Source organism: Callionymus lyra, chromosome 4 (assembly GCF_982586985.1).
Source record: "Callionymus lyra chromosome 4, fCalLyr1.hap1.1, whole genome shotgun sequence".
In the NCBI taxonomy this organism is placed as follows: Eukaryota; Metazoa; Chordata; class Actinopteri; order Syngnathiformes; family Callionymidae; genus Callionymus; species Callionymus lyra.
In genome coordinates, this window is record NC_141821.1 from 13,719,713 (window position 1) to 13,971,451 (window position 251,739).

General features: G+C 37.9%; 1 protein-coding gene across 3 annotated transcripts; it reads left to right on the forward strand.

Moving 5' to 3' along the window:
* The first annotated feature begins 77,036 nt into the window (after positions 1-77,036).
* Positions 77,037-243,302, forward strand: adarb2 (adenosine deaminase RNA specific B2 (inactive)). 3 transcript variants are annotated; one of them, XM_087788817.1, is made up of 10 exons: positions 77,037-77,324; positions 183,221-183,307; positions 184,765-185,717; positions 216,130-216,244; positions 223,441-223,609; positions 228,542-228,693; positions 230,739-230,907; positions 238,187-238,368; positions 240,697-240,878; positions 243,080-243,302. In XM_087788817.1, the coding sequence occupies exons 1-10, from the start codon at positions 77,222-77,224 to the stop codon at positions 243,254-243,256; spliced, it is 2,289 nt and encodes a 762-aa protein (XP_087644943.1). In that variant the 5' UTR covers positions 77,037-77,221; the 3' UTR covers positions 243,257-243,302. The 3 variants fall into 3 exon arrangements, with proteins under 3 accessions (XP_087644943.1, XP_087644942.1, XP_087644944.1); XM_087788816.1 differs by having other exon boundaries at positions 77,037-77,323; positions 183,217-183,307; XM_087788818.1 differs by lacking the exon at positions 77,037-77,324 and adding an exon at positions 167,225-167,247.
* Positions 243,303-251,739: the final 8,437 nt, after the last annotated feature.

A 251,739-nucleotide genomic window follows, 5' to 3' on the forward strand; every position in this document is an offset into this window, starting at 1 on the left:
CCATCCACAAACCCATCCATCCATTAATTTATCTATCAATCCCATCCATTTATTCATCCAACATTCTACCCATTCATCCATCCAATCTATTAATCTATCCATCCACACACCCATCCTTCCTTTTTTTTATCCCATCCATCCATTCTTCCATCCACACACCCATCCATCCATTTATCCATCCAATCTATTCATCCATCCACACACCCATCCATCCTTTTTTCCGCCATCCACCCATCCAAAGTTCAATCCAACATTCCAATCATCCGATTGTCCAACCATCCAACCATCCATATATCCATCCATCCACCATTCCATCCATCTACCCACCAATCCATCCATTCATGTATCCAACAATCTCATCCTATCTTTTTATCCATCCATCCACTCACCTATCCATCCATTAATTTATCCTATCCAACATTCCATCCATCCATCCAACGTTCCATCCATCCATCCAACAGCCATCCATCTATTCATTTATCCATCAATCCCTCTCCATCCAACAGTCTATTTGTCCAATCCATCCATCCATCCATCCATCCATCCAACATTCCATCCATTGATTTACCATCCTACATTCCATCCATCCAACTGTCCATTCATCCATCAAATCCATTTATCCATCCAACGTTCCATCCATCCAACTGTCTATCCATCCATCCATCCAACTGGTGTCAGGATATTTAACTCTCTACTTTAAATATCCTGATGCTAATCCGTAGTGTGTTTTCTTCTTGTGTGTTTTATTTTATTTTTTGTTTTTATTTTATTTTATTTTATTTTATTTTATTTTATTTTATTTTATTTTATTTTATTTTATTTTATTTTGTTAATAGTGTTAACTGTCTAATATTGTAAATAATCTGTATATTTTTAAGATCGCTTTATTTTTATTTTTTTTATTATCTCTTTTATTATTTCTTTTTTCCTTGCACTTTATTTTTTTCAACTGTGCTGTTGTAAAAGTGTGTTTCCCCTCTGGGGATGAATAAACATTTACTATTCTATTTTCTATTCTATCCATCCATCCCGTCCATCGTTGCGAGGTATGATATCAATGACTTACTTCTAAAAAACTTTTCTAAAGTCGAATTTGATGTATTTCTTTCTTAGACATTTTTGTACATTTTATTAACATGCACAACCATAATAGCTGAACTAAAACACAAGCATGGCTGTCGACCCCAGAGACACATCTACAAAGTAACAAGGATAAAACATGGAGCGACCCGGTTGTTCATTCTGCCATCCAGGCCTTTGTTTTCCTCGCCGTGTGGATCAGTGTGAACCATCTGTCAACCTTTTTCTCCGAAGAGCCAATGATTTGGGCTCGCCTGAGTGAACATCCAGCAAAGCAATATTTCACGTGTTAGCGCTGAAAAAAAAAGACCCGTCTGGGGGGATTTTTGCTTACTGGAGTGATGTGGTGGTGCCGTGCATCAGGAGTGATGTTGGCGCTTCAGGGGTCGGTGCTGGAGCTACATCAGGTCCAGTTCACTGGAAACCAAATAACTGTGATACAAAGTTTTTTTTAGAGCGATCATAACATAGATAACAATAACATATTACCGTAACTAATTATAATGAAAATCAAAATAATATGTTTTAAAACGTGTACTGTTTGCTCGGGACAGAGTTAAATTATATTTTGAACATGAATCACAAGGTTTTGTTTTATTTACAATGAGCTTCTAAATAGTAAGTAAGTAAGTAATTTGTATTTATATATCGCTTTTCCAGACCAGGGTCACAAAGCGCTTAAACAATCAAAACAATAACTAGATAAATAGACTACTGGTAATCTTTTTAAGTGTAGCATGTAATGTTTAATGTAAATACATGTTTTATTTTAACACTGAAAAGTTGTTTTATAGAGTTTCTCTACGCAACATTAATAAATCCAGGCTGGCCTTTAGATGGGGAAAAAAACCTACAACCTTATTCTGTACTCTGGATACTCTGGTTTCCTCCCACAGACAAAACATAGAAATACAAGTTCATGACATGTCTGTATGAGTAACATTTGATGGACTCCCAACCAATTTCAATGCTAAAAATTACTAATTTAAACGAGAATATCTCCTGAATGCCTAGTTTATTTCACAAATGTAAATTAAATTGAGGTTTGAAAAAAAAAAAGGAGAATTCTATGAAATTCTTTTTTAAATTTTTTATTCTTATTTTTTGACATAAGTTTAAAAGTCTCACTGTTGACGAATTTAACTCTAGAATGAGTTGAACGTTTGTTAACCAGCAAGTACCTTTAAACAGCAGGTTCTCATTTAAGTTAATGTTGTTGCAGTTTATCTTTTGGATTATTATTTTTTTGGAATTGTGCTTTTGAAAATTAGATTTCTGTAATTAAAATTTTGTTTTGGTGGTTGCGCCTTTTTTGTGATGGTAGTTTGTGTTTTCTTTTTCCCCATCCATGCCTTTGTAGCTGAAGTAAATAAAACAAAGCTGACTGAGAAGCATCTTTTTACTCATAACATAATGTCCCCTTTTAAAACAAATCAGTGTGAAAGAAAAACGGGAGACTTGCCTTCAGATCTATCCCTTGGGCTCAGATCTATTAAATAACTTCACACATTTCATATCAAATTCCTCAGCAGCTTTGGAAACGTCTTTAGTGCCTTTAAATGAGACTCAATTCACTTCATGTCTGTTTTTGAAACAGCATAATATTATATTGACGTATTTTCTGCAGTGGTTGATTACAACAATCGTAGACCTTCCCTGCTAATTGTTGCTTCTAAACATAATAGCAATATTCATTAGTAAAAATAACAAGTAGCATTTCTATTTCTTACTTGACTGACTTCTTTGTAAATTAATTTAAGAGCAATATAACAATAATCTTCCTTCCAAATTTGTGCTCTTAGTCCCTAAATCACTCACTGGTCTATTTGTATCTTCTCAGCTAATGGCTCATCACTTTGCAAAGTGTTCTGCAAGGCACTAATAAGTTCTGACGTCGGCATTTTCTATACTTCATTACTTCTTTCAAATGATCATTGGCCTCCTTAATTACATGATAGTTGAATTATCGCCTCGACCTTGGGAGGGAGTTGAGATCTAACAAATGATACCCCCGCCTTGGACACTAATGGTCGAGTAAAGATGACACTTACTGTCTTCGGGAGCTGCTGCCTCTCGTGGAGATCCTTTAGGATATTTCAAATAATATCTTACATACAATCCTGGATTATTTTGAATTATACAGGTAATCCCACATTGATTGAAATGCTTCAAGAAAAAAAAAGAAAAAAGAAGCAAAGATCTGTTTTTTAATAACATCGTATCATTTACCAAGACAAAAAATACATAACAGAATATGAGATTAATATTTTTTCTGTATGTAAAACTCCCCTTGTTGTTGCAATATTACAACTTATATAGTTTACAAAATGTAGTTTAAAATCACTGGAAACTCTGTCAGTACTTCATATAAAAAGACCGTCTCTGAACCCACTGCTGTAGTAAGTACTTTTGGTGTCACATGACACTCAAAGACTCCCCGAGCAGTGAAGAACATTGTTAAAATAATAATCAAAATGTTACATATTTGCTTTAATAGGTCAAGAGCATCAAGGGTTTTCTGCCACAAACAGTCGAGGTCATTTAAAGCAGAGGTCCCGATACTTTTTTGCACTACAAACTTATTTTATTTCGGCAATATTTGTCACGCACTGGCCTTCAGAAACAAACAAAAAAACAGAGTTAGGTGCGGTAAAAATATGTACTTAATCCGCAGGATCCCTGATTACTCCAACTACTTATCTTTTGCGAGACTACAGGCTTGTTTGTTTCAGTGAAAACGACTGAATCAAGTATGTTTATGTTTCAGAGTAACAGGCTAATGTTATTGTTTGGAGAAAATAAAGTTTAAAAAAAAACAACAATCACATTTTGTTACACGGTCATATATTTTACTTATTAACTATGTTTCAAATTGAGAACAATTTGTTTATGTTGTTCTTCCGCCAGTGCCCAGTTAACAGACGCTGTGTCCCAGGGTTCCATACTGGTCCGTTGTTTTCCCTTGTTTATATTAATCACCTTTAAACTTTTCTTCCGTGATTCTACCAATACCTTTTGCTGATAATACTAATTTGATTTTGACCCATGGTCACTTTGCTTCTTTTATTATTGAAGCCAATTATGTCAATAGCACATTTTCAGAATTGTTACGAATATTTGTTTTGTTTGATTATTTTACTTACAGAGGTTCAATACTTTGGAATTCACATCTTCATTTAGTTAAATAGTCGTCATCCCTTAGTGTTTTTAAATTTAGACTGAAAGCTTACCTTATAAATCAAAATTCATAGTTTATTTTCAGTATAGTTGTCATTGGATCATTATCTCAATTTTTTTTTTAATTAATAAACGCTGTTTTTAATTCTGAGTTCTGAGTCAGGGTTATGAATCTGTGTATTTCTTAGAGAAGGGCTTTTTATAAACCCAGATTAGTTTTGTAACCTCTCCTGCACTTACTATTCTTGTTTAATTTTTTGGTAATTGTATTTTTTATGGTGGAAATAAGTAAATAAACTAAAAATCAAGGACTTACGTACAATTGCGTATGATGTTGTAAAGTAAATTGGCACTGGAGAGTTGAAAATGCAAAGTCTCTGGAATCCAACCCTCAAACAACAGGTAGATTAAAAATATCCGCCTCAAATAAAGGAATAATGAGATGCTTTCTGAGGCACAAATGAACCTCGGAATTCTTTATCTAATTTATGCATCAAGAGAATTTACTGGCATGAGGCTAATGGCATTCATTAACCTTTGCAACTGTGGATTGTTTGATTGGAATATGGCATTTTCCTCCTTCAAAGACGCCTTTCATACCCTCTGCAATTTTAACACTTCAAAAAAGTCATTAAATAGAATTTTACTTCAAAGGTCCGGTTTATGGACGGTAATATTCACACTTCGTTGCACTCGCACGGGGAAAGAGACGGACACGCGTCGGACACACCAGCAAAAACAGGGTGATTTCAATTTAACGCAGGTCGCAGAAGCGTCGCTGGCGATGACAGACAGTGGAGGATCTGAGCGCTGTGGCGATGTTTGAATATTAGGTCTTGATTAGAAACAATGCATCTGCAGATATAATTGTGTCTTATCATTCCCTGGCATCGCTGACTAATTATAGTCTGTAATTAATGAGCTGCGATTATGAGACTAATTATGAGTTTCTCGTCAAAAGTTTGAACAGTGTAAAGGAAATCAATTAAACCACACTTTTAGAAGCGATCTAATTAATCTCCTTTTTTACTCAGAGTGAGGTATGCAGAGATCTAGATAAATATTGGGAGGATATTTGAAAGAATGATCTGTGATTTTTCCAACTGTGTAGCTGGTCATTTATAAGACTCTCAGACATGTGAAGGTACCTGGAAAGGTGCTTTCGTTCATGATGACAAAAGACGGCTCTTGTCTCGGGCTTTTGAAAATCTTTGTATTTGTTTGATGTTTTAGCAGTTTTAATGGCATGTTCCCTTGAAGACAGACAAGTAGGAAGTGAAGGTTGTAGTCCAAAATTATAACAACTGTATTTTCCGCCCTATTAAACGCACCGGATTATAAGGCGCACCTTCAATGAATGGCCTATTTTAGAACTGTTTTCATAAATAGGGCGCACCGGATTATAAGGCGCATAGAATAAAAGATACAGTCAAACATTTGACTGGGGTTGCGTTATGCATCCACTAGATAAAGCTGTGCTAAAGGGAATGTCAACAAAACAGTCAGATAAAGTCAAACTTTATTAAGCCTTCTGACAACTGCGTTCACTCACATGGTAACGATGTTAAAATGATGTTTAAAAGGCTTCAAGCAGCAGTGGTGAGACTGGTGTTGTGAGCAGACAACTGTGAGCGCGCAGCAGAGTGAATTTGCGCAAACAAAAATGTTTTGAGTGTACTAAAACCATGACACACTCACTCAAAACGTGGCAGTAATCTTACTCCATAGTATACCCGCATAATGTGACATGCGTCGTTAATCCCACCCCGTGATGACACAATGACGAAATCCCGCCCACAGCGTGTCGGCTCAGTCGGCGCAGAGTCAAGAAAGTGTTTGTAAACAAGTCACCCACCAGGTGACCGGATTAGAAGGCGCACTGGCGTTTTTTTTTTTTTAATTTAAAGGCTTTTAAGTGCGCCTTATGGTGTGGGAAATGCGGTAGTGTGTGATCGTAAGACTGTTGTTGGATGAGATGATATGATGACATTTATTGGATGTAGAGTCTCCAGATATATCTGTTGGGTGTTGAATTAATAATTGAAAAAACGTCTCAGACTGCATCTCTCCTCACCAACGAATCCCTGGAAGTCTGGGACTTCAACAATGCAACCAATAGGCAATAGTCGGGTGGTTTCAACGACCCCGATACTAGTCAGGCCAGTTGCAGTCACATGTGTCGTTATGGTCACATGGATCATTAGCATGTTGTTTTGTAGTGAATATTCCCTCTCAGCATGTTCCCTCCTGTGGTGCGACAAGGATCGATTCATTTACATAATGAAATGGGTGTCCACAGGGGGGTTTCAAGCCGATCGGCTGCCCTTCGGGTTTTATAGGTAGAACAGCAAAATGGTGAGACTTCTAGTGTTAAAGTAAGAAGAAATACAAATGTAAAGGTCAAAGTTTGGGAATACCAAGGTATTCCACTGGCAGTCAGACATGTACTGGTTCCTCCTCCCAATAGGACATGCCTGAAGGACTTCAACAGGGACGCGTCCAGGAGGATGCTGTACTGATGGCTGACCAGGCTTCTCACCTTATCTTTTGACTCCAAATAGAATCACATCAAGTTCTGTCGTCGATCTTGTTCTTTTTGTCACTACCTAAAAACTTAATCTGGTCAACTACCACTAGAGAGAGATGGGCTGATGAAGCTTCATGAGGCAGTTTCATGTTGTTTAGAGGTTAGTAGGTGGCGCCATCAGTTTAAAAATTATCATTAGAACAGTTGTTAAAAACAAAGTAAAGTAGTACAGAGACCGCCATCTAGTGGGCTCTGAAAATGATGCCATAAAGCCTCACTAGACCTTCACTACCTACACCCCAAACATCTCACCAGTCTACTGAATTAATAGTTTGCAAATGTCTCTGTCCTTTTGTCAGTTTGCAAATGTCTCTGTCCTAAACTCTAAAATTACTTTTGAATGAAATTGATTCTTAAGTAAGGTTTTTGCATTTACAGCAAGAGTCATTTTTTTTAACTTGTGTAAAGTTGTGGGGTCGCTATAGGGCTGCTTCGTATTCATCATTGACTTTTCTTTAGGTAATCTTTCATGTTTTTATAAAGAATGGTCACTTAAATTATTTTTCAAGAGGAAGTATAGAATTTATAAGTAGTGATGGTCTGATGAAGCTTCATGAAGCAGAGCCATCATTTTCCACTAGATGGCGGTCTCTGCACTAATTTACTTTGTTTTGAACAACTGTTCTAAAGAAACATTATGTAATTTTTAAACTGATGGCGCCACCTACTGACTGCTAAACAACATGACACTGATTCATGAAGCTTTATCAGACCATTATTATTTATAAGCATTATTTGTATATTATATATTTATAATATTTTCTGGTCAGTATTAAACCACTGGGTACCCCTCAAAAATATCAGTTTTCAAAGGGTTGGTGACCCCTGTACTGGACTATCATGTGGTCCTGTACACCTTATAATGCGCAGTATAAAGAGCCATTTGGCGGTCATTTAAGTGGACATTTGTGATAGGTGCTGCCCACTGCAGGAGCTTCTGTACACAGTTGTAGTATTGTGTTCAAGTTGCTGCAGAGGCTGCTTTCTATGGTAGATTTTTGAGTGTGTTATTTTGAAAAGGCAGCGTTCAAGGACAATTTTATGCGCGTTCCAACGTGGCTGATTGCCTTTAAGGTCTCCAAAACGTCCGTCCCTATGTAATGATTTCTATTTCAGACAGCTGAATGGCCACGTCACTCACAGATTTGGTCTCGATAATAAGCTTAGACACAGTGGCTGGTCACATTCACTCGACCTTGCTGCACCAGCTAGCACAGGAGCCAAAACAAACCTTTCTGCTTATCTCTTCCATTTCCTCAGACACTCCGGTGTGTGTGTGTGTGTGTCCGGAGAGACTTCCTGTTAACTCTAGAACATTTAAGTCACCATCGTAGCATTAGATGCAACACAAGATGAATAAACATGGACTCTTCGTGTTGTCATTTTCTACCAGTTTAATTGGGTAAATTAACTTCAGTACATAATGAGTCACTGATTGGAGATCGTGAAATTGTGTATATTTGGTGAAGCAAAAAGAATCAGGATAATTTGGCATGAGCTCATAAGTAGGGGTGTTAGAAAATATTCCATATAACAATTATATCGCAAAATATTTCTTTCTGCGATATTGTGTCGATATTCAATAGCACAGTATCGATACAAAATCACCTTTAATTTTAATTCAATGTTATGTCTTTGATACACACACCAGTTAAATATAATAATTCAATGTCTTATTTTACAATTATCACTGAAATATTTACAGACTTTATTCATGTTTGTGCTGCAGTTAAACCTCCAGCCACTAGTTAGCAATATTTGTCATTTCCTCTGTGTTAAAGAACCAACAAAACCTGCGAAATGGCAGCAATGACCAAAAAAGAAAGGATACATCAGGCTCCAGCCGCTTTTAAATCTGATGTTTGGCCTCATTTTGGTTTAAAAACAAAGCGAGACAGTTGCAACACTGATGTCGATTCGCACGGGATAAGTATTACCTGGTGACCTAATTTGCCAAAATCAGGGTGATAATATTAATCTGATGGGAATCCGGATGTCTGTGTTTGTAATTCTGAATGCCGCATATATGCCACTGGAACAGACTTCTAGACATTTGCCATTGTGTTAATATTTACTTCCGCTGTTTTATTTTGAATGGGGTTAGAAAGGAAGTAGATCGAGTTCGTTGTTGTTGGGGGTTCATGTTCCACATGACGAAAGTAAAGAAGACGTACGCACTGCACAGCTACAAACTAAGTTCAAGCATCGTTGTTTCCCGCACAAATACACTCTGTTACACTACTGTAACCAACCGTGTCTCTTCTGTAAGAATAATGTTGGGGCAAATGTATTTGCAGGGCAGCGCTCTCGCCGTTGAGCGTCACACAAGTTTAGAAACGAAAAGAAACTAAACGGTTGTCCACTTTATCTTCTCTTAACAAAGAACGCTTGGTTCCACTAACTTTCTCTTTCAGTAATTGCGCTCCTTTTTACAAATGTATCTCTAGGAAATTTCAGTAAAAATGGCTGTTTTACAGACATCGCTTATCCCGTGTGAATGCACTTAAAATAACGCAGAGGAGGGGGGGTCATTTACAAAACACAGAGGTCCCCAGGTAATACTTATCCTGTGCGAATAGGGCTTAAGAAGTGAAGGTTTTCTTTATGGCATTGAAACATGCGTTATGTAATTCAATTATATCATAGTTCATTCGACAATAATCACAAAAGGTACACTGGATGGACACACCTATAACCTGTGATCACACAAAAGAAAAAATAAATGGAGCTCTCTTTTTTATTTCTTTCACAAAGATTCAATCATGACTTGCATCAACTCATGGGCAACAGCAGAACAAGAAAGCCTCTCTCAAGGATGTGTTATTGATGCCCAGAGCTTCCTGTGGAGCCCACTATTGGTTAATCTCATAGCGTGTAATTCCGCCATGATTGAAAGCAAACAGCAGAGATGAACAAATGTTACCGCGTGAGTTATCAGAGTGAAGCCACCAGAGACCCATGCTGATCCAGAATAAGACTAGACAGTGTTTCCACGTTGTATTTCATCACCAGTGCTTTCCTGCCCTGCAATTCTTCTTTTTCACATTGAACTATATAGTATTTTATAGTTGGCTACTATAGTATTCTATTAATTTAGGTAAAAAATGTCAATACCAGAGCTTATTTTCTAAGCTGAGTAAGAAAAAAATATTACTTCATATCACAAATTGACAAATTTTGTGTCAGTTTAACAATTATTTGTTCCATTCAGAAAAAACCTTAGCAACTGTTACATCAGGTGTCTTTTATCTGCAACGCTCACGTAGAGAATGACTAAATCTGTCTTCATGGCTCTCTTTGGTGTTTAATTCTTCTTGTTTTTCCTCAAGCTTGTCTTAATCTTCTGTAGAATTCTGTTCATTAAATGGTTGTTTTCAACACTGAATCAGCACGGCAGATAAGGTTCCAGTGACACTGATCAGTTACCCACTGGTCATTAAACCAGGAGTGCAAACACGTTTTACTTCTCCTGCAGCTTCAGCAGTAAATTTATAATCACATTTTGACTAGAATTTATTGATAAGGATGTTTATAACAGTAATAATAATTTTAAAAAAAATGTGTCAGCTTAAAAAATATAAAAATTCTAACTGTATTCATCCCTTATATTTTCAGCATTTACCGAGATTTTTAAAGGAAATAGTCAATATCAATAAAAAAGGGTAATTATGACACATTTTTATTGCATTAATTAACTTAAATTTAAATCAAATTTTAACTGTTTCTCCAGATAATTAAGATATTGTCTTTAAAATGTTTTTTTAATTAAATGTTTTGTTGCTGCTGTGCATCTCTAACTGGAATTAATCAATTTTATTTCGACAAAAGTCATTAGCTTAAGATTTACGCTCACTGGGTTTTTTTTTCGATGAAACATTTTTCAGACATTTTTATCTGCTGCGACGTCCAAAGTTCACAGGGATGTCCGAGTTATCTTTCCGTCCTGTTTCCTCGGACATCATGTCGAGCCGGGTGTTTGCAATGTCACTGGACTGTTGTGACCGCTGTGTCGCACTGGTGTTGATGCTAACAATAACTTCAACAGAATCGCCTGTCACCGGGCTGGAATTTTGCCCTCGGACCTGTCTAGCCTACTTTCACAAGTCCAAAGTCCGTCTGTCACAATGAGTTACCATGAATGATGCCTCCTCCTCTTCTATAACCGCAATATTAAGTTCCCTGAATCCGACTTTGCAAAAAAATAAAACGTGTGGTCGCCGACGATCGCTGGCTAATCTTTGCCCATTTACGCAGTTTAACCTCTATTTATCTCAACTATAAATATGCTTAAATACCCCCTAATGGAGTAATTTTCTCAGGCGCAACCCAGAAGCCATCGACAGGACTCTCTCTGGTGGCAAATGTCTGGCATTTAGCAAATCGATGGCGTGAGTTACGCGGGGGAGCCGGGCCCTCGCTGCCGCTCCATTCTTCTCTGTAACAAAAGAGCAAGTGCATTAAAAACCAGGATTGATGAGTTGTTGGGTGTTGCAGTCGATGCGATTTGAGTTTAAAATTAAAAGCCTCATTGAGTGAGAATTGTTTTTTTCTGGCCATCAGTCATGTCAGAGAGGATCTTTGCTCGGTGTGATTAATTGGATACTAAAAGGGTAAGACGGAGGAGGTGGAAGGAATGGAGGTGAAATCCAGTTGTTGTCAAGTCGTGGTGTACTTATCTCGCCCGGTTGTGATTCAATGACACCAGCTGTCGCCTTGACTAAGTGTTATTGCTGCACTCCATAATTTCATCTCGAAAATGGCCAAGGGAGTGGATCTTCCTTATAGTAATTGAGTATTGATTTGAAAATAAACAGAAGACTCCCGACCGACTCGCAGACCCATCCTTCGAATGGAATCGACAATAAATGGGCTCACAGTTTGGGGGAAAGTTATGGATCAGGATGATACAGTCAAGCGCGCCTTTTCCCTTCACGATCCCTCTTCCAATATATATTGGATTTTAGATTACCCATTTATGTGGCCCTTCATCTCAAGCCTATAGTTTTTGAGCAGCCGGGTGATAAGTTAAGGCCGGCAGGGTCACAATTATTCAGTCCTATTGTGTAATTTTAGGCTGCAGTGTCTCAAAAATGGTTTATGAACGGATAAGATTTATTTTAGTAGTTACAAGCATGAGGCAAAATAATCTTAATAAACTTGAAAGCTAAAAGTACTATTTCAGATTGATTTCCTGAACTTATTATATCAAATTAAATGAATAAAACATTTTCTTTCTATTTCACCCCATGCAGCTTGTCCTGGTCGGCTGCCATACATTGTCGTAATTAAGAAAAAGAAAATCCTGGTTGCTCTTAGAGTTTAACAGGGTTTAACATGCACACTTTTCTTTGAAGGCAGGCAGCTTAGAAAATAATACTCAAGGGAGACTAACTCATCCAGTTTGGCAAAATGTAGCGTCAAAACAAAGATAACAAAAAGCTTAGGTTACTTTCTTACTCCTTATGTTCTCTGTTTCTTCTATTTTAACCGTTTATCCTCATTTTCCTAACCACAATTTAAGCCCCTCAAGCCCGCCACCTGGTGGGGGAACCTCCCACCCAGCTAGGTTTTATTTTAAATTCAGTTCATAGTTCATAAAGAAAAGCTCAGGCACTGTTCAAACACTGGCATTGTTAAAATATATAGCAGTGTTGTGCAGTAAGGTTCACTGTTGGTGAAACATTGACACAAATGTTCTATTACAGGATATCCCAAAAAATGAACACACACTAAAATTACTTAAAGTAGGTGGTAGTAGTTGTAGTAGTAAAGTAGGTGTTTATAAAAATGAAAGAATAATACAATTTACAAAAATAGTTGTTGTTTTTGCACCTCCTGTTCTCAAACATTCTAGTCCAGGCACGGCGACAATGTAACCCAATTAAATAACACACATCAAGAAACATATTTGGTATTTACTGTCCGTTCTCAATTCAGCGACTGTTGCTGGCATCATAGCGTAGGTCTTGTCTTTCAGTAAGTGTAGTTTCTCTCCAAGAGAAGGATCATTTAGCTTTTTTTAAGATTGTTGATACAAAAGCCTTTTATCATCTTAACTTTGCTAGTCTGAAGGCCGGTTGTGTGAACGCAGTTGTCCGATAGAGGAGGCACATCTTCATCCGAAGGGGCTAAGAGCTCAACAGCTTGTGAACCAACATCCAACACTTGTGTCAGACGGAGCCATTAACCCCGGCGTAATCACTGATGAACTCCCATCTCACTCCATGCAAACAGCCGACCCCTCCGGAGCGCCCCCCCGCCCCACCACCCCCCACGAGCTCGGTGCTAATGACACACAAATGCACTCTTCGCTTTCATTAACCGCCACTTCACTTTTGATTTAAGAGGAAACGGCTGCGTGCTGTCGGTGGGAGGAGGAACTCGCTGGCTCTGCCAAGTGACCCCGGTGTAGACCCGAGCACCGATGATGAGATGAACCGCGAGATATCGGCGCTCTTGTTTTTTCGCCCGCCGCCCGTCGGAGTGTCGGAGGGCGCCGCCACGTCGAGTCTCCCCCGTGCTATTGTTCTGTCATTCACACCTGCTTAATGACTCCTGATTATCCTTCGCATGCTTAACGCTTCAATTGTTCTCCCCGAGGCCGGCGCCCGGAGCTTTATCAAACTTATCTATATTTATCTTGTCAATTATTGATTGCTTTTTCCCCGACACACGTCATTATTAATTTGACGTGCTGTGTCGAGCTCACTGTTAATCATATTTAAACAGATATGGGGGAGATAAAAATCAATTTCCCATTATCCTTGAGGATTCTCATATCCACGCAGGCCCAGCGGAGGCGACTTGAGAGATATTCGATGCATGACTGAGCAGATACAGAAGCATGCAGGGAAAATAATCATCTCGCTTTGGTTAAATGGAGGAAGGAATGGAAAGATGCTGGTGATTTTGGCTTGTTTTTCTTCACAAGGTTATATAGTTTGAAATTATTCTTTCACTAAACTGTTTAAAAGCAGGATAGCGAGCAGCCTCATTATGATTGTACTCATCAGTATTTGTCTGTTTGTACAAAACTCTCTTTTCATTGAAATATTCACAGTAGAAAACAGCTTAAGCCCCGCCCACTGAAAACCTCATATTCCTGGAAATTCAATCTTTTTCAGCATAACCACACCTCCGCTGCCGTGATTGGTCAAACACCGAGGTTTGTCACTGCGCGTCATCAACCCCGTAAGTCTTCACCTCCAAGGAACTTTTTGTATAAACAAAGCGGGCCGTGATTACAACTGACTGGAGGAGTAAAGACATCATTACGTGGCCACAAAACAACACAACAATAGTAATAAAAAAAAAATGAAACACAACTTAATAATTTGTATCAGTATAAGTGTCGGTGATCGCGTTCCAATGGCCGGTTGCAAAAAAAGCGTTACAAAGTAGTAGAAGAAGAAGCTGTCGAGTCATTTCCGATAAGTGTGTAGCGGCAGAGTTGGATTTGAGACAGTACTCCCCTGTCGAAATTTGAGCACTGCGCAAGTAAGTGCACTGTCTTACAGTGTACTGTAAAGCAGTGCACTTAAAGAAGTGTGAACAATCTTTGGCACTCATCCCTATGCAGTACCTGGTAAATGACTAAAGGTTTACTAGGGAGGATGATAAGACGGTGTAAAAACCCTGGTGGGAAGATCAGAGAAGACTATAAGACTTCACAACTAAAATAGTTGTTGTTGTTGTTGTTCATTCACGTTATGACGCCACAAAGGGGGGAACACGCCGCTCATAAAGTTGAACATCAGCTCTAATACATAGTTTTTGTTCTAATATGGGGGGAGCACATCAGAAGTTTGGCTCCTCTTTCTTGCTGCAGAGCAGGACAGACGAGAGGAAGCCTGGAGAGCTATTACGCAGGGAAGGTAATGGTGCGAGTCATGGGAGGATACAAATAGCTGAGAAAGGGCACTTCGCCCAGATAATGGGGTTGAAAGAATCTGGCATGGGGAGATTCATGTACAGACAAGGCTTCTTTGATGCAGTAACATTGGAAAGCCCCCAAAAAACTATTTTTTAAACGACTGTGGTGTCACAACCATCTTATAGGATCAAGGGCTTTTTGAGTAAGACTAAGCAAGGATTGAGAGACGGAAAGTAATTGGTAGAGAATCTTCGGTAGAGTTTGATTCTGAGACAATGTCTCAAGATGTGCAAAAGTATGACCCTTTAATAACAAAGAGTATTTAAACCACTGCCATCAAACACTACACATTTATGTCGTTTTAATTTTTTATCATCCACAAAGATGCTTTATGTTTCTCTCAAAGAAGGATCTTCTCCCTAATAGACAGTGTAATCTTTGGCCTGCTGCTAGCTTTTTCCTCTTCCAAAAATAAACACAAATTCCCTCAGACGATCGCCTCCTCCAGCTCAGATCAATAAGGCTGTGATAAGGTAGGACACCTTGAATGAGCTGTGGGGCAAGAGGAAGGACTCTGACAAGATTCCGGCTTTAATGACATGACACAAGCAGAATTAAACTTTGATGTATTCAGGCGTTTTCACGTGAGTTAAGAAAAAAGAGAAATCTTAATGCCATTATTGTGTTTTTGTAATATCTCTCAAGGATCGAAACCTAAAACTTTCAACTTTTCAAGTTTCAACTACAATACTTGAATAATTCTTAATACAAGAGTTGACAAGGAGTGATTGTAATTGACACCATTCTACCAGGAGTACAATCACAAAAACAGTCTGTATTGCCAATGTCTAAAAGCCAAAAGGTATTGACAGAGCTGTCCATGACATGTCATGTCAGTTTCCTACACTGAGGTAACATTTTTTTTGCCACAAAATCCCAACAAAACTGGAGTCCCACCAGGAGTCTTTTTCAGTGTCTACTTTCTAATTTCTGTATTAATGTTGCTTGTATGGTCCTGTTTACACTCCAAAACTAAGACTTTCTGAAACTATACTTTACCAAGTTCATGATAGGAGATCCACATAGTCCCTGACATACCCACTGGTTTTGATGCATGATGGGATATGTAGGTGGTAAATCTAGTGATGCTCTGATGAAGCTTCATGTAGAAGTGTCATTAGGTGGCGCCATCAGTTTATAAATGATTTGATGTTTCATTAGAACAGTTGTTCAAATCAAAAGAAAATAGTGCAGAGACCGCCATCTAGTGGACTCTGAAAATAACGACACTGCTTCATGAAGCTTCATCAGACCATCACTAGTTAAATCTCATCTAGGAGTCTTCAAACGCCACTTCTTTGGTGCAGGAACTGAAAACGAAGTCTTCCAGATGGTTTGCCAAATTTCCAGCTTTAGGGAGAAGTTGACAGATTCCCAAACACTCACTTCAGGTGCTTTAATCAGACCCAAGGATTAATATCACCTGGTCTTCTGGCCATTGGGGTTTCAACAGCTGTATTACCACCTGCTTGTTTTTATTAGTGGGCGGGTGTATCCTGGAATTAGTTTGGACCAACTCAATAGATCAATAATGTTGTGTAAACTTATAATTTATTGAGATTATTTTTTGGTTTTCATATTATATTCCAAACAGCATCGTTCTTCCGACCATTTTTAAGCCCTCCTTTCATTTCTATCTTCACATACCTACATACACTTATTCGTTCTTTTCACCTTGTAATCAGGGGAAATGTCCTTCCGGAACGAGTATAAAAAGGTCAAGATAATCAAAGTGGCCTTGTTAACAGTAGCGTGATCATAAAAAAAAAAAAAAAAGCCTTTCAAGCTTAGATGGAAAAACTTATCCTTCTGCTCTTCCTCCTTTTGAACAGAGATGACGAGAAGTCTTATTTGATCACGGTTTGTTATTTGAAATCAGTAAAATCTGTTTAATGTCGTAGACAGTGGCTGATCTGTTATCTATCTTTCAAAATAATCATGTGCTCTGTTTCAAAAGTTGAATTAGAAGATTCAAATATTGACTTTTTTTGTACGAGTCTTAAAGGGTATTAAAGGGTTAGTTCACCCAAAATTCGTATTTCACTAATCTACTCACCCTCGTGTCATCAACGAGTTGGGATTATTTTTCAGACTAATCTCTTTCTTTTTAGAAGTTACAGGCGAACATTTAAATCAATTCCAACGTAGCAACTGGTTCTCTGCTGTCCTTATCTTCATCATCGTCCAAAATATCACACCTAAACTTCCAAATATCTCCATACTGCTCGTCCATCTTGTATTGAATTTAGGCAAGTGGAAATGGAAAAACTTAAATAAATCCATATTTTAAAATAGTTTATAGTGGATTATCCAAGTCTCTGAGTAGCTGCATCTTCCCGTGTGAGTGCACCTGAGCAAGACGTTAGTGCTTCCGTGTTTAAAAATGGTAAAGTAACAGATGCAGTCTTGAGTTGCCTCACTGTTGCTATCCTAGACGCTTCAACCAAGCAGGTCAGGTGTAGATAATTACTTTCCACCGACTACCATTGTACAACGTATATCGACTCCGACTATTGGCACTCCTCATGGACCTCAACTCTCCGTTGCCATCGTTGAATTCCTGCATGTTTGCAGTGATCATATTACACCAGACGATTTCAAAAGAACACTAACAGGACTAATGTATTTGAAATCAACTGCTGTTCTGAACACAACGCTAGGGATTGGGACAACCCGCTAAAAACAAACTATCTTATAATGAAGACTTATTTAAGTTTTTTCATAAAAAAAATCCTCTCATTGGAATTCAATACAAGATGCATGAGCTGTATTGAGATATTCAAATGTTTTAAGTTCGTCATTTTGGAAGATGATGTTGAAGAGGAAGACTGAGCACCAGTCGCTACATTAAAATGAACATAAATGATTGTCTATAACTCTGAAAAGGAACGGATTCCTTTGAAAATTATCCCAACTATTAGTAGACATGTGATTAGAAAATGAGTGAAAGTTAAGTCGGTTACGTCATAAATCAATAGACCTGTTTTTTAAATAAGCAGGAGATAACTTGTGTTTCAACTTTCAAGGCCACATGAGTCCAAAAATGGCTGTAATCTGTGTAGAAAGTGAAGAGGAAGAGACAGACGGAGAAGTTTTCACAGACGAAGGTTGGTGAGCTGATAAGTGGCAGATAGAGGTTTTACACTTGGCCGGAGCATGTCGGTAATAGCTCCAGGAGCAGCAGTGTATTGACTTGAGTTGAGGAGATGGAGGAGAGAAGGATGAGGCGACGACGCCCAGATCTGGAAGAGCGCTCGTCTGCGGGGACCAGTATCTGCCAGGGAACAGATGTCCCAGTCCAGACTCACTCTTTACAGTGGCTACACTGAGCTGACTTCATCTTTTTCAGTGCAGATTGATATGAAAGAAGGGAAGTGATGTGAGGGGTTTAAAAAAAAAGAAAAAAAGTTGAACCTCTCAGGTGTTATATTGAATTCGACGACCCATTACTTCTATCAGTAAAAAGTTACAAAATAATCATTTTTACATCATTAAATACAATAATGAAATTGTGAAATGACAAAAACTATGGTGTTTGTTACACTTGAGTTTTCGGAGCAACATTCAGTTTTCACTTTTAATAAACTATTTCATTAATAAGTTTATCGTTTATAGTAACATATTGGTTTCCTTCCCTGTGTAGCCATGCTGAACAAGATGCTAATACATACTTGATAATAGTTATTAACTGCCTTATATGCTGATAATACACATATACATAATGGTGTTGTCAATGTTGCTCTCCCATATTTAAAGTTTACCACATCCTTATTCGATATAACCAAAAAAAAACTCATGTTATATTATTTTACATTTTGCAGTTTATTAAAAATACATTTGTTATCATAAACTTCAAAGGTAAGAGTCAGATTCGTAAAAAAGCTTTGACAGGAAGACCAATGCTGAAATGCAGGCTTTTCTCATTGGGGCCACTAGAATAGAATGGGTGCAATGTAGCTACTGGTCCTGTAGTTGCACTTGATCCACAGGATTTGTTACTTTTGTTTTTGATTGCTTTTCGCTTAAATAATAATAACTTACTCAAGAAAACATGTGACCCAAGGCCCCATATATTACTTAATACAATATAATATGAGGAATTCAATTTTGCAGGATCTGCTCATTATATTAGTCAATTTTGATTCTTAAGATGGTCATTTTTCAAAAAGAAAATGTAGGTAACAAATTAACATTTAGAGGACTCTTCCACTTCTGTCGATTAGTTTTAATCTTGGTATTTACAGTTATCTTGTTATCTTTTATTGAAATTGTTTCCGATTCAACCTGACTTTTCAAAAGCCGCATTAATGTAGCGGGATTTTTGAATTTAATTGAAAACTTTTCTTCGTCTAAAAACCAAATTATGTCTCATCATTTGTATTCCTTTTGAGAACCCAAGAAAATAATGAAGGCGCAGATGCATTGGAACTGTTCGCACTTTACTATCAAAAAAAATTGTGGCCCAAAGTCCCCTTTGCCCGAATACAGATCTATTGGTATCAGAAAAGATAATTTACTGTCATTACTATCATTACTATGACACTTTTACTTTTCAAGTTAACACACAAAGTCACTTGATGAAATAAACTTCATATAAACACAAGTCGATTCAATTGCAATTTTTGTTTTCTTTCCCTCTAAGTACATACATTCCACTCAGCATATTCCGCCGCCCTGAGCTTTACCCAAAAAGTGCAACCATTTGCACTTTTCTAAGCTTTATCCCCAACTAGTCATTCTAATATCTGCCACTAACTTTGTCCGTCCTTCCCTCTCTCTCTAAGCTTAATCTGTCGGGCCAGTAATTCGCTGCACGTGTCGTCAATTTATTTATTTTTTAAAAGTGTCTGCTTTTGATTTATAAGGTTCACTCTGGTTGAGCGCGTGAGTCAAGCAGGTACTGTAGGTTTGATGAGACACAGCTTGGTCGAAAAATTCCCATTAATAACACCTGCAACACTAATGTAAGCAGAGTTTTGTCCAGAGGCGAGGAGATGAATCTGTGGACCAGCGATGTGATATTTGGGTATCTGCAGGCAGCGAGGTATGGAGTGCCAGATTGTACCACAGAGCCTCGGGACAGTGACGGGGAGGAACGTCCTGATGTGTCAGCTAACATCTTATCACATCTGGCTCCGAGCGCCGCGGAGGTCTCTGGACACATCAGTTTATATAATAGACGCGGCAAACAAAGATGAAGTCTGTGACACGGTGGGGGTTACATGTGTGATATTTTGTCGTCAGGTGGTCCTGTGTGGAAACGGGACTGAAGATACATTGAGATATAGGGTCTTAATTTTCAACTTCTTATAGCTCGATGTTTATGGATTTATATTCTTTTTGTTTATGGTGAACCACAAGCTCCACATCTAAGCATTCACCTCAGCCATCAGCAAAAACAAGACCTATTCAACATTCACTTCAGAAAACATTTGGGCTACCCAGTTTGAGTTCCAATACTCTTTCAACCCAAAATCTCAAACCACAAAATTAGGTCATACAAATAAAACTATACCCACTATAACCCTGCTCCACCTTGAAATGCCTTTCCAACTTTTCTCTTAACTGTTATTCCGGAGTTGGTTCATCCATTTAAATCTCCTCCTCTAACTACTCTGCTGACATAACATTAGTCGGACTTCACGTAGAACCAAACTCTAAATGAAAAGTGAAACAACATGCAAAAGTTTAGCAAGGATTTGTGAAGTGCACTGCTTTACAGTACACTGTAAGACAGTGAACTTGCTTGCGCAGTGCTCAAATTTCGCAAGGGTAGTACTGTCTCAAATCAAACACTGTCTCTACACACTTATTGGAAATGACTCAACAGCTTCTTCTTGTACTACTTTTAACGATGATTTCAATCGGAAGTTGGAACACTATCACCGACATTGACAGCACTTTTCGCCAATCCAAACAAGTTATTAAGTTGTGTTTCATTTTGTTATCACTTTTGTCGTGTTGTTTTGTGGTAAAATTTATTGTTTTCTTGAGACATTTACGCCGGTATATGCTCCGAAGACGCGTCGTTAGTGGCTTTCGTTTAGCGGCATCTACGTCACTAAGATGGCGGCCGTTGAGGGTGGAAAGTGTCCATCGATCCACACTCAATTTTCTGGCCAATTGAGTGATTGTTGCACGTTACATTTTTGCACACTGCTCATTGGGACACACTTGTGCACTCAAAATATTAGGTATAAGTGCAGAAGTTCTCGATTCGGGACACAGCCCCTTCATAGAGACAGTTAATTCTCATTGAATTAGGATTAATGACGAAGGCTTCACTTCAGAACACCGATGAGGAAATATAATAGTACTTTACATTTAAAGAGGTATACATTTAATTTTTTTTTACCCTCAGGGTTGACCCATGCTGTTTGTCCAAATAGATTAATTGAAATATACTTAAACAGTGTGATCTTTCGGACGTATTTGCTCTGAATTTTGACAAATTAAATCTAATATAATTCTTCTCTGATCACTTTCACTTTCTTTGCATTTTGTGATCAACAACAAACTCTTTCTGAAATGATCGATGTGCACGAACCAACAGAACTGAGTCTGAGATCTCATGTAACAAACAGGCATGTTCACAGACACAACAATTCTGTCAATCTATGTGTGATTATGTTGTTTTTTTTCGGTGCCTGGCGGGGGCCAAGAATCAGCCAGTTGTGTCACTGATGATTTTGAAAGTGCCACTCTGTGGGATGACTTTCAAGTGATTGAGGGGGGCAATGAGATTTGTGTTTATTCAGTAGCCAGGTGCAGATAACAGGCCCAGTAATGATTAGAGCTGATTACAAGTCGCTTCTGCGCAGCGCAGCCCGCTGCTTTACACTTTAATCAAGAACAAAAAGTGAACCGCTGCATTTTCACACTGGTTTATGCTAAATATAGACGCTTGATGATGCGGTGGCTAAAATAGCTGGAGCAGATTAACTAGTGTTTGTTTTGCATGCTCTTTATTTGATCTTTTACCAGTGTTTTGGGGGATGAATATAACTGTGGCCCACATATGTTTCTAAACTTATATCAACAAATGGAATCGACTAACCTGATCAATATTGGCATTGATGACTCAAACTTCAAGACCTGGATTTCCATTGCAATGCCAGTTTTACTTCTAAAGCTGGAATACTTTTACCCTTTTCTAGTTGGGTTTTGTTTAAAGGGCACCTAATGTGAAAACCCAACTCTCCTGACTTATTCAAATGTTGTAAATGTTGAAGTCATCCTCTTCAAAATGCAGTAGGTCATTCATCATGACGTTGCTCTGTTTTGAAGTTATTGTTTAATAAAGTGCTGTCCCGTCTGAAATCTCACCAAACAAGATTAAGGTTTAAATGATACATTCTGACATCACTCTGGTGCAGGTGTCCTCCCCTAGAAGCTCTAAATCAGTTAAGTATCTACATGTTAATCGTGAAACAAAATAAATATTTATGTATACATGGAGAGAGTTACTTCTGCCTTAAGTTGTTTTTGTAATGTGTACGTTAAGCAGCAAACCTTACTTTTATTAGTCGTTTTTAATGTACAAAACGGGGGTTTTAGGGGTGAGTTTGAAATTTACGTTATTCCTTGAATGCAACTCGTGTTTTTTGTGAATAATCAGAGCAGAGTGGGCGTGGTTGCTTTGACGAGACTTCTTCTCAGCCAAAACAGCGCATTTTAAGTGGGCGGGGCTAAAGCGTATTTTCTAATCATCATTGATCTTCTGAGCAAGAAGGGAATAGTCTGTCCCAGCTGCTTAGGGCAATAGGTGGAGGAAATCCTCAACCGGTTACTAACCTGTCATTCATTCACACACGGACCAGTTTAATGTTGATATTATTGTCACAGATCGATCTTCAGATTAAAACATGCTTGCCAAAGTAAACCAGCCCATAAAGATACATACCATTACGATGAATCAGCAGGAGCTCTTGACTGCAACAAAAATATTCCAATATTAATTGAACTTCTTTAATGTTTGTTTTTTCAGTAAACTTGACCTAAAGTAAGTAAGTAAGTAAGTAATATTTATAGAGCACATTTCAAGACCAGGGTCACAAAGTGCTTAAATTATAAAAAAAACAACAACACAGGAGTCTCAGAGAAGCAAGGAAAAGTCTGCACAAATAAAAAGGTTTTGAGATATTTCTTGAAGGAGTCAGTAGATCATCAAACACAGAGGGAGAGGAAGATCGTTCCAAAGCTTAGGAGCAACAGCCTGGAAGGATTTCTCTCCTCTGGTCCTGAATCGTGTACGAGGAACCATCAGTAGATTCTGATCCACAGACCTCGGAGCCCGAGCTGGGGTGTAAGGTTGGATCAGATCACTGATGTAAGGAGGAGCCTGACCATGAATATATGTAAAAGTAAAAACCAGAATTTTAAAATTGATCCTGAAAGAAACTTGCAGCCAGTGAAGAGATTTAAGGATCGGAGAAATGTGAGTTCTTCTACTAGAACAGGTGAGAATTCTCGCTGCAGAGTTTTGTATTGCAGGCGAGACAACTTCTTGTTAAGACATGAAAACAAACTGTTACAATAGTCCAGGCGAGAAGACACAAACGCATGGGTTATAAGATCCAGATCATGTTGTGACAAAATTTTCCTAAGTTTAGAGATTTTTCTCAGTTGAAGGAAAACGTTTCTGGTCAGTTTTCTGCAGTGTTGAACTAGAGACATGTCTTTGTCAAATACAACACCCAGGTTTCTCAGGCTCAGTTTGACAGACTGACCTAAGTCACCCAAGTACTGAATTAACCCTGTAACCTTATCATCGGGAGCGTCACAGGCTTATTTTAAATCAGAGAAAATCTGGTCATTTTTCACACTGTAATAATCAATACATACAACATAGATTGAATAAATGATTCTTTCTTTGTGGCCAAGTAGCAAATGGAAGCTATTTTATTAATTTAAGGTACATTGTATCGTATTGAGAAATTCAAAACAAGTCCCTTGGGAGAGGTATGCGTGGTCTCAGTGCTTTTTTCCCCTTAATTTTCAATTTGTTTTATCGCTCGTGTCCTTCTCATCTTTTGATAACGGTCTCATCGTTGGGACACGAAGTTCCGTGGCACAAAGAGGAATTCATTAAAGGAGCTCCTACACACATTTTGTCTGTTAAGCCAGATTCATACGAGACGCTGCGTTAGCATGTCTGTGTGCTCAGACACGAGCCGGCACACAAGCCCACACAGTTTACACTCCATTTAATCAAAGCCGGCCCATGAGACTCCTCCTGTGGAATGATTATAAATTCAACTGGAATGTGAACCGAACATACCTTGCGTTCGCGCTCATCCACGCCGCATGACTCGAGGACAATTATTTATCTTTTTTTTTTCTTGTTATGACTTTGTTCAAACGCTCATGAATAAACATGTGGATTTTTTAATAATTGGGATTTTCGAAATTTGTCAGCAGCAAAATTCGCCCATTCCCGAAACAAAGAACACAAAGTGAAGGGTCAAGACCGCGCTGCGAGAGCGACGCACACACACGCTAGCGCACAATATAATAATAACAGTTTGGCCATTTACAAGTGTCAGGGGGTTAATCAAAAATTAACTTATCATCTTCCCGCATGAAGTAATTAAGCGCAGAGAAGGACAAACCTGTGACTTGAACAAGGATGAATAATGAAGCGGGAGGGGGAACACTGGATGGTGAAAAAAAGGGGTTGGGGGGGGGACTGAAAAAAATGTCAGCGCAATTGCATCTGTGCTGATACTGTAGCGGTAATGAGTAAAAGTGGCACACAAACCTTCACAAATAATGTTCTCCTCCTAATAAAGCACCTCGCCGTGACTAAACCAGGCCAGAGGAGATTTATTTAAGGCAAAAAAAAGATACACAAGGTACCTATTAGTGTTTGAATTTACATAAAGTATTTGCGGAAACAGCTATAACAAATCAATGGATGTTTCCTTTTTTTTTTTACCTTTTCTCATAATGTTCCCGGCAGTATTTTACAGATTCTCACTGAAGAAATACAAATCATTTGTATTATTTAGTTTTGGGAGGTGGTTTTTCGTAAATACCGAGGTAAAGTATGTACAGTAGGTTGCTATATTAGTTTATAAACAACTGATTCTTAGCGACTGTTGCTGATGCTAACATGTCTTGTGGTAATGGAACCATAGTTAATACATACATGTGTTAATGATTCATCTTTGCTTTGATACATGTGATTCTGATGTAGCCTGAGTGCTAGCATTAAACATATTTAAAGTTGTTTCAGGGAGTCCACTAGTGATGGTCTGATGAAGCTTCATGAAGCAGTGTCATGTTGTTTAGAGGTCAGTAGGTGGCGCCATCAGTTTAAAAATGATGTGATGTTTCATTGGAACAGTTGTTCAAAACAAAGGAAAATAGTGCAGAGACCGCCATCTAGTGGACTCTTAAAATAATGACAGTGCTTCATGAAGCTTCAACAGACAGCTTAGAGGAAGAAATGCTATATTTGAGTTAACCTTTTACAGAGATCAAGTTATTCAGGGAGTAACTTACAGTTTTCTAATCACATTCAGAAGCAACCCATCTGAAAGATGCTTGCTTTTGTTGAAGTATCAACATCCAAATGTTTGAGGATCGCATCAACCGGTGCAATTTTTCCATTTTGAAATATGTAGAATAAAATATTGTGTAAAAAATACATTTTACTAAGTCAAATTACTCTTGATAATATAGTGACTTCGACATATTAAATATGTTTTTTTTGATCGAAATTCATGTTGGACCATGTCCAATGCATTTCTTCTTCTAATAATATCTAAATGGGGACATCAACATTTGTCATGTATTATTTGAATGAATTTTATGTATTCTGTATTCTGATTCTGATATGACACAACGTCCCACCTTTGGGAACAACTATATTTTAGAGGGCGTCTGAAACTTTCACTAGATTGAAAAGATGCCCTGATTTAAAAACTCATATTTATTTTTTTATTAAAGCTTCTATTTCCAAATTAGGATTTTTTTTCCCCCTTGACATTGGATATGTATGGTTTTTGTTAAATATTCGGATACATTGATTTTAAAACCAGACGTAAATGATCAAATGTTGTGTCTTGAAACAGCAGGATGCAGTGAATGATACACCTAATGATAATGATCTATGATTGGAATTTGATATTCTTAAACAGTTTTTTATCAATGACACATTTTTGTAATATTGGAGGATAGCATTGCAGGATGTAGTACCTCATGCTTACACTAGAGGCAGAGTTCAAGATTGTTCACAGATGTTATGTTTGATCATGTACAATGCATTTTCTAATGCTTTCTAAATGGGGACACCAAATTTCGCCTAGAATTGGCAATTTGTCCCCCAATCTAATGGAGTGTATTGTTCCTTATTTAAATCACGACACACACGCATGAATGCACATGCATGCACACTTACACACACACATATTTAAGCATAATAAAAAAGATTAAAAAAAGGTCAAGTCAGTTCATACAACCGCAAAAACAATAGCTCATGGATTCACAATGCTTTTCTACACAACTCCTCTCCCCACAGTGTCCACAGCAGCACACTCTTGTGTCGTTGCTGTCATTATATTGATCGAGCAAAACTTTCCCTGACCCCGTGGACTTCGCTACAGTAACTACGTCAGTAGTTTGCTCGGTTTATGTGCGGATCTATAACGGCGCCGGTAGGGGGTGTGCAGCGCTGCCCTCGCGCCGCTTGGATGTGCATGACATGAGCACCGGAGCTATGATTAGGGCCATTATGTTTCATCCACCTCTTCTGCATGGTGAGCGCTTCTATGCAGGTAGTCGATACCGACACCCGTAATCACGGGAAACCGTTCCAGCGCCGGGTGAAAGGTTTGAGAAGCCGTGCGAGGCTCGCTGTTTAACAGAATACATCGGGCCCTGCTTCGGCCTTGCTCAATTTATTGACTGTTGCAGGAAATCAACAGTGGCAAGAAGCTTAGCGTCGCTCTCACTCTCGCCATAATCGACTCCATTCAAACAGGCTTTTTTTATTCTTCGAGCTGTTCAGGTGACAAATGGATGTAATGTCTGCCAGCCTGCCTCTGAATTTATTTCACTTTTTATCCTCCCTTTCTCGCTGTCGTTTCCTCGCCGCTGATGCGCGCTGATATATCTTGACGCTCTGAAGTATCCAGAGTAAATTCACTCTGCGTCTATTGCTGTTTGTATCCGTCAGGCTGCCAGCAGAGATCTGTGTATGCACACCATCAACAGACACTGTCACCTTTGAGTAAGTGCAGACAGAAAGGGACGGAACAGTTTAAATACGTAGACAGTGAAAATAATGTTGTGCTTTTATTAATATCTGAGGAAGGAGTAGAGTTTTTAATTTTCCTTTTGTTGTAAGTAAGTAAGTTATCCTGTTTCCTTTTGAGTCGATAAGGTTAAATACATTAAAAAAATATTGTTTAAATAAAGTGCTTTTATGTCATGTTTACACATTTGTTCATATTTTAATGGATAAAAAAACAAAACAATGTTTTTTTTTGTTTAAATAACACAGCACAGCATTATTACACTAATTATTCTTAATCTTCTGTTCCTTCATTTTAATCGACAGCCCAGATCAACATACTGTATATATACTAGTTCAGTAATTGCATACCATGATGAGTTTCCATGGTCTATAGTCCTGACACCACCACCATGTATTGATAGTCAATTCTGGGTCCAGCAAATGTGCCTGTGAGCAAGAAGGAGGTTTCATTAGTGTTTTATGGAAGAAAATATGATTAGAAAAAGAAACCTCATGATGAACTGGACTTTGGGAAATTTTTGTTTCAAATTCCCATCATTTACTGGAGTTTTAATAAACGCTCATGGAGTTGTGCGAGTCCTACAGTGAATCATCTTCAGATCCACAGATGGTGAACTGTTAAAGATGATTGTTCTTATAAATCAGGAGGTAATTTAAACTTCCTGGTCACAGCCCATAAGAAATGCATCTCCTCCGACTGACATCATCTTATTGCAAACTAACAAATCTGTTTTCTCCCTTCCTGCAAAACACCATCAAACACCTAAATTGTTATCTCGTTAAAAAAAAAAGAAAGTATCCATGATTGTAATTTCATGTAAAGATGCGCAGCATAAATATCAGGAAGACTGAGGTCGTAAATAAATATCATCGCCTCAGAAGTCCAGTGTTGTTAATCCATCACCTTCATGCCAAAGGATGAGGCGCTCCCGCTGGAGTATAATTCACCAGTTGTGCTTCTGCGACGCCGGGTGATCTATACACTGCTGGAAAAGGTTATTTATCGCTTTCGTAATTAAATTTGTTATCTTGGTGAAGGAGCTGCCATGAAGGGATTAATCAAAGTCTAACAGGGTTCAGAGCCGGAGGCGTCCGAGGGGCAGGTGTGACCTCGAACACCGCAGCGATCTGACACGATGCTCGAGCATGAAACTAAATACGTCTTAGGCCTCGGAGCTAAAAACCTACGGAGCTTGGACTCAGATTTGGACTCATGGGGGGAGGAAGTCCAGACACATTCTACCAAAGTGCTTAAACCCTCACACTCAGAACTTTTGGCTTCATTCTTTGACGTTGAAAACAAAAAGAAGAATAAAGTTCTGAATTAGGCCTGTGGAAAAACAATGGTCAGATTTCTATTCACCACTTTTCCACTGCAGATCTAGTTATAAAGAGGAAGTCATGGTGAGTCAAGCTCGTCTACTGTGAGAGATAACAAGTTCAAAAACCTTTAACCTTAGTTCAAATTTAGTTTGCCTGTATATTTTTTTTCTTACATGTGTATTGTGAAAAGAAAGTTTTGATTGCATGTTACTCTAGGTACATTGTGATGATTTGGCAAAGCAACAAAAAAACCTATCTCCTTATAAGAAGGAATGGGGACCTCAAAGTGTTTTTTATTGACTTATTTCTGTACAAAATACAAAACATTTCACTGACACATGTCACTGATTCGCAACACTCACTTTCACTCAGCATCAGAACCCCCCTGGCCATAAAATATAGATGAACTGTATTTTATGATTAAATATATTGCATATAACTTTTATTTAAATTAAATAATAAAAAAAGACTCAGCATTTGGAGTTCTTATTAATCCTTAATCCTGTAGTCCTCAGAACTGTTATAGCTTCTACTTCTAATGTACAAAATAAAATAGAAATCAGAATCTTGGGATAGATTGCTCAAAACTTTAACATGTACTGTATGTAATGGCGAATGTGATTCCACAAAGTTTAAATGTTGTTGTTTTTTTAAACCATCGTCTTTTGTTTTTATTTTGACATGGGTAAAATCAACTGCCGTGTCCACCACACTGACATGTGCAAGTGCTTTTCCTCTGCGCGTCCTTATCGCGGTACAGTTTTATTTCCAAAGGTAAAAAGGCCAAAAGAATTTTCATCCATTAAAAAATGACTATAATCCTTCAACTACGAGCATTGTTGGTTCAAGTGATGACTCATTTTGCGATGCATACTTTGAATTCATAGTGAATAAGAGACTTTGGTTTATTATAATGATTTTAAATGTGATTTTAATTAAAATCTTAATAAGGATATCAGTAGTTAATAATTCTAGACTCGTAAATATTTACAGTCAAAATCTGTAGATAAATTTTGAAATATATTTTAGATTAGATTAGATGGTCTTTCTTAATCTTTCTGGAGATCTCCTCCGGGAAATTGAAAAAAAAGAAAAAACACAAACAAATGATTCAAAGATTAACATAGAATAACATCATACTTTCACTCCACTCCTGCCCCCAAACTCAGAGTTCGAAGTCTAATAGCAGGAGGAATGAATGAGTCCCTGAGTCTATTAGTGTTGCATCTGTTGCATCTGCTTCTCTGTTCACTGATGAAAGTGTTCAGAGGATGACTATCATTATCCATGATGGACAGTAGTTTTAGTTGACTCATAAATACATATAAATACAATACTTCATACACTGTATCTCTAGAACCAGATGGATTACGAGAGAGATGGGAAACAGAATAATCTCATCGTCGCTTAATCTTTTAAACCAACATTTAAACATCAAGTGTTTTAAATGGATTCTAGTGTAAACTGCTGCCTGTCTGTTATGCTATTTAAGTTTGTTGTGTCGTATGACTGAGTTTTACACAAAGTGTGAGTATGATTACATAAGTGTTTTTTCAAATTCTAATTAAAATCTAATCTTACTTAAAACACCAGTCACACTATCATCCTCATAAATCATTTATTTAGTTTTGAGCCGACAATCAGACGGGCCACGTACATTTTGTCACCTGCCTGTATAAACAGGAACTTAAATGGTTCCTTAAGTTGCTAAACAAGTGTAAAACCAACTTATCATTACGCTGTCAAATAAAGCTCTTAGGTCGTGACAGAATTAATATTAGATATGATTTAAACTCTGTTTGACGTAGGAAAAAAATTAATAAACTGGCTTAAAATGCAACTTTTAATCTGTCATTATGTTTTAAATGAATAACTGGATAAACACGGAGACAGACAAAGGGAAAACGGTAAATTATTCATTGAAGTAGTTGAATTTGTGCAATTAATAATCAAGTTTGTGTCATGAATAAATCGTTGCCAACATTTATTCTTTGAGCCGCTCTCAGACTCGGGAGTAAATAAATCAAGAAAAGCATGTGTTTCCCACCTTCGACGGATGAGCTGACATTTCCATTTATTGATTAAATGTCACCGATTCCACTCTATGAGAGAAGAGAGAAAAATCAGGACAAATGTTGTCATCAAGGAGTATTTGAAACACAAATAAGTGTTTGATGAATTCAAATGGGGCTGATTATGCATTTGGAAGTCTTGCGGCGCCACATTAGTGTCACAGTGATGCTTAAAGCCTGTGGTCTCAGAGAGGAGAGGGGATGGACTGACTGTAGGACAACAGGAAGTCAATATCTGTGTGAAGCACAAAATGAACACGAAGCTTAATCCTTTGTCCACAAACCGCAATTCGCTTCCTCTCACCGCCTCACCCGACTTCAATTCAACCTTCCTACCTTCCTCCAGCAGCCTGCGGGTGGAGACGCACGTGTGTGTGTGTGTGTGTGTGTGTGAGGCTTATTAGAAATACGGTGTGTTTTGTGATCACAAGCTGTATGGATTTGCAAGAGCTACACCTGAGCGTGTTTTTTTGAAGTTGGCAGAAGTGGTTCGGAGGGAGTGACAAGAGCCGGCGATGGTCTGATGATCGTCGCACTTCTCTGACAAATGCGATTAAAGGCGAGCTGTTATGTAAAGTCGGGATTAGCCAGCTTTTGACAATCTTCCGTAAAAATGCGACGGATTGAGTCCTCGAGGCGTGTTTGCGTTTCGTGGAAAGGTGGTGAAGTTCATAATGAGCGGCTATATCTTCCTCACACCACAATTTGGGTAAATAAACACTATAATTAGACACTTTAAACCACAAAATGGAAACTATTATTTAACTTTACGTCATCGTCTTGCCTTTCTACAAACTATATTTTTCTTATAGTTTTCAATAGATTGTTGTTATTATCTATTCTGATTTAACAGCAGCAGTCTTCAGCAAGTTACCTTAACTTAATAACTTAGTTACAGTTAGTAGTTAGAAGTAACTCCGTAACCTAAAGTGATGGTTCACCCATTTTGTACTCACCCTCATGTCGACTAAGAGTTGAGATTATTTTCAGAGTAATCTATTTCTTTTTAGAGTTGTAGACAAAAATGTTCATTTTAATGTAGCGACCAGCTCCTTTCTTTTTACTCTTCGTCCAAAAAGACACTTAAAAACATCTAAATACCGCCGTACTGCTCGTCTGTAACGTCCATCTTGTATTGAAGCCTCGACATGATGAATTGTGCAGGAAAACAATCAAATAAATCCATATTTAAAGGTTGTTTGTGGCAGGGTTTGAAAGTCTCTCAGCTCCTACTCCAAGTGTATAATTGAAACTCAATGCAAGTGTCAGTGAAAAGTTTAATGCTGATAACCTAGCAGCGCTCGGTAAAAACATGCTTAAAATATAGACTTGTTTAATTTTTTCCCCCAATGATTTTTAATGTCGAGGCTTCAATACAAGATGGTCGATACAGGCGAGCAGTATGGAGGTATTTGGATGTTTTTCATCGTGTCTTTTTAGAGATGAAGATGAAGACGATTGAGCTCCAGTCGCTACATTAAAATTAACAAACATATTTGCCTATAACTCTGAAAATAATTTGAACCCTTAGTTAACATGAGCGTAAGTAGAAAGTGAGTGAAGTTTAGGTTCTTTGTTACTTTGAAAGTATCTTTTTGTATCTTTGTGAAAAGAAAATCCCCTACATGCATGAGCCAGTCTGATGTCAAGTACTGGGAGTAAACAATTTTGATAAAATAAGGAAGAATAATAGTAGAAAATAACAGATAAATAAAGTAAATCTTAATAAACTATGATGATTAAACATTACAATTGAATAGTAAATATTAACGGAAAAAAAACAAGAGTTTTTGAGAAGTGGTTCGAAAGTGGCTTTGTGTGATATACATTAGAATTACATTACATTACAAATGATAAACAACAACATCAAATGATTACAATAGACCAATGGTTAGGTACATGTCGTACATGAAGAGGCCTTATGAACCTTCTGAGTCCCGGGCTCATGTACCAGGAGGATGTAGTCAGTGGAGCTTAATGTTCAAGTCACGTCCAAGCTCAGGCACTGCAGGTTTCTGAGGTTATGAACATGAAATAACAAGCTTGTAAATTGTACTAATAATAAACAAGTTTTTGACAAAGTACGTCACAGCGTTTGTAACTTAATACCTGAAACACTTCCATAGCTGTCTTTACAAACTGTCCGTGTAAAAGTGCAACATTTATAAATATCATATTTCAGTAGTTTAACGTGGTGAATGATCTTCAAAAAACATCTTCTCGCCGCCGGTCTGACCGATGGACTCCAGCCTGATGTGCGAGCACCAGAGGAGGCCCGTGTGTCCGTCCAGTTTCCTCTCCCTCTCAGCACCTCGTCCGGCCCGTGGGCTGCCGGCCTCAGATGGTTAATTATCTCTTGTCTGAGCTGTGATCACGTCCCCTGGGGTCTGGCACCGCAGCGCTGTATCAGAGGAGGCCTATCGAACAAGCTCCCGGCCCACCAGGGCGTCCCACCAGCTAATAACGATTCATGCAGCTGCCAGTCCGGCTGAGCCGCCGCATCGATATTCTTGTCAGGGGGAGAAGATCAGAGGTGTGGACGCGAACTCCAACATCCTCATCAGCAGTTTATAACTACTGCGACTGATCACCTTAAGAGATGGGCAGGGAAATGTTCTCTTATTTTGCTTGAAAACAACCCCATGCCATGACTTCTATCATTCCTTTGGGCGTGTATTTAAGTGGTCCACTATAAAAGTAATCATTAAAATACACTTGTTTTTTTTTATCATCTCTCGGTTTTTATTAGGTACTTAAGGTGTTTTTTTGTTTCGTTTTTTTAAATATATATTGAGAATTTTTTTAAGAAAATGAATGGAAGTTTCTATTTATTTTTATTGCAGACTTCTTTGTATATATTTTAGTATATTTTTTGTGGCCCATATTTTATTTTGTACATAAGTTTTTGTTCCCCATTTGTTTTGTCGACCTTTTCCTTTTTCATTAAATATGTAAGTAAGGTAGTTCACAATTCAATTAAAATTTGTGATATTATAAGCTTATTTACTTAATAAAATTATAAAAAATAAAATCTCCTTTTTCATCTTCGTTTTTTATACTTCAATATCTTTCTGTTTTTTCCATTATATTAAGGCCATTTTTCTTTTTTACTTTCTGTCTTTTTCAGCCCCTAAGAAAAGTCACCCTTTGTAGTTCCTCGACTCTTCAATTAAAGTAGTCGGGGTTGAATGCACAGTACTGTAAAGAAATACATATATTTTAACAAGATAGTCAAAAATGATGGATCAAACTTCAACTAAAACAGACACATCTTTTTGAAACCATCCATAAACCAACAACAAGAGATAACATTTGTGAAGATCTACAATAGTAGTATTTGTCAGGGTTAAGATAAGATTTCTTGAAGTATATAAAAAAAATAAAACCTTTGAAGAAGTGTAAAATGTAACTCCTGAGAAGCTGTTATTCCGCTCGAAATAGACTTCCTGCCGCAGAACTTGAATCACGCCACACAGCGGGGCTCTTCTGCGAGCTCTGCGGCATTAATGGCGGCGACACCGTCAGCGAAGGAGTGTGACAGGAGGTGCCACCTTAACACCCGAGGCCCGACTGCGGAGGCCGGGGTTATTATCTGCAATTACCCTGATTACTGAGCCCTTCATTTCAACGACTGAGGTGAAATTAATTTATTCGCCGCTCCTTGTTAAACAGCCGCGGAATAAAGTAGCGACTGAATCCATCAGGAGAAGAAACGAACGACGGTCTGTATCTCATAAAACATTTTTTTTTAGCCTTTTTTATTTTAAGCAACTTTATTAGGAAAGAGCCAAGCTTCGGTTCATTTCTTAAAAAGCACATTCATCGCCCTAGTTATGCCATCTGTGAAAGTCAAATTCCCAAATAGCTAGTTATGGCTAATACTCCCGGCGTGCTCAGACAAATATTGCTGCTCTGGAACACCATATCTCGTGATCAATCATATCACCTCCGTGAACCGGCGCCGCAATTTATTAAGTGCTGAACAAATGGGCCGGAGCAGGCGAGCGGCTGTTCCCGGCGCTGGGGAATGCAAATCTAAGGAGAGTAACAAATTAGTTGGACTTCCTGCTTCTTCTTTTTTTTTTCACATCTGTACATTGTAAAATGGCTGCTGGAAGTGGCGTACGGTTGATACCAGGTAGAGAATCATTTCAATGTTTCTTTCTCTCGAATAAAAACCGTTCGGGATGAAACGTTTTTTCTATAAAACATTGTTTAGTAACGGTTGTTTCGTGACTAAGGCTGCTTTATGACCCCTTTTATCGCCACCGTATGATCTTTAAAATGTTCAAATGCATTGAAAAGGATTAAAACTGTTTATTGTTTTTGATTAATATAAATGTGCACTTTTTCAAAAAGAGTCAGAACATATTCATAAAATGTGATTATTGAAAACATGCCATTGAAGGTTTACTGTATTTTTACAAAACAACCCGTGTGTTATCTCAGGGTCAAGGTGACCCGAAAGCCCGAAAACAAATGTAATTGTTTGATCCCTTTTGTGGTGTCTTATTTATAAACGTACATGTATATATTGAGAAGCTTTTTTTTTTTTTTAAAGTGATGAAAGTTTCCATTTTCTTTTTTTTAATTTTACCACTGCATTTGTATTTCTGTAAGCCACGGACCCAGAGAAAACACAAGGGATACCACAAACACATTTGTTTTGGGGCCTTTCAGTCACCTTGACCTAGAGATAACACATTGGTTAATTTCTTGTTAAACAAAAAATAACTAACAATTAACACGATACCTGTATATCCAGAGTATGTCTCACATCTTCTGGATATTCCAATGACACTGTTTGTTTAAGTTGCATCAAAGAAAGCATATTGTATTGCAGGAGCCAAGGTCTCAAGTAGATAAGTTCCTACACCGTTTGAAATGATTTACTTGTTATCCTTGCTTTTTTTGTATTCTTTTTCCCATTTTCAACTATAATGTTAAGTGAATAATTAGCATTAGCATCCAAGCTAATGTAGCTAGTCGCTAACAGTGTCAGTCAGAGTTGATATTTACCATTTTGAATGTTCGCGTCTTCAAATTCTTTTTTCATTGCATTTTCTCACGAGACTATTTCAATGAAAAGGGAGTTTTGTACAAACAGACACATACTGATGAGTACAATAGAGGTCCAAGAATAATATTAATAATATTTTTAAATGTTTTTGTCACTGATATGAAAGTGAATGAATCAATCGATAGATTTTCGCTGTACGATGTGTAATGGAAACGTCTCAGAATATATATTTATTCGCATTTAAATTCACTTCTGAATAGGTTTTCAATTGTTTTGCGTTCAAATTAAAACAGAATAAACTTTGTCACCAACATAATTCCATACAAATATTTATGCATAGTTCCGGGAACCGGCATCCTTTGATCTATTTAGTCATAACAATCTGAATTACTATTGCCGGGGAAGCAATTTTGAGAAATCATTTAGAAACAAAGACAGTGGTGGGATGTGTGTTAGGCGTGTCTTGGGGTGTGTGTGTTCGCTGAGAAAATAGCTCATCTTATTTCCCCCCCGAACGCCTCATCCTGGGTGGAAATGGCATCACAAGTCTCTTTCAACATGAATGGAGGCTTCATGCCGGAGCTCCGACCGGGTCGTGAACTTCTCGCTATCTTCTGCAAACAGATGTCCTTCTGAAAATGGCAAAATGTTTGAAATCTCCACACATACGCTTTGCTGTGTGTCATATGAGAAGAGCACAATATTACCCCCCCACCCTCCTCCCCTTCAGCATTAACAGTCCCCAAACCTCCGCTTTTATCTGGGTATTTAAAATTCATAATGTGCGACTGTGTGATTACTTTTACAAATACTGGCTTTGACCTCCTGTCGCTTAATTATCGGGAAAGCTTCCGCCTCTTTCATGCTTCTTTAATTGCATTCCTAATTTTTTGGAGGTGAGGAACATTGATACGGCTGCTCAGACCTGATATCATATTGTCGTGCGTCGGTGCGTTGCGTTGAAAAAAACGAAGGTAAATTGACTCGACGAGCCGAGGAGAAGAATCAGAAACATCTAATGTTCGACATTGTTTTCAGCTCAGAGAACTTGTGTGTGTTTTGGTGTCGTGTTTGTCCCTCACATTTGCTAACTGCTCTGACCTCTCTCCTCTATTAGCTTTTGGTAAACACTGATTAAGGTGATTTAATAACTTCATTGAGTCATTATCTTACAAATTTAGAAAGTTTGCTGCATTTACTTGTACTTTTTAATGTTCTTTTCTTTACAAACCTCACATTTTTACAAATTATATAGGTTTCATATTTAATGCATAAAAGAAAATAGTCAAAGGACCAATTTTAATCATATATATTTTACTTTTTATTCGTATTATTACTGGCCTGATTAACTTAAATATCAAATCCCAATTTTTAATACAGAATTCTCCTTTTCCCTTGTTTGAATTTTTGCATTTCCTGTTGCTTTTAAAATAAATTGTAAGAAAAATATACATTTGTTTACATTTTTTTTTCCATAGATCATTTATAAATCATATTTAAATTAAATACATATTATATTACTATATATTTATATGATATTACTATTTTACTCATTGAAAATAAATGATAGTTTTACACTATTTATAGTTAAATTTAGAATTTTCCTTTTTTCATATATTATGTTTTTTATTTCCCCTTGTGAAAGAATATTTTTTTAATTTCAAGATTCCCCAATTTTTGTGCTAGTAGATGATTTAAGAAAGAGATAGTTGCATGGACGGAGCATTCATAATAAATACTAATGTTAATAACTATAATAATTCATGTTATTGTCAATATCAGTGTTCTACGATAGATATATTACAGATATTTTCAATAGATCCTTTGTTATTAACATTAAAATAAACTATTTATAATATGTAAATTAAAAGCTTAGGTTGATGAGCAGACTTTGAAATATCCTCACTTATGTTTTTTTGTTTATTTTCTCTTGTTAATTCAGTTTTTTCTTTTGTTGTTGTGCAGTTTTTCGGCCCGTTACATTTTCTTCAAGCTGGTTTCGTGGCTAGCATTAGCGCCATAGCTGTACCAACATTTCCTCCTCCATTATTCCATCAATCACTCAAAGTTCTAATTCGCTTAAAGCGACGAGTCAGTGACTCGGCAAACTTTGAACGGCTTATTCCTCACAAAAGTTGAACTCTGTGGTTTTCCCGACGATCCGGTTCTCCTTAAACAGTCCATCTTCCAGCAAGCATCGGTAAATCCCTCGTGACCTTGTCAAGGTGGCTGAGATAACAGCGCTCGGTTCAGATAGTCACCGCGCAGATAAGAAATAAACATTTTATAATCAAATATTGATTTCTGTCCATTCTTGTTCCTGCCTTCAGATTGACTGCTGGACAGCAAAATCTCATATTTCTCCCAGACTTAGCGACGGCAGCTGGGGAGTAGTCTTCGCCTGAAACACTAAATCATTGTTTTTAATTGAAAAATAATGATTACTAATAACATTGTTGGAGATTATTAAGTCGAAGGCTTATCCTGCAGAACACAGAGTTCCACTGACGGGACCGATCAATGCTCTCTTCCAGAAATACATATTGATCAGCTTGACATTCTCTCCATGTCACCGTAACTTAAAATATATGAAACCATATCTGTCAATCGTTCTTATGAATGTTTATGAATCAAAGTGCAGGTGCATTCATTGTAACTTCTATGACCAGCATTCACTCAGACAAGAACTTATACTGTGCATACATCGTGCATTCAAGCCTCAACAATTGACCCTCAGCATCGCTTACTTTGATCCATGGATCGGAATATACCATTTGTTTACATGTATTTTAACACTAACTAACAGAAAAGTATTTTGGGCTCACTTTTTGAATCATAAATTTATATATGTCTTGCTCATTACATTTAGTGATGATTTCAAGTCCATTTCTCTGTGGTTTTCAAATTCAAAGTAGAGACTATATCAAGCAAAAATAGAAATTTTCCAAAAGAAGCTGTTAGGGGGTGAGTTTATTTTGGTGAAAACAGCTCATTATAAACTAAAATAAATGTCTAGGGTCTTATTTTACTGGGTCAAAAAATAGATTTATGTCCTTAAATTCAGAGTTAGAATTTTTCAGACTATGAATTGCCGTCGCAGCCACATTTTTGTCGGACGGACAAAACTTGGTAGATGTATACGAACCTTGAAATCAAAAGTCGAAGGTGTTTGAGTCCATCTTGGCCGCATTGAACACCATTCAGAGTATTTTTCTTATCGTAGCACTGCTCAAAAGCTGCCTCAGTGTCCCCCGTAAAGCGTTAATAATTGCCCTTTGGATACTTTGTCGAGATTTTTCTCAGCTCAGGTTTTAATCTGTCAACTGCGGGCGTTTTTTGGTCTCCAGCACTTACAATGAAGGCCCCATGGAGAACATCTAAGTTCTTTTTTGAGTTGGATTGTGATGTCATTTTTGGGTTGGAAATGTAATTTGACTAAAAGTGATGGTCTGATGAAGATTCATGAAGCAGTGTCATTATTTTCAGAGTCCACTAGATGGCGTCTCTGCACTATTTTCCTTTGTTTTGAGCACCCTTTAATCAAACATCACATCATTTTTACTATTTACCGATGGCGCCACCTACTGACCACTAAACAACATGACACTGCTTTATGAAGCTTCATCAAACCATCACTATTGACCTCTAACCTTTTGTAGAAACGGAGACTTAGACCTGCAAAAATGGGGTTTCAATAACTTTTCTTGGTTCTGTAAAAATGTATTGACTGAAGATGATTGAGATGTTTTGAGAGTCTTTCTTGGTCCTGAAAATGACCAGAGCTCTGTCACGTGCCAATAACTGTATGTATAAGTTACAAGTTTCCATGATGTCATGCATTGAGGCCATCTTGGAAATGCAGTCTTCCAGTCCTTCCAGACTCTGGTCCAGTGGAGAAGTCTAAGTGGGTTGAATGATGAGCCCCTGCAGTGAAATTAGTATTTAAGGAAGTAAATGTGTTTTTTAATGCCATAAAATAATGTTTTTTTGAGCCCGGGCGTGACCCAACCTGTCTTTCTGCAGACAGACGCTCGATGAGCTGTGTGGTTGTTTTTTTTACATCGCCTCATTGGCGTCACTATTGAAAACCAGATGTTGCTCCTGGATGTCTCTGCGCAAACGCTGTACTTCAGTTTTGGTGACCGAGTCTGTGATGTGATGGATGTGATTCCTTAAACCGTTTCCTCCACAATTACGTATCTAATCTGACGGAGAGCCAGAATCACTGCAGTTTTGAATTCAGCTCAGACAATGATGTTGAATTACACACTCTTAAACTCCTTGAAACGACCTGAGATGAAAGTGACTTTACATTAAATGATGGATGTTGGAGGTAAAACATGTTTAAACAGATTGACATCCTGGATTTCACCAAAAATATCTAGAGTTAACCTTTGATGTCTTGGTCAGATCACATGTTTCCTTTTTTATCTTTCTCATTAAACATCTTAATTGAGTTTTTCTAACATTTCCTCAGATCATTTCCTCAGAAATAATTAAAACAAAAAGAACAAAGAGATGATCATGGAGCAACTATTGCGATGGTATTTGTAAATAATGACTGATGGTTTTTGATTTATGAAGAATAACTGGTTTTAAGGTCAATCTACTAATAGAATAAATGCATGAACATCTAAAGTCTAATAAAATTCTTCAGCAGTAACAAAATAACGAGGCCACAGTGTATCTACGGCGCTTTTATAAACTGCAGAAAGGATGAAATTAACTATGCTTCAGAAAGTAGGTCCTACAGACTTATGTTGAACCGTCTGTGATTATTCAAATTCAATTCATAAAAAGATACAATAAAACCTCTTCGTCTGTAAAATACATACATTATCTTCTGCTTCTTTTGTCCTTTTTTGCTTTTCCTATCAGGGGCTGTCATAAAAAGTCACCTTTACCTGTCGTGTACATCCTTCCTGGTCACACCTGTCGTCTTCATTTCATCCTTCACGGCATCCATTGTTTGTCTTCCTATTCTTCTTTTACAGGGTATTATTTCTATCATTACTTTTTCCTTAGAATTAACATGTACAACAACCAGAATAACCTCTTACCACAGGTGTTGTCTTGCTCCTCCTGCAAAGTTTCATATTAGGATAAAAGGATGGATGGAGGGATATCATAACAATATAAAGACAATGACAAAGGTACGAAAAGCTGCTTTTTGTTGAAGATTTACAGTTGATTATCACCTCTGCCAAGAAGATTGTTTTTATTTTTCTCCAGCAGCATAATAATATTGTAACTAATGACAAAACTCTTTTTGATTTGCATGGATGGTTTACAATTAAAAAGAGGAAGTTGTATTATTTTCACAATTATTTTCCAGTTCTATGTCCAGTCTGGTTTATATGTGTTCTTTTGTAAACTTTGTAGTTCAGCAAGTAAAATAAACAACATTTTCCACTTGTTAAAACCTTGTGTCAAATAGTTACACAACCTTTTATTTAAAGCTACTAATATTGTCATGAAAACACAACAAAGTGAAGCTGCTAAGCATTGATGCTAATACGGAAAATGTGTTTCGTGTCAAATATTGGTTGCAGATAATGATAAAGTACATTTTATTCCCTTTTCACATTTGGCCTCATCCGTCAAAGTGCCGTCCCTGTCGGACAAAGTTTCGTAAAAAGACACCTGTGACTTCGAGGCTTTTGTAATTTTATATCAGGCATGATCTACTGCTGTGTTCTGCGTCGCCTTTTCTGGCCTGCGACAGCCATATGAAACCACTGATATAAAGGTGGTAAAGATGATCATTAAAACCTTGTAATCCAGGTGGATTTTAAATTCAAAAGTCTTACCCACTGTTTTTCGAGAATGTTTTTCTTCTTTTTTTGTGGATGGTTCACAGAGCACAGAGGTTTGGTGAAGAGGCCGTCAATGGCATTTCAGTATGAGGATGTTTTTTCGGCACATTGCACTCCACAGGTGACTAAAAAGTTGTATTTTTTTGTTGGATAATATAATTGATCTGCTTAAACTGGGGATGCGAAGGGGAAATCTCCACCTCTAGAGTGCCACGTCCGTGTAAAAAGAACAGTAAAAGCTTCATAGACATGAATCTGAAATGCTCTCAAAGTAGAAGGGGTGTGCAGCTCTGGGCAGCTCTGGGCGGTTCAGTGACACGAGCGAGACCCTGTGGCGAGCGGCACGGCGTCCCTGGACGGATGCGGCGCTTGTCGAAACAAGACTGTAATCAGGCTGGAGGACAGCGTCTAATTACTCATGTCGCCCTGTCTATTAGAGATCACATCAGTGCACATGAATTGCAGGCTTCATGGTGACCCCTCCGTCAGGGCCCATAGGCTCCCTGACAGCACTACGGCACAGATATACGCGTATTTTTAACAGCAAATTACTGTTTGTTTCTCCAACTGGGTTTTCAAAGACAGGATAAGTGCGTCATTTGCAGCGATAATTACTGATCGTTCACAGTATAAGTGACATTTATTGATTTAGATTCGACTGATGGCTACAGAAGCGTTATTTCATATGTAACAGTTAAGATTTCAGTTCCCTTCTCTCTCTCTTTCTTTCTCAAAGAGCCTTGATATGCACTCACAGCATGGTTTAGGTAACCATTGCTCTTATAGATGAAATAACATTTTGATTTACAAATAATATTTTTTAAGATGCTGATATCTACAATAATGGGACATTTAAGATTTAACTAGAGACCTCTTGCAAGTGTGAGGGAAGTAGCTACTTTTTATATCTACCTTTATGGAAAATGTATTGGTTAAAAATATATGTATTTTATATACTTTAATATATATACACTGTATTTTAGTATGCTGTGGTTTATATTGAACTATATGCACATTTTGGTGGATTTTAAAATATAAATAACATATTTCTAAGATGCCCAATCTGTGGGCGTGGTTGCATGTGCCATCTTAATGACTTGTGTAGTAAAAACAGGTGAAAAAAGAGACGTGGATCATATTTTTCCTCTCATATGGGTTCAGGATGATGAACCAAAATCTGACTGTATAGGTTTGCAGATTAACTTCTTATAACCCCTTTATAGACCAGAATCTAAAAGACTGAAGCAAAAATGCCTTTTGAAGTCGTGATTTGTAAGCATCATGAATCATGTTTTGGAATAATGAGAACCCATTCAGAAGGTGCAACACATTTAGAAATGTTTTAATACAACAGAGTGAAGTTCACTGGGTTTTTAAGAGCTGCAAACCATTTTTTACTCAACATTTTTATACGACAATGACATGATTGACATGACCATTTATGCTGATAATAAATGCATAACATAATAATTTAGATAAGATATTAGTCTCATCAGAGTTAACAAGCATAAAGCAAACACAGAATATAACAACAAATAAACATCTCCTCCACTAAAATAACAGTCAATATGACATTTTTAATAAACTTAACTAAACGTAGTGCAGAGAAGAGAGAGGTTTCACTGAATTTCACTGTGCGATCATCAAAGCAGATGATATCAGAAATAAAAGCAGAGATTACGAGATTACAGCAGCAACACGGACAACAACATGAAACGGATATAAGATAATATATAAGATATAAAGCGTATGGCATAGAAGTAATTGCCGTACTTATTCCTCTTGGACTTCTAATACCAAACGCGTTTTCAAGTGTGCTCATTCATGAAGCAGGAGAGTTTCTCTTTCATGCGTCATGAGTAGAATTCAAGTATCATCCAATGTTCTTATTCGCATGTCACACACATGAAATAATCATCTTGCACCTTTTCCTGTGACGCTTGGAAGTATGTTCCAGTACTGCTGTGCCAGATTTTTCTTTAAATGGTTGTTTGCCCGAAGCCCAGGAGGAGGTTGAGTGTGTTATTAATTCAAGATTAAAAAATATTTTTATTGAATATATACCACTTGGGTGGAATAATGAGTTTTCAATCAGCAGTTGTATTTACCACTCACGCGCACCTTAACCCTAAGGGTCAAGGAGACCCATTGATCCGAAAACAAATGTGTTTGTGGTATCCCTTGTGTTGTCTCTGGGTGTTTTCCGGGCCTTCGGGTCACCTTGACCCTGAGATAAAACAAGGGTAAACAGACTGACACAGTCTCTTCATTACAGGTGCTGCAGATTCTGAATATTTATAATGTTTGAACATTAAAAATACCAAATACCAAAAAATGTTATGCTATTCACAGCAGCACCATACACAGAAAAATGGCCAAATGTTTGATGTTTTATGATGATGAAAATGTCATTTCTTTGGCCCTTTATGAGACAGAAAAAATGTCTTAATACAGTCCCCGCCATGAGGAGTGATAAAAAACACAAGAAGATAATCAGTTGGCTATGGCTTAATATCTATACAGATATCCCAGAGCACATTATAAACATTAGTGTGAACATTTCTATAAAAGCTGTTGGAGTAAATATTACAGGTACACACACACACACACACACACACACATCCATTCCATTGCAGAGATTGATTTAGCTTTGTGTCCCAGGCCTGCCGTTATCACGGGCCTCTCAGACAGGCCTGCTATGATAGCTCAGGGAAAGTGGGACGGAGGTGGCAGCAGGCACATGATGGAGAAGAGCTCCTTATCACCGATGGAGAGATCAATCATACTTGCACTGGGAGAAAAAAAAGGGGAAAGAAGGAGGAGTGGAGAGCCTTTTTCTCCTGCTTCGGTAAACTGGTGCTCTCCATGGGTACGTTTTAGGGTTATTACTGATAAAAGCCTTTTCTATGAATTTAGTTTGGCCTCAACATACTTAAGTCGAGTGCTGTGAAGTCTCTATACAAACGTTTATAAGGGGGAAAAATGTGGACTGAGTGCTCCAAAATGGTAATTTAACTGCCAGTCCTCCCATAATCCACCTGTCTTGTGTTGAGCTGCTTACACTGAAAGATACTAAATGACCACAATAAAAATACATAATTAAAATCAAAAACAATGTTATTATACTGACACCACGGACTGGAACCAGGAAGCTTAAGTAGCAGCTGTAGGGGTGTTGATTGCAGAATTGACTATCATAGCAAATATACAACCCTGATCATGGCAGATTATGAGGTTTTCAACTTATCATTTTGTATGGTTTTTAACCTATGTTGCTTACATGCCTAGGGTCCAAACCTCAGCTATGCCTAAACTACTTGGTGGTGTAGTGATTAGGATTATACCACTCTGCTAAAAAATAATCTTAAAATATAGTTTTTTAAAACAATTTTCGAAAAATGCTATGAGTGTATGTGGAATGAAGTCCTTGGCAGAGGTATGTTTTATCTCAGTGCTTTTCTACTTCATCTAAATGTTTATATTCAGTACAATAACTCACCTCTATATGGGTAACAAGTAAGTCTTGATGGACAGTGTTTTCAGGCACGCAGTAGTAACTCCTACTTGACTTGTGTTTTTATCAAAACTATCTTTTATCCTGCTGTGTTTGATCTTTATTTCACTGCACCCCTGACTCGCTTCATTTAGAGAAACGGTCATTTCCCTGATCGGCTTCCACATTATACTCCGAACACTGGTATTTAAAGTTGAAGCGACGGTTGTATCGACCCTGTGATCCATGGGTAGCGGTTTCTGGATATAATTGCAGAGATTTATTGCAGAAGGGAAATTGGATATTTATTGATGGAATGTTTTTTTCACAGTTGGGCTGCATTCATATTTTTTTTTTGTCCACTGTTAATGACGATAATTATTAGTAAACCGACCAGAGAGTATTATCCATCTTCAATATTCCAGTGTGCAGAAGTGGACTTTTAGAGCGGCTCGCACTTACACAATGCACGGACGCCTACTTTACTTCTCCTGTTGTTTAAAGGCAACAAAATGCATTTATATTGTGTTTGTCCGTCACTCATCTTTTTTTCTAGTGTAATATCATTTACCTCCTTAGAAGTCATTTGACATCAATCTGTCGGTCTGTTGCAATTACTCAAAACTGATCAAGAAATGAGACTTTCAATAATCTTTGGTGATGATACGATGAACAAAACACTACATTTTGGTTGAGTCTGAATATCCATCTAGAGACACAAGGCATCTCTTTCAGTGGCGACAATTAATCATCAACATAAGATCTAGTTCTTGCTCACTTCTACAATGTTTGTGACAAAGTACCAAATAAGATACTTTAATAAATATAGAGCAGTAAAATTGGCTACAAAAAAACATCACAATATGGTTGTAATATTTTTTAAATACTTAATGTATGGAAATAATCTGTGAATACATTTTTTTAAGTCTTGGAAGTCCCTTGGAGGTAAAGACTTCCTGGATTGATGACAAGCGGTGACACACCTCTATGCTTGACAGATCACAGCAGAGTGGGTGTGATTATGGTAAACAAGATTTAATCTCCGAAGTGTTTTGGGCGCGGCTTAAGTACATTTTTTAAGGTAAATATTTAAATTAAAATATATATATATATATATATATATATAATCTATTTAATAACGTGTTTTATTCATTATATTATGATAGAAAATAATACATTCTACATTAAATAAATTGTAGAATGGTTCTTTTAAAATGTAGTCTTTTTAGATATTATGATAACTTTTGTTTAATTACTGGAGTTTTATGGACAACTTTGATAGATCTTCAAAACGGGCATTAGCTAATAGTTTGTGGGAAAATGTCGGAAATCAAAAATTTCTAAAGAAAAGTTGTTTGTTTTATTCTACTGTGAGTACCTTGTTTTTTCTTTCTTTTTTTCAAGGGAATAACTCAAAGCTACACTCGATTACCACCTGTTTTCTTGTTTATTTACAACGCTAAACAGACGAATAAAGGTTTTTCTAATTTGTGAAAGTGATGAACGACCCATTAAGAAGACGAAGGGCGACCGGCCGGCATTATGGTCCGGCATTGTTTCTCAACGCCAGCCGGCGGTTATAGAACCTTCTACAAACCTGTGCTGCGAGAGCTGGAGCCAAATGTGGACGGACACCGAGCTCGAGGGGTGATTTGTTTAACTTTGAGAGGGTCGATGCTCATATATCTGCCTATGAACAGAGGCCGGCCCAACACCACGTGTGCGGGGAAAGATAACCCCACCAGGGACTGAACACCACTATTCATTTCATGTGAAAACTGCTCTCGATGTTCTACCTCAGAGAACGGAAACGCCAAAGTCCGGTAGAACCAACTAAGTGAAACTGGAAGTTCTTCTTCAAATCAGGAAACATGTGCTGAGCCTTCTGGCCTTCACAGCTGGGTGTCCCCGAAACCCGTCCAGGTAAAGTAAAGGGAAATAGGAATGCTTCCTTCATTGCACATCCATCCTAATCCAGCCTAAGCACTTAACCAAAGAGGTGCGGTGAAGATCACTGGGGTCTGTGGGGGATCAAAGCCATTTCAGCGAAAATAAGAGAAGGAAAAGCTGATGTAACAAGAAGCGGTAGATTAGCATTAAAGACTTGACAGATGCAAAAAAAAAAAGAAAAAAAAAGAAGGGCCGGTAGATAATCTTCACTATAAATCACAGCACTTCAGGATGGAAGTTGAGCAGCACACCACCTGCATGTAAGTGCCCTTCAATGTAGGAATCTTTTAGCAGGGTGAAAAGAGACGTTTCAGAAAGATAACAAGGACTCACCATTTCTTCCTGGCGGATAAAGCCTCCTGTCCATAATTTAGCAGAAGCCTCACGTCTCTGTCATATTTCAGAGGGTAATGTGTTTTGACAAGCATCGCTGCCTGATAGCTGTTCACTTTAATAATGAATATGTAGTAATGTGTACTGCACAGATGTGGATAAAACTGCCAGGCAGGAGAAATACCACTTAAAAAAATAATTATTTTGACCGATTAGTGTCATTCAACGCAAACTAATGTAACGTTATTTTTTTTCATATTTGCTGGTTTAATTTGGAACAGTCTTCGCTCTTGTACTAGAATTCTCTAGCAACTATTTTAACCATGGTCTTCACTCGTATAACTTTATGGACGACCACCTGAAGAGTCTGTGAGTGTCACATGACCACCAAAGTGTTACAGTGTTCTGAACTACTTTTTGAGTTTAACATGAAGTTAAAACCAAAAACTGACACGACAAGACACTTTATATTGTTTAATCAATACATCTTTATGCAGGAAAGTATACTAAAGCATTACAGTTACAGCACAGGGGGAGTATAGATGGGCCTTTTGTAATAACATATTAATTTAAAATGTTTAATCTAGAAAATATGTATAACACAAAAACAAATTGTTGACAGATGATTGCCTGAACTGGACTTGAGGCATTATGGATTTCCCATAGTTCATACTAAACTATCTAGTTAATCTAGTTAATATTACAAAACCTTCGAGTCACAATCGGCTCCTTTAAAGGGCAACTAATGTGTTGATGTAAGTGTCTCTTAAATTGATCTTGGGCTTCTGTTGTACTCATCAGTATGTGTCTGTTTGAACAAAAGGCTCTCTTAATTGAAATATTTACATTACAAAATGTGCTTAAGCCCTGCCCACTGAAAATACTTTGCTTTCTGGAGTTGCCCTTCAAAAAAAGAAATTCTGTTTCATCTTAAACAACTAAGAAAACTAATTATTGTCTTAAAAGACTTTTAAAATGTACCATTGAGAAGTAGGAATGTCTAATATACAGGAATAAGCTATACAGATTATCACGTTATTATTACAAAACTTTCGATGGTCTCTGCGTTGGCTGCTTTGGTTTGTACTCCAAAGTACAGCTTTGTCTTAAATGAGGGCAATTTTCTAAGGGAGGGCGATTCAAAAGTTATTGACAAGTCAAAATGCTAGATCTTAGAGTTGTTGTTATGTTTTTTTGTGGAACTAAAAAACAGCAAAATCAATATTGGCCAACCACAATACATTTCAATTGTTTGATGTATGATCGTTGATGAAAAACAGAACTGATTGAAAAAACAAAACAAGTTATAATGAATAAATAAGTAAGTAAGTAATGGTTATTTGTAAACCTTCCTAGACTAGGGTCACAAGCGTCAAAACAATCAAACGCATAACACATATAAAATATATACTAAGGTCAAGACACATAAGACAAACACATGATTCCCAGAAAATCAGGAAAAATCCTCAAATAAAAATGTCTTAAGATGTTTCTTGAAGGAGTCAGTAGATCCATCAAACGCACAGAGAGTGGAAGATCATTTCAAAGCTGTGGTGAGTAAGTGTAAAAAATTGATGACATTAAATGAATCATTTTCTGTAATGGAAATATTCTTAAATAAAAAAAACATCAGATGTTAGTTCCACGTGAATCTAAACTAAACAATGCTTCTGAGTAAAACAACTATTTCTTTAACGCTTATAGTATCTCAGGGTCAAGCCAGAAAAGTTGTTGACCTTGACCTAGAAGCAGAACAAGGGATACTACAAACACATTTGTTTTTGGTTCTTGACCCTGAGATAACACAAGGGTCAATTCCAAAAAGGCAGTGCTGCTGTTGCTCAGATCCTTTTTAGATTTTACTCAACAAGTCCATCTCTTTCTTTTAATTGGTTATTGACTATCAAAAAAAAAGAAGAATTGCCAACAGAATCCGAATGGACATCACAACGTGTGCGGAGCTGTGGTCAGCTCGGGTCTTCAATCATATCTTGAGGTGAATCAAAACAGGATCTATCATCACACCGTCCATTAAATCCACACAATACAGGAGTAGTGAGGAAAGAAAGTCGGCGGGAAAGGACATTAAGTGTCTGGCACATCATCGCAACATTGTTTGTCTTCCATTTAGGGAACCTACGCTCCATCCGACTGGACAGCCGCCGGTGCTGGGAGCTGATAGTAAAGGGCAGACGGATACAGCCGCTGATAAGACAGATCATTATCTCCAGTAACAGCTTATGACGGTCGGAATCAATGACAGGAAAGAGAGGCGGTCGCCCGCAGGAACGATTAAATGTCTCATAGCTTATGATAAAGTCTCCCTCATCACATGTTGTTTTTGAGCGCTTTTCAAGAGCTTTTCTCAAAGGCCTGGTGGAGAAGTGTCTTGTTCAGTTTTCTAGACAAGATATTGTTCTTTCGTCTGAATGCCACACTTTAAAGAAGCGGCGTTGACATTCTGTCAGTGTGTGAAAATTAAATAACAACATCTGCGGCGCAAAACTTGGATATTTTTTTTTTTTCTTGACTTTCACAAAAAAAGAAGATAAATCTCTTGTCTTACAATCCTTCTATAGTGAAAACCCACTTATAACATCTGATTTTAAAAAGTGTGGAAACATGTTGTTGTGTCCACTAAAGGCTGGCTGCAAAGTGTTAACGTCTACATTTAAAAGCATACACACAACCTGGGTCTTAAAAACACATTTTCAGCATCAACATACATAGTTGTTTCTAAAATGTGTCCTTTGATTGTATTTCCATTTATGTGTTTTACTGAATCGGCATGAAAACAGGGTGTAGATAACTTGACTGACTGACTGATTGGCTTCATAACCATCATTTGGTAATGGATGGGTGACGTCTCGGATACATCGTAGATAGTTATACCGTCTATGGTGGATGTTTTTGACTTGTGAGGTCAGGGGTTTGAATTCCAGTGAGAGGCGTTGAAAAAAATTATATTATGATATTATTAAAAAAAAACTATTCACCATGAAATTCAGACAGTCCTGTTCAAAATTGGGAATGTGTATTGTATAATGTAGGTTTTTATGCAGCATGATCTATTTTGAAATATTTGGACCCACCAATCATTTCTATTGTGAGTTGTGGAACTGTCTGACTTTCCGAATGTCTTCTACATACATCTCAAGTCGCAAAAGGGACAGGAACACTTCGTATATACTCATCGTAAAACCTTCATTTTTTATATAATGTTTTCCTTCTTCCATCTGGAACTCTTCCTGAATTTGACACGTGTTCACTGTTTTTTCAACTAGTGATGCTTATGAAGCTTCATGAAACAGTGTCATGTTGTTTAGAGGTCAGTAGGTGGCACCATCAGTTTAAAAATGATGTTTCATTAGAACAGTTGTTCAAAACAAAGGACAATAGACCGCCACCTGGACTCTGAAAATAATGACACTGCTTCATGAAGCTTCACCAGACCATCACTATAAACAACCTACTTTGTGAAGAAGACATAAAAGTTTTCTCTACACTGGTGATCCACCAGCACATGTTTTTTTTTAGAGATAACAGTCGAGCATCAACAGCACTTTGGGCCAGCGTTCTTTGAAGACGATGACGCAGCTTCAAAGATGCAGCCTTGTGAAAAGTGTGTTAAAGTAGCTAGAGGTGGTAAATTGCTGGACATTATCCAACATGAAACAAAAGGTCCAGAGAATCCATCCCCCTCTGACTGACAGCCCCAGCGCTCTCAAAACTGCCTCATTATGCCGTGATGTGGATGATGGCGCTAATTTGTCGGCCCTACAGATCCTTACAAAGTCACCTTAAAGTAGAAGATTACATTAAACAACTTTTTTGACTTTGATTTTCTTCTCTGTGGTTCTGAGGATGAAGTTCTACAGGGTAGAGTGGTTTCAGGTGAAGGTCGTACGTTTCCCTCCTTTCGGCTACATTTGCTTAATTAAATTCCAAACTTGTAATTATCACCTGAAAGCTAAATATCATAAATCATTTCTGCTACTTGTAGAGCAGATTTTTATTTAGCGGTTCAGGCGCTGCGACAGTTTATCTACGAGACATTTGTCGAGTCATGTCAGCCATTGCCTTCTTTTTAAGTCAACAGAATGATGCTCAAGAGTTTAAGAGTCTATCTGGTTGACGCTTCTGGTCCACTTCTCCAAGTTCTTCACGTAACCATAACAGAAACGACTGAGAAGCTCCAAGATCTGTGACATGCTGACAACTCACATTGTCAGTAAGGGTCTTAAGTAGACGTGAAAATAAACCGGAACTGAATTATTTTCTTAATCTGACAACAAATAAAATAATCTCTTGGAATGTCTAGGACAAAAACACTTCTGGAAGCAGAACATGATCCTTAACCAGAGGAAATATTGTTACAAACCTCATAGATCTTATTCTGTTACGAGGAAGGAGTCGGTGCTGCTCTTGGGTTGAGGGAGAAAGTCTGCGTGACCCTCGGTGGGTTCTCATCCTGCATCCAGTCAGACCATCAGTCTTTATCCCAGCGGACAGGTAGTCTGTGTTCAGCCGCTCGCTGGGAACGTGGGAGAGACTCATTAAAAGTGATTTTCTTGTCCGGTGCAGCCTGATCACTCTTAGCCCTGTTATCCACCTGAGCTCCCTTTGACGTCGGCGGCTCTGATCTCAGGTCCAGCAACATCGGCACCGGCAAGCAGGGTTACACTGCTAATGAGTACCGAACCAGGAGGAAGTTCACAGAGAAGGGCTGGGAAGTCTGGTGGAAGGCAGGAGTTAGATTACCGTACAACAGTCATTTGATACTTTATTTTCTAATTGAAACTGCTTTTCAACAGAAACATGCTTTTCTGAATATCTACGTGAGTTAACAAGTATGGATGCTTTGATACAATACAACATCATGCCCTTGTAGTCATCGTGTGTAGTCAAGTATAAATCCAAATAACCATGCTTCAAGGATGGTATGAATCTAATTATTTTAGAATTGTTTCCAATTTTACGGGGGTTTTCTGCCTCCCTTTGCACCGCTTAAAATTGTTATAATGGGCTGAAAATTCTGGAAATCTCCCTGACTTAGTAGGTAACGTACAGGGTTTGCGAATATATTAATTTTCATGAGGGTGTTATGCCCTTTTTGTGCTCCCTTTCCCTTGATCTGATCGAGTTTCCCCCCCCACACCTATTGTCATTGGAAGGTTTTGTGTACGGTATTGAGCACGGTTACTTTAAGCTACTTCTTACTTGCAAAGTAAGTTACCAGGGAAAGCAATGTTTTTGTAAGAGTAAGAAAGTCAAGTTTATGGTTGGATTCTTTGATCAAACAAATCCTCTTCAAATGTTACTTTTATTCGTGTTTGTTTGGTCTTTAAAGCAATTAAAGTTTAGTTATACAGCGTTTTGATTTTATTGATAACATATCATACACTCTTGAATAGATATGAATAGCGTTCGTAAACAGAAATACATTTGTTATTTAGTGAATGCACTGTTGGAAGCAGAGACCTAATGCATGATACTCTGGTGCTAGCAGTAGTTTGGAGAGCGTGACATGAAGTAGAAATGTTAAACTGTTTTAAACAAAGTAATCAGTAACTATTTACAGCACAAATGTAACGTAGCTACAATAGCTTGTTAGGGTAACTTTCAACGTTATGTTTTAGTTTTTTACTGCCTTTCATTTTTGGTGTTTTGGAAGAAGAATTCAAAAGAAACAAACGTTCTTATGTCAATTATTCTCTTAAAAAACATAAAAAAAAAACAAGATCATGTAGGTAGATCTACTGCTTTTTCTGCATAAAAGAAGCAATTTTGTTAATTGCAATATCACTCGTTTTTAAATTGTTGCAACAAAGTTTAAACTTTTTCTCAAATATGCGTCCCACTTGCTTTAAAGTCAGGAAAAAAAACCTGTGTTTACATTTCACTTCTTTCTCTCCCTCTTGAATTCAGGGCTCATCTTTAGTTGTTTTTTTTTCCTTTCTACCCAAGACTCACAGTCCCGTGTCCTCGATGTTGCCTGTGTACAAAGCCGTACGAGTCACATCCCGAGGGGGAACTGAGGGTGACAGGGAAGCGAACCACAGAGGTGGGGAGGGATTAAAGCACGGAGTAATGAAGTGTGTGTAAGTGGAGAATGATCTGAACTGAAAACACTGCCTGCTCTAGCGAGAGCAGACATATGCATGAGCACAGCGACTCTGGGTTCTTTATGGAGACCAAACGCTGCTGGTTCTATATGTAGATCGCACGAGCGTGGCGCTCCAGGATAACAAGGCCATGTCAGAACCACTTTCAACCGAAAAACTCCATGCGAAACAGGAACTGGGAGAGTAACGGAGAGATGATCAGAGGCGTTTATTCCGGTCTGTTGTCGTTTGGTTTACAAAAGAGGCACCGGGGGAACAAACGCAGGAGAAACATTGTGCCCAAGAATTCAAACTTTAGCTGAAACCTATCGGAGTGAGAAGCTGCCAAAGTAAGTACTTACTTACCAGTCTGAGGAAATGTACAAACTTCAAACGCCTCTTCCGCCTGGCTTAAATGTCGAACAAGTACAAAATTCACCGGGACAGCTTTGCACTTTGATTAAAGCAAAGTGAGCACTTGCTGTAATCCTTGAATCCTTTTTAGTCTCGTCGGGATTTAAGCGAGAATGATTTCCTCTCAGCGGCGAAGATTTCCAGCTCTCTTGTACTTTGTTTGGGATGACATTTTAAAATCACTCCTCGTGTGTCACGGGCGGTATTTCTAGGTATAACAAAGTTCTTAAACCATCAAACATGGCAACCTTTCCCCGAGTCTCTTTCAGGACAACGTATGACTGACTTATGAGATTTTCTTTGTATGTAATTTGTGTGTCACTACGAAGTTTTCGCCGGCTGAGCGAACAAAAGATTTTTAATCAATGCCCCATATTTAGCTGTTTGAGTACATCATATATTCATATGTATATTGTGAAATTCAAGCTTTTAAAATCTGTCTTGAGGTTAATAAAATGTTTATTAAATTGGTATGTAATATTTGGCCAATATTTCAGACGAGGGAGAACTTCACACAACATTTTAAAACATGCACATGAAAAAAGTTACGTGTTTGAAATAGCATTTTCTTTATGGTCGTACTTCATAGAATTTTCATCAGAATATATATATTTTTTTACTTTTTTTTGGTTTACTTTAATTAGTTCCTCCAGAACTCCATTATCTGATTTAGAAATAAGACTTTATGACACAAACAGCAATGAAGGAAATCCACAGAGGAGCTATTTTTTTTAAGATTGTTGTTGATTCTGATAAAAATTGTTCATAAATACTCGGAGTCAAAGTACCAGCAGTAGAATGGTTTTGGACTCCTGAGTGATATGTTATTGATTACACTTTTTCACATTTTTCATACACATCACATCAATATTGACACAGGCTGTTCAACAACACTCAAGTCAATCAATAAGCTCCATAATATCACATTCACTATTAAGACTAGGAAACTACGATCACAGATAAACCGGCGAGACCTTAAAGTATTTCCAGCTAAAACTGGATAAAAGGCTGTTGTTTTGTCAGTAAGAGTTAAACAACATCAATATCATATTAATAATGTCTAAATGTTACGTATTGCTGCTTTAAGTAATGTGATTTCCCAGCCTTGCTCTAAATTCATTACATTAAATATATATATATATATATATAAATATATGTGTGTGTGTGTGTGTGTGTGTATCAACATGAGGCATCTCATTTGGAATTCTCATGTCATTTCTCCCAAATAATGTCAGAAGCGGGACAGACATATTAGCCTTGTTGAAGTCTACACTGTGCACATACGAAAGACAGAAAAGGTAAAATTGAATCTTTTCATGAGGCAGCCAAGAGCAGGTAAGGCGGGATGTCACTTCCAGGCGAGCTGAAGAAATGTGAAGTACCCCAGTTACCACAATGTCTTTCTGACAGTCCTGCCGACACAGAGTGAACAATGGCAGCAGTAATGATGGTTGAATGAATGAATGATTTCAAGACTTCACTACAGCTCCCATAGTCACATATTGAGTCCATGTGGAATTTGGCAATAGAAATGAAAATGCTTTCTTCGCTTCTGCTGAGTAACTTCACCGTGGCCTTTCAAATTACAGAAGACACATTCAGGTCTTTCTAATAATACTCTGTTGATTTACTTTTGATGAACTGTAGCTCTCCGCTACATTATCCACTTCAAAATTAATCATGCTCGGTTACAAAGTCAAAAATATAGTCTGACTCATTTTCTATATATAAATACAACGCCAACACCAACATTTTAATTACTTGATGCTAAATTTAAATGAAGCATCTCTGTGGTTCACAGATGCAAAACACAAAAAAAAAAATTCAGCTTCTTTAATAAAATCCCTTACTTCTTATTTGTCTCTGTGTTAATGATTAAAACATGGGCTGAGGGTCCAAACACCAGTATCGGTCTGTTAAGAACAGTGGCTAATTCAAATTAGTTTAAATCGTAAAAAAAATGATTTGACTATTGGCCGAAAGGTACTTTAAAAGTAAGCCTTAAAAGCAGAAACACTGTGAGATGTGATCAAAATAAAATCCACTGATCAATTACCCTCTTATTTTTCTAACTGTGAAATAACTTTGAAATAACTTTCTTACTTAAGTTGTCGATGTTTGGCAATCAACATGTTTTACTGAAAAGTGAGTCACCTCAACAACTGAAATACACTTTCACAAAAAAGTGTAGCGTGTGAACTTACACATGCAGAGACACACTGAGGTGTCAAAATCGTTCCTGCGCCAGGAAGTGGCTTAAAAAAAAAAAAAAAAGCAGTTTCTCTCTGAGAAATTGTGAAATTGCGTGGAGCTCGGCGCGCTTTAAGATTGGATAAGGGATGAATAATTTAAGGTCCGATGATTAATCCACTGGCAAAACGCCCAGCTGAAATACAGCGACAGTGAAGGTAACTTTCGCCCTCCAGAAAGACAAATGTGATGGCTTGTTGCCTGAAGAGAAATTTCAACTGAGGGTATGAATCTTGGAGAAATATACTGCATGTCAGATATTTAAATGCTAACAGATAACTATAAAATAATAACCTTGATTTCATTATAACTTAGATAACAATACCACTAATAATTAGTTACACATGATTGTGTTATTAATACAGTAGTGTACTAATAAAGAGTGAGCCGTTATCACCTTCTTTAAAGCACATAGACGGTGGTTAAAGCCAACGACATATTGCTTAACATGGTGAAAAACACAACTGGGATCAATTTCACAATTAGCTTGTTCAGTGACTTTAATTAAAAAGCAACAGTCGCCTTTGAAGAAATCGATGGCAGCTAAAGAGGCAAAATAAAGAATTCCCCTGGCAGGTTCGCATCCCCCCTTTACTCCGTCGATTCAAAGACACGACGCTTGCGGGGCCTGTTTTCTTTTCTCTCCACGTTGCTGAATTCCATTTATGTAACTATCTCAGCAGAGTTTCCAGACTATTTTGATATGAACTCCCACGCGACCTCGACTGATGTTAGACACATGCAACTGAGCAAAACAAATCAAAACATTTATTAGATAATTTACATGAGAAACTGCGTCCTAGTTTACTTTTTTCACTTTCAATTTTAACGAACAATAACTGTAAAAGCTTTAGATTAGATTTATTTAGTCCAAAAAGGTTATTCTTTTCCCTTAGAGGGAATACATCGCACACGAAACACAACAAAACACAACAACAAAACATGACATGATGAAGCAATGAAAGATATCTTGGTTAGCAGGAAAATGACTTGATGTGAACATTTAGAAAATGCTGCTATTTTCTTTGACACACCTCAGCAGAGAAGTGTGAGGTATCACACTGTTATCACACTGTTTTCAAGTCATTACTTTTAAGACGGATAAAACAGATTTGAGTTTTTGGGATCAGTTGATCAGCTGAATGGAGAGAAATTAAAGGAGAGCTAAGTTGGCTAGAATGGGTTGGAATCAGACAGACAGACAGACAGACTTACTACTGACAGAAATTAGGTTTCCAGTTCACAGCAGAAGATAGTTTCAAAAAAAGTGTAAAAAAAAAGAACAATGTTCAAGGGATGACAAAGTGCAAATATAAAGAACACAGTGCAAGGGATTACAAAGTGCAAATATAAAGAACAAAGTTCAAGGGATGACAAAGTGCAAATATAAAGAACTAAGTTCAAGGGAAGACAAAGTGGAAATATAAAGAACAAAGTGCAAGGGGTGACAAAGTGCAAATATAAAGAACAGTGCAAGGGATGACAAAGTGCAAATATAAAGAACTAAGTTCAAGGGAAGACAAAGTGGAAATATAAAGAACAAAGTGCAAGGGATGACAAAGTGCAAATATAAAGAACAGTGCAAGGGATGACAAAGTGCAAATTTAAAGAAAACAGTGCAAGCGATGACAAAGTGCAAATATAAAGAACAAACAGCAAGGGATGACAAAGTGCAAATATAAAGAACAAAGTGAAAGGGAAGACAAAGGCTAAATTAAAGAACAGTGCAAGGGATTAAAAAGTGCAAATATAAAGAACAAAGTGTACATATAAAGAACAGTGCAAGGGATTAAAAAGTGCAAATATAAAGAACAAAGTTCAAATATAAAGAACAGTGCAAGGGATGACAAAGCTTATTCAAATAAAGTGTTTTGAATTAGCTTTTTGATTTGAAATCCTAATGCTTACGCAACAACAGATTTTTGTTTTGATCGATCATGTACTACCTTAGATACTAACCGTCTGCAGTACACACATGTATCCACAGATCACACATTTGAGTCAAGATGATATTTATTATTTTATATTATTATCAAAACTATTTGAATCCTTCATTTCCTTTGACGGGAATATTAAAATTGTTCCAGGACATCTCCTCAGTACGAGCAGAACTTTTGAGCCGCCCCATAAACAACAGGCGTCTTTCATCCAAACATGTGGCGGCAGTTGAAACCGAAGCAGCAATAATGGTAATCATGATGAAGTGAGGATTTATTTCCTGGCCGCTGCATTAGTCTGATCTAGGTTTACCTAATGAATTGTAAAGTGAGTGTAATTTACATCAAGCGGAGGAGGCTTTTGTTCCGGCTCTTTTCTCCGACTCCTCGCCGCAGACCCGACGGTGAATATATTTCCTTCCGAGTCTAACATGCTCCATTTTCACTGCTGATTACAGCGACAGTCTGGTGTTTGTCCTGTATTGTGTCTGACAGGCCTTTGGTTCACACACTTATTGATCTGCCAGCTCTCATTTCCATCGACAGCGCTTTTATCCCGCGCACTTGAGGAGCGAACACACTCTCCCAGCTCAAGCATTCACTTTTATTCCGGCTGCTCCAGACTCTAATGGGGCTTTTGCTGCTCACCTGGATGTTGGAAGAGAAGGCCTGACATGGATCCAGACAAACAACCTCACCTGGGATTTAAACCTTTTTTTTTTTTCTATTTGTCATTATGTCAGATACATCTATGAAGGGCAGGCAGGTCTATCTAGATAAAATGTCTGTACCGACCATAAGTAGCAATTTTCTCACAAAAAATTGAATGAATTTTGTGGTTTCTTCTTCTCACTAAAATGAGTATCTCTTGAATAAGTGCCTCAATAATTCCTACACTAAATATGTTTTTCATTCAATGAAATCACATTCCAAAAACATACATTTACCCTTTCTTTGAGATGTTTCACCACCTGTTGTATAGCAGCAGTGATGCAGAAGCAACGCCACCTAGTGGCTGGAGGTCAATACATACCAAATCGTAAAATTTGGATAAAATATGCTAATTGATTTTAATTGATCTAATTGAAATGATATTAAGTGTTATTAGCTGAAGTAAAGTTCAGTTTTCTCGCACAGGCCATTTAGTAGTTATCATCTGATGAAGCTTCATGAAGCAGTGTAATTATTTTCAGAGTCCACAAGATGGCGGTCTTTGCACTATTTTCCTTTGTTTTGAACAACTGTTCTAATGAAACATCCGGTAATTTTTAAACAGATGGTGCCACCTACTGGCCTCTGAACACGACACTGCTTCATGAAGCTTCACCAGCACATCACTACCATTTATGGCTTTTATGATAGGATTCCGCGCCCCTTCATTAGAGCATAGGACTAAATCTTCGTCACATATCAACCTCTTAAGGGAAAACGCATCTATTTGTTTCATGTATATATCTTTGTTTGTGTAGTTCAACATGAAAAAAACAAGTTGTATCAAACACATGTTGATAGAAACAGCTGAAATAATTGAACTCTGGTGGTTTAGTTTGTAGTTGAAGTAGGTGTAGTTGCTTAGCACAGGTGAAGTGATTTTTTTTTTCCTCGTCCTACTTCTGAAATCATTTATTGGTTCATATTTATATTCAATATGGTGTTGGATGGTTTTTAAGGGGCTTTACATTGTATTTGCATTTTGGTGAAAACAAAGGAAAATAGTCCAGAGACCACCATCTAGTGGACTCTGAAAATAATGACACTGCTTCATGAATGCATCACGACTGAAAGTGGGCGTGGTTATGTGTGATGTCATCGGGTGTCAGCAGCATCTCATTACATCATCAGCAAACGATCGGAGAGATTTAGAGGTGAACTGAGATAAATCTACATATATGAGTCTTGATGAGAATCCTACTGACTCTGAATCAAAAATATACACAGAAGGTTTTAATTTACTTCAGGGTGATATTAAACTTCCGCCTCCTGCTTTCACTTCCTCTTTTGAGGGTTTTAATCATCTTTTTTTTTCAAACAAATCACACATTCTTTTGTCATCATTTGTATAGGTGAATATTTCAGTATCGTGATTATATTACCTACATATAAACTTGTTATCAATGTCATGATCAAGAGGATTTTACAATTACATGTAAAATAAAAGAAAATACATTTTGCAGAGTGGATTTACTTATGAAATTAATTCATTACAGTGTTTGTATGAAACTAATCTATTGAAATGAATCCATAGAATGGCATGAGCTGCTCCACAGGAGCAACAGAAGGTGGCGGTGATCGTGTGAAACAAAGTAATCTGGAGAAAACACGTTCACATACGTTATTTCAGTGAAACATGGGTAACACTAACTCCGTTCAACTTCAACATCGCGGTCCTCAGACTGGGCACAGAATTTCCTGATGAGCGAAACCAAATAATATCTCACATTTGTCCATTTTACTGTCCCACAATCTGGATCAGATCAAGTTCCCGGTCGCTCCACAGAAGGCTCTGAATAATGGCTGTGCAGATTTCTTTGTCCTGACTTCGGTACTACGGGGGGTGTTTTGACCATGGCCTCATCAGAGTCCAACAGGGATCTCCGCCTCGGTCCGTAGTCCCACAGAGTCTGATTGGAGCAGAGACTGATTGCTACGCTTTCATGTGGCGCCCATTGGATGACAGAAAAGCAGGCTCGGCGGGTCAGTTGAGCCCAGCAATCAGTAGCCTTGCAACTGCTTAAGAACATTGTTCCAATTCTATTTATATACAGTATATACTGTACAATATAAATATATATATTTCATTCTGGATCTGTATGTGCTTTGGGGGGTTCTCTTGTTTGTTCTTTAAAACATTTAAATTGAGAGACATTAAAACCTCCTTCCTGAGGTAGCAAGATCTTTGGCCAGGAGGTAGGAATTCAATTAGTTAATGTCACTTTTAGATAGTGATGTTCTTAAGATAATGATGCTTCATGAAGCAGTGTCATTATTTCCAGAGTCCACTAGATGGCGGTCTCTGCACTATTTTCCTTTGTTTTGAACCACTGTTCTAATGAAACATAATTTTTAGAAGTGATAGCGCTACCTACTGACCTCTAAACAACATGACACTGTTTCATGAAGCTTCATCAGACCATCACTACTTTTTATACACACTTTCTTTGACCGACCTTTCCCAAATATTTATGGAGACCAATATTCGAATTTAAGGCATTAAGGATGGACACTGTATGCACCTCATTACACATTTGTTGAAACAATTTATCAAACAGAATTCAAATGCTCTGACCTGAACAGCCGGGGGCAGTAGTGTCCTGGATCCTGCTTGAGAAACGACCCAGAAGAAGTAAATGTATATTTAGAGGCACCACTAATATTCATCAATTTCTTTTCCCAAAATCAGCTTTTCACAGTTCTATTTTTGGTTCCATTTTTGTTAGCTTAACTCCGTAGGAAAAATGTACGGATGTATGTCAGTTCCATCAGAATATTGAATTGATTTTGGATTAGATAAACCATTCAAAATGTAAACTTGTTTTTGTTTTTTTATATTAAATGATGTAGAGTTTTCAAAGGTTGAATTTCCATTTTTTTAAATTATTGAATTAAATCATGTTTACATGTCTATTGAAAGTTTAAATTCGTTTTATAATAAAATATATTCATGATACAATATTGTAATATACATTATCTTCAGAAGGACTTACTTGTTTTTTTTATTGAATATAGTTTGATATTATAATTCCAATAATTTTAAAAAAACATATAATAAATCCAATTTTGCCTTAGCCTTTTAAATTCAATATATGATTGTTGGCAATATTATACATTTTAACATTCAGTGTTCTGATTACACTGATATACTTTAATAATTATTTATTTTAAGGAAAAATTATTACATTTAAGTTCCGTTCAGGAGGATTTCTTTCCTAGATAATATGATTGGTATTTTTTTGAAAAGTAACACGTGACCTGTCTTGATAAAACGTTGGTACCTCTGACCTCATCCATCAACCGGATTACAATCCTCTTTACACGAACAAATCTCGAGGATTTGCAGAGCATATGCTGTCCACACGTGAAACAAAGGCATGGGAATTCGTTCGAGTGGCGGTCGGCAAACATGCCCGGAGAACAAAAGCCGTCCTGATCTCTCTTTCATTCGCCGACTTATTAGAGCCGCAGATAGTCCCGGGAGCAGTGGTTGGTTATTGCTAAGACCCGTCGTGCCCAAGCTACCAGTTCAGCCCACGTCGCGAGATTAACACACTCAACTTCTCTGTGAACGCGAAGCAACATGAGTGAAGCAGAAATGTCGTGATTTCCAAGCTTCCTGCCACTCACACAAGTGTGACTCTGTAATACTTCAAACGCCTGTGAGACTTTAAGTCATTCTGGATGTTGGCTTTAAAGTGCTAATGGGCTGGATATTAGAGATGTAGTCAAGCATGTGTGTGTGTGTGTGTGTGTGGCCGTGGAGGACAACTTTCAACTCCGTGTTGGAGTGTGTGTGTGTGTGAAGGCTGGCAGTGATGGTGTTTCACCGAGCAGAGGAAGTTTCAAGGATTACTGTCGGGGCGGAAAAGAGGCAATTAATCTCTGTCTTCAAAACTGGCTACAGCCGAGCTTCGAGGCCTTCAGGATCTTACGGAAGATGATAAGCTTATGTTTACTAATTTCTCCATGTGGTCCAGCTGATCGTGGAATCTGACACTTCAAAAAAAATAACTTGTATGTTACTGTAATAATGTGTAATGAGTTACAATTGAGACAAAAGTAACTACTAAACTGATTCTTCTTTTACGTAAAAAACAAACGACTTGTGGTTTATCTCTTCTATAATCTACATGCAACAACAAACATTAGATACATAATGTATATATAAACGTATATTTGCATTGAAAAAGGAGATAAATCTGGTTGACATTTTTGCAAAAGACAAAAATGACTAATTTTATATGAATTCATATGAGAAAAAAATACTTAAATGTTAAATAAAACACTTTCTTTTTTACAAACAGGAGGCGGTATTTCAGAATGTCACAAAACCGGCATTTAACTTTTAGAAATATCAGGAAAAAAAGTTTTTTTTAACTTTTTTATTCAAGCAACGTCCAGCTTTTAGTGGATTTGTTATTTTAAGACATCTGTGTTGTTTTTTTTACAATGAAGCCTTAACTATACTGTAGTTTCTTAACTGCGTTGTCATATGAAACTTTGAATAAAATTGAGTTGAATTTAACCATCTATTGATAATAATATTATTTTTATATACACCTGATCATTGTTACTTAACACTTTGTGATGATATTTTCTTCCTTAATTGAATTATTCTTAAAAAAAACCTGTAATTTCAGGTCCCAAACTTAACAAGGTTGTTGTTTATTCCTTAAACACAAAATCTATGTTAGAGAACCTTTAATCAAATGTATAAGGATAAATAAGGCTTGGTTTGCACTCTTCAGTGGTTACTTTTACTGCAATAGATACAATATTTTATGATGTTTACACACAATTTAGCATGGTTGAAAAATTAAAAAAAGTATACGTATATTTGTTCACAATTATGTTACAACCTGTCAACATCAAGATCAGAATAAAACTATTTTAAAGTTTCATGCTAGTAGTTTTTAGGCCACAATTCTAACAAAACGTCAGTGTTGAGTTCTGAACCGTCAGTCTATTTATGAATGTGATTGTGATGGTAGGACAGCGTCCATTTTTCAATGTGATCCAACAGTTGTGACCATACATAGAGTTTCAGAGTTTATTTATTTAAAGCAGGGACAAATTTAATGGACATGTGCATTTTAATATGCAACATTATAGCCGCCAAAATGTCCATCTTTAGTCCCTTTGGTAGGTTGATGTTAACATTGGAATATCAATAAAAAACATTGAAAAGTAGTACAATGTACCAACAGATACACAGGTTTAGGCAGGATTGTGGCAACAGTGTTGTTCTTCCAATAGCCAAGCTTTGAAATGTTTTAATTAAGTAGTCATGGTCTGTAGTTCAGGTATTGAGTTTGGTTGTGAATTCCAGATATGAAATGCACGAACAGAGAATGTATTTTTGACCAAAGTCATTTTTTTCCAAAAGTAACTGTATACACAGTCGCCTCTAGTTTGAGCTGTTGTCGATCAGTTGTTGAGTTTTTCTCAAATACTTGTAGTGGAGGAGGTGCTTTGTCGTGGATGTTTTCAAGATTTTACTGTGTTGTCCAAGTTTAGGCACTCATGTTTTTTTTTTTATATGTGACAATGACGTTTTTTTAATCTAATACTTTCAGGGCTTGATTGTAAACTGTGTCAAATGGCCTAAGTGGCTTTCAAGGATTGTAAAACACGGACACTAGGCAGCCATAGCGACTTCTGCTCCCAGAAATGAGACATAAAAGTTATGTTTTAATGCTCTTAAGGAAACATAAAGTCACTGATTGAAAATTAGAAACAATACACTAGTTGATATTTGTGCTATAACTGGGCGCTGCTCGTCACAACCTGAGCACAAGATGACATCATTGAACAAATCTGCAATTATCCATGTCAACACTGTAGAATAATTAAAGTACACAAACAACAGTTTATTTAAAACCACGATGAAACTAATGCAAGTGAGAGCGGTTTGCTAGTTTTTAATTAGCACCTGCTCCGGTGAGTTGTCACCATCCGATTGTCTTATCTGTTTGAACAGAGTGTTTGATCAGAACTAAGCTGCGCTGACATTTGTTGTATTTGGGTTTTTTTCTTTTTTTTCAACTGCGTCCTTGTCCCGCCCTGTTGTCGGGTCACAGGCGCCTGGAATACCCACGTGTCGTGAACGGCAAACACCGGCGGACATGATGCCGTGTTGTGTCCACACCAGAGATTCGTTCTGATACTTTTTCACCATTTGTTCCTGAAATGTGTCGCACAACGAGGTTGTTTGTGGAAGTTCCCGGCGCGGCGGCAGACTCGCACAACAGAACCCCAAACTAGCCGAGCGTCGCGCCCCTGCAGCCCCCCCAGATGCGGAAATCATCCTGATCAAACCTGGCACTACAAGCATCGCTTCCTTCAGGGACCTCCACAACTGTTTTCTCCATCTGTCTGTGCACATCTCAGTCCGCCTGCAAACACAAACCAAGAGAAGCAAACGAGTGGATTTGAACTTTAAAACAATATCCTGATCCCAAGTTTGTTTGAGCCTCACAAATGTTTGCTTTATTGGACCAAACTGAGAACCAGAGAGGAATTGTGTCTTAAGACGTTTCTATTTGTTCAGGCTTTTCTTTGATTTTCTGGAACTCCTGTTGTGTTGTCAGTTTTATCTTGATCTTTAAAATATATACTTTATTGAATATTGTTTTGATTGTTTAAGCGCTTTGTGACCCTGGTCTGGAAAAGCGCTGTGCAAATAAAAATTACTTACTTACTTACTTGTTTGTTCTTTATTTTTCCTTAAAAAAAAAGGAACAAAATCAAACCTTCGACTGAATCCTACTGGCCAATTGGGGTCACTGAAATTCTATTTTGAGGCCCACCATTGGATGTCCAAGCGTATTGGTTAGCAAAGAATTATCTCATAAAATCAACTACTTCTTATGAAAACAAATCAAAACCGAAGAACGAACCCTGAGATACTGAAATAAATTAAGTACTCAAGTAAATTCCAAATTAATAAAGTTTAAAAGAGGAAAGAAAGTAGACATCCTAAACCTAAACTTTCATAAATGATGGGGAATAAAAATGGATAAAGTTAATATAATGGCTGCATTTATTCCTACACATAAACAGAAACACAAATGCAACGTCAAGCTTTAAACACATATTGAAATGGGGTTAAACATTGTGTTTTAGTACTTTTAGTAACACAGAGTCTTGGTTTTCTCCAGGCTACATGTATCTTCTTTACTAGCCTTAATTTATATAGTCCAGTGTTATTAGACAGTAGTAGTGGTGGTTGTATGAAGCCTCGCGAAACAGCTTATGAGGTATCATGATACAGTGTCTTCATTTTAGATGGAACTACGTTTGAAAATTATCTCACATTTCATTGAATAAGTCGATCAAAGCCACAGATTATAAAGCACAGAGTGTTATCAAGTGGACTTTCACAATAAAGACACTGTATGATGATACATCATCAACTTTTTCATGAAGCTTCATCAACACATCAGCAGAATTTTTTGGGAAATGTTAAGTTGTAGTTAAAAAATATTCAGGAAATTTTCATAAAATGATTATAATAATAATGATAATACTATAATTTAATGTAATTATAAGTAGCCTTTTAAAACACACAAGGACACCACACAGAAATGTAATTTAATTTGAGTTAAACAATCACACTTATTGATATCACATCTTGTGTATTATTCAATAATATGAAGATGATGATCTTCTTCTAGGGAAGAAGAGTCCGGAGTAATTGCAAATGATTCCATAAAACCACCTTGCTGCTGAAAAGTCCACATCATATGTAAAGAACCTTTAAAAAAAAAGGAATTTAATTTGACTTTAGCGTCATTGTAAAAGGTGACTGAATCTGTGTTGCTATTTTAAGGATCTTTACAAAACTGATCAAATGTACTTTTTTTCTTTTCATTTTCTCCTTTCCTGTCTTTCACTGATAAGCCTCTCGCGCTGACGAACACAAAAGCTCTATTCTACAAACCCACGGAGCTGATAATGTTTCCTGACATTAAGGGCAATGATGTTACTTTCTTTTCAGGGGGACATTTTCATTGGAACCCACGCTCACAAAGACCCTCTGATATTCAATGGTTCTCCAAATTAAGGAATCTGACGCATACCAGCACGGCTTTTAATCTGCACACATTCCTCGCATGTTATTTCTACCACAGTTGCAGGCAATACGTCGATATAAAGCAGAGACGACGACAAAAGTCCCTCCACTTGTTTTTCCTCTTTGAATTTATAATTTTATTCATATCCTCCTAAACGCTGACCTGGGAAAAAAAAAACAGCGGCTTTTACAGTGCTGTCAGTGCAACGTCTTTATCTTCACGCTCCAAATGTTGGGGTCAGCCAAGACGGGCGCTCGGCCGCCAGTCCTCCTAAAGACTTAATGTGATTAATGGGTGTCAGTTAAGGAGGGCGGGTGGGGTTAGGAAACAAAGATAGTTGTTGAGAAAGGTAAAATAAAGGTGCAGCGGTGGCACTTCATCTCTGGCAGCAGGAGGAAGAATTAGGCGGAACTCCATTGAACGTAAAATGAAAGGTTTGATGTCACGTTAAAAAAGTTGGTCAGGTTTTATTCAATCAAAAAAAGTGCTATTCATATTATTCACCACCTGCCAACGCGATAGAAGGTCACTGGAGCGTAAAAAACATTTTTTAAATTGAATCAAGGCTAGTTATTTATTTTTAATACCAAAGTTCTAGTTGCTGTTATGCTCATAGTATAGTTAATTCTATTTTTGGAATAAAAGGGGTTGATTTAGCAAGCTTCTTGTTCGAGAGGGGGCTGAACTATGGATTGCTTCTGATTTACTAAGATGTTAGCTCTGTTTACATGCGGCACAATTATCGTAATAAATCCTTGATCTGAATGAAAATACTTGATTTATAACACTTAATTTCCTATATAAGATCTCAACCTCTTGGCCACAGAAGGTGGGTTAGGATTCACCCCAACAAAGGTCCTATAGGGGAATCAGAAAATGAATGAATGATCCTATCTTGCCTGTTTCAGAATTCAGATCTACTGTTCATCAGGATGTCTATGTGAAATACACGTTTCCTTATATATTTTTGTTTGTACCAGCATTAAAAAAAATCAAATCAAGCCTTTCATTAAGTGCACTTCTTTACAATGAATTGTCCATGAATTGACAACACTTTTCACGATTAGAAACAAGTTATTAAGGTGTGTTTCATTGTGTTCTAATTGTTGTTGTTTTGTGGTAAAATGAGTGTTCTATCGAGACACTTCGTCTTGCGTTGCTGCCATTTGAAAATTAGTGACGTATCTTCCATTTAGCGCCATCTACGTCACAAAGATGGCGGCCGTTGAGGGTGGAAAGTGTCCATTGAGCCACACTCAATTTTCTGTCCGTTTTAATGCGCTAATTGAGTGCACATAGCTCACTACATTTTCGCACACTGCTCAGTGTGAACGCACTAACAATATTAGGTGTAACTGCAGAAGTGCGTAATTTGCGAGACACCATTGCAGATTTGTTTTAAAAGTACATTTTTCAGAATCTGCTAAATTATGTATAAACACCCGAATTGTGGCAAATTATTGCAGCAAAACTATTTCCTGGTTTACACTTATTTTCCCCCAAACCAATGACTTCATGAAGATCCTCTGTCGTCTCCAAACCAGTTTTTATTTGAATGAGTATGAGGCCTCACTTACCCATGGTTAATTGTGTTCTAGTTTCTTAATGTCGTTGGTAATAATATACATTTATAAACATGTTCTTTTTTAAATCATTTATTTGATCGGATCATTATAAGTTGTTGTATTTTATATCTGTGTGAAAGATGTATGGTTGAGTCAATACAACAAATTCTGGCACTTTGGTTCATGAAGTCAAACCTATATTATATCCAGGCCTTGGAACATGGAAGTTTGGATTTAATTTGATGGTTTAAAATAAGTGTTTCTTATCATTAAAATCTTTTTTTTTGCTATAATTAATTGTCAAGAGGAGCTTTTTTGTTTTTTTTCTCAAACCACATCGCGGCTCATCTGCATCCACTCGGCACCTCGGTCCTACAGCTCTCACGGCAGGAAACAGAAAAGCGTCTGTGGATTAGAGTCTGCAGAGGAAACCGGCTGTGCCAACGAGATGAAGGTAGACGCGAGTCTCCTCTCCCAGTCAGGCGATAAGACCACAGCCACCTAATCCTCGCCACCACCCATGCACCCTTAGAGAGGGGAAAATACATCAATACCCACCCGGAGTGATGAGGTGCCGCCATATCCTCCACGTTCACCTGGTCTGCTCGCTTGATAAGCAGATTGGCTCGCTCTCAACTACATTATTTACAGCCAGCAGGAAATATAGTTGAAATCGAGGTGGAAATGCAAGTTGGAATAATTGAAGTTTGGAAATTTGGTACAAACACAATCTGATGGGAAAAAGACTAAATAAATATTCCATACTTATTTAACAATTTCATGTGTTTAGGTTCTGTTAACCCTGTCATCATTTGAATTAGTGAAGAAATGTTTTTCCTTTTTTTTTTTCAAGTGTATGACCTACTGCTTTTATTTCTACTGTATGTCGAGTTCATTGATGTGTAAAGAGACTCTTATACAACTTTTGGAGTTTGTTAATGAATTTGCTTTTTTCATTCTTGCCAGAACCTAAATATAAACCTAGAAGGGATAGATTTCTATACACATTGAAAAATATATGCCGAAGACATAATTTGTTTAATTATAATACTACATTTTCCTTGATTTTCTGGAACTCCTGTGTTGTTCTCAGTATTATCTTGATCTTTAAAGTGTATATTCTTTTTTGAGTATTGTTTTGTTTGTTTAAGCGCTTTGTGACCCTGGTCTCGAAAAGCGCTATATAAATAAATATTACTTACTTACTTACTTACTTACATTAAAGGTTTTATTCAATGCTGGAAAAATAAGACAATATTTAAAATAATTGTAATTTCAGAAAATAGAAGGGAGCTATTTATTTTAATACTATTTAATACTATTATTACTATCACTATTTATCAAATATTAACACAATGATTTATTGCAAATGAATATCAATAAATGTTAATGCAAATAAAAAAAATAAAAAAACATTTTTTAATTGTTTTTTGAAAAGATTTTACTACAAATGCAGCAAACTGTTAAGGTCAATAATTTTTTTTATAAAAGTATAAATTTGAAATCAATGATCGATGTCTTCACTGTTACTAACTCTTGTGTTATCTCCGGGTCAACGTGACCCAGTCGCCTAAAACCAAATATGTTTGTGGTATCCCTTGTGTTGTCTCTGGGTCAAGGTAACCACATACGCGGTACTGGAGGTCATTCACCTTGACTCAGAGACAACCCAAGGGATATCTTAAACACATTTGTTTCAGGGCTTTTGGGTCACCTTGACCCGGAGATAACATGAGGGTTAAAAGAGTTTAACTCTGATTTAAGGATGACCAGAAAAATAAAGATATCTGGTCATATGTGGGCCCTACAACAAATAATGAATCAGCTTTTTCAATAAGAATTTATTTTTGACGAAGTTACCAAGTGTTTGGAACCTAACTAACATTTATCATAAGAGTTTAGGAATAAATAAACAAAAAAATACTTATAACCTATCAGAACCTTCTTCAGACCTGAGAACAAATTGTTCTTATTCATAAACAATGATCTGTAAACGTGTCATACTGCTGTTAAACAAACAACCAATAAGAAAACACACACCTACAGTAGTTGTTCTCCTCAGTAGTACTTCAAAACTTTCCAAAAATGAAAGTCACGAAACAAACCATAATGACTTCCTTCCTCAGAAGCCCTCTAATATTTAAATATGTGATATGAAAAGTGCAGAAATGTCTGAGTAGAATGTTGATTGGCCTCCTTATCTTAGATTGCAGGTGTCTGATTTGATGCCAAGTGTTTACTGTAATCTCAACTTCAATCTAACCCCTTTAATCCACAGATATGACATCAAACTAATGCCGAATCATTCCCCGGAGTAAACACACGGAACAAACAGTCAACAAACCTGGTGAACCTTTTACAAACTAGAAGAGAGTGGCTTGATACGATAATACGACATGGTCATTACGACATTAGTATGTGTGAATGGCTATCAAAGCGCTTTGTGACCCTGGTCTAGAAAGGCGCTATATAAATAGAGATTATTATTATTATTATTATTATTATTATACAACTTGAATGCTGCCTTGCTGTGGACGACACATTTGACTACACACTTGTAATCCTTTTAGTTTATCTTTAGTGGTAAAGGAACAAGCAGCAAACATGCTTTGTTTTATTTACATCCACTATTGGATACTGCTGGATTTGACTCTGCTTGAATTCATTCATATGATCCATCCATCCTAAAAATAATATCACGTTCACAAATAATTTCATTAGAAAAAAACCCCCAAAAAAGTGTATTAGACCAATGAAATTACTTAAAAAGTTTTAGTCCCTTGATGTTTTGAGAGTAAGTTAGTTATGTTAGTCACCACTTAAATAGACAATCTGTCATGTACTTTACATTCTCTTTGTTAATAAAGTATTTTCAGAGTTTTCATATCATATTTAGACTCATTTTTATTTGAGTTTGATGTCATTCCAGTTCAAATATATATTGTCACCCTTTGGTTACTTGAATCCATTGTCTTTTACAGCTTATTTATCAAATATATTTTTGCTCTGGTCTATTTCAAATAAATAATGAATAAATATATGGAATTGCTGAATATAAGTGATTGATTGACAGCTATGCTAACCATCAATAGATTAGTGGCCAATTTTGGTTAGCATTGTGGCTAACACTTCCTGGTTCCAATCTGGTGAATATTGGTCCACCTGACCCATTATTAAAGCATTTCCAGGATCCTGAATTGGACACACTACAGTATCTAGCAGCTCAGGGGCCACATTCAGCCCATGAAGAGTCCTGACCCGGCTCACCAGACTTTAGGATGCTTTAACTTTAAACTTAAAGAGTGTTTGTGGGGAAACTGTCAGTTATCAGGTTTCTATGTGTAGTCTTTCTGTTGGTTAAGCTTATTAAAAGTAGATATTCAACCAAATAACTTTTTTAAGGAAAATATTCAGTGAAAGTCACAGCATAACATGGCCATCGCTAACATTAAAGCGAAAACACAAGCCTTTATCATCATTAACACTAAATATAACGGCTTATTATTATTAATATATCTTAATAAATCCTAATAAATGTCCTGCATGTTGAGTGTACCTTGATAAAACTACTTTAGCCCTGGGAAAATTGATAAGCTTAACACCGGCTCGTCTGCATCAAACGATAGATTGTTAAAAAATAAATAAATACAAGTAGACAGTATGTTATCTATAAATTGACAATAAGATCTAATTGGGATTTTAATTCTTTGCACGGCCCATTTTTACTTAAGTGTTTAACATTAACCATGAATTATTATATATTATATACTAATCATCTAAGTCACTGGGATTTGTTTTGGTAGCATTACAGAATATAAAGAATATATAGTATGAATTAAACAAAAATAGATTGATAAAATAAAACACAATAAATTAAAATAACACAAGACAGTACCATAAAATGGCATAAAAATGAATAAAACATACTTCAATCAATCAATTAATTTAATTAAACAATGTTATGTGTGTTATGGACAAATTGTGCATTTTCCAGGATTGTTTTTGATTCATCTTTTAAAAGTGCATATTTATATATAACCTTTTATTTTTATTTTATAGACACCCACGAGGGAACTTCTCTATATTTGCTTCTGGCCCTCCCAGGAAAGGTTCTGCTTGGACAAAGGTAGGAAATAAACCCAGTTTTACAGCAAAGCTCTTCTCCAGTTATATCTTGTCTGATGTGGATCAACTTTATGGAAAAACACCGTCAGGATCCTGTAAACACAGTGTGATTCAAATTTATGTCTGCACTAATAGAAGCCTGACAGAAGTGGGAGAAGTTTCCTCTCGCTGATGTGGCGTAAACACTCTCGACAAACACACAGATTTTCACTGTGAAAAGCCGGTAGCTCTGAAAGTTACCGACTTTGAATTCTGATGACTTAATCGCCTCTTCTGGTGGATTTTCCTCACAGCAGACAGGAGGATAACTGCAGGATGTAGCCAGGGTTAAACATGAGTCTACACATTCTCCAGGAAACGCTTTTAAGCTTCAGAATCCATTTTCTTTTCGATTGTCATGCAGCCTATCATGCTGGTTAAACACAGTGAGACCTTTTTTTTCAACTTAAATGCAGAAAAACAACGATAATTCCTACATTAGTAGCAGCTTTTGTTTATTTACTGCAACACGGTTTCAGAGCCGTGAAAACACGGATCATTCCGTCTGTCAGAGATGACACTTTTATTTTGACTGGATTATGTTAAAACCACAGACTTACTGTTAACTTAAAAAGTTTTTTTTTTAAATGATTCTTGCGAAAAGTTACAAAACAACTGGTTTGTAAACAAAACCTGCATTGTCAGAAACAATAAATGTCAATCGTTGTGCTGCCGCAGTAAAGTCCTGTCAGTCAAAGTGATTTCCAGCTTTTTGTGGCCACTTAGTTCAATAAAAAGCTGACCTTGCTTCGTGTGTGTGTTTGGATGAATGTGTATGTGTGTAAAGCCTCCGTCCCACCCTGCCTTTTATCTGTACTGCGGCCCCCCCACCAGCACACCTTCATTACTGCCCCAGATAGTGGCATCGGCAACTTGTCACTGGTATTGATTTCTCTTAAACTGCAATTTACATGGATATTTGTGGGTGTCCTCGGGGCAGATGACGGCCGGCCTCTACAACCTTGCTCTCCACTTATTATTTTTCCCTCTGCTGCCCTCCAGCCTGAGAGGAAACGTTTCCGCTCAATGACAGAGGCTCAAAGTGACTTTTTGGAAGCCCAATACAAACAGTGTTAGAAGCCTTTTTTTTGGATATATTTCACCTTTTTAAAAGGATTTTTCAAACATGTGAATACAACTTTTTTTTAAACCTCTCTTACAACCATTAACTACTAGATAATAACTAATAAATGATGAAAACTAAACTCTGCTATTTGACAGCTGACGAGGAGTAAAAGAGAAAACACATCTAACACTTTTTTTTCTTTTCTAGATCTGTCTGTGTCTGTTGTAAGAGCCTTTTTATGCTTAATAAAGCTCTTGGATGTTTTTTTGTCCTGCTTGCTTTAAAGATATCAGTCCTCTTATACCCTATCCTTGCCTGGTGGTGTTTTTTTTTTTTTAATCATTCCCAAGGAACAGGAAGTGAAGATGAAGCTTCCTTTAGCTGCTCCTGTCCATAAGAGCATGATGAGTTAATGTACAGAAGACAAATAACATACAATCTTTTAAGAATTAGAACAGGAATAATTTTTATTGCAATTGTTAGATATACCTTGCTATGGATCAACAGTTTTATTTGATAATCATATTATGCAGTGAAAGAATATTTGTGTCTTGGTTGATTGATCGCTCACATAAGCAGCTAATGGATCCTTTGATCATTGCTGTCCTCAGTCATGGGTCTATCTTTACATCGTTCTTGGCTTCAGCAGCTAAATGATTAGAAACAGATATTATTTTCCTCTGGCAAAATGACCTCTCCAGTATCATCGTCATCCTGACCCCCCAAAAAAAAGCCTGAAAGCCATCAGGTTGTCGTAGAACAGATAATAACAAATGATCGAAGATAATTGCAAATAAGGCAGACATGCCACATAGTTGGAAATGGTTGACATTTTTTTATATAGCAACTTAAGCACATGTAGTATGCACAGGCAATAGTCAAATATATATTTTACTTTGATACAGGACGATTAAACTTTTTGGCAGGCAAAGTTTGAAAACCCCTGGCACAGAAAATCACAAACTTCTTCATGTTCCTCTCTTTGCCTGGAAGATACTCTCCCTGTTGATGTTGTTTAGAACAGTGGGCCAGACTAGCTGTTAGCGGTGGTGGTGTTAGACTGCAGACTAGTAATGGTCTGATGAAGCTTCATAAAGCAGTGTCATGTTGTTTAGAGGTCAGTAGGTGGCACCATCAGTTTAAAAATGATGTGATGTTTCATTAGAACAGTGGTTCAAAAACAATGGAAAATAGTGCAGAGACTGCCATCTAGTGGACTCTGAAAATAATGACACTGCTTCATGAAGCTTCGTCAGACCATCACTACTACAGACTCTAGTCTTAAGTCTCTTTTGTCAGTCTTGTAACTGTCATACTATTTATAGATAGATCAGAATTAAACAGTCTAATAGCACGAGGAATGAATGAGTCACTGAGTCTATTAGTGTTGCATCTTCGAAGGAGCATTCGTGCACTCCGTCTGCTTTTCTGCTCACTACTCCGAACTTTCTTATACACATGGTCTGCGTTTTATTGTGTAGATTGATATTCGTGATTCATATAACTATGTTCTTGTCTCCATCACTAAGCTAGTATTTCTGTATTTCGATGCTAACTGTATTTGAACCAACAACGTGTCACTGCTGTTGATTCTCATCCTTTACATCCTGTCGGAGAGAGTCAAGCATGAACGAACGCTTGAAGTCGCGGCGCGTCTCTCCGGAGCCTGCGAGTCCCACGGTACAATAGCGCCTCCTTTCCAGCGCTCCCTTGACCTGCTGCTGGAGCAACATCAACAAAACAATAACCTCCAGCCAGTGCCCGATTCTTCCAGAAAGTTGAGTTACGATAAAAAAAAAAAAAAACTAAATGTCACGGTGTTGAAGTTTTGTCCACAAACCTGCCCATGAGGGTTAAAAGTGTCAGCTGTCTTCCTCCTCTGTCAATCTGAATGTTTCCAACATTCAGAGAAATATTTATTTGTAGTCAAACTGGTGGGTCATTTATCACGACCCGCAGGAGCTTGAAAGAAGCTTGAAATAAGTTCAGTTGGTTCAAAGTTTAACTTGAATTTCAGGACTAGATTTGTTCATCTTTATGTAACAACCATAAACATCATAGTGTTGAAGCGTTTATGTGTGACAACATGGCATCAAGAGATGTCAGAGGAAGTTTCACAGACATAATGCGAGGAAAGATGGGGGAGCAGACGTTTATTTTGCTGTGAGAGAGAAAAAAACGAAAGATGTTTTCCTAGTTGGTGGTGAAATCGTCAAAAGATTCAACATAAGCTGAACATCCTTAACATTTTCACCTATAAGCTATAACTATAATTCACTTTTAACAAGTTTCTTTAAGAAAAATTTTGACTTGTTTCAGATAGAGTCAGCAACTAACATATTCATTCAAAATGCTCTCTCTTTAAAAAAAACATTTCATTCATTTTATGTTTAAAATGTTGTTCTCTATACAATTAAAAATATAAATACAAGTTATTTTTTCCCATGAGTTATGACTGTTCCTCAGTTTCTACATACCATCCCGTCATGCTGTTACAAAGCCACAGTTTATTTCAGAAACATCAGCTAACCCCCTAGCAGGAGCCAAGGTCCTAAGCAGGCAAAACTCTCAACTATTTTAATATGATTTATTTGTTTGTTTAGGTAGTACTTTAATTTGTATTAGTTTATTAGCACATTGAAACACATGATGGAATGTAGAAATGTATTTTATTCTTATTTTATTTTCATGAGTCTAAAAACCAAATGTAAAGAATTAAACACAAATGTCTTGCTCTTTACTATTTGGTAGATTTTTTTTGTGTGGTTTCAATGAGGTAAAAATTATCAACTTAGAATACAAGATGTACATTTCAGATGAGCAGTGTGGAGGTATTTGGATATTTTAGGGTTAACTTTTTGGATGAAGACCTCTGAGCTCCAGTCGCTACATTAAAATGAACTTTTTTTGCCTCTAAAAAGGAAGACAATACTTTCCAACTAAGACAATGGTTAGATCGAGTACATTTTTCACAGCATGAAAACTTTATTTTATTTTTTTAAACATAGATACAGATTTAGATGTATCTGATCAATGAAAAACAAAAAGGCCAAAAAAACAAACCCTTTAATAATAGCTATATGTCTGATTACAAAAAGAGTTTAAATGTGGCAAAAGCAATGTTTGTTTCCTATAAACAAAAGAAATATAAAAATAGACATAAACATATTTAGACATTTTCAAACTTTTTCCTCCTTGAACCCTTAATTAGAAAAAATAATAAAAACTTACTTAATTTCCTTATACTCTTCATAAAAACATATATAGATGTAAATGTATTTGCTCAATGATAAAAACCTGGGCCACAAAAAGCCAATATTGATATATGATTGTTGGAAACATAAGATATGAATAAGTGACTCTGATTTTTCAAGTTCCAACAGAGTCTGGTAAAAAAAAAAACTACTCCGATGACCTCTGGCCCCTCTTGTGGTCAGTGAGAAGAGAACCTATGACCCTCTTGCGCAAGAGTGAAGTCAGTGTAGTCGGTGGAGGAGAGAACAGAGTGACTAAAAAGGAGAGTGAGCTGGTGATGTCACTCCTCCCCAGACAACCAGGAGTCTAATTAGGAACCTCAGCAGCAAACAGACACACGTCCTGCATGATCGAGTCCAAAGAGGCTGACGCTGGGAAAAAAAAAAAAGAAAAAAGAAAACGTGGTGCTGAAGCTGCGTCTCTCAGCAGCGACTCTCTGAGCTGTTCGGAGCAACAAGACGCGCGCTCCCTCCACAATTTTGGAGAGAGGGGAGGCAGGACTTGAAATTAAACGCCTACGTCAAAAAAAAAAAACCCGAGGACGTTATCAGAGAAGACGTGGAGGCTCCGGCGACACAAGGTTGAGAGTCGCAGCCGCCGGGGGTTCCAAGTTGCCAGGCGAGCCGCGCAGATGGCGTCGGTGCTCGGGAACAACAGCCGCACGTCCGGAGCTCAGAGCGGACCGCTCAAGTGTAAGCTGAAGAGGAGACGGAGGAGACGCTGCAAGAGAAAAGGTACAACTTTTTTTGCAGACTTCTTTCATTCCGGTGGTGTTTTTTTTTTTTTTTCTCTTCCACGCGCTGTGTGCCAGAGGTCGAGCGCACCTTGGCGGGGCATCGAAGCGCGCAGCCGGGGCGAGACTCCGCTGCGTCCGCCGCCGCATCTGGATACTGTGAAAAATACCCCCCAAAAATTCATCAAAAATAATTTAGCATTGTGATGGTTAGATGGATTCATTTTATGGTCACGTTCTGGTTAAAGTTTTTCCACCTCAAGTTCAGTCCTTATTATCCAATAATTCAAATTTAAAACAAAAATAGTTTAAATGGGGCAACAATGACGCGCTGTTTATTATTATAGTTATAGTTAAAACTATAATTATAACCAAATAGATTTAGACATTTTCAAACTTTTCCTCCTTGATCCCTTAATTCACAAAATAAATTAAATAAGTCACATTTTAAACCCAGAATAAACCTTAATTAATAAGACTTTTTTTTACTTTTCACTTTGATATTAATAATGCAAATATAGCAATATTAGGCTACAATTCATTTCTAATCTCTCTGCTTATATGTTCTATATGGAGCTTCAATATGTGTTCAGATTATAAGAACAGCTAAAAAAAATCTCACTGTCAATCACCCTTTTGTTCTTCCGCTTAGTTGAAAACAAGGAATAACAGAACAACAAAATAAACAACAAAGTGAAAACAATTAAAAACCCAGCACTTTGAATTTTCCGTCAAGTTTGATATTTAAAAAATGGTATTTACGTGATAAATTGACAAACAATTCTAAGCCGCCACGTGTTGTTTCGACTCCCCGCTCAGAAACAAATACAAAAATGACATTTAAGAGGCTCGGAATGTCACTGAGCGTTTTGTACTTCCAGATAGATCGTCTTTGGAGGATTTATGTTTTGGCATTTTGGCTAATTAACAGACAGATACTGAAAATAGGGTTTTGGCACATCATCAGAAAGAACACTTCAGTTATTGCCGCCTCCATCGCAGTTTCGAGTGACACGTTCGCTCCTGTATTTTCTGAAGGACTCCACTCGTGTCGGTGCGAAACCGTCGCACGCTGGCTGGCGGCGTGTCGACGTGTCCGACCGAACACACAACCAGCCTTTCATAAACACTTTGCACTTGTCATCCAGTCTCGAACCGACAACTGCTCCCTCATTTCCATAACCTCTTGATTTTTTTTAATAGCCCAAGTAATTGAGACAAGGGAGACAATACATAAAATATTGTGCTGAGGCAAATGTATTTACATAATGGAAATGACAGAATTGGTTCCACAACATTAAGCATTGCATATGAGTTTCACACGACGCGTGCACATTAGCCGACGGGCCCTTTTTGTGGCGAGCGGCTAATTCATCAGCGCTGTTGATTCATTCTGATAACACGGGACATTAGGGGCCAGTTTCAGGGGCCGGTTTTTCTAATGTGTCTTTAGGAGGCGGTGGCTGTGTACATTTCTTTTTCTTGAATGTAATCTGGATCTGTAATACTGTACATAGTTCATTTTGTGGATTAAACGTATTCTTTTGTTTCTCCACCGCTGGTCCCGGAGACACACACTCCTAGGCAGAGGATTTCAATAGACGACGCAGAGATTTTCTGCTGCGAAATGGAGTGCTGCGAGATTCGTCACCATGCGATATTCTCTTAACGCACCTTGAGATTTTTTTTGATTTTTTTAAACTCATCTTTTCTTCATATCCATTGTAATATCCGTACACGATCGTTGACGTTTCCTCTTTACAAATGACTATTACTTACTTACTTACACAATCGTTGACTTTTTCTTTGTATGACTGTGTGGGCTGGAGCGCCCTCTCTTGGTCGGCCATTCTGGTCACGTGCCTGTGACCACAGCCTTCTCGTGGCGATTAGCATTGGATTGGTTTTCGTCCATGACGTATATTTCCCTGTCAGCAAATTTAAAACCGGACATCTGGACACGGGACCGTCGGCTGGCGTGCATCAATTTCTACGACTCTTTCCTTTGAACTCATGTCAACGTTGAGGTATTTCCAAAAAAAAAAAAAAGACACCGTTTGACTTTTCACCGCTCGTGGATTGAAGGGAAAACGAGCTGCGGTTATTACGGCAATATTATTATTTTTACAAGCTTCTCAGCCAGGGCTCTCAGCGTACAGTATATCAGCGCATCATCACATGACCCCCCGGGGGGAGGCCAGAAAAACTATCACATCATTTATGTTGTAATTACTTTCAAGACCCTGTTCGGAAAAAGGGGTGACGTGTTGGTCTGTGGGGGGAGGGAAGCGAAGGATGAGGGTCATCACGCTCACGCATCAGTGTCAGGAGAGACATCGGGTCAGCACCAGACAAAAGCAGGGTGTTCATCATTGTCGTCATTCTTCTTCTCAGAGCCCAGACAGCTTTTCTTCTTCTTTTGAATTCTGTGGTTGTGCTCCCTTCTCATCATAAAGGTGTATTTTTTGGACAAGAAGAAATGTTATTTCAATCACTCGTAGTTTACAGTGTGGTAAAGAAATAGATATGATAAAGACATATTTATAGTCTTAAGTCTAAAGAAATAAGCCATATTGTTAGATTATATCATTTTCTCTGTGGGGAAAAAAATCCAAACCAAAAATTTCAAACATCTCAATGGAATTTAAGTAACAAAATAATTCAGAAAATTACCATTTTAGTTTTTTATTGGTGAGCAGTTCTTTGTTTTCACTCATGAACAGATAATTACCACCACGTCATTTATACTCCATTTATTGCACTGTTTGATGTTTTTTTTGCACTGTGTTTATTTGTTTTTTTCAACCAATTCTGAAGAAGTTGATAGCCACGAAAAATTCAATGTATATTTATATATTTATATATATATATCAATATGTACTGGCAAATAAATCTGCTCTTGAATCTTGAATAAAAGAGTTATCTGTGGAAGGAAGCTGGGATTGGTTGTCGTTCAACCACATTTTGTCGGGTGTAGCTGGAAAAAAAGATTGGAGGAAAATAATAATATTTGCATTTTAAGAGCAATTAAAGTGAGACACAACAGCCACGTGTGGCTGGAACTGCTACAAAAGGCTGAGTCGGTTCATCACCAGCAATCCATGACCCGTCCTCTACTGGATATTGCAGCGAGAAAACCTCACAAAAAACCTACTTTTTTGTAAAAACATGTCCTCGTCCTTTTTCATCTTGAAACTCTTAGATGGAAATTTTGTTCTTCTTTCTTTACAGAAAAAAAACTAAAATAAATTGTGGACAATCTTGATAAGAAATTCATTCATAGCTTTACCTTTAAGATTTTCCGCTCCATATTGCAATTACATCTGTAAAATATTGTACTTTAATAAAAATCCAGATTAGGAACAAACTTAAAACGACCTGAGAATTATTCGTCCTTCTACAAATGTTTTCCATGGATCTGTAAATGCATGAGAACTCTAAATTCACGTTGATCTGTTTTAGGATATAAAAACGTTGAAGCCATTTCTAACTATTATAAGTACATTTTTCCACTTATTAATTCACTAAAAGGCAGTCAGTGTTTCTCAGCCAACATTCACTTAATTAGCGCTAACATTTGCACAGTGAGGGACTCGAAATAATTGAGTTGATCTTGTTAACGTAGTGTCAACGTTCATTAAAAAACGTAGACACACTAGATGTGTGCATATTTCTGTGATAACATAGATATTATTCACTTGAGCTTGTGCATGTCTTGACGCCGTCATAGTCTAGTTGCCTCGGTGAATGCAGGCGACATGATGCAGAAAAAGAAAAGTTCATTACAAACTCTTCTTTACTTGAGGAATGTCGTACAGTCGAGCTAAAGAAACCATTCATCATTATCGTCTCCTAGTACATCTGTTTCATCAGGCGTGTAAAAAGAAGAATGTTTTGACATGTTGGATGCTGAATCAATCGATGGAACATCAGATATGTCAGGCATAAAGGAGAGAAGGAAAAAAAACTGTCAGAGAGTGAAGGAAAACTGTTGCTACATTGGTACAAACAGTCCAAATATGTGGATAGAGCTGATGGAAGCTCATTGTGCTGCGCTGGCCTGGGGACGAGAATGTTTCATTGTCCCGGTAGATTTATGTTTTTTTTTTTCTTTTTAGATCAGCGTTATAGCACCTGTGAGGCTGCACAATATCAGAACACAGTGTGAACACATGGTTGAATGCAGCGGGGGGAAGATAGAACTCCGGGGCATTATCTTATATTGACGAGTAAATGTTGCATGTGTGAAAACTCTATGTCAATTTGATGTGAAATTAATTTGTTCGTGCTTACTTGAAGAGTGTGAGGTTTGTGTGCGTAAGGAGCGACACGTATGTATGTCATTGTAGTATCTCCAGCATTATTGACACTTGTTTTCCACCTAATCAAATTATATTTAGTGGGATTGATTTTTTTTGAATTGCGGACATTGATCGGCTGATTATGACTTTTAAAACACAAGAGCTTCTGTTTGTACTTCTACAATTCTGTCACCGAGATAGTTAGGACTAGATCTAGAGGACTCTCTTTAGCTAAGTGGGTTGTTTTACAATAGCTTGTGTTGACGATTGACGTGAAAATATATTTTTTTATTTAATCATTCACAGGTTATCATTGTAGACTCAGTGTTGTGAGCTGTAATTTAAATTAATAAAACAATAATAAACCTATTCATTTTACATATGGGATGTAATTTAACGTGCCATTAAATGCTCTTGTGACCTTTTTACTCTTTGGAGTAAAAACAAACTTTATGGGAAAAGACCAGTTAACACTATTTTTATCAGGTTATTTTGGTTTGTGTTTATTTTTATTGGCTTTAACTCCTTAGGTTCCAGTACAACATAAAATTACATTGATTATTTTGATTTAATGTTCTAGTCAAAACTATATTTAAACCTTTATTGAGTCAAGTATTAATTAATTAATTAATTGATGTTTCGCTTCCAAATGTAATCTGATTTTTAAACAAATAACTTCTCTAACTCTTTTTTATCTTGCTGCTTCTGAATTGCTTGAATGTTTTCTAATAAAGAATAAATAACATTTTAAAACCATATAAAAGATAAGGAACACATGTATACAATAGAAAATAAAGACAAACCAAAGAAAAAGGAGAATAGAAAACAAAGCAGCAGCTGCAACACTATTATTATTGATAAATAATAATTCTATAGTGTCTCTATAGAGACTTTTCGACACATTAAAAAGTGAGCATTCATCTTTCATATTGTTTCCCACCTTCTACATTTTCCTAATATTTTGCTTAAGAAGTGAATGTGACGACTGCTGTCAGTTTTGTCTTCTCTTCCCTTGACAGGTCCTATTCTTCTCCTACTCTAGATGATCCATCGTCTACTTTTAGCTGCTACTATCTTGATCTTTAAAGTATATACTTTTTTGAGTGTTGTTTTGATTGTTTAAGCGCTTTGTGACCCTGGTCTGGAAAAGCGCTATATAAATAAATATTACTTACTTACTTACTTACTTACTCTAAGTTGGAAACTCTCCATCTGACTTCCTTGACCTTTGACTCCAAATGACTTCATATTTTAAATATCTCCCTTCCTCGTCACACCTGAGCATCTTCAACTCTGCCTCTTCCAACCCTTTTTTTGTTTTTCTTTTGGTCGTAACTGTAACTAAACCTGAAACCAAATTAAACAAATGCCGTTTCTGTCGTGTTCGAGAACTTTGCTTGTCTCGACCAAACACCGGCGTCCCTCCAGTTTGTCATTTCTGTTGGACACAAACTGTTTTTTTTCGTCTCCCGATGGACCGGCTCCGAAAGTGTCCCCTCATGTACGGCTTTGGTTTTAAAACCTCTGTTACATTTGTTTGTGTTTGTGCTGATAAACGCATTTAAGCTGCGGGGGGAAAACACTGCTGGCATTTATCAGGTTAATGAAGGTCAGCGTCGATGGAACAGTGCGGCGCCGCTCGCTCGGCTGCCAGAATTTACAGTCACTGATTAAAGGTAGCGGCACTAGGAGGCAGCAGTTTAGGACATGCCGTCCTCTGAATGAGAGAGTGTTTAGCTGAAGGCGGTGGAAAGGGTCGGTCTCTGGAGGACGGTTAATGAAATGACCACGGAAATAAAAGCAGGAACAACTTAGCATAATGAGCTGTTATCTCATTAACCTCCCGCGCCGACTTATGTCTCGTACACTCACTGGTCAGGTGAGTCCGGGTTTTAAGAGTCCGACGATCTGTTTTGGAACCAAACCGAATCGTTCACAACGCGTTGGTCAAAGAGTTGATGTAACTCGCTGTAATCGTGGTCGACAGGAGAACAATTAAACCCTGACATTTCAACCGCCGAACTCCGGGGTTGTTCTTTGTGCGGCCGAAAATGTTGTGCGTGTGCGTGTCTCGCCGCTGTTTGCGTCGACGGTTGATGTTTCTCTTCCTTGCTGGTGTGTCGGAGCCGCTCGCAGCTAACTGTCAGCACTCATAAATGTACATGTAGCACGGCGAGTCAGCAGCGAGATCGCTTTCTATCAGCGTGTGTGTCGAGCCCGCCGGACACGCCACCAGTGCCTCGAAAAAAAAAGAACGTGTCTCGTTTCGTTTGTCGTTGTATCATAGCAGGAAGAAATGTTTGTTAGCTTGTTTTGTGTTTAATTTGGAAGCGAAACACAAGGTGTTAATTCACAGCTGAACATACGCCGCATTAGTCATGTGTGAATGTTGTGATATTCAAGTATGTGTGAGGAACAGAGAATTTGGTGTTGCTTGTATTCTGTTTTATATATATATATACTGTATGTGTGTTTTAAAGTATCCATTCAAGGTAGCACTTAAGAATGGGGAAACACATATTAATACGTTACTTATTCATATGTGTATTAACGTGACAATTGGCCACTTGTTTACCATTATAAAGTACTGACTCATTCCTTGCTCATTGTGACTATTTTCTACCCTAATAAAGAAGTCATTAAAGTTTAGTGAAAACTTGCTTCTCCATATACACCCCCCTCATAGGTATAAGTAAAATGAGAGAAGTAACTTACTATTAAAGTAAGCACAACTATGAAAGTATTAATAGCGTCCTTATTACTCTAAATTACTCTAAAACCTCACACTAGAGTGTTTTTTCCCGTCGCAGCAAACAGTAGTATTAGACTGTTATAATTTATACTTATCTAAACGTATTCACAGTGTAATTACAGGGCATATTCACGATTACGAATGCTTATTTTGCTTCTTTTTAAAAAAAAAAAACAGTCATTGTACTTGCACCAAATAAGGGGATAATAAGTAAGAAATAGTTATTTGTAAATTGTCACAAAGCTCTTGAAAAATCACTGTAAAAATACATACAGATTTAAAAACTCTAAAAGATAAAACATGAGACAAACTAAGATGAATAATAATAAAGATAAGTTAGTTTTCACTAAAGTCATTACTTTTTTATTTTCTGTGATTAATTCTTCGCTCAGCTGGAAATCCTTATTATCATGTTGTCATGTGCACCATATGGTCCTTTTTAATGGTTAATAATTGGCTAATTAACTTATAAATAGTTAATATGTTTGTTCCCCATTCTTGTATTCACTCGTAATGTTTTTTAAAGGTTGCCCCTGATGGATTGTGTCAAAAATCATCACCAATGCCATCAAAGAAAAACACAAAAAGAGGAGTAAAGAGAAAGAAAGAAATCAGCTCTTGAAGTTCTCACTGCATCCAAGGAAAGCTTTCACATCCAACCTAAAAATGTGCTAGCTCAGTGAAAGCACATTTCACGTCTTGCAGGCAAAACATTTGTCCGTTTAATGATCCTAATTAGCTCTAACTGTTTCGTCGTCCTGAGTCATCATACCCCGAGACTGTAGCGCAGGATTGTTTTCGCTCTCCCCACTTTTCTGCTCCCTCCGTTCCTGCCTTTTTTATTCCCTCTCATCTTCTCACACGTTCAAGTCCGCCGGTGTGATGTCTCTTATTACAGCACAAACATACATGCTAGCTTGTATTTGTTTTGTTTATGCCTTGATATTACTAATACATGCAGCAGCAGATGTGCTTAAAAATTCATGATGGTAATGTAGAACGTTATCTTTCTAAATTAGACGGCAATTAAATGAAGACCGTGAATCTTTAATCATCGTACCTGAAAGGATGTGCTGATCAAATATATATTGCTTTTTTAATCTAATAAGGTTCGCTTTGTTATTATTTACTTTTTCTTTCCAGTGAACACCGACACAACACATACCTTTTTATCTAACTTTTCTGTATTTTGAAGGTCAGAAAACTCAATCTTGCCTGGCAAAAAATAGGTTTAGAAATAATTGGGTAAATATTTTTTAAAGTGTTGAGCGTTCAAGTTAACTTTTGCATATTTTTACATAACAACAGGATGTAAAATAGATGTGTAGTTCATTTATTCTTTGTTTTTGTTTTTTACCAAATAAACTATAAACATTTTGACTAGCAATAGAAAGCAGTACGTAACTTTTACTGTAGGTAGCAAAATGTAAATCATGGTCAAGGTTTGTGTTAATAATGTATAAACCTTTATTCATTTTCTTGTTAATTGTTTATTGTTATTTTCAGTATGTGTTGCTCCTTCAGTTGGAGGATGAAAACATGTGAAAATGCATCACCCAGAGCCCATAACACCAACAATGTTGGTGCTGACAAAGCGTACAGTGATACTCTGCCTCATATGGAATTATGAAATTGGATGAAGCGGCTTAGGCGCATGCCGTCCCTTCTTCCGCCATCACTCTGGGTGCCTATTTGAGATAACGTTAATGAAGGAGACTTTAGCTAAGAACAGACACGTCTTATTTCCATGTGCGGGTGAGGGGGGGCGACTGGCTACGTGGAGGGATGAGCTGCAAACTGCATTAATTTCCATTAATAAGACGGAGTGCTTTACATGAGGGGTCCACTCAAGTGTTTTCTCTAGAGGTCACGGAGAATCCTACACCTTAACCACCTAGGAAGCGCGTCGCTTTTGTAGGACTGAGAGATCACAGGAAGACATTGACACATACATCATCGTAATTTCTGCTTTCTATCCAATTAATATATAATATTTAGGTCGACAGATCTTAAGTAGAATATTTGCACAGTCAGCAGAGAGCAGTCTCCTTTTTTTTTCTTTTCTTGGCAGCAGACATGGTGTACCGCCGGTCTGGTAGTTTTGACCTCCGTGGAAAGATAAGACCTCCAATGTCAAAAACAGTCAAGTAAAAATGAGAAGAAGTGGATGATAAAGTCCTGCAGACGTCATTAAGATGCTGCTCAAGCAGAACATACAGAACATCCATCCATCCACCTCTCCAGGTTAATTCTGTTCACTTGTGTTTAAAGTGCTTAGAAAAGGGATCTGATCAGGTTCAAAGTCTGCATTCACAGGAAATAAGTTGAGATTTCCTTTTAGTAAGAGTTACCTCTGGTTTACCTTTGTGTGGAAGTGGAAGTGTGTTACGTGCGTTACTGAAGATCAGAGTGCACGCCTTTCTGTCATCACCAGAAATGGAAGAAAACTTCCTACTTATGGTGTGGTTGATTTGTTAACTTAAGCCAGTTGTTTCAGCTTGAAATGTGAACCATAGTTCAAGGCTCAAACTTTTGACTTCAAAGTCTAACTTCCTGAATTGGATAAACACAATCTCATTGGTTAGCAACAGTGTTGTGCTTCGGTAACATTGCAGTGCTTACACTTTGGAAGTGGAAACGTGGGGATACACCTTCCAGGGGTGTCTTCTGTTGCAGAAGGTCTTAGGTTTTCATCTGATGTAGCTTTTGAGATTTGCCTTTGATTAAACTGTGCCTTAAAAAGGTGCTTAAAAGAGGGAAAACATACAAACCCAAAAAGAGTTGAAATTTTGAAAAAGTATATACAGTATCACAATGTCTGAGTGGTTTTTCTTCAGTAATATCTTGAGGTGAAACCTCGTGTTATTTCGAACGAGCGCACCAGGTGCCTCGTCTGGCGAGTTCAGGTGCAAGAAAGAGTGGGTGTTGTGAATCAGCAAGGTGTTGTTTTAATAAACCGTGCCGATTAATACACGACCATAACTGCATGAATGTTCATACTTTTTCAAATGTTAAATAAAGACTTGAAACCAAAAACAAATGTAAGTTTTTAAATCTGCTTAGATTCTTTTGGTGTGATTAGTACTGTTAGTGTCGGGACCTGTGCCTGGTATCAGCAACAATGTCTGGTCTTAGGCTTGCTATCCTCAAGATCTCATCACTGCAATTGGGAGACGATGTGATACTATTTCCTCATTAGACCTTTGCTGGAATGATAAACAAAAGAATGCAGAGGAGCTAAAACTAAATAATCTAAATGGACCTTAGACAGCATTAGATGGAATGTTGTCAGGTTAGAGAAGATATCCTTCCTCAGCTGGGTATGAGTATCTTGGTTGAGTATAAGGGAGGAATGGAGCATGAATATGGGCACAGGTTGGCATAGTGTTTAGCTTGATTGCCTCACAGCAAGAAGGTTGCAGGTTTGCTTCCCAGTTGGGGCAACTTGCAACCCTTCTTGTGTGGAGTTTGTTTTCCTCCCATAATCCAAAAACATACAGGTTGATAGTCGACTTGGGGAAATTCAAGAGGTGGAAAGCGGTGTCTTCAGTCAAGTTTCAGTCTGTGTTTGTGAAGAAGAAGAAGCCATAAGAAGAACTTGTGAAGCTATCTGGAACATATTCAAGTGAATTTCCAGCTAATGGATTCATCATCATAAGAGTCTCCTATAAAAACCGCATTGTGAGAGTACAAAGACAAAACCCCTCCTGCACACAAGCATTCTCAAGCTCTCTTCTTATCCCCTGCATGTGAATGTGCGTGTAAATAAGAGGTCATGAGTGATGCTCTTCATCATAAAAATGATCTGATGCCATTTGATTCACAGCACATGATAAACACCAGTTCCTCCAGCGTCTAATGACTCAGTGTTTGTGTTGGAAGTGCTTAATGGCAGATTAGCCCATTGATAATGATGAGCACATCCATAATAACTGCCTCTTTGCTTGACGATTTTGCTCACATGTGAGCTTTAAATAACCGCTTTCCCTCGCCTTCGCCAGCACTACACTAAATCCTCTCTCATCCACGGATTCCAGCAACCTTTCAGGGCTCCTACTCGCAGACCGGCAGGCTTATCTTGCAAATCCTTTAAAAGGTATTTAAAAAAATATCTTTGCCTGCATTTACTTATGTCTGGTGTTCAGGATATCACCACCACCGTTTCTCGTCAGTGGACGAGTATGTATGAGCTCGAGTCGCCGTGAGGCAAATCTGTAAGGTAAACTCCTGTTTTCCAAGTATCTAAATCATCACGGGCTTGTGTGTATATTTTTCTTTGCAGAGGCACAGATTTTGATTTGTACAGCTTGAGGTGGGTTGACTTAATAACTGTGCACTTTAATCACCCATCCATTCAGACCTTGGCGTCTATTTGGTCCCGAGTAAATATGCCCTGAATATACATTGAGGGCCGGTGGAGTTGTTTGTTCAAGCATGGTGCTTTGACTACTTAGCTATGATGGGATCATTCTAGTTCATCCTCAGACTCTCTTCCAATAAAAAGGCTGTTGGTTCTCATGGTGAATTGTGAAGGGTGTGCTGGACCCGAGGCTACCTGTGTTTCCTTGCATGAAGGACAGAGACTAGACTGCATTAATCAACCCAAAAAACATATTTTTATAGAACACACAAGGTTTTTATAGCGTTTTTTTTTTTGGTTCAACTTTTTCTCTTCCTAGATGTGGGAGTAAAATATGTTTTTTCTTTTTATGACCAGTATGTGGTCAGTAAACGCATCATTGGGTATATGGGTCACTTTTAGAGGTGACATAGCACAATACAGTATTGAATCAAACCGATTATATTTGTATTCTTCTTTTTACGATAACACAAGACGATTAATAAACATAATTTTAAGAGTATTACAACTCCTAAAACTCACTCCTGGGTCTCAGATGATGTTAGGGACTGAGTGGCTTCACCACAATAAACATTGTTGCTATGAAAAAACCCTATTCAAGGGCCATAAAGAGGGATCCGCTCAGATGCAGAGTCGTCTTGAATGAAGGACTAAAACCTCAGAAGTAATATCTAAGAGACAAGACTAGTGAATATTAATTTGACATCTTCTAAATCGGTGATGCTGGTTAACAAGTTGATAAAAGTAGGTTTATCATGAAAGCGTGCTGAATGAACATAAGGTAATAAACCAACTTTCCTTGGACTAAAACAAGAAAATTGTTTTAATAAAACCCCTGATCTTGATACAATTAACTTCCAACAAATGATTTAACATCTCTGATGGTTTTGGTGTTCTTCCTAACGCTATTGTCAGTAAAGCTTTCAACCAAAAAACAAACTCTTAAATCTCACACAGAAGGAAATGTGTAAGGTTGTTAGTTAGTATTTATGTAACGCCACACTGAAGCCGCATCAGATTAAACAATAATTAGTCATGGAAGCGAAAGTGTGTTACTGCCACAACAATAAAGATGTAAAAAATGTTAAGGTCTACTGTAACTTTATTTTACAAATGTATTTTATTGTATCTTTCCTCTATTATTCATTAAAACAAGGTATTTCAAATTACACATAATTGAGCTAATGCCTTCAGCTAAAATGGCAGGTCAAAGTACTTAAGACATTAGTCATGAACTGAGGCAAAATCATGTCAAATATATGGTGGACATCTGTAAGAAACAAGTGAGATCACTGACAGTCTGCTTTCAAGTAGCGTGAGGACAAACTGGAAACATGGTTTTATGAAGACGACCCTCATTGCGGTGATAATACTTCCTGCTGACCTTTGAGGCTTACATTTAAGTGGTCCATCAGCTGTAAAAGAAAAAGAAGAGACAGAGAAAGAGAGAGAGAGAGAGAGAGAGAGAGAGAGAGAGAGAGAGAGAGAGGGAGAGAATGGTTCCTCAGTAGGAGGATGTGAATGTTTCCGTGCAAAAATGCCATCACAATAAAATGTGGACCTCTGGTCTACGCGGTGACCTCTCTGTGATGCAGCTATTATCTTCCTGACATCTGACTCCAAAGGATTCCATCCGACTGTCAGCTTCATCTGAGACATCAAACACCAGGATGATGCTCAACACAGACTTGGAAGCGTCAGACACAGGCACAGAGAGTAACTGGACAATTCAGAAGATGATAATGGAGCATTCTGTATTTCCAGAAACTTCACACTGAGATGAAGTCATTTCCTATGATCATTATTAGGCTGCTTATTTGACCCAAAAACTAGAGCACAACAGACGATTACGTCTCAGTATGATGTCTGTGAAATCCAGATTCATAAATGTTTAATCAAGCTGGAATGACATGTGCTTGTTATATACAAGTAACACAATACAATTCTAATTCTTTTGGATATTTAGACACGTTGGAAATCAGTTAGAAGTTGGAAATAAGACGTTTCTTAGTTTCTAATCATGGAGGAAATGTATTCTTGTTCTATCTCATAGAGAAATCTCAACACAATATTCTTCTTTATTAAATACTACTCAAGTTTATTATTTCTATGGTTTTCTTTTTGATATAACAATGTATTATAAGTATATAAATTCACAATATTAAAAACATGTCTCTTGAGATCAAACAGTCAATACCCTAAATTAAGGTAATTACACCCAACAAAAGTGTTTTTATATCACAACTCCCATAGGGGACATGTCAATTAAATTATTACAGAGCAAACTTTGGGTATCAACCAATAATACTCTTAGTTTTGGTCATATTTTCTTCAAATCTAGACTTCTTCCTGAACTTTTGATCAAGCCCAGTACAACAACACTGCTAGCGCACATAGTTGCTAATGGACAGCAGCCGAGAGAGGAACGAAAGCAGTGTATATGCTATGCACAAACAATGCTGTGGCAAGATAAAGTTTACAAAATGTGTCTTCTCACATGAAACTGCTGCTTCACTTTGAAGTGAAACATGAGAATGTATTTACTTTGCAAACATATTTTTTGTGTGCAAATGCTTGTAGGAGTTCTCAAAATGAATCAATGTTGAGCTTGTGGTAGATGGTTTAAAACTATAGTCTGATATCAATCACAGGACACCAAATCAAATGAATCCAAAAATATAAAGAAGGCAGTGTAATGTTATGATGATATGGTTTCCAAAAGGTTAAATTGATGCAAATTGAATTACTAGTTCATATTCAGTCTGGAATGAGACAGTTGGCTCTTAATAAACACTTTGGGTCTTTATTTTAATTAGTTGTTTTATTAGTTGCTGAACAAATCATGTCGGATTACTTTTAACATCTTCATAATACAAAAGTAGCTTTAAAAGTAGTGAGTCTGAGGTTTTCTGTATCATCTCGGTCTCCAAATGGTTTTCTTCGCTGAAATGTGTTTTCAATCATCTGGAAAGTGACAAAAACATATAGTTTCTGCTTGTTTACCGACTGGAAATTGGATTGAAACCAAATTGACCTGCAGGTCAGCTTTGAAGCTACTTTACTTTTAAGACAGTAAAAACACCTATTTTAGTCAAAAGCATGGTAAATCATCACAACTTTATATAACAGCATACAGCTTGAATCATCTCTTTTAGTGTTTGAACCAAACTTTAAATGACTTACAAAACAATTCAAAACTAAAAAGATCATAATCTTAACTTAACTCAAATCTTTACCATCGTCGGGTTGTTTAATTGGTTCATAGGATTATTGTCAGCTCCAAATCTAACCAAGTATCCCTTCTAAAAATGTGGGTTTAGTAGATGTAGGAAGTTACAAATCACCCATTTTCCATCCTCCTGGGGCTGCTAAGCGAGAGCTGTCAATATGCCAGTTGATAAATATAAACCCTCCCTCTGATCCCTCCCGGTGGTTCCTTTCCAGAACCTGACAGAGAAACCCACAACATTTCCTTAACTGTCCCTAAGAGATTCAACCTTCTCAGTAGAAATAACCAGCTGGATTTAAATCTCATAGATAACATACATCCTCACCTTATATTTAAGGGGGTATTGACTCTTGACCTTTGAGTCTGTTATTGCGGTGGATTGGTCATGACCTTAGATAGGGATAAAAGTCAGATGTAACCCCTCTATTTCTGTCCAGAATCATAAAAACATGCAGATCCTCAAGTCATTTGCATTTCCTGGCACTCTTTTCCTTCCAATTTTAGTCCATAATGTCTTCACTAAATAACGGTTCATTAGCAAACAATAACTCTTATTCACTCTCATAGGAAATTGCTTCAATCGCATCATAATTAACCAGACTGCTGCCTCGCACAAACATCATCCGTCTCTGGGAGAGGTAAAACAGCTCTGATGTGAAAATCTGTTGAACGACCGTGTTTGCTGCAGGATCAGGATGACTCTGGAGATTAACGACCAGAACATCATGATCTTTTGTCACAGTTTCTTTTTTCATTTTACTGTTGTTTCCCAAATAAACTTTACGAGAAGACTCGGTTCACAAGCCGTGATTGAAAGAAAGACTGATACATTATTGGGAAATAAAAGTGAAGGGTTGCTAGTTCATCCTGAGACAGCAGTTAACCATGAATATAAGGGCTAAACGATATTAGAAATATGTGCGATATTGGTGTCTTGAATTACGATATCGATATTATTGCGATATTTTTTCCTTCACTCCTGCACAGTCGAGAGCATGAGCGAGTACTGTAGGGGAGTCCCGGGGGTTTAAAAAAGGAAAATGATGCAATATTTCCCTTTCTTTTATTTCCGCGCTTGGGTGCCGACATGACCGGAGAAAAATATCACTTATGCGGGGGACTCGCATCAGTTTCCGGCGTAACTGAGCGACATCAGAGAGGAGTCGCCGGCGCTTCGGGATATCACCAAATCAATATTAAATCCCACCTCCTTGTACACACACACATAACAGTTTATAAATCACCTGACGCTTACAACTTTTTATTTTTATTTATCATTATCATTCGGCGAAGACAGACAGGTTTACGCTTGTTTGGAAGTTCCACGATCTTATAGGAACGCTGAATACAACTGAGACGAGATGAAAAGTACTGACAACAAGGGTTGAAAGAGATGCGTGACCGGATCACCAGTGTTTGAGTAGCTCATAAGTTAGTCTTACTTCCGTGTACAAACTGAGCCGATGTAAATCAGCGCGCCGGAAAGACGTTTCGCATAGCAACCGAGCCTAGCAAGCTGCGCCACACAGCTCACAGACAGACTGAGACGTAGACAACAACGAGACATAGAAGTACAAATTGAAATCTTTACAGAACGTGAGACTGATTGGTCAAAGTGCTCATTTAAGAACTGCTTGATTTGACTGATTAATTGATCAATGTATTAATGGATTATTAAATATATATATATATATACGAAATATATATATATTTCGTCAGATGGTTAACAAATAAAGACAATAAAGAAAAATGGAAAAGCATGTTGGCCTTTTTTCGAAAACTTCTTCCTCCTCTACCAAAGCATCAAGATCACTGCACCATATACTGTAGGAATGTATGCATTAATCAGTTGTTACACTAAGAGAACTGACTGGTAAGCAGGTACTTTCCATCTGTTCATCTTCTTATGCTTATTTGAAGTGGGAGTGCAGGGATATTGGCCGGAGGAAAAAGCTATATTTTCTATTCTGACTGTTCTAAGAGAACACTAGCCTGGGTCTGATGAAGCTTCATGAAGCAGTTTCATATTGTTTAGAGGTCAGTAGGTCAGTTAAAAAATGATGTTCAATTAGAAAAGTTGTTCAAAACAAAGGAAAAGTTCAGAGACCGCCATCTAGTGAGCTCTGAAAATAATGACACTGCTTCATGAAGCTTCATCAAACCATCTCTAGAGAACACTGTTTCCTGTTTCTGCCCTTGTTTCTCCTCCCAGTTGAACATGCCTATAATCCAGGAGGTGTCCTACAAAGTTCCCTTATTGTGGAGAAGCAGTGGCTCTACTTTGAGTCCCTCCAAAAGGATTGAGCTCCTCGCCAGCACAAAATGAGAGTTTGATGGAGACTTTTAAATTGTCTTTAGGTGTGCGTTTGTCTGAGTAGTTCTGTGTCTCTGTGTGCCCAGCAACAGACTTAAACGTAACTTGTTGAGGGTGTCCCCCGCCTCTTTCCCGAAGTAGCTGGGATAGGTGCAAGCTCCCGCAAAGGGAATCAGGTGTGGAAAATGAATTAAATGTTGCAAAATGTGAGAATTTCTTCTTTTAAATAACAGTAAGGTTTTCAAGTGAATGTGCACATTAATGCAAATTAAACACATGCATAATAGTATGGGTTCTAGGTGATCCTTTCTCTGAGTCAGGTACTTCCCTCCAGGGCCTGTAGTTAAATAAAAAGTAGGTATAAGCAGAGACCAGCTCTCGGTGTGGGCAGTTTGTCATCTCCGTGACTTCAGGGCTATCTAAATAACAGCGGCCAAGCTCGTTCATCATCACATTCACGCTCACCCAGAGATGGATTCTCCATCTGTCCAGCAGGTCATGAGTTATCACACACCAGGGCCAGCTGGTTCACAGAGAGGTCACAGTAACATTTGTCTTCTGGGATTGTCAAGCACTTTGTGTGTGTATGTACTGTATTGAATTCATCCATATGTATTAAACAGTTGGTCTGTCTGTGTGTACAGCTGATCTTAATGTCTCACGGACTTAAATCACTTGAAAAACCTCAACTAACTCGTTCACCTCCCTTCCTCAGCTAAAAAATAAATATATTTCTTGTACCCAGGCGATAGCAGGTTGTACTCAAACTGTGTATAATCAAACTGTATATTAAATAATGGGGAAAAAGCTAAAGATCCCACTCTTAATTGTGCTTTATTTATAGATCTGTTCAAGGTTTGAGTCTCATAAATAAAACAAGATCATTATTGACACTGATGTAGATATTCTGACAAAAAAATCCCACATGACACCCTGGGGGAAGGAAACAAATCTGTTGAATCTTACGTAGTGCAGCTTTAATGGCAGTAGCAGACTCAAGCTTAGAAGGTCCAAGTGATGCAACTAGTGAAGTGAAAATTAGCTTCAGATTCTAACAGTTTCCGTAAGAATCTGCACTGGTTTTATCTATGTAACAAACTGCACATGTATAGGAATCCAATGATGTCCTCAAGGCTCTGAAGTAAGACCACAATTGAGTTCATGAAAGACCCTCAATTATGTTGAGTATCCATTACGAAAGCTAGAAGTGGACGAGTGTTGAATAATGCATATAATACATGAAACCATCCTCAGAAGATGGAGAGACGAACGCGTCAGCAGTTGATTAAGACAACAAACCTCTGTAGATATTAGAATTGTCAGTGTTTCATTTGAAGTTTTTCTCTCTCTCAGACCTCATGATAGTGACACATGCAGGAGTGTTAAATGAGGCCTGGGTCTCTTTGTTCGACTGGAGAATGCATTATCATTAGTCTGGCTACAATAAAGAGCCAGCCAAGCCTGAATGGCAAATAGATTAATTGTCTTTCATTCCCACTCATTAGACTCCTGTAATGAAGACTGGTTAGCTCTAAGCACCTCCTTTTTTTTAATACAAGAGATACTCAACCGCTGCCCTGAATATCACCCACTCAGACAAAATGCTATGTTATAAAACCTGGATCATTTCTCCGGGAACGTTTGTGAGAGAAGAGACTAGAGTAATGTGCCGTTATTACACTTTGCTAGCTAAGTTTCCTAAACGTATTGTTTAAAAATACCTTAAATGTCCAAGTTCCCAACTTACCAGGTGGCCAAAATCATGTTGAGAAAGTAGCATTAGCTGACATGTTCATGATATTTAAAAAACAATTTTTTAAATGATTGGTTTGATTATATAAGTCATTTAGTAGATTTGGCTGGCTGTTATTTTAATGACATAAAACAAATGTTTTTTAAAAACTGCTAATCAAAGAGAAAATGCTGTCTCGTGTGTCAATGGTCACCAATCTTTTTTGCACCCTGGACCAGCTTAATGTCAGCATTATTTTCATGGACTGGCCTACAGATACAATAAAAAGGCATGACCTGCAAAAACCTTTAAGTGCATAAGTACACTTCTCACCATAACGCTGAGTCAGCTTGAGCCCTGGGCTGGATTCCCTGAATATAATTGAATTGAAAAAATAGTATCTTGACATGTCAAGAACCACATGACTTTGGATAAAATGTATATTTTTTCAACATGAAACATCTTAAAGACAATAATAATAAGCACAAAATAAATGAATGCCTCGTGAACCAGTACCGGTCCCATCCCTGTTGTTGTGGAACACTGCTGTATGTGACGACCTAGGTTCCACAACACTACAGCTATAATCTTCTCACACTGGGGGGAGCCAGAGACACCATTACAGAACTTACAATTTGTCACTTTAAGATCCTCAGATCCTCTACGCTTTAGGAGTATATTCTTAAAACATGGCAACATGTGAGGCGGCATTTTTTTGTCAAATGACTGGCTCATTTTTCATCCATGTTAAAAGCCAGATAGTTCCAAAGATAGTAAAGGGGGAAGTGGAATGACCTCTGCCAAGATGATAATTACATATTGTTGGCTCTTGTGAAAACAAAATATGGGTAGAAACCTAGGCCTCAGCTGGTGAAAGTTCTTAGGCGTCCTCACGTCAAGGCCATGTTAGCATTATATCATTTTGGGTTTCCAAAACATAGCAATATTAACAGAACCAAAGTGTTGCTGGACAAGAAAGACACTCAAGAGTGTGCAGACTTTTGCCAACAAGTGGTTAAATTTGACCGAAGAATACATTTTCAAACACAAGAGGCTACAAAATGATCTTCCTCTGGGTTGTATCCGGACTATTCCTGGGAATAAGGACTGTTTAAAAAACATTTCTCATGCTTTGATTAGTCAAGTGAGTAAACCCCGTACAAAAAAAGGAAGGTCTTAAAAAAGTATTCAAGCTCATGAATAAATTACACATATATGAGTCTGAGTGTATGAACAAGAACAAGCTAGTGATGGTGGCTTCTCTTCAATGGAAAAGAGTTAACACAACTATCGGAAGTTTTCAGGCACGACCAGTGATCTGGACCACATTCATAGAAGCCCTGTGCTTTGCTCTTGGGCACATAAGTAATGTCCATTAATTGAACTGACTTCCCAGTTAGCGGCTCTGCTTCATATTCCTGGCTGCCGTCCTCCACACCTGCTTGTCGCCGTGCTCTCCTGCCAAGATGGTAATCTGATCCTTATTGGCTGCGCGGCTGGCTAAACTGTAGTGATGTCCATTATCGCAGACTAAGCAGGTGCTGAGATGTATCGCGACCAAGACTTTTTTACTGAGCACACATCAAGCAATCCATTTTTCAATTTGTTTTCCCTGCCTGAGATAAATTAACAGATGTTGATTGATTTTCTTTCGTGTGCAACTGTGAGCCTTGTTTACACCTGACAGCCAGGATGTTATCACCGACGCTCGTTGGAGGCGAAGGCACAGTGTAATTATGGTTTTATTTGAATTATGGTGTAAATTTGCCACAGACTGTGTGGGCAGAAACTCTTGCAGTTTTCTCTCAGCAGAATTCTGTTTGGCAACAGAGGGGTCGAGATTCATGTCACCAAATAGAAAATAGTAACGACTCTTGCTTATTATTCCCATGTAATTTCAAGCTGTTGTTGCTTTATCGTCATGGAGGTGCTGGTGCTCAGAGTTAAACTTAAAACAACAAGATTGGTCTCTGCATGATATGACACCCAGCATGTTGTTGATAGCAATACGCATATTTAATTATATTTCATTAACTTATTTCTAGAAAATACAGACAACAACCTACCTTTACCAATGTAACAATGGGAGTTTAACACATCGACGACACCCATCAATAAATAAAGTACATTCCAGGTCATTATGTCCAAAGGTTTTAATAAAAAATGTATTTCTGATCGGTCGTTTTAAGACTTTCATACATTTTGATCCAGGTTTCTTAAGACAAAGATCTATTCTACGGGTGAGTTTGATCAACTCATCCAAACACATCGCAGTGCGACTAAAAATATATCTCTCCATTAAAGCAATAGCTCACTCAAAATTCAAATTTCACTCATTTTCTACTCACCCCTATGTCGACTAATAGTTCGGATTATTTATTATATTGCGAGTAATTTGTTCCCTTTAAGAGTTAAAGACAAACATGTTTGTTCATTTTAATGAAGCAAATTTTGATGTTTTTAAGTGTCTTTTTGGACGAAGATGAAGACGAAGACAACTGACTCCAGACACAACGTTAAAGTTGACATACATTTTTGCCTACAACAGTGTATTAAAGGAACAGATTACTCTGTTAATAATCCTAACCCTTGGTCGACATAAGGGTGAGTTGATAATTAGTGAAGTTTGAGTTTTGTTTGAACTATCACTCTTAGTAGCTCACTCAGACCAACATAAGGAAACTTAGCATAACTAACACTAGCATTTTCTCCCCAGCCATTACACCTTTCCTCGCCGTTCACGTTCCTCAGCTCAATATTAGCACTAAAAATGAAGTCAAACTGGTGTAGCTTAGCACCATCAACCCTTAATGAGGGAAGTCAAGTGGCGCGCGGCAGATATGCCCTCACATGTGCGCCGTCACAAGCCATTTAATTGAGCTGGAGAAAATGAGAGCCGGCGTTGATTTGCTCCGAGGCCCGTCTTTCTCTACGCACACCCTTTAGATCATCATGCACATTATGAAATTTTAATGTTATGGTCTCAGTGAGCGTGATAACCTGATGCTGTGGTTTTATATCTTGGTTTATTTAAAAGTCAGCCAGGGTTTAATATTCTGACACAAATATACGTAGTGTTACCCATTCGAGCAAACATGACATTAGGTCATTTATAAAGAAAGAAACTACTTTTTAAATTATAAGAAGAATGATTCAATGATGTTGCCAAAAGTAAAAAGTATTAGTTTTGCAAAGCTCTTCTCCCCATCCTTTATCCTTTCCAGGTCATCTTCTTTCACATGATGTCAAATGTCACGAACATCTCTTTGTGTCACTTCTGTTTGGTTCTAAACCTGCTCGTTGCTTCGCTCTTTGCCCAAGGTCTTGAAGATGTGTGCATGAAGAAACAAAAAGATTGCAGACTAGAGATGGGGCAAGAAAACAAGCTAACCGTATTCAATGCTGGGTACGTTTTAATTTAACCAAAGTCATCTTAGGTGAACTTTTGACTGACCACAGTAAAGGTCTTTGTTTACCTGGAGGTACATTCTTCTCTGACAGGGTTTGATAGCTGACACAACCAGAAATACTGCTGACATTGAGTGTGACTGTGGAAGTTTATGGAACAATTTTTGCTTTTCTTGTTCATTTCAAATGGCCTCAATTTGGCCTGGTTCTTTGTAAATGTCTATATTTTAGTCGAGCTACCACTGTACCTAACCGATGCTTTACACCCTTTATATATGGCCAGACATTTATTCAACCTACCATTCTTAGTTTACCATACTTTAGATTCAGTTCTTGGGGGGCGTGCTTTATACTGCTATGCTTTTCTCTTGATGTTGATTCAACAACAATTGGCAAACGAGAAAGTTACCCTCTTACATCTTAAGCTCATTATTTTTATGTAAATACTTCAATGAAGAGACAGTTTTGTACAAACAGGCACATGCTGATGAGTACAATAGAGGCCTAAAATTTAAGCCTTGTTTAATCTCAGGGTCAAGGTGACCCGAAGGCCCGAAAACCTTTACCCTGAGATAATGCAACGGTTAAGAGAAACTTAAATCAATACATTACTGGCCCTTTAATAACATCCTGGTTTGAGATCCTTCAGAAATGCAACTTTACTTCTTAAATATTGTCAGTTTTCTGTTTTTGTTTAGCATACCAATGGAATTCCAAGCACAAACCTTACTTTACTTAATTTGTTTTGCAAAAGAAAATATATTGGTAACCCAGATGGAAAGAGGTCCAAGCATTTTTCCTATATACAGTAAATCCTGTGTTGGAAATGCTGTTCTCTGAAAAGTTAAAATAAAATCTAATTTAGCTTCACAATCACGCAACTCCTGCTCCAGAACAGCTGCCAACAAACCAAGTTTTAGTGTCTCTAATCGCCTCGTTCTCTAGAATTCATCCTTTCTCTGAGTGTTCAACCATCCGTGTCGGGGCGCGGGATCCCTACGCTGGTGCTCAGTGTTCAGGGCTTCTGCTCGAGGCTCACGAAGAACCAGTTCACTGAACGTCTACTGGGAGGTGAGGGGTAAGTGGAGCAGGTCATAGATGGTAATGGCAGGATGAGACAATGGGACTAAAAGACGTATTAGAAAAGAGGCTGAATACCAGGAAAGTGATGCAGGAGTGGATAGTACGAACAAGCCAAGTTGCATATTTAGGATTAAATGTATTTAAGAAGAGATTAAATGAAAAGTAATGTCAGTTCTGATTGAAGAAAAATGATGCTATAATCAGCTTCATTTCTTGAGGTCCATTGAGTGCAATTACAGAGAACAATGGCGACAGCTTGATGCTAGCTCGCTGTGCTAAACACTGCCTCGCTGACACTGGAGGAGACACGCGCCAACTCAAGATGCAAAACCATCTTTTGTCCTTTCACACAACAACAAGGAGGACGGTTTGATTATCTTTGGCTTCATGTCAACGCACGCAAGCTTTCCGGTGTCGGGTCTAACAGAGGGAGGAAACTCAAATGTCAGAAAGATGCCAGTGTCTGTGGATATTAGCGCGACGAGAGGGCGAAGACAGAAAGTGTCTGTGTGGAAAACTCAGCTTGAAGATGACAAGTGCAGTCTCCCATCGTCTTAACACAGTGGCCCTCAGAGCTGTGCCTGGGGTCACAGAGAAGATGCTGCTGCTGATTTCCCACAGTGAACTTGCTACTAAGTATAGTAATTACCCGGTTGTGTACATTGTAGGGATGAGGATCTCTGCTGTTTGCAGCTTCACAACTGTCACAATTCATGATGTGTCTTTTGGTTTCATCTAAGAAACCAGAACCTTGTGCCTTGTCTGGATCATTTTAGATGCTCCTGATCATTCTAAATGTGTTGAAGGATTCATGTGAGTAACACCAGTTCAACTATTAAAACAAATATTTATCTTTTATCATTTATCTGGACTAAAATGTACATAAAAACGGACAAAGACCAAAAATTAAAGGTCAATGGGACAAACTGTTGAGGAAATTTTAGCTGAATTATTTTTGCAATTTCAATGAGCTGAAGTTGACAACCCCGTAACACCATTTATCTTCGTATATGGTGACTCAACAAAAGCAAACGTATAATTCATAAAATAAAAAATATGAATATTTTCATCACAGGGAAACTTGATTTGGCTTGAAAATATACCTTTTACAGGTGAGCGTTTACTTACAATCATATTTATTGAGATTATGGCTTAAGTAGTTGATTTTTGCTGGTCCAATGTCACATAACAAGCATGGCTTTATAGAATGACCCTGCAAACCTAGTTTTCGGGGCCAGAAAAAAAAAATGGGTACAGTGTTGACTTGCGTATACCTCTTGCATTTTCACCTAGAAAGTAAGATTCAGGCTTTGGTCTTAACTGTTGGGTCTAGTGTAAATTCTGTGACTTTAAATTCACAATTTAACACAAGTGACCTGTTGCCTCATGTGCATGTCACTCCTAACCTGTTCAAGAAAACATTTTGTGTTAATCCCTTTTCCTTGTCTGCTGCTTATTCTAACGGCAATGCAACTTCTTGTGACTCCGGAATATATGTTCCGTCACATACGACTTACCTTTAACCTTCCTGTAATAATCGCCCAGAGGCATCACTATGAATCAGTGATGTAATTACCATATTGAAGAGGATGAAGCTGTGCAGTTCTTGTACAAACCTGACACCGTCGTGCCCTTCTCCTGCTATTGAATTGAGCTGTTGTATCAGTAAACACCTTGCTGTTCTTGTCAGAAACGCTCCCGGCTTCCTAAAGAGGGGTAACGTCTCCTCTTCACAGCATCACAAAGCGCCGCCCGCAACATATGCTGTTTTTTTAATTCAACAAGGATGTTTTGGACGCGTTGTAGCATGTCATACAGCAGCCGTTCGCTATGGCGTTCCCTAGACACTGACAGAGAAAACAAATGTAAAAATGGAGCGCCAGAGCGAGTGAGCAGCGACACAGAGCATCTGTTGGACCATTTGTTTAGCCCTTATCTTTGACACGGTTATCGCGCGGTAAAGTCAGTGACACAGGAGTGAAGAATAAAGATTACATGAGTGACAGGAAAAGACAATGATGGAAAGTGGTGCTGTTGGTTGGATTTAGGGGGAGAGCGGTTTGGCAGGGAAAGTGGGCCAGCCCAACAGCTGTGTTTCGGTGTTGAGGGACACCAAGATTGCTGTCACTGTATTTCATTGTCAGAGCGATGTGAGATAGAGAGTCACTGGAGATGTGTTGGTGTTAACATAGAAATGACAAAATTCTCAGGGTGCCGAGACCTCATATCACCGGAGGTTGCTTTGGAATGGAAAGAAATTTCTTCTGAGCTGTAGGCTTTCTGCGAGTTCCGGAGTTTTTGTAAACCGGAATATCAAAGTAAAGTGAAGGTATTTCAATGAAACTTCCAGGGTTGGTGTGAAAAGCCCCAGAAAGGACCAGAAGAAACCTGAAAACTATATGAAACATGACATACAGTCACTCATATGTGTTTTTATATTACATTTTATACTTTACAATTGATTTAATGCTTTTTTTATCAAGTCATGTGGAATTAGTCTCTTGGTAGAGGTATGTAGTGTCTCCATTTCAAAATTAATGATGTTACACTGTTTCTTTTGCCACAAATACTATCCTATTTTTGTGCTGATAAGTCGTTGATGATGTCCCACAATCCCCAACTTGTTATATTTTGCATTTGAACATTGAACGTAGCTTAAGTTAGAACAATATTGACTGATTCAAACTTAGTGCATTAGTGAGTATACAACGTATAATAACATGTTGGAACAGAAATATTTTGAATTTTAAATAACTCAAAATCTACTGCCCCATTCAGTCGCATATAGATGATGTACCTATCACTCTGTTTTCCATGACTACGGTCTCTACACACATTTTACAAATACACAAATATTGTGATGCAATATATTGTTGATACTTTTAATAACTTCATATCTACTCTGTTGGTTACCAATTTTATGTCAGTTAAGATAAAAAGCGTTTGTTTAATAAGTCAAAGAGCTAAATACACTCCTCATTGATCAGAACTCCTGACTTCAAATTAAGAAAAACAACATTTAGAAAATTGAAAAAAGCTGCAACTACAATTTCCGAAATGGTTTTCAACACAGTGTTGGTTAACGACGAGTGAACAAGCAGGTTGTTATTTTGAACACGGCTTTATTTTCCATCGTTTATTCAAGCCCAAAATGGGCCCTGATGGAGCCATCAGCCCCCACTTGCAAGCTAATGGTTTAATTATGTCCATCTGGAGGAGGCTGGGAAGGGGAGGCTCATGGTACTCTCTTGTCATCTCTGAGGTAATTTGTCTTCTCTTGCACCCACTGACTGGTGCAAGGAGATGCGCTGAAGCGTTCCGACGATCTGCCTTCTGCCTATCCATGACTTCTTCTACTAGTTTTGCAGGCAAACGCTGAGAGTGGTATGTTCTCCCATTCATCTAGTCAGAGCTAGAAGAATGCAAGTACTATCTGATTTTATCATTACAGTGTGTCACTTTTGCCAACACCCAGGAAGTCAAGATAATCTCAGGCCGCCAGAGGAGGCTTACTAACCAGTACCAGTGCATGTCAGTGAGCGTTTGTGCACTTGGCAGGCTAGTTTCTGGAGGATATGATTGTTGACTATGGATTCCAAAATGTCCACGAACAACAGACTGCAGCAGCACGAAGGCAATTTAATTAAAGCAGATACAGAAGTTGGCATTTTGACACCAAACAGTGAGGTATGGAGGCTTAAACTAGCTTCTTCGAAGAACAATACATTTCACAATAATTAAAACCAGAGATCGACATGTTGTTCTGGTTTTCGGACTGCCAAGAAGTGTAACTGTTGTTCATTGATTGATTGAGATCTAAAAAATCTATAATTTTTAATGTGTTAGCATATTTAAAGGGAAACTAATGTCTTGATTTAAGTGTTTCTAAAATATATCTTGGACCTCTATTGTACTCATCAGTATGTGTCTGTTTGTACAAAACTCCCTTTTCATTGAAATAGTTCCATTAGAAAATGTGCTTAAGCCACGCCTATTGAAAACACTTTTCTTTCACTTTCTGGAGATAAAAAGTTGTTTACCTTAACCACACCCACTCTGCTGTGATTGGTCAAGCAAGGAACGTTGATCACTGCTCTTGATCAACCCTGGAAGTCTTCACCTATGAGGGACTCATTGTATAAACAAAGCGGGGAGCGATTACAGCTGCCTGAAGGAGGAGTAAAGCCATTATTACGTCATAATGGACTTTGCTCTCATAACCTCTTGTTCGCCAATATTTCAGACGAGGGAGAACTTTATAAAGTAATAAGTTCAAAACATGCTCATGATGATAGACTGGGTTTTCACATAAGTTGACCTTTAAAACATTGGAGGCAAATGTCGTGTGAAAAGGCTTTTATGCAACATTGAAAAAATGTTTCCACTTTGAAAAATGTTATGCTTTTATGACTGCTCTGTTTTATAAAAGTTCTGAAGTGCCACTCTGCTCTGCACTGATCTTTCTCATAAGAGACCTGTGAAGTCAGTGCTGATAAAAGCTCACAAATATAGCATCAGTTATACTAATAATTTAAAGCACTTATAGAAATGCCAGGGGCGGTACACCAACTCATACCAAAAAACTCAAGTCAATATGATTTAAATATTTCACATGATACTAGAACAATGAAAGTTTAAAACATTTCCTGCACTCTACTTTACCTCTTGCTGTAGTAGAGGGCTCTTTATAATGTAAAATGATTTGAAAAAGATTTAGTGGGATAAAGCAAATGATTGCCCTCTCTTGAGAGTACTGGTTCCACCCCACACTCATCTGGAATGAGGTGAGGTGCCTCTTACACATTGGGAATTAGATCCTGCTCTAAGGTGGTGGAGGAAATATTTTAGCTTTGGGTCTTGTCCACGACTTAAGTAACATTAACAGGAGGGTGGTGTCTGTTGTAGGGCTGCCCCAATCCTGATCCTGGTATCATAAGACCTGATACAGACTCTCAAAGTTGGATCGAGTATATTGGCACTTGAAGGGTTGTTTGCACTATGTTCCTCACAGAATTTTAACTTTGTTTGTTGTATTCTGTGATATAAACTTGTCTTTTAAAGACTGTCTTCGTTCAATTCAGGTTATAGGGTATGTACTCGGTGCAGTAATTCCATAATTTCTCTTATTAAAATTATTATTATTGTATCCCTTATGTTGTCTCTGGTTCTCCTTGCATAATGTAAATACATATACAGAGTTGGAGGTCCTTGACCCAGAGATAACACAAGGGATACCACAAAGACATTTGTTTTCGGGCCTTCCGGTCACATTGACCCTGAGATAACACAAGGATTAACACTCTTATGGCTATAGCCATACATACCCAATGCCCATCGCAACCTTAAAAGTCGGATCGTCCCTACTAGGTAGAAAATGCTGCTGCACAAATCTCTTCTGGAGAAAATCCAGTTGAAGTAAAGCTCATGGTATATTGGTCGAACCTTACCTATTGTCTAAGTGATGTGTAGTGACTGAAAGAACAAGATTGTGGGTACAAAGGAATTTTTTTTTTTTCCACAGGGTTGTCTCTTCCTTAGAGAAAGAGGTAGAAGTGTGGTGATCTGGGAGAGACTAATGCTGCTCTTTCTCTACTGGCTTATGTCTCTCAGCTGGCCTGGGATCGTCTCAGTGTCTGGACGAAGAGACCTGACTCTCGAAAAACGGGTGCAAAACATAGACAAATCAGTGCAACAAAAACACTTTATGTCTAAAGTAGGTAATCTATTGCCTTTGACTCCCTCGTGTATCTTATGTTCCTCTGTGGATCAACAGTTCGAAAGAATCCCATTTCATGGCTGATTTCTGCACGACGATGTTGTCGCGTCGAGGAAGTGCGGCGAGTTATAAGGCTTTGTTGGTTTGAGTCACGAACATCATTAGTTATTCTGGGTATTGTCACAAGCAGACTAAGCTCTATTCCCCTGCCAGGAAATTGACATTGAATTACTTGTTGAAGAATTGGGTCAGTGAGCGTCTGTAGCAACAGCACAACTTGTATGTCAATTGTGTATCATTCTCTCCGAGTGTTTTTGTTTTCTTATCAAACACAACAAACGCGATGGTTAAACATGGCTCTTTGTCTTTGATGTCTCGATTGTGTTGAAGTCTTAGCAAATGTTGTTATTGCAGCCACATCGGCAGAACAAGCAGACTTGACACATTATGTGATGTTTGACTCATGAATCCGTTTTATAATGTATGTCAACAGAGATCAGTCATATCCATGTTTTTCTTTTAAACTATTATGCGACTAGATATGATTTAAGACAACTTTTAAATGATCGCTACTTGATTCTACCTGAAGGGTCTTTTATTCTTGACAAGAAGAAGCTTCATGGAGTCTTTAAAATTGTATTTATAATAGCTGGATATGATTAGATTCAGACTGATGTACAAAGAAACAATAAAAAAATAAAAAAATCTCCTGACATTATAAAAGTGACTCAAAATATTTACTTGATTTTATATTACTGCAATTTTTTGAAAATTCAAAAAAAGAGATCATTGGAATTCCAAAAGAAATATGTGAAAAAAGGAACACATAAGGTAGTGAATATATAGAAATAATTATGACGTACTATTGTTCTATTTTAGGAACAGAAAACATGAAGACTCAGTTTGTTAAAAAACAAAGTTACATTTTGTAGTTTACTTATTAAAAAGCAAAAAACATAAACCAAAAGTAATTTAAGATTATTAAGAACTATAAATAAATAATAAGAAATAAAAATAAGAATAAATAAGGAAAATAAATTAATGATAAAAATACTCCAAAACGTAAAAAAAAAAAGTACGACTTTTACTTAGTTTACTTTACAATCATTTGTATCTGAGCTGTTTTGTTGTTTTTCCCAGTGAAAAAAAACATTTTTTAATACCACATGGATTGTTTATTTTTGTAAATCAAACTTGAAGAATACTATTCACTTCTAACACTTGTGTGCAGTACTTAAAATAGACTTAAACACTTAGCAAAATATGGCTGTTGATATACATTTCCAGAGAAAGACAGAGAGAAGGATGAGAGAAAAGGTGTGTGAGCTTGGTCACGTCGGTTGGAGTCATGCTAAGATGGCAAGCAGGAAGAAACGCTATCGGGCTCAATTATGGGGGGCAGTGAAGCGCTGCTCAGAACCAGATGAGCCGGCCACAGTGGAAAAGTCAATGGCTGATAGCTGCTAATCCCAGGATGAACCAGGACAAACCAGCCAGAGATGGAGTGCACCAACGGCGAGGTTTGATTCTGAGCTATAAAAACATCAACTTTAAACAGCAACAGTCTTAAAAAAAAAAAAAGAAGTAATAACAATAATATTACATCTCAGTCACTGTGACAACTAGCATTCTGTGTCACACCACCTTTGGCGACGAACATTAAAACATGCTTTCTGATGTGTTTACTCACTCATCATGAATCGCTAAGCGACACTTCTGAGAACAGACAAGTGCCAGAGCTCAATTGAAAAAGAGAAATGTTTGGGATAAATCCATTTCAACCGCTATTCAAAGAGGCAAACCCCAGACGACGCAGGAAAAAAGCCTTGTTGTCGAGAGCCGTGCCAGACTCTGGACTTAGCGGGGCCAGAATAGGCGTGTGAGGCGGCAAGTGTCGTTGAATGATTTCAACCCATAGCCACGGAATAGTCGCAGCAATCGGCCTGACGACGGCTGCATTTCCGACGGCACCGACGGAGCAAAAAAGGGTTACATTTCCGGGGGAACTTCCTGTGTACATGGGAAATGTGTTTGTGCACGTGCGTGAGCGCGGGAATTATCATCACAGCGAGCCGAGGCGCCTCATCAGAACACAGATGCGCCCTGATTAAGGGTGAGCGCGGCAATGACAGACCTGCATTAGTGTGATGTATGTGTTGTTAGCCAGCAAGCAGCTAATTCCAAATTTAACACCTGATTCACACAATGCAGTCACACCTGAGTGCAAGCCAAGATTTACTACCCTTGTCACACGACTGATGGCTTTTATGAGTAATTTTTTCGAGTCCCCGGTTCATTCTTTCTCACTGAGACTGATAATGAATTATGATTTTCAGGTCAGGAGTTGGCTTACGTGCGGAATTACACTCATTTCCCCAACTTGGTTTGAGGAAGTTACTTTGTTAGTGGGACTCGATGTGGAGTCAGATGTGTTCCATTAACAAAGCGTTGTTCTACTTCTTTGTGGATATGCAATAAAATCGGTGTTGTTCCTGATATCGTCATTGTTTGAGCTTCTTGTTTCATACTGAAATACCAGACTAAACTTTGATTCTCCATGCTAACAATAAGGGCTACTCAAACCCAGGAGAGTTCTTAGTGTAAATTGGAGAAAACTCGATTATGCTGTAAAGACGTCATATTTAGCGCTTGGTGTAAGTGTTTGCCTGCAGTACATAATTCACGCTTCATTATGAGCATATAAAAAAACCTGTTAATTGGAAAATCCATTCCTCACTTATAGCTGTACTTCCTGTGAAATGTTATGTGCTTGTTTGAAGCCATTTATAACCTACTGCACTGGTCATTTACTTCTTTATGTAACGCATGTTTTTCTGCAAAAGGTTCTCTTATCATGTTTGTAGTAGAAACTCTTTGAAGTATGTTCGTGGAGTGATATCAAATCCATTTGTCATTAGTTTAAAAAAAAAAAAGCGTCACTCAATACTGCAATTTATTATGTGTTTGCTTATGACTTGCTGCAGAAAGACTGGAAGTCACATAAATACCTAGCCCAAAAAATATATTTATAGCCTGGTTAAAAAAAACAACTTCGGTTTAAAACATACATTTCACTATCAACACACTCTACAGGGCTTTCTTTCCTATATTTCCTTTTTTACTGTATTTCCATCCAGTTGCCATGAATTTTTACAAAAGGAGGCGTGGTTAAATGTATTAGCTGCCAGAGCCTCAACTGAATGGTAGTGGTCCCAATCGTCCAATCATAAATAAGGACACCCAAACGCCTTGTCTTGATTTCAGCCTTGCTTAACTACAAAACTACTTGAACGCAGATTGGCGGACGGCCTCAAGTGGACACTTGATGAACTGCATTATTTTAAACTTGGCTTCACATTTTAAAACCAAACGTTGCCTCTTTATTAATAAAACCATACAAATAAAATGTAAAAACCCCAAAACTATAATTACAATTTGTTTTAATATCTTTTATTACTTTTTCTTGTTTTATTATATATTTTCTCCAGATCTATGGCTCATTTTCTTAATTTTGTCTTTCTTTCTTGTCCCCTCACAGTAGAGTTGTCACAATATCCAATACCTCTAACCAATACGATACCAGCAAACAGAAAAATACAATGATATCAGTTTGTTTAAGTACCTTAAATAAGTACTATGTGTTATTGGCTGCACCAATGAGGGCAGTATATCCTAAATTACATATAATATAGCATATAATGCGGGCCCTGACACACTGTCCTAGCATATACTAGCATTTCCACCTTCTACTCGAGTGTGGTTCATTGTTGTCTCGTTCAACAAAAGTGTTATTATCTTAGAGTCGGCTGTTGTTGGTCACCCTCAAAAAGCAAGTTTTCTACTCTCGCTTCCCTTCCGGCATTTAGCTCCCCAAAAGTCCTGCGAGTTGTCACCCTGGATTACAGCACCCTCCCACACCTCCCTCTGGTACAATTACCGACTGTCAGGTTGCGTATTGACCTGGCACTGGAGAGCTGGACCCAGCCGCCCGCTGCACATTCTCCAAGCACACACACACAAACAGTCCTCAGTCGGCTGATGCTGACGCTACCGTTCTCTCCAGCCACGGAGGGGGAGAAGCAGAATGCCAACGGCAGCAAACGTAGACGGAAAAATCATGGGACTCATGTGAAATAGGTTTTGTCAGAGAGATGTGACTTGGCTTTGTTTGGCCTTTAAGGGCCACTCAGCCAGCCGGGTTATGACCATTTCAGATGGGTTATCAATCTAATCCAGGGTTATTCATATAATCTAGGAGATTATCCTTAAACGGAACAGCAAGAACTTTGCTTCATTCAAAATATTTGACACACAATAGATGAGAATAAAGGTAGTAGAGACCTTTTTGAGTTGGTGGAGAGCTTTTCATGAAAGATAATTGTCCATGAATGAAAGAGTCGAAGCGTCAACATGAGAGTGTGTGCGCTGTCATCAGGGTGTCTGGTCAGTGAGTGGTGCTGACAGCTAAATGTCCTTGTCCGACCACTCGAGAGTTTGGGGATGTACCTCACCATTGTCACTTCTTACAGCGGCTTCACACACAAACACTCTCGCAGGACTTTCTTCATCTACACACTTTTTCCTCTGGCGCTGTTCTCTATTTAGCTTCTCAACAAAAGTGTACACCATCGGGACCTGGTGACTTTCCCTTGTCTGCCCCCTCATGACCCCGTCTATGTCAGGTGTCGGCTCCCCCGATGCCATCCTGACGGCGGCCACAGCTCCCTCAAAACAAGAAGCCTCGCCGGACAAACAACCGCTGCCAGTGCTGGTGACTTTGCCAGAGTCTGGTTTGCCACCTCGTTGAAAAGCGGAGCCAACATTCTGAATTCCTTTTTAATACAAACCAAGATAGAAGTGGACTGGGAGATTGAGACGTTGCCTGGAGCATTTGATTGAGACAACCTGGGGATGTGCTTTCTTAGCGCGGAGGTTATTTGAGGATGCCTGGCAGCTCAGTTCAGTCCCTCCACTGGTGGAGTCTGCCTTGTCTCACGTTGACAGCAGCGTTGTCGTCTGCACACTCTGGATCTGTCAAGGGTTTCGTAGCGCCTGTCAACTGAAAGAAGCTTCTTCATTGTATATTATTTTAATGGTGAACAACAACAGAAACTACCATAGATATAGATGTGACCAAAACTGAAGCAAATTAAAAAAAATCTATAAAAATAACATTAAATTAGGACTGGTTGGTATGAAGTGCCATAATTAGTAGTGATGGTCCGATGAAGCTTCATGAAGCAATGTCATTATTTTCACTGCACTATTTGTTTTGAACTGTTCTAATGAAACATCCCATCATTTTTAAAATGACCTACTGACCTCTAAACAACATGAGACTGCTTCATGAAGCTTCATCACTAATAATTAGGTAGGAGACATAGAGAAGACAAACATATATATATATATATATATATATATATATATATATATATTTACACTACTGTGAAAATATATATATATATATATACAACTAAGAATGCTTTCAAAAATATAAATAATAATTGTTTTTTTTTTTCAATTTACAAAATGCAAACCTTCAAACCAGCATAAATTCTTATAGGTACATTTGCAAAAAGTCAGTGGTTTTGTAGGATTATACTGGGGTGTATGTTCAACCAATTATACCAAACACATGCTAATGATCATCAATTTCACAAGTAGGTTGAAACACAGTAACTAAGTGAAACAGATACAGTTGTGTAGGAGCTTAAAACTGGGTGAGGAACAGCCAAACTCTGCTACCACTCTGAGGTTGTGGAAGACAGTTTCATGTCACAGGTCATACACCATGACAAGACCGAGCACAACAATAAGACACAAAGAAGTTCTACTGCATCAGCAAGGTTTTTCCCAGAAAAAGATTTCAAAGCAGACTGGGGTTCCAAGATGTTCAAGCTCTTCTGAAGAAGCACAAAGAAACGAGCAACGTTCAGGATCATGGACACAGTGGTCGACCAAGGAAACTTGTGCAGCAGATGAAAGACATATCAAGCTTATTTCCCTTCAAAATCATATGATGTCCAGCCGTGCCATCACCTCAGAACTGTCAGAAACCAGTGGGACCCACAGGTACACCCATCTACTGTCCAGAGAAGTCTGGCCAGAAGTGGTCTTCATGGAAGAATTGCAGCCAAAAAGACATTCCTCCGAAATAGAAACAAGGCCAAGCGACTCAACTATGCAGGAAAGCATAGTGACTTGGGTGCAGAAAAATGGCAGCAGGTGCTCTGGACTGATGAATCAAAATTAGAAATATTTGGCTGTAGCAGAAGACAGTTTGTTCGCTGAAGGGCTGGAGAGCGGTACAATAATGAGGGTCTACAGGCAAACAGGAAAACAGGTGGAAGTTATTGCAAGTTTGGGGCTGCATTTCTGCAAATGGAGTTAGAGATTTGGTCAGGATTAATGGTCTCCTCAATGCTCAGATACTTATCCATCATGCAATACCATCAGGGAGGCGTATGATTGGCCCAAAATTTATTCTGCAGCAGGACAAGGACCCCAAGCATACAGCCAATGTCATTAAGAAAAATCTTCAGCGTAAAGAAGAAGTCCTGGAAGCGATGGTGTGGCCCCCACAGAGCCCTGATCTCAACATCATCTAGTCCATCTGGGATTACATGAAGAGACGGAAGGATTTGAGAAACATCTACAGAAGATCTGTGGTTAGTTCTCCAAGATGTTCGGAACAACGTACCAGCCGAGTTCAAAAACTGTGTACAAGTGTACCTAGAAGAACTGATGTTGTTTCGAAGGCAAAGGGTGCTCACACCAAATATTTATTTGATTTACATTTCTCTTCTGTTCATTCACTGCATCAAATAAATGTTTTTCCTTCTCAATAAATGAAAACCTAATTTTAATTAGGAAGTTCGCATAAACAATTTATTTTACATATTTACACAACATAGCTTCTTTCAAGCAACTTTTTTACCTACTGTGTCAGGGACCTCTGCACTATTTTTCTTTGTTTTGAACCTTTATAATGAAACATCACATCATTTTTAACTAATGGCACCACCTACTGACTCTAAACAACAGGACACTGCTTCATGAAACTTCATCAGCTCCATCACTAATATAAATGATGTAAATTACATCTCAATTGGGGGGAAGAATACAAAGAAAGTATTGTTAAATTAGTAATGAAAGATAAAAAAATAATAAGAGGATATAAACCTGTCCAGTGTTATGCATATGACTTCAATAGGGAAGCATAAATATGATCAAAGGTAAGTTAAGTGTTCAAAAGGCAAAGCTTATCCTTTATTGTCCCTTAACTTTATCTCATAAGTACATTTTCATATATTGAGAATTTGCCAAAATACCCCCCAAGAAACATCGGCGTTGGTGAGACATACTGCCGCCGTTTAACTCTCCTTGTATGAACTAGCCCACAAGACACTTGTGAGCCACCAGCATCCATCACGTAAGCTGGTTTGTCACATTCATCACGTGGCGAGACATCGACACAAACTAATGGTCCTCATTAAACAACATGTATTAGGTGATTATTTATTCTTGACTCCACTCACTGTGACTAATATCACAGATTAGTTTTTGAGATCAGGATTCCTCACATGGGTATTGATCACACAATTGTATCTATTTACATCAATAAATGTGTAATTTGTGTTTATGTTGTTACTCCTGAAGGTTTTTGTTTGTTTTTAAAATGGATCCTTTTTTTTTTCCTCTGTGACATTTGGATGGGAATTTTATCACCGCGTGTCGATCTAGAAACGCTTCCCATCACAGTTCAAAACACACAAATCCAGACTTTGGCTCTGCAATTTTCAATCTCAGTACTTTCTCAACTCACTGACTTTCCAGTTTCGCCTGTTTATCGGAGCACCCATCCAGAACTTTTGCATGAATCACATTAATCCCAGTTTATTTTTCTCCAACAATTGGTGAAGCAGCTACACAATATTGGTTGATTTTTCTTTCTTTTGGTCATTTTGACGTTTTCTTTTCTAAACATAATAAATAAGGTAAAGCCTTGTACATATTAAAATATTTTAAAAACTCCTCCAAAAAACAGTTTATTGTAAACATAGAGTGTAATTTAAATAATTTGAATTGTGTGATTGAACAAGGTAATACACTTTGGAGTACACACGCACACATGCACAGACATACACACCAGCAGCACATTTCACTTCATTAATTTACGAACATGTCAGGATGTAAACATGTTGAAATCGGTCAACAGCATATTAGACGAGTTGTTTGTCTGCTATAACCTCTGCTACTCGCTACTCCTCGTGTTGTTACGAGTTGCAGTCATACAGAGGTTTGAAGAGTTTGGTTCTGCACCAGGTTGAGGAACTGGTAGCGTTTTTCCATAAAGCTGTCGTATACTGCTGCTCTTTGTCAGCGTCTGTCATTGAGCAACAGGTGTTTACGTCTCACTCACTTGCTGCGCATGATATTAAAATAAAATTGATAAAATCCCAACCTTGGTGATATGAAACTCACATTTTAAAAAATCTCAATTATATGTGGCAAATGCAATACATCGTTCAGCCCTAATAAGAATTTATGACTAGGTTTATGTTTCTGCGGTTTGATCTAAAGGAAGATTTATATGTTTGTTTTTTCCAAGAGTACCCTTTAGAGACACAGTTGAAATCGACTGGTTTGTCCAATTAGAAACGGAATGGCAAATCTCTACTGTGCACAACTTTATTTTCTTTTCTTTACTTTTTTCTTCTCCTTTGGACTAGTGTAACAGTTTTTTTCGTGTCTAAACAAGAAGGAGCTGTCTCCGCTGCAGTTAATACAAAACTCTGAATTCTGACCTGCTCTAGTAGAAGAACTCACATTTCCTCGATCCTTAAAACTCTGCATTAGCTGCCAGTTTCTTTCAGGATCAACTTTACAATTCTGGTTCTAACTTTCAGAGCTATTCATGGTCAGACCTTACATCAGTGATTTAATCCAGACTTACACCCCAGCTCCGGCTCTGAGGTCTGTGGATCAGAATCTACTGAACACGCTTCTGGACCAGAGGAGAGAAATCCTACCAGCCTGTTGCTCCTAAGCTTTGGAACTACACTAGTCTCCTGACTCCTTCAAGGAGCATATAAAGACATTTTGTCTGACATTTTGACAAGATCTGTTGCTGGAAAATATCTAAACAAGGATTTAAGAATACGTCTCATGATATCTCCACCGCACGCCACGACGAAGAACCGTTCAACAAAGCAGATTGGACGACAATAAATATTCGATTGAGTCTGATCACGCAGTATATCGAAGTGAAAGAAGATGTGGGGGAAACAGAAATACCCCCAGAGAGAGGCAGCACAATAATTAGCATAGTGGGAGCGAGAGAGGCGCATTGCGGGAGAGATAATCATAGCTCCTTAATGTCTACTGAATGCTATTAATCAGCAGCATTATCCAGAGTGCCCTGGCTTTTCTTCGGTTATCTCAGAGTGAGGGTGATGAGTCTCCCTCCTGATCCAGAGTCATGTCGGTGTGTGTATGTGGTCTATGTTAATTCCTTCTGTCGTTCCTGCATATTTAATTTTCTCTCCATTTCCTTCCCATCGTGGCTTGTGTACCGCTAACGTGGAGCCAGTGGTCCCAGCGGTCCACGGTATCTCCTAATTTGTTTAAGTAGCGAGTGTTACAGCATGTGTCTCTGGATGAGTGTAATGGGCTCCCAGCTGCTTGGAGAGTCCTGACCAGAGGGGGATGTAAAGTGATCTGGCAGAGAACGAGCGTGGAAACGATTTGTTTTGCCCCAACCATCTTTCCAGAGCTTGCATTGTTTCCCAGAGTGCTTTTCAGCAACCTCCTGTGAACAGGTTCCATTTCATTGAGCTGTCAGGTTTCAGATCTCCCCTTTTTTTCTGCAACTTGAAACAAACAAAAAAAATCTTGTCAAACTGCGGCGTGAACACACAACCTGTCTTGTCGCAGCAGCAGGTTCTTAGTCCACAGAGGCCACTGTCACCGTGAAGTCTTGACAGACTCCTTGATGAGCGAACCAGGTTCTAAACGGTGTCAAACAATGACAACATGACGGGTCTTTGTGATCAAAGTGACGGGAATCAGAACGTCATGTTTACACCTCGTCCTGTTACCAGTTGACACAAAAACTCCAAACAATTGAACACATATGGTGGTAAGTAAGTAAGTAAGTAAGTAGTTTTTATTTGAATAGCGCTTTATCAGACCAGGGTCACAAAGCACTTAAACAATCAAAACAATATTCAATAAAGTATATACTTTAAAAGGTCAAGATAAAACTGATAACACAACGGGAGTTCCAGAAAATCAAGGAAAAGCCTGAACAAATAAAAACATCTTAAGATGTTTCTTGAAGGAGTCAGTAGACTCCATCAAGCGCAAAGAGAGCGGAAGATCGTTCCAAAGCTTAGGAGCAACAGCTTGGAAAGCTCAGAGCCCGAGCTGGGGTGTAAGGCTGGATCAGATCAGTGATGTAAGGAGGAGCCTGACCATGAATAGATCTGAAAGTAAGAACCAGAATTTTAAAGTTGATCCTGAAAGAAACTGGAAGCCAGTGAAGAGTTTTAAGGATCGGAGAAATGTGAGTTCTTCTACTTGAGCGGGTCAGAATTCTCGCTGCAGAGTTCTGCAAATGTCATTGTTAGGTTGATGTACAATCTTGACCCTCAAGTCATTTGAAGATTCACCTGTGCTGAAGAACAAGCCACTCGCCTCGACTATGTTGTGGAAGAAAGTTTGAGAAAATTACTGGCTGTATAATTGAGGTTAAATACCACAGTATAATGGCTGGATTTATGGCTCACGGTACAATAATATTGTGACAGTAATATTGTAACTTTTGTTACATAACAAGTGGAATCAATAGAGCTTCAGCATTTCAGTGTTGTTTATTGCAACCTTCATTATGTTTTGGATTGAGAGAAAATGTTTGTTTTTTTTCTCTTCAGAGAATTCTGAGCAAAAGAACAATTAGTGCTTCATCCGAAATAAGTCATAAGCTTCAGGACAAAAATGGAAAGTACAGACCAAACAGATTAGCTACGTACCAATCTTCAATGTCACAAAAATGAATGTAGATGCTTTTAATGAAATTTAAATGATTTTGGTTAACAAATGTAGCAAGAGATGCAACTGACAATGTTGCTAAAACATTCTAAACCTTACTAAATCTGTAACACATCAAGTAACTTCTGGGCATATTCTTTATTTAAAAAAATAGGAAATGTAAATGTACTGCATGTTACTGCGTAAATAATATAATGCCGTATTACCATTATATCTTGTAATACCTTACGCCAGTGGTTCACAACCCCGGTCTCGGTCCGTGAGGCATTTGTTGCCAAAATAATAATAAATTGTAAAATGATGTTCTATTTATTATTGCTGCCAAAAGGTGTTGCGTAGAAAAATAAAACAGATTTTCTCTGATATAAAATTAGTGTGTGACTATTGACCAGTGAAATGTGTAAAACAAAAACTCTAGAAACAAAATTTCATTCCATATACAGTATATAATGTTTAAACACAAACATGCTCACACATTAGCACAAGTCTCTAAAAGCTAAGAGACACACTTATAGAACACCATCATCAGCATACAATCAAACATACATCGATACAAATATCTTGTTGTAACCAGTCTAGAGCTCTTGCTGACTCAGCGTTATGGTGAGACCTTTTTTTTTTTTCATGCACTTACTGGTAGCTTTGCTACAGATCATGCTATTGTTTTTTTTTTACTTTTTTTTACATCTGAATGTTGGTCAGTGCGTTACAGCAAAAACGAATGCATTTCTTTAATTTGAGTTGCCCAACAGTAGTGATGGAAGCTTCATGAAGCAGTGTCATTATTTTAAGAGTCCACTAGATGGCAGTCTCTGCACTATTTCCATTTTTTCTAATGCAACATCACATCATTTTCAAACTAATGGTGCCACCTAATGACTTCTGAACAACATGACACTGCTTCATGAAGCTTCATGAGTCCATCACTACCAAACACTGCTAATAAAAATATTACAGTTTTACACTCTAATGGCGTTCTTCTTCGGTAATATCACTCTTGTTTTTCACGCTGTGACGAAAACTCTCATCCACCTGCTCCCATCAGTCATGGCTGTAAATGGCGCTCGCAGCGCCATAATGTTTATTGTTGTCATTCACTTGAAGACCATTTATTTAATGTGGTTCTTCTTCCCCTCCCTCGCTCTAAAGCCTACGTCTATTCAAAGCGTTGGCAATCAAACACAGTTAATGATAACGGACTGATGTGCAGGTGAGTCGAGATGGATTGGAACACAACCGTGTGAAAGGAAATCAGATACTAACATCTCACAGGTTCATTCATAATGGGAAGTCAAAAAGAATGCCTTCTCGCCTCAGCTGTTGTGAATCGTGCTTTTGTCAGCGGCGGTCCGCGATGCCATTGTTCGGTTTTCTTTTTTGAAGAAGGAATTGGATTTTTTTCCCCCCCTTTTCTTGTGTCAGCAGACAGAAGCCCCTCATTCACCAATGGCCAGACTTAATTAGGACATTTCTGAGTAATTTATTCACACATTGACACTTGCTGTACCTGCGACTGATCATTTTGAATAGAAGAGCACAATAGCTTCCACTGATTGCAAATAATGTCTGGAAAAAGGAAAATTCATTCATTTTGTGGATGAACTTTTACCTGTCGATTCTTGGAAAAAAAGAAAATCCTCTTCATTCAATTCAGGCGACAGAACGGTTTAGCATAACTCAGTGATATCAGTGTCTGACGTCATTACAGCTGCAGCTATCACATGTTTTAGTAATAGTGTATTTTACTGAAAAGCTAATAACATAATCACATATTTTTTAAAGGGGGATCACAAATACACCAAAAAAAAGACATTTCATTTCATAATAAAAAGTTTTAGTTCACAAAATAAAGATAAAAAACACCTTAATGAATTAAAAAGACCATTTAAACTTAACTATTGTTTTATTTTATTTCTATGTCACAGCATTTTTATTTTATAAGTGTATTTTTTGCAAATTTTGCACCTTTGTTTGTTTGTGGAAAACGGATTAGTGTCCGGACACTTTTTTTCCAGTTGTGGTTGAATCAATATTGTTATCTTGTAAATGCGAGTTGAAGGTGATTGAGGGGTATTTTGTCGATTTCAATTTGGTGTTGTAGAGCCAGTTGAGCCAGAATGTCAAATGTTTCAAAATGTCAGCCAAATGTAGCAGGAATATCGACACGGCACACTGAAGAACTTATTTTGTTGGCAATAAAATCTGCATCTGTGTCCAAAAACATCTTTGGAGAAATGTTTAAATAAGTTGTATCAAGTTTTTTTTTATTGATAAATGTTACTTGAAAACACTTTGATTTCCATTTTCCAACCAAATTTGTATTCTTAATCCTCTTGTTATCTCAGACTGAGGGTGACCCGAAGTCCCGAAAAGAAATGTGTTTGTGGTATCCCTTGTGTTGTCTCTGAGTCAAAGTGAATGACCTCCCTGAATCCCAGAAATACATCTGCAGTGGTGGAGGTCAATAAACTTGACCTAGAGACAACATGAGGGATACCACAAACACATTTTTTTTCAGGCCTTCGGGTCACCTTGACCCTTGGATAAAACAAGGGTTTAATTCACTGTTTATCCGGAGGCAAACGTTTAATTTCCCCTGTGAACTTTATACAGGCCCATTTTCTAATCAATCATTGAGGTTGTTCCCATAATGCACGGCTCCTCTTGAACTAAACTCCCACAATCAGTGTTTAATGTAGTTCATAAATCTTCTCTGAGAGGTCGGAAGTGTGTGCACAACTCTTCTAGCGTCCGACTAGTGACACATTGCCCTTTACATCAGCACAAACTCCAACACGAGAACAAACCTCATAGTCGGTTAGTTCAGCACCATGCAAACACACACACGTGTACCTCACGGAGGTAAAAAAGGTCAACATTTTAATAGCCTCCCTTTTGGTAATCGCCTTTTCAAGTGGCTGTGCAAACTAAATGAAAAGATGTCAGCCAACACGTGGCGCTAACCTATGCCTCTCTGTTTCAATAAGTGACGTTAACCTCCCCCACCATGAGCCCTGTGAAGTTCAGTGTTCCCTGGACTCACGTCGCGGGCCCATCAATGAGCGCAGTGGCAGGAGATGAGCTCCTACTTTTATCACCGTCGTCTCAACACGACTCTTCCAGAACATGTGGTTGGAATAGCTGTGTCGCCATATTGCGCGGAAATAAACAGCTGTTTACGTTGATTCATGATATCGAATCTAATGACAGTGGTTTGTTCAAAACCTTCCTATATCTGTTGGAATCACAATTTATTTGTGATGACAGGGACAAACTAATATCATAAGACAAAAATGGGAAGAAGGTGAGTTAAAGAAGTAGAATAAAGGTCTTAGAGAATGTTTAAAGAAACTATATTTTTACTTCTTCCTACTCCTTTTTTCCAACAACAGGGTTTTGTTATTTTTTTTATTCTGCTTTTTTTTTTTAATTGGTGTTTTGTTATTTTGTATGTACAAATAATTTACACATTTTTTAAGTAAGTTAATTCAAATGTACTGTTTTAAAAGGGTTTACCAGACAAAATAAATATGAACTTCAAAAATTACAGAAGCAAAAGAAAAGCAAATATAATATAAACAAAAATGCCAATTTATGGTGCACTTTTTGGCTCAGATTGTGTTCATGTGGTCGGTCCTGGGACTTGCAAGGTCAGATCTGCACCGATGCTCAGCAAGTATATAGTTATTGAACGTTTATTCAAGTTTAACTCACGCAATGATGTCTGTCTGTTATACAACAAAGAAAGATGATCAATTAAATAACACACATAAACTTATATATATTTTTTTATTTATAAGAAAAGTTATTCTTATCAACCCAGAAAAATACTATTTTTTTACGCTAAAATGATGTTGTTTCAACATTTTATTCAAACACGTTTGACCTCCAGTCTAAGTTCTAGCTACAGGTTTCTTCTCTCCGACATTGAAATGACTCGCCACTCCACAAAAAAACAAAAAAACCAAGGCTAATTTCCTAATTCAAGTCTGAAAAACATGAAAGAAAAGTTCCACTGAGTGAAGAGACTAAAGGGCACAGCTGTTTCCGCCGTCTCGATGGGTTGAAGAATGCACCCTCGCACCAATAATTAGCATAAATCCATGAGGACCATTTCACAAAATCCACAAATGTGTCCTTCAGGGACGAGAGCGGAGCCTCAGAAAGCTCTGTAGTCGATGTTGTTTTCACACTAGCCGGCGCACGTCGCATCCTAATCCTTTCCCCTGGAAGTCAGGCTGCGTTAAACTAGCCGAAATGAGTGCCATGCAGGGAGTAAATGGAGGGAGACGGTCGTCCACAATGGCCCTGGAAAGTGGCAGCTCTTGTAAACGGGAGGATTAGGAGGACAGAAATCCTCTCCTTGTGCAGGCGTGCCCACAGAGACAAAGCCCCGTGTTTACACCCTCTACTCTCTACCTGCACTTCTTTGCCATGAGAGAGAGGCAGGAGAGTTCAAACCCCCATTTGACTTGGACTTAGGTTCGGAGACCGACTACATGGCGTATTATGGTCGGAAAAAAGCGCAATACTTTTCAAAACGTACTTCTTCTTGATTGTTTGAAAGGCACGGACTGACTGAGTCAAACTTTACGTTTTGAATCATCTTTTCTACCAAATCGTGACCCAAATATAGACTAGAATAAAGAAGGAATTGTTATTAAGTTCAGCACGTATCTTTCATGAAAAGCATTTCTTTCTATTTGATTTAATCTATGAACCGGATTCATGGCAATGAGCAGAATGTGAGAGCAGGTATTCATAGCTTTGGAGAACATTGTTGCACCAGGTCTTCCTGCGGGGTGACAAATCCTTCAAAAGAGGCATGGATCCCAATGGTAATCCAGTACTGGTGCGTGATACCATTTGACGTTGAAGTTAAAACAACCATTATTGCTGGTGCTTTTTTTGTAATCAGCAATTGTGGTGATTTTGAATTGAAATTATGATGAAAGACAATAACAGAAAATAGGGGAAAGAAAGTGGAAAGAAAAATAAATAGGGTTTATTATCAGTAAAACAGCTTCTCGGATTGACAAAACTTAGTCAAGTTTTCCATAAAGAAAAGGACATTGAAGCTGATACTTGTTGATAATGAGGTTTGATGGTATATTACACTAGTGACCTGTGTTTGTATTTTTACTTTTGATTTATTTATGTTTTAATCTAGGGCAGAATTTGGACAATCTGCAAGTTACAAAATACTTTAATAACCTATTTGTACATGGAAAAATTTACAGCAGAAACACACATTTTTAATTCACATGGATTTTATTTATATTGAAATCAAGTGCTAAAAATAATCATTTGAGAACAACATTCAGAGACTTATACTTCATATTATGGATCAATAGTCCCAGCACTGTAGTCCAGAACACCACGTTCTAAAAGTTATTTTCTCATACGGCTACAGACGGACTGATAACCAGCCTGACTTACTCGGCAAGAAACCAAAGTAGTCAATATATTAAAAATGTATGACGATGCCCAGAGTTCCATGTCAAGGTCTTCTGCCCATTCATGCAACCAGCAGTGGCCAACATTTACATTCCACACCTGACCCGCCCGACAAATGGAAATCAGGCTTTTCAGAGAACACGGTCAAGCACGGCTGGATATAACAGAGCGACCCGCCACCTCCGCTGCCCACGCTCGCTGCTCTTTTGCTCTTCAGCTGTTCCTCTCTTCATCCAATCAACCTTTTTTTCCTCTCGAAATCATTGTCTACCCAAAGTTCCCACCTTTGCTTCTCCTCCCACGGCGAGAAACTCTGAAAACGATCCATACTTCTCACACCTGCGCATACGTGTCGAACAACAGTTCTCAGGATTCTCTTATCTCACTCACTTCCTCTAAAATGAACATGAACACACGTTCTGCAAAGTGTTGCTTTCAGTTTTTGTTACTTCTCGCACGTACCCATTGTTGACACACCTCGTCGGAGAATCGTCTTCCAACAGTTACAAAGAATAGTGAAGCAAAACCTCCAACACATGTTCGTTAATAACAACGTCTTTGGTGTGACTATGGGAGCTAATCTGATAAACCCGGCTTTATGAGGCAATCAGGATGGATAGGCGCGTGTTTGTGTGTACAGTGTGTGCGCACGCGTTATCAGGCTCCCAGGTAATTATAGCAGACATCTGCCATGGCATCCTGCATCAGTCCCACGTCTACAAGAACACACACATACACACCTGAAGTCTTACATCAACGTGCCATCACTATTAACCTCATGCTGTTATTTTCTCGTTCTTTTCTGAGTCTGTTTAAAGTACGCTGGTAACAATTACGTTCCGTACCCACGTGGCGTCGCATGATGTGGTTCCGATGGCTTCATCCGGGCCGACGGGATGAGCTCATCCGGATCTGAGACCTTAGTTCTTTGTCCCAATTTTCAACTGATATCATTGCATTACAATTTCATGTACATTACAGAGACGCAACAAATATGCAACCGTTATGTATAGACAAATGTATGATAACTGAGACTTAAAATTGTTTTTGGCGGACGCTGCTAGGCTATCGGCCTCAATTTTGCACTCGCAATGACTTTCAATGTGGAAAGACGTGAGGTAGGACATGACTGATAACTTACAAACAAACTTAAAATATACAGACTTGTTGTCATGTCGGGGCTTCAAAACAAGATGGACGATACAGACGAGCACCACGGAGGTATTTGGATGTTTTTAAGTGTCAAGATTATACACTATTGCCTCAAACTCTAAAAAAGGAAAAAGATTACTCAAAGATTATTAAAATAATCTCAACCCTTTGTCGACATGAGGGTGAGAAGAAAAGGAGAGAAGTTTGGATATTGGGTGTAACGCCGCAGACATACATTGTAAATTGCCCAAGGTGGAGATGTTCAACCCTCTTGGGTTGGTGTTGGGCTTGATGTAAGTGAACAGGAGTGTGAGTTCAAAAAGACAGATGACTGAAGCACCTTAAGTACAATTGACAAATTTCTGTCATTTAAAAGAAGAATTTACACCAAAATAAAAAGTTACCACTTCCTTAATCAAACAAGGTTCGACAGGTAGTCGTAACTTGCTGCGGGTTGAGGTGCTAACATAGGTTGCTATCTGGGCAAACATCTTCAAAACAGAATTGACCTCTGGTCCCCCGTCCAGTTAAGTTCGAGACCCCTGGCTTAGAATAAGGGACGCGTATAATTCAACAAACGACTACCAAAATCAGATATCCCATAAACAAACAAACACAAAAAGAAGGTTGTGTTTCACAGACTGAGACCACTCCCTGGTCTGTCTCGTCTTCCTGGTGCTGTCTTGGCCAGACCTGGTTGTTGGGGGGTGGGTGCGAGGAAGAGGGGGTATCATGGCTGCATGCATCATGGATTTCCTAACAAATTACATGGAGTAGCCACTTCGCTTCCCTTCTCACTCAGCTGTCAAGTGGAGCTACTGAGGCATTCTCCCTCCTGTCCTCTTCACTGCCATCCATCCCTCCATCTTACCATCCTCGTCTTGGCACGTGCTTTCGTTTCCTCATCCCCTATCATTTCCCATCTCCGCCGAGTGCTCTCTCTCCCCATCTTTTACCCGAGCATGCATTCATCAGCGTTCGCGCAGGTACAGCGCCAGGGTCCGTGGGTACACCGTGAACCATGTTGGGCAGAACAGAGAACCAATATGTCATTTGTGTTTGGAAATAACACGAGGAAAACTTCAATATTTGCAAGAGCTCAGACTCTTCTATTTACCCTTACAATACCGTTCCTTTTCATTTGGTTCAGCAACAGCAATTCATCAATTGAGAATGAATCAAATGGATACAATGGGCTTCAGCTGCTTTCACACGGAAGAGTATTCTTCCTCGATAAATACACTTTTATGTGTTGAGGCCGAGCAGACTTGGCGTCGTCCCGCTCACAGCTGCATTTTTAAAACTGATTGATTTCTTGATTAGGTGGAGAGTGTCTGGAGGTTAGCAGATAAGTCTGGGAGACGTGGCGGCCTATTGGGAATATGCCAAAAATGATGGCCACTGCTGCTGCTTGAGAAGATTGATCTGATTAAAATCAAGCGTTGGAAAGGGTAAACTCACATGTCATTTAACTTCAAAGCGACAAGCATTGTTAGAGATCTCTAGTGCCATATATTTCTATCAACAATCTAAAATACACGGAAGTACTTGTATGTCTGGTTATCCAACAGTAATTCCAAACACAGTTTTATTTCCATCACTTTGTCCTTACCGCACTGGTGAAGACCTGCTCCAATCCAGAGTACATGCAGTTATTTTCCTAACATGGGCTTCAAACTCTTCCATAGAAAAGAGTGAGGTGATCCGGTTGAGGCTTGTGAAAAAGAAGAGACAGTGTAGGTACAATATCGGCCCCCCCACTTCCTACGTGATGACGTCACAAGCTGCATATGCGAACGTCTCTTTAAAATATTTTTTTATGGGTTAAAGAAACATCAACAGAAAGTTGACATGATACTTTTTACCACATATAAAACATTTCGTCAATATAAATGTTACCTAATCACTTTCAGTTCTTTCCTGGTATGACGATACCTGTGACTTTGACACCAACAGAAGTGCCCGCGCTACATGTGACGAAGCCGCTGAATGGCTGAAGCGGTTTTACTAATAATAACGCACAACTGTACAATGCAATACAAACATTCGAGTTCCGAAATAATTCGCTTTTCAAATAACAGAATATTACGCTTTCTATCACTCATTCTACCTCTAGTCTGTAGTTCGGATCATAAACACCTCAGTAATTATTTAGTTTATTTAGGGTTTTATTACTTGGTTTGGTAGAGTTGTCAAAAGTATTGAAACTCAAAAATCTCTCAATACTAAAATGTTGCATCCAGATACTCATTTTCAGTATCAAAACTCTTAGTGTTAGTTTATTTTTAATTCTAAATATGGGTTCTGTTAATTGTTACATGCAATTTTTGATCACATTTGCATTTTTCTCATTCATAAGTTATTTTCAATTTGGAGGTTGCATGAATAGGAAAATATGCAAACCACAGAACATAAGGCCACCTGAGGAGTTGACAAAGATTTTGAGGGGGTCCCACTATAGGAGTGCACCCTTGAACTCACATTACCGAGGATAACCTGCCGTAGGCCCCTGTTTGAGTGACAACAGCTTCAAAGCTGCTTTAAAATTTTCATTCTACTGAAGGTTGTTTTGACACATTTGTGTCAATCATACGTGGCAGTGATGAAACAATTCTTAGTCATCCACTTTTGTGAATACACTTCCGATGTAGCGTTCAAAATGGGGACGGTTATTTTAAATAAATGTGGGGTACATTCAAATAGTCATCATTCCGAAGCCTGCAAATTGAGGCTGGGGGTGAGAAAAGATTATTGAACGAATATTTAAGCTACTGTGTGTTCCGTAGTTCACTTACATGTAAATTCTTTTGCAATTGTGATTGTACGCAAAAACGCAAAACGTTTTCAGGAGTATTTTTTTTATATCAGGGTGTAGGTTTAAGTTACTTTCACACCATTTTGCATCCATTTTCTTCTTTACCTAGTCCAATTACAATAGTGATAGTTCATCCCAGATTCAACTTTCACTCATTCTACTCACCCTCATGTCGACTAACGGTTGGGATTATTTTCAGTGTAATCTGTTCCTCTTTAGAGCTATAGTCAAAAATGTAAGTCTATTTTAAGAGGCTGACGCTCAATAGTCTTCGTCTTCATCTTCGTCCAAAATACACACTTGAAACCATCCATATACCTTTGTGGTGTTCGACTGTAACGTCCATCTTGTTTTGAAGCGTAGACGAAGAATTATACAGGAAAAACTTAAATAAGTCTATATTTTAAGATCCTTTGTATCAGATGTTTAAATAGTAACAATAAATACCGGAAATACGTATCGTGAGCACTTTCAGAGCACATACAGGCCAACTGTCGCTTCAATCCTTGTGTTATCTCAGGGTCAAGGTGACCCGGTGGCCCGGAAAGAAAAGGAAATGGAATGAGCCAATGACAACACAAGTGATACCACAAACACATTTGTTTTTGGCCCTGAGATAACATATTTCAGTTCAGTTTATTTTAAAAGATGAAGGCTTAAGTTTGTTTAGTAGGTGTTGTTAGGCCAACCAACTCCTCAACAGGTGATGGTTAATGAATCACAAAAAACCTCATAACGGATGCGTCAAGAAAAGAAAAAGTGACAAAATACTCACTGTGGACTTTAATAATAAAAAAAGTGTTTTACTGCAAACGCTAAAAAGTTTATAATTAGGATGCTACACCCACCACCTGTTAACGTGAGCCAAGAGGTGTGAGATGTCTTCACTGACTCATTATTTGTTTCTGAAACTTCTTGTTACCAAGTGACTGCACGAACCGGTCAGGCCAGAAATCCTACACGTTTTGCCCACTTGTCCCAAAACGCCGGCGCTGGTTCGGCACCGAGCTGCAGCTGCAGGTAGTAATTACTGATTAGACGCTGGAAAGTGGGGACGGATGCACGGAATAATCAGCGAGCCCGTCAACTGTGTGAGCCCCTCACAATGATTCGTAATTAACAAGATAATTGGCCAGAGATGGCAAGATTTCTTGAGTTCTGCCTTATTTGCATGTCATTTTCGCTTTCTTTATGACTTCTTTCCCCATCTGCAAAGGTTCCCTCACTAATGATACCGACTTGATGCGAGTGAGGACATTGCACTCGGGAACTTGCACCTGTTTGCTCGTCGCCATTTGAGGTGATCATTGTTTGGAAGGAGCGCGACTTGTTTGTGTGCGTTCGCTGTCGTCATTACCTGCTGTGGTGCGACTGTGTTGTCCCCGAGCGTGACACTGATGAAACATGTAGCTCCTAATGGTTCATAAGGTGCTCTGCGTCGCGGCCTACTGCCACCTGTATATTGGTCACATACTCCAGACTTAGTTGAGGTTTGTGGCAGAACCATCCTCTGTTTTTCCTCTATTGAGCTTTGACTGTGACATTTCATAACTTGAATACAAGTGTTATGATACTAAACAGCCCCAGAAATGATATTTAAGAAGGTCCCATTCTGATTGGTCCAGCCCGCAACTAGAAAATTAACAAATAGGCTGCTTTCTTTGTCGTAATGTAGACCCAAAGATGTGAAATTCTTTGAGGGCAACTAATGTGTTGGTATTAGTGTGTCTTAAATTGATCTTGGACTCCATTATATAATCTGTTTGTACAAAACTCTCTTTTCATTGAAATATTTACATTAGAAAATACGCTTAAGCCCCGCCCACTGAAAACACTACGTTAATCTAGAAATAAAATCTTGTTCACCATAACCACACCCACTCTGCTGTGATTGGTCAAGCATCAGGGTTCTTGGAAAGAAACAAATGTCAATAGTTTTTGTATTGATGTTTGTAGAAAGAAAATCACGCATACAATCAATAAAATCACTAAAACGCATTATAAACACAAAATATATTGTCTAATAATTGGCAGACAAAAATGCAATTGGATGGTTTTATCACTACAAATTAAAAAAAAATACAAATGTTACATATTGTTACTTTAGTTTTCAACGTGTGCATTATTGTTTTGTCGATTTATGTATGGTTAAGATAAAATAATCAGTTAAATCATTAAGAAAAATAGTAGTAGGGATTAGTGACATTATTTTTATAGCAGGTCGTGTACTACATAATGTTAATCTCTTTAAAATGGCTGGTGATTGACATTTTTTCTCGGTGAAAACTAGAGGGATCCCCTCATCTGTCTCTGAAATGATTCCCTTTTGTGCATCACATTTTCCTCCCGCTAACAAAAACACGACTGCTAGGGATGTATTACAACTTTTCTCTCACTTAACAATAATGATATCAGAAAGGAAACATCTTGATCGCAGTCCTGTCTCGATCATTGTTTTTTAGCTTCGCTCCTGAAAATGTCTCTACGACGAGAAATAAAAAGCATGTCTTGCGCTGTAATTCTCTGGGATTTCCACCTTTGTACAAACGGCCATACCGACAAATAATCCAGTCATGTTCCTCACAAGAGCCTGAACGACGACTAATGGCCACGTTTAAGTCGGTGCTACAAGGATTCCTTCATCCCGTACGGAAGCATCCGAGCTCCTGCTGCCCCAGAGGACTCGCCTTCATATGTATTCATTAGTGCAAATCTCACAATAGCTCCAGTAACGAGTGCTCAGCCGGCTGTCTTTTGGAACTCCACGTCGCATGGAAAGATGTTTATCTCTCCTTTTTCCAATTATATTTCCACAGATTAAGGTGTCTTGGTGGCACTCGTTTCCATGACGACGCCATCGTTATTTCGCCCTCCCCTCAAGTATCCTTAATCTGGGCGGAAATGAAAGCCTTCATGTTGTGTTTCTTTGCTTCAATTGCCACTTCCTTCTCCTTGTCCGGCCTCTCCAGCACACACATCAATAGAAACCATGTCTGACACATGAAGATCCTCTCGCCATCTTTGTCGTGCCTTTCGACAGTTTGACCGGCGCCCCGGTGCGTCGGATTAACCCAGCGTGAACAAACACAGTTTATTAGATTCCTGTCTCTCGGAGCAGAGCCGTGGGGTCGCTGGAAGAAAAAAAAAAAAACGAGCTCACCTCAGTAAATTGATGAAGCATAAAAGCTGTTAATAATGTATAAGGTTTTCAAAATTCAATCTCGAAAATGTGTGCCGTTGGACAGAGGGGGGGGGGGGGGGGGGTGGGACATGGCGCAGAGTGTATATTTGACAGGTGACATGATTCTTTTTCATGTAATTGATTTGCTTTGCCATTTGTTTCCCGCCTTTTTTCCATCTTTTGTGGAGCGCGGGAGGCGGCGCGGTGATAGATGAACCTGGTCGACTTCATTTCTCCCCTCCACACCGCTCAGTAGCCTCCAGTGCAATGAACAGTAGTGCTTTTCTGAGCAGGTTATGGCAGAATAGTAATGTTCTGCACTTATTAAACACGTGTCTGCCACAGTGTGTGTGCAGCTCCGGTCCGGGAGCGAGACTCCGAGAATGACTAACATATTTGACAACTTGCTTTCCCCAGGAATGTAAAGTTTTATTAATTTTCTCCTGTGTGGTTTCATCAAATATATATATGTGTATATATATATATATATATAGGAGTGCGTCTGCTCTGGTGTGCTGTCTGTGTGCAAGTCTTTGCCTTTTACAAGTCTGAAGAAATCTATGATTTGAATTTATGATTCTCCAAACTAGCCCAGTTTTATTAATTGATGAGTTGATGGGATGTCTGTGAAACAAACAGTATGGACCACACCTTTTAGTGACACCAAATATTGCAATAAAATTTAATTTAAAGGTACATTTCTTATTATAAATGTGAATTAGAAATGAAAGTAAGAAACCGAGGAATTTAAACAATAAAATTTATTTATTTTATTTTTTATTTTAATATCTAATCATCATTATCCATGTCAGTTAATTATTTCACATTATTTACTATAATATTATTTAATGCATGTAATAAAATACAATATAATAGTATATAGTATCGTATAAATGTAATATAATAATATAACTTGAAATAAATTAACATCAAATTATATATATAAGACATTTGGATTCAAAAAGCTATTTTTGTGTGAAATTGTCAATCAAATTTAACACATAATAACACATTTTAAGTCCTTCTTTGTTCTGGCTAAAAGAACCTTGTGATATATACTAAGTAAAAAAAAGAATTCTATAGTTGATTAAAAGAGGTTTTGCAAAACATACCCAAAATCAATGGATGCATAAATAATAAAGCATGTATTGTATTTATTTTCCATTTATTTGTATTCTTTGTGTTCAAATCACATGTTTTTACCATAGTTATTTCATGGTTTATATTTCATTAAAGTGTGTTAAAAATATACTGTATTAAATTGTATGATGAGAGTATCTCTACAGCCCTATCTGTTAAATACATACTGTGTTGGTAAATTACCTGTTTCTATTCTTGAAACTAAATTAATGTTTTCAATTGCTTCTTGAACAATAATGTAACAACTTCTTCTTTCTTTCTTTCTCCACGCTTCCTCTCCTGCCATGGACAAAAAACCAGGTAAGAAACTTCTTCCTCTGGTCACCATCATGATCCTCATCCCTGTGATCCGTCACTGACCTCTCAATAACACATGATAAACCTCGGCGTGGGTCAGCAGCATCCTTCACGTGTGTTTGTCAGCCGCTCGCGCTCATCCATCTCTAAAGTGTGGCATGTGTGTGATGAACATCAAGGTTTGGCCTCTGCTCACGCTTGGGTGGTTTGACATATAACCCTCGCTTTTAAAGAAGTTTCTCCCTCGGACGTCGAGGCGCTCACACCTGATAGGTGCGTCGTCATTGATTTCATCTGTCTTCCTCGCATGTGCGTCCCTGTCCTCGCTTTAGCGCTCATGAAATTTTGACTGCGATACGAACCCGGCGAACAGCTTGCGGGGCGGGAGCGCAGTAATTACCTCAGTTATGTCAGGCGGTGCTGGGGAAACGTAGCCCGAGGAGGAGAAAAGGCCAACGTGCAGCACTGGCCCCCTGAAATTAATGGAGAATTGGAAATGAATCAATAGCTAATGAAAATGTGTGTTCACTCTATTACTGCTTTTATGACGGCTGGAGCCTCGGGCGGGACGCTTTGTCACCCGACTTCACAGAGAGCGGTGGTGGCGGCGCCCATCTGTGTCTTTCTCCTTCTCCCTCTCATGGTACTCATTTGCCTTTTTACTCTATTTGTCTGGAGCCCGTTCCTGCTCCCACTTGTTTATCACGGAACAAGTGAGGTATGAAACAGGATCCATTTTATATTTTGGGGAAAGGAATCAATTGTTGGCTTGTGTTCAGAGAAGCATCTGTCCATTAAACTTAACCAAACGTTAAGCCTCGCCCACTAGTTACTGTTGCTATGCTGCACAGTTGGATGACAATGATGAAATTCCTGGTAATTTACAAAGTGGAGCCACACAGACGTGAATGAAAAGATCTCGCCTGGCGTCCAGCTGGCTATGAGAGAATGTGGGTCAGTGTTGAAGCCGGTTCATCAGAGAGGATGTGAAGAAAAAAAAAAAAGGTTTTAGATATTGTTTCTGCTGGTTTTTCACCCCTGCTGCGCTTTATTCCCAACTTTCCACGCAGACGTGTGTCAGCACTGGAGAGCTTTACATCTAAGTACACTGGAATTTTAAAGTTTCATAAAATACTATATTTTATTTGAGCTGAATTTGAATTTTATTTAAACTTTATGCTGCAAAAATATTAGATTTTCTTTCTTTAAATAAGGATTCAATTTATTTTTCTAAAGTTAAAGTGACAAGACATCGAGTCACTACTAGTGATGGTCTGATGAAGCTTCATGAAGCAGTGTCATTATTTTTAGAGTCCACTAGATGGCGGTCTTTGCAGCATTTTTTTTGTTTTGTTTTTAACATCCGTTCTAACGATACATCACACCATTTCTAAACTGATGGCGCCACCTACTGACCTCTAAAAAACATGACACTTCTTCGTGAAGCTTCATCAGACCATCTCTAATCACAACCGTGACTGAAGATTTGAGAGACTCAGTGTAGAGCTATAGATAGATATAATGTATCTAATGTCGGAGTTAGATGTGTTAATTTCTCAGAGAACTTTTATCCAAAGTCCAAAAACAAACTGTTTTCAGGTAAATGTGAGTCGAAGGACAAGCAACCCATGATCTAAATTTGAAGTTGTGTTTTTTTTAAATACTATGAATTTAAGAATGATTGAGTATCAGTAACTCTCTGTGGTGTAGAAGAGAGAAGAGAATGTGACTGCCCCCTGCTGTCCCATTGATCTCATTGATTTCCATTATACTTCCAAAGGAGATCATTAATGTAGAATAAACCTAATGAATGAATTTTATCAGAAACTCTTTCTGCCTCCATTAAGATGACGTTGAATCAGGATAATGTTATAAGCAACAAAAACATTTCTTACATGTTACGATGTCAACATATACATTACTTATACTGGACTTATATTTTATTGATAACTTTGAACTATATGTTTTTTAAGGTCACATGAAATAAGTCAGTGGGTTGGATTGTGCTTCATGATTTTGAAAACTGTTTCAAAGTAATTCTGTGAACTTCTCTGGCGTTAGAATAACCGTTAAGAAGCTATTTTGCTTTTCCTACCATCAACATTTCCTTAAAACTAGCCGAAGCTGAAGGTCGGTCACATCGGTTCACCTCAATACGTGACATTTCCAATAGAGCCGTCCTCGTTCTGCTTAAGCGTTACTTTGTTCTGTTACCAAATGACTTTCATCGATGGGAAAGTTCTGCGTGAACAATGCAGTTATTCAGTTAATATTCTGTCGGTGCGAGGAGGTCACCCGGGGCGACGTCTCTGACCGAGAAGGACAATGAGACTGTCTGAGGAGTGGAAAAAAAAAGAGATACACGGCCGGAGTCGCCGAGCGTTTTATGTCACTTATCCAGGTTGTAGAGAGCCTCAAAGCTCAGTGCACATTAGTTGACTGTTCCCTCAGGATTCACACATCATTTCTCTTCCCTGACGTGGAACATGCAGCGGTGCCCCCGGGGTGCCTGACAGCGCATGACATCGCCTCACTGTGAGTCTTTGTGTACGCGGGGGGCCCCCCGTACCCATCATCACCTCCTCCAGACTGCAAACCATCAGGGACCCTCGCCATTTAGTCCGAGTGTAACCGTGTAGATTTACGAGCGAGTCCCCCAGCAATCATCGTCACATCTAGTGAAGCATCTGTAGTAACAGTCGCACGAGCTCGAAAATTCCTGCTTTTATTGATGTTATGGTTGAGTTCGGAGCCGCACGGATAATTCATCTCAATGAAAGTCACTGGTTTCATTTAATTCATTTGTAAGCTATAAGGTTATTGACTAAACGACTAGAAATCAATTGTTTTTGTGTTACAATGCTGCCTACGGCAACTCAAAGAAATGAAAAAAAAAAGCTTTAGTTTATGTTGCTGGCCTGTATAGGGGGAAATTTAAAACAGTCTGGAATCAGTTGATATTTTATAGATTCTTCGCACAACTACAGTTAATCAATAAAACATAAAAATCTTGAAAGTTGCTTTTTTTTTATATACAAAAGATTACTAAGCTTTTTCATTTCTTTCTTTTGGGGATTGGCTATTAACCCTTGTGTTATCTCAGGGTCAATGTAACCCTAAGGCCTGATGAAACAAATGCTTTTGTGGTATCCCTTGTGTTGTCTCTGGGTCAAGCTGGATGACCTTCCTGGCTTCCAAAAATACATATGCAGTGGTGGAGGTATTTCATCTTGACCCAGAGTCAACACAAGGGATACCTCAAACACGTTTGTTTTCGGGCCTTCGGGTCACCGTGACCCACAGACAACAAAGGGGTTATTAAAAGATCATTATAACTTGACGGACAGTCTCTGGAAAAAAAAAAAGTAAAGACAAAAAGTTGACTTTGTTTGAAAAAAAAAAGGAAATTAAAGAAAAAGTAAAACATAATTAAAATAAAAACAATGTAATGGATGATTGACCATTTACATAGGTGGGTACTTTTTATAAATTAAAATGCATCCCAAAAATGTAGTTCTCAAAATCCTAAAAACAATTCTAATTGAAGAAAATCTCATTGTGAAAAACAGAACTCTGACTGTAGTTATTTTACTTTTGGTTAATTTGTTAAGAATTCAAATTATTTACTTATCTAAGGGTCAAGGTGACCCGGCGGTTACACAAATGAGTAAATAAATATACAGCTTTCTCGATGGATTGTTCAAAAACTTCATTTTTAAATGGGAAATTCTTTTGACGCAACCAGAAAAAGAGGAATTATTGAATTCCGATCCTATTTTTGAAACATGGAAACCATAGACAACAACAGAGAATATCTTTGTGATGGTTGAGATGACCTTAAAAAACACCAACTGGTCACCTTTGTTTCCAGTTCAGATAAGCTGACAGGTTGTGGATTTCATATCCTGTATATGACTCTGGATTATTCAGATGCATTGACTACGCTCTGTTTTCGTTGACTGTGACAAGGCAGGTTTGAAGTTCTCTTACCTCGGTGTATGAATGAAAAACATAATTATCTACTCAATCACTGTAATTCCAGTGAAGTGGCATTGACAGCCAGTCATTATTTGAGGGTCACACCGGGCCATTGTACAGCCACTTATACACCGGCTTTGTTCTTATCCCGCTAATTTCCTCCTTCAAAGTCACAGTTTGAAACAAGGCAAATTAAAATCATTGCAAACTTAATCACAGTGTTGGGACCAGATGCTGATAAACATAAACAGTTTTTGATACATAGAATCAAGTGGTTAAATTCAGCTGTTGTTTCTGCATGGTGGCGTCAGACCATATTCCGCTGTGCGAAGGCGCTCAGAGGGTCACGAGTCACTCAAGTGGTGACATCGTCCGCCCTCTGATGTTCCTGCTGAGAGTCGACTCGTCATGACACGGAACCAGCGATCGTCTTCGCAGGCAGATTATGAGCTGACTGGTGAGTGAATGGTCTTCGCTGTGGGAGTCCTCGCGGACACAGTGGTGAACATTAATCCAGCCTGTTAACGAACGAGCATCCCGGCTGTTAGACCACCACCAGAGGATTAAGATTTAGAACAGAGGGCGCTATCAATGTTCTCCGGGTACGTATCAGAGAGAAAAAAAAAGATGGAGTGTGTCAGGAAGTTGGAATAAAAAAAAAAATCAGGAAAAAGTGTTCAGCTTGGCAAATAACTCTGATTTAAAGAAGCAGTTTCACAACTTTCTGTACCACATAAATGTCAGTCACAAATGTTAGAGCGAACATTTACAGTTAAGACTCCTCACCCTGTAGCTGACAAAAGAGAAGAAAACAAATAATCTTGCATGCCATATTTTTGTGCTTTGTGAACATGTTCTGACCCATGATTGGGTCAAAAATACTCACCAAAATAAATGAACATTAGACCCCCACCCCCAGATGATTGACCTACTTTTCAAGGTGTGAGTTTCATAGATAAATTCACAAATAAACACACAATGTTATTATGGGGGATCAGTGCCATCAGAATATTGAATAATCCAATTTAATTTAGTTAAAATATTTTTGTAAACTTTGAATTTGATAGAATTGTATTTTTTTTTTTTACAATTTCAGAATTTTGATTTAAATATTAAAAAGCAGATTCAATCATTTACAAATGCAGTATTTGCTACAGTTTTATAATCTTATAATTTAAAAAGTATTTGTCGTTAGTCAATATTTTCTGATCGTAGCATCTTTTTGATTCAATATAAAGATGGTGGTGTGATAATAGCCCCATGATTGGCTGAAAGTTCGATATAGTAGCTCGGTTCTCTTTCGGCTTTCAATGTTTTAACATTTTAAACGTAAAAATTCAATAATACATTGTTCTGATATCACTGATATACTTCCATACATTACTTCCCTTGGCCAGTACACTTTTCTTGATTTCATCTTTTAAATATATATTTGAATTGATGTTTATTAATCTGACCGATACATGTAAGCCTCTTGGCTGAGGTATGTACTGTCTCGGTGCTTTTAAAAGTTTCAATCTTTTAGAGAAGCCTGAGATAACTACACTCTCCACTCACAGAGATGGGGTCCTGGTTTGTTGTTGACGGCTGATGTAAGGTGACGTGGAAAATAAACGAGTAAGGCTTTGAGATCTCATTAATTTGTCGGCGATATCCCAGAGCACCCAGATGACCTTCACTCTTAACACCCCCATTTTTAAGCGCCGCTTGTTTGAAGACACTCCTCGCTTTCATGGAATTCTGCCGTCTAAATGCATTTTTGTAAATGTTCCCGCAGACACGGGTAGATAAAAAGAGATGTTCCGACTTACTGGCTGTTTATCAGAGAAGAAAATGCTCCCTGATGAGCGAGGCGCTCTGCATCTCTTTTGAAAAAAGCCAGCCCGGGCGCTCTCATGGGCACGCGAACATGCATTCATCAGTAATGATCAGCCGGGATTTCCCTCCTTTGTTTGGCTCAATGACAGACGCCCGCAAGGACAAATCAATATAACCGGCTCGGCGCCGACACCCAGGTGACCATTCTCATCTAACACTTCCTCTTTGATTTGGATGAACGCGTCCAATGTGCTACTCAGGGCCACTCGCTCCCTCTCATCTGTTGCCTCCCCCCCGCCGGCTCCTTGCTACCCCCGAAAAAAAAAAAAAATCATCCGAACAAACAGCCGTTTGCCTGAAGTTGCTCCGTCAGGCGCCGTGTTTGAAGTAAGTCTTTGAATAAAAGGCGTTAAATGTAGAAGTAAAAAAAGGAGACCGACGCGCCGCGGCGAAGGATCGTATTACCGCTCAGGCCTGGGGCGTGTTTCGCTTTTATGAGATTGCAATATTCTCCTTCTAATCACTTTAGCTCAATAGCAATATTGTTTTAATTCATTTTACAGTTTCTAAAGGCAAATGAAGCTGATTCGCCTCAAATGCTGTTGGATCCAATTACTTTAAACCGCTTTAGCAGCCAGTAAATGAACAAAAAAAAGAAAGTATTATTGTGGAAGAGAACATGAACACTCCTGTAGTACAAGAAGATAATCTGTCCATGAGGTCCAGGGGCAGTAAAAGATTAATTAGACCTCAGCTGTAAGGTTGGTCAATTATTGTATTTTCTTATAATCTCTGTCTTTTTGCAATTAGTGGTTGATTAGTATTTTTTTTAAAGGGCCGGGCTCTCGATAATCCTCTTCATCAAGCTCTGTTTCATGCTAAGGAGGGTTATTAGATCGTAACGCTGCCACACACGTTTCGACGCAAGATTAAATTGGCAGAAGTCTTCGGGGAATATGTTTTGATAATGTACTTGTAATGAGTTGGAAGTTGTAGCAAATCGTAGAACAAGTCGTCGGACGCGCCCGAAGGAGGGCCGCGAGGGCCACACGGCGTTCAAAGAGACGCGTCGTACTGTGGGATGGCTCCTAAGTGAAAGTGACGTTAATGAGACAGCTTCACGTCGGACGTGACTCCCGCCTGAGGGACACATTATTGCAGGCATAATGAGGAGGAGACGTCGTACAAGGGCCGTGTTTTTCGTGCCTGGTCGATGAGACCACAGGCCTCGCCGCGGAAGTTTCATGCTCGTCGCCGGGTGAAGGGTCAAGTGCCTCCTGACGGTGGGAAAGAGATGCATTATGAAAAATGTTTTTGGTTGTCAACTGCTCTCTCTGAAGATAGGATGTTGCTCAGATCTGTTTCAGGTTCAGATTCATTGACGAAAAGACTTGTAGACGACATGTTGGTGTCATATGTCATCTACCTGCTAATAGATTAGACAAGTTGAAGCAGAATTAAAGGCTCTCTGAATAAAGAATGCAGCATAAATAAACTGTTTATTAAGAATACATACCTTTTACTCCTCTGATTTTTTTTCCTCCTCAAAGCACAGCTTTGATTTATAAGATTTATTTTGTAGATTGGCAAGCAACAGACATTGTAATATCTTTTTACTCCTCTGATTTTTTTTCCTCCTCAAAGCACAGCTTTGATTTATAAGATTTATTTTGTAGATTGGCAAGCAACAGACATTGTAATATCTTTTTACTCCTCTGATTTTTTTTGTTCCTCCTCAAAGCACAGCTTTGATTTATAAGATTTAATTAGTTTAGATATTTTGCAATAGTATTGATTTTGATATCAAAATGGATTAGAGATTACTTACCTTTTAATTAATAAATGACACATTATACATTTATTTTTACTGAACTATATGTCTGTTTCAGAGCCCCCGACATGACATGTTAAAAAATGTATATATATTCCGTGCCCACGAAGAGAGATATTAGATTGTATTTTGTTAAAAATCTGAAGCTTTGGTTGCAGTTTCTAGTGAAGGTGCGCTCGGTTTTCTTACCCATCTGTCCAGTAAAATGTATCGCGTGCCCACTTAATACCTAAGTTTAGGGTGACCATATTTGGATTGTACAAAAAGAGGACACTGCTGTATAAATATTCAGAATCTTAAATACACTGTAATACTTCTCTTCTAGTCTAAGAAAACGGAGATATACGAAGGAAGTACATTCTTCAGAATAAAATCTGGTGTCAATTATATGTGAATATAAGTCTTGTCTGGTTTCTGCTTTAGATAGCAGGAAATAATTCACAAATAATGATATTAAAAGTATTAAAACTTGAAAGTTTGGTTTCTGTTTAGTATTAATTTTTGCTAATTATGTGAACCTTAATTTTGTCTTTTCTGACTTTTAATGATTTAATCATCAGTTGCATCGTGATTGCATGAGGTTTTTGGGTAGTTAATCTAGAAAAAGAAATACATTTGAGACTGCAGTTGATAAATGAACTGAACATTAAGAAGGTCTAAGATGCGACATGTGTTCTTTGTATCACTTCCATCATTTCTTTTTTGTTTTCTTACCCTTAGCGAATTGATGTTGGTGTTTTTGGTATGATATTCTTGCGCTGCCAAAACTTAAACTTACTTTATTAAAAGTCGTTTATCGAGTGTGTCACTATGAATACATTTTTCTAAACCAAATAACGATGGATTTTCATGAAGTGAATTGATTTTCGGGGATTATTTATTCAACATGGCTGAAAACCTCTCGACTGATTCAGATTCCCGGTGATGTGTATCTTTATTTCATCTCTACAGATGACAGATGAAGAGGAGAACCTCGGTGCCACAGTTTCTGTGTCACACTTCTGATAAAAGACTACTTTTCAGATCCACACTCCTTCTGCCACATATCCAGGTCACGTTCATTAAATAAACAAATCCCAGGAAAGTTCATTCCAGATTCTTAAAAGGATACCAGAAGCTCTTTGGCGCCGAGCAAAACTTGTTCTTCAGTTTGATATCGGGACTTATTGTCATTCATCTAAGCGCTTACATCCTTATATAGCACTTCCCACATGGTTTGTTTGTAGTTCTAAGTGTCAGTTTCCTTGTGTTTGCACTTTAACTGCAAATTAAACGTGTCAACATCTTAACTTCTTAACTCCTGAAAGAAACCACACAAGAAAAAGAAACAATTAACCTTGTTCGTGTAAAACTTTGAAAATAACTTTCAATGTAAAACTGTTTGGAAATTAAGAGACGAGAGCGTTTTAAGTGTAAAGTATCCCGGAGAACTACAAAGGTGGCTAGTTTCTAGATGCTCACAGAACACATTAAACAAAAAAAATTACCTAACAAATGTAAATGAACTATATTGCATTTTTTCATGAATCTCATTAAGTGTTATAATAACATTCGCGAAAACAATAGATGAAAACTTTAAGTTAATATCTACACAAAATATTGTCTGGCCACAGATTAATGATGAGGTTAATTTTCTTTTTACTTGATTATTTTAAGAAATCTGCTGAAAAATGCTATAATCACCTAACTGCTAGGCATGAATCAGAGAAATCAAACACAAACCTGAGGGAAAAGACCTACAAAACAAAAACAAGTTACAGCTAATTTTGCTCACTTCGGAAGGGAAATAAAATAGCAATAAATTAAGTTCTCTCAGTCAATCTGGCAATAAAAAAAACTTTGCAACAAAATTTGCTCCGAAGAGGAAGAAGAAAAACTAACTTAACTACTCCGTCAAAAAATGTACAAACCAAAAGTCACTCACTTTGGAGGATCAAGAAAACAGAAATACAAACTTTACTTGGCGTAGTCGTGGCGTGGGACAAGGGCCGGAGGTGCAGGACAACACAAAAAGAATGGCAACAGTGATCAGGGATGACATGTTGAGGAGCAAGTGATGACTGTGTGACAAATATACAGTACATTCTCTTTATTGTGGTTGGGCTTACTTTGCAGACAAAAATTATGATTTCAGAAACTCTATAACCTTGGATACAATCTTTAATTTATTAATTGATTATTTGCAAGTCAAAGTTTGTAGTGAAACAACCATTGGCTCTTCTTCAGGTGCTTCCTACTGTCCTCCTCCACTGAGATACCAGTTGAATATTCCTTGATTATTTTGTAGTTGAATTGCTTTTATTTCTAGTGAACTCCAAAAATAATAATAATAATAATAAAAATTATAAATATAACTTGGCTTTCAAATGAATCATTGTGCTAAAGTAAACCAAAAAAATATGTGAAATAAATCAATGGTGTGGGAAGTGAAGTGCTATCTGACGGTTTATTCTTTAAGATTTAGTTATTCCTCAAATGAATCTCTTATTGTGGCCAGTACCAAAATGTTATATATTTAAATTAAAAATATATATTATGAATCGTTTTCTTTGCTAGTTCCTATTAAAAGATTGTAGGTGGTTGGATCCTTTCCCAGCTTCATAGGGTAGGGAGGGGTACGGAGCCCAACTGAAGCAGGGTATTTTCGGGTATTCAAAGTTGCCACATTATTTTTGGAGCTCTGAGAGCTTTGTATTTTCATGGCATTATTTCATGTATTTAATTGATTGTTTTTTAAATCCCTGGAGTCATAAAATAATTGGATGGGCTGAATTTGGTCTGCAGGTGGTGAGTTTGACATGTGGCCCTTACAAAACACTTTTCAGACATATTTTAGTCATAAAATTGATCTCTTTATACCTTTGTGTTGTGTGAGAAAATAATTCCACACGGACATGACACACATTTACTTAAAACCCAAAGGTTCCTGAAGCTAGATTCAAACTTGGGATCTTTTTGTTTGGTCAAAGATTAAAAAACAATCAGTTACGATCAAAACAATACCAGTATTAAATGAGTTTGATGAAGGTATGATTTATGAATGTTTCTCTCTCTTTTATGAACAAACAAATATCCGAAAATATTTGTAGTCATCTGTGGAAAATGATCCTTCAAGAATGATGCCAGGTTTTTTAATCGAATCGCCCGGAAATGTTAGTCATCGCTTAGAAGAAGAATTTTCTTAAGGGTTCAGAGAATTCTGTGTTTAGAACTGGCAAAGCATTCGGCTTTAAAGCTCTGTGACAGCAGCCAGCGATTATAAATAAGTACAGATGGACTGTGGGGAAACCTTCTTCTCTTCAATGAGAGACGTTCACTGTCTACGAAACATAGATCCTGTATTTTAAATGAATGGGGTTCAGACAGAAGCTCAGTTTGAATTTTAAAAAACATTATTAGTTTAGTCTATTTATTTAGTTGGAACAAGTGAATTTGATGTCAATGTTTGCTAATGTTTTTGAGAAGATCCAGGCAGGTAAAACTAATAATATAGAACCTGAAATAACCCATTCAAAAACACAATTTCACCCCATAATATTACTGGCATAATAGGATGAATGGAAATATGTCATACTGAAGTTTAGCTTTTAATAACATGCTACATGCTAATGCAAGATACATAATCTATTTTTTTTTATCTATTAATACATTTCCATAAGCCTAAAAAAACAGGGCAATTACTGTCGATGGAAAAGTTTTCTACAGTTTCAAAAGTAGATTTGGCCGCAGCTCAAAGGCCCTAAATTATCCAGGAATAATACTGGCAGGATATATAAGACATGCGTTTTGAATAATTGATCATTGAATAATTGAATAAAGATTTTACATCGTCATAGTTATGACTTTTAATTTCACGTATAAATGTTTTATTCATCTGACACAGTTATATCATGTTCAATTATTATATATCTTATGAATATTGTAATAAAATACTCTTCTTTGTATCTTCGGTCAAAGTATTTAACCATTGTGTTATCTCAGGGTCACGGTGACGCAAAAAACAAATGGGTTTGAGGTATCCCTTGTGTGGCCTCTGGGTCAACACTAGGGTTAAGACAGAAAGTGATTTGTTTAAAATATATGTATAATTTTACAAATGAACTTTCTTTACCTTTAAATTCATCTTCCTGTTCATTTCAGCCTCTACGGTTCTGGCTGTGAGACAATTGTGACAGATGACATTAAGAATAATCTTTTCTTGACTTGCTCACCATGAGTGATGAATACAGGACACGCCCTTGATTTATGCATCGCTACTTGTCTCTCAGCTGCGAGGATTTTATTTTTCCGCCATGAAGGAGGCAGAGCGGAGCGTACGAGACGAAGTAGAAGAAAAAATATTACGCTAAAAATGTGACTGTAATGCAGACCGCGACTGCAAGCTTGGATTTTCTACTTCCTCTCTGACCAAATCCCACCATTTCAGGAGATTAACCTCAGCCTGCGATAAATGTTCGACTTCTTCTCTCTCCCCACCACCACCACCCCACCCATCCCTTCAATTTCCTCGGAGCTAGAAACTCCAGAATCCACCGCGGCATGTAAGATAAAAAATGATCACCTAATTCAGTCAAGCACAAAATACAATTCTGGGAGAGAAGAAGGAAAGAAAACGGGGCCGGAGAGAGTGTCAGAAGTGCATTTCCTCACATTTACCATTGAGTTCTTCTCAGTCAATTATTATTAAACCGAGCACTTATTCCAACAGACCTGTGAATAGCAAATAGGTTGTGTTGCTGTGATTGTGGCGTTTCTTCCTTTTCTACGCGGTGGGATTAATGCCATTGTTCAGAGCTCCCTGCTCGCCGTAATGCTCTTCACAAGGCAGCTTTGCTCAAACGCTGTTGATTGCTGAAGGTGCCCTCTGCAGATTGCTGCTGCCACTCAGCTATTTAAGTGGAGTTGTTAATAAAATGGAGTGATGATTGCATTCGTTTTTGTGTTTCCTTGATGGACGCCGCCGTATTAACGCGGATATTTAGTCCTCAATTGTCAATAAAATCTTAATGCAACAGCAAGCGGCAGAAGCTACTCGTCTGCTCATGAATAATGAAGCGTGTGTTGTGTTGGGAATTCCACAAGACCATAATTGTACTTTAAGAACTGGAGGGAAAGATTATTAAAAGGGTTCTGAATGTACATTTATAATCAAACAGCATTTTAAATTTATGGTTGACAAGTGTTCTTAGATTCCTTGATCATGCTGCTCTTTTTTCCAAACATTTTCTTTTCCATTGAAGGTCAAAATGGAATCATAGGACAGGTATTATAAGATATATATGCAGCCCTTTGACTGTATAAATCTGTTCCTCCAGAGGACAAAGTAAAACTAAAACTGATCACATCATGTCAATATTTGAACAATTTTAATTCACATTTTTTAAAACCATCTATTCCTATTTTATTTCTATATATAAAGTGTTTATTTTCTTTGTTTGATGTCCTTATTTTCTCTTTTTATGCTTTCAATTTATTATTTTACCTAAAATAAAGAAGAAGAAAAAGCAAACACCACAAAAAAATGGTTTTATTATTCAATTAAATTTACCTTAAATTTCACAATACATTCAATTAATGTAACTTTTTAATTATTTGTTTGATTTTGATAGTATTTTATTTGTACCTACATAGCTTTTTAGTGAATGGGATATCATAATTTGTCAATGTAATAGTTTGTTGTAACCATGTTTTGTCTCCTTTTTATTCTTTATCTACGTCTTTTTAAGGTATGTTTAGTCTTTTCCTGACATGATTAAGGCCTGTTCACTAAAATATTTAGTACTAATTTTGTTTGACAAGCAGGGGTTAGAAGTAAACTGTGGCAGGAAAATCTGACTTTGGTGGACTGCCATGGTATCTTTCTGTTTTGTACATAGTTTTTTTTATAATCTTTTAATTAAAAAAATCGAAATATGTGTAAGATATAGCAATGTTTATGCAGCTTTATAGGCATAAACAGGGTTGTTGATATCCTTAGACAGAATACATTTAATTTCCTTTTTTCCCCCTCTTCTTTCTTTTGGCATTGTGCTCCTTGAAAAATATATAAAATGTTGACAAAAACAACAACAATAACTTATGGCTGATTTCCTCTATCTTTAGAGTGTATGTAAAACTTCAGAAAGGAATAATTAGTCTTAACCTATGCGCTACTTTTAAGATGCTCTGCTTCCAAACAAACAGCAAAAGTTGGATTCCTACTCGGGAAACACTTTGCTCATGAGCCAATCTAATTCGTGAATTATGGAAGTTCTTTTTATTAATTTGATGGCATCCTGTTTGTTTTTAATAGTGTGAACAGAGATTTTTACAGATGTGAAAAACTTGCATCATTCCCAAGAAGTGTCATGGCTGTACAAGCTCAAAAAAAGTACTACTGACTCCTTTAAGAAACATCTTAAGACGTTTCTATTTGTTCAGGCTTTTCCTTGATTTTCTGGAACTCCTGTGTTGTTCTCAGTATTATCTTGATATTATCTATGATCTTTAAAGTATATACTTTTTTGAGTATTGTTTTGATTGTTTAAGCGCTTTGTGACCCTGGTCTGGAAAAGCGCTATATAAATAAATATTACTTACTTACTTACTTACTCAATATTGAGCAAAGGGTCTGAATACTTTTGAACATGTGATAGTTCAGTTTTGCTTTTTTTAATACAAATTTCCAAAATTTCTACATTCTTTTTTTTCTGTCAAGATGGAGTGTTGAGTTTACATTAAGAAGGAAAAAAATGAACTTAAATGATTTTAGCGAATTGCTGCAACTAAACAAAGAGTGAAAAATATAAAGGGGTCTGATTACTTTCCGTACCCACTGTATTAGTAGCTTGAACATGGTATGGGGGCGGGAAGAGACAATTGTCTTCTGACTTTTCTTGGCCAAAATACTTCCCACACGTTTGAATAATGCATATGGACGAGTGTAATCACGGTCCACCAACACACCAGAGAAAGAGAAGAAAAAAAAAACATTCTTTCATTAACAGGCAACAAAAAGAACCCACCGTTGACACCGCTACCTACGTCTGTTGTGGAGGAGTCGAGTGATGGTGAGTGGGCCGATCATGACGGTGATTAGAGCCCGGCGGGTCAGGAGGGCCCATTGAATTGTCATTAATAGCCATTAGAGTAGATGTGGAGCTCAAGTAGCGGCGCACACTCACAGCAACACGTGTGTCGTTGCAGATGTGAGCACATTAATAAAGATTTTTGGGGAAATTCATAAAACACTCCTGTTGGCAGAGTTGGTCTGTTGAGCGTCTGCCACGGCCCGGGGAAGGCCTGCACGCTCCCGATAAAAGCAGTGGGAAATAACAGAGGCCAGACAGTAACACGTCCATTAGTGAGTTATGACTGACCGGCCCGCTTAGAATGCCAAGAGGCGAAGACGTCTCACTGGACTAATGACCTCTCTGTGTCAAGAGGTGCCAGGATATCCCAGAACATACTTGGAGCTCGAGATAAAATGATTTTTGGACCTAAATCCACCAAATAGAATAAGTTAAGTAGTTATACTTATTATGCTCCTCAAATGAGGTTGTCATGATAAAAGTGTCGGCTTTTTTTTATTTTTCCCTGTGTTTGTTGTTATGTACAGTATTAATTGTTTATATGAACTATACCTTAACACACTGCAGCCATTAATGATTAGTTCAAGTTTTAAGTTAAGTTTTGCCTAATAATTAAATTGTAATTATGTAATCATTTAATTATTTCTTTATATATATATATATATATATATATATATATATATAGAAGTGCTACTAATAATTACTAAGTAAGTAATGATCTGATAACGATCACAGAACGACAATAACCACACAGTTTATGTTGAGTTTTAAAATGCTATTCATTTTTGAATTATTGTAATCAAAATGACAAAATAAATGTGTGGGAAAAAAACACATTTGAAAATAATCAATGTATTTTTACAACTTATTTGCTATGTACAAATAATTGAATTCAATTATTAAACAAAATCGAATTTATCCTTTCAATAAACAAATGATTGAGTTAAATTACATGCTTTAATATCTTTAAATATGTACCACACTATGGAAAGAAAACCACACCAGACCACAGAAGTTGATGAGGGTTAAGCTGTGGTTCCACTGGTATAGCAGGTTAAACTTTTGACTGACGATAGGTAGAGCTGCTGGTTGTGGAAATAATGAAAGATTGATTTAACAAAGTAATCTAGTGTAAGAATACTTGTCAAAATATTCCAGCTATGTTTCTATGTCTGGAATTGATAGACAGTACAAAACAGTCATAATGTTCCTCAAACTTTGTCATTCATCCTTCAATCCTCCCCCTCTCACACCTGTATCCTTCATGTACCTCCGGGTTTATTTGGCAAATCCTACGTTGTAGATTTAAGAAGACAAACAAGGCAGCAAATCCACCAGAACAAAATGACATTTTGCTCCGCTGCCTGGCTAATCGTAAAGAAAACAGTGGCGGATCAGTGCTTAAACCTTGTGTCTTCCCGCAGACATCATGCTCAGCATCGCACAGGAATGCTTTGAAGTGTTTGTTGTCTTCCGAGAGCCCTGGAGGGGAAGCCTGTGCTCTCAGAGACACCAAAAACACACATCGCATCTCACAGCATCTCACACCTTTAAATCAGCCACACAAAAGAAGGAAAAAATGACACGACAAAGATACAAACACTATTTTTTTGTTTGTTTGATGAGCTCGAACTCAGACACATTTTGTTATGAATTTCTTCCAGTTGACGTTGAAGTTGAGTGTCGTCTTATCGTTTAGACTCACGTAACGAGCCAAGAATCTTCAAAAGACATATTTGTATTTTATTTTAAGATAAGCCTACACCACTAGTTGTTAGCTGTTGAGTCACCAATGAATGGTTGCCATGCGCCTACTCTGATCTAAATTTAGCGTAGAGTGCAAACACGAGGATCCTTCAAGGAAAATAAGACGAGAAACCATATCGGTAGTTTAGTGTCTGAAACCGTGTTTTCCGTTTTGCTATTGAAAGATAGAAAAGTCGTGATATTGGGGGGGTGTGTATTGGCAAGAATCCGTCGACACAATATGTAACACGAAAGGACAACAGGGACAACGATATGATATTTTGGCAATACTGTAAGAACAAGGACGTAGTTGTAGTATTGAGGTACTTGACTCTAGTTTTGAAGAAGTTACAGACCCACACAACTCCCGACAAAGTTTTAACTCCTTTAATTTCAAACCAACATGTCCAAACATCAGCTTTGAAAGAAGCTGGGGTCCACTGTATCCTCTCAGCCTCAGTCATCTCCAGGATATGAATTAATTAATTTCAACACAAATTAACAAACATTGTGAATAGTCAATATATTTAATATTTATTATATTTATTTTAAACCGGTTTTATTAAAATGTAAACCATAATAAAATGATGGTTAAGAAATAAAAAACTAAACTTTAAAATAATGTTATGATGTAGGAGCAGTAGCTTATTGGCTCTTAAAACAAACATTTAAATCAAGATCCATAAAGCACTGCAACAGTTAGCACGTGTTGACGAAAAAACTTGGCCAGTGGTCCATTTGCATCCCATGAGATGATTATTAATATTTGATGGGGGTTTTTCTGAATGGAGACTCCATCTTTAAACAAGTTTAGATTATTAATAAATAAAGATCATCACCTCAAATATTCTTATTTTAAAGCTTTGATTATATAAATAGATCAGGTAGAAAATATTCTTAAAACTAGACAGGACTTGCTCATATTCAGGGTGAGACCAACACAAAAACAAAGAAACATTAAACAAATTAAAAAAAAAAAAAAAGTCTCTCAGAGGAGAGGTTGATCAAAACTCTGGACAGTCCAGTTACGTCTCTTTGAAACCTCCTGGATAACCATGACCTGGATGAATCAGAATCTCTTTATTTCCGTGAAGTATATTAATCTTCTGATTACAAGGTCAACTGGTTAAAGGAGCTTTTCTTTATATAAATATACTTTTTTTCAAATATTAACTTTTAAATTATAGGCAAAATCTCCTTCGCTCTTTATTAGAAGATAGCAATAGATTATAACAGTTTTTAAAGGTATTTTTCAGTCAACTCAAGGTGGTGCATTTGTTTAAACCAAAATAAATTGAAACGTGTATATTTTCTAAGATAAAGTATGCAAAGCTTAACCCTTAACTTTAAAGAAATGTTTCCTAGACACAGAATACTTAATTCCTTTTTTTTATTGGAGCAGCTTATACTATAAATTATTAATTCAACAAATAGACGCAATGTAATTTGAACGGTACTATTTTATTAACCTTTTTAACTCAAATTAAGTCCTTTCTTAACCAGCTTTTTTTAGATGGTGTCTTCACACTGACATGCATTTGCAACCATCAGCTTCATAATGGTCCAGACAAACGTGAAGGTTCAGGTCTGTGGTAAGTGTCATGACCCTCCATGAAGTCTTGGTGTCGCTTCCGTCACCCGTGAGCACGACATCACGACGGTCACGCTCGAGGTATCCGTCAAACGTGTGTCGACGCTCCGATCACTTTCCAGCTGTTCCCTGAACCAGACGTCTCCGTCAGACTCTCTTGTATCCCGTTAGTCCCCGGATTGTTTTGACAGCAGGCGCTGGTGCGCCTTCAAACTTTCCTGTGTCTTCATTCACTCACCCAAAACTCACTCCATCCTTCCATCCATCCACTCGTGGCTGCCGATAACAAGATGCGGCGGGGACGGTTCATTGGCTGAGAGCGGGCACACACAGATTTAATTAGGACCAACACTGAAACGCTTGCCCTAACTTGTTGGCTTCACATTATAATGACACATTTACATTTAACCATCTCACCCATTTCTAATTAGTCAGTTGGGTTTTTTGAATTTCCCCCACAATGGCAGAAAGTTCAACAAACAGATGTGCCGCCAATTATTATTCATTGTGAACAGCTCATTATTGTTTTACTGTCAACAGTCTCATTTATTATGGGGTGTCATTTATACGACTGAGCTTGTGTTTAGTGTGCTGTGAATGCAGAGCCGGTCCAGTGAATGCTCAGCCTTGTGTTCCGACTGGCTCGCTCCAGACACTCTCGATCAATGGCTGCAACTGTTGCTCTGTGAGAAGCAGTTGACTGAGGAGCGGCTCTTCCGCCCATACAAATGGGTTCACAAGCACCACTTGCCCCATAATATCGTAGGTCTCGTCGGGGAATGGTTCAGTTGACATAGATAATGAGTCATCGCCACGAGAACACTGTTTGCATGCAACAGAATCCCCTTTAATAAGATGAATAACTAGCACCGAGAGAGTGCATGCTCCTGCCAAAGACCACATTTTGAATGTCTTTATGAACCAAACTCTACAATAAAATGATGAAAAATACAGATCATTATCCAGGATTGAATCATTTACAAATGAAAGTCAGAGACAAGAATTCAAAACTACTAAACTACTAGTTTAACCAGGGACCTTCCAAACTAGTCAAAGTGAATTATACATTTTAGCTCCTCATTCATACTGTAGATCAGCGGGGAAAAAAAGAAGTGTGTGTGTCAAACGTTCTAGAGTCATTTATAGTGTAATATAAGATGAGGTCAATGGATATTCTTATTTAGAGGCGATATAGTCAAGAAAAGGTTGCCATATTTTTTTGAACAAGTCTTTCATGTCAAATATCTTCCATGTAATGTAGGCACATTAGCCATTTCATTCAACCATGAGTCCACAGAAGGCGCTGCCTCTTTGTTCCACATTTTCAGAATACTTTTCCTTGCAACAATATTTTCACCATTTTTTTTACCATTATACCAAAATGCTCATTTCTTTTTTATAAGACCATTTTTAAAAGAGTGCCTGATTCAAGGTCAGATTCAGTCATTTATTTATTTATTTTTACAGTTAATATCAGGAGGTCGGTTCGTGAAAATAATACAGATGTTAAATTGTTCCATTGAAGAAAAATAGTTGGGGATCCCTGCTGTAGATGTTTGGATTAGATTGTTTACTTAGGTTTGTAACGTTTTTTCTTCTACTACTACCACCAGAAGGTAGACTTTTTTTTAATTTATTTTATTTTCAATTCAATTTAATTGACATCTCCCGAAATATGTTTTGATACATGTTTAAAAACTCACACAATTGCATACCATTATGCCAAGAAAGGTAACTAGTACCTCTTAAAATCCTAAGGTATACAACTAAATATGTAAGATTTGTTTATTTTATTAAATCAAATTTAAGCTTCTTCTTATTTTTAGCAGCCTGGCAGATGTTTGGCTCAAAAATCAAGTAGATCATTGTTCATGTTGGTACGGTGACCTGTGCAGATATAATGATGCCAGTATTTCAAATAAATAAGGGAGAAATATTACGAATGTCAACAATCCAAGTGAAACTTGAATGTGTTGTGAAGGAGCTGATGATAAACTGAGCCTCAATGAATTAAAAGACAATATCAAATTTAGACCCTTCGGTGAATATTTGAACAATGACTCTTGGGTAAATAATAGATTTTGGCCTCTTGTGTGATTTAGTTTGATCCCTGATCTACTGTCTTACAGTGTCATTGTTGGTGAATTATTGATGATGCTTCTCGTCGTTTCTGTGCGTTCCTCACAGTTGCTACTGTGTTGTTGTTGTTGTTTACTCTGAAAGCATCTCTTGATGGCGAAGATTCCAACATGAATAATAAAAGGAAATCTTAATTGAATTCCTTTAGTATGAAAAAAGATCTGATTGACGAACGTACGAGTCCATTAATATACAAAAACATAGTGAAAATGGATTATCCAGATCCGAAGGTTTCCGCTGAACTCACGCCACCTCCCCTCATTAAACATCAATATTTAAACGTTCATAATGAATGAGAAATGTTGTACACGTCTCCCGATGATTAATGGCTTCCCAACCGTTTGCTGTGTATTAATTGTACGACACTTGTGTTAGTGTCAGACTCACAGTGGTGGATGGATGACGACCAGCACGAGTCTGTCAGCACCACTGAGTTTCTTTGTTTGGAAGTATTTTACTTATTCTTTTCCTGCCCCCCTTTTTTTCTTTTTTTTTTTGTGGAGCGTCTGCGTACAACCCTGCTGCTTCTAGACTTCCTCTTGTCAGTTTTCTCTGCCACTGGCGTTGGCTCGCGTCTCCCGTTGGATCGTTGAACCACCCGCAGCAACATGTGACAGGTCGTGCGAGTGAAGACGAAGCAAATCAATTGTTTCGTTCACCTCTCCGGATGCTGCGTCTGTAAAGATAAATGGCAGCGTATACTTTACAGTGTCACGGAAGACGAGTGTGTAAATCCGCCACTGTGTCTCTAACATGCCAATCACATCATGAGAGAGTTTTTTTGCGGCGCGGCACGACGCTTCTGATGCCGATTCCAGCTCGGAAGTCTTGTGGAAAAAATGGGGACACAGTCGTGGAATTCCTTCAGTCAAATATTGGGGCCTCTTGTTACAGTGACGCTCACCAGTTGATAACTTATTAACAAAAACTGTATGTGCTCGCCTCGGAAGTTACAGTTTGTGAGTTTGAGCCTTAAATTTTCATTTACTTTCCAAGACTTGCTTGATGAAGCTGCTGCCAATCACACATGCCGTGGAATTCCAAGCAAATGTGCAAAAGGGAAAAGAAAATATTTAAGTATATGTAATGCTGGCAACTATTGTGGTAACTCATATGAATGGTTTTGTATGTCAGTGCTATCGGAATTTAATGGTTGAATTTAACATTTTAAATATTGAGACTTGATTCATTAACCTTTTTTTTTAATTGAAATGGTGTTTTAAAAATGTATGAATTGAAAGGTTGATATTATTGAATATAATATAAGTTACTGATATGACATCTTCTGAATAACATGGAAATCACTTTTAAAGGGTGTAAATAGCTTTGTTAGATTAGGGTAAAGGTGACCCAGTGTTGTATTATTTATTGAATAATTTAAATATAATAATTTAACACGTCCATGAACCTGTTTGTTTGCTCCTTTTCTTACATTATATTTTAAATGTCCAGTACTCTCTTCATCTTCTGTCCTCCCCAAATGTTTTAACATCTTCATATCTTTCTCCCTCTAATATACCTGTTTCTAATCTTAGCCATTGTCGCTCCAGATGAAAACCTTCACATCTTGGACTCAGACTCTTCTAACTCTGATTCCTACTAGCTTACTGTACGTCTCTTAACAATACAGGGCTCACTATTGTTTTCCTTTTTCTCTCTGGCTGCAACTTTTCTCCACCCCTTCCACCCTACCTGCATCCTACTCTTCACCTCCCCGTTTTCCTAGCAGCTGTCAGCGTCATACCAATGTTCATTCTATTTTTAAGTCTGATCTTCGATGGCAATAGAGAAACAGATATGGCAACAAGCACCAATAGCAACACAAGCGTAGGTATGTCATCCTGGGACTTCAACCTTCAGTCGCTCTGACGTTTTAAATATGTCACGCACGATAAACCCCATTATTTAGAATTGTTTGTCCCAGTCATACGAGGCTACCTTAAGCCAGAGAATGACATTTTGCTGTTTTCTGCCGTTATCAATGTGCCAAACGCTGATAAGAGAGTATGCATTAGGATGCAGACACACAAGGTAATGATAACCTATGCCAATCCTAATAGACTGTCAGGAATCATGATTGAAATCTCCCGCTTGTGCTCGCCGACACGAGCGCTCCTGTGATTTCTAGCTCCTCGCCGCCAGGGTTGCTTGTTTGTTTACGGACGAGGGGTTGTAACATCGAGGTGGTTGTCATGGTGACACACTTACATTTGTACACGTCTCCTCCCAATTTATTTCAAATTTCAGGATGATTGTGATCAAACAAACTTCAAAATCCGTCTGATTTATTCCATGTGTGCTGTTAAAGGTGGGGTGGATGTTCTTCAGAATGTTGTGAGCATGACGACATCTGTACGTTCCACGGATGACAACGTTTTATTTTCACAAACCCGGTTCATTCACTTTGTGTCACATGTCTGATGATAATCAAAACAGTGGGAATACTATGAATACTGTGTAAGAAACATGGATTTACCGTAAGCAAAGAGATGTCAAGTAAATTGTTAAATTACATACGTTAATACCTATATGTAGAACGTTTTGTCTTTCGTATTTATTAGTTTGTCAACAGCGTCTTCTACAGTATATGCTCTTTTGATTTCTGTTTAGTTTAATGTATTCTCATCACGATACATCATTATACGTCATGGACTACAGCAGTCTGGATTTTGAATGTTCCCAATGTTAGGCGTATGGTGGTTATGAAAAGTAACATTTTTAAATTAAAATGTTAAAACTTTTTTTTTGTAAACAGGTTTTTTTTTCATCCATTTAAATTTGGTTTTAAATAATTTAATGCAAAAATTATTTTATTAAAAAATTAAATTCGTTTTTTATTAATGTTTTATTTTTATTTTATTATAAAAAAAATATTTAAAAACATTTTCAAAATTAAAATTACAATTTTGTCAAATTAAAATATATATTTTCAATGATTAAAAAACGAATTCAACCTTTGAATGTACACATAATTTTAATAAATAAATTCAACCTTTCGAATAAGAAATTATTTAATTATAAAATAATTAAATGCTTGTAATATGTGTGTGTAATATGTAATGTCAAATGAAACAATTTAAAGTTTTATTATGTTACTTCTACCCTTCAATACTATGATGGCACTGATATACTTCAATGTACAGTGAATCCACATTTAATTGAAACCATAAATCAATATATTCTTTGTTTGTTTATAACCTGTGAAGCAAATCAAAATGTTATTATTCCGTAACTTATATTGGCTTCTTTTGTTTCTCTTTCTCTTTCTTTCTGCTGCTGCTGCGAAGCAGGTAAGATGATTATTAGCTTTCTTCGAGTGTGTGTGAGTGAGTGAGTGTGTGTGTGTGTGTGTGTGTGTGTGTGTGTGTGTGTGTGTGTGTGTGTGTGTGTGTGTGTGTGGCAGAAATGGGTTTAGGTGAGATGAGTAAAGCCGGGTCACAGGCTGTCTCTGCTTCTGCTGATATTGCTCTGGCTGTGCAAAAGTGGAAGAATTATGACACGGTTGTCCTCGCAGGTTCACACACACACACACACACACACACACACACACACACACACACACACACACACACACACACACACACACACACACACACACACACACAGTTGATATAAACCCCAGTGGAGAACATTTGAGGCTTCCTGGTTTCTGATTAACTTGCACTAATAATGAATATAAACTGTGTCTATGATGCTTAGAAATCTTTAAATTAAATAATCTATTAAATACTAATCACTAAATCGCTAACAACGATGACGAGTTTACCGCCATATAAATATTAGTTTAATAATAACAATGCTTTCTAAGCCATTTGTGACACTTATTGCATGAAGTGCATGTTTTCGTCGTGTAGTTGTTTTTAACTGTAGCCATAAGCACTGTTATTGTTCACATGTTTCCTTTATTTAGTATTGAGAAAGATGCACAGGAAATGTGATAAATAAATGTGGAAAGATCTTGGACGTTTTGTATATAAAAAAAATAATAATACTAATATGTTCTAGTAATTTATTATTATTAATTTAAAGTTTAAAAAAAACGGTCAGTAGTTTTAAAACAAGAGATTATTGAGTCATATCGTCAGGAATATATATTATGATGTAAAATAAACCGAAAAATCGAAATGTTATACACATTAACCAACTTATTTCTCTTTTCTTTGCTGTTTTTTCACCTACAACTGGATGCAGGTTTTACATGTTTATGGAAGTATTGAATGGTTGAATTTAACATTTTTATAATAATTTATTTCAATAATTCAGATATTTACAAACTGAATGATGCTTATTTTCCAACTGTTTTATCGAACCCTTGTGCTGATCAGCTCCAGTGTTACACTGACTGAATGTTAAACAGTCATAATCCAGAGTTGACACATTTTGACAAACAACAGCAAATATCCTGGTCTGAGGTGAAGCTTTGCACTGAAATAGTAAATACGATCAAACGTTCAATATGTTCAGCACCAGAAACATTTTGGAAATGAGCTTCTAAGATAAATGTATATTTACTTCCACCATCGCCTTTTTTGGGATTGAAAAATAAAATTTAAAAGATTCTCTGGTCCATTTTAGCAAAATGTCCCAAAAAATCTCTTCATTTTTTTTACCAGACTAAAATCGATAATTTAAATAGAATGTTTTCCATCTTAAAAAACATCAGAATTAATTGATAAAATCACACCCAATGCTGTTCATGGTAGAGGCTACATAAGGTTTCTGTCCTGACAGTGGATGTGTTCACAAAGTGTTCCTTCAACAGGGAAAAATACTTTCTCTCCTATTATTTCTCCTTTTGTTTCAGCCCTGACTGAAGGTTGAGACGGACCTTAATTAAGATATTTGTGCCCGAGGCTCGACTTGAGCTCCACTACACCAGCAGCCAATGAGAGCCAGACACAGATCATTGGCCACTCGGGTCAAGTCATGTGATTAGGGTGAAAATATCAACATTTTCACCGCAGCCAGCCTTTTGACTTCCCAATCAAACGTGTTTTTCCCTCCGCAGAAGGGAATTTATTTATGAGCTCGGCTCAGGTCGTTTAAAATGACCTTTAATTTGGGGAATATAAATAGGTTTATTGTTGCGTTTTCATTGACGCGTGTTTGTTCTGGAAACATTTGCACGTTATGATTGATTAAAACTTGATGAAATGTTTGCTGTTAAACCAAATAACACGGACAGAGAAACTCAAGCTTAAAGCTGACGGTTACTATTTTGGTGTGGCATATTTATTTTTATTTATTATTTTGTTTAGATGCACGTATGTGGCGTCTTCTTTGTTTGTTTCAGTTATTACTTTCGTTCCTGCAGCTGAAATGAGCTTCTTGTTGCCACATTGAAAACCTGCATCTTCTCCTTTACCCAGGACAGTTCACTAGTTGACTGTCGAGACCTTCAGTGTCTGAATTGGAAAAAAAAGGAACCAGACTATCTGAGATGTTTGGTCATAAATAATCAATTTATTTTTGATCATTGTGAAATTATACCGTGGATAATGTCCTTCACTTTTAAATTAAAGATGGCGGAGTTCGCTATTCACAGGACTGGACTTATTCTACTGAATATGATACTTTGGATGCTGTATTTCAAACTTTAATATTTACATGTAAGCCAAGATCATATACAATGTTATAATATACATACATATAAGCTTCTTAAGGTGACAATATGCAAGATTAAAAGGTTTTTTTTTCTGACGAACTGCAGGTGCTAGAAAAGTGTAGCTGCAATAACTAAAATCCCTGTTGCGCCATTGGAAAATAGACAGATAGATAGATAGAACTTTATTGAAATTGTTTTTCCAATTAGAACACAGGAATACAGACGCTAATTCATAAAAATAAAAATAAAATAAGAACAGAACAAAGTTTCTGTAAAAAGAAAGTATAAGATAACAATCTTAAGTCTAAAGATAGAGAACATAGCTCAAAGACAAATAACAGAAAAGGATACAAAGATTAACATTGAATAGAATTTCATGGTACTTTCGATCCACACCTGCCCCCAAACTCAGAATTGTAAAATCTAATAGCACGAGGAATGAAGGAGTCCTTGAGTCTATTAGTGTTGCATCATGGGAGGAGCATTCGTGCTCCATCTGCTCATTGATGACAGTGTTTAATTTAACAGTAGTTAAATGCTGAAATACAGCATTTATATACAACACAAGGATATTCTGAGATTCCTGTTTGTCCATTTCTGGTTTATTTTTCTTGTCTCAGTACTTCATATAAAAACACTGTCAATGACCCACTAATGTGAAGTAGTTTGGTGGTCACGTGACACTCACAGACTCTCATGCGGGGTCCCAAAGGTGGAGTTGCGTCATGAAAAAATATATTGTGAGTTCTACATGAGTCATGACTGTTCAAAATTAAACAAATCGTAACCGAAATGATAAATAATAAATATCGCCTTAAGTCCCTTTGAATTCAATTCAATTTTATTTAAAGTGTCTGGTATCTTTAGACACTTTAAAAACAGGAACAACTTCCTTTTAGAAAGCAGAAACCTTGACAAGAACCAGACTCAGTGTTGACTCAGTGTTTGAAAATAAACGATCCACCATGAGTACATTTTCACTCACCATTCAATTCAATGAGCAAAGGATAAATGGTTGAATTTAGCCTGTAATTCATCTCCACACTTCCATCCAGAGTATCAAAGTAATTCACTTCACTATTTCCCGCTGAATTTGTCCAAAGCGTCTCTAAATACACACATTATAGTTTAAGAGGATGGAGAAGGGTGAGTGTGTGGAGGGAGGTGTGGGGGGGGTCTGGCTCCAGCCTGGAGGAGACTGCTATTAGCTGTTAATTCTGAAACAAATTATGCAATTAGCTTTGGCATCAGGATGTAGGCCATGAGAGAGGACAGCGTAACCTTCATTAAATCTGTTCTGCAGTATGCTGGCGATGGAGAGCAGCCTGTTCAGTCGGAGACTTTTCTTTTTTTTCCACCCGAGTTAAACTGTATCCATAAGTGCCACTTAAGCTTCTCTTTGAGTTCTATCTTGTTATAGTATTTATTTTGTAGTCTTGAGACACACACTGAAAAAAATATTATTGTCTGCATACAATCAAAGGTACTAGATCGTCATTATTATAACTCTAGTATCCATGAATATCAGAGATAAATATAACCCTTATAAGGTCAGCGCAAAACTGAGTACAATAAAAGTTTCTTACGACTCGATAACAATTCTAATCATTTATTTTTGCATTTCAACTCAAAAGACATGTTCTTTTGTGTATTTTTAAGTATTTATTGTAACTCAAAATGAATAATATAAAAATATAAAAGTGCCGAAAAATGGTGTAATGTCTTTGGTATTTTATTAGAAAATATGAAAACGTAATGGTTTTTTTTTTAAAAAAGGTAGTTTATTAATACATAATAATAAATAAATAAGAAAGAATGGAAAAACAACATATTTTTCCACATTACATAAAAGCAACAACAACAAATACTATATTTATTATGTTATTATATAATTGAGTCCAACTTTTTTCTTAAGAACAAATTTTGAAATAAATAAAGGCCACTAATAATAATGAGCTCCCTTTTAATCACTCAAATCCTTGATTTTATGTTAAAAAAAAAATCAATTTCTCCCTCAAATATCACAGTTTATATAATGAGATTGTTCAACTATTCCTTTTTTTTTTTTCTTATTCATTGACCGAGCTTGGCTATTGTGAGGTATTGATACTGTTGGGATCTGACTGGGATCTTCAAACCTGCCTCGTTTGGTCAAAATGCCAGCAGGCGGATATAAAAACAGTGTCTGGAACGCAGCAAGACAGTTTGTTAAGAGACAGGAACAATAGAATAGGACTTCGGTAACAGAAGAAACACATTGTTTAAAATGACCAATTATATGATTCGGATCTACAGGTTCAGGTACATCTTGAGATTCATTCAAGTTTTCTCATTTCATTGTTTAAACTGAGAATTTGATAAACTGAAAACAATCTGAACCAAAAGATGTTTTAACAGCATTGTTTTATTAGTTCATTTGGTCTTTTTTTAAAGAGTCTGTGAATTGATGCATTTACTTATATTTTTTTAGTTCATATATTGCTTTTTATATCAAGTTATCTCCGGATATAAGTAGCTCATCTCAGCAGCCACCAAGGAAGTGAGTCAGAGAGCTGAATATTTTCTTAGTCATGACTGGTTTCACTATTAAAAAATGCATGGTGTGTGGGTTAGTCAGCCCAGTGACCAGCTGCCAGACTGAGTCACAATATGTTTCTTAGCAGGACAGAAAATAATGACCAGCAAAGGTTTAAATAAATAAAACATGGTCATAAAACAGCCTCACGTGTCCAGCTGATCCTTTAGATAATTATTTCCTAAGTGTAGTTTAATGCTCAGATTCTTCTATTATACCCCACCACTCAATTAAAACTGCTTTTCCACTCATGAAATTCACAAAAGGCTTCCCACAATTCCTACACGCCGTCCTCTCTCTTGCATAATTGTATTACAGATCGCATTACATCCCGCTTTAATTCGCAGCCTGTGGCTTTCAAATTGTAAAACAAAGCCTCTAGTGTGAGAGGATTCACTGGTTCGTCTCATGATCCAGTCTCACTTGTTAAGTGCCGCTTTGGAGGAACACTATTGGATGAGCGAGGCTGTCAAGAGCCGAGATAAATCCCTTCAAAGTGTTTTTTTTGGTTTCCTATAGCTGAGGTGAACAGTCATGTGACATTTGGTAACTGTTAAAGCCAGTGGATACACTAGTTGGACTAAAGAACATTTCTTTAAAAATGAATGTGTCCTACAACTTCAATAAAAGAGATAATTCCATTGTTTTATTGAAAAAAAATGGTGTCTTAGTTATCTTCTCTCATGAATGATGGGCTTTGTGAGGAGAGTCAAAATGCTGCGTATCTATGTTATGACTATATATTAAAATACATGTTGAATGTTTGTATTATATGCAAATCATCGGTGAAAATGACTTCAAACTGTTGTCATAGGGAGAGAGACAACACAAGGGATACCACAAACACATTTTTCTCGGGCCTCCAGGTCACCTTTACTTAAATCCAATATTTTAAGTAGAATATAACTAGAAATTAAATAGCTATATTTTTGATTCTTGCATGAATCAATGTTTTCCCTCTTCCCCATTAATCAATATATTCATCAGGTGATTCAATATACTTTTATAAACAGCATGTAACTATAAAAACCTGCATCAATGGCTTTTGTTTTCACTAATGTCATGTTTGTTTCTTAAAAGTTAGACGTTGCCAAGCATTGCCAATTAAGGTTTCCAGAAATTGGCTTAAAATTACTTTTAACGTCAACAGCAGTTAACGTTAATACAGCATATAGTTAAATGGTGACCATAAATGTTATCCCATAGTTACAGAGAAAAAATAAAACGCACATTTCAGTTTTTTTTAGATATTTGATTTACATTTTGTGTACAAAATGTTGTTGGGTTCTCCAAGCTCCTCATACTGTTTCAGTTAATTAAGAACCCTGTTCAACAAACCCCACTCTAATAAGCCAGTCGTGATACTGGTATACGATCACCACTCTCTCAGTCAAAGCAGAAAATAAAACTGAAAGAACACATACTGTAGCATTCCAAACCCAACAAATGTTGAGAATTTTCAATTAAAGTTGTGAATAAACTAATTTATGAGAACAATAAACCCATATTTCATATGCATTGTACCTCACATCAGCATTGTTCCTGCCCGTGGATTATTTTGTCGTATAATTGTTTTATTTTTTGGTAAATTCTTGCAAGATGGTTAGTAAATATTGTAATTTTAGAATTTTTATTATTATTATTGCTTGTGTTTTATTTGTCTATTATTCTGAAACAAATTCCACACAATGTTTTGTATGAATGCCACAAAAATAAATTGCATTTGTCCTACATTATTCCTGTTTTTTACAGTTCTTTTAATCATTTTCGGCTTTGTTTAAAGGAGTTTCCTCTGTGGTGGTTTGCGCTCATTTAGTTGTTTTTTCTTGTTGTTGTATTATTTGTGTCAGTTACGATGTTAATTTCAACTTTTGAACCAATTCCTCCCCACCAGATGAAGTATCTATGTGACCGCGGTGCAAAGACGCATCTGGTCCACGTTCACCACTCGGCTAAATCACATTACTTCTGACGGAGTGTGTCTAACAAGACGCTCCGTGCATTTCTCCAACCGCGGAGTGGGAAGCGAACAGGGCGAGAGACAAAGAAGTAGAGTACAAAACACGGTGTCAAACAATTGCTCAGCGAGTTCCTCCACTTCCCATTGCACACACGTTGCACCTTTTAACCTTGTTAGCAGGACACGGCACAGAATGCTTGTTCCGTAATTAAGGGTGGCTCAGGTGCGAGATTCACGGAGATTCCAGGCCCATGATTAAAATTGAAATTTAATTCTGGTTATCTGGAGGTGAGGGAGAATTATTGAAAAGGAGAGAGAGAGAGGGAGACGGTCTGGGTGCTGAGCTAGCCATGTATCAGTAGGAGATACTTCACACAAGCTGTTCAAACATGGACTTAAAACAGGCTTATCTCCCAAAAGGTTAATGAGGAGTGGCCAGCAGTGCTGGATACAAACACACAACAGAAGCCTTCCGCTGTACAGCAGACACACTGACACACACACACACAGACACACACGCTGGATAAGCTGCAGGCGTCACAAGCCTCTCGGATAGAATTCTCATTTTCCAATAACATTCTCAGACGACTTAATTACTTTTCCTTTTGATGCGATTCACAAGAATAAGCGCAGCCAAGATGGAATCTCTCTTCTCTCCTCCTCGCTCTTCATTGATAGTTGATAATTGTGTTGGGGCAGGGGCGACGACTGCAGAGTCCACTGGCACCGGTTGTTACGTGGATCATTGACTTCTGAGTTTTTTGGATTGTTCATGAGGATGTTGTGGGGAAAATTCGGGGAAAGTAGATCCGAACGACGCTTCAACAAAGGAAGCCGTGAAGAGAATAAAAGAGGGCGGGGCACGGACCCAGGGTCATTTCTCTACAGACAAAAGGTTCCTTCCCAGCTGTGTAAGTGTTGTGTTAACATATAAACTGAGGACGGAATGATATCCATATTAGGTGAGCAATAAATGGGCTGGGATATGTTTCAATCATTTGCAATATTAAATATAATGCTTAATCCTGTGTATTCTCATCACCGCCCACACTCGAGTGCAAGGCCGGTCCAGGCCGTTACCGGAAGTTAACGTGATGAGATGACAGGTCTACATAAGCCTATGTAAACAAATCTGTTCAAACGGATGTTAGCGGAATACCGAAGGATTATAACAAAATGCCCTGTAGATATGTTGCTGCGGGCTGTTCCAACATAAATACACAAGAAATATTGCTGTTTTATTGTCCTTAAAATTAGACCACAATGGATAGTGCAGGCTTAGATACTCAAGCTAACATGGATCCTACGAAGTGGTCTGTGTAATGATGGGAATATTTTGGCCAGGATTTTTTCAATGTTTCCTGTAAAATAAGTATGGAATAGGCCATCGTGAAAGGATTTTGAAGACGAATTTCCAACAATAAGCCTTGTAGTAAAGACTCTACCCAGACCAGGGGACGTTAAGACCAAGGCAGAGAACAAGACAAAGACTTTACAAGAGTCTCCACTTGAAAGGCATTAGCATTAGCAATATTTGAATTTATTTTGACGACATTCTCTACTGTCGATCTGTGGAATGGACTGTCTGGACCAGTGTCAACGTTTGTGAAATAATCACAGTCTATTATGCTTTAAGGTCGCTATCACGGCCCAAGAACGGCCAAGACCAGGGCAAGACCATAGAAGATCAAGACCAAGACCAAGACAAGACTAAGACCATAGAAGATCAAGAACAAGACAAGACAGACACGATGAATAAGTGGTCTTGAAACCAAGTATGGTCTGAAGAACTACTACACTACTAACATGTGTCACAACTGACTCACAGGATCACCTGGTGAGGGTAGCTATGTCTGTACTATGGCACCACAGCAACCTCATGCAAAACCCATTGTTGGAACACTTCCTAAAAAACGAGTGATTAGTACAATTTATATTGTCTACACTGATGTAACTGAGCCTCTCAGCTCCTTCCAGAGCACAAGGTCTCAGCGAGTTGTATTCACCTTTTACAGTCCTGCAGTTCTCATCACCTCTTGCCATGAAGTGTTGGCTCTGCTAGATCATTGTCCAAACCAATACTTCAGCAGAGCCATGTTGTTCCCCTCCTTCTCTCACTTGTGGGTTCCATTCAAGGGAAGCTCTGGTGGATGATGGAGGTTTTCTGGAGATTGTGGCCAGTCCATCAGTCCATCAGTACGCGGTTACTCAGTTTCTTGGGCTAGCAAATTTCAAGAATTCCATATTAAATTGATGAGGGGGTTGGAGCTTTTTGATGGTGAATTGTGTCAGTAATGACAACACAGTATAGACTATGGCTATGGCTATATAGCAGTATAAACTTCTTATTGGATTTGAGATCATTTACTTCAGATAAAGGTACATACCTGAGTCTCAGCCAAAGGGTTTAGTTGATTTGTGGGCCACACAGAACATTGAGAAAACACTCTAAAATGTCATCTTCTCTTCAGCTGAGAATTGTGTAAGACGCAGTGAGAAGCTGTCTCACTTAACATTCCCTCTATGTTCCCCTGGAAAGCAAGTTGTTCTACTTTTTGCGGGGAAATATTCCGTGTTACAATGAGTTACCTCACTGAACTCAGCCTTTTATCCCCCAGTGCGACATACTATTGTTGCGCACACAACAAAACAGGAGCTCTGTGGCTTTGAAAGGAGGTTCGATATACAATCCGTGGACTCGGATGTATGCCGTTGTCACGATGGTGAAGCAGCTCTCGCTGTGAGGTGCAGCATCTGGACGTCTGCCTTGTCTTTCTCCAACTGTGAGCAGCTGGTTCTTCTGGCTTATCAGCACCGGCTTGTGATCAGGTCTGTCAGGAGTGTGGAAGGATGTGGGGGTTCCTGGAGAGGTGAGGTATAATTCACCAGAGAAAGAATGAGGGGTAAATTGTCAAGAAGTGAGTACAGAACGTTATACTGGGGCCCCTATAGCAAACGCACGAGTTACCACAACACACTTTCGATTTCACTCCCATAAATACACGCCAAATATTGTGGCTTCAACTTGGACTCTGGTGGCAGCTTAAGATGAATATGGACCTTCACTCTCAGCCCGACAAATAATCCAGACCTTGATCAATAACGGCTCACGCTGATGTCCAATTGGCTGTGAGGATTTAGAATGGGAGAAGGACAACAAAGCAGAAGAGCCTTTAGCGGTGACGTCTTTGTCATTTATTACCGTCACTTCCCGAGGCCAGGTTTTTATTCTTGTTCCCTTTTCCTCTCAAGGCCTCGAATAAAAGAAGAGATAAAGTGTCTTTCAAGATTCTAACATCATTCTCAATCAGAAGAAGTCTTCCAATTATTTTATAAGGATGAACTACGCCTTTTATTTTAAATGGGAATGTCCTTCCTTGAAGAAAATCAAAGGCATGAAAGTCGGAAATTTGTTTGTTCAAGTATTGATGTGTAATTAGGTTTGAGGTTTTTCTTTTTCTAATTAGTTGCTTCTTTTTGCTCTACAGTAATTCATTTCCCTTGTTTTAGCAAACGTTTCGATTAGCTAGCCCAGTCATAGAAGCAGTTATTTAGACGTGGACGGTTTGTTGAATTTCTCCATCACAAGGTCCGACAATCTCAAGAGCCTTTCAACCCCAATGTAGGTACAAATGATGACCGGCTAGCAAAACGTGAAAGACGGATACACTGGATATATTTGAATACTTTAGTGAATTATATGTGGTTTAGCTTCAGGTAAACATGTTTTCATTGGATTTTTTAACTACAGAAAAAATATGATCTTGCGAAAGTCTTGATAGTGAAAATGTGTCAGAAAACATCTTCTTAACTGCATAAACATTTCTGAAGTAAGTCAAATGTTTTCCTTCCAGAGTTATTTTAGTGCAATGTTTTTTTTTTTTAAATTTTCAATTCATATAGATAATCAAATACATTTTTTTTTTATGAATTGCATGGTAATTATCACCTCTTTACTGTAGGTGCTATTTTATGTGTAGTATTACTGCTATTTAATTAGACTGTTTAATGAGTAGACTTCTTTTGTTGTACTAGATCAGTGTCAAACATGTTTATGTCGACGTTGACAGTGGAAACAGGGTCATCCGCCTCAGTCAGCACGGACACATGTAGAACAAATCCCCGAACACAAGGAATGACTTAATGAACTTAATGAGGATTTCTAATTACCGCGGAAAGTTACGCGCGTCAAACCAGTTTTCTCAGGATGGATTAAGAGCGATCTTTTTAAATCCAAAACTCACGCTGCCACAGGCGGGAAACAATCAGTCATTTCTTCTGTGATTCTGGCTCACAGTCACACACACTTTGCTTGAAGACAATCACGCTTGGGTTTTCCATCGGAGACCCAAAGTGCTTCAGGCTGGATCAGAAATATTTTATGGTTGCTGAATGGGGAATAAAAACAGAATCAAAAGTGTTTCAGTGTCACTAACATTACACGGAATAGACAGTTTGATACACAAGAGAAAATATGGCCACATTTTATCACAAAGTTTTTTTAGACCTATGAATGACTTGTCATCATCGACCCATCAAAGAGGCCCAGAGTGTATTTCACAGTCATTTAATAAGTGATACTCTTTAATGGCGCACTGGAACAGAAATTAATTTCAAAAACATCCAATTTATTTGTTCTGGAAGTGAATGCTGCTGCCAAAGAGGGATAAATCCTGTCTGTCGCCGCCGCTCAAATTAATTTACGTGTTGCGTCTCCCCGCGTCCTTTGAGAATTTAATTATCTCAGCAAACAGGCTTTGGATGTGTGAAATATAGGTTCTATCAACACAGTTGTACTGACGCCAGGATGGCAAAGAGCCCCGTGGCGTTTAAGTGAAACTTTCTAACTAAGCAGTACCTCAAAAGAGGACGAGATAATATCTTGATTACAGATTATTGTTATTCTTATGTTTAAACTCTCTCAATAAAAAAGATTATTTTCTTTTCTTTTTTTCTACATATATAAATCAGCCTTATAGGGTTACTTCACCCAAGATTTAAAATGGAACCAATGTTCTACTCACCCTCCTGTCAACTCAGGTATGGGGTTATTTTTAGAATAATCTGTTCCTTTTTATAGTTATAGGCAAAACATTAAGTCCATTTTAATAAAGCGAGTGGAGCTCAGGTGTGTTTGTCTTCATCTTTGTCCAAAAATACATGTTTAAAAACATCCAAATACCTCCGTACTGCTCTTCTGTAAGAGGAATTGTTCCGTAAGGGTCTATATTTTAAGCTTGATTTAAGCGGAAGCTGCCTGGCTATCATCATAAATCAACTCAGCATCAGTCGGTGCTTAAAAATGAACATACATTTTGTCTATAACTCTAAAAAGGAACAGACTACTCTGAAATAATCCCAACTATTAGTCGACATGACGGTGAGTAGAAAATGAGTGAGGTTTGAATTTTGGGTGAACTATCTCTTTAAATATACTTCGATAGAAACAGTGGGATCTAAGAAGGACAGGAGAGATTTTCTGTAAAAATTTGCGGAGGGTGAGCAGGATAAATCAGGTGGTGTCAGGACTACAGACACCTACCGCTACTTATCTCCACCCACAGGCCGACGCGCTCAGATTGATAAACAGATAGCCTGACAGGGAGATGAACAGCCGAGCTGGTTGGCACAACACGTGAGTGAAAATGCGGAAGTCAGAAAATATTAAGATATACTAGAGCTTCAATTCAAATATTTAAAATCCTCACAAGTGAAATAATCATGTGCAAACAAGATTGTTTGTTTCTCCCGAAAGTGCCTAGAAAGTGGGACACAGATATGAACCCAGCGTATAAATTAGTCAGAGTTGAGCATCATGTCGCCCTGACCCACATCTTTGCCTTTTGAATGTCCCTGTTCAGCAGAACTGTGCGATTGTCGACACTAACTCATTTTCAACACAATTTTTTTTAATGAAAACACTTATTTTACCATAACCACGCCCACTTGGCTGTGATTGGTCAATCATCCAATTTTGTCATCGCACATCATCAATACTGTAAGTCTTCACCTCCAAGGGACTCGTTGTATAAACAAAGCGGGCGTGATTACAGCTGGCCTAAGGAGGAGTGAAGCCATTATAACATCATAAGGACTTCACCCTGGTAACCTCTCACTTGCCCAGATTTCAGACGGGGGAGAACTTTGTAAAGTAATAACTTAAAAACATGGTCATGATGAGGGACTTACTGCATCTTGGAGAGGAAGACTTCAACATTTGAAACATGTGAGTAAAATAGGAAGGTTGGGTTTATTCATTAGTTGCCCTTCAAAATAATTGTCCTTTGTTTCTTATTGTATTTTAAATCTGTTGAAAATCTGTAATGTTGTTCTAGTCAATGCTTTTTAATGCAAACTGGTTTTGATATATTATACTGTTATAAACTGTAATAAAACTTTATTCGCTTTCCTGTAAATGTGATATCCTCCTCCCACTTATATCTCCCACTGCGTTGTTGTGTTATTATTTAATTTTCTGTAGGGGTTTTACATTTTTGTTGGGAAGCTTGCCGCCCCCACAGCAGTCCGGGGTCTCAGGAAGGTCCTTGGGGAGTTCACTTGTCTGTTCTGTAAGACCCTAAATGACAAAAAAAATACAGTTTATCTCAAACCAATATCTGATAAAAACTTTAAAAACTAAATCTAAATTCATATTGAATACCTTTTATTTCTGGGGAATCCAAAATGAAATAACCAAATGAGACTATGACAGTATTGACTTCACCTTTGTTCTCACAACAGCTTCACAAACAGGATTGTTTCTTTGCAGACTCTCCTTGTCGTTGACACTTGAGTAGAGTCAAGAGTTGAGTCCGCCCTGAGATTGCGATCTCTGCACGACTGTAAACAGAAGCTTGTGTTAACGTCAGAGAGCATTTAGAACACACGGCCATGTTGGGTTCCACTGCCAGACTCTATTTGTTTCCACCTATCAGAGTCTACTAGAGCAACGCTAAGCTTTTGTTCCGTTTCAAGGACTTGTCTGTTTTGGGTCATGCACCAGAAGTCTAATTCCTCCGCATAGCCAGACGGAAGATAACATTTCTGATCCTGTTATTTACTGGCTGGAACCATGTTTGACATTCCCCATGAGATTTATTTTCTTCTCAGAATCAGTTTGGACTATTTGCTCACTAGAGGGTATCACAACGTTTTACCTTTTTATTCCAGGTGAAAGAGAGACTGACGACCACATCCAAGAGACTCGCTATCAAAATAAATGTCTTGCTTCACTGATTTATTAGGCTAAGGTTACTTTCAACATGATGGCCTTAACTTAACGCATGAAAACAAAGGCTGTTCTATATCCATGTGCACAAGAAGCTGGCTTTATTGTTGTTGTTTTTATTTAGATCACATATTTGAATGAGAAAAAAAGTAAAAGGTACATGCCGTATTTTTCTCTAATGCGTACTTGAGATCCTAGTCAGTTAGTCAGTGTCCCTTATTTATTAATTTCAGGTCTCGAAACAATTGTATGTTGTACACGATGCTCAAACTGTGGTATTACAGTAATATTCTGCCACACTGCAAGGTTCTGTAGTTACTTTGAAGGCTTCACAGTATTATTCTGCAAGGCTCTGGATATTACTCAGGCGCATGCAAGAGTCTGTAGTATTACCCCGCGAGGCTTTGTAGTATTACTCTATGAGGCTTCTTAGTAGTGATGGCTTGATGAAGCTTCATGAAGCAGTGTCATGTTGTTAAGAGTCCAGTAGGTGGCGTCACCAGTTAAAAATAGCATGTAATGTTTTGTTAGAACAGTTTTTCATAGGAAATTTTTACAGAGACCGCCATCTAGTGGACTCTGAAAACGATCACTGCTTCTTAGTATAACTCCATGAAGCTTCTTAGTATTACTCCATGGGGCATCATAGTATTTCTACATGAGGCTCAGTAGTATAACTCAATGAGGCTTCGTTCTGTAATATTACTCCATGTGGCTTCGTAGTATTACTCTAAGAGGCTTCGTTCTGTAATATTACTCCATGTGGCTTCGTAGTATTACTCTATGAGGCTTCGTACTGTAATATTACTTCATGAGGCTTCGTAGTATTACTCCATGAGGCTTTGTTGTATTACTACATGAGGCTCAGTAGTATTAATCAATGAGGCTTTGTAGTATTACTCCATGATGCTTCGTACTGTAGTATTACTCCACAAGGCTTCGTGCTATTACTGCTTGAAGACCCGATGTCTGGAGTAGTAAAACTAAGCTGCCCCAAGGTTGCGGTCAAGCCTTCATATGAAAATAGATCTGGTCTAGAAAGGCGCTTTACAAATAACTATTACTTACTTACTTATTTACTTAATAAATATTGCACATTACAATCTGGTGTCTGGTGTTATATAGGTATATGGAAGGGTATTTAAAAGAGTTACTTATAATAATAATAATAATAATTTTATTTATGGAGCACTTTTTAAACAGTAGTTACAAAGTACATTACATAAAAGTTAACAATTTGGAACTTAACAGTTAAAAATGACACAAGACATTAAAACAGCAGAGTAGTAAAACAAGATAAAACAACACGTGTTCCATTCCAGGAAAATACTATAAAATAAAATGAAAAAACACTGCAAATAAGGAGAGTAAAAGCACATTGATGAATCCAGTGAAGGGTTAAAGGGCGACATCATAACAAGCCAGACTGTAAAAGTTTGTTTTCAAAAGAAGTTAGTCACCTTAGTAATCAACTAGTTAGGTTACAGTCACTACTGCTCTAGAGATTCAGAAGCCGATTGATTAAAAAACAACTCAACACAGGAGTTTATTTTTTAACGGAGACGTAATTCTAATCAGTGCGTTAAACTCACCGTCGCTCTTCAATTGCACTGTTAGATCTTCATCATAAAGCGCGGACAGATAAGTGGAAATGTTTGTTTTTTTTAGACACATTTATACGTTTTTTTTTATGCTAAATTGAGTTAAAGTCACTCATGGAGTTCTCTCTAATTGGTAGCAGCTGGTGTTACCTGCTGCTGACAACATTTGTCATTTTAATTGGTGAAGGCAGCGACCGCGACGCTGCAACCTGAATCCTTCCTCTGCTGCTTTGTGCTAATGGCGATAAGATTCCACGTCTGCACACTGTGACCAAATATTGTTCCACCTTTGCACACGGAGCAACAATAGTGTTCATTACTCAACAACTAACAATTTGAAATTCTTTTTTAGAGTTTTTTTGAAGGATTTTGAGTATAGCACATTTTTTTTATGGTTTGAGTTAATCCGAGGTGTATTCATTTTTCTCTCTTAATCTCCTTTTTCATTCAATTTATTGCTGTTGACATCCCTGACGGAAATGTTTGCGTTTAGTACAGCAAGACGGCCATCTTGGAATTGGGCCTTCAGCTACAAAGACATGAGGCCTGGTGCACTTTAAGATTATAACAAGCTCTCCAAAAAACATATTTTTATGCTGTCACTTAAAAAAAAAATCAAACTCTCATCCCAGGTATGTTTCCTTTTCCTGAGTATACATCACATTACCTTGAAGGTAACACATCTCGTCGTCTGGTTCGTTTCCACACATTCTTAAAACGGAATAGAGCGTTTTAGAGAGCTGGTTTTCGGAAATGAGTTGCATCTTCAGTCTCTCTTTGTGGAGTCAGGTGTACACTCCAGACGTTAAAGGAGCAGTGAATGCATCACAAATGAAGCCTCCGGTGTGCAGATTTACATTTCCTCGTCTCTTTAATGACCCCTGTCTTAAACACTTCTGCTCATCATTCATCGAGTCACAGCCGAGACGAGGAGGCAGAGCTGTGTGGTTGTACGCATAAATGGGAGAGTATTTTTTTTCGGTAGTTACCGTACGACTTTTCCAAAGGAACAGATCTTTCTCTTTGACTATGTTGCACGGATCCTACGCTGCGAAGTTGAAAGTCATATCATGCACGTCAACACTCACAGGTAAAATTATGAATTTTTATTAAAAATGTTGTGACCTTGGCCATGAATATTGTGTTACATATTGTCCTTTCTTTGTTTGAAGGCATTAAAAGAAAAACCTGTGGCAGGTGACGGACACATGAGACACTGGGACTAAATCCAGCGTACAGGAAAAACCTTTTACTGTGACGGAATACAGCTATATTATTAAGTCTGTTTCTCCCTCATCAGTGATTTAGATACAACTCTCTCTCTCTCTCTCTCTCCCTCTATATATATATATATATATATATATATATATATATACATACAGTATATGTCTATATGTGACATACCTAATGTAGCATACTGTCATTCCCTTTAATATCCAAGTCTGGTAGCCACGAAGAGGTAGTGGGTTTTTTTCTGTGTTCAAAAACACTAAACAAAAAGACACCATAATCCATTCCATAACTGTCAACACAAAGACAATTGTATGTGTTCAGGTTCCGTCTTGGTCCATTTGTTGACACTTAATCTCTAGTTTTGAATCTCAGTAAACTTAACCATTAAAACTCAGATCATAGAATTGTGTATATTTGTTTTCAATACCACCCAACCACAGCTTGATGAAATGATAATGTCTTAGCCCACGATACTCTGTACTTGTTGTGGTCCTGAATTTGAAACTTTAACCTTTAAAAACTTGAAGAAACAGAGTACTACAGAGTATTACAGTCATTGAGCGTACACATAATGCAAAAAAATATTACTTTATGATGAGTTGGTGACCTCTGAATCATACTTTACGCTTGTCCTCGTACCATTTCTGACAAATTGGATGATATTTTAAGTATCCTGTGACTTTATTGGACTAACCTCAGGAAACAGAAGAAGCTTTTCTCCACTGAACAGACATCCTTCCTCGGAGTGCTCAGAGTCCCTCGCTGTCACCATTACCATGTCTCTTCACTCTGCAACATTAATGTTGTTCTTAAGTAGCAAAAGGAAAGGGTTGTTTTATTCCTCCTCCACCTGAAAAATTGATTCAATGCTTCCATGCCAACCATTTATATTTGTCTAAAGGGGCCCGCTTTTTACCCTTTCTACTCTTCCCATCATTGTTTCCTTCATATTTAATCTTCTCATGTAGCTTCTACAGTCTAATGCGATTTTTTTTAAATAATATTTTTATTCAGTCCATATTATACTCCAGATAATTTGCTGATTTTTTTTGATGTATAAAGTACCTGCCCTTCCCGGCTGTCATTTCTCTCCCACATTCCCTCCAACGTGGTCCCACATGGCCGACCATCCAGTCCCACAAGAAACTTCTGACTAGCCACGTTCTTCAAACATCACGCTGCAACCAAAGCATGGCAGGATGACAGATAGTCCCTTCAATGTATAGTGACAAACAAATTAGTGCAAAGATGCTTCTCGCTGCATACCAGATGTGATGGGCTCCGTGGTACGGAACAGCTGATGAAAAACTGTCCACGACCCATCTGTGCTTCGCCGGAACCGTTCGTGCAGCAATTTGTGCTGAACAAAGTAGTGCAAACAGCCCGTCTGATTATACGTGTCATGATCAGAGGAATCGGACGCCGTTGAGGAAGATCACCTGTTCGCCTGCACTTGTGCTTGTCGAGTCGGGAGAATATTTGTCAGGACGAGTCGCGATCGAAAAAAAACACAAAGCATCTAACAACACCTGCACATTTAATTAGATAAATAAATAAAATGTTTGCTTTTTCATTACAAATTATTGGAGCTAAGAGCAAAATATTGTTGCAAGGACAAGGACACACACAAATACACTTACATAAACAAACACGTATAATAACACATTTGAATACACATGCAAACACAAACACACATTATCACACAATTGCATGCACACATTAACACACAAATCCTCACATCACTCCTTACATCACACCTCATTACATCACTGATCTGATCCAGCCTTACACCCCAGCTCGGGCTCTGAGGTCTGTGGATCAGAATCTACTTATGGTTCCTGAACACGCCTCGGACCAGAGGAGAGAAATCTTTTCAGGCTGTTGCTCCTAAGCTTTGGAACGATCTTCCTCTCTCTCTGCGCTTGATGGATCTACTGACTCCTTTAAGAAACATCTTAAGACGTTTCTATTTGTTCAGGCTTTTCCTTGATTTTCTGGAACTCCTGTGTTGTTCTCAGTATTATCTTGATCTTTAAAGTATGTACTTTTTTTTTAGTATTGTTTTGATTGTTTAAGCGCTTTGTGACCCTGGTCTCGAAAAGCGCTATATAAATAAATATTACTTACTTTCTTACTTACTTACAAATACACACACATGCAAGAACACACGGTTACACATGCAAACAAACAGAAACACAATTACACACACACATACATACACAAACACACACATACATACATGCATATACACACCCAAACAAACATAAAAACACTCAAATAGACATGCACATACACATACTCACACATTAATTCACAAACGTACACAAACAAACACACATATAAATAAATGCATACGAATCAAGAAAAACATTTTCCGTGAATTAAAGCATATTCTCGCACTGACTCTATGAGTTTGTTCTTTATATTTCGAAAAGTTGGAATCTAATCGGCAGCTTTTATCAGCTTTTTTGGGCTGAAGGGAAAAAAAAGAGATCAAAGAAAAATACATTTTTCTTTTACAAAATATGTTGCCAGATGACAGGGTTTGATGTTGTGTTATGGATGAACTATAAATAAAAAACTAAGTTAATACAAAACTCTGCAACGAGAATTCTGACCTGCTGTAGTAGAAGAACTCACATTTCCCCGATCCTTAAAACTCTTCACAGTATCAATTTTAAAATTCTGGCTCTTACTTTCAGATCTATTCATGGTCAGGCTCCTCCTTACATCAGTGATCTGATCCAGCCTTACATCCCAGCTCGGGCTCTGAGGTCTGTGGATCAGAATCTACTGACGGTTCCTGAATACCTCTCCCTCGGTGTTTGATGGATCTACTGACTCCTTCAAGAAACATCTTAAGACATTCTTATTCGTGCAGGCTTTTCTCTGATTTTCTTGGACTCATGTGTCCGTCTTATGTGTCTTGATCTTTTAAAGCACGTATTTTAATTGTTGTTGTTGTTTTTAATTTTTTAATCTCTTTGTGGCCCTGGTCTAGAAAGGCGCTTTGCAAGTAACCATTACTTACTTTTTAACTTAACAACTTAAAAGGGGGCTTTTGATATAAATCAACAAATATTAAGGCAAGAAGAGAAGTCAATAATAAGCTTCTTAAAAGCAGTGAAAATAATGTAAAATATTCCCGAGTATATTAGTGAAGGAAGACACTAGTGGCATTGGAGGGGGAGAATACAACGATCATAATGAGGAACACAATAGATAAAGCAATCTAAAAACAAGAAAAGTAATGAATAAAAAGACTAGCCCAGGATTAGGAACACGTCAACTTGGGAATTAGCATATTACAACTAGTAGTGGTGGAGATAGAGAGGAAAGACAGGACAGGACTTCAGTCTAACATGTGCAATGATTGACTGTGTGTGAATCCATGTCATAAACAGATGAATAATTTAGCAATTTGAGGCGGAATATAATTCCGAGAGTTGGCTGGATGTGACTTCTTGGCCTGGTTTGCTCGATAACAACTTGAATTCCAATGTTCCTTTTGCAGTTTCAAAATGAAATTCCAAGGATCACGACATCTATATTAATGACCAACAAACCTCCAGGACGACAGTAAGAGACAGCCTAACCTACATTTAGTCTCTTAATAAGGCATCAGAATCCACGGTTGATTCATGGTTTGACGCGGAATATGACTCAGTTTTGACACGCCGACCTTCTTTGACTTCAAGCTAATCTTATGCATAGACATTGGTTTCTTGGTGAGGCGAGTATCTATCGCGTCATCTCTTTTTTAATCTCATCCTAAGATCTCACCCATGGTCCAGACTTGTGCAAGACTCTGTATGTGAAGTCCCACCTCAATATTGCCTTCGACACACCTCAGGATTAAAGCGGAAGTGCGCCGAAAATACCTGCTTGTCACTCGTCACCGGTCCAGCTCACCTTCTTCTTGCCCTTTAATGACCGATGTCGTCGTCGGCCCCTAATAAACAAGAAGAGAAAAAGTAATGGAGCCGCTGGTGATAAACTGGAGAATGGCAGCGTGTCAGGAGGACGCCTCGCTCGCTGACAGAAAGCTGGATAACGGCGGGAGAGAGATGAGCGGAAACACACAGAGAGGCAGCGACGTTCCTGACCTGCTTACTGTCATTACGCCGCTGACTTATCTTCCGTGCTCCGCCGTGTAAATACACTCCAGTTCTTGTTATCAAACGAGCGAAGCAACAAACCCCATCCAGGTTTGAGTCGTCGGCTTGTAAATGAGTCATTCTCATGGTTGACAGCACACATTAATATTCTGTGGAGCAGGGAAGCAAGTGCGCATTAAATCTGCAATTTATCTGCTGGTAATCGTGATCTGTGCCCAACTTTGGAAGAAATGTCATGTTTGCTTTTAATTGCCTGAAGCTATTCAGAGAAGGAAGATGTTTTACATATTTTTATTGCCGCTCCAGCCTCTATTCTTCCGGGTCGTTTATAGCGAAACTAAATGCTCGTGTGTGAGACGCTCAGAGCTTTTGACTTCTTTCACGGAAGCTTTTTTATCCTTCAAAAACCAACCGCATTGTTCAGACGCCGCTTATACCAGTGCAAAAAGCTTCTGCAGTCCAACTCAACACGACCCACAGGCAGCATATTTTTTTCATTGAAGGTGCAGCACGCCGGAAATTAAAGAAACATGCTGGGAAAAGTCTTTTTCTGGTTCAAAAGTAGACTTGTGTACCAAGCAGACGAGTGGGATGACATTAAAAAGCTTTTATCAGGGAACTGCTCTCAGTTCCTGCTCAAAAAGTAAGTCCGTGAGGGAGAAGTGGGAGAGAAGCTGTAACGTCTGAAGAGAGAAGCTGATCTAGCTTTGCATCCAGAAGTGTTTTCAGTGTATGACAGATATTATAAAACAGATTAACTATTGTTTTTAAACATGATTCTAGAGCAAAATAAACTTTCTTTGTCCAGGATAACAGCCCAACAAATACAGATATTGTATTTGTATTTTATAAATGTTCTATAATCTTGTTTCAAATATGATTTAAAACTATTGTATCACAGTGCATCTGTTATACAAATAGCTGTAAATAAGATAATGTTACATTTAAAAAACATTTACCCTTCTTCTAAGATTATCTTAATGCATTCAATTGTGCTGTGTGGTGAAGCTTTGTTTCATTTCATATGTTTGTTTTGGGACAAAATGTGTCTGGTCGTGAGTTATAATAGTGTCAAAACATTTAATATTGAATTTAGAATGCTAAAAAATAAAATAAATTAATATTGAATTTGGTAAAATGTTGTTATTGTAATTAGAATACCAAACTCAAATTATACATTTTAAAAATAAATATTCTTGTGGGGTTTTATTCAATTAAATGAATTACAAAACTAAACTATTTCAACCATCCAAATATAGACATTATTTTATTCAATAAAACAAGCAAAAACCTTTAAAATATAATTCATTTAATTAAAGTTTTCAATAAAAAGAAATACAACCTTTCAAAATTGAAATTCTTGGACTTAAATTATCATAAAAAATGATTCCTTGTTTAAAAGAAATAGTTTAATTTATTAATTTAACTACTTAATATTCTAACACTGATATACTTACATATAAAACCTGTACTTGCTAACTACAAACCGTAGACTTCATGGTTCCTTTGGATCTAGACTTAAACCTAGGAAATAAACCCTTGTTTCAAAAGTGTCTTCAATGCTTGATTGGTATGGATTTGGGTTTTTCAAAATGAGTTGCCCTTTAAGTGTTCAAAACAAAAGAAAACAACACATTTCAACTTAGTTTTTCCTGTCCTGTTTGCATTTATAATCACGGGTAGCCAGAGAAAGTCAGACCTTTCCACCTTAAACCATCCTAAACATCATCCCTAGTCCCTCATGTTCACAGCTATGAAGCGACAATGTTATCTTCCTCGTCTCTTCTCATCCTCTACATAGGTTAGGTTAGGTTGGGTAGAACTTTATTGAAATTGGGTTTTTTTCCAAATTATCCACAGTAAATACAGAAATTAGATAAAAGATGAAAAATAAAAATAAAATAAGAACAAGAAGAGAAAAGAAGAGAAAAAAGAGAAATAACAAGATGATACAATCTAAGTCTAAAGATAAAGATAAAGAACATAGAAAGACATCCATTCTAATGTGTTTCCGTCTCTCGTCCATTTGGTTCTGGCCTCCCTCCAAACTTCTCTGCATGAATCCCTAGAAACAACTAGTTTCTGCTCATTTTTTAACGATATCCTGAGTCATTCATCCGCACCTCAGCTCCATCTTCTGACCCTGCCTGCACTCTCTTCTTCACCTCTGTGAAACGAATCCTCTGTGCTGAATACTTTCGCTACATTTACTGAACTTGCAGATTTGTTCTGATAATTCAGAGGCAAGAAACAACAAATGATTTTCACCTCACCGGGTAATGAGCATCACAGCCAGCTGCCGTGGAACACGTAATTCTTCATCTACCGACGGTCGAGGACGTAACATGCTTTACGTGCATTTGCTCGGTAAGTGCTGGTGAGACCGTAAGCAGCCTCTCATTTAGAGGCTTTAAGGGCTTTTCAGTCCGGGTCTTGCAGAGGAATTAAGAAGACAAGCAGCAGAGAATGATTTCCCCGAGCGCCTGTTTCAATAGTGTCTCCCTTCACTCAGCTGACCCACTCGTTATGCTGAGCCACGGGGAAATCTGATTGGGCTCATTACCCTCTCCTCAGAACCGATACAGAGAAGGGGGAAAAGATTCTCGGGGACACTATGGGAGTGTGTGGGCCACCTGCTCTGGCTCTCCCTACCTAACCTGTCTCCGTGTGAATTTGCACAGTGGAGACAAATGAGTGCCGTCTCTTCCCCCGCCTGTGTCACGCTGCAGCCAGAGACGGACGTGGTGAGACTCGATTGGTGGGCATTGTCGCATTTATTCACGCTGCAGGTGTATGTGAAGGGGTGGAGAGGAGATACCGTGAAGGACGCGTAAGGTTGCAGATTCCACATCAGCAGGATTTTGTTCTAGTCCCTTTGAAGTCAGCTTTTGGGGAAAGATTTCTTCAAAGTCACCTGATTTCCAAATGAATGCAATTATAGTTAAAACGTCAAGTCTTTCTGATGCAGTGTTTATCTATACATTTGAAAATTAGATTTAATTCAATGTAGAATACTGATCTGAAGTGAAGGTTTTCATGGGAAGAGCAACCCCACTTGGTCGAGGAAAATAATGGTTAAATTTGAGGTCATTTTTATTTTAATACCATACGTATTACATATATACGAAACTCTGGTTATATCCCCTGATGATAAAGTTCCAGAGATGAGTCAGTACTTGAGTGACTTAGGTCAGTGTGTAAAACTGAGCCTGAGAAACCTGGGTGTTGACACGCTTCCGGACCAGAGGAGAGAAATCCCTTCAGTCTGTTGTTCCTAAGCTTTGGAACGATCTTCCTCTGAGTTTGATGGATCTACTGACTCCTTCAAGAAACATCTGAAGACATTTTTATTTGTGTTTTTTCTTAACTTTCTTTGGGCTGCTGTTTTTGTCTCTGTGTTGTCTTGACCTTTTAGAGCTTTTTAATTTGGAGGTATTTGTATTGCTTTTGATTATTCGAACGTTTTTGACCTTGGTCTAGAAAAGCGCTTTATAAATAACTATTTCTTACTCACTTACATATAAATTACATTTCTAGAATTTTTATCTTTGTAAAAAGGCACAAAGAGAGGCAGAAGACACCACTGAAGGTATTGCTCTTTATAGTTGTTTTTTCTTTTTCTTTTATACACCGGCCTCCGAGGTATTGCAGCTAATATCATTTATAGCAACGATAACACAATTGAATTCACATTAAAACGTTTTTGGAAATGGATTGCCTTTGAAGCTGATTTTGATGAAAATGTTCCAAAGTAAGTGCTTGTAAATAGATATGATAGCTCTGAGGAGTCTAAAAAATAAATAGGACGTCAAGTTTAGGATCAATAAAGTTCTACCTAACCTAAGTGTTTAACCATATTATTTTTTTCAATAATAAAAGGTAATGTATCCCCTGGTATTGTCCATCACACACCTCCAACAGTAAATAAAAGGCTAAAATGTGCTTCCAAGGTTGAACCAGCAACACTCGGTCCACACAGCTGACTCATGCTTGTGCTCGTGTCCGCATTTACTGAACCCATCATAAGACGATCAGACGGAGCATTTAGCGGATGACCTCAGAATCCACAGCAGCCAACAGTTGATTCAGCACCGGCTACTGAAAACATGATACTTTCTGCTCAATTGCTTCTTCCAAGAAGTGAATCAGCTGGGCCAAGGAGAGAGAAAGAGAGAGAGAGAGAGAGAGAGAGAGAGTACTCTTTTTTTTCTCCTCTGCTTTTCTTATAATCGTTTCCTACTTATACCACAGGCTTACGTTGAGAGCCTCAGTACCTTTTACCTGCCATGACCTGAAAGATCCCTGTGGAGGCATTTCCTTTAACTTTCTGACTCACCGACACTCATTATAAGAATATAATTACATGCATTTAAATTGTGTTCTTTAAGATTTAAACACGTAGCTATAATGGTAACAGGACAACAGGATTTTATTGAATTAGTGTTAAAAACTGGACTTACTGTAAAAGAGTTTTCTGCTCATAAACCCTACTTTTAGTCGAGGAGACATCACTGAAACATCTCAATATATCCACAACAAGTTTATTGAGATTTTGCTAGTTATGATAGTCACTATTATATTATAACTATTATAACTATGATTAACTTCACCATGGAATCTTGGAAAAGTGTTCTTGGGAAAAAATGCTTAAATTAACTAAAATATGTGAATGTCAAATGCCTCAAAACCAAATCCATAATAAATATAAGCTTTTAAGCATAGTTTCCTCTTAATATGTGCAGTTAATTAGTGGACACTGTGATTTTAATAAAAAAGTGTCACAACTTTTTTCTGTCATTTCACCGTCCTGTTTAAGTTGAAAAAGTTTCTTCAGTGCTTCTTCCTCTGACTAATTGCTGTAAAGATTTTTGATGGTCACTCACAGAATCTTTGGGCAGGTCTTGCAGACAGTTAACTAGTTAAGTTGGTTAGTTAAGTTGGCTTGAATAGTCAAAAGAAATGATGTGATATTGTTGCCTTTATTGTGCTAAATATCTTTGAATTAAATGCTCAAAAACCCAATAAGAACTGCTTAAGACGGAAATGTCAAGGCAATTAAAACACAAAAGTTTCTTGAATACCATGTCTATTATTTTTGTCCCTGTTGAGGTGCCATACAAAACTGAACCAAGTTGACCCATGTGTGAATTGTAATGTGTTATCATATGACTCTCAGTGTTGCTGAGTGATTTTTAATTCAATTCAATTCAATTTTATTTAAAGTGTTATCATAACAAAGTTATCTCAAGACACTTTACAGTGGAAGTAAGACTACAGTGGAAAAAGGAAAAACAGATCCCAGCAACTCAACAATGAGTAAAGCACAGTGTGGCATTGGCGAGGTAAGATTTCCTTTTAGAAGGCAGAAACCTCAAGCAGAACCAGACTCATTGTAGACGGCCTCCTGCTGTGACCGGCTGAGAGGAAGGATGTTGTCTCCAGGATGAATTGAGAGAATTGTCGAAGCCAGATAAATTTAAGCGAGCATGCTGTTTTTGAACTCTGAGTGGCTCATCAGAAATGTTTTGGTACTCGAATCAACCTGAACTGAAACATAAAACGAAATTGAAGTGGAGGAGTTCAAGAGTGTGTCATCGACAAACCTTTTGGATTTATTAATGTTTATGTCAATCTTTTTTTTTTCACCGGTGCTTCACACTTGTTCAAATCCTGAGTTGACAATTGTGCTTGAACCGGTTTAATTTTGACACTATTTTCACAGACTAACCTTCAGATTAAAATAAAATACGTCTCACAAGTTTTGAACGAGATGTTCCCATATAGAGTTTGTATTTCTTATTAGTTTGCATGCTTGTTTTGTGGAATAAACTCAACCAAAACATGTTTCTTGATGTGTCAAGAGTCAGAGACTATTGTTGCTTTGGCAAAAATCTGGTCTTTCTTGAAACACACACCAGACAGTAGTAATCAATAAAACAGAAAAACAAAAAAATTAAATAAAAACGTCTTTGCCTGGTAACAAATATTGTCATTAGTCCACATTTAATGTTACATTTTTTTTCTAGGAATACAGTTAGAAATTGGCTATTTTAAATCAACTTTCCAAACCAGTCAAAACTTTGGTAAAACCCCTTATAAGATCTGTTGTACATACATATAGAAAACACCATCGTATATAGAAATATGTCGTTGTTTAGGTGTAAACGCCCACTATTTATGTTTATTGTGTAGCCAAGGTTACAAGCCAAAGCGTGGCGTATGGGTTTTGCAACACCACCCGCCTCTTATTGACAACATTCTACGTGGTTGTACACTGTGATAACTGATTCGAGAGGCGCGCTGCACCTACTGCCGCATCGGCTTAAACCATATCTGAGTGCCCAGTGGGCCTCTTGACTTGGCAGACGCTGCCGAGTGGGTGGCATGGATCGTCAGCCAAACAGGATTATCAAATAAATATACATGTTCTGTGTTCCGGTGAGAGTGTTAAACTCCCCCTCCCGAGTTCACTGTGTTCACCAATTTCACGCCGATGTTCGTCCTTCACAGCGAGGGATCGGGACGTACACAAATATCCCTGTTGTAGCAGTCGATTGGCTATTAAACACATCGGATTTGCCTCTTTTGTAAGTAATAAGTAAGGGCGATGTTTTAACTGTAAATTGGCCCTCAGGGGGCTAAAGAACAATATGGACTGATTTGAAGCGGTCTGCATAATGACCCCGCCGGCTGAGGGAGTTATTCAGGGGCAAATTGCTGCTTGTGTCGAGCTCGGGTATATAATTAGGTCAGAATGCAAATGATGGTATTGTGAGTCCAGGAGAATGTGCTTCAGCCTCGGTGTTTAGAGTGAATCCGTGTGTGTCCGGGTGACTCATGGAGCCCCTCTAGCGCTGAAGAGCCGAGAGAACCCCGGGGCCAAGCTCATTCACAACCTCGTGAGCTTATCAAAACATGTTTATTGCTCTGTAATGTGCCGACCAATTTATGCAGCTGTTTGGTTCAGTCTGCGCTCCTGACCGGCGGCTTCACCGACTTTTCCTCACAAAGTTCCTCGGCTTAACTTTCAGCTTCCTTTTCCTGCACCTTTTATTGATCATTAGCTGATGTTCGGAACAAAGACAGGGTGTAATTAAGGAGCCTGACGGGCCTGTCAATTCAGCTCAGCGCCGCACGAAGAGCCCCAGACCGAGCGATCGGCCTAATAGGGCTTCACACTGTAAACAACACGCACACCTGGACAGCAGCACACTCGGGGGACAAAACTGTCAGCAAGTTAGCCAATAAGAAATCACCGATAGTTTTAACCAACATCCTCCTGCCTGTGCTCTGGTCGCCCTCACCCACTCCTGTTTTGGGCCGGCGCCGATCTGCATCCGTGATCGATGAAACTATCGAAACACCTCCGTGTCTGACCTTCTTGTTTGACTCGGTGTGTCTCTTGTCTCTCGCAGAGAAAGTCAGTATGCTGTCGGCATTGATCGCTCCCTTCAAGTACATCAGCCCCGGGAGCAGCAGCACAGAGGACGAGGACAGTTCGAGTAAGACACGTCTTCTGATTCTTCTAACACGGCATTGATCACCGTCACCATTTCTTTCACCACCATCGCCCATTTCATACGGTTTGATCGAAAACATTTTTTCTGGTCAGATTATATAGGTTTAGAGAGCAATCTCCATGGACAATGATGTTTTCTGATGATAAAGTGATATAACAATGAGAAAGGCATCTTTGTATTTTAGTTTTGAACCACACCTCATAACACATACAATTATTTAGAATGTGCCTAGAAATTAATGCCAAATTTGTAAAAAAAACTAGAAATTTAAGTGATATTTCTTAAAAAATTCTATAAATGTTCATTTGCGAATCACTGATATGACTTAATTTATATATGCATGTTATGCGTTTGTATTTTAAACAAATCATTTCAAAACCAGAATCAGTCAACGAAACTTGGAATGCTTTACTGCAGTAGTTCCCCAACCCTTTCCAACTCAAGGCTCACTTTGAAGTCTCGAAAAACTTTGCGGCCCTCCTCCGACCCCATAAATACGAAGGCATTATAATGCGTTCTCTTTTCCTTGTCACATGTATAATACTCAAAGGAAAGACAAAATAATGAAAATAATATTTAATATCATTTTAAACTTAATACGTTTTAACATTTAAAACATGTGTATTTTTATTTTTGTATAATTACATCGACCCTCCCACAAAAAATATATACCATTTTGGAAATGATTTTGCAGCCCACTTGCAATACCTTCAGGTTGGGAATCACTGCTTTACAGCATGTTAATGTCAGAACTGGTGCCGTTGTAGTACCAAGAATCATCCCTATCCTTTAACCCCACTTTAACAGATTTTTTTTTTTTTTCATTAAATATTTTCCTTCTGTTAAGTGACTGATGTTATCATTCCTATAATAGGGACACTTTGTTTAATTCTCATCCGAGATCCTTAACACTACACCACCTCTTCGTTTGTAGATGTGAAGAAGTCATACCGGGATTAAAGTATGGAAATAACTACAAACTTGCTTCTCATTTCCTCTCACTGTGTGTGTGTGTCTTGTCCAATCAGCCCCCGCGTTCTAAATAGGATTGATGCTCTGCATTGGCCACAGGGAATGACGCTTTCTCACTTCATGACACAGATTCCAAACCAATTTGGAAACAGATTACAGAATGATTTGGCAGATATTCTCCCCATTTAGAGGGGATTTGTATGTGTTTTTTTTTGTTTTTTTATAGGACTTAAATGTGATGAAGCCCTGAGGTATGAAGTGGTCTCAGCAAAAAAAGAGATGATTGCAGATTTGTTCATTATTATTTCATTGTGTATCAAGTGATTCAATCTTGCTGTTGAGATTTTCTTGATTCATTTTGTTCTAGCCGAGACAAATGGAATTGTGCTTAATAATAGTTTTCACCCCAGTCCTTTTTTTTTCCCATTACAAATGGAAAATAATGGTATTTTCTGATGTTACTTCAGGTACCAGCAGTGCGGAGGTGAAAGAAAATCGAAACGTTGGTAACCTGGAGGAGCGTTCCATCGGAAATGTCGACTGCCAGTCGTTATTCTGCTCCGACTCCACGAGAAGTGGGGGCTCGGGCCTGAAGAGGAAGCGGCCACTTGAGGAAGACAACAACGGCCACCTTTGCCAACTGCGCCTCATCTATAAGAAGCTGTCCTGGTCCGAAGCTCCCAAGAACGCCCTGGTGCAGCTGAACGAGCTGCGCCCGGGCCTGCAGTACCAAATGGTGTCACAGACGGGTCCAGTCCACGCACCTGTTTTTTCCATCTCCGTGGAGGTCAACGGGCTGACCTTCGAGGGGACGGGTCCCACGAAGAAGAAAGCGAAGATGAGGGCGGCGGAGCTCGCTCTCAAGTCCTTCATCCAGTTCCCGAATGCTCCTCAGGCTCACGTCGCCATGGGAAACATAGTGAACCCGTCGGCCGACTTCACCTCCGATCAGGCCGACTTTCCCGACACGCTCTTTAAGGAATTCGAAGCTTCACCGTGCGCCGACGGCCTGTCACTCTGCGAATCCACGGCAGAGAGTGAACTTTTGTCCAGCGAGCTCCTCAGACATGGACGCTTGCTCCGCCATACTCTAGACCTGATGGTGCAGGCTCAGCACAGACTGGGGGGGATCGTTCCGGAGCCCGAGGCCCCGAAGAGCCCGGTCGCCTTGCTCAACGAGCTACGCCCGGGCCTCCGCTACGCTTGCCTCTCCGAGCGGATCGCCGGCCGGCGGCTAAGGAATTTTGTCATGTCGGTGAGAGTGGACGGCCGGGTGTTCGAGGGCTGCGGTCGCAGCAAGAAGCTGGCAAAGACTCAGGCGGCCCAATGTGCTCTTCAAGCCCTCTTCAACATCTCAACGGCTCCTGATGGGAGGACGAGTCTCAAAGCCAGCAGGAAGAGTTGTCCTCATTTACCTCAGGTGAGAAAAAAATATATCTTAGTCTTCAACGGCAATGGTTTTTCTTCCGTGGCTCCGCTTCCTACAGCGACATGTAATGACCAACACAGCGGGCATTCAGAGTCAAGCCAGCAAGTAATTAAGCAGCTCCTGTGATAAGATATATTTGATAGAGAAGTAGCAGGGATTGAGAGTTACCCTTACTCTGCATGTACTAGTGTAAAATCGGGAACCTGTATTTCAATTTTGACATGCTAAAGTATATATGAATGTAGTGTTGGGAAAGTTCCCTTCTTCGTGAAGTAGTTTAAAGTTCAGTTAATCATTTTTTTAATAAACTAGTTTATTTAAAAACATTTATATTATTGTTATCGCACCGCATTTCATCGTCATGAGAATAAGACAACATGCATAGTCAGCTAAAACAAAGTGTTTTTGTGGTTTTGTGCAATACAGTGTAGAATAGAATGAATTCAATAGATTACTTACTAATGTTTTCATAATCCAGGCGTTCAATCTTTAACTAACTAACTAACCAGGCAGCATTTAAAAGTAGTTTTAACCCACAGCAGCATCTGATGCGTTTAAAGTCCTGACGTGCAGATTTTATTTTTTAAGTCGGCCGTTAAAGTCTACAAAGAAATAGTACGATTTTAACATTCTCATCAACTTTGTCATTGCACTTGTTTAAATAATTATAGGACCACACCGTCTATATAAGTAAAAAATTACTTAAACCCAAATCATTCCACCCCCACTTTCTCTTGTAATATATTTGAATGAATTGCTCGACATGTTACATACCAATTACAAATACGATTTTAAAGGGTGGCGTAGTAAAGTATTAACCCTAGGTTTTTCAAAAAGGTTGTATTTTTTTTCCATTTAAATGACTTGTTACTGCAATTAAGCAATCTTTTGCTATAGGAGATGGGGAGAGCTTGGTAGAAGGATTATTTAAAAAAAAAAACATGTAAAGATGCAGATTCTTCCTCCTATCACTGCCAATAACTCATACAAAACTAGTTCAAAGTTTCAGAATATCTGACAAATGGCCATGGTATCAATTACTTATATATGAACTGCACTGTACTGAACTGTACTTGAAGTCTCGTGTGAAGTTCATTAGCAAACGCGAGTCGTTTAAGCATCATAACTTTGAAACGGAGCTCATTCTGTTCGTTCGTTTTTTTTCTCAGACGAGAGAATCATGCCTTTAATCCCCAAACGAGTTTTCCTTTGCGTCGATATGTATTTGTGGAGCTGTAATTGGAAGAGTTTTGTTTCCTCATGTGTAGCATCACAGAGACTACAAACATTCATTTCATCTGTTGCCCAAAGGAGAAAGAAAAGCAAAGAGCAAATTGACAAATAGTCCACCAAACCCAATCCCATGCTCATTTACCCAAAATATGTAACAAGCAATCAAAGCAGGCTAACTAGTTTGGGAGGAAGTTGAACAAATTGGAGAGCCTAAAGACACTGCAGTTAGATTAGCTGTCTGTTGTCAGCTCTATTTCTTTTCTGAATTTCAGAAACAAAACTGTGAAGATTCAACGACATTGGCAAATAAAAAACTTAATAGAGGTTGTTTAATTGTTGAATATTTTGGTATTGTATTTTAATATGTTTTACATCTTTCCTGAAGATCTATGGAAAGTTCTATACTTTGAGAAAAAGAAGAAAAAATCAAGTAACATACTTTATATATGCTGCCAGGTTTAATACAGAGTGAAATAAGAATCATTTGTAGTTTTGTATATTATAAATTTTGTACTTAAGACATAAAAACATAAGACATGTATGTTTCCGGGGGCTTAAAGAAATATTTGTTTTTTTGTTTTGCAAATACACACATTTTAATATTTTAGATTCAAATGGTATAATAAAGGTCATTATTATAAATTATATTACATTTCAATTTGGCATTTTCTGGTGACAATAAATACAGAAACAGAATTGGAATAAAAGTACTAAGGAGTGATTTGTTCCCTTCCATAAATAAGACAAGAACTACATATTCACACCTGTATAAGATTGCCTCACAGCAAGAAGCTTCCAGCTTTTGGCCTTTGTGTGTTCTCCCTGTGCTTAGGTTGACTCTGGTTGCCTCAGTTTCTTCCCAACTTTATTTCAGTCCAACTTTATATGTATATATAATATTTTTAAAATTTGAGTTTTTTTGTACCAAAAACATATTTTTTTGTCTTATCTTTTATTCTAATTTGGTTGGATTTTTGTTTCTTACCACATCTTTGCTGATGACATCCAGCTCTACTGCTCGTTTAATCCAACTCAGCCCCAGAGGCTGAACTGCTTATTCAATTGCTTGCTAGAGATCAAACAATGGCTACATTATTTTTTAAAAAACGGTGCCGCTAAATGTGGACAATACGGAAACTTGTGTCTTTTCGTTGGACAATTGTAACAGTTTATAGTCGTGTCTAAATGAGAATGAGCTGTAACTTGTCTGCAGACTCTGCAGCGAGAATTCTGACCTGTTCTAGTAGAAGAACTCACATTTCTCTGATCCTTGACCTTGAACTCTTCACTGGCTGCCAGTTTCTTTCAGGATCAAATTCTGGTTCTTACTTTCAGATCTATTCATGGTCAGACTCCTCCTAACATCAGTGATCTGATCCAGCCTTACACCCCAGCTCGGGCTCTGAGGTCTGTGGATCAGAATCTACTGATGGTACCTGAACACGCTTCCGGACCAGAGGAGAGAAATCCTTCCAGGCTTTTGCTCCTAAGCTTTGGAACGATCTTCCTCTCTTTCTGTGTTTGATGATCTACTGACTCCTTCATGAAACATCTTAAGACATTTTTATTTGTGCAGGCTTTTTCTTAAATTTCTCTTTGTCCCTACGTTGTCTTGACCTTTTATAGCATGTATTTTAACAGTGTTTTGTTTTCATGTACTTACTTACTTAAGTTACCTCATCAAAGAGCTAACCTTGACCCGGGTAAAAAAAGGACAAACATAAGCTTCACCCAGTGTTCTATTGACACGAGCCATATTGTGCTGTTGCACATCCCACTGGGTTTGTGTCATATTAACACTCTCTCCCTTCCTTGAAGAAATAAACTGGCGAGTGTCCTTCCCCAGAGCATGACATCAACCCAGCAATCCCGTGCGTTTGCCTGGCAGAAACTTTTTCTCTTTCTCTGCACTGCCACGCCGTCTAAAGGGATTTTAAGAGGATTTGCTGCACCCGTTTAGTTCCAGAAAGCACTCGCTTGTGGAATTTCTTGAAAGTCTGGCTGCGAGACTCGAAGGCGTTTTTTTTTATTTTCAGCGGTGTGTGAGAAGTGTTTGACGATACCAGTGGGCATGGACACGAATAAACACCATGTGTCTGCGCTGCCGCTGCATACGAGTGTTGACAGAAAATGCCGGAATCGTCTACATTCGTTCTGAACTCACTTGAGTCCGTCTTCGTGCCAAGTCTTGACTGCATGAGCGGCGCTCGACTACACTGCAGATGTGATGTGTAACGTGTGGGTGGTTGCCAGCTGTAGCCAGGGGGGGGGGGGGGTATGGAGGCGGTATGGTACTTTGCCAAATTATGTTTGCCACCGCGGTCTGTTCTCCTTCCTCGGAGCTCCCGCTGGCTGTACCTGTTGCTCAGCAGAGAGCACTGATCAGTTTACATCCCAGTGTTGAGCAGCTGACATCAGACTCGCTCATTTTTTATTCAACATTCCAACAATCCCCCTTTGGCTGAGTGAGCTATAAGAGTCACTGATAAGAAGTATTGATCATAAACCCGCGGGGGCGTCATAGCTCAGATGGTAGAGTGGTTGCCTGCAGTCCAAAAGGTTGCAGGTTCAATCCCAGCTCCAGACAAGCTGTCGTTGTGTCCCTGAGCAAGACACTTTACCCTGATTGCTCCTGATGGTAGACTTGGCGCAGGTGTGCAGCCTACTCCCATCAGTATGTGTGAATGGCTGAATTGTAATAATTCACTTTAAAGTTGACACATTTGTTGAGTTTATTTCATGTGGCTTCTACTTTGTACTTTTTGTGAATGATCTTGAGAAGTTGTAATTATATTTGAGACTTTTTTTTCTCGGTAACTTATAATAAATAAAACGTTTAAATTTAAATTAAAAGTGAGGAAAGATTGGGCAATAAGTAAACAACAAATGACTTCATTTTTTAATACAGTTTTAAAAAAATAAATACAAATAATAAATTCAATTAATTACAATTAAATCACAGTGTTAACAATTTCAATTATAATCCCAATTTTCCCTCACTTGTTAATATGCAATTGACTTAAATTGAGGATTTTCTTTTCTTTTTGCCAAAAGCCATGCAAACAATGGAATTTGTTTATATTAATTTGGTTTCATGCTGTGTATTTGAACAAGTTATTTAAAAAAAATGCGAAGGTATGTGCTGTCAAAGTGCTTTTCTAGATAAATATTTATCCAAAAATAATGATGTCATTGTACTAGTACCAAGAAAAAAGTTAAGGCCTGACCAATAGTTTTAAACCAATAGAAGAAGATCCACTTAGAAGTAAGTAAGTAAGTAAGTAAGAGACCTTAATGATGATAATGTGATTATTGGGTTTTATTCTTTTGCTTTTATCTTCTTGGCAGAACAACAAAATAAAGATCAAGTTCACGATCCACGCTAAAGTATCTCAAGATGAATAGACCGCGAGTAAATAGGAATTAACAGATTCATTTTGGTTTAAATATTATTATTTGTTGCTGTTAAATAATCAATTACAGAAAAGTACCTTTCAACACAAACTGTTGCAGAATAAGGGTTGTTTAACCTCCTACTTACATCCTATTTACTCGCGGTCTATTCATCTTGAGATACTTTAGCGTGGATCGTGAACTTGATTTTTATTTTGTCGTTCTGCCAAGAAGATAAAAGCAAAAGAATAAAACCCAATAATCACATTATCATCATTAAGGTCTCTTACTTACTTACTTACTTACTTCTAAGTGGATCTTCTTCTATTGGTTTAAAACTATTGGTCAGGCCTTAACTTTTTTCTTGGTACTAGTACAATGACATCATTATTTTTGGATAAATATTTATCTAGAAAAGCACTTTGACAGCACATACCTTCGCATTTTTTTAAATAACTTGTTCAAATACACAGCATGAAACCAAATTTATATAAACAAATTCCATTGTTTGCATGGCTTTTGGCAAAAAGAAAAGAAAATCCTCAATTTAAGTCAATTGCATATTAACAAGTGAGGGAAAATTGGGATTATAATTGAAATTGTTAACACTGTGATTTAATTGTAATTAATTGAATTTATTATTTGTATTTATTTTTTTAGAACTGTATTAAAAAATGAAGTCATTTGTTGTTTACTTATTGCCCAATCTTTCCTCACTTTTAATTTAAATTTAAACGTTTTATTTATTATTAGTTACCGAGAAAAAAAAGTCTCAAATATAATTACAACTTCTCAAGATCATTCACAAAAAGTACAAAGTTGAAGCCACATGAAATAAACTCAACAAACGTGTCAACTTTAAAGTGAATTAATACAATTCAAACATAGTTACTATAACATAATACTTGAGAATGATTTGCTTCATTCATCTATATCAATGTGCATTTGCTCTTAATGTGACAACTTTGTATTGATTGAAAAAAAGGGACATGGACGAGGTATATTAACCTTTGAATTAAATAAATTGATTTCAGAACATCGTAAACTTTATGTCACCCAATATGAATGAAGGAAAAAATGATCATGTCAGTCATTTTAATTAAATTAACCTTAATTGATACGAGCATTTGTATAGTTGTGTGTTCTGAATCACTCAGTGGTTGTTCTTTAATCCGGCGTCGTGCTCCTATTAAAGGCGGCACGGTGAAGTGAGAAAGTGCTCCAGTGATCCTGACAACCATTTTAGCGAGTGGAATGATTACCTCGCCGCTCAGGCCCTGATTGGCCAATTAATCTCTCGCAGTCAAGGGGGGGGGTGGGGGTTGGAGCGGCCTGGTGGGTCCGGTGTCGGAGGGCGAGCCGGTCCACGCGGCAGGAACCGACAGGAGGTCCAGAGCTCGGGGACCTGCACTGAGAAAGAAAAAAAAGGGAAATACTTTCATCACTCGAAATGAAAACATTGATTTAAAAGCGTTTCTGTATTTGGGTTCCTCGCGGCCTCATTAGTCGTGGCATCGCCTCGGATTAAACGTGACAAAGTGATTTGATTTAGTTATCTCTTGAATGTGGAGCGTCTCAGGCAGAGAGAGGGGATACAGTCCGGTCAAGTGGAGTCATTTCTCTGCTTCCAGAGCGGCAAATTAAATATGATTTCAGACACGTGAAGGTGACCGCTGTCAGTCGCTCAGCCTCCGGCAGATTGTTTTCTTTGTCTAATCTCTCCCACTTCTAATCTGTCTCAATATAAACAGCTGTGACAGGCTGGTCATTAATTAATATTGCCACAACAAATTAGTGACAGCGATCACCCGGCCGAGCCCTCCGTCTGAGATCCTCCAGCACCATGAGAGAGAGAAAAGAGAGAGTGTGAACGACACATCACCGAGCAGATGATTAGCAGCTTCAGAGACGTGAGAGTCTCACAGCTTCAGCGTGAACACAGTGATGGAGACACTTGTACCGACAACAACTGAACGTCAGCTGCGAACAACGGAAGCTCGAGAGTGTTGCGCTCTAATTATGAATATATAAACGGTTATTTATTCACTCGTCTGTTTTCGTGGTCTCTAGTCTGACATAATACTTTTACACCTTTCAGTTCACTATGAGTTATTTTTATTTTTTAATTGGTTTAAGAATAATGATATTCTGGCTAATTTTTACAACTTCAAGAAAGATAGACTAGAAGAATAGTTCGCTTTTAGCGACTTAGCCTGGGTGACCATATAATGAATGTCAAAAAAGAGGATACTTCCATGTAAAGTGGAGTTAAAAGTTGTTCATATTCATATTCTAATCACCTGTTCTCTATTTTTAACCTCTATTTGAACAGATGAAAGACCCATTGAGACTAAGATCTTGTTCACAAAGGTGATCTGGAAATTATATTGTAATATTCATACAATATATATATATATATATTAATTTTGCTAAGGCAGGGGACCCCAAACTTTCCCGTGTAAGGGCCACATCACTTTGCCCTTCTCTGATGGGCCAACGACATACACCTTAATGTCAATTTTATTTCCCCAAAAAAGCCACACATAACCAAAAAACCCTCTGTGGATTCTTCACAGAAAAAAAGTCAGGAAATAAATCATAACGTTTTTTGTAAAAATCCACAATCAAATAACCTTCTCTATAAATAAAGTTCTGTATGATATCAACATTCAAGGCCCCATAATGTTGATATCTTGTTCTTATTGAAGCTTGTTCTTATTTTATTTTGATTAATTTTTTATGAAAAATTGCTGTATTTTCTGTGGCTATTGGAAAAAACAATTTCCCGAATGAGACCTCCTGAGGGATCAATAAAGTTTTACCTTACCTTACCTTATCTTTCAAACCAGACCTTCTTAGGGACAAACAACTTTAGGTAGATGGAGAATATAAGAACCAAAAAAATACAGGATTGTTTTATATTTTGCTACTCTAAAAAAAAATTGTATATTAAAAAACAAAACAAAAGGCTGCTATTGTTCCAAATGTTGTATTGGGCCAAATGTAGAGGGGGGGAAAATAAGGACATATGGTTACCCTAACTTAGCTAAAATTCATAAAAACGGCTCTAAACAAATGTATTGTTTATTTCTTTTCTTTTTGTATTCATGGCTGTCTAGACAGTTTTTGATTATGCTTAATCCCAGGGACACTGAGTGGCGAAAGAAAGCTATAAAGTCAAAAGTTGTGAACCAGGATCAACATTTATTGATTATCTGGAAAGTTTTTTACCTTGAACACAATTTTGATTAAAACTTCTATTTTCTGCTATTGTGCCGAGCAATTTTTTTAAAATATACATTAAAAGTGTTTTTCATTAGCATAATGGAAAATATGTGATCGTTTACTAACTAACTAAAAAACTAGTTTTATTAATGATGATAGCTGTAAATAATGCCATTAGTCTAGTTGATGTTGTCGAGCTACATGGAAGTTTTCAAGCAAACTGACGAGGTTCACAGATGCAGTAATCAAAGCACACAAGGTGGTGAAAGAGCCTGGTTAACCCATTTGAGGTATCCCTTGTGTTGTCTCTGGGTCAAGATGACCTTATGGCCTGAAAACAAATGTGTTTGAGGTATCCCCTGTGTTGTCTCTGGGTCAAGTTGAACGACCTCCACCATTGCATATGTATTTCTGGAAGCCAGGGTGGTCGTTAATCTAACCCAGATATAACAAGGGATACCTCGAAACGCATTTGTTTTCAGGACTCCGGGTCACCTTGACCCGGGGATAACTCAAAGATTAAGACAAACTTGTCATTTTCTGCTAGAAGTAGGTGATGGTGCAGACTCTGGATGAAAGAAAGCACTCCTGAGTCGGGATCAGTCGCGTGGAAGATTGATAATTCGAAGGTACTTGTGACTGGAGCCAGTTTAAAATGACAGTATCCATAATTTCAGTTGACATGACTTGTGTTTAGACATCCCAGCTGGTATTTGCAAAGAGAGATAATAACATAATAATGGGGTTGAAAAGTCACGGTTTGCTCCTGGAGTCTCTCGGTGCCCTTTTTAAATCCTCACTTAGCTCCTCGTTTGCCGTTAAAGGAGGAAGCAGCGTTTTGTGCGCGTGACATTAGCGAACAATAATGTTTCTTCATCTGAATGGAAAGGTTAGAAACCTCCTCAGTATGCAAAATGTGACCTATGAAGCTCCAGGCTGTAAACGCTAATGTACCGAGTCAGCATGCATCTTTGAAGAAGAACCTTCGGAGCGTTCCTGTCACAGGACGCCACTTCACCACTCATCCAACGCTCGTGTCTGCACCGTCAAGTCTTGTGTCGTCACTTCCACTAAGTCTTCATTCTTCCCGACAGTCCTCCTCCATCCCTCTTTCCCCCCCCCCCCCCAGCTGTCTCGCTCCCATGTTCCCCCTCCGAGCTGTGGAGTACGGCTGTAATCATTCCTGGAGAACCTCTCACACTTCATTAGAAGCATAATCAAGTTCATTACAATTTCATAGGCGTTCAGGTACCAAATGGCTTCCAATAAATCACCACTATTGGTCCTGTGTGGCTGGCGTGCGTGGGTTTATCTCGGGTTCTCAGGCAGGAGCGCCGAGACGAGGAGGAGGGAGCTGGAGCGAGGAGGAGGTCTGAAAGTCTGGCCTTTAAACGACCTTGTGGTCTGATACAACGGACCCTTCTGTCGCAGAGACCCGTCATTATTACGCCTGCTAATGCTTGATGGCGTCAATTTGAAACACACCCCTTTTTCTGGCCCAAATTTAAATAGAGGAAAAAGTTCACTAACCTTAAGACGTTTCTATTTGTTCAGGCTTTTCCTTGAATTTCTCGAACTCCTGTGTTGTTCTCAGTATTATCTTGATCTTTAAAGCATGTACTTTTTTGAGTATTGTTTTGATTGTCTAAGCGCTTTGTGACCCTGGTCTCGAAAAGCGCTATATAAATAAATATTACTTACTTACTTACTTACTAAAGTTTTTTCTTTACCCTCGAGATCGGCTTCTTAATCCCTCCAATCGTCTGGATCGTTGACAGGGTTGTTCTGCCGCACCTGAGTGTCAGTTTTGACTAATATGTAGGTCAGTGGGACAAGACGGCATCTGTCACATCGGGGTATTCCCAGTCCGTTCGCAGTCAATTGTGCAAAATCAAGGTCAGAATTAAAAAAAATGTCATTTTAATGCAGCAACTGGAGCAGATTTTCTTTCACATCTTTGGGATAAGCCGAGTATGGAAATATGCCAGATTTAGAGGTGGTGGCTTAATCGTCAAGGTTAAACTGTATTATCCCCTTTTTTGTTCCATTAGTTCAATTGAAACTGGTGTGTAGATGTGTGTAATAACTATATAACAATACCCCTCTCCCAGATCGATATTTCAATATTCCAGAATCTTCATTTTTTTTATTATTGGTCAAAGAATGTTGACATGGAAGTCAGTCAATGGACAATAAAATGAAATTCAAGTGATCAAAGATCAAGATCAGCTTTATTTGGCAGTTCAAATTGTTATATACATGGAATTTTTCATGGCTGTCGACGTCTTCGGAATTGGTTGTACCAAAAAATAAGAGAATTATAGATAAAGATAAACAATATATTCAAAAATACAGTGCGTAAGGAAATTAAGAAAATTAACACGGTGCAATAAATGGAGTATAAATGGCATGGTGGGAATTATATGTTCCTTAGTGAGATGATAAAGGGGAAGAAAGTGTCCTTGTGTTAAAAATGTGTTGTTAAAAATATATAGGCTATATATTCTACCTTCAAACCACCTAAGATTTTTCCCTTTTTTTTAAACTCACCTTCAATCTGACACTACAATAGTACAATTTGTTCACTATTAAATTAAGCTAACATTTGTTCTTTGTGTTACTTTTAAATGTTACAAATGGTTCTTTTTCAAAAGTCTTTGTGTAAGGTGAAGCCATTTTTTAAGAAATATACATAAAAAAACAAAAAAACCTATTACCTGCAAATGTTTTCTCACCTCAGGCATAAATTTATACAAATATTTTACTTTTAGTTGAGACCAGTTGCCATTTTTCAGAGAGCAGATCAATTAATCTTCTTCTTCTCCAAGATGCAATTACTCCTTTATCATGATGATGTTTTGAAGTTATTACTTTTTAAAGTTTGTCTGAAATCTCAGCAAACGAGAGGTTACGAGAGTGAAGTCCAATATGACGTAATAATGGCTTCACTCCTCCTCCAGCCAGCTGTAATCATGCCCTGCTTTTTTTATACAACGAGTCCCTTGGAGGTGGAGACTTCCTGGATTTATCACATGCTCTGACAAACCCAGTTGCTTGACCAATCACAAACAACAAACAGGATTTAATCTCCAGAAAAAGTGTTTTTTTAGTGGGCGCAGCTTAAGCACATTTTCTAATGTAAATATTTCAATGAAAAGATAGTTTTGTACAAACAGACACATACTGATGAGTACAATAGAGGTCCAAGATCAACTTAAGAGACACTTAAAAATATATATAAATCACTTATAAATATTTATAAATGCTTTCCTGTCATTAAAATGTCCTTAACATCAAATCCAGAAATTTTGGTTGATTATTTAATTGTGGATTTCCAGAATTCAGATTCTAAAAATAGTAAAGTAAAAATAGTATGGTTCTTATTTCAAGCTGTATGATGGAAATAAACTTGGATATTAAATATATATTAATAACAAGAGTGTGGTTAAAAAAAGATTCCAATTTTCTATCTGGAAATTGTCTACGTCTTTGCCAAAACTGACTTTAATAGTTTAAATTCATATTAACACTGACATAAACATATATGTTATGTCATTCACAAACCTACATTTGGCAGTTTTCATTCTTATTTTGACAAATTTCTCATTTTTTTCAAATGATTGTTGGGTGATCTCATGAAACAGATCAGAGACTATCATCAAGAAACTTATATTTGCCCATTTTAACATAGTTTTTCTTAGTTGAAAGTGTACGTGCGTGACTGCAATGCATCATAAAAGTTAACATTCAAGCAAGCGAGGACATTACTATTCTTTTCCTTGTTTCCAGGTCAGTCCATTGTTCCACGTGTGGTTCATTAGTTAAAAAAAGACAAGCTTTCTCCTGCCGACAAATTAGCCTTAATATGTTCAAAAGAAAAATTAAATGTGTTATTCAGTATGTGGGACTGCAGCCAGCCTCCTGTGGGGAGACTAAACGGGTGAGGCTGAAATATGGTGCATGTATGAACACAAGTCTGTAAGCGATGGGTGGGGGGGGGGTGATGGAGGTGAGGATGGATGAAGAGCAGGGGGGTCGGAGGGGCCTCGGTGGAACAAAAGACCTTCAGGATTAATTAGGCGTCAGATTGGTTGCAGGGCACAGAGGGGGGAGAGCGAGACGACGGGTGAGGGGGAGATGTGAGAATTTAGCATTCTGGGTAGCGAGTGTGTCCACAGCACTCATTTTTCAGCCGCCTGCCCATGAGTATACAACAGCTAGTTAGAGCTCGTGCTGCGCCTGCAACCATCGTCCACCTGGTTATGGATGGAGCCTCCGCTCGCTCTGCTCGTACGTCCATGTTCTCCCCAGCAGACACGGCCGGGGTCATATATGTTTCCCGAAATGTTTACACGGCAGCGAGCCGACAGTCAAATATTTCACGGTATTAACTGCTGGTTTGTGTGCGTCAGGCGAGAGTGGAATAACAAACAAAAGGTTCGGGGAGAATCCTGCTGGCTCACTCAGGTGAATATTGCTGCTTAAATATTTATGATTCTTCTGCGTCGTGCATAGTAAACAACCACACTGTAGTATTAGTTACTGTGAATCAAGCTTCTAGTTGAATACACTGATTTAAAAAAAAAAACAACATTCAAGACTTTATTTTTTGTAAAAGTTACTTTTATAGAAAAGTTAAAATATATCGATGGATGGATAAACTTGTAAATATATATTTTTTCTTCTGATTTATATTTGTTCATATATTTTTTTTAAGTAAAAGTAACATTTTTTAATAACTATTATTTTATATAGTATTTCTCTCTGTGAGATTGATTAAGTATAAATCTGTCTCTATCTAATAATCTAAGGCTGCATGTATTAAGGTGCATTCAAGTTCAATATTTTTAAATTTGTATTTATAGGTTTTTGGGTTTGTTTTGAGGTTATCAAAGATAACCTACGTTTTAAGATTACTAAACGTTCATAGCTAATGATGACTAAACTCCCCCGTGTACTTGTTTGTGTTTCCTCTGGGTTCTCCAGTTTCTTATCACAAACCAAAAACATGGAAGCGTATTAATACTTCTAAACTATCTCTAAGCTTCATGAAACGGTGTCATGTTGTTTGGAGGTCAGTAGGTGGCGCCGTAGGTTTAAAAATAATGTGATCTTTCATTAGAACAGTTGTTGAAAACAAAGGAAAATAGTGCAGAGACCGCCATCTAGTGGACTCCGAAAATAAGGACACTGCTTCACGAAACTTCATCAGACCTTTCGCTAGCGAAAATGTTGGAGACATGTACAGGATGTATCCACTGCCTCTCACCCCTGGTGGCTGGGACAGGCTTTATCCCCCGCTGTTGCCAAATTAGGGAATAATTTATTTAAAAAAATGTTAAGTAAATTAAAATTTAACAAAAAAACAAAATATAGGTGAAATAAAAAAAAGCAAAAGTAACAATTCAAAGTAGGAATGTTTAAATATTTATGATGAAGAATGAGAGCTTTTTATATAAAAGTATTAACATTTTGAACTGCTTCGATCACTTACATGGCTGGAGATGAATTCATGGTGACACAGCAGCTGCTTCATGAACAATTTCCATTTTCCCATTCAGGTCACAAACCTTCTAATGTAAGTTGCAGCACCAGGTCTCACTCTTAATGCCGTCCCGGTCGTCACTGTCACAAAAGGATATTTTCCGTCCGACCTTTCATTGCACTCGTTCCACCCCAATACAGGAAGTGTTGAACCCCCCGCATACAGATCACAGACTGGGTCAGAACTTCTCCGCCGGTCTCTAGGTCGGATTAAATAAGTGTTGGCCTGCAGAACATTTGTGTCAATCATTCTCTTACATCATCAGGCTCACTGAAGGTGTTTCATGTCCGTGATGTAATATGGTTCATTTTGATATAAAAGTTATTTTATTTTGAGAGCTTGTCAGATGTGTCACTTCCATTTGGAAAATGATGATGTATTACTAACTGTCTGCACTTTCTTTTTTTTTTTTCTCACGCCACACTTTTTCATTTCTCTTCTTCCGCTGATGCTGAAAACCCTGGCTCGGACTTTTTTAATACTCATGCACTGTTCCTTTAGCAGGTGCTTGTACGTCAGCAAGTACATATCCATTACGTCCGCCCGGCTTCCTGCTCCAGAATATCAGCAACTGTTTGCATTCTCCGGTGCAAACGATGTTACACTGAGCCGACTCCTGCTGATTGAGAAACGTTCTATTGCACCTATAATTCATTTAGCTTTTTTGGTGTGTTTAGCTTTTTTTAGGTTTGTGTCGTTCGTTTCAGGATCAAGAAAATTCTCTTTAACTCTTGTGTTATCTCTGGGTCAAGGTGACCCAGTGGCCTGAAAACAAATGTGTTTGTGGTATCCCTTGTGTTGCCTCTGGGTCGAGGTGAACGACCTCGACCACTGCACATATGAAGCCAGGAAGGTTGTTCACCTCGACCCAGAGGTAACACAAGGGATACAGTGAAACCAATCGGTTATATATATATATATATATTTTTTAATACCCTCAAGAATAGTGAGGATGTTAGACAACCCTGTTATAATATTACCAGTAAAAGGAGATATTAAAGTAGTCCATTTTTACGTCAAGGAACTATGAGGAATATGTAGACTTGACCTAAAGGCACTTAAAAGCAGCTCTGGGTAGTCTGGGTAGTCTTAATATTTTTGTACTAAAATATTTTCATAAAAGTTGTGATGACACATCAACTTAAAACTAGGTTAATGACTCATTTACCGTGACTTGAGGTGTTTTGTGTGATTTTTATTTTCATTGTAAAAGTTCTTATGAATGAATTGCGGTAAAAAAACAAAGTTAAAGTTATGTTATTTACAAAGCCGTCATAACTCATATAATATTTCATTATCAACGATCTGATTCATTATCTCATCGATATCCATCCTTCATTCATCAATGGAAGTCTGGAAACAGAAAATTCGTCCGACTGCTACAAACCAGGACATGGCAACTTTTGCGACGTTTAGCGTGCTCATGGGAAATGTAGTCTCTCGTCGGGCTAAACACTACCACTTTAGTCCACCGGCGTCGCTCGACTTCAAATCGCATAGAATCGCTTTAACAAATGAAAAGTGTAACAGTGGGTTTAAGTGTTTAAGTGTTATGATCCGTGAAAGCATCATCGTTTCTGTTCGTGGAGAGGAAGACGGACAGTAATGGCCCACAGAATCTTGTTCATCATTATCAATAAAGTTGGTAAACTTCACACTGTCTCTGCGAAACGCTACACTGTAATAGAATATCTTTTCAGATGTGGAATCAAACTTCCTTCTGTTGGGACTTTTCCAGACACTTGCTCTAGAAATGAAGTGGCTCGAGTAACATCTTGTTATTCCTCTTGCCTAGTCTGAGTAGCCATTCAAATTGACAATGAGAAAGAAAACATGCAATTTACTTGAACTTGTCCATTGTGCTAATTTTTACGTAAGTACGGAAGCTTTTTCGACTCGTTTTCTGGAAAAGACTTTAAAGTTGCCGTTAATCACAGGCTTCCTTCGTCCTTGCTATCTAAACGTTGGTGATCGACGGGACCTCAAAGAGCATCTCAATGACAGCAATTCAACAGCCCGAGTGACTGAGAGTGAGATTTCACAAAGGAGGGTTTTAGTCGACAACATGCTCCCACATAAGCACACAATACACTTCTTTGGCTTTTTTTCTCTCATGGCTTGAATATTGACTCTCTTCCAGTTCATTGTTGAGCCTTCTCTGCAGCTTAGAAAGAGAGTGTGTGTGTGTGTGTCGCATGTGGGCTCTGTGGGTGCATGCAATGGTGTGTGTGAGTAGTGCAAGTGTGTGTGGAAAGCCTCAAAAGAGAAGGTGACAAAGGGAACATGTGCATTTGTTCTATTCTATCTGGCGTTCTGCTGACTCTGCAGGCGGCACGTGATGGATTTTGAGTAAATGTTAAAGGAGCAGAGGCCACAGGAATGATTTCTCTGACACGCTCGGAGGACGACTCACGTGGCTATTTGCATTCATTTCCACCTCCGATGGTGCATATGATTCTCCACAGACGCCTTGAGTGTGTGAGTCGCAGTGACTCGAAACATCACCACCTCTTTTTCTCCAGGTCTACTCATCATAGCAAAATAGTTCCTAGAGGATTTTTTTTTACTGGCTTCATGTGATGAGTTGTGTCTTTGTCAAATCCTCTTCTTCAAGACCAACTCAGGATATACGTATTGTCTCGGCCGACCAGACTCCTTCACCTGTGCAGGTGATCGTCCCCACTCGTAGTTACTCCTCATCTTCATATTGTCTAAAAAAAAAAGCTATGATCGCCCCATAGAAAAGTTGTCTTTATCAGGGATCCTACATCTTTTTTGCACCACGGACCAGTTTAATGTGGGCATTATAGTTACCGACCCACTTTCATACAAACACGTTTTATCACTAGTTTTATAGGTTTGTGTTTTTTGAGTAAACTTGACTGACATCTCAAGATTTACAGGCTAATTTAATCTTAGAGAAATTAGCTTTTTTTTTTTACAAAACTAAACACCTTTAGGCATTAATAATTAATAGAACAGAAAGTATAATTTATGTTTTCTTTCTGGACTGCCGAGCAAAAAGTGTGTCACAGACCGGTACCCAAACTCCTACCAGGGTTTTAGATCCATTGGTCTACATTACCCTTTATTCATGGTATTATTTTCAAAGCAATCAGTTAGTTTTTAGAGTTATAGGCAAAAATGTATGTTCATTTTAATGTAGCAACTGACGCCCAGTTGTCTTCGTCTATATTTTAAGCTTTTTTGTAGCAGAATCTTAAAGACTAACATGCTACTCAGACAGGAAGTACTCTGGGCAAATATCGCAAGTGCTTCCAGGGGAGACGGTGAACTGGAATATACTGTAATAATTACAATAGCACAGGTATTTGGATAAAATCAGACGATAACATTTGACCTCCAGTCGGTACGTTAAAAACATTTTTTTCTGTAACTCTGAAAAGGAACAGGAAGGAACAGATTACTGAAAATAATCTCAAACAGAAGTCGACATGAGGGTGAGTAGAAAATCATTCTATCACTTTTTAATACAGCATCTTTATCTAAAGCTGGTTATCACAGTCAAGAGTCCTTTAATGATATCTGAAGATAAAACTCTTTTTTTTTTCAGAGCATATTCAATCAGATAAGTTAAGCTCTTGTAGTTTTGTTAATTTAAGTTAATATAAAGGGTGTTCATAACAAATCTCAATTTACTTTGATAAAAACTCAATTTAAAAGCTTCTTCATCCTCAAATGTTATAATCAACAGGGCAATTCGTATTTAAAAGTCTGAAAAACAAATTGACATTTACCTTTCATGCAGTGTAGAACTTTAGTTTTTGTTTTGTAGTTATTAAGATGTACAACTTTTTACATTCACACATATTATTTTTCAGTCTTTATACTTACTTCACTACTTATTTTGTCTGCATTTCTAATCTAAGAATAAACTTTTTCTACTAAAACTTATTCCCTGAAAAGAGAAAAATTTCGCGAAAAATCATTTTTTTAATATATATAAAGCTACATGTGTTACAGTGTGCCTTGCTTTGCTCAAAGCACAAATCAAAAGGTGTTGTAGTTGTGATGCATCTCTATGTAAATATTTAAGACACAACAACAAGACCGTAGCAAAGAATGCAATATTATCCACCTGCAGCGGAAAACTTTCAGCACTCTTTCTTGTGTTTTCCACCTCTGTCACCGTGTCAACATTAGCTTTTCTGTGTGAGCCTTCGTCGACTCTTAAGAATTCACGAGCACCCAGAGCTATGAATCAAATGTCAGCTCTGGCACTGGCACCGTATCAGTATCCAATGATGTATGGCTGGCTGGAGGGTCTCTGACACTCCAAGCACGACACTCTCTCTAGACTGAACAGTCGCCGGCTGCATGAGGACTTGACTGGCCACTGACTCTGTTCATGTCCCATGTTATGATGGTTTTAGCCTTTAAATATTAGACTCCCGTGGAGAAACTTAACACGTTTCTTTAAATAACACCATTAAATGGTAATGTCGCTGAGAACACGCCCCCATTTGTTTAGATTTTAGGGTTTTTATTATGGCGGGACCCAAACATAACAAACTTTATTGCATGTAAATAGAAAAATGCTACTGAAGAAAACATGATCGTATGGACTATTCTCAAATAGAAGTAGCAAAGTTGGTGGGATGGTATTTCTCATCAAAGTGCTTTCAAAATAGCGGATCTATCTCTAAAATACAGTTTAAGTTTTCAGTTTATAGATGTTGTTTGAAAACAAATCAACAGCAATAATAATTGAAATACCAGTAAAGAGTCAGTTTTGGATATTTAGGACCTTTTACTTTATTAAAATGAAATTAACTGATGATGTTTGTGATCAATTTTCTCACATAGTTTGACGGTTGAACTTCATACATTAAGTCGTATATTGTGCAACTGATGAAACATACATAATAAATAAATGTATAAATACATGACTAAATGTTAAGTTACAGTGATGTCATCGGATCAACTACTACTGCCTTGACAAGCTTCATATGTTCGCCTCTTCCTCTCGTTAATCCTGGGAAGACGAACACAGGAAACTTACCTTTATTGAGTTAGTTTGGTTTGTCACTTCCACTCATCGTAACAGTTCTAGCTGTGGACAAGTTGCTGCAATCGCGATGGTTTCGCAATTGGCATCGACTGCTTTGGTCTGTTTCGCTCGTGTAACCAATCACTGCCTCAGACTGACATTCGGCATTTCTTAATCTGGATACTGCCAGTGAAATGTTGAACTAAATAAAGTAGTATAGTAGAAAAAATGGAAATGAATAGGAAGCCAAATGCATTAATACATCAATAAATAGAATCAGAATCAGAATCTGTTTATGTTCATTGCACATAGTGCAACTAAATTAAAAGTGCAACATCCAGATGGTGCAAATTACGACACTGTAAAATAAATGTTGAAAAAACAAAACAAATATATAAGAAAATGTACAAATAAATAAGATTGAAAGGTTTAAATATATATATATATATATGTATATATATATATATATATATATATATATATATATATACGCAGCAATGTTATTTAACAATAAGTAAATTAGAATTATTATTATTAGTAGTTATCTCAAAATCTTTACATATAACATAATTTTGTTATGTACAGTATGTAAACATGTAATTATTTATAAGTATGTTGTTGTCGCCAGTCATACTTTCTTCTGCATTCATCAAAAGATGAAGCATAATTGAGTCGCCGTGCCAACTTACTTTTGGCTTGAATTATCTCCGCCGACTGTACAAGAGGAGCAGCAGAGCGGATGTTGACGGCACATCGCTCGGCAGGTGTTGCTTGACAGCGATACAGAACATCGTCGGAGGGCAGCAGTCTTTCCTCCTCTTTGCATCGCTAATCTGCACGCTGAGAGAAAAGCGTAGCGAGGTGTCAATCAAGGGGAGTTTTGAAGTGTGAGATTGTAGGTTTTCCTTTATATCTTCAAGAGCAGCAGAGATTAACATGTGACATTTCTGTAAGGAAGTTTGCTCACTAAAACTTTTTTAAGGTAAAGTAGTAGTAGTCAGAATCCACTTTGTGCTCAGAAAATGAAAATAAAGCCATGAATACCTGAATTTCTCTGTTGTTGAATCAACTTCTTGTGGTTATATTTTATCTTTAAAAAATATCCATACACTTTGTGTGGGGGTAATGTTTATCGAAAGAAACTTGTGTTTTTCTTCAGAATGAATAGAAATATACTCCTATTATAACAAAAATAAATATATATTATAACTTTTATTTTGTTTCCTGCATATCATGGTAGACAATTTGCATCATTTTGAGTTTAAGCTACGAAAATGGTAAGAAAAATAACAGCCAGATATACAGAGACTAGAACTATGTGGGAATACTAAATATATAAAATACACACTATTATCAAATTGCTTCTACTCAAGTCTTCTGCCGATTATAATGAAGTGTTTCCTCCTGAAATTGGTTATTTTTTAAAGCACTTAGATCTGTTATTTACTCTTGTAAAGTGTTGTTTTGTAAATTGTCTCACGATAAATCTGTAATGATTTGACACTTTTATTAAAATTATATTGAATTAGAATGAAGTTGAATGACGACACACATCAACTCATTCATAGCATCATTGTGTACCCTCGTGTGCAGTTGTATACCCTGTTTACATTTCAGCAGAGCTTTTCATCCCTCTAATGTATTCCCTCTTTATCCAGTCCTTCTTCATGATGCACTCATCCCTGCACTTCATCTCTCCTGGGGGGTCGGTCATGTTATCGTTTCACACGCCGGCCTTCGGTGCGTAATGTTTCAAGTCGCTGGTGTGTGTTTTACACCCTGCCTGACATTATTAAGTTGTTCCAGGCATATCACCGCTTTTATCTCCAGCGTTGAGGTTAATCAGAGAGGATTTTAAATGATGTCGCCCTCAACCCTTCTTTCTTTTTTTTTTCCCTCCACTACGCTCTCCAACTGTTTCACGTCGCTGTCTCTGCCTCCTGCATATTTATAAGACACATTCATGAATGTTCGTGCAGCCGAGTGTCGAGTCAGGGAGTTAATAATCTTTTAACTTTTCTACACAAATGTGTTGGATTATCTACTAGTAGTAAATACTAGAGTAAATTCAATTCTTAAAAAAAGTAAATCTAACAGACTTGTGAATGCATGTAATAATGGTTAAAGGTGTAAGTTTTTTTTTTAAATATTTAGTAGATTCTTTCATCTTATGACATGTCCATACTGGCCTCTCTGGTAAAATAGATTTTAATATAAATGAGAATAACCTGGATAAAACATAAACTATTTTAATGATTAAATGCATGTAGTAAGTTTACGATTGTGTTCAGGGGTTTTGCATCTTTGTATAACTTCATTATTATCATTGAAGAGTTGACTCATAGATAAATATGACACATGTTTTGGTGTTTGTTCTTTTTTCTTCTTTTTTTTTTATTGTTATCACTGAGTATAACTCTCCTACCTTTAAACATGCTCTTGCAGTTCACCTCATTGTGTAAATAATAGTAAATTGCCAACACTAAGTGACGTATTTATATGATTTTATGGGCAGCTTATTGAGGTCTCAGTCAGAAAATAAATGAAATTCCATCAAAAGTTTGTGCAGAGGTTCAGCTCGTTCGCGCAGCGGTCGTGAAGGTTATTTCTGCTCCTGGCATGGCTTGTGGTTCCACCTCCAGTCCAAACACGACCCACAGATGCTCCGGCGCCTGATAGTGACCATGACGTTGAGACAAGCGGCTCCTGTTTGATCAGATGAGCAGAATTTAGATTGATAATGAGTTTGACAGTCGGCCACGCTCAACATCTGTGGTTTGCAGCTACGACTCGCTGACTTTAGTTGGTTTTGGCCGGAATGGGTGAGGCGTTGGTTTCCCAAATTAATGTTTGGGTTCAGGCTCAATGACAGTAGCGTCCTTCAGCAGATGTAACCAATTAGGGCTCATAAAGTTAAAACAGCAGTAAACAAATTTGGAGTGTGAACATTGATTACAATTGGACAGTAGGGATACACTAATCTTATAATATGAATATACAATATATTCAACTCACGATATGATTCGATACAATATATTCAACTCATGATATGATTCGATACAATATATTCAACTCATGATATGATTCGATACAATATATTCAACTCATGATATGATTCGATACAATATATTCAACTCATGATATGATTCGATACAATATATTCAACTCATGATATGATTCCATACAATATATTCAACTCATGATATGATTTGATTCAATATATTCAACTCACGATATGATTCGATACAATATATTCAACTCATGATATGATTTGATTCAATATATTCAACTCACGATATGATTCGATACAATATATTCAACTCACGATATGATTCGATACAATATATTCAACTCACGATATGATTCGATACAATATATTCAACTCACGATATGATTCGATACAATATATTCAACTCATGATATGATTCGATACAATATATTCAACTCATGATATGATTCGATACAATATATTCAACTCATGATATGATTCCATACAATATATTCAACCCATGATATGATTCCATACAATATATTCAACTCATGATATGATTTAATTCAATATATTCATCTCAGATATGATTCGATACAATATATTCAACTCACGATATGATTCGATACAATATATTCAACTCATGATATGATTTGATTCAATATATTCAACTCACGATATGATTCGATACAATATATTCAACTCACGATATGATTCGATACAATATATTCAACTCATGATATGATTTGATTCAATATATTCAACTCACGATATGATTCGATACAATATATTCAACTCACGATATGATTCGATACAATATATTCAACTCATGATATGATTTAATTCAATATATTCATCTCACGATATGATTCGATACAATATATTCAACTCACGATATGATTCGATACAATATATTCAACTCATGATATGATTTGATTCAATATATTCAACTCACGATATGATTCGATACAATATATTCAACTCACGATATGATTCGATACAATATATTCAACTCACGATATGATTCAATACAATATATTCAACTCACGATATGATTCGATACAATATATTCAACTCACGATATGATTCGATACAATATATTCAACTCATGATATGATTCGATACAATATATTCAACTCACGATATGATTCGATACAATATATTCAACTCACGATATGATTCGATACAATATATTCAACTCATGATATGATTCGATACAATATATTCAACTCACGATATAATTCGATACAATATATTCAACTCACGATATGATTCGATACAATATATTCAACTCACGATATGATTCGATACAATATATTCAACTCATGATATGATTCGATACAATATATTCAACTCATGATATGATTCAATACAATATATTCAACTCACGATATGATTTGATACAATATATTCAACTCACGATATGATTCGATACAATATATTCAACTCACGATATGATTCGATACAATATATTCAACTCACGATATGATTCGATACAATATATTCAACTCACGATATGATTCGATACAATATATTCAACTCATGATATGATTCGATACAATATATTCAACTCATGATATGATTCCATACAATATATTCAACTCATGATATGATTCCATACAATATATTCAACTCATGATATGATTCAATACAATATATTCAACTCATGATATGATTCGATACAATATATTCAACTCATTATATGATTCGATACAATATATTCAACTCATGAAACAAAGTCTTAAACCCTCTAAAAGTCGTCTCATCACTTAAAGATAAAGACAAAACTTAATCCTTCACCATCTGTTATAATGTAAAGAAGATTTGGACCCCGGGGAGTCATTGAAAATAAAACGAATAATAAAATGAACATTTCCTTCCAACAGTTTCTTTCGTTAGCATCACGAAAGGTCCAAGTTTGTGACGAGGCCACAATCCCTGTGATTCTTTTCGACGAGCACCAGGACTTCCTCCATGTATTCCATCTCTTGAAGGCTAATTGGGTTGCTCTGCTTGACTTCTGCTTTGCTGTTGGACACCTGTGGAGCAACTTCCCGCTAAAAACCTTTCACCCCTCCACGCTCGCATGTGGAGATAGAGGGAGCGCTAACAAAGCAGACCATTTGTACCATCTCGACATCCTTCTGTCGTTCACCCACCTGTGCGCTCGCTCTTGAAGATCAAGCTCGCGTTTGAAGGAGCAAAAGCTCTTATGGTGATGATGGAGGCCACATGGCGCAGGCAGATCTGAGCGACTAGGCCCTGCTGTTCCGGCACAAAGTTTAACACACAAACAGGGAAACGAAAAGTGCTGCACAGGCTGCGGGGCCATCTGGACATCACACTGGAGAAAAGGTTGGATGCAGTTTGAGGCAAAGTGCTACTGGTTCTTTGTCATATGTCAACCGTGGCCTTGTTGTTCTGTCAACGCACAACGGAACTCAGGTCAGGACAAAAACACAATTAGTACTGAACAGCATTCCTTACACACACACTTGTGTGAAACACTAATGTAAATGATGTCAAATAAAAATAATTGTCTCAATTAGAAAATTATAAGTTAATAAAAGGAGAGCGATTATCTAACTGAAGTAAAATACTATAATGTTGTGCGTGTTACTGTTCCTTTAAGATTGAGACAGGTGAGGGAGGGGGGAGCTAGGAGTCAGAGTTATGCGCTGATGATCTGAAAGAACTAACTACCGTATTTTCTGCACTATTAGGTGCACCGGATTATAAGGTGCACCTTCAATGAATGGCCTATTTTAGAACTGTTTTCATAAATAGGGCGCACCGGATTATAAGGCGCATTGACAGTCCAAGCGTTTGCCTGGGGTTGCGTTATGCATCCACTAGATGAAGCTGTGCTAAAGGGAATGTTAACAAAACAGTCAGATACAGTCAAACTTTATTAAGCGTTCTGACAACTCCGTTCACTCCCATGGTAAAGATGTTCAAATGATGTTTAAAAGGCTTCAAACAGAAGGTCTTTGATTGGCTGTCTTCATGCCAGGCATCTAACTTGCATTTAAGTTTTATCTTTCTATCTGGTGTTGTGAGCAGACAAATGTAGAGCAAGCAGCAGTGAAGTTGAGCGCGTGTATGACAGCTAGAGCGCGTATATGACATGTTGAACGCACTTGTATGACTGGCTGAGCGCGCAGCAGAGTGATTTTGAGTGTCCAACAACCAAGACACACTCGCTCCAAAAGGTGGCAGTGATCTTACTCCATAGACCTCCGCCATGATGTGACGTGCGTCGTTAATCCCACCCCGTGATGACTCAATGACATAATTCCACCCACGGCGCTCAGTTGGCGCAGAGTTATGAAAGTGTTTGTAAACAAGTCATATACCAGGTAATGTTCATATATAAGGTGCTCCGGAATTATAAGGCTCACTGTCGTTTTTTGAGAAATTTAAAGGCTTTTAAGTGCGCCTTATAGTGCGGAAAATACGGTAATCTTATATCAGCAAAGTTACGTCTTACAGTAACAGTTTTTGTTGAATAAAAGGTAAACGAAAAGAGAGCGCTGATCATTTTTCATGCATCATTAGTAAAACGCTATGAAACATTAAAATTAAATACGCACATTTATACTTACTTATTTACAAAAAAACTCAATGAGCCACATCACCCCTGACCCCTGGTCCAGGTCTTGGTCTTGGTCTTGGTCTTGGTCTTGGTCTTGGTCTTGGTCTTGGTCTTGGTCTTGGTCTCGGCCTCTGTCTTGGTCTATAACTGTGAAATTGAGTTTAACTTTTTTCGAGCTGATGTCTAAAAATAAATTCATGGACATTCCATTTTTTCCTTCCTGTATGTTAGTCACATGATACACACAGAAGTTACTACTTTCAAATAACCATTGTTATACCAGTAAAGGATCTAAACATTTTCAGTTTTCATGACTGTGTTTTTGCCCTTTGTTGAGACAAACACTTTAACACACTTTAACGCTCATTTACCCTATTGTAACATTTGGATAAGTACATGTTGCAAATATTTGGAGTCGTGGAACACAGTACAATGGCCACATATCTTCTTTTGTCCTCTGGTGGTTCAAATCTCCTGGACAACAGGGATCTCATAGTAAACGGAGCAGTATGTCACACGGAGAACAAACAAGAGGAAACGTGTCTCGCCGTGAGGAGTCTGGGGTTGTTCTTTTTTTGAGAATCTAAAAAAAAAGGCCCCAAAGGCAACACTTTCACCAAATGAATAGATATCCATTCATGAAAGCCTGATGCTTGGCGGCAGGCGAGGGATTGGCGGCAGAAACGGGGGAGCGAGATATCTCAGCAGAGGGCAGACACTATTAAAACTTGGGAGAATGAATTGTTAAATACCTCAATAAAGAAATATAAGACATGGCCCCATTTTTATGCTGCCTGGGCCGCTCTGCTGGTGGGCGATAAGAGGGGGAGGGCACAGGGTTGTAGCTTACGTGTGTCAGTGTGTGTGTAGAGACACACACGTGGTGTGTGTAGAGACACACACGTAGAGACGCACAATCATCATGGCTGCCTCTCGGTAACGCAGCTGTCACAGCTCAGTGTTCCTTCAAAAACAGTCTTAACTCCTGATGGATCTACGTATAAGCACGAATAACACAATTCAACTTCTTCTTTTTGTTGTCTCGTGATCCTTCCCTCGGTGACTTGTAGGTCACGCACGGAGCAGAAACCCTCCCTGTTGACGTTAGTGTTTCTGGCATAATATTGACCTCGGAGGGAAAGAAAGCTGCAGGAGAAAATGTTGGTGACATTCCACATTTCCTTGAAGATAGATACACACACATGGATGCACCTGAGGGATGTACACAAACACAAATTGATGATTAAAATGGGTTTGTTTGCTTCGGTATCGAAACATTGTCAACATATGTCACCTCAGCAGCCTTGGCTCTGGTCGTGTAAACAGGCATGCATGACATGTGGAGGCACTGTGACGGTGCATACCTCCATCAAGGAGCTTATTTGATTTGATTGTAGACTAATATAGCTTTAATTTATGAGCTGTGTTACCAGTTCCCTCATTTTGACTCAGGAATCAGCAGTTTAACACACATGGTCTTCAATAGCAGTGATCCTAACTCAGGAATTAGCATTCCAAACACATGTTCAGTTATTTATAATAAAAAAAGCTTCATGTCCATGCTTTATTTAAGAGAATTTTGATATGAATGTTGATATGATTTGGGTTCTTTCTAACTTGCTGGACTGGTTATATTAGTTCTATTATGGTCCGTACGACAGTTAAGGTGACATATGACACGGACAAAGACACGCCTCCTCACAGTCCACTTCAAAAAGATCAATTAACAGATTGTTACAGTATAAAGATCAACTCCATTGTGATGGTACTGCTCTTCATCTCCAACAAGTTATTCTGTGTCTTGGTCTTGGTCTTGGTCTCTGTCTCGTTGACAGTCTCGTTCTCGTCTTGGTCTTGGTCTTGTCTTGGTCTCTGCTTAGGCAGTCTTTACTCCAACTATATTTTAAATATTGTGAAGTGATATAGAGCAAGTTATTTTTCAGATCGAACAACTAGTATTTCGTATTTTCCTTTTATTTTTCATTACATTTATTTGAATCTGTTATTTATAAATCTCTTTTCATTTTAGCTCATAACAGAGGTGGGATATTATATTTACAAAGGTGCTGCATTAGAATTGAAACATTTTTTTAGGCAATATTATTTATCTTTGTCTACTTTTTGTTTTCTGTTTTTTAGTTAAACACTAAAAAAAACATGCAACAAATTGAAATGTTTTATTTATAATAGTTTGTTTTTTTCCAATAGAAAAGAAAAATGTATTAAATAAATATTTGAAAATGAGTGTTAATGACAGAAAAGTGTGTGTAAAATGTGTAATATTAATAAATCATAAGTAGAAAATAAAGATTTAAGTCAGCTGTTAGAAACATGTTATATTATTCTGAGGACATAGGGACCATGTAAAGTCCGCCTGGGCCAGGCTTCAAACAAATGAATAAGTTGTTCTCAGTTTAGACAAACACAACCGCACTGACTGAAACCAAGACTTGAGCTCAGCATCGTGTCTTTATTTAGGTTTAGTGAACAAGTCCTGGAACACAGCAGCAGCGATCAGTTTCTAAATAACTCCTGCTGGTTGTTTCTGTGGCGTGAGGAAGCCCAGAGGAATTGTTTGGTAAATTGCTCAGAACTAATGTTGGATAGACACCAGGTGGGGCGAACAGCACAACAGCCACGGGTTCCTCTCTTCAGCAACTTACCTGAGACCGAGCACGGCCGACACCAGCCACCCCAAATAGAATTCTGAAGGCACATTAGCGCTGTGAGAGGACAGGGAGCCAGTCAGTCATCATCACGCCGGGCCGCCTCACGCTGTGTGGCAGGTCGTAGAGACGCCGGAGCGAGATCCTTGGCCCCATTTTTCTGCCACATTAGGTCCTCGCTGAGGGGGGCACTTAACTCCCTACTGGAGGAAGGAGTGTGACTTGAGTCATCTGCAGACAGAAGTTTGGGTTGTGTTTTTGAAGTCAATCTTTGAATCAACCGACTTTTTGGGTTCAAAGTCTGTAGGGAAGAACATGACATGTAAATCCTGAAGCTACCTAACAACTGGTGACATAAGGCTGACATTTTTTTTCATCGATTAATCAATCAAGATTGGTGTATTTATTCTTACACAGTTATAGAGTACGCTGGTGTAGAATGACAGGTGTAGGTGTAGAAAGCGGAATTTAGATATTGTGTCAAATATTCATCATATCGTAGACAAATTAAAAGTTGGTCTCCCTGGTAATTGTAACCTGTCCGTCAGAAACATAACTCAATGTCAGATTAACACAGTTCTTTGAAAAAAATGTAAAAAAAAAAAAAAGGATAAGAAGAAATTAAGTAATGATTGCATTCTTTTTGTTCAGTTCCGTAGATTTTGGAAGATTGTAAAGATTTCGTCTTCAACTTGTATGGCTGTTAACTGCTGCAGCTGGTGTGTTCACTTTGTTAAGACACATAGAAAAACATCATCTTGTTTTGTTTACAGTGTTCCTTCAACAGGTGGCGCCAAAGAGATTATTTAAGATCTTACAGATAGGGAATTTAATTAAACAAAACCACAAGTCCAATAACTGTATTGTCATGAGTGGGAATTGTTTATTTGACAAATTGTTTTTGTTTACTAGTTTTGCCAACTCAGGTATTTCAACAGGCTAATGCCACTGGTAGCCTAGTGGTTAAAGCTCACGATAAATTTAAAGTAAATCATATCATTGAAGGTGTTTGTTTCTTCAATTTCATTGAATGTCCTATTATATTAAAAAGTCATTTAAAATGGTCCTTTTGGCAAAGCTAGGAGCCGCCTCAGTGCTTTTCTGATTAAATTGATTTTGGAATCAGAGTAAGAGTGAATTTGAGTTACATCTGTTTTCCATCAGATACTGAGTGACTATGTGAAGAAAAAAGAAGAGTAATGAAAGGATAATAGTCAAGAGAATGGCAGGAAATGAAAAGTAAGATGGCGGGAGAAAAAGAGGCATCAGAACAAAGGGAAAGGGGGAAGAAGAAGGGGGGACTAAAAGCCAGATGCTGAGCCAGAGTCTATTTCACATTTGCTCTTAGGGAGCAGCCACCTCCTCTCACCTCTGTAATGTCTTCAGCTTTAAGAGCGAGGGAGGACTTGACTCCACGTTCACAGCGTCAGCACTCGCTGCCAAGCTCAGCGCCGCTCTGCTTACATTCATCGGAAGTCGCTTTCAGGAGCACATTTTAAACTTAAGAAGGAAATAGTTAACACTATGGCGGCAGAGCTCGATCATTAAATCAAATGTAATATTGTTGGTTGTTTACCAGCTCGTTGTACTAACCAGCCGAAGAAGTGTGAAATATAATGAAACGTTTTAGATAAGGCGACACATTCACAACCTCAGAGAAATAAAAATGAAGCTCGACAGCTTTAAAAGTACATGTTGTTCAACTCCAAATTTTCCTTTCAAGCGTTGATTGTGGAAAATAACCTTCATTTATTCAGCGAGTCAGTGACCACCTTTTGGGTTGTTTTTTTTACACACTGATGAAAATAACACATCATCTTAAGATCTCTCTCACTGTATTTCACGTTTTCACAGATTAAACTTGCAAAACAATGTTTATAATGCCCACAGGGTACGTTGAGTTCAACCTGCTTTTACTCAAATTCCTGAATGTTACTGCCACCTGCTGTCTCATTGAGATCATTTACTCAAGAAAAAAAAATGCACATTTAGGACAATATTGGGTGTAAAAACCATAATATGGTTGGGAATAATCTGCTTGGCAGAGGTATGCACTCCCAGAGTGCTTTCCTAGATATTTTTGAATCATTTATTTTTGTTACAGTGTTTTACTTTTATGATTGTGTTTTACGTTGGTCGAGAAAGTGTACAAAAATCGGGTGATTGAAAATTTATCAAAGAGTATTTTGACCAAACGTATGATTAATACTGAAATATTAGGGAATTATCACATTTTAAATACTTGTTTCGTTAACTTTGTGGTGTCCCTTAGTTTTTGTTGTGACTTTTCTGAGCCAGCATAGCTTAGCATTAAGCTAGCATTAGCAATTTTTAAGAAAGCTAACTGTCTCTTGACTTTTTTGAAGCTGCTGCAGCTTGAGGAGTTTATTTTTATATTGTATTTATAAAATGGCAAGTAAAAGTACATTTAAATGCCCAAACTCTTGTGAGACAAATCCAAGGTGACTCGAATCTTTCTGCTGTATCTCAATTTCATACCTAAATGCTTTGTGCTTATGTTTTTATTCATTATTATATTGATAAACGGGGAAAACCAAGGTTCGACTGCTCTAAAAATAGAACATTCTCCCGTTTAACGTCGACCTTTGGGTTGAACTCATTCCGACTAACTGCATCAGCAGAGCGAACCAAACGACCAAAATATTATAAGCTGAAATGAAACCGCTCAATTGAGTCTCTGAAGGGTGTATCGGGCTGAAATTAAGGAGGAGATTGTGTTTTTCAGGACTTTGCCGATTCAATATTCCACCTGGTGAGGGAGAAATACCGGACGCTGGTGGGCGGCTGCAATCCTGCACACGCTCGACACAAATCCCTGGCAGGCATCGTAATGACCCAAGGTATGGCAAATTTCATTCGCTTTTTTTATTTCACTTTGAATTATTGAAGCCCTGCAATATGGAGAGGGAAACTAAGACAGGAGCGAGGAAGTGGTCAGTAGAATTTGAGATTGCCACCGCTGGACCTCTTGTCCGTGTATGTGGAGTATAGCTTGGTGATGAATTATTGACGACACACAGTCTCTGAGGAGAATGAGACATGCGAGCGAGTGTCAGTCATCCCCCAGTGCATGCTGGACACTTGTGCTCGGGCAACTCTTGACAGTAGTTCCAGATGCTACAGAGGGAATCTTAACTAGATGAGTTCAAAACGTAATCTGAAAACCAGGATGAGTGACATGAAGGAGGAGAGTAGCTAGAAAGGGTATAAAAGCATGAATGTCTCTGGTTTATTTTTTTTGCATTATTCTTTTTGCCAAGTCAAGAAGGTTTTATTTAGAAACTTGTTATTGCCAGCGGCTCTTTAACGTTAGTGGAGCTTTGAATGATTCTTAAATCCTGAAAAATAATTTTTGTGCCAAAATGGTGTATGAAAAAATTATTTAAATTAAGGTAAGGTAAGGTAAGGTAAAACTTTATTGATCCCTCAGGAGTTCTCCTTCGGGAAAATTGTTTTTTTCCAAATAGCCACAGAAAATACAGAAATTTTTCATAAAAAATAAATAAGTAATAAATAAAAATAAAATAAGAAGAGAACATAAAGAGAAAAAACAAGATGATACAATCTAAGTCTAAAGATAAAGAACATAGATCAAAGACAAAGGATACAAAGACTAACATAGAACAGAACATCCAGATCACTCCACTCCTGCCCCCGAACTCAGAATTGTACAATTTAATAGCCCAAGGAATGAATGAGTCCCTGAGTCTATTTGTTTTGCACCTGGGTAGGAGCATTCGTTCACTCATTCTGCTTCTCTGCTCACTGATGACAGTGTTGAGAGGATGACTGTCATCATCCATGATGGACAGTAGTTTGTTCAATGATCTCCTAAATTATGACATTTTACAAGAACAACACAAGGATTTCTTTTTCCAAAAATAAATTACATTATTTGGCAGTTAATCTAGATTAATTTGTTTACTTCTCGTGGTTTAGGTCAAAGGAAGGGGGACATTGAGTTAACAATTGTATAACACGGTAAGAAGTTGTTTATAGAGTATTATTGAACAATCAGTGGTCCTAATGCAGAAGAGCTGGTAGATTCATCAATTCACCAGTAACCTGAATGCTAGGAGGGTACACCTTCTTTTCCGATAATGTTTAAAGGTAAAAACCTGATTGATAACTATTGTTTCATGGGTTAAATGGATGAATTTAAAACAGTGGTGTTTAGAGGAAAACAACAAAACACTTCCTTTACATAATTTAAAACATACTGTATCTTCTTAATTCAGTAATATAATTTAAGATTGACCATTTTTGTTTCTGGCTCCCCCCAGTGCTAGCACACTGTTATTGCAATGTTGATTACAAAATGTGAAAACACAATTATTGGGTTAGACTCCTGTCTTATCTTTTCTGAAGGGAATCCACTCCTGAGAAGCAGTGTAGCGTGTTGATGGTGGCACTATTATACCAACATTTTTATTTTGAATTTAAAAGTCTACGCATTAAGAAAGATTTTGGAATTATCATTTATTTTATTCGTAACGTATTTTTTAAATAATTTGAATTATTACTTCCTCTATTGTGTATTATATTAATTTAATTATTTAAACAATAAATATATATATTGAAATAAATAATTTAATAAATATACCATCAACCTTTCAACAAAAAAAGTTTTGAACATTTTGAAATTCAATATTCCGATGGCACTCGTACACTTCCATCGGTTCGTTTCCGCTTTTGCTATAAATAGACATTTTTCTTAACCCAAAGAAGGCCGGATACCAATGTGTTTGGGGTATCCCTTGTGTTGTCTCCAGGTCAAGGTGAACAACCTCACACCTCAGGTAGGTCATTTACCTTGACCCAGAGACAACACAAGGGATACCACAAACACATTTGTTTGGCAGGCTTCCGTCACCTTGACCCTGAAAGAACAGAAGGGATACCACCATGTTTTTAAATCAACAGGATTGTTGGATATTGTTAAATTGTAGATGTATAAATACATGTATTGGTTTCTGAGCCTTGACTCCTCCCACAGAGAGAAGTGGGGTGTTATTAGTACAGTGACCGGCAGTGACCCAGGGGTCAGCAAGGAAGGATCAGAATCTCCGCAGCGTTTACAGTCCGGCGGCTCATCAGTTTGGGCTTCAGTGAGATGCAGCCGCTCACCCTCACCTAATCCAATCCCCTCTCATCTCCTCCGCCTCCTCGTAATTGCTTCCGTTTGTTTATTAATAGCTCACGTTATCTTCAAAACTCCAGACGGACGGGCTGCGGTTAGTGGCTGTGGCGATGGTGGTCAGTGTCGGCCAACTTGACAAGAACACTGGGGAGTCCTGTTCTCGCTCACAACTCCTCTCCGCCTTGATGTGAATCACGCCGCGGGAATATTAATGGAGGTCCGTCTTTCAACAGCTGACAGGCAGTGAAGACCCCCCCCCTCCCCACCCACACCCACACACACACACACACATTCACCTACTGCTGCCAGGGCCCCACCGAGTCGGTTGAACCCCAACGTGAGCGAGATTAGCCTCGCTGCCGAGAGATGTGAGACGAGTGGCGGAGTAAACCGGCAGCACGTGCGGTCAAATAGTGTGGAAAATCTCATTTGAATCAATCTAAGATAGCGCCGGTGCTGGTAAACACGGGCTCAGATGTGCACGGAGACATGGAAAATGAAATGTCCACATGGAATACACCCCTCCCTGTATTTCTCTTTTAACGTGTTTGTTCCATTGGATAAGAGCAGATTCCTCTAAGGCTTTTTTTTCTTCTTTTTTTGTCGATAAAAAGCAGCAGGAGGTCTGAGCAGGAAAATACTACTCAAAGCAAGAGATGTGCACAAACGCTTTCAAACAAAATGATTACAAATGACGGCTAAGCTCTCGTCTAAGTCCGCTTTTCTGTTTGGAAATGTGGGTTTTTCCTCAACTTTTTTTAATCTGGTGTGCCACTAATTTAAATGTTCAATAATGCAGACGAAAAGTTTGAGGGCGGCGGCAGCAGAGGACGAGTTTTGAAAGGCTTTGACAGACACAAATACACTTATGTGTTCAGAGCTGTTAGAACTAATGAAGATTCCCTGAGGCCCTTCTCTGCTCCCGTCTCGTTTTGGGTTTTTTAAAACCTCCTCTCCTGTCTGCAAGTTCTTCACATTTTCTGAGATTTTCTTCTTTTTTTTTTTTTTAGACGCACGCTCCGTGACATTCAACGTAATCGTCCAACATCTTGTGATAAGAGAACACATGAAAGATGGGATTTGTGCGGCTCAATCTTAATGGCACATCGCTGTGTTAACGCAATCGTTGACCTTGGAGCTCATTCTGCTTCAGAGAAGGAAAAAATAACCCTTAAAAACTCGCAATAATACGTAGCTTTTGCTACAAAAGCTTTCCTGGTTCATGCTACTTAAGAGGTGCTAACATATTCAATGGTGTTTGACACCTAATGGCTCTCATGGGTACTGTTTTTTTTTTCTAACTCGAGATTAAACATTTATTTTCTAGCATTCATATGTAGTGACTGATTATTTTGTCATAATAATAAGATGACCTACCTGTGATATTCACAGACTCAACCCAGTCTATCAGGCTTAAATGCGGGGTAGATGTTTCTCAAAATGCATGCAGAATCCATCCCAGAAAACATTCAAGCTCAAAAGGTGTACATCATCAAACTTTTCTCATAGAACGTGGGTCGGCAAACCTTTACCACTCAAAGAGCCATTTGGACCTGTTTCGTACAGAAACGAAAACCCTGCGAGCCGAAAAACTCTTTTTGACTTAAAAAATGTAATATAGTTTAGTATAATGTTAACTTTCTCTGTTTGAATTTTGAGTGAATGATTACTTACTAACCTTTTATTCATAATTTATGTATATATATAGCATAAAGGCAAACTTAACTTATTTTCTACTCACCCTAATGTCGGGTTGAGATTCATTTCAGTGTAATCTGTTCCTTTTTAGAGTTATGGACAAAAAAATGTTTTTTCATTTCAATTAAGCGACTGGAGCTCAGTTCATATTCGTCCAAAAAGACACTTAAAACATCCAAATACCTCCGTACTGCTCGTCTGTTATGTCCTTCTTGTATTGAAGCCTCGACAAGAAAAGAATTGATGAGAAAAATTCCTAAACAAGTCTATATTTTAAGATCGTTTTGAGTGGGTGATATGAATATTGTGTGAACTGTCACTTTAAGCATTGATTATTATCATTACAATGTTTTGTACTGTATATTTACTGCAGTTGTTTTTGTATTTTCTTATACAAAGAACTATGTGACTCTGGAGGGGTATATATACATTTATATACATCATAATAATTTCATCATCATCATCATCAACATCATTATTATATTATTATTATAACTTTTATTTCAACAATGCACAATACAAAATAAAAGGACCTTAAAAACTAAATGATTTGATATCATTGGAAAATCGCTTTGGAAAATTTAAATAAAAATACCACACTTATTCAAATACTTGTTTTCAAAAACTCAGTGAGCCACATCAGAGGCTGAAAGAGCCGCGGGTTGCCAACCCTGTCATAGAACAAGTTAAGTTCTGTTTGTTAAGTTAAGTTGTTTGATATGTCAACGAGGCACTTAAATGAAAAGTTATTTTGCACGTTCCAGGTGACTTGAATTTATATCAATAAATATAGGAAAAACGTTCCCTGAAAAAGAAAACTCTAAGAAAAACTCCTTTACTAGGACTAGTGACCCAAAAATAAATCTTCAGTACATGTTTAAAATTGTGAGATAATTTGATGGTTTTTACTTTTTAGTCCAAGCTACTCTTTGTTACCAAAATAACTAAAATGGCTGTGCAATGTTTTACAAGTGTTTTATGTGGACATGGGATGAAGCCAAACCTATTTGATGCTGGAGGTAGCACTAGCACAAGGGAAAAGAAATGATTTGGAACATGATAAAAATCCCTTAATTGAAGTTTAATGTGGTAAACTCTTTCTTTCCAAATGCCATCAGACTCGTACTCGAAACTTGTACTTTTGTTGGTCTGTTTTTAGATTTTATTCTTTCAATTGTATATATAGTTATTTATATATGTATATATATATATAGATAAATTATAGATATATGTAATTTTTTACTGTGCACTTTTGTTGGCGTTACAAAGTAAGAATTTCATGGTACGTAGTACCTATGACAATAAACGCTTTGAATCTTGAATTTGAATTGAATAACAATATGTACGTTTACTGTTTGTATGATATTCTTTATGGGTTGAGCAAATACAATTCCATAATTATTTGAGTTTCTAATTTATTTTATTGTGTTCTATGTTTTGTATAGTCATGAAAATGTATTTCCTTGATGGTGTTTTTTGTTTCATTGACTTGTATAACAGCACTTATTTTGGTAAGTAAATGATGTATCAGCTCTGATCAGTTTGTCCAGATGGAAAGCATTTTCTGACCAATGAAGCGGCTGAAAGCATGAATCTAGGAAAACAATTTTTTTTTAATCTATAACAAAATAACTAACATAAAGTATACCATTATAGTCATGATATTAGGCAATATGGATGATAAATGGTTGTCATGCTAAAATGAATCCGCTTCAGAGAGTAAAAACTTATACAAAGTACCATATTTTTCATACTATAATGGTCAACATCCACAAACGGGTCCAGACTTAACCCTAGTGAACACACAAATAATTACACTGGACACTAGGAGGCGCTACCTTGGGCAAATCAAGTCTACAGTCCTGACTCGACCACAAGATCTAGCCTTAATAAACTGAGCATTGCACCATCCATGTGTGGCACCAAGTTATGACCGAGTCAGAGCAAATATCAACTTAAACAACAAGAATTGTAAAATAAATAAATAAATAAATAAACATGCCCTCAGGTGACACAGAGATAAACTTGGCTTGGTTGCCATAGAAATCAGTTCCCCGGCAGGGCTCTCGCGGCTGCTCTGGGTGGCGACACGTTCGAATCAACTGCAATCACGGATGTATTTGTTCGTGTGACAAGAGCCCTCCAGCCCCGTGACTCCCGCTTCGTTCCCTTTGACCCTTTTTGTGTCCTCGTGATGGAGCTGATTGTTCCTTGGTTTTTGGAAACAGCAGGGTTACTGTTGGGCACCTCCATCTCTGTCTCTCCTTTTCTGTGATTCCTCGCAGCCTCCTCTTCTCCTCTCGCCCTGCAAACTGAAGGCAACCTCGGTGCCAATTTCATGGCAGGGTAGCGAGCGGCGCCGCAGAAATTATCCACTGCAAAATTGATCTAAACAATTGCAAAGTGGAACGACAGGGAGAGGCGGGAGAATGAAATTGGGAGAGTCTGTTACCTTTTTTTTAGGGAGCTTCTTCATTTGGAATTGGGCTGCTCTGTGAATAAGAAAAACTCATCTTAACCTTAAAACACAGCTTAACTCTTTGGCTTTTAACCAATCACCAGGAGATCTTATTTATTCCTACTATTTATATCCTTAATGATCTTGTTTTTTTTATCTTTTAGCTGTATTATTGTATTTTAATCTTGACTTACAGCTCCTAGCCATATATTCATGTAATAACAATAATGTTTTCCAATTTATTATCAAATTAAAAAGGGTTTATACTGAGGTTCAATATCTAGAAAACACACAAACCCATCCCGACACACACACTTAACTTCCTCCTCCTTCCCTCTGCTCATCAGTGGAGGTGTCAGGAGTCCACCGCTGCACAGCCATCTGGGTCGAGGCTGATAAAAGCTCATGTGCCGCCCAGCGATGCCGGCAGGTCTGCCCGAAGCCCAGCTTTTAGAAGTGATGGGAGAGATGTGTGGCAGCTGGAGGTGCCGGTACATGCTGATTCACTCCTCCTGTCCCTGATATCCAACCTGTACCGGCTTGGTGTCAATAAGCTGAGCCGACATCAGGGGGTTTTTTCAAAGAAGATATGAAAAGATATGCTTTCAATGTGGTCCAGTACAGGGATCTGAAATTGGTTTCCAGTCAATCAAATAAATGTAGATGTATTTTAATTATTTTTTAGCATGATGAAGACTTTTATTAAAAACAAGAATATGCGTTGTGTGTGTTTTGAACAGACCTGGACCTGAGACACGCCCAGGTGGTGGTGGTATCCACGGGAACCAAGTGCATCAACGGGGAATATCTGAGCGATCAAGGACAAGTGGTGAACGACTGTCACGCCGAAGTCACGGCGCGGAGATCTCTGCTTCGCTTCCTGTACTCTCAACTCGAACTTTTCTTGAGGTAATGAATCACTCTTTTGTTCCGACACATCTTGAATTTTTGTTGGTTTAGCAGGTGTTTTTCTTTGGTTTATATTTGTCAGTGCTTGGGTAAAACAGATTTACTGTTCTGGTTTAAATTTAATCAACTGTTACATTTTCTGTAAGATACATATTAGAAGCGATCAAGATTCTGACCCAATGGTTGGTTTTGATTCCCATCATTAAAGTTATGGTTCACCCAAAATTCACTTATTTTCTACTGACGACTAATGGTTGGGATTATTTTCAGAGCAATCTGTTCCTCTTTGGAATCATTGACAAAAATAGGAAACAAGTCAATTTTGTTGTAGCCACTGGAGCTTGGTCTTCGTCCAAAAAGACACGCTTAAAAACATCCAAATACCTCCATGATTCTCATGTGTAATGTTCCTTTTGTTGTCATACCTGGACAAGACGATCCTTCTAAAAAAAAATTAAATAAGTTTATGTTTTAAGATGGTTTAAAGCAGAAGCTTAAAGGCCAACATCCTATACAGAGAGGATGTACTCTGGGTGAATATCACGAGTACTTCCTGTCTACTGTCTACACTGGAAGTTGAGTAGAAAATGAATTTTTCCTTTTAAGTTTTGAGAAAATTAGGGCTCAACGTAGTTTTCTTATCACCTTTACGACTGCAGAGATAAACCTGAATGCAGTGAAAAAAAACAATGGTGAGGGAAATAGAAAGTGAACGTTGGATCCAAATCACACTTACAAATAGTACCTAGCAAAACTGTACTAGAGATTACACAAGATGCAAAGAGCAATAGTCACTGTTACTAGCTTACGAATGAGGACGATCTGACACCACAGACTGGAACCTACTACCGTCTGTGTAGGATGTTAGCCTTTGAGCTTCTGCTACAAAAGAGCTTAAATGACTAGTTTAGGTTTTTCCGAGAACAATTCTAATGTTGTGGCTTCAATACAAGATGGACATTACCGACGAGCACCACGGAGGTATTTGGATGTTTTTGAGTTTGTCATTTTAGACGACAATGAAGAAAAAGACAACTGATCACTGTTTGCTACGTTAATTTGGGCTTGCATTTCTTTCTGTAACTCTAAAAAGGAACAGATTACACTGAAATGAATCTCAACCCGACACATTAGGGTGAGTAGAACATTTTGGGTGAACAAATCACCTTAAGTAGCGACTGCAGTGGTACTGATTGCAGATTGTTTCAGAATCAGAATCAGAATCAGAAAACCTTTATTAGTCCCGCGAGGGGAAATTCGGTTTAACAGCAGCAAGAGAAATGAAACACCCAGAAATAAAAACGAGAAATAAAATCTAAATGGAATAAAAGATAATCTGCGCTATATAATATTTACACAATCATATTTACATAAATAACAAGAGGTGCAGTTAAATAGTTATCTTGGTGTGTTTTTGTTGTGGAGTCTGATGGCAGCAGGGAGGAAAGACCTGCGGTACCTCTCCCTCACACACCGGGGATGGAGCATCCTATCACTGATGGAGCTCCTCAATGCCCTCAGTGTGTGCTGGAGAGGGTGAGACAAGTTCCTCCTCATGGAGCCCAGCTTGCTCCGCATCCTCCCTCCAGTCACTTCCTCCACAGGATCCAGGGGGCGCCCTAGGACGTAACTGGCCTTCTTAATAAGGCTGTCCAGTTTAGCCCTATCCTTTGCTGTCATGCTGCTCCCCCAGCAGACCACACCGTTGAAGATGGCAGAGGCCACTACTGAGTCATAGAATGACTTCAGGAGTGGCCCCCGGACACCAAACGACCTCAACCTCCGGAGCAGGTAGATTCTACTCCGCCCTTTTTTATAGAGAGCAGCAGTGTTATCCACCCAGTCCAGGCGGTTGTTGAGGTGAACACCCAGGAACTTGTAAGTCGTGACAATCTCAATGTCCTGTCCCTGGATGTTCAGTGGTGAGGGGGAGATGGAGGGACACCGCCGGAAATCCACGATCAACTCCTTAGTTTTGCTGGAGTTGATCTGAAGGTGGTTTTCCAGGCACCAGTCAACAAAGTCCTGGACAAGTCCCCGGTACGGCCCGTCATCCCCGTCCCTAATGAGGCCGACGATGGCGGAGTCGTCCGAGAACTTTCGGGTATCAAAGTGAACACACGGAGGTGGGGGGGGGGGGGGGGGGCTTGTGTGATTAGTAAATAAAAAAATACAAACACAAATGGAGACAGCTTCATGTGTTTTCTTAGTCACAAGTTTTCTTGGATATCAAGCAACAGTGTTAAAACAAACATATGTTTGCTTCGGTTTTGTTTGTTGTAAAATGTGTTTTAAAAGTGGGAGGGTAGAGAACAGTAAAGCAGCTTAGGTGGAAACGACTTATGTTCCATTGGTGTCATTTGAGGTCCTAAATAGTTTGTGTGACGGAATTAGTGAGGCGCTGAGTCAGCTTTGAGTTGACATTAACAGTCCTGATGAATGTCTCCAACCAATTGATGTTTTCTGCTCTAAAGAACTAAGTTAGTCAATGAAAGTTTGTTTATGGCACCACATTTAGATATCAACTTTCATGACGCCCCTGCAGCCTTGACACAGCAGACATTAATGACATTTAACTGCAAAAAAATATATTATTAGTTTATTCTGTTGGTTTTCAAATCACATTTATCAATTCAAATGTGTAATGGAAGCTATTTTCATGTTTTTCAAAGTGAGTTTGTTGACACTTTTGCACACCTTCACTTTTCTGGTCACTAATCAATAACTTTGTGAGCAAATTGTAGCACTGATCAATAAGCGAATACGCCTTTGCTGTCACAATTAAGAATCCACATGTTTACAACACCTGTCGTGTGAGTCAACACAAACGTTGTGCATATAACATGTAGTAGCAGAGACAAAGTCAGCTCATGATCACTTCTGTCTTTACGTCTTCATAAATCAAAGGTAGTGCTCTTGAACACTCCACTGCACCCCGGCTCGACTTTATCACCGTCAGCTTTGTAGACCTTTCAAGGTGCCTCACACCTTACGTTTTACACCCTGCGTTAAAAATTAATAGATGCTCTCATCGTGGCCGCTGCCTGGGTTTCATCTCTGTGGTGCTTTTAAATGTGTTGCCCTGAATCGATGCGACAGCAGGGTCAGAGCTGTACCCTCACAAATCACCACTGTATCAACTACTGACTTGAAAGACTTCTAATCGAGGAACGCGCCTGCTCAGATTCAAGTTAAGTCTGTTCAGGATGTTCCCTGAAGCTTCACCAGTCAGGGTCACCTGGAAGGAACCAATTGGGAAGACCCGGAAAACACTGGAGAAATATGTTCATCACAATAATACGTTTCTGGGGAGATTGGAGCCTGAATTTCTTACCATAGACTGCTGCTTGTGGAAAAAGTGGGTTAGAATTTGGAGACGCGTTTACGTTTATCAAGGGACAACATCTGCTAATAAAAAGCCAAAAATGTGAAAATGTAAAAAAGCTGCAGTTCATCAAGTATCCACTTGAGGCTGGCAATATAAAGACCCAAAACAGGATTTTACAGCAAATTCCAAAAAAATGTGTCAGCTGGAAAAAATAGCTTGGATATTAAACACAAATTTCCAATGGGAGACTTCAGTCAAGATTTCAGTGGTTGCAAAAAGGCTTATAAACCGAAGTTAAATATCATATTGACTTCATAGATACTAAGTCTATATTAGTTACAGTCTATGGTTGATAGTTGTCAGTGTTGGTTTCCAGAAACAAAACTAATTAGCCCCATCTCTCAAGTCAGATCTAAGGAAGTAAAAACGATCGAGTTAGAGGGAAGTCCAAATGTCTAACCTGAGAGGCCACATTATGGATATTTATCCATAGCATGGGATGAAACTTAATCACACAATGGCCAAAATGTTTAGCACTCTTGTCACCATATAAGTTAGTAAGTAAGTAAGTAAGTAATATTTGTAGAGCGCTTTTCTAGACCAGGGTCACAAAGTGCTTAAACAATCAAAAACAATACAATATATGCTTAAATGATCAAGACACATAAGACAAACACAGGAGTCAAAACTGGATTTTTTGTGTGTTGTGTTTAGTACAGCAGACCTGCCAAACCTGTCACATCCCCCAATTCCATATTGTAGTGCAACAGTTCGTCGTACATCAAAATTCCATCTAAATGTAATCATTGTATCAGTCGGGTTTGGTGTGAACACTTGAATGTTCATGAAGTTACTCTAGTATTTAGGGAGAAGGTGTTACTGTAGTAGGCCAGACATGGAACCCTGGATTTGTTGGACTTGGCAAGCGTGGGAAGGAAAAGTTTGGAAAGAATAAATGGAGTGACTCGTTACTCCTACTCCCTGATAAGGTTTACCTGGTTAAAAATAAATGAAAGAAAGGGAACTTTGCTGTTTTGCCGCTGGTGATCAGTATTTTCTTTTTGTAAAGCAGAGACCATTTATCTCACAGTAGTGGTTGCAGACATCATTTTAAATCTACCGAGCTCTGATAAACTCCATCATGAAACCTCATCAACCCATCAGGTCTTACTATCAAGTATTTTCTATCCTTCCTTAAGTATTTGCTAAACTCCAGCTGCCACTGCTTGAGGTGATAACCGACGTACAAAGTCTGCGTCTCATCAACTTTCTTTGAGTCGAAAACTTTGCCATCAGTTTTCCCTTTTGTCAACCGTTGTTTGCACCCAGTGCTTTCCACGGCTGACCTCGGTGATGGCACTGATTTAAACGGCAGCAGGTTCCCCCTGGAGATATTTGCTCTTAAGAGTAATGTCCAGTCATCCAGCTGACAGCCAGAGAATGAACTGTGGTCAGATGGAGCACCGGCGTCCATCTCTCTCTGTCGCCGCCTCACTTCATCATTGCTAAAGAGAAGTGGAAATCTATTTACTCTGCGGTGACAAATGGAGGCGACGTTCTCATCTGTTCCCCCTCCTTGTTTCTCGTGTTGTTTCTCTTCGCAGTAAAAGGCCTGAAGACTGGGAGGAGTCGATATTCGTGCAGCACAAGGAGTTCGGCTTCAGGTTAAGAGAAAACGTTCACTTCCACATGTACATCAGTACATCACCATGTGGAGATGGAAGACTCAACTCGCCCTACGAAATCACCTCAGACAGTGAGTTTCTCTAAATGATCCAATGTTTATTTCTCACTATCTGTCATATATATATATATATATATATATATATATATATATATATATATATATATGTCAGTATTGGAAGATGATTTTCCTCAGCGCTTCATTAGTATCTCATGATTTATTCTCACTTTAACTTTAGATCTTCAGCACTTTGCTTTTTTGCCATGGGCAACAATTGAATCTGTGGGGCTTTTAGACACAGAAAATAAGATTATTTTCTTTAATTTGACACCACATTAGAGATATGTCAATATTAATATGGTGGCACATAGAGAATAATAATCATTGGGGAGCATTTTCTTCTGGATGACTGAGCTTCTTATTTTAAGATCAGGTAATTTCAGATATTTCTATCCGGGATTCAATTCTTTGGGTCAATAACCAAAGTTATATGTAATTCAAAATAAATACACACCAACTAACACATTTGCACAAAGTAGGAGACACACGCATATATATCCCCATCGTCGGCATACAATCAAACATACAAAGATGCAATTACACAAACATCTTAAACAATTAAACAATTAAACAATTAAACAATTAAACATTTTCCCGAAAGAGACCTCCTGAGGGATCAATAAAGTTCTACCTAACCTAACCCATCTTGTTGTAACCAGTCCAAATGTCTTGCTGATTCAGCATTACAGTGATAAGATTTTTAATGCACCTAATTGTAGTTTTTTACAGGTCATGCTTTTTTATTTTTCTATCTGAATGTTGTTCTGTGCATAAAATCCTGACATCTAACCAGTCCACAGTATAAAAAAGTTGTTATATGTTATATAGAACTTTGAAAGTAGTAGGCCTGTTAAGAAAATGTGATCCTTAAATTTCAATATGTGGAAATGTGTGCGAACAACTGATAACATGATCAGAGATCAAACGTTATTTTGTTCATAATATATTGTAAACAATGCAACTCCTGCCTAATCCAAGTATCAAACACGGGTCACTGTGTGCAGTTGATTCAGAACTCTGCAGCCAGAATTCTAACCTGCTCAAGTAGAAGAACTCACATTTCTCCGATCCTTAAAACTCTTCACTGGCTTCCAGTTTCTTTCAGGATCAACTTTAAAATTCTGGTTCTTACTTTCAGAGCTATTCATGGTCAGGCTCCTCCTTACATCACTGATCTGATCCAGCCTTACACCCCAGCTCGGGCTCTGAGGTCTGTGGATCAGAATCTACTTATGGTTCCACGCACACGGCTCAGGACCAGAGGAGAGAAATCTTTTCAGGCTGTTGCTCCTAAGCTTTGGAACAATCTTCCTCTCTCTTTATGCTTGATGGATCTACTGACTCCTTTAAGAAACATCTTAAGACGTTTCTATTTGTTCAGGCTTTTCCTTGATTTTCTGGAACTCCTGTGTTGTTCTCAGTATTATCTTGATCTTTAAAGTATATACTTTTTTTTAGTATTGTTTTGATTGTTAAAGCGCTTTGTGACCCTGGTCTGGAAAAGCGCTATATAAATAAATATTACTTACTTACTTACTTACTTACTTCTGGAGTAGCTTTCAACAGTGTTTTGTGAAAGCACAACGTTTGCAGGTTTACTTCATCCAGTTTTAAGCAAACCTGTGTCATTTCTGTGTGTGTATGTTCTCACTATGTTTTCACATGTTAATAAGCCTTGTATTTACTTAAAATAATGTAACTTTAAGCTCACCACCAATACTATTCAAGGGGAGGTAGGGTACTCTTCCAGAGAGGGTGTTCTAGCAAGAAAAGGTGGTAAATATCCTCAAATAACCTGGAAACTTCTAAATACTTATGAAGGAATAGAGAAAATAAGATGTTTGCATCATGAGTTGGTGATGATGTAAACTAATCTAAGACCATGGTTCTCATTTAACCAAGAGACAGGGATAGAATTTAGTCTGATTTAATCTTTCACCATTTGAGTCCTTTCGTCATCTATTTAAAGAGAATTTGATCTATGAAGTATATATATTTTTTTTTTATTACATTTTTTGTTGATGAAGTGTGTGTTTTACTGTGTGTGTCTCTGGCAGTACACAGCAGCAGACATCTCATGAAGAAGCACCGAAGCCACCTCCGGACCAAGATCGAAGCCGGTGAAGGGACGATACCAGTGAGGAGCAGGGGCCCGGTCCAAACCTGGGATGGTGTCCTACAAGGGGAGCAGCTCATCACCATGTCCTGCACCGACAAACTCACCAGGTTGGTCCTGTTGTTTCCTCCTCTTGCTTGTTTTTCATTTCAACAAAGGGGCTAAGAGCTAAACACCGGCTAGTCACAAGCTCTTCATGGTGAGTAAGAAAGAGGGCTGGCCGAGAACCACGGTGCCATTTTATCTACGTCAAAACAAACATGATATTTAGGCTCCTTAAATGTTACAGCTGGATTTGCCGTCCGTGCTTTCCCGACAAATCTCTCTCCAAATCCAAGCAGATCTGCGGTAGCAGCGCAGGCGGACGGTTTATCTTTATTAGTAGATTATCTTTCTTATGGAAACTGAGCTTTGTTTAGATAAAGCAATTTAGTCAGGTTGAGATGTGTCTGATATTTACCTGCGCGTGTGTCATGTTAGCAGCAAATATAGATTTCCCATATGGAGCCACCGTAGCTAATCCCTTTCTAATGAAATGGAGTATTTATCACGTCATTGTTTTAACCTCCGCGTCGGCGCAGGCTGAGGACCAGAGATAACGCGTCCACTCGGCTGTTTGTGTGCTTTTACTGGCAGATGCGGGTCTAGTGGTTTGTGATGAAGCCTCACAGCAGGAAGGTTTAAGGTTTAAATCCAGACCGAGGCTTACCTTGTGAGTGTAGGGTGTGTGTTCCTGATGTTGCTTGATTAATACGAGTTAGTTTTGTGAGTCTCTTAATGCGACACATGTGGTTCATTTTGTGTTTACCTAATCCTGTTGGATTTCACTGCCGGTTTTCCACCTACGCCCCCTACAGGAAACTTTATGCACTGCTCAAGCTACTGTATTCCAAAATGATTATATTTTAGTTTGGGTTAGTCAGGTTTCAATGTGTACAGCATAAGCATTTACTTAAAAAAACAAACTTTTATTATTTTTGATTTTATCTATATTTTTCTGTTTTCCTTTTCGTAGTCATATTTTTTTCAGAACTGATTGAGATACACAGAGATTTTTTTTAAATCTGACCTGAAGGCGACCTTCTGACGATTTGTTGTAAGCCCCGTCTTCTGCCCTAATGGGGTACTTAAAAGAAAAGCACAGGACATAACATAAGTAGGGTTTTTTTTTTAACTTGCAAATGCAAAGCTCCAAATTCGGCTGTGAAGCTTTTTCCAAACCTCAGTTCTGACTTCCGACCAGGTGGTTGCAACGCAGGGGTAGCAGGAGACCGGAGTCGCCTCATATCTAAAGGAGTCTCCTGCAGTTGCGGGATTTCAAAAAGAATTTTGATCATTCAAGAAACAATATGACACCGAAGAACAGGTTAGAAATAATTAGCACAAAAATAAATGCGTACATTAACCTGAAAAGTGGTTGTTTTTGTTCCTTTCAATTCATTTTTGTGATACAAAAGCTTTTGTGTTTCATGTTAACTTCAGAGAGAAATTAATCAATAACTGTAGAAAGTAAAATTAAAACAGCATTTTCAAATGTTATTTTCATATGATTGTAAGTTACACCAATGTTTAAAAAACATAGATTCTTTATGTAGCCACAGTACTTTTTATTTCACGATTTTCATTTGTGGGTTATGTGTAAATAATTAGCTACATTTGGAGAAAAGATTTTAAACAATGTATGAAATTTGCTCCTTTAAAATCTATAATATTTGTTTTTTAACAAAAGCAATAATGTAATTAATTAATATTAACTACAACATTGTGCAACATTAATATATAGCAAATATCTGAAGGAATAAAAACAGTACTATATGCATCTTTTATTGATGTATTCATAATTTCTCTAAGAGAAAAAATCTTCATCACACCACATCAGATGAGAAGTTTCAGTGAAATTGTTCAAAGTTTAAAGAACAGAGAGCGACATCTGGCGGAATAAAAAGTGAGGACACTTCTTCATGAAGCCTCATTAGTCTGGACACTCATATTTTGGAAGAAAAAAAAAGTGTTTTTGTGTGAATTATCAATGGTCAGCAGCACTTCCTGTCATCAGGTAAATACCAACGAAGGGTGTGTGTCCACACACACCGAGGAAACGAGGGAGAGGCGGACACTTCTCCCGCTGTGCTGCTGTTAATTCCACCAATTTGATTCAGTCGGCCGGCGCTGAGGAGGTCGTGATTAAATCCAGCCGGGTCACAGTCAGAGGTGAAAGCAATTACTTGACAAAAAACAGGAAGTGACAGAGGAGAAAGAGGGGGACACCCCCCTGCTCCCGCCCTGAACCCATCCCACCTCCTCCAAAAAAAACACACTCTTGGTCTCGCTGTTTCTTTCCATCACAGCACATCACAGCGAGTCCGTGTCCAAAGTGAGTCGGTCAGCGAGGGTCACTTTATCTGAGGGAGAGTGGAGAGTGCAACACACACACACACACACACACACACACACACACACACACACACAGCTGTAATCTTCAACATGATCCCTCGATACTCCTTTTCGTCCTCTGCCACACTAGTTTTGCGACCTCCCATTACTTTTTATTTCCCACTTCTTTTTGCTGCTGCGCTTTATTACGGTTTGTTCAGCCATGACCACCAGGGAGTGATCACGTTTAGAAACACAGAATTTTGTTTTGTGATTAACTTTACGGCCTTATGGAACGTTTTTTGCTGAAATCTTCAGTGTTTATTTAGCGTTTATTATAGTTTATCATCCTCATATTTGATACCTTTAATCCACTCAATGTATTTCCAGTTCAATTTTACACCCCCTTCACTCTTAAACAAAACCCTGACGTCCTCAGCTTTGACGTACGGGTTGCTCTTTCTTATTCACAGCCTCGGCAGGAGATCGATTTTTAAACGGTCCACGTTACAAGGCTGGTCTGATCGATTTATTTCTTATATGGGAAAAAAACTGCCACGAAAATGTTATTTGCATGTAAACGTTTGTAAAGTGAGACAAATGAAGATTTGGAGACAATTTGGTGTAAGTGATTTCATAGTGAAAGCAAATTAAAGATGGGAATCTGGAACGTAAAAATAGTCTTTTAAATTGTTGATCTTGTTTTTTGGTTAATTATCATAATTTCCTTAAATTTGACTAAAATAGCACTGAATACAAGTCAGTGGCAAATAACCCCCAAAAAATAAAACATAAATTAGAGAATTTAAATATGTATTTAGGATATAATTCAACTTTTAAATGTACATTTTTATAGCTCATTTATATAAAACATTCAACACAAATAATTGTCAAATTAAATGAGAAAATGTAAACTATAAAATAGTAGTATAAAATAAAGCAGAAAGGCTTAGAATTACAAAATTGGAAAACCATGACCAGCTGAATAATTTAATGTAAAAAAAAAAAAACGATTTGATGAAACATTTAATGTTGAACTTTAAACTGTGACATGAATGAATACAAGTATTTATAAGAACCTGAGGATGGGATCAATGCATCCGGTTTGTGTCGTTTTAGGTTCGAGGACTTCAGTGTTGTTTTTTAAAATCATTAAATTCATTATAAATGAGTGAAATAGGTCCATGTGGCCCAGGAATGTCAGCAACACAACAATAAATCGAAAAGAAAAATCATCGGGCAGGATGGAATTTGTTGCTGTTAAGAGCTGAGATGTTTCCCAAGAAAGAGGAATTTGGTGAACTGTTAGCATTTAGCTTTAATAGCAAGTTAGCCTCATTTCTCTATTTTTCCTCCTGTATTCCTTTTTCGTCCAAACTGACTCTAAAAAAAAAAGATCAGTTCAGCTCAGCTGTACGTCATGTTTATGTTGTGTGAAAAATCCATACAATCATACCGTTACTTGGTGCTGTTAATAATACAAATGAATAAAAATAACAATGCCTTATTACAAAAAAGCAACTGCATATTCAAAGATGACCATTTTCTTAATGAATTTGTTGTTGATACATTATTATTAGTTGTATATTGTTCTAGTCATTTTATCATTTTTGGAGAGGCATTAATTTAAAAGTTCTGTGGTTCTGCATCTTCAATATTCACCACCAAACACTTGAGTTGTTTCTCATGATTTATCCACATGAACTAAACGCATCAGGATCCCACAGTTGATGGTTCAATTCCTCCACAGCAGTGCAGCGTGAGCGCAGGTAAAAGAAGTGCAGACGCCAGACCGTGTCGCCGGCTCTGCTAATATTTGATTTGAAGATGACAGCTGGTTTTAATTGAGGGGCCTAAATGGCGTTCTCATAACGATGATGTCCCCATTCCCGTCGCAGTTTTATGCAGATGAACACATTACTTTAATGGCGGGCATTTATCAGGGAGGGGAAGAAAGGGGTGGAGAGAGTGAGGAGAGGTCTCTCGCTCGCTCTCCGTCCAGATGGCTGTCTTTTCTTGCATGAGATTAGAAGATGTTTCTCATCCATGGTGTTGCTTCTTGCTGGAGTTTAATACTTCAGGCTAAAATATTCTTGCTTTCACTTGCACTCCAGGAGTGTGAATCTCTGGTGACGCTCCAGGATCTCACTTCCTTATTTCAACAACGGACTACGACACGGGACAGGTTGGAAGAGTTATTTGAGTGATAATTAAAAGTCAAAAATGTAAATTCTACATTTAAAATAAATGAAAATTAAACATTTTTCCAGAAGAAGACCTCCAATCAATAAAGTTTTATCCATGTATCTAAATTTGAAGCTTTCTACAATGAAACTACAAATAGACAAGTTCGCCTCATGTGTCCGTTTAGTTACAAGTCAAAATATTTCCATAGTCAAAAAAGAAGCAGAGACCACTGCCAAGCAGCTCAATTAAAAGTGTCCATTCATAAAAAAGTTATCTCAGGACACTATGGTTTAAATAACACAAATAAAGAGGAAAAACTGTTTCTGATAAGTCGAGTGAGAGCGGTGAGTAAAAACTTTTCTTTTATCAGGCAGACACCTCGAGCAGAACCAGACAGTGTGAATAGACTCTTAATGTGACCGGCTAACAGGGGGGAGAGAGATGGGGGTGGGATGAAATGCGAGGAGGGGAAAAAGGGAAACTTGTTCACTTATATGTTGTGATTTTATCGTCAAATACAGTAAGATATGATTTTCCTTCATTTGTCCCAGAGGTGGGAAATGTCGGTTTTTAGAGAAGAAACAGAAATGGAAAATGTTTCCTAAATACATAATAGATTAAACATGCAGTGCAAACAAGTAAATCAATAATAATTATGAAATGGATTAATACCAAAATAAATTAAAATCAATAAAAAATGTATTTATAAATACTATTTTGGTTGTTGTTAATTTCTATTCCTACTTAATTTATTCATTATTGTTATTTTAAAATGTTAAATGTATTTATTCATTTATTTATGTTGTATATTTATACATATATATTTTACTTTTTCTGGATTATACATTTAATTTTTGGTATTGGTTACAGTTTCGTTACTTTATTCTTTGACATTCTGAAAGAGAGACTATTTTATAACATAAAAACATTATAATACATGATATTGATGTGCATCTTATATATAATAATATATCATAATATATTATTGATTGCAATCCGCTCACTGTCACACCCCTGCTTCCACATCACACATAATGAGAACAAGCTGAGCGATATATATATGACTCTCAACTTGTTTAATGATTAATCCTCAAATCATTTGTGGATCCAGATGGTAATCCAGAACACAGCAAAAAAAAAAGTTATCATCTGCTCTTTGACCTATTATCAATCTTTTAAATATATATACTGTATATATTTTATTTTTTTAACCAGAGTTGTTTTATTATTAAGCACAACATATTTAAACAAGTGGCTCCAGTGCCACAGCTCTTTTGAATTAGGATCAAAACCTGCTTTTCTTGTAAGTTGACAGTGGTATTTACCGCAGTGTCAGCATATTTTCTCTTCTCCTCTGCAACAGAAGATTGTTGGTGTGTTTAAGGATGCTTTAAAAAAAAACGATAGGAGGTGTTTTGTGAAACATGAAAACCTATTTAATATCAGTTGGCCTCAATAACGGGGGTTGTGGGTTAAAAGTCAGAGAAGGAAGTGAACTCTCTCTCTCTCTCTCTCTCTCCCTCTCTCTCCCTCTCTCTCCCCCTCTCTCTCTCTCTCCATCTCCATGAAGGGCAGCAATGATAATAAACATGATAATTATCACTTTCTCTCCGTAAATTAACATCTGCTGCTTAAACAGAGAGAGTCCAACTGTAGGTGGCACATGACCAGCTGGCTCCGGCGTCAAGCCTGAGTGTGTGTGTCGCCCCCCAAAAAATACTCCCTCCCCAACCAACCCGGCGAAGGCTCGGCGTGCATCCGTGGGCCCGCAGCCCTGCAGTGCATTAACCTCGGTGGCACTGATGAATGCACACATGCTAATGTGTTGCCGGCTGTAATGAATGCTGATGCACTGACCTTTGCCAGTGTTGTTGTTGCCGCTGATGATGGTTTGTGCTGCCGGAAAATGAAGTGTGTGTGTGTGTGTGTGTGTGTGTCACGTCCCACATCAAGATAATGATCAAATTGTCTCTACCTGTCATTGACGCTCTCAAATTGCTGCCTTCCTCCTCTGTCTTCTCCTCCGCCGCTCTGCATCCCTCCATCTCTCCTTGATTTCCAACATGCCCGGCAGCTGACTGCGAGGCCACGTGATCCACATGAAAGATCCAACAGTTGTATCACAGCATTAGTTTGAAAAATGGCTTCTTTTGTTTAAAAATAATGGAGGCGGTGCATATTATTCAAGTCGTTTTGTTAGTTCGATTCGATACATGGAGAAATATTCATGTTTATAAATGACTAAAATCTATTTAGTGTAATTATTTATAAATGTATTGTGTTTTCTGTTCATACACTGGATTTATTATGATTAAATTAAATGACATTATTATTATTTTTATTATCATTAGTATTATTATGTTTTGCTGCTATTTATTTGTTTCAATTATATTATTTTTATTGTATTATCTTTATTTGTTTTAATCCAACCATTTATTTGCTAATTAATGTAGATTTTATCTCATCAGGGGTTTTTCCTGCAAAAAAATATATTTTTGTCAAGTGTTTTTTGTGTTTGTATTGCACTGTTTTTTATTCATTGTTGAATTGCTTTCATCTCATTTTCATGATTTATTTTGTGATTTATTTATCTAGTCACATAGTTTGTATATTCCTCCAAAATACGGTATCTTTCTTTATATTTATTGTGTTTTTGTTCTTCCTAATTGAAGATGGTTATGAAATTTTCTCCAATTCTAAATTATTTTGTTTCTTTGTTTTTCAGAGAATGTTAATGTGTTTCTTTAAAAGAGAGATTTTTTTAAATACCTGTTTTAATACATTAAATCTGAATTAAATATTCATTTTAACATTACTTTCCCTCCACAGGTGGAACGTTCTTGGCCTACAGGGGGCACTGCTGAGCCACTTTGTGGAGCCGGTGTACCTCCACAGCCTGACGGTGGGAAGCCTTCGACACACGGGTCATCTGGGTCGAGTCCTACACCAGAGACAGGAACGTCTCGGCCCACTTCCTGCCACCTACAGACGCAACCAGCCCCTGCTCAGCGGTACGACGCTCACACACATGTGCACAGATTTAAAAATTGTTGTTAAAAACAAAGGAAAACAGTGCAGATGTCGCCATCTAGTGGACTCTGAATATAACGACACTGCTTTACGAATCTTCATCAGACCTCCACTAGCAAATCTAGCAACACCAGCCACTAGTTACACACAACTCATTAAAACAAAGAGCAGGAGGTGAAGCTACAGCAGCACGACTCGACAAAGTATAAATGATTCCTCCTAAAAACATTTAATCAAAGAGACTTAATTTATTTAATTATAATTAGTATACACTTTAATGTATGAGTTACTTAATTCATTGTATTTCATTCATCTCATTTTATTTATATGTATTTTGTGCATTATTTCCTACATTAAATTCCTGGGTTTTCAGACTATACTGACAATAAATGTTACTTTTTTTTTTCTGATATGACAATGAAGTCTGTTGATATTTTTAACAGATATAATGATTGCTGTCTTATATATGTCCCGCGGCCATTAAAGCTCAACGCAATTTATCGAAAAAAAAAAAAAAAGAATCAGTATGAAGTAGTTCATTCCTGGAGCAAAGAACTTTAACGTAGTACTATGAACTAAACTAGTTCATTTTAAAATTAAGAAATCAAAATAAAGCATCAAGAGAAGAAATGTACCATTAAATGGATTTCACTAAACACTTTGAGATCATTGCTGGTGTGTTGGTCAGTGTGCACGTGCACGTGCACGCCCCACGCTGTCACTCATTCCGACCTGCAGCAGTTTATTGAAGGAAGGAAGTCGAATGAAGGGGGGATGCAAGAGAGGAAGGGAAGACGGCAGAGATGGCCCTCCTCCAAATCAATGTAATCGCAGTCCTTATCGGGCAGACGTCCATTCTGAGGGGACGTGTGCTGGAGAGAGAGAGAGGGAGACAAAGGAGAGAATAGAGAGAGAGAAGAGAGAGAGAGAAAAAAAAGTCTCTCCTCCGCCGTCCTTTGGCTCTGATGAGCGTCGCAGCTTTTGTGCTCCTTTGGATTATTTCAACGAGACGACCCCCCGCAGGAAACTCCTTCGGGATCGCGTGGGACTCTCTTATCAAGCCGAGCAGCTCCACCTGAGCCCTGAGGGCCAAACACATCCGACTCGTCCTTCACTCTCGTCCTGCTCTTCACTGGCGGCCTCGCGCTCGAGCGGCGGCGACTCTTGTCGTTAAAAAAAAAAAAAAAAAAAAGAATCCGCCGGAGATAAAGTGGGAAATTATGAGCAGGTCGTTCTGATATCAAGCAGCCGAGGCAGATGGTTCCGCCGATGCTACTCGGGTCAGATTTCATCGTCGCTCCGATAAAACATGGAGTCTTTTGAAACCAAACGTGTGGGAGTTTGGACTAGAGGTCACTTCTTGGATTGATCAAGACACTAGAGGGCAGTATAAACTGCAATATTATTGAATTGTGGGTTTACTCCGGGTACTCCAGTTTCCTCCCACAGTCCAAAAACATACAGAGATTGATTGGGAACTTTGGGAAATTGTCCGTAGGTATGAGAGCGTGTGTGAATGGTTGTTTGTCTTTGTGTGCCTTGTGACAGATAGGCGTCCTGTCCAGGGTTTCCCCTGCCTCTCGCCCTATGATACTGGGATAGGCTCCAGTCTCCCCGCGACCCGACCTCGGGATAAAGCGGTAGAAAATGAATAGATGAATGAGTCTTCTGACTTTTGATATGAGGGGCCGTTTGAAACAAAATTCAGTTTTTCTCTCACACGTACTACCAAGACCTCTCACACTTACTATCAAGACCTCTCACACTTACTATCAAGACCTCTCGCACTTACTATTAAACCCTCTCACACCTTCTATCAAACTTGCTCACATCTACTTTCAAACTCTTTATTAGCACTTAATAGTACGTGTGTGAATACTTGATTGTACGTGTATGAGTATTTGATAGTGAGTGTAAGAGATCTTGTACATAAGTGCATGAGGACTTGATAGTAAGTGTGAGAGGTCTTGATAGTAAGTGTGAGAGGTCTTGATAGTACGTGTGAGAGAAAAACTGAATTTTGTCTAAAACGGCCCCTCATACTAACGCTACATGATTATGTGTCAAAAGTAGCAATATTAGTTTGATAATAAACTTAAGGTAATGTAGTTGCATTTGTATTCATGGCAACTGGGACAAAAATGTTCAGAAAACCTGTCAAAATGTTTGTAAATTGTAGTTGGTGTCGTCAACTTTGTGGCGTTTTACAAAAAAGCATCTGGTGACAAATTTGAACTCTTTTCTAGAGGTTGTTATGAGCAACAAAGATCTCACTGAACTTGTTTGGGTTGTTTTTGTTCTATTTCAAGGGTTGAGTTGTGCCGACTACCAGCCGACGGGGAAGCCCACGTGCGTGAGCGTCAACTGGAGTCTGGGGGACTCACAGCTGGAGGTGGTCAACACAGCGACGGGGCGACGCCGAGACTCCGGGACGCCGTCTCGTCTCTGCAAGCACGCCTTGTTCGCCCGCTGGAACAGACTCTACCGGAAGGTGAGGATGAGAATCACATATTAATAAGTTGATACTGAAGGATTTGAAAAAACAAAAACAAAAATTCCGCTGCAATGTTTTTATTATCGTTCCTTCAAATATTAATAGCAAATAATCTTCTCTTACAAAAAGTAAGAAAAAAGGGTTTCATTAATTAAACTATATTTTGTGACTGTTATGATCTTTAAAGGCTTCCTCACCCTGATGGTTACTTTCAACATTAATATCTGAATTTGAAACCGACATTAAAAAGTGCTCGTTAGATTTTCAATCAATTCTGACATTAAATCAAATTTTGTTTTAACTATGTTATTATCAACATTGAAACAACATTGTATTCATAAACAATACTAACAATAACACAACATGTCATTATGTGAAGGCCATTTTAATCCATCCTCTGTATGCTTTTAATATTACTTATTAAAACATGTTTTTTTATAGTTAAACGAGCAGCGAGCTAAACTAGTCAATGACTAAGTGATCTCACTACCATCTGCCTAACAGACAAGTTTGGAGCAATCCTAACATATTACAACAAAATACACACAAACGTAACAGCTGTTTTACTGCATGGTATAATGACAAAGACCATTCTTTTTTTAGTTATTTATTAAGTATTTAGACAAATAATTCTAAATTACTATATTAATAGATTGTAACATCTTAATGTTTTTCACATTTATGCAACATAAAATCATTTCTTTAACAATTTATGTAACTTAAACAATTTGAAATATCTTTATTGTTTATTTGAAAATGATACTTTCCTTTTATATTCCGGCTCTTTACTGCAGATCATTCCCTGTTGTGTTTCAGGAGCTGAACCCAAAAAACACAGAATGAAATTACACATAAAGTCTTGGAATACATTACAATTTTTTAATCAGACTATTTTATACAAAAATAACAAAATATAATGACCCTATATAACAACAACCACTCTAGACGACACATATCCAAATGTTCCAATGCATGTATCCAATAGGGGAACAAGTGTCAGAGTTTACCAGGCAACTGTAAGACGAGCCGACGCTGGTTGATGGAAAATCCGGTGTATATGAAGAGTGGGATGATTGCTGACTGCCGAAAAGCCATCATTAGAAGGTCCTGCCTCACACCACATAGAACCTTCTCGTAAGATGTCGGCGTACAAAGGAGAGAAACGTGGAAACATACAAAATAAGTTGTAGACGACAAGGATCGTAACAAAAAAAAAGTTTCCAGAATTATGTTTAAATTGTCTTAATTGTCGTCAGTATAAGAGAATCTTTTAGTGTAACACCGACTGATCAATGTTCAGAAGTAAAATCCAAAAGTTTTTTTTTCTTTGGATGCTTTTATGAATTTAATTTGATCAATTTGAATATTCCCGTCTTTGTCATTGTTCTTTGTAAATGTCTCCTAATGAATTAAACGTCTTCCCAAAACGAGAAGAGAAAAAAAAAAGCTAATTAAATCTTGAAGGTCCATCTTTTGTTTGCGGAGAAACAACTTAATTAAGTTAAAACTGTAATCACCAGCTGTTGTTGTCGTCGTCGTCTCCACGCGAGTATTAATAATCTGCTCCGTCGGAAATAAAAATAAAAAGCGTCACAACGGTCTGGCTTAAGGTTAACACTCACTGGAGGATTTTGGGTTGAATTTCTTCCTTCAATTTGTCGCCGTGGCAACAGCCTTATCAAAAAAAAACAGCCAGATCTTCTCAGGCCTGCTTGAAACTTTATGTAACACACACACACACACACACCGCCTGCACGGGCGAGTGGCAGCCGTTAAAGCATAATGACTATGAAAGGATAATTATTTGGAGAGGGGGGCTGGAGTGAGGCCCCCACCACCATAAGTGCTCCCCTCGCTCCTTCTACGAGGGCCACGCAAGAGCAGACGCACTAATCTGCAGAAGAAACTTCTGCTCGTCTCTCCTTCTCGCCGCCACCATCTTCATTGTTTCCCCCCCGCGACAGTAAGAATGCACCAAAAAGCTCAGAGAATGTTCAATTGCTTGTGAAATTTAAATGGGGAGATTACACAGCTGTTGAAAAACGCGCCACCCCTCGCCTTCCGCCCGCCAAACCCCACCCGAACGCATTTGTGCCGCCTCATTCATTTTGTTTTGCTCGCTCCCGCCCTGTGCTCGGGAACCTTTAGCTTCCTCCTCGTCATCTTCTCTCTCTCTCTCTCTCTCCGGTCGTCCACAGCTGGGCATCCTGGTCTCCTGCTCGGCCGACCGCCAGCTCATGTACTGCCAGGCCAAGATGGCGGCGCGCTCGTACCAGACGGTGAAGCAGCAGTGGTTCAGGTCGCTGCAAGAGACGGGTCTGGGCACCTGGGTGAAGAAGCCACCGGAGCAGGAGCAGTTCCTGATGTCCGTCTGAAGATGTGTGTGTGTGTGAGTGAGCGCTTGTGTGTGTGTGTGTGTGTGTGAGTGAGCGCTTGTGTGTGTGTAAGTGTGTGTGAGTTGATTTTACACCATCGACACGACCACGCGCTGACGTCTACTTCATTTGAACTGTGATCAAACGACGACTGAGACTGAACTGATCTTCGAATAATTCTCGACATGACGGAGACCATGGTTGGAGTCAGATTAAAAAAAAAAAGAGCTTTGGAAAGAGGTCAAAGGTCAAATCTAAACCTCCACGTGTTCTCGATGGCTTCACTCACATAACCCTCGTGAGGTTATGGATGTGTTTTATTATATATATTATCCATTAATCTTTCATTCACTCGGACCGTACTTTCTCCCAGTTTAATCTACAACATGCTTTTCTCTGCCAGGATATTATATATTATTATATTATTATATTATATCAGTGCCATCAGAATATTGAATGGTTGCTTTTAATTTCAATGTTTTCCATTTTTTAATTTTTTTTAAATGATTTTTGTTTTTAAAAATAGTTCTTTTAATATAATGGTATTTTAAATTCCATACAACAATGATGATCTAATAGTTCGACCAGACAATACTCAGTATAAACAGAAATGAGAAAAATGTAATTATTTCAAAGACAGATATTAAACTGTATGTGTGGAAATAAAATCCATTCATGTTGAAAGTTTTCCAAAAAAATGAAAAATCTCAAATATTGAATGAAAATATTCAATAATAACAAATGTAACCTTCCCATGAAGATTGTATTGAATTCAATTATTTAAAAAATAATAATAACGAAAATAAACATATCAATTAAAGTTTCAACATTTAAAAATAAACATAATATTCAAAATGCTAAGAAGGAAATAGTCGTGTTCATTAACTCAAACATGACATTTAGAATTAAGATTTTGTTCCAACTACTAGAATATTGAGTATTCGTTATGCTGATGAAGTGAAACACAAATCTCCTCATTTGTGTTTAATTGATTTTATTTCTCTCCAAAGTCCAGATGAAAATTGACTTTGACTTAAGTCATTTAATTAGAACTGTAACATTTCATCCACAGATTTAAAGTAATATAATTATTCTTGTGAGTTGACTCGACCTTGAAGGCAAAAAAAAAAAGATGACTTTCAGCAAAACCTTATTTAAAATCCTTGTCGACATCATTCATGTATTTGTATGCAGCTGTCAGTATTTTGAGGGCGTGTCCATGTGACCGTCACACCTTCAGTGTTCCTCCAAAAAAAAAAAAAATGTCTTCACCTTCTTCTTCCTCCAAACGTCACATTCCTGCCTTCCTCAGGTGAGCTGCCAGGAAAAGAGGTCGAGGTCACCTTGAGCGAATAAAAGGACGCCGCTATCTTGTCATCAGCTATTTCCGGGCCCCAAGGCTCCCACTGAGGGGTGAGCCACGGGGGGGGGGGGAGAGGAGAGAGAGAGAGAGAGAGAGAGAGAGAGAGAGAGAGAGAGAGAGAGAGAGCGAGAGAGAGAGAGAGAGAGAGAGAGAGAGAGAGAGAGAGAGAGGACCACGTCCAATTACCAGCCCTGTCAGAGTGACGGCTGATAGAGGGAGAGAGGAGGACGACGGGGAGAAAGAGCGTGAAAGGGACGGGCGTGATTGGGTGGCGGCCGACTTCACCTTCCTCGCTCTCATTTCTATCTTTGTCCTCCTCTGACTCACCTTTTTCTTTTTTTTTTTTGGCTTCCTTTGTCTCCCTCGCCATCCCGTCTCCCTCACCCCCCGTCTTGTCAGTCACCCCACATCTCCCCCCTCCCCACCCCCCCACTCCCGCCTGTCGACTTTAACATGACACGACGACAGGTTAATGCACCCCTGCTCTCCCCCTTCATGCGTCCGTCCGAAGAGAAACAGCCATTACTGGTCGTTGAGATACAAACGGAGTTGATGACGTTGACCTCTGTCACCTTTGTGTCGGTTTAAATCTGCGTTTGATTGAACATCTCAGTATTTCACATTGAAAATAATCAAGTCAAAGAGATGAAAAAAAATGACCAAAAACACGTGTCAGAGGTGTCCTGACAGTAGGACCTGATTTGATAAATAACGTTTTAAAAATCTCTCTGAGGTCAAGACAACTTCAACCCCTCAAGTCACTTTCACTTTTTTTTTAGCAGTTCCTGAGCAATCATCTGTTTTTATTTTCCTCTGCAGCTGATTGTGGAAAATGACTATGACTCCCATGTCAAGTTCACTTCCTGCTCCTTCAGGTCAAGCTGCCACCTGCAGGCACATGTGAGAAGTGGCAGTGACATCTAGTGGTGGTTATGTTTGAACTCGAACGAGACTATAGATGACAAAATGTCATCTTCTGTGAGAGGTCAACGACTATGAAATAAAGGTTTTGGACCTGAATTCTCAGCAGAAATTCAATACTATTTTTGCAGAAATGTTTTTTTTTCCCACATTTAATTAGGGTTTTGCGTTGGACAGAGTTGAAGCCAAAGTTTAATAGAAATAGTATGAAAGTATATCAGTGCCATAAGGATAGTTGATGGTTGAATAATAACGTAATAATATTTTAATTTATTTTCTAACTGAATTTATATATATTGTATTGAATTTTAATAATAATTGAATTCAATAATTATTTAATTCGTTTTTCATCATTTTTTTGTAACTAATTGAATAAAAAAAAAAAAATACATTTTAGCCAATCATGCGACTCGCACAAGTAGCTCGGTATCTATTTTAGTATAGTCTGGTGGCACTATTATACCAACATTATTATATTGAATTAAAGATGCTACGAATAAAGAAAAATATTAAGAAAATATTTGTTTTAATTATTGGAATTAAAATTTTAAACTCTACATTTAAAAAAAAAACTTTCATTTAGAAAATATTTTAACGTTTACATTTATTTACAAAAGAAAACTAATTCAACTTACAATATACCATTTATTTAATTCAAATTCTCAATAAAAATGTATTCAACGTGTCAATATAGTTTGATTTTATATATAAATATATATATTCAAATCCACTGCTTTAATTATTTCACTAAAAACTTGAATATAAGTATCAAAAATTGAAATCTAACCCTTTTAAACATTCAGTATTGCGATGGCTCTGATATACTTCCATGAAATAGTTTTAACAGTATTTAGTTGTAAAATAAAGTAAACACGATAATGCTGTAATAAAGAGTAAAATATTTATTCTCCAAAGACCTAGAAATGATGAAGTAAATACAAAATATCTATTTATCCCAAACAAAGTGAGCGGTGGACACGACACACACACACACACACACACACACACACACACACACACACACACACACACACACACACCTCTCAGACTGATGTGCTCGTAGACTGTTAGTATTCTTTTCAATCAACTCATCCGTTCACCTTTGACCCTGACGTCACATGACTTGTCGACCGACGCCTTCATCCCGACTGAGATTATTTTTTTAGGTCATATGAAGCCGCATGTCTGAAAGGCAATACTGTATTTACTGTACATAGGACAGATGTTGTCGGAGATCCAAAACTGTACAAGTCTATAAATAATTGCTGCTATAAGATCTGTAAATGACACTTCAGTGACGAATACAAAAGTGAATGTTTGTACTGTAAATGTGAATAAATCCTTCAAAGTCTTGAATTTAACCTGTTCCTGTTTTGATTCTTTCATGTTTGTACTGTTTATGTTCAATGTGGAAAATAGAAAATGTTTAAATCGAAAATACATTTCTTTCATTCGGGAACTCGTATTATTGAAGGTATTGCTTTTTTCTTTTTCAAGTAAGATAGTTTTAAAATAAAAATAAAAATGACAGAATTATTTGCTACAAATATATATTTTATCCAAATCTAAAGCTACATTGTTGCTAATTTAGCAATTGTGCTAACAACAAGTGTTTTATAAAAAAGGGGAACTCAACTATTTTTATGTTTTATGTTAAGTCGATTTCTTCCCTTAAATACTGCAAATAAATAAATAAATATTTTTATTTAAAATATACAATAAAAATAATTTGGGTTGATAAAGCTAAAGGCTAACGTACATTTGTTTCTTTTGTAATTTTCCTTTGTTTTGAACTGTTTTATTGAAACATCACATCCTTTTTAAACTGATGGCGCCTCCTACTGACCTCTATACAACATGGCACTGCTTCACGAAGCTTCACCAAACCATCACCAAGGCGAGTTAGAGTAGGTTAACAAATGTGTTTGTGGTATCCCTTGTGTTGTCTCTGGGTCAAGGTGAACAACCTCCCTGGCTTCCATAAATACATATGCAGTGGTTGTAGGTTGTTCACCTTGACCCAGACACTGCACAAGGGATACCACAAACACGTTTGTTTTCAGCCTTTGGGTAACCCTTACCCTGAAAAAACACAAGGGTTAACAGATAAGATGCTAGCATGCTAACCTTATATTTAGCTGCGGTGCTAAGCTAATAAAGGTTAAGAGTTTAGGTTGATAATGGACTGACCCGCTCTAGTAGAAGAACTCACATTTCTTCGTTCCTTAAAACTCTTCACTGCCTGCCAGTTCTTTTCAGGATCAATTTTAGACTCTGAATTGGATCACTTTTGGTGTTTTTTTCTATATATATATATATATATATATATTATGCATCGGTTAAAATGCATCATTGTATTTATCTGTAAACAGAAATTTGAAACGTAAAAAAAAATGATGTGAATAATTAATTGTAAGAAAATGAAAAGGCACAATTAAATGTAAAGAAAAATGAAATGTAAAATATTTCAGTGCAAATAAATTCAGTGTAAAATAAAAAACCTGCCATCAGGTCACAGGAAGTAGGAGTGAGCCATGACAACCAACACACATGCTTCTCCTTGGTTGCTCAGATGTTAAAACTACAGTTTGTTTCACACTGAATATGTTTTACACCAAATATATTTTCACACAATGAATGAAATGTGTTGTTTTTTTCAAAGTGTGATGCCTAAGAGATTCAGTTTTTATAAATATATAGTCAACATCTGGTGTCACATTTACTTCCATAACCACCTCTAATATGTTGCAAATATACACTTGAGATGTAAAAAAGTGAAGGTAAAAAGACATATGGATTTGCAAAGTTGTTTATAATGAAAGTTCATTAAACAAACAAATGTTATTTGATAGTGATTCTGCTCCTTTGTGTAAAGTCGGACATAATGTCCTTCATATTTCAATCAATTCAAGTCAGTTATATTCGAGTTTCTCCAGAACTAGGTTGGGAAGTGAAAACGCTACAGCCGTGTGTTCAGCCTCCTCTTCATGATCACTCTCTCCACGTCCAGTTGGAAAGAGGCAGACAAATATTAGAGGGCGTCCGTTCGCTCTCCAGGGAAATCCATGTGGAAATGGTTCGCTCTTTAAGACTGTGGGGAGGGGGGGGGTGAGCTGTCAACACGGCAGCCTGGAGGAAGACTGCAGGCGGACGAGGGTAAGGGGTTCACCTCCAGTACTCAGCACCACATACTCGCCGCCTGCTGACCAATAAGAATCATAATTGACAATTTGCTCCAGTGGCTGGTCACGGTCAGCAGGTGTAATGTAATAAAGGAGGAAGATTCCAGCTCCGTCCTGAAGCTGCAGAGAACAACTAATGAACCCAGATGCACAGGTGTGTGTAGGTGTGTGTGTGTGTGTGTGTGTGTGTGTGAGAAACCATACAAGCTGCTGCATTTCAGATAATAATATATATACTTATATGTAATAATATCTACAATAAGGTTTCTTTGAAAAACATATACAGTGGTATGAAAAAGTTTGGGCACCCCTGTACATTTTCATTATTTTCCTTTATAAATCGTTGGTTGTTTGAATAAACATTTCCAGTTAAATATATCTTATAGGAGACAAACACAGTGATATTTGAGAAGTGAAATAAAGTTTATATGATTTACAGAAAGTGTGAAAGAATTATTTAAACAAAATTAGGCATGTGCATAAATTCAGGCATCACAAAAGAAAAATGACTCAGTTTTTTGTGCATCCTCCTTCTTCAGAAATAACAGCCTCTAAAGTTTAGAGGCTGTTCAAACTTGGATTGGATTAGATCTTTAATGTATGTTGGTGCACACTCTCATACCTATGGACAATTTCCAAAAGTTCTCAATCAACCTCTGTATGTTTTTGGACTGTGGGAGGAAACCGGAGTAAACCCACGCAACACGGGGAGAACATACAAACTCTACACAGAAAGGTCACAAAATGGCTAGGCCTGGAAGCGTATTTCATTATTACCAAGCTACTCGATTGAACTTTCGGCCAATCATGCGACACACAGATGATCATGTGATCAAGAAGCTTGGCGCTCTTTTGGTATAGTCTGGTCGCACTATTACACCAATTATTAAATTGAATTTAAAAGGCTACGAATTAAAAACCATTGAATTAAGAACGTTTAAAAAAAAAAATTGATTAAAACAAAATCTTATAATACAAAACAACACAAAGCCGTCTAATTAAGTTTTTATGCTTTGAAAAATCAGCCAAAAAGTTTAAACTTTTGAAATGTTTGATTAAATTGCATCATTTAATTTCCTCTTGGCTTCAGGTGTACATGAACACAACATCACAGAGTTCATGTTATGTTATCAGCAACGCTGGAGTATTTCCATCTAAATACTGCAGCGGCTCATATCTTCAGGAGCAGATTACCACGGATGGTTTTAAAAAGGAAAGAATAAAGGAGCATCAATTGTATCTGTTTAACAGTCTGTTGACTTAAACGAGAGCTGGAATTGTTTTAGTTTGCCTGACTTTCACTAAAATAACAAACCATGAATGAAACTTGAGAGTAGTTCAATGAAATCAAACAAAACCAAAGACGTGATGTCCTGTTTAATGTGTTACTATAGTTCCTTTATGGTTTATCATTCAATAATGTGTGTTTAAAATAATCTAAAACATTTTTTAATTACATTTATTTACATTAACATGCAAGTATCCACACGTAATCTTTGGGTTGAAATTAAACTTCCGGCCGCTAGATGGCAGCAGTCATTACTTCCTCTACAGCCTGATGAACATTGAAATCCCACGACATCCCCGCTATGACTGAGGATGAGAGGATACAGTCGACTCCAACAGATTTGACAGTTTAATTATGGACACATTTTGGTTTCAAAACAAATGAAAGCAGTTACAACTTACGTTCTGAAAACTCCCTGCATTAAACAAGTAGTGGCCATCAAAGTTTTACTTGTTTAAACGAACCAGATGTATCTAGTAATATTTATTTGAAGTTACTACTCAACATTACATACAACCCTCTCCCTAAGAGCGACATAAACAATGCTTTGCCGCCCAGCCAACCAATCACAGCCGGTGATCATTTTTGACATTGACGTAGAATTTAAATATAGTATTGTAGTGACTAGAGGTGTTAGAAAATATTGATATGATGATAAATACTGGATATTCTTTCCCACAAAACTGTATTGCTAATCAATATCACTTAATATATTTTTCTTTTTCATAAATAAAAAACCCCGAAACATGTATATTTAGATAGATAGTAAATTGATAGATGGATATTGTAGCAGAAGTCTGTAGCAGTAGCCAGAAGTGTATATGGTGAAGTAAAATTAAAATGCAAGTATACACATCATTTTGGGGTTAAAATTAAACTTCCGGCCGCTAGTCATTACTTTCTCCACAGCCTGCTGAAGATTGAAATCCCACGACATCTATGACTGAGAACGAGAGGATACAGTGACTCCAGCAGCTTTTGAAGCTTTTGAGGTTTGGACACATTTTGGTTTCAAAACAAATGAAAGAAGTTACGACTTCATCAATAGTCATGTGGTCTGTAAATTCTGCAACACCAGAGTCAAGTACTCGACAATACTTCAAATATATTCTTGTTCCAACAGTATCCCAATATTGGTTCCCCTGTATTGTGATGCGTATCGTATCGACAATACACACCCCTAGCAGCGACCAATCAACAGTCACTAAATAAAAGCAGTTTGTAGAAAGGCATCATAAAAGTTCACTGTGTTTTTGGCTCAGTAAGTAAGGTGAGTGTGATTGGTGCCTCCATCTGAGTTCTGTGGTTATGTAGTTAAAAAATGTCAGAAACTTTACAGTTCCTGTCTGTAGCTTGATAGAATATATTTAGATATTAATATATATATAATAATAATATATACTGTGTGCAAAAGAAAAATCTGCGAAACAACGATATGGCGACATATATATAAACACAAATATACACACATAAACACACATGCACACACACATATACAAACAAGCACATATATATTTGCACACACAACCACACACCACACAAAAGCGCTATACAAATAAAAATTACTTACTTACTTACTTATATACACACATAAATACACTAATATACACACACACACACACGCACACAAACACACACAGAAGCACACACAATATATATATATATGCACACACACATACTGTATATACACACATATATGTAAACACCTACACACATACAGTATATACAC

Coding starts and splice junctions, on each gene's coding strand:
- adarb2 (XM_087788816.1), top strand. CDS start 77,222: ATGGCGTCGGTGCTCGGGAACAACAGCCGCACGTCCGGAGCTCAGAGC. Junction 216,245..223,440: donor AGGCATCGTAATGACCCAAG/GTATGGCAAATT, acceptor TGTTTTGAACAG/ACCTGGACCTGAGACACGCC. Junction 223,610..228,541: donor CAACTCGAACTTTTCTTGAG/GTAATGAATCAC, acceptor TTCTCTTCGCAG/TAAAAGGCCTGAAGACTGGG.